We start from the raw sequence: 288,358 nt of genomic DNA, 5'->3' as shown, positions 1-288,358 counted from the left end.
GTTCTGTCTCACATGGCCAGTTCAACAAAAAAGCTAATTCTTGCCTCACCCCCCGGCTGTTTGAATCCATCCCTCACTTGTGACAACTGCTAACATGCAAAACACAAATACTAATAAACTTCAGCTTTCATTTCAGAGTCTTGGGCTCATTTAGCAATTGCGTCCATGAACTTTGTGTTATAATAGCAGAGTTAGCTGGAGGGATCCAGCAGGCAGAGGGTTCTCCCAAAAGAAAAGGCAAGATCCAGTATGTACTGTCTACAAATAAGTTGCTGTCATGATTTAAGTTAATAGCAGGGATACAGCTTGACAAGAAAATGTGACAGGGACTTGTCTCCCAGCATCGATTCTTATGACATTTAATAGTTTGGTGAATAACTTTGGTTTGTTGGTCACTGTTGGCAACCGACGTAACCGTGTTTTTTTCCGGCCACTTGACAAGATCACAATAGAAGGGTGACAACATAGTTTGCACAAATTATGAGTTTTATATGCGGGATGTCCCCCTCCCCGCTGCCCACACTGGTGGGAACAGTTCCCAAATTTAAACAATGAATTCCTTAATGCAATATAGACAAGACTTGAAGCTTCTTCTTTTTAGCCACATCAAGCTTGGCATCAGTAATAGTGACACTGCTATAGTGGCCTATTGTGGATCTGCTGTGCCAGTAATCCTGCACTTTATTAATAGCATTGTCGGGAAGAAATCCAAAAATGTGTGAACTACCATTTAAGGCGCTTCACTTCACCACCCGGGACTTCCAACCCAACACAAACCGCTCACAGCATATCAAACGAACCCGGGCCAGCATTCTCCGTTCCCTTGTGCCGTCCGATTGACCGCAGTGGGGTGTTTGTTTCGCTTGAATGCTCAGCGAGGGCTAACATAAACACACAGCTTTGGGAACGATTCATGTGATTGGTTATTAATGTGGCATTTTATGATGGACAGCCATGTCTTGTTGCGCAGGGTGCTGTTGGGGTGTCAGGGGTTGTGCAATAAGCACATTTTCATCTCACCATAATGGGTTTGGGTCGAGCCAAGGCAGATGGGAGTGAGAGCAGGGGAAGGCGAGCACCCAGCCATTGTGTTCCAGGTCCGGGAGAGTTAGCGAAACTGATTGCTACAAGTTTATCTGGGACCAAGTAACATACACAGACTGATGGAGACGCATTAGGTTGCTCTGGCCAACGTGATCAAGGCGGCAGTGAGCTATTTATCACACGCTGCTTCCTCTGAAGTTCAATTTCTTTTCTGTTTCGGCTGAATCAAACATACAAAGGCCTGGAAGCACCAAATCTCGAACACCACCTGCGTGTGATCTATGCAGAGCTTTAATCTCAGTCCAGTGAAGATTATGCCGCTCACGGCTTCTTCACAGTGTTTAAGTAAACAATGAAAGGATAAAGGTGCTGTACATACATTTGCATCATAATTCAAAATGCATTAATGCATGTTTATGCAGTAGGCAGCAATGTTCAAGGTCAAGTTATTGAAAATGTGAGGAAAAAAACAATCTGAGAGACAACTTCTAGTTGAAAATCAACAAATTTGTACCATTTACAGCTGTTTTCTGGGCTCTAAAGCTGGAAAACTAGAAATCACCACAAATGGAATTAAAAGGAATACAACCAATAAAACTCAATTGCAAAACAAGCACAGTTTGCAGTGTTTAAACATGCTAAAATTCCTCTCACAGGCTTTAAAATCCATAATTTTTTTGACTGCAATTCCTCAAACTTCATCTCAAGACGAAAAGCCCACAAAGCTAAAATATAGTGCTGTCGCCACAGGGGCTACACTACATACGATAAAAACCAGCTTTGATTTTAAATCCAAAAATCTTACAGTAAGCAACTGAGCTTTGACGACGGACTTGAAGAGTCAGGACAGCTGCAACAGAACAGGAGAATTCACAGAGCGAATTCAGCTCACTCCAACAACACACTCCGTTCTCACAGACGTACATTAACACGAGCCTGAATGAATGCAAGCACACATTATGACACTATGGAGCCCAGAAAAAGGGGGAGACTGGAGTCTCTTGCCACCGTTTTCCTGAAGTGACTCTTTTTTTTTCCCCCTCTCTTTCTTCTTCTGACGTCAAACTCGAAACGTGCTGCCTGGATATGACAGCCTCGCCAAAACCTAATAACACATGTCAAGAGTCCCCTACCCATAAGCAGTTGTGTAACACCAGTGGATCACATTATGTTTCTATTTTCACTTTGGCCACGGTTGAGATATTACACAATAAACCCACCCTTGTTTTTATTCTACCAGAGCTTTAACTTTCTTTCTGCACTCAAAGATACCAGAGGATTGAAGTGCGTGTTGAAGCTGGAGCCTTTAGGTTGTATGTATGGGATTATTCCAAGGAGCAAACAAGCGGCGGTGCAGTTTTCTGAGAGCCATTGGGAGATATTCCAGATGTGGATGGTTTGGCCTCAAGAGAGCGGTGGGAAGAAAGGGAAAGGCTTCCCACTGTGGTTGAGAACCAGAACTCTCCAGCGCTCAGTTCTCCACTCCTTGTCCACGCTGCATCCGAGCTGATCGGATTAACTACATGAAAATATCGCCTGGTTTGTAATGAACCGTGTCTGCATTTCCCCGTCAACACACACAGATGTAAGGAGGTCGAAATGAAAAAGAATAAATAAATAAAATGAAGGTGGATTCAAGGAAAACTTCCCCCCTTCTTTTTCTCATCATTATGTTATTATTGCAGAAAGTGTTTTCCTTTCAGAAAAGTTGCACGTTTTGTTTTCTGGGGTTATTCAGGGTCACTCGTGAGGCAGATTTACCACACCGAACCAAACACTCGCAGCATGTAATGCTGAATAATACCATTTCATGGTATTTTAAAGTGGTGAACAATTGCCAGTTTCCCCATAAAGCACACAAGTTCTGCAAAGTTTCCGTGCGTGTGTGTGTGTGCGTGTGTGTGTGTGCGTGTGTGTGTGTGCTGCAGCCCAGCAGACCCGAAATGATCCCACAACAACTTCAGTGTAAATTACACTGTATTCATTTGTGTATTTCACTGCAACCAGTTAGAGTGAAACAGCTGTCTGGAAGCAGAAACAGCAGATGAACCACAGCTGAATTAACCACCATGGGGTTGATTTGAACACTCAAAGGTTAAGGAACACTTAAGTAGTTCGGTACTGAAACAATGAGTCACAGTTGGGATGAAAGGAACTCTGACTTGAGAATGTTTGTTTTCGTAATTTAGACGCGCTTCCCTCTCAGAATATCTGGTTTGTTCACAGGAAGCACAGCTAATTCAGTAAGTGAAATCAACTACTTGTGACTTATTCACTAATGGATTTCATTTCAGCCGTTTAACTCCCAACATTCATGCAAATGCCACTGTGTGAATAAAAGGTGAGCTGAACTGGTGACAGTCGGCTTGTGTCTGTATAACTACAATGTTTTGCTTCTTTAATACGCAGATGAAAGAGCTCATTGATTGTGGGTTTTGAACAGTGAAACCCGCTCCTGTGCCTCTTTAACCTGCTGCACTGTCCACAGGAAGCCCGCACTTCAAAGCAGGCGGGGAAGAGCAGTCATGGACCATTCCCAGGACGCTCGCTGGGCGCGAGCTTCTTCCTTTTTATCCCAGGAATAGACGAGATAGTGACCGCGTGCCAGAGGACGCTTTGAGGGTCTTGCCAAAAGCATATGGGAACTGAAAGAGAGGAGAGTTCTGGGTCAGAGGAAAGAGAAAGACGCCTCCATGGTGTGAAATGACCTGAACCCTCACCAATATCCATGCTTTTAATGAAGCAAAATCTCACTTTATTGCAGCTTTTTGTAAGTGAACCATCCACTAAACTTTCTTGAACTCTTCATTTCTCTGTTTTTTTTTTAATTGTTTCGCTATGCTGCCTCAGTTTTTAACACTAAAAATCTGGAACTTATCCAAAAAGTGCTACTTTAAATTCACATCACAGCATACAACAATGGTACTTTTGAACCAAACCACGACAGTAAAGGGTTAAATATGCCATATTTTCTGTAGCAAATGCTTTGTTTGTTTTTTTTCAAGTTGTTTGGCTGGTTAAGCATGTTATATTCAGAGGCAACTTTTATTTTGAAACAACATACCAGTAGGCATCATCATGGCACTATTGAAACTGTACCAAAACTGGCAACATAACTCATAATTGTTGTTGGCCTTTGCACCCCTGCCGCTCCTACATCTCGAAAAACAAGTTATTTTGGCAGCGTCAAGCCATTTGCTGCTGGAAAGAAACATTATCGTCTCGGATTACGGTACTGTCTGTCTGCACGTCTGCCTCACAAAGACGCGGAACCTTCCCGAAGGTCAGAGTCATTACATCCGTGTAGAACTGGGATCTGCAGTGTGCCCGCCGGTGCAGCGTGTCTCTGCACAACATGGCCGACTGGATAAAGCTGTGATTTGTACGGACAAGCTCAGATCATCCCCTGTAGTCATCCTGTGTTTATATAGAGTTTGCTCCCTCCTCCCCCCACACACACACACACACCTCAACCTGTGCTGCCAACTCGTTACACACTCGACTGTGCAAACAGCGGGCTGTACACACACTCATTGTGGCTGTTGAGTAACGAGCCCGAGTCGGTGTGTTTACATCTGGAAACTAAGCTCCATTTCCGTGTTCCCGCTGACAGCTCCACATGTCTCAGTGATAGATCTGTCAAATAAATGCAGACAAAAGTGGCTTGTGCTGGATTTCGATACACTCAGCAACACAAGAGCAACACATTTCGTGGAGCCTGAGTCCCAACCTGACAGTATTTATATTAAAATCATATCAATAACACAATTAATCAGTTTTTCAAATTCACTTGCAAAGAAATCAGTACAGAAATTTCTCAATTGTTTATGTATTTTCATCATTGTATTCAAGAAGGGAGAGCGTTTCCACAGATGCACAGCACTCTTCTTCTTCTTCTGTATTTTTAAATCGTGGCTTTTATAGTTTCCTGAACAGAGGAGTCAAAACACAAGATGCTCCATCACTGATGGAGCCGAAACTCATTTTATACGAGCAAAACAAGAATCGCAGGTCAGGAGGTCACAGGAGACTATTGATGGAAAGTCAAACACAGACGAACCAACGACCAGAACACACAGAAGATAAATATCACTGACAACAACCACCGAGTGAAGACAGTGACACACCGAAGCGCCATGTCGGTGTCTGTGTTTGTGTTTTGACACAAAGTTTGAACTTATTTCTATGTTAAGTTTGGAGTTGCTTTAATCAAAAAATGCAATAAATATGATCACTTCTTCTCTCAGATGTCATCTTGAGAAAATGGACGTCAAAGTGTCAAACTGTCAGACACTGAAGAGTAAATAGAAGAAAAAGACCAATTAACAAGTTAAACGGCAAAACTTTCCAAATCTGATCCAGTCGGTGCAGTCGAGAGTTAACCCGCATGCGGAGGACCGTCCCGCTCCGAGGGGGTCCAACCTGGGACTTATCACACTCCATCGGCTAGAAATGTAGGAAGTGAGCCTAAGCCGGATCCGGCTTCCTCTGCTGCATGAGCCACTTATTACCCTGAGTGTAATCTGAGTGTGTGTGTGTGTGTGTGTGAGAGAGAGAGAGACGAAGGGGATTTCAACCTCCCTGAATCTTATGACCAGACGATATTCTGCACTCATTAACGCACAAAGTCCCACAAAACATCGAACTAAACATGCTCCATGTGGGAGTTATGGTTGGAACAGAAAAAAAAAAAAAAACCCTGTTTATGGAGCCTCTAAAACAAACCCAAAGTCTCAGTATAAGGAAAGCTGTGTTTAATCTATTAGAACTATTATCAACAACATGAACTATTTCTCTTTTCTGCTAATGATCGTCCACCCGTTCACAGAGCCCAAAAAAAACCATGTTTTATTATTAACAATCAGCTGTAGAATCATAAAAATCACGCCACTCGCTCAGAACTCCTCCTCTGCAGATCGCTGGCTTTGATGCTCGGCTCTAATGATTTCTAATAAAAGATAATTGGAACAGATAACAGATTCAAGCTAGTGAATATAGGTTTAATGTTTGACATGTCAGCCTCTTCAAAAGCTTCCTTCAGACTCTCCCATTTTCACGTTATCGCGCCTTCCATGTTGCTTTTCTGTCGACTCATCAAAAAGATGTCTTTCATTAATAATCTACTTAACTGGATCCTCGTGCAGCCCGGGGTTTCCGACTTCTTGCTGTCCCAGTGTGCCACATTCTTTTGATGGCATATTTCTAACCAGTAAAAGATTAAACACAGTCCCACAGTGATATACGAAGATATCCGTCTGTGAAAACAGAAAAACATTTGTTGTATTCTAGGTGTCCGTTTGCACAAAATTACCTTTTATATTCCTGGATGACACGGTCCTGCAGGGTTCCGGTATTTTCCTGCTCAAAAACATTCCAGGCTCAAGATTCTCATCTCAATCTGGCTTTCTTTACGCGGAGTCAGCATTTTGTGTGAACTCTTCTAGAGAAACCCACCCTGATAAGTTTTTGATGAGGTGTTGAAAGAGTCGTTCGTTGGTCGAGTGGCCAAAAGAAGAGAAAAAGCAGAAGACAGTGAAAGTTTCCGACTCCTCTGTCTCTGAATGTCTCATGTTAAAACAGAGTATAGCAGATTTAATTGCTCTTGTCTGTGTGGCTCCTTCTCACAAACCATGCAGAGGATTATCTGTTAATGCTTATAGATCATTCCTAACAATTTACTGGCAATATTGAACTAATTAAATCCCTGTTCTACACCCAGCTGACTCAAACCACATGCTCGGCCTTTTAGTCAAATCCAAAAAATATTTTCATTGTAACGTCTGAAACATCACATATTTTTGCTGGACTTGTTACATAAGACTGTCAATTTTATATATATATATATATATATATATATATATATATATATATATTTTTTTTTTTTTTTTTTTTTTTTTTCATGGGCTTTATTAATAACAGTCACAAGGGGATTTCACTGGGAGAAGGAAGGATATTTATTATTCTCCCCACAGTGGACTGTCTGCATGTCCATTTAGAAAATAAAAAATGGAAACATGAAGGCTGAAAAATAAAGACAGATAGTCTCAAATTGTTTACCTGATTAGTTTTTTTTTTGTTTTTTTTTAGGCTCCAGTTTACACTGCTGTGTCCTTGAATGTGCAACAGAAATTCCCCACAGGGATAATCCGAGCTTAATGTGCCCCGAGCAGCAACACAGTCCACAGAATTACACTAAACAAGCACAATAAAGACATTCTCATGGTGTCCATCCATAATTTCTCCGTCTCCGTGTGTGGTTCGGCTCGCTGTAAACACAATATCGCCAACGTCTCGATTCGAAAGCCTTTGACAGACACTGTTTTTCGAAAGGACAGAAAAAATGATCAACAAACACTTTAATGGTGAACAAATGGCGAGTGGCTCAGCTCGCCATCCCCCCGGGGGGCCGCCGATGATCGATCTCGCAGTCATTAACAGCCGTGACTCAGCGCTGGCTTGAACCGGGGATTTGCACGATCAGCCACGCAAAAAAAGCAGAGGGTCTTCCAGAAGTAGGTGGTTCCTCTTTACGGGGCAGGATCACAGAAGACAGAAGACACGGGTTAAAGTTCAGCAACTGCAGGCCGCCTTGCAAACATGTGGCCATCATGGTCGGACTCGCGTCAGATCTGTGTGTGTGTGTGTGTGTGTGTGTGTGTGTGTGTGTGTGTGTGAGGAGCGGAGAGCTGCAGCGCCGTGTCGTGTTTGTTATCCTAACGCGCCGTGCTTTCCCCCTCCATCCATCTCTTGATGCTGCGTAATGAAATCCATCCATCCCAATTAGTAGGTGTCGTGGTCTGTTGTGGTGGTTTGTGTGTGTGTGTGTGTGCGTGTGTGTGATTATGAGGCAGTGGTAGCAGGAGAGTTTTACAGTGTGTGTGTGTGTGTGTGTGTGTGTGTGTGTGTGTGTGTGTGTGTGTGTGTGATAAATTGGAGCCTCACATACAACAAACAACCACCGAGCAGGTCTGCAGCCGTCTTGTTTACATGCTTTGCATTGAACATGCGCCTTTGCCCGTGCATGCAGACACATGTTTGTGGGAGATTTGGAGGGGGTTAATGACATGTTTCCACCTTCCCCCTGCTCTGACTTTACCGCTTGGTCTTCATATTACACTCTCTAAAAAAACAAAGATTTATCAACAACAAAACCTGTATTGAATGTCGAAATCTTATTGTGATGCCTTGCAGTGACACTCCTGTCCCTCTAGGTGGCAGTGGAGAGTCGCCTCATGGGATAAATGCAGCCAGATGACATGGATGTGGAACACATGGAGGAGCAGCTGCGAGCCGGCGACCCGTAACGAGAAACGGTCATGTTACATTCAGGATGAGGGTTTCAGCGTGAAGTTAGCTGAAGTCTGCGGCTTTGACAGCGAGTCAAAACTGCTGGGAGAAGACATGTTTCAGGTCGAGCTTAAGAAATCAATTACTTGTCATTCCTGTGACAACCAATAATGTACAACCTGAAATGAAAATGTGACAGTCTGAATGGAATAAAATCAATAATGTAATAACTTGGCAGTAGGATTGTAAAATAGCAAAAAGAAAGAAAAATTAGAGGTGTTGCATAGTATTTGTCCTTAATGAATATTAACTACACCATCTTTACATATTCTTTATAAAGCAAACTCCATAAAATCTGCAAAAAAACAAAAGAAAAAGCTTTTACTTCCCAAAACTGCTGTCGTATTATCAAAATATGAGCTGCAGTTATTATGTCTGAAGGGATTTTGGAGGAAATAGCATTAGGATAATAGCTCCAATATCCTATTACACTATTGGCAAATGATTACGTCATTGGCATTAAGTATTAAGATATTGATCATTATTGCATTACTGGCTGTTTATAACAAGGACAACACCCACCGTGTGTTTCCTTTATTTTGTCTGAGTGGTTCGGGCAACCCTATCTAACTCTGATTAGATCAAGAACTCACTGAAACGTGTCAACTAAGTAAAACTTAATTTGACTCAATACACCATCTTGTGGTGGACAATGGGAGTGTTTGTTTCAGTTGACATATTTGAAAAATTTGAAAGTGTCATATGTTTGTGGGATTCCAACCAAAAGCCTTATGGACTGATCAGTTTCAAGCAATAGCACAAGTCTGGAGAGAAACGGAGAGAAATGGAGAGTGAGGATGAAGAGGGGATGAAGGGGTTACAGTCTGAGGAAGGCTCAATGGGGACCAGCTGTAGGGTGCTGGGCAAAGGCCAAGGAACGTTCCGGACGGATGGAAAGAGGATGATGTACCCCCAGGAGAGAAGCAGAAGAGACGGTTTGGATTTTTTTTTTTCCTCCTTTAAATAGAGGGAAAACGTGGGGAGAAATACTCCAATACAAATGAGCACAGACACAAAAAAAACAAAAAAAAAAAACTGCCTGATCTTTGTGGTTTGGAGCCTCACACGTTTGAGAACATCCAGAGACACACTGACAGCATTACTAAATGGCTTGAATGCATATTCATCCAGACTTCTGCGGGCATTTTAATATTCTTAACCTGGTCTTAAGTGAGGTGGTGAAAGCTGCATTGGTGTTGATGGGAAACAAGTGGATGGAACCGAATCTGGCTCAGCGACTTAAAAAAAAAAAAACCCATGAAAACAGAAAGACTGAAATCACAGTCATCATTCGCTTCTGCCATATGATCGAAACAAAAAGGAGTAAACACATGTATTCCTGGAACTTCCAGAGTTAAACCTCAGCATTGTTTGCGCTCACACACGTCACGTCATGTTGCTCCACGTCTTCGACAGGTGGATGTAATCCTGCAGGAGGCCGAAACACGCCGGCGACGGCAGGAAGCTGACAAGTAAACAGCTCGGCGAACAACGCATGGCTGGAACCGGGCTTGATGGAGTGAGTTCATCATATCGGGTAAACATCACGGAGACACACAGTGAGTTCTGGGAGGGAGAAAATCACACCTGAAGGGAGGTTCAAACCCCAAAAGTGAGTGTAGAAGGGACTTGTTGATGTGGCATTAATCACGGGGTGAATTGTGGATGTTTCGAAGACAAGCAGATTGATCCGGTGGGAAATCAAAATGTGATGGTTAAGCAAGAATAATTACTTTCCACAGAGTGCGAGGACATCGTCTCAGCAGTGTTCAGTGGTAAACAGGAAAATGTGCCTGTGTGAAGGTGATACAATAACTTTCCATGAGCGGTCAAGTGGAGACAAGCTGCCACAGTCTGGTCCTGCAGCTCTGCAGCTCATCAGGCTCGACACCAGCTGAGAGACAAACCAGCTGAACATGTGGAAGGACTTGGTTTGGGGTTGGTTTTATTTTCCAGTGGAGCATTGCTGCCATCTTGTGTAATGACCTTAAAGCACACACTGAGTGGGAATCCGCCTGACGCAGCAGTGTTTCTGCTGGAAATGATGAATAAACTCCCCCCAAACCCCAAATATTAGCTCTATATTTCAAGCAGAGCATCATAACAAACTTCCATGGATGAATAATAGATGAAGTGTTTGAAAATCAAATCAAAAGTTGCCTTAAAGAGGCTTTAGTACACATTAAAGGGGCTGTATCATGCAAAATTCACTTTTTGTATGTTTTAACCTTGTTATATAGTTATGTACTCACCAAAAACACCCCAAAGCGTTATTTTCCTTCGTGCCTGCGTGTTTGAGCTTTCGTCCTTGTTGTGCTGCTCAGAGAGGCAGCCCCTCCCACACCCGTGAAAACGCTCTGTTTTCCATGTTCACGTCACACGGTGAAGATGGCTCCCCTGAGTGCCCCTCCCGCAGGCCCTCAGCAATCAGCGGTGCTGCTTTTTGTAACTTCGATTATGGAAATAAACTTTGACCATCATCTGAAAGCAAGAGTAAAGCAAGAGCAAGAGTCTGAAGGGTCTGCGCTTGGCGAGTTTCTTACAGGAAAAGACGTTTTCGCGTGTCTTTGTGTGTAGAGAAGCTAGAGCTAAAGAGCTAAAGCTAGCCAGCGTATTTGTTTTGAAGCGCTGATTGGTTGAAGTTCGCTGTCAGTCAAAGTCCACAAGGGGAGAGGCGGGATTTTCAGTGAAACAAACCGTTTTCTCTTCCGGGTTTCAGAAATAGCCCCAGAAAATCTTTAATTTCACACAAAATGACTTTTCCTTAGCGCCAAAAATGAACTAATACCATGTTAATGCCGTTTCTAGGGTTTGGACTAGCTAAAAAAGCATGATACAGCCCCTTTAAGAACATAAAACATTTACTTTTTTCCTTTGGAAAAGCTTCATTCTCCTCATACTGTATACAGCTATTGACATTCAAGGACGCAGGGAAGCATTAAATCTCGATTTTTTTTTCAAGTTTTCTTTTCCACAATTGTCTTTTCAAGACAAAATATATTAGTTATGAATAAAGACAAAGAACAACAATCTCCTCAGATCCACAAACCCTCTCAAAGACTAAAATATTTGCTCTCACAAAGCACCAGTGCTGTCAAATGGAGTCGGATCTAATTATTCCACTTGTTGCAACTCTTATAAAAAATTTCATTTATACAATGAAAGTGATCATTTTTATCCAATAATATAAAGCTCACACACTGTAGCTCTGTCACTTCACGTGACTCACTGTGCACCAATATGGCTCCTTCTTTCTGTATGAAGATGTCATTCAGAACTTTCCTGACTGAGGAGTTTGCAAAAATGTATCGTTTTAAATGATGTCACCATCTAATTTGACCCAGATATGCAAATTAGCCTCTATACAAATTAGAAGATGACGTCATTTAGAACGTTCCTCAGACAAAGTTACCAGTATTATTTTTTTTTTCAGAGTGAGAAATACAATGTCTGGCATAAGTGCGTGACAAAAGGCTGAAATGCGTGACTGTTACGCTCAATGCGTGAGACTAGAGAGCCCTGCGAGTTTGCATGAGGCCAACTTTAACTTGGGGCTGACTTGACTGTATCCCGTTAAGCTCGGGTCTTATTAAAAGAGAACTTTGACACGAAAGTCTATGTAATTTTTAACAAGGTCTGGCAGAACAAAAACAAAGAAAAAACATTTCATGAAATATTTAAGCAGATTTCTTCTTTGGTTATTAAAAAAAATGTAAAAATTAGATGGACACCCACTGTCTGAATATCTGTCCTTACTGCAGGAAGAAAAAGTGTAATTTTCTGGAAGAAACAAGTTTGTTTTTAAGTTTCAATCAGACAAACTGAATTTTTTGGTTAAAATCAATAAAATTATTTTTGAAAAATGTATGCTTTAACATGTCAACAATAATCAAAGCTTCTTGTTTAATAGTGAAAACATATTTAAACCTGGATTTTAATTGAATTATATCCCTTTATCAGGTTTGTGTTTATTAAGAATATGCAGTCAGTTTTACATGCAGTTGACCTTTATTAACCCAACACATTCTACTAGTTTGTTAATCAGTACATTTTAACTTAATTATAGAACAATTTTTTTTTTTTTACTAGTTTTGAATCCTGCGTGGAAGGGTTGCATTGTATTACTCTGTAGCTTTCTGTTTGAATAAATGTGGTATAATTAGCACTTGACTGAATGAATGTGATCAGAGAGGGGAAAAAAAGATTTAAATCTTGATTATGTAAATTTCTACTCAATTCAATCCAATCAGTTCCGAAGCGTGATCACAAGACAGTTTATTCATGTTCATGAAGTGATAATGAACAGCAGGTTTCCTCATCTCTGGAGTCCAGCAATCCCATCCAGAAACTGAAACACAGCGCCCTCTTGTGGCTTCTTCCTGCATTACATCTAAACTGAAGGCAAGTGGAGGGAAATCGAAGTTGTGCTTTTATCTTTTTGCCGTCGCACAACTAAGTTCATCTGTGGTCATTTGAACAGTGCCGACGGGCAGGGTGATCCGATTGTCCTTTGACAATGACAAACAACATCCACTGCGCATTTTCGAAATCTGATTTAACAGCATGAGGTTGCTTTTCGGAAAAGTTGACAAGATAAATGGCAGCATAAACAGAGTGTAACACCAGCAGGCTGATTGCTTTGCTTTAATGAGCTCAATGTGCAGGATGAAGCCGCAGCATCCCTCCAGTGCCGTCTGCTGCTATTTCTACTGATATCACGAGCAGAGGCCAGACTCCTTCCCTGCGAGCGCCCCCTCACCAGAAACCCACTCAGATGCTGGATGACGACGGAGGAACCGCTGCCAAGACGCGGCTATTTTCAACCGAGGGGGGCGCGAGGAAGAGGAAGACGTCAGTTCACAGACCCAAATTTAACTCCGGGCTTCCAAAACAAGCAGGAAAATTCAAGTGTTCTGAGGAAGAACTGGACAGACTTCCAGAAATGTATTCTTCACGTTTTCCACGCAGCCATCTTAATGAAACGACAGTTCGGTTCGCGGCTCGTCGCAGGAAGAGCTGCAGATTTCCAGCGTGATTCGAGGAGCGAAGCCGCGTGATTAAATCACCATGAATAACGACCTCTGACCCTATCCGAAGGGGGCTGAAATGAGTCATCTCTGCCCGGTTGGTAAACAAAGAAACAGCGGCGGGAAAGCAGAGACGGGCCGCCACTTTGCTCACAGGTGAATTATCTCCGACGCCCACTCGCTTTTATCTTAAAGCATCATTAAGAGTCGGCGGCACCGCTGAGAGATTAGCGCTGACAGGCTGATTTCACACACTTGTCGCCCTCGTAATGGAGAACGACCTGGAAACATAACCACATCACAGCTAACCGCTAATCATCCCTCCGCTGTGCACGGCAGACTAATCAGCCAGGAGACACTGTACGCGACGGCGAGGCCTATTTTAAAGCCAGGAAATGAGGGGATGTTTTAGTCAAGCCGCTGCCTGTTATTAAGCCCAATAAACACCGCAGGGTGTGAAGATATCGATCGCGATCGCACGTTTGAATGACACCGCCTGGTTGCCGCTTCGCCATTTCAGCGTCCAGATTTCTGATTGATTGCAATTGCAAGTCAAGTGTCGGCGCCCGCAACGCGGAGCCAAGATGGATTTCACATTTGAACACGTTTTAAATGTGCAAATGTGGCAGCGTCTGGCTCAGAAAGCAGCGTTTGGGGTCCAGCCCGGAGCGATGCTCGTCATCTGGATTCCAACCAGCGTGTTTTGGCACAATTCAGAGGTGGAGCTCTTTTTAAATCTTTGACCTGCAATCAGTCAGGCCCTTTCAAAACAAACCACCACTAGCCCCCGGAGCACACCTTTTCTTTCAAGTGTATCCATGTGAAGACAGGACTTTAGAACTCTCGAGAAGCGGATTCGGACATTTTTAGGATGACTGTAGAATGAAGAGAGAAAAAAAATATGGCTGAAATCAGTGGAACGCTTCACGCGTATCTAACTTTGACCATAAATGAGCTTTTAGAATCACCAGTTAAGCTTAAAAAGAAATGATCCATTTGGATTGTGGAGAGTTTAGAAGTTGCGCTCTGTCCCTGAGTTTGGTGGGATTGTTGATCTGGTTTGGCTTGTTTGCCTCAAGATGATTTTCAGGCTTCTCGTTCGGTTGTTGGCAAACCAAACCCGCCTGCTGAAAGCTCCGGGCTGAAAAAAACTGATGTGGCTGAAATGAAAATCCAACAAATTAGCGGATGAGAGGAGCATTTCAGAGCTTTTCTGATCCGAGGCCACAGAAAATTTATGGAAAACGATGTCAGGCCACAGTTCCACTTGATCCTGTAATGGAACCAGTGACATTATGAGCTTAATGGACCCTCATACAAATTGGATCTCTTCATTCTTTTGTGTGTATTTTTTGCATATTTCCCAAAAAGCCTGCCACAAATACATCAACAAATTTTAAGATTTGTTACTATTTGAGTAAATGTCATCGTGTTGCTATGAGGAGTCTTTGAAAACCATCCAGTAATGTACTTATTGTTCATACTGTAGTATTTTTATTCACCCCCTGATCCCTCTGATAAAACCGGAGCTGTTCGCCCTGCTGTTAGTGAGCATGACTCACCTGCGCTCCCCTGTCACATCCCATCATTATCAGTAATGATTACCTGCTGCCACCCCGGTTTCGCTGGTTCCACGGTCCTAATTTGGGCCGACGGACGGGTCGGATCACCTCAGCGTGGCTCGGGATTCGACAAATTGCAGCTCAAGTGGGAAAAAGCTTTGAGGCTTTTTCTGCAGTCAAGAGAAATTCACTTAAAAATGTTGGCAGTGATCAGGTCAACATCCTCCCTCTATACAACGAACACCACTTCATTTGATGCTTAAATTAAATGTACAAATAAGTAGCTCCAAAACAGATGAATTCACAGGGACGCGTGTGTGTGTGTGTGTGAGTGTGTGAGTGAGTGTGTCTCAGAGTCCTTGAGTAAGAAAGACCCTGCAATCCAGGCTGTTCCCAACAGAGGCTGAGCACACAGTGGCTCTGTTGCCACTTGTGATTGTGCAAATGACTGAACACGCTGTGAGACTGCTGAAGAGGCCCAATGCACCAGATAAGTGAAGGCCTTGTTTACACCAGCTCCTATCCGTGGAAGATTTCCCTCATCAAGACGAAACATATCAATGTGCAGCTTGCAGAGTCCTTGGACGTGGCGATTTCACCTTTATCAATAGATGCACAAATTGACTGACAGCTGTGTCACGGTTGTTTTTATATGCACAAAGCACCGCTAAATAATGTCGACATGCTGGTCAAGTGTTACCTTGAGATCTGAATAAATGACTAACTGAGTCAGCAGTGAAGCTCCCGACACGTTCACGTTGTTGTTTTCTCACCGACAGTCTCTTGAGATTTGCACTGTCCATCCATCCATCCATCCATCCATCCATCCAGCCATCCCTGCTCTAGGTTTGATGAAGCCAAGAGGATTTCCACTGTTTGAAACCTGAATTGATCCAAGGAGGCCTCGTCTTCCCTCCATCAGAGGTGGATTCTTGCTTCCTACTGTCTGATTTAGAGATCTAACATGGAATGAGTTTGAATAAAGAGCTACCACTGGCTTATATCGCTGGGATTAAAATGTTCTTCAGAATAACAGTGATTAAAGTCGTTTTACGGTTGGGCTGTTTGGAAACATTCAAACAGAATAGTGTTTTTGCAGCTTTATTTTGTGGTTTTGTTTCGTTTTGCTCAGTTAGGATTAGATTAGGGTGAAGAAACCGTGGGTTAAATGGCCTAAAGCTTTCATCGTCAACAGATAAACTTCACAAAACTCGTACTTTTAATGATGAAGCAAGGTAATACAAATGTAGCTCTCCTCAGTATTTTTGCCTTTTTCCCCTGAGCTTTCAAAATAATGGCCCAAAACAAGTCCACATGGTGAAATCATGTGAATCTCATGCTGACAACAAAGGACACTAATTTTCAACCACAAAACAAAGCAGTTTCCATTTGAAGCTAAGAGCAACGCTGATCTAAGTAGATACATTCAAACTGGCTTGAAATGAATGGTGAATAAAACATGTCGAATGAAAATGAAGATTTGATTGAAGCAAAGATCTGTGAAAAGCTTCTGACTGATGCTGAAAATTCACGTGTCAATCATTTTATTTATGCTGAATTCATTATAAGGTGTGAGGCTGTGTCAGCTTGTGTCAATCTACAGCAATTGCAAGAAAGTATATGTGTCACGTTTATTAAATTCCTGTTAAATTCATGCTAATCTTACTTACAAATGCATGAGAGTTCATGGAGAAATGGTTCAAAAACAAACTGGTCGAGCAAGTCAATCAGCAAGGTATTAAAATACAAATATGTCAGTTTGCTCACACAGATTTTAAATAAACTACCTTAATATCTGTTGCATTATTGCTTTTTATCTTTGCACATTTGCATGTGAATAGCACACCGTGGCAACTTAAGTAAGCTTAAAAGATCATATATTTCTTTAAAACACTGAAGCCGAGCTGAGAGAAGGCCTGCATTCGCCACGTGGATCCATAAATAAACCAAATTAACTTGAAAGTTGACACTCTTTGCTGGAGGGAACAGTGTGTTTTTTTTTTTTAGTTTAGTTTACTGGAGTCTAATGAGCAAAATGATGAGCGCTCAGTATTTTTTTTGGGTTTTTTTTCCCGGAGACCTTCGATTTTTAGAGGGATGAGTCACACTAAATTCTTGCAATCAGGCACGTTTTAATAAGCCGGCTATGTGTTGAGTGCGGCCTCGGTCGGCGAGCTACTTACTGAGCTTTTGTTTTTGAAAAGGGAGTTGAGAGCGCGTCGCGGCGGCCTCATAAAGAGGACGACCTGCATATTCATTATGGACACTCTGGGCTGCTTTGATGTGTTGAAAGTGAAGCTTTACTCAGCGACTGTGAGCGTCGGCTAAATAAAACACAGACAGCAAATGACCAATTTGCACAAAACACAAACAGTAGCATGAAAGCTTCAGTGGCACCATGTATTATGAGTGTGTGTGTGTGTGTGTGTGTGTGTGCGTGTGCTTTATTTACTTCAGTGAATCCTCTGCTTCTCATTTTCTGTCTCCTCGAGATAACATTAATGGGACATTGAGTAAGCTTTTAATCAAATGCAGGCAGCAGAACAAATCCATAATTTCCCCGAGACTCAAACACTTTCAGGCAGTTCCAGATAAGTCGGCACGCTGTGCGAAATGTGATCGAATCACGACGTTCACATTCTTCGCATCTTTTTTTGACAATAGTTCACAAGCATGGAAATTGTTACAGGGTCGGTGGTGATGTTTGTTTCTCATTTTAATGAATGCTGCACGTTTCTAAGTTGCAAAGTTAAAAGTAAGAAACTCACAAAAAACCCCAACTGGCAATCAATCAACCAACGAGCAACAGGTGCAGCGCCCCGGGGGGATAAAGGAGGAAGGCGGAGGCAGACAGGTGGCAGATGAAGAGCCGGTCTGTGGGTTTGGACTGGCGCCAGGACGAAACGTCGGCGTGTAGAAAGGGAAAGACTCTCAGTGCAGGTTAACAATCACCTACAGCAGCTTCACTAGAAACTGGTCCAGGGTGGGCTGAGTCAGCGTGTTCCTGATTCTAGAGACAGTCTAATAACATGAATCACAAAAGATGGAATCCCCAAGGACTTTTGCACATTTCAACTGAGTGTTTAAATTGGTCCACACAGACTTTGACGCGGCAGTGAAAGCCTTGAATCGTCCTCAGTAATGAAAGACTCAGCCTCACCCAGAGGATGCTCTCAGCCCCAGTCCTGCCACTGACCTACTACAAAGTCAAAACATGGCTGACGTGTGCTTCTGAACCCTCGCTCACCTTTTCTCAGCCTTCAGGCAGCTCTTTGTTTTCTATCAGGCTCCGAACACGTCAGCTGTCACTGTCATCTCTGATTGTTTTTTTGTTTTGTTTTTTTTTGACGAGTAGGCGTGTTTGGTCACTTCCAGCTGTTAAATCAATTCCACAACAAATTACTTTTTTGATTTAAAAAGAAGAAGAAAACTTCCCACGTTGCTGTTTTAATCCTCCAGTCTGCTGAGGAACTGCAGCCGGCTGCTGTCTGACGGCTCCGCAGACGTTTCATCACTGAGCCCGTTAAACCAGACGTCTGGAAGATTAGCGTATCTGGGGCTTTGCTTTTATTTCCCCTCTGAAAGCAAGATATGGTTTCCGCCGAGCGTCGGCTGCAAAACTCCATCAGCGGCTGAGAAACGTTTCCGAGTCTGTTCTCTCCAAACCTCTGACTCTGTCCGTTAAATAAAAACAGTGGCGCCATGTTTCCTGTCAGATGCGTAGTAAGACAACCGGCTATCGACACGTGATCTGTGGAGATAATTTGATCGCCGTCCCGACGGTGTTGCTATAGCGCCGGTGATTGTGAAGACGGCCGCAGACCGCCGTGTGCGCGTGAGGCGGTGCCGACAGTGAGTACAGTCAGAGGTACGACCACAGGAGTTATTTCTGTCAGCTAACACACAGGAGTGAATCATTTATTATCATTATTTGCCACTTCAGACACGTCAGTGTGAATAGAAGTGGGAGATCGCGCTGCATTTAGAGCCTGATGAAAAATAAGTTTTAGGAGAGCCGCCGGGGGAAAATTCACAAGAAGTTATTTGTCAAAGTTCACAATGTCTTTGCTTCTCACCAGTTTCTCTTTTTTTTTTCTTAAATCTATAATACAGTTTACCTGGTTTTATCGGCAGTGGTGTTTTTCCAAAATATTTTTGACAAAGATTTGCAAGACAAAGACTGCAGGGGCAGCTGGGGGACTGCACAGGAGCAACTTTTCGAAAAAGTTTTGTTTTCATCAATTTACACTGAGACGGACTGGGAGCATTTTTAAAAAGTTCCTCCTTGGGAGCTGTTTTCAAAAAGTTGCATTTTCAGTGGTTGTGAACACCACTATAGACCAACCCTTTCCGTTTTCACGTAATGTGTGAACAGAGCCTGGGGCGCTGGCATTGTTATCTGTAAATACTTGCTGGGACAAAATTTTATTTTGGGTCTTGTGACTGCAGAGTCCAACAACACTGAAAGCCACAGTGAAGCACGTGCACTTTTATTTTTTTGTGGCAACATTACGACAGTGATAGCTGCCGATCCAGTTCCTGCTTTGTGAAAGGTGAGAATACGGGATGAGCACTGGCTTCGTGAGCGGGAGTTTCAGACTCGTGCGTTTCTTCTGTCCGCTGCTCCGAGCGGACTTCTCAGTGGACAAAGGGTCAGAAATGGAAAACGTGATCATGTTCTGCTGACTTCTTAGCTGTAGGTGCACAGAAAATACAGCAATGAAAGAAATGGTGTATTGTCTTGCTCTTCCAGATTATTTGTAAGCTGGTCACTCATTAGCATATGACAAGTATAATAATATAGTTAGAAAAAAGACACAAAGAGTTACGTGAGACGTGATTTTAAAAGCGATAATTAAAAAAAAAAACTCCATTAAAATAATTACTCCAGCTGCAATAAAAGGTTCCCTGAGTCATTCATCAGAACACTGAGACACTACTAATCACTCACTGAATGAGTCTCTGAGGCCATTAAAAACACTGCGAGGTGAACGGCCTTCAAAAGAGGCTCCAGTAGTTTTTAATATGGGGACTTTAATGTTGATTTGCCAGAATGAGCGAGTACTCCAGATTCTCTGACTATTCTACTTGGTATCAAAAAAAAAAAAAAATCCATGTTTGGTGAGGAAAAATATTCTATTAAACACAAGCATTTCATTTCTTTTACACAACATGTTCTGCCAAAATTAAGCCACATTTCTTTGTAAAAACCTCCTCGATTCAGTCCTGAATTAAACTGGGGAAGCTGTTCACTGCTTTTAGTTTGCTTTTTGTTGTTTTACATGACAACGGTTAAGTGAAAAGGCATTGATTTTCCATCACTGGTGTTTTGGTTTGTTGAAACTGTGAAGCCTCTGTCAGCGTATTTAACATCTCACTGCAGAACGCACGCCGGATTTAAAATTTCATAAATGTCAGAGGCTGCTTGTCGGTTCCTCTGGGAAATTTTAGCTACTGCCTGCTAAAATATTTCCCATCCTCTACATTTTGTTCTTTAATAAAGAAAATAAGCAACCCTACAATTTCTGAAATTGCAGGTGATTACACCTCGACGACTGGGAAATCAGACTTTATGCACAGCATGGCGAGGGAGCAGCGACCAGGTCTGAACATCAAATCCTGCCCTTCTAGAATGATGCTGTATGTAATTTGTGTACAATGATGGTTAGTTTTTGCAGAGAACATGTCAATAATATTACTAAATACACTGCTGATTAATTATAAAGCTTCCACTGTTGATTTTATTATGTATTTAAGTCTCACAGAAAGTTTTTCTTCTCCACTCCGAGACACAACACCCACACAGGGTTGTCATTCTGCTCATCTTTTTTTTTTCCTCTCAGCATGTTCGCATTGGACCAACACACCGAGCAGATACCATATCTTTGTGTGTGTGTGTGTGTGTGAGATCAGATCCTCTGGGCAGAGCAATTTCCTCATTGCGCGAGCTAATTATTTCTGATTGTGGAGGTCTTTTTATAAGCTTCTCCCAAGCAGCTTTCCTTTCTCGCCGCTTCATTTTCTCCTGCGGTAATTTATCTCACATGTGTGAAACGCTCCAGTTTGAGGTATTGACACGCTTTGAGGAGGTGGAGGGAGCAGGGAGGATTTGGCAGAGCCGTCGCTCCCTCGTGTGGGCGACGATATGAGGGTTCAGGCCGAGTTTAAACAGGTAATCGGCAGCCGCTCGCTTTACTCAGTGTTGTTGATTTTGCCGCTCGTATTGAACAGCGTGAACTGAAACAAGCTCCTTTTCTGTGACGTACACCCAAAAGACAACGCTTGGTAACTTTACAGAAGTTATCGTGCGAGATGACTGACGTTAAAACGGCGGGAGGTGAAGGAAACGTGACATTTTCTGCCTCTCGTGATCCACAAAGTCACATTAATGTCTGTCCAGATTCTTTTCACAGTGGTTTCCATGATATTTCAGTACATGCAGCTTCGCTGCTTCTTTCTGAGTTACATCAACAAACTTTTTTTTTGCTTCAAAACACAAATTCCATTGGCTTTGAAATCTTTCACCTTCAGCCCTGACTCCTCTCTCTTTTCTTCTATGAGCATTTGATTAAACGACCTCTATTATCTGCATATTCCTTTGAGAACTAATAATCCCAAAATGCTGAAATTATCTGCAAAATGAAAACAGAGAATACAATTTAATGACTGCACAGCTCATAAACACACGTTGTTTTTCACAATAGCACATAAGTGGTTGATTAAATGGTTAAGTTGGGACAGGAGCAACTGAAGAATGGAAAAGTTAAAGGCAACCATAAGGAAGGATGACAATTTTCTGATGTGGTTGGGTATTTTAAGAGCACTTTAAATCCTGTCGTCATGGAGATGAAAAAGTTTTCCTGACACGTGAAATCTTACCGAGAAACGTGTCCGTTCATTTCGAAACCAAATAAATGCGTGAAAATGCCGCGGTGTTCACATCAGGACTGTTGTGGAGCTGAAGGCAGAGAAGGACCGGCTGCTTGGCAGGTCTCCAAAAGTGAAGACTCGCTGAGTTTCGATCCACATGACGTGGAAGAGATCTCTGTTTTTAAATTCCATTAAGAGTTGCGAGGAGCTTGAGGATCCCTCCATACGGTTTGAACTCCAGTCACCCGAGCCACAGTGAAGCTGTTTGCTGGATGAACCGCGCATTCACACTCTGCAAATTCAAAATGACAGAAATCAAAACATTGAACAGATTGTGATTAACTGTGGAAAAATTCACAAGAAGGATGATCTGATTAAAAAAAAAAAAAAATGTTATTTTGACTGACAGTCCTTTTCTTTTTTTGCCTCGAGGCACAAAAATTAAAGAAAAATTACACACACACACACACACACACACACACACACACAAAACAGAAACTCGACAAACTGCTCTACCTTGATGACCCTGAAGATGCACCTGTGAAGGAGAAAAAAGAAAAGAAAGCCGCATCACACAGTGGAAATTCGGGGCAAGAGAGAGAGCACTGTTATTACACTGTTATAACTCATCTCAAGACGTTCTTGTCGTCGACTTCACTGTTTGATCCCAGCCTGGATTATCATGCAGCCTGGTGGATGTGTTTCCGGCTGATTACTACTGGAGGAAATGAATTAAACATTTATCCATCCTGTTAGCTTTTCAACATTGTTCAGATCCCCCCCTCCACTGATTAAACGCCGCCCGCAGGAGGAGCGAGTCAGACTGAAGAGGGTCCATCCACAAAGTGCACTCGGGGACGCGTTCGGATGACGGCGGGGGCGGGGCTGACGGGGAGCGGCCTGGCGCCGTCCGGCCTCCAGATGGGCCCGACAGCATGGACCTCACCCTGCCAAGGCTCATCTCAGCGCCCGTCCCTCCAGCAGGCCCCGGGCCCCGCAGGAGCCTCCCCGTCTGGCCCAATCCCCGCCGAGCATCACGGAAAAGGAACACGACGGCGGCCCGGGCGTGACCGAGCACACAAGCACACACACACACATCCATAGTAAACATCTCATCACAGTCGAATGCTTTTTCATTACAAGCTTGTTTCGTTGAATGACTTTAATGACAGTTTAATGGAGACGAGGCCGACGCCGTCCTCACGTCGCCGCTGAGACTTCCTGTGAGTCTCCATCAGTTATTCAAGACTGGCGAAGGTGATTATCTGTCCAAGCCTGGTTTATAATCACATGCAAACGATGAATTTGTACAGCTGTGAGGTGGTGCAGCCACACTGCTGTGGGAAACTTGGGCTGTTTTAATCCTCTGTGGGGAATTCTTCATGCACTTCAGCGGTGATTCACACCCATCAGTCGAAATAATAACATCACTCAGCATCGCTTTATCGTGGCACCTGTTCAGTGGATGGATGGGATTGATCAGGCAGCAGGTCAACATAGTGACCTTGAGGGTGATGGGAAACTGACAGATGTTGGGGTTATAAGAAGAAGTCTGTCAAAAAAAAAAAAAAGAAAACGATGATGGCTTGTTGACACTTGTTGGCATCTTCATCATGGCGGCTCCCAACAGTCAGCTTCTATCAAAAGTCTTTAAAGCAGGGGTCTCAAACTCGGGTCCTCGAGGGCCGCAGCCCTGCATGTTTTCCATGTGTCCCTGCTTCAACACAGCTGATCGCAATGAGGCTCGTTATTAGGCTTTCTGCTGAACCTGGTGATGGAACCCTCATGAGATTCAGGTGTGTTCAGACAGGGAGAGATGGAAAACATGCAGTGCTGAGGCCCTCAAGGACCTGAGCTTGAAACCCCTGGTTTAAAGAATGAAAGCAATAATCAGGGGACACATTTGATGGATTGTCAAGAATCATTGATACTTTGCAGCTGCATAATTTAAGAGATCTAAAATAAGATTGCAATGTTTGTTAACTTTACGATTTCACTGAAGCATAAAATGTTGATGGCTCTATTCGCTTCTTATTTACTCCAATTTTTATTGGATTTGTCTTTATTTGTTTGGGTTTTTTGTCTCCAAAACACTAGTTTATCGATCTTGTTGTTTTTGGCTATTTTCCCTTGATTTATGACTTCTGGCTTCTACCCTATAGTCATGGTATTAAATAATTATGGCTCTCTTTTTTTTTTTATTAGGTTTATGGCACATTTTTTTCTGGATGTTTTTGTAATTAATCACAATTACCAGATTTCTTTTGTACTTGACTTGCTGTCATTTTTAATTTTTGGAATTTTATCATTTGTCATTTTCTGTGTTTATTTAGTGAACAAAGCTCTGATGGTGCATTGGATCACTTTGGGACATTCACATTAAAATATGATGTTTTAGAGTCTTGAGAAATGTGTTGTCTGATCATCAATAAAAACCAAAGGTTCTAGTGAATTGAAATTGTGATGCCAAACTGACTTCTGCCTGAGGAAACAGCGTTTTATTGACTTGATAACTTGATTTGTGAATGTCAAACACACTAATGAAGTGGTGATGTTACTCCAGCACAAGCGGAGCGATGTGAAATGTACTTTTCTTTCTTCATGAAACTATGATATTCTTTGACGTTCACGGTCCAACACATATGCAGCTGATCTTTTGCACCCTGCTGCTATAAATTACTCCCACATTCGAGCAGAACATAGATATAAATTCTATATTTTTATCCTGCGCTGAATTATTCTCTCATTGTCTCATCTCACCTCCCGCTCAATAATCATCGTCTCCACTGACCGATGAGGGATATGGCTTTATGTGGTGGGCGGCTTCATGCGTAGAAGGGGCATGTGTGTCTGCTAATGCCTATCTTCAGCACAAAAGCGGATGACGACAGCACGGCGGACGGCAGCATGTAAAATCTTTCTATAGCTCGGATTCGTTGGGCCCCCTCCCCTCCGCCTCCTCGTCTCTGCGTGAACTCAGACACTCACTCCATCCCTCATCGAAGGGCTGTTTAATTGGAGTGACTTCCTCCCTCACATATAGAGACATCAACTGGTTCCACACAGAGGCAAAGGTCACGACACATCCAGATCAGGGGTTTGTCAAACAGAAGGCACGTGTGATAAAATGAGGTCGCAGGAGACTCCAATCTGGCCCAATCACCAAAAAATAGTCAAAGTTTCAAAAAAAACATTGATTGTTTTCATGCTTTCTGCTGGAATAATAATAAAAAAAGGTAATTTATTGATATAACACCAGCGAGAACCCGTCACCGTCAACTTCAGGCAGAATTTCACGTCATGTAAACAGTTGAGAAGAAGAACAGATGAAACAGATGAAAAGAAAAAAGTAATATTGAACCACAGGAATACAATGGGATGAGCAGTAACAATATAAACTGGTGAGCCAGGGATGAAGCTGGACTGGCTCATTGATTGCATCCCTGTGAAAAGATGGAAGATACAAAAGCTGAGATGAGCCACGGATCAAAGAAATGTACCACACATATATCTGAAGGGTCCTCCAGCTCTTGTGACTGACAGACGCTCGACTCAGACTCGGGCTGCAGTGATGAGTTCTCAAGCAGTGATCTCTCATTAACACCAAAGAAGTGTGTCACACATCATCTGGTGATTGCCGTGCACACACAGGGCAGTGCGATCAAGAATACAACCATTTTGTTCCAGTCCAAGTAAGATTTTTTTTTTTTTTTTTTTTTTTTCTGACAGAGTGAAAATAAGTAGATGTTAGTGGAGGGCTAACTACGTTTCTGAATGATAATTTCAAAACAACTGCTAAAAAAAAAAAAAACATCATTATGTGAGATGAGAATGTAAGTTGCACAAATAAAAGTCAAAGTCGAAAAGAAACTTGTGGTCCTAAAAAGGATCCTTGTGGAACACCACAGCACAGTTTTACATACAAACTCCAGGCGGTCGATTCAGAATCACAAGACATCAAACATGTAGATGGAGATTTTATTTCAGTTTCTCCATGCTTCTGGTTTTCCTGTATTATTAGTTAATAAAAAGGAGTGCTTGTTTTTCAACCTGCACTTGTCGGCATTTTCAGTCTTTTCCTCGACATGTGACCCTGGTGACCCTCCAGACTCTGGCATTATGTTCACATAAACCGTCATTGTAACCTGCAGAGCAGGTTTATTTTTAATTCAGCCTGTCTTGATTGGACCATTGTGTCACTGTATGAGTTTGACCAGGTGAAATCAAAACCACACAGTAACACAAAGCTAACTAATCAATCACGGCAGCGGCAGTGCAGCCAATCCTGCTTTCTGCAGTGTGAAATTACTGGCTTTGTCAATGAGATCCGGTCCATCTGAAGAGGGTGGTTTTGAAACACTTAGAAAAGAAAATGTTTTGATTTTAAAGTGAACTAACTTGTTATTTCCACAGCAGTATGTTGCTACGTTTTGATGTGAAAACACATTTTTGCTTCTCAAAACTGAGGATATGCAGTTTGTCATTACAACAAAAATTAATTTCATTCTTCAAAGAGACTCCTAAAAGCAGTATTACCATTTATGTTTTGAATCCTTCCCACATTGCCTCTGAAAACAATTTGCAGGTTCTGTTCTCTGACGTGATTCTAATGAACAAATCATGAAAAAGAAATCACAAAGGCACGATTAATGCTTACTTTCTACTTTCTCTCACTTCTTCTGGCCTACTTTAAGTTGACTCAAGAACGTGACTTACGAACCATTTAATATGAACTGAAGCATACTTAAACCAGGTAATCACACCTGTGCCTTCGCTGCTGTTACAGCTGATAATGTCAGCTGCAAAAAACCTCGCCTCGGCTTTTTGTCTATGGATTTGTGGCATTTTACTTGAGGAAAATCGGCTTGTCGAAGGCAGTAAACACATATAATTTACTGCTGCTAACCGAGGCCTCCCGTAGTGAACAGCTAGAAAAATGAAGGGCGCCCTTTCGGTAGATTGCCTGGTACTTCCCGCCATTTGCGGCTGTCGTTACAGTGTGATCGTGGTGTCTGAGCGGCTCTCGTGGCTCTGACAGTCATGCAGACTTGCGGTCAAGTGGCCAGTGAAGTGGTTTGTTAAGGCGTTAGACTCAATCGACTGAACGAACTGCGAGGGATTCAGAAAAAATCGACCGAAGCATCTGCTCCTCTTACCTTTTGCCGCCTTCGCTGATGGGAAACCGAGGATCTGCAGCTCTATCTTGACCGAAGGATTCTGCCTCCAGAGCAGCGGCGATTGTGATCAAAAGAGCACAACCTGTGAAACACACAGCGACCAGATACACTCACACACTTTGTACTTTGTGCCGTGTTATTGGCGATGCGAGCCGTCCCCAGGGAGCCGGGGCTCATGTGTCCCGCCGCCATTGTCCGAGAGCAACAAAAGGGAAGTGTGAACAAACAAGTGGGACGGACACTGGTGGAATGTGACAAAACTCAGCGGCAGCGGCAAGGTGGACCAGCATGCATCTGTGCGGAGAGGCAGCATGAATGACCCAGCGGGAAGAGAAAGGGAGAGAGGGGTTAAGTTCCCATGGAAACGCTCAACACCAATTAGAGTTATTTTTTTTTTCGAATTATTCATTTTACCAGGAGATCCAGAGTTTCTACTGGCAGTCATCAACCCTGAGGTGGAAAATCTGCAGTCTGACTGAAATCGGACCCAACGTATTGCTAAAAAAAAAAAAAAAACAGCCTGAGAGAGTACATCGACAGAGATCAGCAAATTAATGCCGATCGCATGTTGTAGCCTGAAGCTGCACCCAGCATTCATTGTTGCCTTCAGTCTCTCATTTACTGAAGGCAGCACACCGCTGTCATTTACCCCACAGACCACGACCGAGGAGCTACACGAGGGGCGTCTCGAATTCCCCGTCACACTAAATAATGAATTAATATCACTGAATGGGAGTGCTGAATGGTTCCACTCATCCCCCTCCTCTTCGTCATGCAGTCACTCCGCAGAGAGGACCAATCGCCCGCTCCGCTTCGGTCTACCACATCCGACACGCTCCTCCTCCTCCCGCCTGTGATTATATAGTCTGCGAGCATCGGCACCACAACACACACGTAGTGCTGCTGCTGGGAGCAGCTGAGGAGACGAGGCTGCGTGGAAACGTTCACCCATTGATGGACTCTGGGAATAAACGGTGAGTGAGTCTTCTCTCTGCAGATGATCAGAGGTAAAATAAGAACGGGGATACATGCTTGATTTTTTTTTTTCCCTTCAGTCTGGAGCCTCGTTGAAGTGTTTGCCCGTAGTTGTGTCTTCTCCTGCGTATTGTCCTGTTCTTCCTCTCCATCCCTGCTATTTTCAGCTCGTCTGCCTCCCTCTCTTCGGTTGCAGGCACATGCTGACAGCAAGTCTGGAGAGCGGCATCAACAACAACAACAGCGGGGACTTTGCTGACGCTGACAGCTTTAGAGAAACCCCCTGCAGCGTCACGGGCTCGGCCAGCGACCGCCGGACGCACGCCGAGAGGAGCGACGCCGCGGCCGTCGGGAAGCCGTGCACGCCTCGTCACCCAAGGAGAGCGGCTCTGAGATGGGCTGCTCCTCGGGCCGCCAGCCCCCGGCGGCCGTCCTGCACTCGGACCTGGACTGTGGCAACGGCAGCGAGTCCAACACCTTGCCCCAGGACTGCGAGAACCAGAACCAGGGTTTGAATGGATGCAGCGTGGACGGAGGGGAAGGGGAGGGCAGCATCGAAAGGGGCCAGGCCAAACCCCCCGAGACCCTCCCCACGCTGGAGAGGCTGGCTCAGGCGACGGGCGGGACGGAGAAGTCCTGGTACCGCTGCGTGTTCCCGTTCGGCGTCATATCGCTGGTGATCGGCACGGCCGGCACCGGGGTGACGTTCACCTTCGACACGCAGCTTCAGACCAAGGTGGTGTCGGTGGCGCTGCTGTGCGTCGGCGTGGTGATGCTGCTGGTGGCAGCCGTTTGCTGGAGGGCCCACCGGCTCAGGAGGAGGAAAAAGAAAGAGAGTGGATTCTTCACCGCTGATCAGGGGACTTTGTGATTAAACCAGGACTTCAAGTTGGACTTTATGAGCGACTCACAACTTCATCAAGATAAAGAACCAAACTGTTAAGAAGCATACATTCTGTTGTCTTTTCAAGGGACCAGGTGGTTGAAGAGTTGTCATCCAGCCAGTGAAAGTCTTTTATCTGTGACAGATTGAGAAAACGCCACTTTAGTGGAGGCGCCGCCGCCGCCACCATCCTGAGCACATACACACGGTAAAGTATCCGTCACACTCCGGCCTCTCCCGCCGCTATCCGGTTCCCTCCTATTGTTATGGATTTACCTGGAAATCCAAGGCAGCAAAGAGCCAAGAGCACAGTATAGATCACCGCTCTGAGACTGCTCTCTTTGTGTCAAGGTGATGCACGAGCGATCGGCACCTCAGGAACAGTCATCCGATACCTCCTTAACCTTCCCCCTCTCGCAGCTTCACAGATAAAGAGATGTGGAACGGGAGAGTTTGACGTCAATCAAAGGAACAACCGGATGGTGTTTAGTCGGAGGTGACAGGAGTGGGCAGGAGTATTCGGCAAGCCGCCGAACACTCGTGCTCACCGGTTAAAGTGTGCAACTGGTTTACAAAGGGGGCGTTTTACTTCACTACAATAGAGGCGCCACTCTGCATGAATGCTCAGCCCCCAACCGGCCTGTCGCGGGTGATCATGAAGTGGAAGTACCACGCAGCAGCGAGGGAGCGCGTGCAGAAACCTTTCACAGAATCAAGTCAACGTTATGCAAACCACAAGCTTCGTGAGTTCAGTCAAGGGGAAGAACCATAACACACACACAGCCCTCGCTTTTTTTTTTCTGTCTGAGGTCAAATTTTTCTGCCAGTAAGGCCAACACTTTTTCTTCTGGATAACCACAATCCAGCTGTGCCACATAAATAGAAATCAGCGCTCCATGATTAATCCTTTCAGGAGTAATGGGCTGTATTTTCAGTCGCATTCCCCTGATGGAAATGGTTTCCCAAGCACTCCGAGAAGAGCGTAGATCAACTGTACACTGCAATAACAGGGAAATCCCATTACAGAGCCACGTCCTTGCTCTTGCCTTTCTTTGATCCCCAACCCCCCCACCCCATCCCCACCCCCCGCCGTACAAAACAGCGGCGACACCTCAGCTGGATTAGGGGAAAATCAATTACTTTCTCTCATTTTAGCTTCTATTCTCTCCACAGGAGAATTCATCAAGATTACCAGATGAAAGAAATTACGTTAACCCTTCCCTGGTTATTGGTTTAACTACATTTATGGAGTCTGTCGTTATCAGTAAAGTTAGTTTTGCTGTTGTGCCAGTTTGTCTTGATAGATCCCACTCTTTCTTTAAAAAAATAATCTAGAATAACTCCTAGTCAACGATTTACTGAAGGGTTTGTTGAGTTCCTCCCTGCGGTGAAGCCAACATGTAGCATGACTGAACCAGATCAGCTGCAGGTGGTGTAGTTTGAAGGAAGACCCAGCAGCTTCGTGTCAGCTGTAGCTACGTTATTGTATGTGGTTATCGATCTCCGCCGGGTAAAGGATTCGCCGTGAAATCCCTCTCCAACCCTTCCTCCTCCTCTGTGTTGATTATCCAGTTTCACAGGCTTCTTTCGCGGTTTGCTTGTAAAACCAGAGATAATCTCAGATAATCCCTCACAGTATTGATGTGTTGAGTTGTCTGCCTACCTGTATACAAATACTGAGTATTCCTCAACCTCACATATCACGAATACTTTAGGTACTAAGTGTAGCCGCATCTGAATGTACCTCCAACGGTGAGTGTCTTACAAACGTCCCTGTACAGAGTGTAAAGACTATTTATGTATCTTCTATTTTGAAGTAGAGATATTTAGACATACAGTGCCGTATGTATCTATCCGGGGCGTCTCGGTTCCGTTTCAGCAGCTGTGTGGTTGTGAAGACTTCAAGTGTGTTGCTGTGAATGTAAAACGTAATTGTTTCATTCCAAATTCAGACATCTGCCACACGATGGACGATGTGGTTATTTAGGTTATTATTATTATTTTAAATAAAAGCAAAGCACATCATTGTTTAAAAAAAGACAGACATAGTTTTTTTTTTTTTTTTTTTTGGGGAATGAAACTGTTCAGTGCTTAAGTGGTTGTGGTCGGTTTTACTATGACTTTATCAGCATGGTCAAGCTTTTCTCTGAGTGCCTTTTACTTGCTCCGTCAGTATTTCTATGTAAGGTGCAGCTGATTTACATTGTACAGGCCGACCGCTGCCAAGAACAGAGTAGCCCGTAAGAAAGGCAGAAATACTACGTTTATTTCAATCTGTGTGAGTGCTGTGGTGTGCATGAACTTACCCTCGGTCACAGTTTGATACAGTTCCTCCAGTAAAGTTACCAGAAATACCAAATATTTTTGTGGAGAAGTTTATTTTTTGTCTCTCTGGAGTGTATGATTGTACCTTTCTTTTCCCTTCATTTTACTGTTAAGCTTCTGAAACACTGAATTAAAATGCAAAGACTGGTTTTTGGAAACAAGCTGTGGTTGTGTCTTCTTGTCTCTAAAGGGGAAACTGCGACTGAAAAGTCATCGGGTTTGATGAAAACAGTCGCTGTGGGTTTTCTCCTCCTTCACTTCTGCACTGATTCCACTCAAGACTTCCCACTGAGTCGCTGCTAGGACTGCGGACCTGTAGGGTCTGATGAGGCCTGTAGACGGGGGGGGGGGGGGGGGGGTAGAACGGCCAAAAGCCACCGCAGGTTGATTTGGGAGACTTTCATCCACAACATCTTGTTATCTATGAGGAGAAATGTAATTATTTGAAATATTTGTTGTTAAGTGAACCATAAAAGGCATTCAATTGAAGAGAATTCAGCTTCTTCTGAAAGACGGCGTTAGATTGAAGATCGATCGGTTCCAAATGCAGCTCCTGCGCTGCTGCTTCAGGGTCTTCTGACGGGGGACGGGACTCCAGCTGAAGCTATATTATTTCAAAATCTCCCTGCAGGTCAGCAATTGAGTCTTCCTGTTTAAAGAAACCTTATTCGGCACGGATCAGCTTGCATGTTCTGCAACACACACCAAAGTGTTAAGCTCATTTATGTTGGGGGTCAAGGGTCTTAGTCAGGGACCCACAGTCATAACCTGACCGCCATGGGGATCAAAGCCTGCTTCTCTAGCTTCGATTCCACCATTTCACCCAATATTTATCACATATATTGCAGCATATTCTCAAACGGAACATTAACAAAATTCCTGAAGCAAAGATCTTTTGAAGCAGCTGTTGAGTCGCAGCAGAACAAATGGATTTATTTCCATAACTCCAGCGGGAAGACCTTCCCTCACGTTTCCTGTCACTGCTCCATCACATCAGTATGTCCGACGTAGCTTCTCATTAGCATGCTCCGATTGCTCATCGCGCCAATCATGCTAAACCCTCGGCGCCGGAACCCTCTATTGATTTCCCCCTCCATTAAATCCATGTTCAGCTCCGTCCAAGCACCTTTGTGAGTGCAGCTGCTTTCTATGAATATTTAAATGAGCACCCATCCTCAATACACCCACGCATTCTCCACCTCCTCCTCCTCTTCCTCCTCCTCTTCTTCTCATCCACCGATCTATAAGGGGTTGTGTCATTCTCCAGCTCACTCGCTCCCCATGGACAGAGCTAAAAATAGCACGGACTGATGTCGAAAGCAAAGGAAACAAGCGGCGTGAGGGGCGGGCCGCCGGCTGAGCGGGGAGCGCGTCAGAGTAAAACTGTCGCTTCAACCGTGCCCAATTTTTCATCGGAATTAGAATCCGGCGTGCGAGCGTGAAGCTTTTACTCATCAGGCGAAGGTACAGGCGGTTCCTGAACCGAGTCAGGCGCTGGAGTCTCACTACAGGTCTATTTACGTTGTTTTCCTGAGCGGTACACAACTTTTAATTAAACCTTCAATCAGCTGTTAACAGTCAAGTGATTGCCTCGGGCGTACAGCGACCGCAGGCCGTATCACATCCTGTGTCATTGGTTTGTTTCTTTTCTCCAATTAAGCGCTTGTGTTAAAAAACGTGGCGAAAGAAGAGGGAAAATGTCAAGAGGCTGGATGGAGAAATTAGCTTCTTCTTGCCCACGGTTGCCGAGACTCAATAACCTTGACGTCCCCCCGATCCAACATACCTTGACTAATAACTCCACACGAGGCCAAAGGCAGCTGCTGAACAGCCTGGGTCGTCATTGAAGCAAAATCTATGGTTCAAATATGAAGATGTCAGGAAGTAAATAAATATTGGGGCTAAATAGTGACCTTTAAGGGGAAAGGTTTTTCTTTTTTTACAATAAAAAGGGAAATTATAACAAAACGTTCACAAAAATTCGCACTGCTTGGTGGTGAAATATAACACTTTGACTCCAGCTAAAATATACACTGATAACAAATTGAAAAGGTTAAATGACAACAATATCTGAAATGACAAGAATGCAGCTGAAAGGTCACAAACTGCGGTTTTCAAAGTACGGGGTGCATAATCCACAGTAGGCATCGGAGAGATTCAGTAATTATGCAGCCGCAGGGAACATCTGTGAGGATGAGGAGCACGCCTTCCCAGCAGCACTGTATCATTACATTTTGAATGGAAATTATTGATTAAAAATGTGAATGTTAACATTGCTATTTCATTCCCAATTGACCCTTTTAAGACCTGATCTTTACTGTCAGTGAAATGATGTTTCAGTACCAAAAACTGTGAAGGATGCATCAGCTCCACACTTTATGTCCAGTTACTACCTAAAAAGCTGTAAACAGTAATATCTTATATTGTGAAAAACATCTTCAAGTAAACCTATTAAACCAAAAATGATTAAAAAAAAAAAAAAAGAATGTGCTACATGAGAAAGGTGGAGGCACAATTTGGTTTGAACGCATTCAGAATGTTTCTACATTTCGCCCAGTTGAAGTGATGTTTCAGAAATAAAATGCATTTTATCGGCTGCTCGTCGTGATTTGAACTGGAAGGATGTTCGTCCTGGGGGGTTTGCTGGAGGACCGCCTGGAGCTCAATCATGAAGCTTTCTGATTGTTTCGAGAAAGAGAAGTCCCTCCTCTCATGCTGAAACTTAATGATGTTGAGCTCGTCTCTGTGGACATTTTCAGTTTGTGAGATTCCGTCTCGGGAATAAAGCAGTCAGAGTCGTCAGTTAAAGCATGACAGATATTTGTGTCGTGATTCTCTTCTTGCTTTTGGGAATCAAGTCCCACAAGACAAAGCTCGACGTTCATATTTTCCAGAAGAAGATGCTTTTTTTTTTAACATTTGTACAGTGATGGTGTTTCTACTTTGAGTGAGATGAGTCCGGTCAGCAGGTGAAGTTGGAGCGGAGTGAATCGTTCAGAGTGACAAAGAAGAGCAGAGACACAAAAGTGTGTGGGTGGAGCTGGAGGTGGAGAGCGGCTGGAGGCTGGTGGGGGGGTGATGCAGTTCCAGAGTGGGTTGTGATGGAGGGATGCAGGTGGGCTGTGAGAGCAGCAAACGTGGGACGAGACAGAAAGAGACAATGTCATGGATCCTGCATAAAATAGAAAGAAAAAATGAATGTGGCTGAAAAAAACCCCATCACATCTAGAAAAAGAGGCGAGTTTTTATGTGAATGACTTGACTGACAGATCACTGAAGGAGAAGGTCACTGCCTTGAGACGAAATCCTCGGTGGACACAGACAAACAGACGCTTTTTCTTTTATTCTCTCTCTCTCTCCTGGAATCCTCAATACGACTCATTTATGGCATCATATTTCACGACATAAACTCAGCCGTCACTCAGCTGGAAGTGGCTTCCATTCCCACGCTGCTGTTGGTCACATGACCGCAGACCCATCTCGCCGTACGACTTGAAGCCGCAGTGAGAAATGATCACGTTTCATCTGAGACGACTCCAAAATACTACAATGGAGACAGATGGAGGCAGACAAACGCTCAAAGAAACAAGCCTGCAGTGTAATAGTGTGAGTCACACACTGCAGACAAAAAAAGAATTTAAAAAAAGAAGACAGAAGCTTTTAAAACGAGGGCTCTTTATCTGCTCCAGATTTGAGAAACTGCCTTGTTATGGTTTGTAAAGCCTTTTTTGAAAACCTCAAAGGAGGCGAATCCTCCTGCGACCCAGCCTGGACTCACGACTCAGGACTGAGAGCTTGTGGCAGATGGAATGACGGCTGTTTAAAATGATGGCTTCGAAGAAAAGTATGAATTTATGGAAGATGCTTTGACGACTTTGATGACTCCTCTGTGTTTCAGGGGGTCTGGGTGCTTTTTTTTTCCTTAGTTTCACTTATTGATTTCAAATTTATTGGGACAACTCCTCTTTATTTTTTAGAACTTCCACCAACCTGTGGGGGCTGAACCTTCTATCTCACCATTCTGTGGCGAACTCCATCAAATGACACATTTTCCAGCAGTCTGTTGATGAGTTGATGCCCTAAATCATGCCTGTTAAAACACATGAGGCCAGTTATATTATCTCTCTTAGATGGACTCAGCAAACAATATTCCCCAAACTGCTGATTGTTCCTCGAATTTCCCTTGTTCTTGTTTACTCCTCAGACATTACATAACCGAGAGGAAAGTGAAAATAGACACACTGGTGTTCCTAAAATATTGATGGTGAACAGAAAGGAGCAGCGATGGTCCATAAATTATTCCACGGTGTGATTCCCGCCACAGTTTTTGGTCCGTTTGGCTTCTAAACGGTGCCTCTCTGCACGACGCCAGCTTTCCCCGTTACCGCCGTCTCTCCCGCGGTCGCGGCCAACACCACCGACTAATCACCATCCACGAGCGTGTTGTGTTAATGAGGCCGCCGCGGATTCCTTCTGCCTGGCCGCTCCGTGCGCGCGGCGGGTCCGGTGTCAAAGGTTGCTAATTACCGTGGTGTGAATTTCCCTCACATGTTGTGATCCGACGGCGCCGATCTCCCTTCCCCTTTTCAGGCCTCTATTTTCTTCTTCTTCTTCTTCTGAGCAGTGTGCCGGCTTTATTTAGAAGTAGCAGGTGTTGCTATTATAAAAGGCGAACACTGCCTCTCGTTTTCAGAGCTGGGGAAAGAAGCGATGATTACACACACATACGCACACACACACACACACACACACACACACCTAAAGCGATGGTGGAGGTTCATGCTTGCTTGAATGCTTGTGTAATTACCTGGCAGTGGAGCCACGTGTTGAGTATCCTCACCTCACCTTCGACGATGCAAAACTCCCGAGCAGCTGCACGTCCGCGCAGACCAAGGCCTCATTTATCCGACAGCGTTTCATATGAGAAACCGTCGGTTTTGGTTTGTTTGTTTTTTTTCTCAGAAATGTTTCATTTTTTTTAAATGTTCTATAAATGATGTAGTTTTCCTGTTGGGCCACTAGTGGGTGCCGATTTTTAGTTTCAGTAATGAAACCGACTGAGAAAAATAAAGCTTTCCACTGGTGACTGCTTTCTCAAACTGGGAGTGCTGTTTGGTCAGGGTGACACAGCAAAGTGTGAAAATGACAAAATCAGAGTGTGATTTTCTTTTTTTTCCTGAAAGTTTCCAAATGACACTGAAAGTACCAAACCTGATGGATGTCCCGCAGAAGCTGTGCAGGCTGTGACTCAACTGCAGAGCGCATCAAGTGTGAATACAGCTGTACGACTCAATCATCCACTAATAAACACTGCAAGTTAACAGGATAAATGGACACTTTAAAGGTTAATTTACTGGTGACCATTTCACCCATAAAGGGTTTAAAAGATTCCATTTGTTACCAATAAAAAGCATCTTAACTCAGACGTGAAGACTGTCTTCCTTCATCCATTGTTACAAACCGACCTCAAACCAGCTCTACCCTGAAAAACAGCTGCTTTTTTGTTCTGGTCGAGTCTTTCAGGTGGCAGCTTGAAGATGAATCACAGGTTTAAGTTAAAAAAAAACAGATCTATTTCTATCCGTCGGGCGAGTTCTGACTCAGTCCGTCACACTTGGTGCTGAGGTTCCTCCCGGCCGCGACGCTCTGGTGAGCTGAGATCTGTGCAGACAGAAACTGAGCACAGCGCTAATTATCAAAGTTATAGAATGATTGACTCCACGTGAACCTGCTTTAATGGAGCATTAGAAGTTTAAAAAAAAAAAAAAAAAGAACTCCATTAGGGAATCTCACACTGTTCTTTTCAATCTGTAACAGCCGCTGTGCTCCTGGTGTTATTTTCTGATTAAGGGCTATAATAAAATGTTTCACCCAGTTTAGCCTTGTTACCCTGTCGCTCTCTTCAGATGGAGGTTTTATTATAGGTGTAATAGTCACGAGATGATTAAAATGTGATCAGCATGTAAATAGTTTAAACAAACTCAGTCAATATATCTAAAAACAGGGAAAAAAGTTTCTGTTGGTTTCATGGCTTCATAATATTGAACATACGATAAAGCAAACTTAGGAAGTTACAGAATATGGCCACTTGCTCCGTAAAGGGTTGAAGTTCAGATAATTAAGTGTCAAGTCGTGGCTGGGCGCCGTCCCCGAGGGAAAAGGGCCGAAGCGCCGCTGTCAGAAACCAATTATAGGAATGACGTGGAAACAGTAACGCCGAGAGCCAACACTTCAAGGGCAATGTGAGCGAAACAAAGGCGCGCAGTGACCGATGAAGGCATTTTTCATGTCGGTTATCTTCAACATCATCAGATTGGTTTGTCTTTTGAGCCTCTGGCAGGTTTCCTCTCCTGAATCCCGCTCCAAAGGGAAGCCAGCCGCTTTGGTTTCCGTCTCAGATGAATCAGTCACAGCTGACAGGCCAGTAAATGAGACCCACGCACTGCCTTGCTTTTTTTTCTTTTTTAATCTCTGTTTCATGTACCACGTTTGCGTAGGAAAAGCTAATAAAAGGCCGACCTTGCCCGGCGTGAGCAGCTCCACCTCATTCGCTAATCAATGGGCATCTCGGCAGAAGGCGATGGGCGATAAACCACAGCCGCCGGACAGTTCAATTACAGAACAGCTCCGGCCTGTCACCGCCTGCAACTGATGCTGTCCGCGGACGCAGACGCAACAGGTGGATGCTGGGAAAAGAGAAATTTAATATACTTTATGTGACGCGTCCCTCTCAGTGATGCTTCGACTGTCAGCCGGACGGAGTCTGGCGCCAGCGTGGAGACGGTGTGATGCTGGTTTTCAGGTCAGTCCAAGTGTTTTCTCATCAGGAGGAGAGACAGGAGGAGCCCGAGGCAGAGGAAATGCACAGAACCAGCTCATCTCTGGAAAATAATTCATTAAAACCCTTGATTAATTTTTGAGCATTGTGTCACTGATAAATTGTACATTACTGTAAAACTGAGAATTAGTTAGATTTCAGAGTAAAGTATGCATTTTATATGCATTATTTTTCGAATCGTGTATTCAAGACGAACTAGGACCTGCATGAAAAATTAGGGGAAAAAAGGAATTAGGTCTTTTCTTGCAGCAAATATTCAACAGAGTAGTTTTCGTGCGATCACTGATCCTGCTTATTTTATTACTGTCCAACTTTCATTCTTCTTTTAGCTTGTTTTTTTCCCTCCAAAAAATGTTGAAGATATCTTTTTTATTTAGTTATTTGTTCATTTCAGAGACGTGTTCAAAATCCACACAAAACACATATCTGCAAAAGAGAAAATAGGAGAAGTAAACCGTTGATGAACCGTCACAGGCGTGTCTAATTGAACATGTCGGATCGTATCATCATTTTTCATGACTGAATACTCGACTAAATCACTCACAACTTCCTGTTTGTGTCATCTTGCAGTCTGCATGCAGCCTCATCAAACAGCTGCTGAAGAAGAAGAAGATTAGACTTTATTTATCTCACCATGGAGAAATTCACCGTCATAAAGGCTCATTGAACACACAGGGGGGTGCAAACAGTGAGGAAATGCGCAAATTAAGAATAACAATAAGTAATAGTGCAAATCTTGATAAGAATAATAATAGAATAATAGAATAGTAGAATAATAACAGAAATCTAGAAGAAGAAAAGCTCTAACTTCATTTACAACCTAAATCTAAAATGTAACAGGGGCTATAATACATACAAATATGTACATGTTTTGGTGCAAAGAATGAGTGATATAATAAAGTGACAATGATTTCTTATGGAGGTTATAAAGAGACCGCGTTTGCGAGACATTACAATGTCCAGGTTTTTTGCAATATTCTACACAGTAGACAGTACAGTCTGACAGCGGTGGGGATGAAGGACCTGCGGCGGCGCTCCTGGTGTAACGATCCAGCAGCGTTCGTCTGTGATCGATCAGAACGGAACCTTTAGCTCAGTTTTGTTGGCGATCATCTCTAAAGGAAGAGCTGTACCTCGAATGATGAACTTCCAATGGCTGAAACGTGAAATAATTCTCTGGATGTGCTCTGGCTTCATGTGAACGAGCTTGAGTTGAACTTGAAGAATAAAGAAAACTCAATTGAAGCAGTAAGAACTGAATGTTGCTCTCTGTTAAAATTGGACTTATTGTAGAGACATTCACATAATTTGCCAGCAAAGATTCTCTAAGGATATGCTTTATATTTTCCCGCCAATCAAAAGAAAAAAAAAAAAGAAAAAAGCATCTATTTCCTGTTCTTTCTCTTAAACCGTCACTGTAATCACTCCTCCTCCTCTGACAGACGTCTCAGGCTTGAACAGTCAACCAGCAGGATTCCAGCTCTTCTCTTTATGCGCTGCGGAAAACGATCCATTTTTAAGTTCCAGACATGCATCACTATCTGTGCTCTGGGTGAGAAGACAGACCGTGTCATATGGGGAGGAAATCACTGCCAAAAAGTCAGGGGCGGATTGAAAAACCCACAGCATCTGCTGCTGTTGGGGATTTGTCATCTTTTTCTTGAAAAAGCCAACACGCTTCCTGGTTTTCCTGTCAGCCTGTTCTGCAGGTAAATGTGTTATAGCCGGAACTCGCTGGCGCTTTCCGCGATGTGCCACACGCTCGCAATAAAAGAAATGAGACGGAAAACGGCAAAAAGAAAAGGGCCTCTTGTGTGCGGCGTGAATCATTTTTACAGTGCTGCGCTTTGAAGCAAAGTGGCAGGTTCTTGTTTTTGTGATTGTCTTTTTATGTTTCCGCCCCGCAGGTGCGAAAACAGCTTCTCCGTAAACTTCATTTCGGTGAAGATGACGCCATGAATCTGCTCCAGCTGTGAATTGCGGTCTGCAACTTCGGCCAACTTTTGTTTGAAGACAAACAAATATCTTGTGTGTCCAGAATACCTTCAGGAAGGAGTTGTACGTTAAAAGTGAGCGTGAGCAGGGCTGAAAAGGGATTCTGAAAGGCCTCCTGGTGATACAGGAGGGTTTAAACACAGAGATCTCCAGGGTTTACATTGAATGATCAAAAAGAGAGAGAATAACCAGTGAGGAGCACGGAGCTCCTCTGGGTTCCAGTTTCATGGATGTGCCGCCAACAAACTGCAGTAAGTGTGATAATATTGTGTTGATATGGTTCAAAAATCTGCAGAAAACCCTTTTGAAATGAAGTCCAACCTGCTGAGTGTGTGCTGACTTTACTGACCGTGTTTAGATTTTGAGAAGGATGTTTGGGCAAGACAGAAAAAAAACTTATTTAATAGCTAAATCTGACTCAAAGATTCCTCATAGTTTTGTTTTCCTCCTCTCCACGGTGAGAAAATTCAGTTATGTAACAAGATATTATCTCTCTTTAACCAGAGACACAAAATCAGATGTGCTTTTCAGACGTTACGCTTTTTTATGCTTGAAATAATCTCCCAGCAGTCATTGGTGGAAGGAAAAAAATAAAATAAAAAGAAAATTCAACCTTTAAATCTTTGGGATGAGAAAAAGACTGAAACACAACAGCTCTCTTTTCAAGCCTTACTTTATCTGCAAATGAATGAAATGCCACAGATGGTAAAAGCCGTTTGTTTTTCTTTTTCCTCTTTGTCTTCAGTTGTTCTGAAAAGCAGCATTTTGGCATTTCGTGGGCAGATCGGAGTAAAAACAGTCAGGGTTGCCAGGTCTGACAGGGAAAAAACCAGCCAAACAGCCACTCAGAAACCAGCCCACCAGTCCAGCCCTGTTGGCACCAGCGGATTTAATTAAATCAAATCAAATCATCAATCACAGACTAAATACTTTGCATGGACATTTTAAAGAATCTGCCTGAGTGGCTCGGTCAGCCCGGAATGGGCTTTATCATTCCTGTACTGACATTTAACATCATAACAGCTGAAGGGAGGAAGGCCGTGACGCCGCTTGGTTAAAAAGAGGACTGTATTCATTAATTCATTAGCAGCTGCCCGGCTCCGGCACGCCGTCTTCCAGAAGACCTAATAAAGCTGACGGAGGATTGTACGAGCGGTTTGAGTTTTCTCCAGAGTGAGTGGATGTCAAGCCGCCAGCTTACCTCCAATCAAATGTCAAAACACACGCACTGGAATCAATATCAATTTTATTCCACGCCTTTCCCCCAAACGGCCGCGCTGAAATCTGCCAAATTAGAAATGGATTAGCCGTTAGCGGCGGCTAACACAGATATAATACATCTGTCATGGAGGGCAGTGCCGCTTGACATTTCCCTGATATTCATTTTTAATCAATCATTAGACCGCTGAGCATATTCACCCTCAGCCATAAAGCACACCCAGGATAACAATAAATACTTTAACCTTTTTCCTGCTGCGAGATGAAATATACTGTGTTTTTTTTAAGGAGGGCAAAGTGATGAAGATGGAAGTTCAAGGCTTTTCTGTTTCAGCGTCACAGGAGGGAAAATTTAATTATCAATGAAGAGTTGTGTGACTGCACCCAGTAGGCTACAGTGACCTCTTGTGGTTGTAGCAGAAATGACTGAAGCAATGTTCGCAGATTGATACTCGGAGTTTCTGCCACTTCTGGAACGTCATGTTTTCAAAACAGTGGTGTGTAAATGTAGAACTTTTCTGAAACCGAGACACAAAAGTGATGCATTTTCATCTGATGCAGTCTTGTAAACTCTATGTTCATACTCAGTCGTAACGCATTCAGTTTTGTTGTTAATAATCAAGACTCATGTAGGAATTCATCATTTAGAAATAAATGATTCAATGGCAAAACACAGACAGATAAAACCAAGTTCGACAGAACTCCTTCAGTCAGGGAGAGAAACACACAGTCTCAGATCGATGGATTTCTCACAAGAAGTGCAAATAAGGACAAATTAGTTCCTAAATAGTTCATGTTCTTCATATTCTTGCAACTTTAATTTTCTCTTAGGCACAAAACAAGTTTATCAGTGTTTTATAGAGTTAAAATTCCACAGAAATTACACAAACCTATTATGATTCTGTCTACCTCTAATAGATGAATTGTGAATTTTTGCTTCATAAAGCAGGATATTATTGTTCATTTAAATTAGATACTGATTGAAAGGGCCTTTTATCCTCACATGTGTTTTTCACATTCTCTCCTTGAGCATACCTTTATTAAAAAGAACAAAAACACATTTTTGTTCCCAGAGATAAAAAACTATCTGTTGTTTCAGAGACTGGATGATCTTCAGTGTGCCTTAATTCATATTTCCTTCTATTATATCAATCCACAGACGAGACAGAGAAGAAATAATCAACAGAACAGGTTTGAAAGAAGCTCCAAGCTCATATTTAATGTGCCAGCCATGAACTCAAACCATCTATTTCTCACTTTGCTTGTTTTGTATTTTTCAGGTTTTGTCACGATGTGTCAAAATGTTTTAATGTGAAATCTTTTGTTTTATTTATTTTGTCATTTTTGAATAATTAAAGGTCTAATTTACATATTTTACACATTTATATGAGGAAAACAAACAACTCTCTGTCCTTCTGTCGTTTCATCCTGGCTTTATGCCACATTAGTATCCTTCATTATGTTTCAAACTGCAAACATTTCTTCTTCACTTCTGGAACTGAAAGAGTTTTCCAATGCTGAAAGCTGCAATAAGTAAAATTACAGCCAAAATACCAAGTATTACAACAATCAAGCAAGAGCAAGAGTCTGCGCCTGGTGAGTTTCTAACAGGAAAAGACGTTCTTGCGTGTCTTTGCGTGTAGGGAAGCTAGAGCTAAAGCTAACCCTTAGAGAAGCGAACATATTTAATGATGTATTTGTTTTGAAGCTCTGATTGGCTGAAGTACGCTGTCAGTCAAAGGAGTAACCGACACCCCCTGCACGAAGTTTCTATGGGCTCCTATCCAGAGTAAGCCCAGCTCCAAATCCAAATGTGGATGAGGACTGAGCAGGTCTGGTTTACGAGGCTACAGATTTCCATCTCTGGACTGGAAGAGCTCTTCTTGTTGCTGCCATGTCTGGGAATTAATACTCACGTAGTTGTTCATTAAATAAATGGGCGGATCCTTTTATAATCCTTGTGTGTCATGTTTCAAGGCTCATTGCTTTAAGTTATCCGGAGTTGAAAGTTCTCTCTGACACGAAACAAAAGGAAGAAAACATGACAAGAACACAGAAAGCATGAGCCTCATTGATCATAGATCAAACCTCATGGCACATGAGTTAATATAGTGAGACTTGACTGAACCGCTGTCTAATAACCTTGAAGATGAATAATCAATCCTGCGATCACCGAGCCTGGACACGAACATGAAACAACATCAGTCTGAGTGTGTTCCAATAGACCTGTCACACATTGATCTCTCATGTAACTGAGATTTTAACAGCCTGCAGAGGTGACAAGGAGTTAGGAATGGACTCTAGTAAAGAACATTGTCTTTTATTCTGCTTTACATTGTTTCTGTTGACTCATTACCAAACAAGCAGCAGTCTGATGATCAGAAGGCGTTTAAATCGCTCTTTGAAACCTTTGCTGGAGGAAGTTGAACATCTTCCAGCAGGGTCCTCCTTCCCCGTGACGCCGGTGGAATCGGTGACATAATTTCGCACCTCTGAGAGAAATTCAGACATAAAAGTGGCGCGAGCTAAATAGTGCTTCTGCACAGACCATCTGCTTCCCGTCGGTTTGAAGTGTTGCTCAAAAGCCTGAAGTGGGAAGGTTGCCATGGATGCTTCACTTGTGGAAGATGAAAAATCTATTTATCCAGACTCCTTTCTCCCACTTGTTCACCCTTTAGATCTTCCTCTGATTCATTTGAGGAAGAAAAATGCAACAAAAAAAAAGAAGAAAAAAAAATCCTATTGAGTTGCTGTTTTTGTCTTTTATTCTGTGATTTTTTTTTTTCTTCTTCCAATGTGACTTTCTTCTGCTGCTTAATTCCACCTTTAACCCAGAGATGACAGCGTCCCTGGGACGAGGCTGCCAGGGGTCAGTGCTTCGTATCTGGCATCTGTGTTCGCCAACACAAATCCACCCGTACACACACACACACACACACACTCACACACACATTCAGCATTTTGGCATGTGGGCACCAGCGTGGCTCTGACAGCGTCTCGCCCACCAGTCTGACCTCCGCACCGCGCAGATAACACACCAGATGCATTCAGGACTTTTAACACGGGAAGCCGCGCTCGCTGCTGGCAGTCACAGGCAAATTAAATCCGCGTCGCCGAGAAGAAACTTTAATTGTGACTTGAATTGTATTTGTTATTCAGCGAGGACAGACGGGAAAAAGAAGCTGTCGTTCCGGCAGACGTATTGGTTGTCAACCGGCCGGGACTCAACGCTGTTAGCCGCTCCCCGCAGTCTATTATTTCAGCTCTCCTGGTGTTACCCAGTCAACTTTTCCCTGGGAATTTTGACAGTCTGGTCATTTGTCGTCGTGTGCCGGAGGTGGAACGCCCTTCGCTTCCTCCTACATGCTGAAATACCATGAATAAAATGTCATGTCTGTGGAGAAATCGGTTCCATCTTGGGTACGAAAACTAAATGGGATATATATATATATATATGATGACAATTTGGGTTCTGTTGAAAGGGCAGGTTGTCTCTCAATTGCCTGCTTGTCCAAGTGTCTTTGAGCAAGACGTGACATTTTTCAGCAATACAGCAACCTAAATGGAGATTTTGTGACTTTGCGTGTGTTTTGGAGAATCCAATAGCTGTTTACTGCCGGATCAATAAATGTGTGGGAAAGAATCATGGGAGGCGAACACGACATCCCTGAGATTAGCGATTCCCCGTGGTGCAGGACAAATATTCACGGGTGGGGGGGCTCAGCATCGAACTCACTGAAGTCACAAGACTACTCATTTTAAGCGTTTCAGTTGAAAGTGGATGATTTATTTAAAAAATGTATATTTTTTTAAATTACTACTGCGGAGTCAATAAAAACTGAGCCACACCAGATGTGAATGTTGGACACAATAAATGACTCGAGTGTTGAACACCCCAACTGTGAGACGGGGAATTGGTGGTATTTTTACGCCCCAATTCTGCAAACATGAAAGCTTCTCCTCTCCCACGAGAGGAGGAGAGGAACTCCGGAGATCAAACGCCATCTCAGTTTTAAACTTTTACAGGAAATATCTGCTGCATGGCAGCTTTTTGGGGGGTTTTCATCCTTCAAAGTGAACTTTCCAGAGACACGATGCCTTCTGTCTCACATCCGCGCCTCCAGACTTGCCACCCTCACTAATGGAGGATAAAAAAAATGCGTGTTTTCTCATTTCTGTGCGTTCAGTGAGCTGGAGCTATAGAAACCAGCAAAATGTCCTTTGACCTGTTTGTCAGAATGTGTTGTGAGCAGGTCAGTGTTAACTAGGGGTGTCTGAAAGCCCTTTTGTTCTCCAACAGATGTTCCCAGCATTGTTCGACGGCATCGATTCTTCAGAAAATTTCCTGTTCAGAAAGCAGCAGCGTCATTTTCTAAATCACTCCCTGGGGCTGCATGTCTGGTGATTGCTCATCTGACAGGCAAAGGAAATAAAGGAAATGCACTTTTTTTTTCTCCAATTAAGAGATCGGATAAGATTCCTTTAATTGGATTTTTTTTTGGCGAGCCGTAGCTCCAGACGCCAGCAACTGGTGTAGGTGGGTCGGAAGCTCGTTCCCCGGATTGTCTGTGAAAATGTCACAGGGGACCGTGAGAGAGGAGCGGGGCTGGAGCCCACATTGATCTCCATTTTATTCTGATGCATATTGCATGAGTCACTGGTTAGCAGCGGGGCGCGTGCGAGTGTGGGCCGCGTGTGCAGAAATGTGCGGCGGCGGCGTGCGATGCGTTAGCGCGCCCGCCGGGTTCAGACGTTTAATCTGATTTGGAGCCAAGAGAGGATTCCAAGAAGCATCTTGACAATAATCTCGAGGGCGTCTCATGAGCTCATGCTCCTTTTTATGCTCATATTGGCTTATTGGGCTTTTTAAACAAATCAATCAACAAACCGGACATGTTGTAGGGAAAGCTGTAATTCCATTTTTAGATATCTGTGTGCACAGGGCTTCTCATTAGAAAAGCCTGAAATTTGAGAAAAGACATCTTTAATTATATTTGGATGGACAAAGTCATTTTCAGGATCATTCTCTGGAAATGAATGATTATCTGCAGATATCTTGTGATATTTCCATGAGGAGAAAGTCATCCCAAATGTTCGACTGGATATTAATATTATAGTACTTTTTAAAAAATGGGAAAGTTTCAGAGTAACTTTTGACATTGTCTGAGTTTGAAAGTCATGAATAATCTAGCATGAAACTACAGTGATCAAGAAAAGCCCAGCAGTGTCTCTGCTCCTTCTGCAGAACCGAAAAATCCTCATCAGGTCCGACAAAACTACTTCTGACCACCAGCATCACATTTGGACGCGGGCCATTTTCTAAACTACTTCCTCCAAATCAGCGTCGCGGTGCACTGAAGTCGATCCCAGATAACTAAAGATGACGGCAGAGTAAATCCTGGACAGGTTACCAGTCCGTCACAGGGCAAATTCAAAGAGACAGACGCTCCGCTCCTGCAGGCGATTCAGAGTCATCAGTTAACATGGAGTGCATGGAGAGCGAGTTGCACAGTTGCCTCTAAATGTGTCTTTCATTTCATACTGTGTACTTCATGCCAAGCATTTGAATTCTATTTTTCCTCACAGGTGAGCAATGGATTGATGCCACAATGTCCCCATGTAGGATCATATACTGATAAAACAGCATGTGTGTGTGTATGTGTGTATGTGTGTGTAATGGCTCGGTGTTTCCCAAAGGGTGGACGCTGCCTGTCGCTCAGTGACATGCTAATCGGTTTCAGCTCCCTGTCGCCCGATCGCTGATAAAGCATGTGAGGGAGATGGACGGATGTCATCTGTCACTCAACTGGAGACACACGGGGGACAGTTTCCACCAACATTCACCTCAGAGATGGGAGACTGTTGTGTCTGTAAAGACTTTCAGTTATCAATTTTTATCCTGAAGAATGTCTGAAGAATGAAGAATTAATCTAAAGTGGGTGCACTTGTATTAAAAATAGGATGATAATGTTAAAACTATCAGTATACTGTATCTGGAAAATTTGAAGGAAAAACACGGATGTTGAGACGAGACACGAATGGAGCTTCTTGTTTCTTGCTTCTCGGAGACAGAAAATCCTTCACCACTCATCATCACATTCAGATACTGCGACTTGAATATTCTTGCTGGATCTCTATGGTGTATTTTCCTCCAGGGGCTCCTGCAATCAGAAGGCAGCATGCTCGCTGAGGTACCTGATGACTCCAAATTGCCCGCAGGTGACATTGTGTGGAAGGGCGATCGTGCATGTCTCTCCTCCATCCGTTGCCTGCCTTGCCTTGCATTTGGCACATTGTCAGCTGCGAGCGTGAAGTGGACTCAGAAGACAGATGAGTGAAGCACATCTTCAATTATTGTTAAGCCTCTGAGCTGAACAGGATCCAAACTCATTCCAGCGGTGTGGTGTTTCAGGGCGGCCATCTATTCTTGTTGATGTGAGATCTCTGGGATTTTGGTTGGAATTTGGCACAAAGACATTTGGACCAGCACAGTTAGTTCAGTTGAGCCCATAAGGCTGAGCAGTGCTCCACGCTCCATGCTAAATAGTTTCAGGACTCACATGCTACAAATCCTACATGCTAAACACGATTAAAGTGTTACCGATAGACATGTCAACATCGCCGCACCCGTCTTTGCTGAAACTGTTTACATAGGCTGAAAAATAATAGCCTCAAATACCACGAAGCAGATCCAGACATCAGTGTTTTACTACATACTCCAGCTAAACGACTGGTGTGACTTCTGGTGCTGACAAGAACGACACTCTGAATATCTGAACTACTCTTTTTTGATGAGTTTGAATCTCAATGCCTCATGAATTGGAAAAGGCTCTTTATTCTTGAATCTTCATGAGCCTTGTGAATGATCTAAATTTTAATATTAACAGATATGTATGAGGCACTTATCCTCACTGCATTGTGTCAGGAATCATAAAAAAAAAAGTACCAGAAAATCTGCAGCAGAGCTGCTGATCACCAGAGTGCAGGCATTATCTCATGTGTTCATGAGCAGAGGAAGGAGCCGTGCGAGTTGTGTAATGAGCTCATTTTAAAGAAGTGTGAAAATAATAAGTCCAGCAAAGCGATTCTCCTCCACTTCGCTCCGTGGAGAAGTGTCCTTCTCTGGTTTGCGCCTACACGCTTCCCGTGTGGGGCAGAGGAAACGGCTCCACTCGTGATCCGGCCAGCGGTCCACCCACCGCCGCTGAAAACATGGTGTGATTTAACATTTCTAGGTAACAGCAGTCTGGTCCTGTTTATTTTTCGTTGTTCTTTGGGGGTAAAAATGAGCTTCTGTTCTGCCTTTGGCACTGTCTGGCTTATCGCCTGAACCAAACCTAACATCTTCCCCACAACGGCAAACTCTGAGGAGCCGCGTCATTGAAGAGCAGAAGATTTTCTTTTCAAAAATGACCACAGATGTTCGTCTCTTTGTTTGTACTTCAGCTTTCGTGCTGCTGCAGAGCAGTTTGCACTGTTTCACAAATCACTGGAAAACTTCCGATAAGTCAAAATGAATGTGCACCATAGAACAATAAAGATAATATTACTGCCAACAGAGCTAAAATGAGGCGAAATAAGATCAAAATTTAAAATAACTGCACAAATAACTGATGCATCTAACAAAACAAAAAAGAACTTCAACAGAGAATTGGCTTGTTCTTGTTTGAAGAATTATAAATAGCCTGAAAGAATCCACAACATGCAAGGGAATACCAGTCATGGTGCTTTGTTGTGCTCTGGAGAAATCTGTTAAACTTAGCTGACATTCCCATTTTACCACCCATCAACACACCAGGGTGCAGTGAGACAGTCTGGTCAGTCCAGTTTACAGAGCTTTGTGTTCAGTTATACTATCTATCAGCTGCTTGTTGACAAAACCACTTTCCTCAAAAACCACTTTCCTGAAGTTTTTAATCTTAAACTTCGTTTCGTCAGGGATTGATACATCACTCTTTTTATATTTAGTGCCAATGCAGGTGTAGAAGGTTTCACCTCAACTTCAATAAGGTTTACAAATAAAATGAAACTAAACCCTTAAAGCTGAAATGAAAACAGGAAGTGTATTTCCTGTATCTTTTAAATATCTGTTATGCCTTTCAAATGCTTCAATCTATTTTTTCTCTTAAAACTCTCCGTTCTGTGTCCGTGTTCGCTGGAACGCAGCCGTCCTGCTCTCCGTCCTCGCGCTGCATGCAGAGCCATCATCTCCCACATATGCTGGCCTGTGAGAGCGGGAGCAGGCTGATAATGACTGTCCGTGTTAATTCACGCCTTGCGCTCGGCGACGGAGGCCGGACCGGCGAAGGAGCCGAGGAACCTCGAGGGACGGGGTTGGGGGTTGGGGGTTGGGCGGTGTTCCCTGCAGAGGTCATTAGGAATCACAGTTTGAGCAGCAGGGATTGCAATTGGCAAAGTCACAGTACTGAGATCCTCCCCGCAGGGGGTCTCAGTTTCTTCGTTTACTTTTTTTAATGATCAAATATTTTATTTGGCTGGGATGGACTTCACTTGTTGCCAACCAATCAGACGGTTGTGTATTCTTTGGGGAGGTGATACACTGTTTAGGAGACGTTTCAAACAGAAAAACATAATTTTTGCTCTATTGTTTCAGAAAACTTTCACAGTTACATCGTGATGAGTTGAAAATAATGTCCGTTTACACAGAAATGGCAGAAGTGATGAGAGTCTTGTCACTCTGGAGGCAAATATTTCCTTTAAGTTCACTCAGGATTATTAATTTATCTATCTATCTATTGAGCATTTTCAGAAAGCATTTAAAAAAAAACAGATTTCCTGGATTTTTGAGAAAATTCATCATGGTATATCACCTCACAATCCTCATTTTCCACAGTGCCTGCATTGTATTTTCTGCTTCACTAGTTGCTTGCAGCTAAAATCCATCTCCAGTACGCGCCTCCTCCACACCTCCGCCCCCGGTTCCTGGTGATGCCACAAGACGCTCTCGCAAACAGTTCACGGCCTGATCACTTTTCATAATGGTATCAAGCGATGTGGGAGGTGACCCCTGCCAGCGCACTTAAAGCGATACTTCAACATTTTGGCAAATTGGCCCATCTAGGGCAATTCGGTAGTCATTTAGAACAGCATACTTACTTTTTTTGTGAGGGCGAGCTGTTGTTTATTCAGCGGTGAGTCTGAGGAGAGCTTCATGGCGGACATAATGGAAGTGGATGGTACAGTAGCTTCCCTCGTCAAACTCATCAATCCAACACAATCCAACAACCCCAAAACACACTTTGGTGGACACGTTATAATCCCCACATTCACTACGCTGTGAAATATTAATGCAAAATTACGAGATTGAGCGTTTTTTTGCGAAGATTGCTAAGACGGAACTACTTACTAAACATGGCGTCTGGGCGTAGTGATCTCAAAAGAAAAAGTAGTTCCCAATATTTGCTTCAATGTCGTAACGCTACAATATTATTTGTTGGTGTTTCACAGCGTAGTGAATGTGCGGATTATAACGTGTCCACCAAAGTGTGTTTTGGGGTTGTTGGATTGTGTATTTGATGAGTTTGACGAGGGGAAGCAACTGTACCGTCCACTTCCATTATGTCCGCCGTGAAGCTCTCCTCAGACGCACCGCTGAATAAACAACAGCTCGCCCTCACAAAAAAAGTAAGTATGCTGTTCTAAATGACTACCGAATTGCCCTAGATGGGCCAATTTGCCAAAATGTTGAAGTATCGCTTTAAGAAAACACAAACCGTCTCCACGAGGTTTCATGACACTCGTCGCTGAATCATACCTCTTACTCATTTCCAGCGTGTCTGTTCAATGAGGCCTGGAGAGCCCGCAGGCACCAGCGTACCATTTAATGGACAGATCATCCTCGTTGCATGATATTTACAAAATGCAGACAAAAGTGGATGGAGTGGGAATTGACCTTTTATTCCTGGGAGCGATGATATTTCACTCACTTGCATGCTTCTTTTTTTTTTTTCACTCACAGATTGATGGATCACCATTACTTTAAATCTTGTTCAGTTCGTTGAGAAGAATGACTTTTGGTCTGTTTTGGAGACATGTAGAACACATATACTGAAACAATCAAATATGACAGTTGTTTATGCAATCCAAAGCTATTTATAACGTGGTCCACTGTATCCAGGGTAACTACAATATATAGAGGCTAAAGGAGAAAACTAGAGTTTTCCTTTGCAGAGTGAGAATGCATTCAGTGCCAGAAGAATTAGCACCCTGAGGAGTTTTGCACCCTGTCTGCATCTCCCATCCTCCTGCTGTCCCTCCCTGGTTCTCAGTGTCATTAGTCTGATGTGTTCCACCTGTTGTCTGTGTCTGTCTCCCCTCATGTTCTCCTGGCCAATCACCTTCCTCGTGTTCTCATCACCTTCATGTGACTCTTCCCTGTGTTTTGTATAAATAAAGAGTTGCGCCTCATCCTGTGCTGCCTGCGCTTGGGGTCAGAGTCAGCCATCGTCCCTCGTGCATTTTTCTGTTCATTGTGATTCTTTAACTTGTTTTTTAAATCTTTAATTTGTCTCGCCCTGCCTCACAGATCTGAGCTGCTTCGCCTCCTGGGGGTACCGAGGTCCAGACAGAAGATCAGAGGGGACAGAGCTTTGTCTGTCATCACCCATGAGTTGTGGAAAGAACTGCCACTGAGGATCAGACAAGCCTCTTCGCTGTCTATTCATAAAGCTAATCTTAATACCCATTTTTTTACTCCATGGCTTTTAACCCTGCTTGAACTCTGCTCCTGCTTTGAGTGTTGTCATCTAATGGCTTTAATTGTGTTTTTATTGCTTTATTGCTCACATAATATGCTTTTAGGTTTTTATTGCAGCATTTTGTCTCGGCAGTGGTTGTTTTTAAATAGCTTAATAAATGAAGATGAGTTGAATTGAGTTGCAGAAATGGTAAGCAAAGAGTGAGGAAAAGGTTGGGTGTCAAGTAGAATGAAAATAGAGGTTTGAGCCACCGACTGTGGAGCATGTGTGACATTAATGGTGCCAGGCATCTGTAAACATGACTTCAAGGTTCTGCCCTGAAAGTTTAATATATTTAATTAGTAAAATCAATAAAATACTCTTATTTAGGCCAAAAGTTAATCTTCCTTGTGTTAGATTCCAAACAATACCCCGAAAATTGAAGGGAACTGCAGCCAAACGATCCTCCTGGCCAGACAGAGCAGAAGAAGGAGGATGGAGAGGAAGCAGGTGGCCCTGATAATCACACCTCCCGTCTGAAAGATGGATGCAGGCACAGCCAGGCTTAGCAACGCTCCGGGCCGCTGCCCCTCTCTTTGTCATGTCCACCCCTCCGCTGTCTGAGAATCCCCCCCCCCCCCCCCCCCCCACTCTTCTGATGTTTCTTCCATGAGTTGGGCGACCCACAACATCACAGCAAAACAACTCTGCAGCCACATGGAGCTGAATCTGAAATAATCTTTTGTTGAAGATATTACTTTTTTTGGTTGAAAATCTTCTGTAATACCTGAGACCGATCGGTCATCCCTGAAATTTAATCACAAAGTATAGTAGTGACGGCTGGCGCGCCAGATGCTTGGTCTCCATCAGCTACACAGTAAAATATTAAAAGAATCTAAAAACAATTGACTTTTTCTGTTTGGTGAAAACAACAGGATGAATAAATAATGAGTAAATTTTCCTCCGTCTGTGTTTTGAACTTTTCTTAACATCCGTGGGTCTGATTAACATTGTGTGTTTGAGCTGTCGGTACAACCTGCCAGTCCTCAACCGAGCAACTACTCCTCAGCAACAGGTGAGCTCCCTCTGATGAGAAGTAACAATCAGTCCAAAAGTTACAAAAATTTGGGGAAAAAAAACGATTTGACTGGCTTTCGAAAGCTTTCTCCGATTAAGCTTCTACGCTTTCACAACAGGTGCAAATGGTAATGCGTTTTTTGGGAATCGTGGAAACACAGAAACTTATTCTGTTGAGCAGGGAGTCTACCGCCCGAACAGCGTTTCTTCCCCTGGCTGAAAGAGATAACGTCTGTTCCAGAAATACAGGGGCAAGAATGAAATTTGACAGACGTGAGGGTCGTCGCTGTCTGATGACTTCTACTTCACAAAAGAACCCGTGATTAATAACCAACAGCGCTCCCCCTGAACAATAACCCTTCAATGTGTTTTTTTGATATTCCAAGGCAAAAAAAACAAAAAAAACTGTTGTATAACACACTCACATTAGCAGCGAGGGTCCTGTATTTTAAAGCTCAGTCGTTTTCTCTCGACAGCTTTAACTCACCAAATTGCTGTTATTTTATGTGTTCAAAGGATTCTCCCTGAGCAACAAACAAAGTATGGCAGCATGGTTCACTTGCATGTCGGCGGTCAAACGGAATCCGTTTTGAAGTTTCAAATGATCTGACCTCTGCCTCGGCTCAGTCTGGCATCAGTTTTCCTCCTGAGTGTGAGCAGTCGCGCTCCGATACACTCCCATGACCTTCACCTCAGTACAACCACGCAATTACTTCTTATCTCATCCACAAAGTCTGGATTTCTCCCAATTGTTCATGCAAAGTTTGATACATATTATCATACCCAAAAAGCACAATAAGTAATTTTCCCTGGAAGTATAACACTGTATCTGAAATGTTACTAGAATTCAGGTTCCTACTGTTTTAGAAAAGACTTGTGCAGTGGTGCAATTCAACACACACGAAGGACAAACTGTGACAAAACCTGATACTGAAACGTGACGATCACTTGATTCACAACCTCTACGGAAACCATAGCTACTTTCATAAGACTTTTATTGTCATTGTTACGAGAATTGAGAAGAAGAGTAAACTTTTCAATTTTGTGAACTTGCTCAGTCAAACTGATTTAACTTGTTTTCTTTCCAATCATTTCTTGTGCCGCTGAATGTGAGTTTTGAATTGTAAAGCACAAAGAAGAAATAGTTTCACCTCAGACTGACTTATTTGTCTAAGGTCCCCTTTATTCAGCATTTTCAAGTCAAGAATGAAAACTTGCATTTTGAATGCCTGGTTGCTTGACATCTGTGCTGAGAGGCACTGAAAATCTAACTCCCAGTTCATATACTCCAGGGATTTGGTACATTTAAAGTTGAGAGTCACCCATAGTAGCGATCAGCTTGGTCATCTGTCAATACGAATGTCTGTGTTTCTTGCTAATAACACATAGTTTTCACAGTATGATCCACAAATTCAAATTTCTGGCATCAATAACTCTGTAACAAAGTGTAATGAACACACAAACAACACCTCTTTCCCACGAGTGTGCCATCAACAATATGGTACAAAGTCATTTTTAACAACAGCAGCAGTCTTTGGAGCTGCAGAAGTCGCGTTGTTGTTCAGTCGACTGTGTGCGGCACTGTGCAGGGACCGTCTGCAAATTTTAAAACCGCTGCAACAGAGATGAGAGATTCTCCAAAAATATCTAATAACATCGACCGTATTCACAGCAGCGTCACCAAGCCCAGAAAATATTTCTCAGAAGAAAACATTTTTTCACTGTGGGACTTCTACATGTCTGTATGAACACACACACACACACACACACACACACACACAGGTGTTCTCCTTTCACTGCAGCCTCAGCGTCTCACTATTATTACATTTCTTATTTTGACCATGGCAAGAATTCACCTGAGAAATTAGGTAAACAAAATGAGGAAAATAAGCCAGGCTGCTGCTCGTGTCTATTTGTGTTAGAGCGTGAGAGGGAAACAGAGACAGGAAAACCTTGCCACAATTTGCAGTAATTGATGACTCATCGATGGGACCGGCTCATGGGCAAACGGGCTGCAGGACTTTCTGTTTTTTTATTTATTTCCGTTCACAGGTTGTCTTTTCTGTTGCCAGATCTCAGACGTAATGAATAATTCATGCTGACGTGTTTGTGTGGATGTGTGAGGATTAAGAAGGGAAGTTGCTGCATGTATTAGCTCACCTTAGCACCCTCCTCTGCACATAATGTAGAAGAAGTACGTCATGCATTGGATTGCAGGTGGTCCATTTCTCTCTGTATATGCATGTGCATATATGTTTTGGCAAGGAAATCTCCTCAATTTTTCACGCCAGGTATTAAAGGTGCATTTCTGCACTAATAGATTTCAGTGCCTCTTCATTTTTCAGCCCCTTGTCGTGAACAACGGACACCATATGTACGATGAAATATATTTATATCCAAGCCGGGTTGCAGCACAGAAAAGATTAACTTTGCACACGACACATGACAAGCTTCCCGTCTCTTTGCAGAGGTGAAAAAAGGCCTTTGTTGATAAAAGAAGCGGCTGCAGCGCATTTGCTGAGAAACGATTGAAGCGGCGGCACTCTCTCTCAAATGCCGGCCGTCCGCACAGAATTCCCAGAAATGTCATTTGAGCTGCGGCTCAGATAAAAGCGGCACAACACAGCTATTTTCCCGAGACAATGCATTATTTCAAAGAGCAGCAAAGGTCCAAGAAATATCAGAATTGATTTAGCACACAGACGCTTTGGCAGAAAGCGCTTGAGTGTTTCCTATGAGCTGTTCTCTTGCACAGTTAAATAATTCATGTACTATCCGGTATATCGTATCATAAATGTGATATACAGCATGCGGAGGAGGTGTTTGTGTTACATGTGGCAACGATGCTTGTAAAAAGGTGAAACCAACACAGAGAGAATCAGAACCGATTGAAAAATGTACAAAACCAAGCACAGGTGTCTGATTGTACACATTAAAGTCTTTGTAACGCAGTTATGGTGTTTGATGAGACGAATATCATGAAAAAAATCTGGTTCAAATAAAGTTATGCCCAAAATATAAAATATTTATCAGCGAAATTAAAAAAGTTCTACTTTCTGTTTATTCTATGCAGATGACATTATGATATATATTATATAGACAATGTAAATAAATCAAACACACATTTTAATTTGGATTTATTATCACAGAAAAAAATCTTGATTTAATTTTTTCAGTCATTGGTCGGAAACAGCCTGAGATGTTCTAGCATAACAATATCGATTAGTGTATATTATGCGTGTGACAGAAAATAGTACGAACACAAACTAAAATGTTTTCCTGCAATCAGGGGATATTGGGGGTTTTATATTTAAGGGACTACTACTTTTACCTCGCTCACAAGTCGGAAAGTAAAATTAGACGTGTATTTTCCAATGTGCTCCTGACATCACGAGAACAGCTACAAACGCCCAATTCACTTGTCTTTTTTGGCATCTTGTTGAAAGTTATCGCAGCTGTGCTGTAATTGTTCTGGCGCTCGTGTTTTTGGTTCCACGCTCTGCATCTCCTCATGTTTCCCGATGTTCTCGAATCCCATTTTCCTTCCAAAACTTGTTTTCAAAACAACATCCATTTCACATTCACTGTCTGAGTTCTTTCTGTTTTTCTCGACCTGATGTCTTCCTCTCTGCTCCCTGTCCATTCCTGATTGCCCCTGATTGCTGTCATCTACAGGTATGCCTCATTGCTCGGTGCATGCCTTCCCCTGGCCAATTAGTCTCTTCTTCTGATGATGGCATATCAAAGCCTTGTGTATCGTTCACACACTGATCATCTGTCTAACCTCGCCCGCTGTCAGTTTCCTAGTCAGTACTTAGATTTTTGATGTTTTTCGTTGTTCAAACCAAAGAACGTCTTTTGATTTGGGGACTCTTTCCTCTGAATCCCGCCACAGTAAAGGCACCAGCTGGAGTGAAGAAAAGTGTTTAGATCCGGCTGGCACAAAACTGCGACAGATTCCCAAACAGAGCCCGCAGGAAGATCTGTGATCATTGTGTTAAAAAAGAAAAAGAAAAGAACACGTCAGTCCAAATCAAACTGGGGAGACGATGTCGTGAAAAATGACAGCTGGCAGAAAATGTCAGACATCTCCTCATGTAAATGAAAACAAACACATGTTAGATTTTCCACTGAAGCAAACAGAAATAATTTGGCATATGTCTACAAAAGACTTCAACACTCAGATTGCTCCCTTCTTTTATGAAGATAAATGTATCCTGGCGAACATATTAACCTGCACGGTCACGTCAATGTCACTGTTGTGCCTCATTCTGAATGTCAACCACTGCAAAGTATGAGAGGATAGCACTCGGTCGCAGGATCAGGTCACCTCTTGTCGTGGTCAAGAGCCCTTTTAGAGCTGCCTCGGTACATTGCTTTAATAAACAGCAGAGTCTGAAAGAAGTCCAAAAGAAGAAAATCCAAGGTGCGATGCAGTAAAACCTTGATGTCTGAAGATGGATCGCACTTGAATAGGTCTGCCTGTATAACCTCGCTGAGCATGGAATTGATTTAGTAACGCATTCATGTTCTTTTTTTCCACTCCACCTCTCTTTTTTTTTTCTTGCGCTGTCTTTTTCATGGTGAATTCAGCAAGTTATCTGATTGATGATTAAGTAATGAATACCTGTTTTGCCAAACATCATAACTGAAATTGCCATCCATCATATATGGTGGAAGTATATCGATGATTTTTTTAATTCTTTGATCAATTCTGAATAACTAATGCCGCCACTGGAGACACTTCAAGTGTCTTTTTTTCTTTTTTTTTGCATGCTGATGGTTGTTTTTGTTATGAAGTCCCACCATGATTTTGCACAATGGCTGATGATTTGTTTATTACCTGGTAACTATTCTCCATCAGGTTTTGCAACTAAAGAAGATTCTACTTTGTCTGTTTCCAATTTTATAATCTCCACAACCACTACAAGCTCTCGTCTCTGCGTCTACCTTCAGTGGAACCTTGCTAACCCTCTAACAACTGACAAAGGGCGTTTAATTTACCGGGCATCATTGAATCTTTGGTTTGATCCACTCTGGAAATGAAATGCAATTAGCGGCGCCATTCATGCACCACTATCAGGAAAGGTATAAACAGATTGTTTGGAGCCATTCACATTGAAACAGATGGAAAACGCACATAGAGCTGAGTTATTCAGTGCTTAAACCATTCAGGTATGTCTTTATTTGGAGGTAATCATTATTCTTCATTGTGGTTTTCATTTATTCGGAAATTCTCCAACAGCAGAGTGTTTTTGCCTAATTTAACCACAGACCCTTCCTCTACAACTGATCTGTTCCTCCACGTAATTGTCTCTGACTTGCAGACAAATGCTGCTCATTGATAATTTCAGCTAATTCTCCACACCTTTTACCAACGCTAATGAAATTATTCATAATTAAGGTCCGTTCGCTCACAGCGACTACATTTCCCCCTCATCTCTTTCTGTTAATTTGCTCTGCAGCAGCAAGATTACAGAAGCATCACAGCTGTTTTTATTTCTTTCAATCTTTGTGTCCTCAGATACACCACGTGGGACGGGTTTGTTTTATCTCCATTAATCGTCTCAGTCACATTTTCAGCCTCCTGTAAAGGGCTGCCGTAGGATGACGTTGTAGATTAACGGCAGCGCAGAGTTTCCTGGTGACTCATCCTCGGGACTAGGTTTTTGTTTTTTCTTTTTTTTTCTTTCCCTGCAGCTGTCTCGTCCTCGCTCCGGCTTCCCCATCGATGCTCTACAGAGCGGGTTCATTTCTCATCCCCAGCCTCCCCGTTGTCACTGCTTTTACCCTCTCATCGCTCCCGCTCTCTTTTCCTCCACCTTTCTTCCCTCGTCTTTTGTTCCCTGATACTTCCACTCATCACTCCACAAAGCCCCGTCCTGCTGATTTCCACCATGTAGACCCTGAAGTGTGGTGGTCCGTCAGTGCAGGGTGAAGGCTTTCCACTGCTCCACTGTGACTCAGCATATGTTCCCCATGGTGTGCATACCAATGCTCATGAGTCCAGATGGCTGCAAAAAGAGCAGCCGGATGAAATGGCAGCATGAACGTGGATCCACGAGTTCTAAACTGTGGAGGGTTTGAACAAACTGACCTGACCTTCAGGCTCTCCAAACCAGCCTTTTACTCTCTACTTAATTCACTTTTCTCAATACTCATTGCTTGCTGAACGTCTCTTCTGAAACTGTGATATTTTACTTTCTATGTTTATAATGTATTTTTCACACTTGCTCGGTCTTGGATTCCAAGTTTTTTGCTCTCCAGCTTTGCTTTATTTTTAGTGATTGTAATTCTATGCTTTATTTACTTGTACTTGGAGGGTTTCATCTGGCTTGTGCTGCCACAGTATGTTCATGGGTCTGTTGTGGTTCTTTGATGTAAAGCTGAAAAAAAAAAACTGAGTGAAACAGATCATATTTTAGTCAATCAGTCTAAAATAAAAAACAGATTGATCATCAGATGTTTTCATGATTTATATATAACTTCACCAACCACACTGATGAATACAGGCCTGAGAAGATTGTGAATTCTAGCTTGTTCTGTTTTTAAACTCACGAAAACAGCAGTAGTTCCATGACACACCAGGATAATCACAGTTTGTTCTCATCAAACCAAACCTGCCGAGTGTGAAACAAACCCTCATGTGTGCAAAATGCTGATAGTCAAGCTTTGGTGGCCGCCGATCAAGTGGACCGAGACACCTTGAGGCGTGGAGTGGGCAGCCTCCAAACGTATTCTGGTGTTTAAATCAACCAGCAATCAACATTCTGTGAGGCCATGCTACCGCCGCTGCCGCTCAACCAGCATCGCGTGGGTTAAACCCATGCATACAGCTACCGCTGTGAAAATCAATATACTACTGTAACGATCATAGGTGGCTTTGAAAACAGCCGCCATGTGTAGAACTCCTTAACCGTGGCGCATGTGATAATTCATTTAGCACAGCAACAGTCTGCTGAGATGCTTCACCCTGATGTAACCCAGTTTTATTTTTGCGCTTTGCCATTTTTGCAAGGAAAAAAAAAAAAATAGCATCTGCTGGCAGAAACAGTTGTTCCAGGCTTCTGTTGCATATAAGCCTTGAGCTACTCGCTTGTGCACGGCTGAAAACTTGACACAGCCGCTTGGCGGTTACCACATCAGGCCGGGTGTAACTGAGAATGAGCTAACAGCCCTCCTCTTTTGCATTTTTCCCAATTATTGGAAAATTAAGCGGCGCCGAGCGGGGAGCCGTCACAGGCAGCAAACTAATCAAACATTTTATTTCCTTCACTCTTTAAGATCCTTGTTGTGAATTGCCTCATATTAAAAGGAAATGAAGCCCAAATGAACAGCTATCGCATGCTCCTACGCATCTCATTTCATCCTCATTAAAAGTTTGGAAAAGATTTGATTATTTCTCATAGAAAGGAGTCGCGAGCAAATGACGAAGCCGTTTCTACAATTATCACCGTAATCACTTTGATGAAAGCCTGATTTCTATCTTTTTTTTTTCTGATGTGAACTCTTCATTCTTCATTTCTTGAAGAATAAACCAGAATGTGCAGATGTAATATTAGCAAAAATTTGATGCTCAATTAACTGAAAATGTGCGCTTTGACAGTCATTGCGAGTTACTTTTTTAATAGTTGAAATACTTTACTAGTTACTGAAAATCAGCTCGGAAGCTGTAAATTGACCGTGACATATTAGGCCCTGCTTACTTTTTTTTCCATTTTTTACAATATAGGTATTTATCAAGCATGTGAGAGTGCAGGAAGACAGCATTAAGCATAATATGCCAAACACACACATTTACATGTTCTACCAACACAAGAAGTCTTTTCTTTCTTTTCGTGCACTGCATTTCTATTTTGAACTCCAGGTAATTACTTTCTCTTGGCAGTGTAATTCTTGAGGCGGGTTGTCATGGAGTGGACACACGACAGCGCTCCGCACGCCGTCCATTACTTTGTTACCCTGCAGTAAGTTGTCAGGGGAACGAGGGGAGGCGGTGAATCACAGCGATTCCCAGCGCCGCTCCTGGGGTAACCCACTTCCCCGCGCGTTTCAGACGTCCCCCTTTCTCCAACTTAAAGCCAATTTAAGGGTTACCGTCGGATTTGTGAAGACTTCTGACTCCATTAGCGGAGACGGATCAGACACAGTGTTGCATCTGTCACGAGACAACGAACTCGGTCAGACAAATGGAAGTTAAAACAACAACAAAATAACATCAAAATGAATTTTAGGCCTATATATATTGAAAGAACATGGAAAGTGAATCCATCAGTCAATCTTGGTGGATCTGTGAAAAACTGTGAAAGTTCTCTTCTCTTCCCATCCAGGATTTGACATCTAACATCACTGACTGTGTCATCAGGAGACTTGTTCATATATTGCTGTGTCTCGCCTGCAGCGTTGTGAAAGTCGACATCATGTCTCCTGATGGCGTTCCGAAGTCGGAGTCTGTATAAATCAAAGAGCAAGGGGCCCAACATTAAACCTTGAGGCACGCCACATTTTACTTCACAATTCCTTACAGAATGTTTGTTAATCGGCATTTTGCTGCAAATACTTGATCATTTTTACAGTTTTTGCATTAAATTGTTAGTAATATTACCTTGTGATGGGCTCTTACCTTCACGTGTGTGGTGAGTGCTCTGTAAATCATGGCTTACATGACAGAGATACAACGAAAAATCATGTTTCCATGCAGAAAAAAAAAAAAAAAAATGTTGAAATTACTATACATTAAGGGCTTTTAAAGTGTCAGAACATCATGCAGAGACAGAAATTACCATATGAATTCGGTCGTTATCGAACATGTGGACGCTTTCATCACATGCACATGGTTGACCGCCATGTGGACAACGTGACAGCCAGGAGAACTTAAACCACGAGACGTTTAATAAAAGCTCAGCTCTTTTATATGTTGTTTTGCAAGTTTAGGTTTTTTTTTTCCCCCTCTTTAAAAGAAGGACAAATTTCGTGTTTTTAATAAAAGCGGTCCACCAATGGCTCATTTTCCCCCACAGGTGGAAGATGGGGTGCATGATAAACATGTAAAAATGCAAAATGGCATCTTTCTGCATCTTTAATGCCAGTCCGCTATCAAAAACATATTTTCACGAACACGTCCCGCACATTGGACGGCTCTCCACTATGCTGAGCTGATGACAGCTATGGACAAATTGGAGGAAAATCAGCAGTGGAGAGTGCTCGCCAGGTGCCTCATTATGTTTGCAATGGCTCATATTTGCTGCTAAATGCATTCGCTCCCAATGACGGGCAGCGAGGAGGCAAGGAGGGGGGGGGGGGGGGGGGGTGACTGAGAGAGAGGGAAGGCGATTTTTCTCCATCGTGTTGTCGTGATATCCAGGGAAGCATGCGAGGAGGGGGTGGGGTGTGGGGGGGGATCGAGGAGCCGCACGACTGCTGTAACTGCATTCGCTCAGGCTAACACAGCATCTGTCATGTCCTCTAAAACCCCTCCGGACCTCTGCGGAGACTCAGGCGTCACGTCAATGACAGTATGTATTGATTTAATTTGGACCTCCCAATGTAAACAGCTCCAGGTGCCATTTAAGAGAAAATCTTCATTTTGGTCCAGGTTTTTCCTTTTCTTTTTCTTTTGTTTTTGCCCATTAAGTTCTTTATCTATTCTCATTTTGTCTTATCAGGGATCAATGAGTCCATCAGGAAATGAGTGCTCTGGTTAAATGAGATTATCCTCCCTAAACTCTGCACTGGTAGATGGACAGATCGGAGGCGTAGTGGAAGAGAGAGGATCTAAGCGTTTGGCTCGCTCTCTCTGCCCAGTGTTACGTAATGTCTGGAGAATCCATCAGTCACTCTATCCTCTATACGACTTTGTCCAGCTGAGCTTCACGATTCCTGGAGCCGATTCCAGCGAAATCCAATTCAAGGCAAACAGTCACACTTGACACAGGCATGAAAATTCACCTAAAAGCAGCTGCAGGCTGGAAGATTGTGGACATTGAAGACATAAGATGAGCAATGGTGGTAATTTCTTCAATGGTGGCTTTCAGTATGATCTCATACAGAAGTGTTGTTGTGCTCATGACCGGTCTTGGTCTCGAGGCCACATTTCCAAAGTCTTGATCTTGACTCAGTCTCGATGGCTCTGTCAGACAATAAGAAGGACTTGCAGGCATCTGTTGTCATTCAACAGCATCATGAGCTACAGCGACTAACAACCGACAGAAACGCAAAAGAAAATACAGCAATGAGCAAAGCACCAGTGGTCAAACATAAGGCCCAGGGGCCAAACCGGGCCTGCCAGAGAGGGTTCAATCTGACTTTACAAAGAATAGAAACTACAAAAAAAAAAAAGACAAACTTCCCTAAAAATATTGTGTATTGTTTTAGTGTTAAAGAAGGTAAAATTGCTGAAACTGTTCAAAACAGCTCAAATGGTCTAAAATTACCTAATTTGGCTAAAACCGCCTTCCACCCCGTGCAAAACAGAAAAGAAAAAGGCTAAAAGATTACGAATGAAAGTGCTAAAACAGTTAAATCAACGAAAGTGGCATAAAAAGAAGATGGTGTAAGCTAGTAAAGTAGCCATTTAGGGTAAAAGTGCCAAAATTGTGGACAAACAGATAAAACCATGATGTCCAAAACTGGTAAAATAGATAAAAGGATTAAAAGGGATGAAAATGATAAAACAATTGAAACGGTTTCAAGTTAAACGGCTTAAAAACTGATCAAATTTAAACACATATTGATTAAATTTAATTGTACTCGAATAATGCCAAACTCCATGTGCAAGTTTCACAGCTTTGCTGTCTTCATCTGAGGTTAAACATCTTTTAAAGCTGCGGTGGAAAGTGTGAAGAACTGCTCATTTATTCAAAACGATTGCAGGACTCCAGGCTGGGAACTGAGCATCAAACACATTTGAACAACAGCCATTAAATTCACTATAAGAACTCTCAGAAATCACATACATGCTAAATAAAATCAATCGCAAACAAGGTCAGCACCAGTTTCTCTCTCTGTCTCTTTATGTTTCAGCTCTGTTTAATAAAGTAGCGCCTTGCTGTGTCCTCCACCTCCCGTGACAAAAGGTCAAACTGTAATAACCGTTCAATTTCTCGGTGGTATCTGCTCATACCGGAGTAACAAGCCAGCCTGCGTCCGAGACAATGGCGATGATGATGAGACTCTGGCAGCGGCCCACTGTGACCCGCCGTCGGCTTCATTATAGTCTGATGTGCTGCGAGGCGGCGTGTGGCGGTTACTCCTTTTAGATGGCGGCTATTATTCAGGATATTCTCATATATTGTACACATACGTAACACTCTAAAGGCAGCAGTCTGGTACCTGCAGACGCATTTTATTGTTCTCCAGAAACTTGCGGCTCGCTCAAGCTGTCGCTGCCAGAGGAAACCCGCGCTCTCCCGTGTGACAGGTCCCTTTCTGCTGCAGGGAATTAGCGCCAACTCTGCCAGGCTCACGTTGACCTTGTTCGGGACGAAGAAGCCGAAGCACTTTCTGGTACCACAAAGGATGACGGAGAAGGGGACACGGCAGGAGCAGCTCTTTAGAGTGGAGCGAATACGCTGGAGCCGCAGTCAGGGTGTAGCGCTTTCATAACAGCAGCGTTAAATGTCATGCTTTAAACACGGTTGGGTGGTCAAGAGGAATCACACAATAAGGTCTCCGTCAATAGCATCACGTTTCCAGAGTAATGAGATGTAGAGGACCAACAAGTGGAGCAGCACTGTTGGGCTGTTTTAGGTACTTTAGTTATTTCAGCACTTTGCAAACTGCATTCATTTGTTTTGATATTTTTTTCTTTTTTTTTTTTTAGACATTCCAGCTCTTTTGAATCCATTAGTGTTGATTCTCAATCTTTTTATGGTGAACCCAAATAAATAAATCCACATTTTTCACACATTGAGAGAAATAAATCTTCTTGGTACTTTTTTTTTCCTTCCTTTAAGTTTATGAATTGACAATCTTTAACAAATCAAGTATGACCATCCAGAAAATCCCATTACAGGCAAACAATGCATGTATTAGTATATTTTGATTTTATAATTTGTGACTTAAGTTGTTTAACCGGTCAATCACCTAATAAAACAAGTACAATTGATAATCCAGAAATGATGGTAACCCTGTCGCTGTTAATATTAACAAGGGTGCAGCGACACAGACAGGAAAGCTGAAAACAGGATCTGTTGAAGGATTTTAATTTAACCTACCAACCAGTGTGAAGAGATACACTCACCATCAGTTCCTTCTTCAACTCATCTTTCAGAGGTAATCTCAAAATAAGAAGAGCCAAATGATGTGTGTAACTCCCCGGCTGAGACTTCCCTCAAGGCTCTGAATTTTAACCACAACTCAGAAAGATAATTGGAAAAAAGACACACACACACACACACACACACACATGCACCAAATGTAATTTGCGTTTTTCCTTTTTTTTTCCTGGTTAGTGCAGTGAGTCACCGAGCGATCTGCCATGGACGTCCTTCAGAGGGCTTACACCGGAGACCTGAGGAAACTCACAAACCCCCCCACAATCATTAACCATCGGAAACACACGGTGTGCCTGGATTACCTGGTTCCTGTTGACTCTACTGATACACTTTGTCTTTTCTATCTCTCAAAATTAGCTCGGATCTCAGACAGTTAAAAATTTCTTTCCTCTGAAAGCTTTGCAGGAAATAACCACTGGATTCTGGAACTGAAGCACAAAAAGAGTTCTGTTTTCCTAACAGGATTAAAAATACAAATCCAACTTGTCAGGGATTACACTACATCCAAACTCCTCTTTTTCCTGCCCGTCTGACGCAGCAATCAGTCCAGTGAAAACGCACTTTTTCAAAGTGACATGTTGTAATTCTGTCTCTGGTTCCATAAATAAAGAGCCAGCAGTACAAGCTGTTGGTCTGAAGAGGCTGGGAGCGAAAGGAGCCAAAGTAATGTCGTTAAGTGTAATTAAAATGAGGAGTCGTCCGCGACGGGTGGAATCCATCAAACAAAAATCACCCCGAAGACGTGGCTGTGAGGTCGTACGTTTTTATTAGTTTTGCATTGAACAGGTGTAATTAAATAAATAAAATCTTTTTGGTTTTCCACATCCACAGAAAATAAATCTTCATATTAAATCAAAGTACTTATTCTGGCCTGAGAGTCATACAGCAAGACTTTTTTTTTTTTCTTTTTTTCCTTTTTTCATACGGTAACGGAGGATTGTCACAAGGTGCAGTGGAAATGCAGCGTCATTCGTCCACAGCAGGTTCACTCCATTCGTGCCACAGGACCTGCTACATGCAAATACAGTGCAGTTATTTAGTGCATTTGAGGAATATCTGATTCATCGGGACACAGGAAGCCGCACAGGCTCTGCAGAAGCTGGGACAGATGGTCAACAGAAGACTGGGAAAGGGTTGTGAACTGCCAGCTGCCGAATCCACAGAGCCCCCATCGCCTGGCTGCTCATGTCTGATTCACTCTGGAGCCGCTGGGCTGTGTGCCGCTCAACAGAGTTTAGAGCAAACCAAGGGAAATGGTGACATCTATTGGACTTTCTGAGGAGCAGATCACACATGGAATTGAGGATTTTTGGTATCCAGATGGTGAAAAGGTCACGCAAACAGCATCCAGTCTCACTTTGGTTGTACACGCAGTGCAGTTCATGCATAAAGACACTGAAAATAATGAAAATGAACATCAACTTCATTGGCAATCACGAGCAAGGTGCATCAGCTTACAAAGCTTTCGTCACATTTGTACAGCATATCAAGGTCATTCAGTGCAATCACTTCCAATGACGATCTCATTCGCTTTTCGCCCGTCTCTTTACAGCATTTTAACGACTGATGGGACGAAGCTGCGGAGAGGATTACATTCAAGTTGGCTGTCAGAATGCCCGCTATGTTTGGTGGATCACACACAATACAGTGAAAGTTACCGTCCGGGTGATTCGCTGTGAAGTTATATCAGATACACTTAGCACCGTACTTAGCAGCAACACGTGCCTATGCTCTTCATCGTCTTCGATCATCAGGTAATTTGCTTTAACGCGTCACGAAGGGCTGCATAATATATCGCAAATTTACTGAGATACAAAAATATACAGTATCTCAAATCACACAGTAATCACAAGACTGCACAATTGTCCAGGCCTATTGTGATCTTAGTGTGTGTCATTTCACCAAAGTCACACAGCGATTCAAACAAATGAACTGATGAAGGAAGAGATGGCGCTTTTGACTCCATGTGGTTGAACAAAACAAACTTTTCAATCAGTTCAGCTGCAGATCAGGACATGCGAGTCCTGGACGTGGAAGCTGGGTAGAAAACATCAGTTCCCTGAGTCGAGGGAACGTTCTACCCGAATTAAGGCAGTAAAAACATCTTAAATACTTAGACTATAGATATTCTATAAGTGTGTGTTTTTAATTGACTTTCGTCGAGCTTGCTTGTATACATTTGATCTTCTTGCTTTGGCGTTGAAGTGATGAGGCCCATTGACAGCACGCCAACACAGTCTATTCATACTGCATGTCAAATAAATAAACAAAGCTTTCCGGATAAAAAAGTAATAAGTTACGAGCACGTTCACTCTAAAAGGATTTTCTGATTCTAACAGTCCCGTTTTATAGGTTTAAAGCCTTCAAAAGACCATTTCAAAATAAATAATTATTGACTAATAAATCAAACAATTTTCATCCACAGAATGATTGAATCAACAATAAAGGTGCAAAGAAACAGAGACACTTGTTGCTTTTTCAGTCTTCAATTTTAGCCTCCGGCTCGGGATCATTTGGTAAAGAAGTGAATGAGCAGGCTTTACCCAGCTGGTAGTGGTTCGTCAGAGACTCTTCTGCCTGCAGGTCTTCAGTTTCCTCCCTTTTCTTTCCATTTTTACGATCAAACTCCGCAGTGATCTCAGCCAGCGTCTTGCCTTTCGTCTCCGGCATGGTGAGCCCCAAGAACACGGCCGACACCAAGCACACGACCAGGAATGGCAGGAAGCAGAAGTTTCCCAGGTTGTTGACGATGAACGGGAACAGCATCCCCACCAAGAACAGACTCATCCACATCATTGACCCGGCGATCATGTACGCCGCCGGCCGAGCCGCCTGGTCAAAGATCTCCGCTGGCAAGATGCCCGTCACTCCGGCAGGACCCAGGCCGAAGCTCAGGATGTACACAAACACGCACGCCATGCTGAGGTACGCCATGCCCGCCACCCCTCGACTCTGCAGGATGAGGGCGACAGTGAAGACCACGCTCCAGCAGGACATCAGACTGTACCCTCCGATGAGAAGGTACCTGCGCCCGACGCGTTCGATCAGGATGTTACTCAGAATTGAGGCGGTGAACTCAGATGCCCCAGTTCCGATGGTGACGTACTGAACCTTCTCCGGCGGGATCCCCGCCTCAAGGAAGATGTACGAGGCATAGAAGTAGATGGAGTCGTTACCGCAGAGCATCATGGCGCTACTGGCAGCCATGACGGTCCTCAGCTGGGATCTTAGATCGCGATCTTTAAAGAGGGACCATGGTGTCTTGGCAGGAGCTGCAGATCCAGATTTTAAGGATGCAGACATCTGCTGCTCTTGAAGCATCTCCTCCATTTCCAGGTCGGGGGCGTGTCCACCACGCAGCCTCTGGAGCGCCTTGACACACGCGTCCTTGTCTCCCTTGTCGATGAGGAGGTATCTCGGGCTTTCAGGGAACCAGGGGAGGGTAACCAGCTGGATCAACCCCGGCAAAGCATTACTCGCCAGCAAGTAGGGCCACAGAGGTTCTGCTCCGAGCACTTCAGTGAGCCCCACGACTTGACCTAAGAAGATCCCAAAGGCGGTGAAAACGGCCGAGGAAAAAGCCACAGCTCCCCGCAGCTGTTTCGGAGCACTTTCCCCAAAGTACATTGGCTGGATGTTCATGCTGACTCCAGAGTTTATCCCCACAAAGAAACGAGCGGCAATAATCATCTCAAATGATTTTGCCATTCTGCATGTGAGCACCAGCACTGTAGCGACGAAGAGGAAGACATTGTTGTAGAGAAGAGACTTCTTTCTGCCAAAATGGACCGCCATCGGTCCCGCAAGGAGGGCTCCTAAGAGTCCACCTAAAGAAAAGGCTGACACGATCAGAGTCCAGACCAGGGTCACCTGAGGGGAATCCAAGCCCGAGTCCCAGCGCTGCGTGTAGGTGTCATTGATGAAAACCTGGATGTAGCTGGTGGGGGCGTTGATGATTGAGATGTTGTAGCCGTACTGGAAGGTCCCTCCGATGGCAGCAGAGACGACAGTGAGAGCGAGAGTCCTGGCACTGCCCGAGGGTCGTCTCAGTTCCTCTGGCTCTGTGTCTGCAGTGGACTTCATCTGGAAGCCGGCTGTTCCAGGAGACACAAACAAACGCACCTCCTTCAGTCAGTCAGACTACCTAAATACCAGCCTTGGTTGCGTTGCTTGCTAAAATATGGCATGGAGTATTTTTCATTCCGTCCTGATATAAGACCGTTATAAATACCCTTGAAATTAAACGAATGAAAACTGATTTCTAATAATGCCGGCGGGATGGTTAACTACTAAACCCTGAGGATTACCTGTCAGGCAACTTCCTGTCAAGCTTCACATCAAAATACAAACAAAACTCACAATATTTATGCCTTGAGAAAACTTTTGTAGCATTTTAATAACTCATATTCAAAAATCCGCTTTATGGAGGACAATGTTTAGCTCATTTAGAAAGGTTACCTTGCCTGTAAGCTTTTACTGAGGGATTTAAGTTATGTCACGTCACGTTTTCTTAGCGTCTGCGCTGATTGGCTCACCATCGAGGTTAACGTAATGACGTCATCTACCGCCGACTGTCGCAGACGCTGATATAGGTGAAAACAGAAAAATGTGAGTAAATAAGACCCTATTCACAATTTTATCCATTTATGTCATTAGTTCTAAGTAATATAATGTGTGTTTTTAGCGTGCACGTGTCAGTATGAGCACTAAGACGCGTATTTGTTGGCGTGCAGCTTGCAGTAGGCCTGAAGGATGAAAATGATGCCTTTCTGCAAATGATCAAGAGCTACATCGAGTTTTCTGCATATTTTCTTACTAAACCTGGTTTTATAGATGGACAGAAATGTACTTCATTTAATTTACTGGCTAGTGTTTATCGGATTGATCGAGTGTATTTCTTGGGCTGGCAGTCTTCCAAAGCACTTGTCTTTTGGAGCACGCTATAAATTAAATGAATGAGTTGATGTGTCAGAAGTTTGAACAACTTAACACCAGAAAAAAAGAGTAAAAGGCTGAAGAGGAAAGAACACTACGTGAAAACAATAATCAGCTCACTGCCATCTGAAAAAAGCATTGTAAGAATTAAAGGATTTCTGACCGAACAAGATTCAGTGAAACTTGTTCATGCATTTATTGTCAGTAGACTGGATACAAGTTGTGTTTACAGGTTTCAGTAAAACATTGATTTGAAAAATTCTGTTGGACAGCTGCAGGTTATCTTTGAAGCGGGATTAAAATACCCGAGATAATCTCTCAGATACCTGGGTTTACTTACCTAAATATGTTCCATCCTTCATAACTGGTACTACGAAGCCTGGGTATTGACTTGTGGTTTTTCCAGTGGTGACCAGACCGAGTTGACAGTAAAGGGGCATGGTTTACAGCAGCTGACCAATCACAAACCCTGCAGAGCAACGGAGAACATGGAGGGGCAGAAAATTATTCTCCAAAAATATGAAGAAGTCGAGTGCATCAGCCAGGCCAAAAGCAACAGAGCTCCCAAAAGCCAGGAAGGAATGCTGGTGGAAAATGTCCAACTCTGTTAATCTGTAACCCTTCAAGACCGTATAAATTATTTTAAATGCTCTGAGATCATTCAAGTTCACTTTGTTATAGCTCAGATGTGGTGCTCTTCCATTTGTTTGTTTTTTTCCCTTGAGTTTTGGGAGCAACTTTTTGTGCTAGAATACCAATTCCTTGCTGGTAAAAAACTAAATAAATAAATTAAAATGTGATGTGACTGGACAGCCTGAAGACTAGGGTGTGATGGGACATGTCTCTCTTGCTGCGAGATTCAGAATTAAATTCCCTTAAGCCTTTCATTTGCTCTCAGTCTGATCTCTGTGTATTTGTTTTCTCTTGAGGTTTTATGAGGAATTTCCCTGACACAGTGATGGCACGAGTAGTTGTGCATTCATTAAATTCATGTTTCTGCAGCTTACACATGCTCACTTCTTTTAAATCGAGCCGTCACACTATTATTTGCTCATCCTTCCCATTAAAAAATAGATTATACTTAATTTTTTACACCTGTGCCGTTCAATTCGATTTCATCCATGCGTGTTTATTTCTGTAAAAGACGTTGATTGGCTTTTTCACTGCTCCTCAGGACGCTTTCTCCTGCAAAGAAGAAGGACGACGACAAGAGCAAGCAGCGGACGAAAGACAAGTCGGGGTCCACGAAGGAGGGCGCCGACAAAGATCGGGGCCGGGACAAGAACCGCACCAGACGCAGCGCCTCCAGCGGGAGCAGCAGGTGGAATGACAATGTCAATGTCAATAGTGGGATGCTGGGATGCCTTTTCCAGGGACAATTTCCTTCTGATTTAGCCGAAAAAGAAAACTAAAACTTAAACTTGTAGTAACTCAAGAATCCTGACTGAAGTTTACTCATTTACTCTCTTTGTGGAACAAAGAGTCCACGATGAATCATTAACAGGAACTGAATGGATTGGAATGATCCCAATGCATGATTCATTCAGAACTTTAAACTCAGTTGCTTTTTGGGTATTTTCAGTTATTCAACACCGCTGCTGCAAAACAAATGCTGTGTTTCATCACAGTTGTATAATAAGTTTTAGTGCTGCAGCTCAGGCTCCATGCCGTCTCCTCTCGTCTGCAGCTCCAGCTCCAGCAGCAGCTCGGGTTCCAGCTCCGGCTCCTCCAGCGGCTCCAGCTCGTCGGGCTCCAGCCACTCCGGCTCCTCCAGCTCCCGCTCGTCCTCGTCCTCATCCTCCTCCTCCTCGCCGAGCCCCAGCCGCCAGCGCCACAACAACAGACGGCGCTCGCGCTCCAAGTACGAAAGCAAGCGGGTGTCCATTCGATGCGTTGGAGATGAGAGCTTTGCTGTCGATAATGACGTGATTAAACTTACGTTTGCAGGTCAAAGTCAGCAAAGAAGGATGACAGAGAGCGGCGGCGAAGGAGTCCCCCACCGAAACCTACCAAGGTGTACCTGGGCCGCCTCACCAGGAATGTCATCAAGGTGAATGCTTCATCATATAGTGAACAACTCTGTCTGTATAGTGGTGTTGATGATTTCAGCATTGTTGGATTTTCAAGATATTCTTTGTTTTGAAAGATTTTTATGGAAATTACTTCCATTTTGATAGAATAAGCTGAAGAAGTGCAGTTTTGTTCTTTTATTTCCATCTGAAGGAGCACATCCAGGAGATTTTCTCCACCTACGGCAAGATCAAGATGATCGACATGCCCGTGAACCGCCTGCATCCCCACCTGTCCAAAGGCTACGCCTACGTGGAGTACGAGACCCCCGAGGAGGCGGAGAAGGCCCTGAAGCACATGGGCGGAGGTAGAACGCGGAGACCGCAGGGCGTGGAGAACGTACGGTTAAAAACCGGAGATGAGGCGGCGCTCCTGTGTTTCAGGTCAGATTGACGGGCAGGAGATCACGGTCACGGCAGTGCTCGCTCCCACCGTGCGCCCGATGCCTCGCAGGCTGTCTCCCCCCCGCCGCATGCCTCCCCCGCCCCCGATGTGGCGGCGCACCCCGCCCCGAATGAGGAGGAGGTAACGAGCCAAGTTCAGTCCAGGATTGCCATCATTGTTTTGACCTTTCAGTATGGGGAAGTAAAGGAGTAACTCGCCAGATGCTGTCAATCAATCTGTTGTTTTTTTTGTCTCTCAGGTCTCGCTCGCCTCGCCGGCGCTCTCCGGTCCGGCGCCGGTCCCGATCCCCCGGCCGCCGCCGACACCGGTCCCGCTCCAGCTCCAACTCCTCCCGCTAGTCGACGGCAGAACCTTCCTCCTCCTCCCCCTCCTCTTCTCATCCCGCTCTTCTGTCATGTCCCCTGGTGAAGTGATATGAAATACCCGTCGCTCCTGTTCAGCGCGAACAGGAAATACATTCAACGGTCACACATAGCCATTTTGTTCCAACCAGAAGATTTGAGACTTGAATGGACGGCAAATGTTATAGCAGATGTTAATGTTTAAGGTTAATTCAACTTTGTGTGAGTTTTATTTTACCCAGTGGGCACCTTTAGCTAATATTGGCCCAGATCCAGATGTTATACTGGAGCATTTCCTCTGAGATTTCTCTTCTACTCAGTCTGTTTATGTCCTACACTGTGGTTTGAAAACAAACAAAGAAAATCTTATTTTCAGTAGGAAGTAAAAGTTCCTGCACATGGTGAAAAACGAGTGCTTTTTCAACCTCAAGGGAGACTTTTTTTTTTTTAAACCTAATTTTAGACAGAAAGTTAAGATGTTACTGAAAAAACATGATCTGCATCCTGAAAACTCATTTTCCTGACAAGCAAAGGGCTGAAAGCTGGAGTGACGCTGAATTTTTGGAGATACATTTCAGACTTTTGTATCAGTGTGTGTTAAAAACAAATAGATGAATAAATCATTACTACAATACATTGCAATTGAGGTTTTTACAGAGCAGGTCATTTTATATTGTAAATAAAAACTCTGAGGGAAAAAAAAGAAGCCGGAAACTTTTTACATGAACTTGCATTTTAAAAAGTGTGAATTATCACTTCGGCTAAAGCACCATGAATTTTCCATCGAAGCCTCATAATAACCAGTAAGTACAGACCAACAACAGTTTCTCACTTCTGCAATTCCCCCAAAATATTATCTTTTACTTTATAAGCAGTTCTTCAGCTCATCTGTGTGAAACTGGCAGATCTACCTCCAGTTTCTTTATCAAAGTGGGTAATTTGACACCAGCTTCACTGTTTGCATCTACAGCTGCTGCTATGCCTGCTAAATGATGGGAAACGACTGTTAAAGTGTGTTTGCTTCTAGCTGTCGGTTGAACCTGGCGTTTGTTTTTTAACAAAATCTCACATTGTCGATTCAGATCTTTCTGGCAGGACCTGGATGTTTATTGTCATTTTAATACAGATTTTCAGGAATGAACTAGACCCCGTTTGCACAACGTTCGAGAACACGTCAGTGATGCATCAGGAACATGTGACCTGTCCCCCTCTCCCAATGTCTCCTTTATTTGTGACTCTGATACATGACAGGAGTGAGAATCCTTGTTTATCAGACTGAATAAACCTGTTTTTTGACTGTGACCAAGTGTACTGTCCACCTTGCCGTGTGACAATTAAAGTCATGTTTGGGAGTGTTGCGGTTTGATTTTTCATAATTCCAGCGAAAGCGTCGTCTGTTAGTAAGTCGTGTGCGTGCGAGTTTAGTGGGAAAAGGGAGTCCATCATTTACTGTGCTGTGATTGGCTGAGAAGCTCAAGTTGGCGTGTCCTATTTGGAATCATGTCAGGTTACTTCAGCAGGACAATCGGCCAACGCTAACACTACACAAGGCCCAACTGGAGGATTAGGGCAGTGTTCTTCAGCCACTGTGTCATCATGTAAAGGCTGAATTATGCTTTCCATACGGATGTGACGCCTTAGATAAAGAATGAAAATAAAAATCAAAAAAATTCCGGTAGCTTGAGGCTAATATCTATGGAAAAATCCATAGACATGCCAACAGTTAGCGCAACAGTCTCGGAATTTGCTGGAAGGAATTAAACTGAACATTTCACTTCCTCGATGCAAAGCACAAACTCTTAATTCTTTCAAGAATAACAGGCATATATTTTCCTCACTCAGAAAATCACGACCAATGATGAAAAAAAAAATTAAATTCTGGATGAATTTGTGGGCTTCTGTATCTACTTGGTGTGTGTTTGGTCAGAATTTTCGATTATTGTTCGCGTTTTTTCTTCGTGAGGAATATATATGCCAGTGTTTATTGAGCTTCTCAGCCAATCACAGTGGAATAAATGATGAACTTCCTTTTCCCGTATGCTACTTCCTTTTCCACTGTACTCGCTGACACGCATGTATAATCTTCCCGTTTGTGTGGAAAAAGACAATGTATGAATGGGAGAGAGAAAATATACTGTACATATGTGAGTGGTGAGTATGTGTGTGAGAGGGCCAGAAAGAATTATGTCTTGTACGTCCCCTCATAGAGTAGTCAGTGATGCGTCAGGAACATCTGACTGTGCCCCCCCCCCCAAACCAGCTCAAATAAACCTGTTTTTGACTCTGAACCTTGTTCACCTTGCCGTGCGACAATGAAGTCATATTTGGATTTTAGGGAGTGTTGCGGTTTGATTTCTCATAATTCCACCGAAAGCGTCATCTTCCGATATGTCGTGTGACGCCGATCTTTCTCAATCAGAGACGGGTGCTGCCTTTTAAAGCTGATCCTGACCGGTTTACCGTCTGTCTCTGGAAAGTGACTTTACCTTCCACAAGGTCTCTGCTTCCTGCACTGAGATGTCGTTCTTCAGACACTTTGGATCTTCCCTCCTCTGGGTGACTCTTCTTCTCTTCCTTCCAGTGCACGGTAAGTCTGACTCTGACTTATTGTGAATAGTTCAGAATGAATGTCATGAGTTCCCTCTTGCAGCCAGTTTTCTTTCCATTTTAAAGGGATTCAGAGCAAGAGCAAGGATGTTCTGATTTCGGGAGGTGTAAGCCCCACCTGCTGCACGGAGTCCTCCGAGTTCCCCGTTCAGGAACCTGTGAAGACTTGCTTCAAACAAGAGAAGGATCGATTTCCAAACTGTAAAATTCATGCATACATGTAAGTATTTCATTTCTTCAGTTGTGGAACAAAAGCTGATGGAGAACACTTTATCAACAAAAGAGACAGTTCTGGACAGAGGAAAATAAATGTATCTATTACATCAGTGAAATATTATTTGACAGACTTATAGTCCAGATGCTATTGTACCAGTTCAGTGAAGGAAAATTATTTCAACTGAAGCTGCACTTGTGGCTTATTATACATGAATGCATACGACTTGGCTCGTTTCTTACTTGTTCTTTCTCCTTAGTTTGATAACCACCAGCAACAAGACCTACTGTGTGGACCCGTCTGCGGATTGGCTTTCTGGAAAGCTCGAGGAACTGGCGCAAGTGAGTTACATGCCGTAGTTTAAACATTCACAATTAGAATGAGTAAAAAAGGAAATGTTTGTGAAGACTTGCTGAGGCTCTTTGTCGTCACGGAGGTTTCATACTCTTCTCACATAGAAATGTTTACTATTTTTCCTAACAGGAGGGAATACATTGTGAAATACTGGGATAGAGTCCGCAATCAGGATGAAGAGGAAATCCTCACACTTGAAGTTAATAGTTTGGAAAACCGGATATCAGTATTTTCACTCTCTGGTTATGATTTTTTTCAGAAATACTGTCCTCTTAGTGTGCTTGTGGTCTTGTGCCATTTTTCCAACTATTGAAACGTTGTGTCTTGTTGCTGTTTGTGTATCAACTATGATTCTTGAAGAGATCACCAAATGTATTGCCATTACCCATTTAAGACAGCTTGAACCCAATATTGCTGTTGGCTTGGGGTTTGGGTTAACCTTAACCGTATGCCAGTGAACTTGCAGTGCTAAGCTAACAACACTAAGAGTCATTTAATAAAAATCTTCCTTTTCCGAAATGCCTAACTTCCCTTTAGACTTTACTATTTAATCCGGAATAAAAAGTTTGCTTCAACATGTTTCCCTTATTTCATTATTTGCAGTAGAACATAGGTTGTTTCACCAAATACACCCCTCTGACCAAAAACAGAGAAAAATACCTGTTTGTGAAAAGCAACTTGTTCAAGCAGAACAATGATTTTGATGCTTATAATTTTTGCTTTCGGTCAACAGTACACTAAAGTCTGTGTTTAAAAGTCTGAAATATATATTTATTGACTTTACTGGCGGTAAATATTTTGTATCTGGAGTAGACAACTATAACGATTTCACGGTTTTAATGCATTTTTAATCTTTTCGATTCGTTTTCTAAACTGTTAGCTAGTTTATGTTTCAGCTGTTGTGCCATTTTCGAAATTCTTTGCAGTTTTATCTCTGTTCAGCTTTTTTGTTGATGTTTTCTTTCTTTAGCCATAAGTCAAAAAAAAAAGACTGGTGTTTTAGCATAAAATAACATGTTTATTTACAGTGGCTCCATGTTAACAGTCAGTGGTATTTGCAATACACAGATGACATGCAGTTTAAACAACCAGACACATAAAAACTTGTTAAATATCAGTGGATTTGTAGGATTTGGGGGCAGGAGCACACTATTTATAGCCAAACCAGATGTGTTTATGCAATCTGGCTTCCAGCTGTGCAGCTGCCTCTGCAGAGGAGCACACACACTTTGCCTCTGCTCCCTACAACGCAACATTGAAGATCTTCATTCTCTGCCATGTCTCTCCTGAACGGAGCCAAACCAGGAACCAGAATGCGTCTCCTACATTTCGCCATCCTCCTAATGCTCCTTCACGGAGGTGAGTAGCACCAAGTTTAATGATGATGGTTCGGTTTTCTTCTTCTCATTTCATGCATAAAGTCAATCATTTGCAGTTGCATCCACCTCGGTGTTGCACCCTGTAGAAATGAAAAGTGATGACGGTGATGTTTACAGCATGAGCAAAATGTGTCAAAACCAGAAAATCTGCAGACAGCTGTGAGAGGAGAGTGAATATTTCTTCATGCCAAACATACTGAGGAATGTTTCCAGCGGTTTGGAAGCAACAGTTTCAGTTTTATTGTCTGCATGTTTAAAGCTATATGTTGTTACCTGTGCAGAACTGACTGATTGCTTTTCAGATTGATGTTCTGTGAGGAAAAAAAAAAAAAAGGCATTTTCCAAAGTTTAGTTGCATAGGTTGATGAGATTCATTCTTGCCAGCGGCATCGTGTGTCTTTCAGGACGACCTCAGTGTTATCGGCCTTCGCCCAAGAGTCACAAACCGATGGCTCCCTCCTGCTGTTCCAGTGTTTCTGCCAGACCCTTCCAAGAACGGGTCAATTTCTGTTTCGAACAAAACGAAAATTCCTTTCCAAACTGCAGAGTCCACGCTTTCATGTGAGGAAATAAACTCTAAACATCCCTGTCACAAAAAAAGACGTTTCTTTGTAATCACGTCGACGTTTCCATGCGAAAACTTCCAGATTGGTCACAGCCAGCCAGAAGATACACTGCGTGGACCCGGCAGCAAAGTGGCTCCGAAGGCGCTTTCAGCGATTGCAAAATGTAAACAGAATTAAACTTTTCACTGTTAAAAGTGCAGCAATGCTATTCTTATGATTAATTATGTCTTTTTGTTTCCACTCTTTTATAACTTCCACAATATCAAATATTTGAGGTTTGGATGGCTTTCCCTCCTTGAATTTTTGATTTACCTAAAAGTACAGCACACAAATACAACACAAGTATACTATTTTGTATGGCTTCGCTGGCAAAATGCATTTGTTTTTAAATTTTATTACATATTGATTTTCATTTTAAATGCAGTAAAGGACTTTGTGTAGTTTTTTTATATGAAAAGTGCATTATAAAGTTTGATTTAATGTGTTTTCCTCTGTTGTTAATAAGGATCTTGTTCATTTTGAACTACTTTAAACAAGACTATCGATGTAATTCTGGAAAAAACTTACATTTAGGAAGCAGCATTTTTACCATTCACCATTTTTGTATTTCACGATTTGCATTCTGTTATTCAGCCATAGAAACTAAGCATTTTATTGCATTTTGCAAAGTATCAAAACAAATGATGTGAAATGACAAATGTTTTCATCATGTTGTAATCAGTTAAAATTTTGCAAGAAAAAGACAGAAGTGTCTTCAAATCTAAATACTTAAGTACTTTATGTGTGATAATAATGAAACTAATCTCTCACGTTTCTTTCCACAGAATGGAATCTGTTGCCAAATCCTGTAAAAGACTGAAACATCTGGACCTCACTTACCCTTCAAATATCACATATAACTAAAATACTCATATTTTATAGTATACACATATTTCAGTGTCATTACTCCATCAGACTTTTGATCAAAGCAAATGAAGCATCCAGAGTTGAGTCGGGGAAGGTTTTCGGAACGGACATAATGGATGTGGGCGGTATTTTTGCTTCCCCTCGTCAAACTCATCAAATACACAATCCAACAACCCCAAAACACTTTGGTGGACACGTTATAATCCACACATTCACTACGCTGTGAAATATTAATGCAAAATTACGAGATTGAATTGTTTTTACGAAAATTGCTAAGACGGAACTACTTACTAAATATGGCGTCTGGCTGTAGTGATTTCAAAAGAAAAAGCAGTTCCCAGTATTTGCTTCAGTGTTGTAACGCTACAATATTATTTGTTGGTGTTTCACAGCGTAGTGAATGTGCGGATTATAACATGTTCACCAAAGTGTTTTGGGGTTGTTGGATTGTGTATTTGATGAGTTTGACGAGGGGAAACAAAAATACCACCCACTTCCATTATGTCCGTCCTGAAAACCTTCCCCGACTCACCTCTGAATAAACAGCTCGCCCTCACAAATAAAGTATGCTGTTCGAAATGACTAAGGAATTGCGCTAAATGGGCCAATTTGCCAAAATGTTGAAGTATCCCTTTAAGATTGAAGAATTTAGTAAATGCCTTACTTCACAGTATTTCATACATCTCCACAGCAAAAGAAAATGTACAGAAACAATTTCCCATTTGATTTGTACTTTTTTCAACTATTTAGCTCCTTTAAAATGCTGGACACTAATTTGAGATCTGTGTGAATGCAAAGTTTAATATATATGTGTTTTTTTGGATGAACAATGATGTATCAAATATATTGCATGCAAAATCAACACAATACTTTTAAATAAAAAAAGATTTATTCACAATGTAAAAGCATTTGTTTTAAATATATATATTAAACTTTTCTCATGATATTTACATTATCAGATGTGCCTCTGCAAACATCTAAGGCCAGAGATCTTTGAATCTTTTCCCCCTTCGTTCTTCTACAAAGCCAACATTGTCGAGTTTGGTGTCTTTACTGAGTGGAAATCAGGGTTTAGAGTCTTTGTCGGCCTGGCTGGGAGGTGGATCCATCAGGTCCTTGAAGCCCAGTTTCTCCATTGGCTCTCTGGTCATCAACTGACTGCAAAGACAAGCAAATATCACATGAACTACTTTCATTTTTCTAAAGAATAAAAATCCTGAGTCTCTATACGAGCTTCTTACTGGTCCATTCGGCATTCCAGGTAGTCTTTGGATTGCAGTCGACACCTTGAGTTGTCGAAGCTGTTTTCTCTCAGACATTTCATGAACTTCTCCTTGAAGGCTTTACATTCCCCTGAAAAATAATATGTTGATTAAAATAATGTACAATGTCATATACAGTGCGTAATCCGTAGGTACATTTGTTGGTAAGAATCCCAGATCATCAGATTCATTGCAGATAATAGCAAGAGACTATCTCATGTTATACTGTAGGAGAGAATACACTGAAGGGGGAGTCCTCATCCAATATGGCGGCCACGATGCGTCACAGTTCAAGAAGCGTGAGTGTAAAAATATCTCTATTCCTATTATGCCCGAATCACGACTTATTATTTGAGCTACCAATTTAGTTATTGGCGAATAACTACTTGTATTAAAATGGATTAAATAGACAATGCAAACCGAGTGTGTCCTTTACGGAGACGTGAGTGTTATTGAACGATGAAACCTTCATAGTTTGAGCTGTAACTCACCGAAATGATCCAAAGGAAAAGAGCCTTTATCCGGAGCTCGAGGTTTGAAGGTCTTTGACCCGAAATTCATGGCAGTAGACATGTTTATCTGTCTTGAAAACGAGTTATTTATGAAGTTTTTGGTGTGTTTGTCCCAGGGCTGCTAAATAGCCACCATTGGACCTGGCTGCTAAATATGACGTCACGTCCGGGGCGGGCACTTAAGTCAGACCCGCTCAAAGGAAAGCAAATAAAAATAATATTACACAAAAATGTACACAAATAAATATCCACATAATAACAAATAATACACAATAAAATAAATAATTATTATTTTGAAAATATAAATAAATAAAGGCATAAAAAATACATTACATAAATAAATGTACGAATAAAAAAAAGTGTGAATCGAAGAATGTAGATAAAAAAATCAAAAATATAAAAAGAAAGTATAAAAGCATAAATAAATAAATATATAGTATATCAAAGGCATTTAAGAATAGATTGAATAAGTGTAGATTTTGTGCTGATAATGGAGCAATACATTTTCCACTAGATCCAGGAAGTTTGATTCTTTTACAGTAATAAAACCGACCTGTTCCCAACATATACTCAACATTATGTAAGGTCACTGCTGCTTTTATCTGTAAAAAAGATTCAGTGTTATTGTACAAATGTTTGTTCTTCTGTATTTAAGTAGTTTCATTTACAAGGTGCAAATTTGCTGTATTTAAAACTGGATACATACATATATATATATATATATATATATATATATATATATATATATATATATATATATATATATATATATATATATATATATATATATATATAGATAGATAGATAGATATTTTATTGATTCCTGTTCAGATATTCACAGTTCCAGCATCATCAACACGTTACACAATTTAAAAATAAAAAAAAGATTAGACAGAACTGCAGTGATAATATAATTCAATATAAACATAAATTATAATAATATATAAAATATCAATATAATATGAGATAATATAATTATTTTGGCTACATAAAGACGTTTAAAAAAAAAGAAAGATGTGCAGTTACACACATTCGGCCGCTAGATGTCACTGTTTTCCAAAAAAAAGGATGCACGGCGAGGAGACAGTGGAGAAGGAAGAGGGGAGGAGGCGCTGGTGGAGGAGGAGGAGGAGGAGGAGGAGGAGGAGGTAACGTGTAGGGTTGATTATTATGCAGTCGGCAAGCAAGACTTGGTAATAGAGCTATCAGAGAGAGAGAGAGAAAGAGAAAGAGCGAGAGAGAGAGAGAGAGAGAGAGAGAGAGAGAGAGAGAGAGAGAGAGAGAGAGAGAGAGAGAGAGAGAGAGAGAGAGAGAGGGCGCTCTCCTCCGGTCTTTTCCTCTCAGTGCAGCTCCAATCCGGAGGTGACAGGTGATCGTCTTGTTTCCTCTCTCCCCGTCTCCTCCGTCCATCGCACCCCGGCGGCGGCGGCGGCGGATGTTCCCGGGCAGGAGTCCTGCTGCCTTGTCGCGGTGAGGCTGGACGGATAAACTCAGCATGGCTCTGGAACCGGAGGGGAGCAAGCTGCTCCTGCAGGACGTGCTGGCGAGACCGGGCAACGAAACGTGCGCGGACTGCGGCAATCCAGGTAAGGGTAGACCCCCCCACCTCCACCACCCCTACAGATGCAGTGGCACCCGTGCACGGTCGATTAACCTAACAAGTGCGACTGGGTTGCACGTGATGACAAAGAGCCTGGTTACCTGTCCGCACTCAGGTTTCCTGCAGGTAGGCCCAACACGCTGGACTCTGGACTCTGAAGCCATCAAGACATAAAACACTGCTGTTTTCTGTTTGTGTGCTGTGGTGTCTGAATGTTTTCTTCACCAGGGGTGAGAAACACAATCCAGTTTCGTTTTGAGGAGGCTGGACTAGCAGAATAGTGTGATAATAACCTTTACATTTGAATTTTAAAGTTTTTCTTGGTTGTGGCACGGAGTGTATGCGATTAAAATGAATAAAACTTTGCATAGGCAGATAATTGCAACAAAAAATTACTTCAGTCTCAATTTGAAGCTGTTTTAATTATACCCTCTGGCACAAAATACTGTCTCTTATAGCCGTTGCATTTTGCACGATTTTACAAACTCACCCTGACAACCGATATCTCAGTTGAGGTTTCAGTACTGCTGTGTCCACTGCTCATTAGAAGAAAAAAACAAGTATTTAACAGAATGGAATGGAGCCTCTTGGGGGCTGGTTTTGGCCAATGGGCCTTATGTTGGACACCAACTTGTGCACCTTGGATTAACCTCATTTCACCTATTCCACTCAGTGTCTTCCTTGCTATTTCCCTCCCTCCATCCTTCCCCCCTCCCCTCCCTCTGTTCTGCCACCCCTCCTCTCTCCTCGCTGAAATGGCAGCGGACCAGTCGGTGGCCGCTGAGGCTCCAGCCCGGGCCGGGCCGGGCGCCCAGCGCTTGGAGCCGAGCCCGCCCAGGATGCCTGTTCCTTGGCCTCGGTTACGGCCCCTCTCTGAGGACTGGCTGCAGCAGAGCCAGCGGATCTCTTGCTAAACTAGATAGCTTTGCCGTGGCGGCTCTAAAGTATCTGAAATTTTTATAGTGTCTTTTGCTTTTCCGTAACACTAACTGACATAACAGGGCTCAGCCTATAGACAGTCCTGAAAGGCTTTTGGGTAAAACTGGGTTCCAGCCGTAATGGCTTATTTATTTGGCCTGTACTTGATTCCAGACACATTATTAATGATTACTTGAATTTATTGCACAGATTGTAGCCAGATGATGAATCCTCAAGCCTTTTGTGATCCTCCATTTATTGGCAGCTTCAGCTGTTTCTTTTTAGTGCTCGTATTTGAAATCTTCCAGAAACAAACGCTGAACGTCAGATTGAACTGAACCGCAGCGTGTCACCTTGAGTGGAAGTGTGAACTGCTTTGACATCCTGCAGCCCCTGTGGGGCAAATGAGGTGAAACGTTTTCCTACAGGTGGATGTAGAGATTTGAAAGAACTCAGACTTGACTTTGAAATTGGTTCCGTGTTTTATGGGAAAAAAAGCCGACTTTGTCCAGAATATAAGGATATCTTAATCACTTTGGTGACTTCTTAGCCGCGACCCAGCTCCGGATAAGCGGTAGAAAATGGATGGATGGATGGATGGACTTCTTATTAGTACCATTATCTGGACAATGGTAGATCTTTTAATTATTACCTGAAAAACCAATCAGCTTTAATTACACCTGAATTTTCAATTAAAAAAACCTTACTTGTCATTGTAAACAAATGAAAAACGAAGGTTTGCACACCGAGCTGGTTTCTGTGTTAAATAATTTGTAAAGTTGGATTTTTTTTTTTTTTTTTTTTTTTTACCACCATTTACCTGTCAAACACAATTTTCATCCAGGAACGCTTCTAATACCTGTTAGTGTAATTATAGCCTCCAGCTATTGTTGAGCTACAACACTGATACAACCTTATTTGACTCTTGAGGTGTTTTTTTTCTTTTTTTTTCTATATTTTCCCTGCAGAATTCATCAGCCTTGGGCAAAAACTGGTCTGCGAACGTGAGCAGCTTGAGGCTGTTTGTCAGTCTGGAAGGGAAGGGATCCATGTGTTCAACAGGTGCTGAGGTTCTTAGCGGACGGGACCGCGAACAGTACCGCGTCACGCTAGAACAAGATACCGTCGCTTAAAACTCCCCGCTTTCAAACGTGCATGCTGAATCACTGGTTTCTTGACATTTCAGAGGATGGATGAAAGCCTTTAAATCAGCCTGTGCTACCAGGAACCAGGGATCCCCAGACTCACAATTCACAACCCATAATTGTCATGGCATGAATTATTGATGTCGGTTCGGCGTCTCGCTCCAGAGACGGGTACAGGATCTTATGTTTGTGGCCTTTTCAATAATGATAAACGCAAATGAATAAAATCGGTATTTCACAGCAGAGAAAAGAGCCAGAAATCCTCCCAGCAGTGCGAGGAAAACACACAAACATGCACCCAACTGCGCCGCGCCGGATTCTTGACTTGTTTTGATGAGCTCGAAACAGTGGCTGCAAATAAGCAACAAATGATACCAAAATTAAGATTACTTTTTTATAGCTTCAGTATCCTAAAAAGAACAGTAAAATGTGTTACTCCTCTGCAGATATCACACCTTGAAATGGACAAAACGAGAATCTTGTGTTCTTGATTGGGTGCCAGTGATAGAAAAAGCACATTTGGATTTAAAAAAAAAAAAAAAAACAGTTGGAAGCTATTTTATCTCAAAAAATAGTCATTTCCTTTGCTATCAAAGTGATTCAAATGTATTGATTGAATTGAAGTCTGACTGCATGAGTCATTTGTTAACGCCGAGCCAAACATGTAGCGGTCGAGCGTCGAGACAGGAAGAAGCGTGGGGGGAGTGATTTAAACATCTCCAGACTGAAAAGGTCGTCTCCATGAGTGGGTGGAGGTTACGCTGTGTATCATTGCTTCTGCCCAGAGGTCACGTGATGACTCAATATGATATCATGCTAAACGCATAAATAACATGATTACTTGTGTGTTTTTCCCAGACTGCACCTCAGTGACTTGCAGCCTGTTGCATGTAGACGTAGAAATGGCTCCATCATTGAGCTGAATTCCCTGTTAACATGTTCGTGTTTCTAATTACTCGGTGAGTTACAGGAAGAAAGTAAAGACATTTCGATAAACGGAGCCATTTCCATGACTGTGCTTGAATGAATTCATAATCCTGATTTTATCTGACAGCTTCTGTGTAAATGCCAGTTAATGACCGGCTGACATTTAAAATACTGGATAACAGGAATGAAATTCTGGCTTTTTATGGACCCGTGAGGGCATTTCAGACACGTTTGAGTGAGAAAATGATTTTTTTAGTTTGCCTGAAAGAACAAAGGAAAGATGCACAAATGCCAGAAACACTCTTGTACTTGTCGGCGGTGAAGATCCGTCTGTCCGTCCAGCGTTATCAAGGTTCAGGTTGTGTCACCTGGACTGTTAGCTTTCATTGTGACAGTCACATACACGTCATTGATTACCCTTTGTCCCAAGGGTTGATGGCTTTAGATTACTGGAAGAACACCCATACGAAAGTTCCGGACTGGGTTCAAACCTGTCTTCCACCTGACAGTGATCGACAATAACAGTGGAAAGATAAAACTGAAGATGACCATGAAATGTTAACCCAATAAAAACCAACAGTCTTTGTCCTCCCATCTATCCATTACCCGGGGACACAGCCTGCTGGAATTGGCTCATAAACGCACAAAGCGGCACCAAACCTTGTGCGTTTCATCTGCTTCGTCATCCTGACTCTGCCCTTCCTTACCTTTGCCTTTATTTTTTTTCTCCCCGTTCCTATCTCCTCTCTGCCGCCGCGCTCTGATGAGGTCTGAGCCGGGAGCTTATAGGACGGGGTTTCTCCGTACCTCAGCAGCGTCGTAGCGCTGCCCTTTGCTAAGGACACACAAATGAGTTCTTCCCTGGAGAGATGCCTCAGCAGCCCTCTGAGGTGCGAGGAAGCTGTTTTGTGGAACAGCAAGAGCAGCAGGAACTCTGGAGATTGGTCAAAGACGGCTTGCTCTTGGATGTTCGGATTGCGTTTGAAGTTTTACTCATAAATCATAAGAGAAAACAAAATTTGCGTTCTGTCTTGTTGACTTGGATTCTTGATTAGAAATTGCTAGAAGCAACTTGAACCCCTTTTACCACCAGAACTGTCTTCATTTTTCATGGCGTAGATTCAACAAACGTTCGATTTACGTTCCACTGCCTCAGCTTTGACAAACAAATAAATATACTAGAAAGGTCCTTATGGAACTTTTTAAAATGCATTTTCTATTTGCCTCTCCCCCTTTGGCCTTGACATTTCTCATGAAAAAGGAGAACAGCCCTCTCCTCTCTCCTTTATTTAAATCTTTCTCACCCACTACTTGACAAGAAAACTAGGCCCATTTCCTGATCGCTGGTATTCATTCCCATCAAAATCAGAGCGAAACAGAAGCAGGATGCCGTTTGTTAAAAGCAGACAGGGCAACATATAGGGGTGTCCCGATCCGATATTGATATCGGATATCGGTCCGATATCAGCCAAAAAACGAGTATCGTATTTTATCAGATTGCCTCTACAATCTCCGATATAAGCGCTCCGTTAAGCAGTCCATTTTCCGCTCCAGCACTTCTCACAGTAAAAAATAACTGAAGTGGACTTGAATTGTTTGCACTTTAAAAGTATAATTTGTTTTTATTGGAATTATTTAGGTTATTTTTAAACGTATTTTAATTTATTTATTTTTCTATTTTATTCAACTGTATAACACTGCAGGTATTATGTTTAAGGTTAAAATTTTGTAACCAATTGGTTAATAATAAATGGATCATTTTTTCTCACACTTACTGTTGCTGGCTATTGTTCTTTGTGTAACATCACTTGATCAAACCTTTTCCAACATTCCACACCACAAAATAAGTAATGAAAGTATGTATGATTCGCACTGATATCGCATCGGGCCAATATTGGTATCGGCCAAAACTCAAGGTTGTAACATCGGTATCGTATCGGAAGTGAAAAAGTTGTATCGGGACATCCCTAGCAACAGAGACAGGTAAACCACATGAAGCAAAACTTTCCAACCTGTTCATGACTGATAAATGCACGAAATCAGCATTTTTATCACAGTTGTACATGGTTCATATATTTCATCTATGCGTAAGAAAAAAGTCAAAATACTCCAATATTTAATGCTACATTTCTTAAGTGTATCGATCCCTTCAAACACAAAAAACTGCGATAAAAGGATTTTTGATTGATAGTAAGATTTATCTCCAGTTGTATTCTCTAAATTTTGCTTATGAGTTTGACTTCTTTCCTGTTTCACTGACTTTGGATAGATTAAAATTTGCCACAACAGGAAACTATGAAGCAATTGGTAATCTGGAACCAAGTTCTAAAAATCAGTGGAAGGAAAAGAATTGATGGCGTCTTCCATTGTTTAATCAATGGTGCGTCTCTTCAGTGTTCCCTAAATCCAAAATAAGATGGCTTTGATAAAGAGTGTTTTTGCTACCTTTACTAATCTGTCCACTTTACTCACAATTATTTTTGCTTAAGTGTAAATAATCATGCTGTGGACTTGCTCAGATTTCTTGGATTCTTAACTTTGCAGCAACAGCACTGCTTCGTCCATCTACTTTCTAGTCAACTTTATGCCAGGAGGCACTCAAACCGATGTCCACTAACTATTAAGGAAAGCAACAAAACTTCCCATGACAGTAATTTCAGGGTGCTTAGTGTAGTACGTTTAATCAAATGTGCACATAAACACCAATAAATCAGTTTACTACTAAAAATATGCTCTTAAATTGGAGACTTTTTCACTCACGAGGAACATTTTTTTCTTTAGACTTGAAGAATATCTTACCTGACAACCTGCCAGTGCGCCATCTGTTTCAGCTTCCTTGTACATGCATGTGAAATTTCAGCTTTTCAGTGCTGCACATCAGGCAGCGCTGCAGGAGTAAGTCATCACTCCAGCGTGATCAGGGACTGGGGCAATTTAGAGTCAGTCCTGAAATGAGCGGAGGGCGGTTAACACCGCGGCAGTGCTAAGCTTTCCCGCTGCGTAAAGTCCTCAAAAAATGAGATTTGAATAAGCTGAAATCCAAAGCCAGGGAAATGGCTTTTACAACAGACAGGTCAGGGAGTTCAACCGTCATTTGCATAAGTAAGAGCTTCCACCTTGGTCATGGACGGTAAGCCGTACCTAGAGGGGGGGATAATATGCAAATGTGGTCATTTCGCTAATGTGTTCTTGACAGGAGGACCTGCTGACTACAGCTTGACCCGGCCCAGGTACCAACAACAAAAAGGAAACCTTTAAAAAAAAGAAGAAAGTCACATAAATGTCAAAAACAGTAGGACAACCGAAGAGGCAGACTTTAAGTTACCTCCTTAATTGAGGTTTCAGTGCTGTGAATGAAAATCCACCTCGATATTTTGGGCATTCTGACCCGTCTTTGCTGCAAGTAGTAGCACCATTGTTGATAAATACCAACTTTAGCTTGGAAATTAAGATCAAGGAAGTTGACCCAGTCTTCCAAGATTACAGTTGTGATTTTAGAAGAATGAGAACAAAATCAGTTCGATCGACTTCAGTCAGAGACGGAGACCTTAATGTCCAGGTACTGACTTGTATCTGTGCTTGTAGAGTCTTCCTCAGAAATCACAAGTGTTCTTGGACTTGAAAGTGAGCTTTTAACTGGAACTTGGTTGTTTAAATCTGGACAGAGAACCACTGTATGTCCGGGAGCAAGGGCTTCGATAGAGAACTGCTCAGTTTGCGTCAGGAAGGGCATCCAGTGTAAAACCTGTGCCAGATAAAACACGCTACTCCGGAAGGGAGCAGCCAAAATAATATTTCTTAGAACTCTTCTCTTGGGAATTCGGAACAGAAGTAGTCGATCAGTCCAGGAGCATAAAAAGTGCAAATGTAGGAAGATTAAATCAAGAAACTAGACCAATCATCCATCCTGAAACCGCTTCGTCCAGTTCAGGGTTGCAGGGCACTGCAACCAATCTAATGATGAAGAGAGGCAGAAAACATCCTTAACAGGCGACGAAACTGATGAATGTCTATTCAAGCTGTGTTGAAACAGGCATGCTGGTCGAATTCGAGCCTCTCAGCAGCTGCATCAGGACACATTAATGACCAGAGCTCGTTTATGGATCTGTTGTCATGGCAGCAAGAAGCAAAACACAAGTCGCAGTGTTTGAGGAGGAATCCTTAACGTCTTACTATGTTTATTGTTAACAATGCACTCTGTGAGGACAGTGTGAAGGACTGCTTCGTTAGAGCCCAAGTTGCACTCGGTGTTTGTGAAGATCCTGAAAGCTTTGTGCTTGAGGGTTTTCACCAAGATGTGAGGGGGGCACAACCTACGCTGGTCCGTCTGTCAACTGCCAGCATGACCCGGTAGCCGAGTGTCGGCGTCCAGACGTACAAACGAACTCGTCCAGAAACAGGTTGAATCAGACGCTCAGAATCACCCAGGGAAAGAGAGAGACTGCAGGACGACTTTGAAAACAGTCTCAAACGGTGTGTGTTCTGTAAAGGGAAAATGAGGAGGAAGGCAGCAGAGTCACGGTGCATCAGGAGTTTTACACCTCCAGTTCTCCACCAATGTGCTTCTGCTGTTCACAGAAACACTGTCGAGAAACATCTTCCAGCTAATGTGGAGCGGAGAAAGAAGGCCCTGTGTGTGTGGGGGTGCGTGTGTGTGTGTGTATGGGTGCATGGGTGCGTGTGTGTATGTGTGTTATTCAGCCATGCAGCCACAGTAATCTCTATGAGTGCTGCCTTGCTTCTCTGTTAAGGCCTGACTCAGACAGGGATGACCTCACCGCCTCGATGGCTGGTGTGTGTGTGTGTATGTATGTGTGTGTGTATGTATGTGTGTGTGTGTGTGTGTTTTATCATCCAGGAGACATAGCAGACCTAAAGAGGGACAGTCCGATTCCTTCTCATTAGAGACTCCGGTGTTTTCCGAACAGTCACAGTCCAGAATGATGAAAGGATGATTTGACATTTATGAAGGAGTTGCCGACTCGCCGTGGGTCAAAAACGGATAAATTGCGAGGAGATTAGCTTCGATGCTGGGAAGAGTCTCTGGGGAGCTTGTGAGCTCACCTCATCTCTCCTCCTCCTCCATTCCTCCTGTTCCTAAACCTTTCCTCTCCTCCGTCGATGCTTTCTGCATCCTCATGAGGAAACAGAAATGCAGGAATGCTGTTTTTTTTTTCTCCCTCCCTCCCTTCCTTCTCTTTCTCTCTCTCTCTCTCGACTCCCATATGATTCCTTCGTGCTGCTGTGTGCTCACATGGCTGTGGTGCACCATGCGGAGAAATGGCAGCTGCATGGAGAGCAGAGTGAATTATGAGTGTCTCACACTGAGGGTTCTCTCGGTTGTGGCCGTGAATAAGGTCCGCATGTTAGCATGTTTAGGCTAACTGGGTTGCTGCGATGCCAGGATGTTGATATGAAACTAGTATTTATCCCCTCCCCAAAAAAACCAGTCTGTTAAAATGGCTGTAAGAAAAATTTTTGAAAAGGAAGAAACACGACGTTAGCTTTTCTAAAGAAATACATATTTTAATGTATTTTTTTTTTGGTGTTGGTCTTAGTCTTCAATAAAACAATGATTTAGTAAGCTGTCAATTAAAAATCTGTATCACATCCTAAAATGTTGTGAAACAATGGTGGTAAATGGCTAAAAAATGCTAGGTGGCATGCTAAATGCTAAAATGGTGTAAAGAGTTACAGCAGCTACAATGGTCGAAATTGCTAAAATAGCTTAAACAGCTGAAACTGTGAAATATATGAACAAGTAATTAGTAAATAGTAATATTTAGAACTATAAAATGTCTGAAATTGCTAAAACAGCTAAAATTGCAAAAAAAATTGCTGAAAGGAATATCCACTTAAAAAATTCAAAATCAGAATGAATTGTCTACCATTGTAACCACTGTAGAAGTGAAGCTTTTGGATGTGCAACAAAATCTGTACGTGCAGCTATATGAACTGAGTTACCCTCATTTTAAATGACTAACATGTTTTGACAAATTTTATTCATTAATTAAAGTTGAATAGCAATTCAGAAAAATAGCTTTTTCCCCAGTTCACTTCCACCTTGGGTTGCATTTTCTGAAAGAAACTGCAAAAATACAGTGAAGCTTTCCGTTTCAGCTTGAAACGGGGACTAAATCTTTTGGGTCAGTCTTCCACCGGCCGTCACGGCAATGGGCTGACAATATCATTCTGGCTCAAGACGAAAGTCATTTGGTTAATATCAGCAGGGATCCACCAACCATTGTGGAGGTACTGGCGGCCATTTCTCCAACTAAAAATACCAAAGTGAAAGTTGAAGCCTGGACGCAGCAGTGCTGATGATCGCCAGGTGGCTAACTGATCAATCGCCAGGATCAGCGATTAGTTCCTCTTTATTCGGGATATTTGCAGCATTGGTCCATGACTCGATCGTCCCGAAGCTCCACATTCGGTCTGCATCTCGACTGATACGCCTCGAATCAAATACAATGACTCAGATGTACCTTTGCTGACCACCCACGGATGCTGCTGCTGCTGCAGAGAGAAAGCTCCTCTTCTCTCTGACTGCTGATGAGCTGTGTGTGCGTGCGTGTGTCCGATAACCCGATAACTACCTTGCCTGAGTTCTAAACACATCTCAGGTGGTCTGTTTCCTGTCAGTACGCCAAATAGAATTCTTCACCGCCTCAAAAAATGAATCCAATCCTGCTGCAGTGTTCTGTTTTCCTGAGCAGGAACGCCATGAAACAGGATCCTGTAATATTTGCTTAAATATTATAAAAGCTTTTTTTTTTTTTAATTAAGATTGATCATTTCAGGTAAGCGACCTGCACAAAAACCGCAAAACATGAATTCTGCACAACCTGGTGATTTTCTCCGATCACCGCAACCTCACAACATTATTGTAGAAATCTCAGCAGCCCAACTTTAGAACTGCTTTATTATCAGAGTGTCTTATTTAGGAACCAAATGAAGACACAGAAAGAATTTCCTTTTTAACCTTTGTGAATTTTCTTTCAGAATAAAGCACCATAGACCACTTTTGTCTACGTCAAATACAGTTTTCAAATTGAAAAAAAACAAAAGCCCGAGCTCTAATTTTGCAATTAACCTTGATTTGAAAAAAATTGTCTTTTGACAGACCTACCTTAATTTTTTTAGGTTAATATGAATAAATAAAAATAAAATATTTAGGCCATCATATCTTATTATCACATTATTGACTAGTTATTGGAATGTTGCCATCATGTTTCAAAAATCCTTTGAAAATTAAAAAAAATATATAAGTGCAGATAATAATGTAATGATGCACAAACACAAAAGCTATTTTAGAATTTCTGACATACATTATATTTGCATAATTCTGCACACTGATTTTTTTTTTTTTTTTTTTACAGTTTTGAGGGTTTTATTACACCATTGGAAAGTTACTATTTTTGTGGCTTTATTACATTTAAAATTTGTCCAAATTTTCTCTATTATTATGAATATCATTGACCAGTGTTGTGTTGAAGGCAGTCACACACCCAAACAGCTTCATGCTTCAGTGGTGAAAGCTTGAAATTTCGAGCTGCTTCTCTTTTTCTTGCAGCAGCATGTTGATCACACAATGTTCTCTCCTCTCCTCATTCCCCTCCGGATTCATTCCACCCCCCCCCTGCAGAGCCGGACTGGGCGTCTCTGACTCTGGGCGTGTTCGTGTGCCAGGCCTGCTCGCTCCTGCACCGCAGCATCCCGCACATCAGCCGGGTCAAGGCGGTCCACGAGACGTGGGACGGCGGCGAGGTGGAGGTAGGAGGAGAGGCGGCCCGCTCCCGGTTCCTGCTCCGCTCGGGCTCCTCGCAGACAGACAGGCAGACGCTGAGGGCTGCGGGAACACGCCGTTCCCGCTACGCCTCCACAGCCTCGGATGGGAAAAGGGGGTCGTGAAGATGTGGAGTGGGGGGGGGGGGGGGGGGGGGGGGGGGGGGGGCGGCAGCACAGCGTGTACATCTGCAGCAATTTTCAAATGCACTTTCTTCCAATAGAGTCAAAGAGTTAAAAATAAAATCCACTGTTATCATAAATTCAGGTATTGGTAATTGAAATAAAGCTTCACAATTCGAGAACTCGAATTTCACCTCAGAGCATTTGGCCTGGTTTGGACAATGTGTCACAATGTCGAAAATGACGATGAGGGAAATCCTGCACTTTAAAAAATTATCTTTCATTTGATTGTTAGCTTCGAATGTCTAAAACGTAAAAATTGGTGTAGAAATTGATCCAGCAGCTTCAACAGTCACCCAGATGTATTGTACTGCACCCATAGGTGGTGCTGTAACATTTCAGAAACATTTACTTTTTGGTTTTTTTGCATTTTTACAAAAAATTACATCCTAATGTTTATTTAGTATGTTTATTTATTTATTTATTTTTTGACACTTTAATGATCTTTTTCGTAACTATGCCACTTTAAATTAGACAGCATTGTAGTTTTAAGTCTCACGTGTGAATTTTAACCTCTTATCTGAGAATATATGAACAAAGTCTGTCTGATTTGGGGCCTGAGTTCACTGTTTCTTCCAAACCTACTCTGTAATCAAGCCAGTCGACTTTCTTTCCCCTCAGACGTTAAATTACAACTCCACTATTCTGTTTGCATGCTGTTTTGGATTAGGCCCAGAATACTGGAAGGAAGTGAAACTGCGCTAATTGTGTGCGGCTATCCGTATGTGCTGGGTAATTATTCATGTTTGATATGTGACCAGACTGAATGTGCGACACAACACAGACAAGAAATACCAACTACGAAGGCCGTGGTTACAGCTGAATCCAAAACACCGCTATTGTTTCCATGGAAACGGCCCAGTCAGGGGACGTCTGCTGAACAATATGACAAATGAAGGAAGATGTCACTGCAAAAACCCGACGGAGTCTTACATGCTGACACATAGTGTAAGTGCAGAACTCTCAGGTTATCGATATTTAAAATTTCACCTCAGGGATCCATAAAGTTTATGAGTGAAATAACACTTTTCTCTTGGCTGTTTGAGAAAACAACATAAAAAAAAAACAAAACAAAAAAAACAGCTGAGGTGTTATGAGCTTTGCAGTTATTTCGCCTTTGGAAACACTTTGGCAAGAAATATGTGTACGGTGCAAAAATCCCAAACACAGAAAAGCAGATTTTGAGTTTTAAAGGCTGTCGGCGTGGATGGATTGAAGAGTCTCATTTAATGTTTGGTTTACGGAGCATGATATAATAAAGAATTGGTACTTTGTGGAGATGATAAACGACTAAACAAAACACTTTGTGACTGAATGAACCAATGAGGAAGGTCGTGCTGATTCTGAGTCACAGAGAAAAACAGGACTTTGGAGATGAGGGAGGGCAATAAATGAGATGTAATGAATATTTGCCGTAAGAGGAGAGAAAGATTTGGGCGTTTGATCCAGGATGGAAGAGAAACCCAACACAGCTCTGCATATTAAAAGACACACAACACCACAAAAGGAAGAACGAGTATCAGATGATCCGGATACGTTCAAGTAATATAAAAGGATTTCAGGATTATGTTGTTTGGTTTTTTTTTCATGTTAGTTTCTGTTCAGTGTTCAGTGTTGTTGAGCTGATGGAGATGATCATTGAGACCCGAGGAGCCGTTTTGGTCCCATCGCAATAAGACATCAGTGATCAGAGGAGACACAGGAGTATTGACTTTATTAGCTGCTTTTACTGTGTCGCATCGTCGTTTTCTTCTGTAATAGTGTCAATTCCTCAGTGGCTCTGCACGACAAATAATACACTGCCATTTCATGTTGTGTATAATATAAATGCCATAAATTTTAATGCGGTAATCTGTGCCCTGGTAAGTTTTCTGATCTATGGATCTTTTCTTTTCCGCTTTGTATTATTGATGCTTATGATATCCATCCTCGCAGCCGTCAAAAGATGCCTGAAAGCAATGTGAAGAAAACCAGCACATGAGGAACACACCTGTCTTTAATGCTATTAGAAATGCATTCAGCTTCTGTTTAGTTTATTTGTATTGTTGTCAAAACGTAAATGTCTAAGAATGGATACTAATCAACCCTAAACTACAAAAAGATGAACCATGAGGTTTCCGGTGTTTCCCGTTCGTTACCAAGACTCGCCATATGATATATGGAGACTCCAAACTTTCCACTTTTGCTTCAGCAAAGCGTCTCGCACTGTCAAAATATATTTATTTATCTAAAGAAGACGCTAAGTTTTCTTCTTTGGAATCAAGTGTGCAAAAAACACATGCTTTTGTAGATGTCATGATGTTATACGATTATTTTAAGGTGCAGGTTTTCCTTTTGAATCTAAAAGGAGGGAAACTTGAGTTCCATTGACACAGCTGTGGTCTTTGGAGTAAGTGAAACCTGCACTTTTTAAAAATGTTTTTTGGAAATCTAATACTCCATTTCTCTGGAAACGCAACTTTTCCGAAATGCACAGTGCGGCACATGTGTGCCATGGTCACTGTCAATAGTTTTTCTGAATATATATGTGTCGAATCACAACAATAATGAAGGAAGCTCTGGAAAGTGTTGATTTATCACACCATCATCTGCATACAGTGAGACATTTCTTTCACACAGCATTTACCGATTAGGCTGATGAAGATATGAAGATAGTTTAAAAGCGCTGGAGTATGTATATCCATGTGCTTGTGTCGGTGGTGGTAATACACAAAAACACAATAGCTTGATGTACAAACTGCTTTCATGTTTTTGGTGGTCGTTACCACAATGTTTTGATCTAAACCTGAACATTTTCTGAAACGAAAAGACATAAATCAACATCTGCTCCAGTGGATCCTTGACATGTAAAGAAGGCCTCAGTGTTCTTGTCACATTTTGGGAACAGAAGAGTCACTTGTAAAGTTTTTGCTGCCTTTTGACCTTTGAGAAAAAGCACCAAGTGCTGCTCGCGCTGCCAGAGGCCCTCGGAGGATGAGAGCAGACGTTCTGAAGGATTCAGCCAGACGGACCGGGCTCTGGGATTATCCCTGGGTGATACGATGAGGGATCGTGTGCAGACTTCAGACAGAGTGGTGGAGCCATCTCCACAATTAATCCAGCTGTTTTGAACAGATTTTGGCCGATTGAAGGCTTATTGAGTCGACATCTCACTGAGGCTTGTCTCTTTCTCCTTTGTGGTTTTATTCTTCTGAAGTTATCTCACCTTGAAATGTCACGGCCGTATCTTTAAATCTTTGACGATGTGTTTTTTGACACTTCTTCTTAATTGGACCAATCTTTCTTTTTTTCTTGTACATTGAGATCTTGTATCACCTCAGTATGGATTCTGTTTTGCTGATATAGAAGATAAATGCTCCTGAACGATGGTTGTGCTTCCCTTCCTTCCAGTTAATGGCTGCGATGGGAAACGGTGCAGCCAAGGCCAAATATGAGCAGAAGGTTCCTGCTTTCTACTACAGACCGACGCACAGCGACTGCAAGTAAGTGCTCCCCCTTTTTAGCTGGTTTTCAAAGCTGAAATACTTGAAGTGGTGCTTTGGACTTTGAATATAACACACTTTTATTTAGTTTTTTTTCTTTTCTTTTTTTTTTTTTCAAACTTTTGATATTTGTTTCCAAAAAAAAAAAAGTGTGACGCCGAATTAGCTCAGCGGTTCATATTTTTTCCCCAATATTGTTCCCGCTGAGCTTCATGCGATGGCACCACGTTGCTTAAATGTCAGTGTGCATGCGCGTGTGTGCATCTCAAACTACAATATAACCTTTATCGGGCGAAATGCCGAAAGTGACTGAGAGTTCACTCCTGTTTTCACCACTTTACGTCCTCAATGTTCCCTGTGTCAGTGATTCTCAGCTGTGCGCTTCATGCCTGGGCAAAAACATTTCAGATCGTCGTCGTGTCGTCTATTGTCTTCTACAGAAGACATTTGTTGAGTTTTGAGTGTCCGTTTACATCAGAGCCGCTGGAAAAGTAATCAACGGTTTTTCTGCACACGCTTGAGTAGATGGACAGATTCTCGGAACAAACGCAGTTGCATTTTGGCTGCTGGTTTCCATGAAAATAGTGTTTGCATTTCTCCAGCAACATGCACATCAGATAGACACACGTTTTAAATGCAGCAGAGGGGAAACGTGGTTTTCTGGGTATTTTATTCGTAGTGCTTTCTGCTGCCATTGAAGATGAAGATCAAGTTTGGCTCAATCTGACATGATAAAATGGTGACATACTTGACTTTTTTTTTTTTTTTTTTTGCCCACCCACCCATCTTTGTGTCTCCTGCCAACAGAATCGAATGAACACAGGCAGAAGCAGCGCCCTAAAGAGGGAGAGGAAGCTGAAATGAAAGCTGAACGTTTTTTTTTTTCCTGGCGCTCCCTGCTCCCCCGAGAGCCACACCGTCTTCGTGTTTAAGATCCCCGCATCAGTGGAGGGTGTCATTCAAAGAAACGCCCGAGACGTCTTTACCTCTTGATGCTGATAGAACAGTCGATTTATTTCATCTCGACTTGAAAGGGCAGCAAATTAAAGGGGGGGGGGGGCGGACGTTAAGAGGGACTGGAGGACGGGAACATTACGGAGCCTGAAGGGGAAGACTGAAGCGTGGAGCGCGAGAGATTGTTGGCATGGCGACGTGCAGGCTGTTGCTGTTTGTTTCTTCTCACATCGAAACGGGAGATGCAGCCGTAGTAGGAGGCAAGTTTCTGCCCGGCGCAGTTTTGAGAGATGGAGGAAGATGAGCAAATTCTCCTGTAGCTTCCCGCTCTGTGAGGCAATCGGCCCGTCAATCAATCCATCAACACTGATCATGAGCATTCTCATTTATAGAGCACTTTTCATTCTGGAAAATGCAGCACAAAGTGCTTTATAGAGGCTTAGCTAGTTTTTTTTTGTAGAGAGTCGCAGCAGCAACGATCCCACGTCCTCACCGTCCACACAGACGTCTTTGTACTCCCCATTGTTAATGTGTAAAGTGTATTGTTCACTGTGTGTGTCTGTGTGTGTGGTTTTATTCTGAAAAGCAGCCCACAGCCGCCAGCTCGGGGCCTGGCATGTTAACTACATTGTTTTCAGCTGTTTCCATGGAAACCTGAAGGGAAAACTAAACAGAACATGTCGTTTGAAACATCTTCACACAAACAGCACTTTATTTTGGTTTTTATTTCAATTTTTTGATTGGATTATCAGTGTCCAAGTGAACAAATGGTGTGATTCATACCACATACCCAGTATCTGAAGCATTTCTCTCTTGTCTTGTGAATGTGTGCAGTTGTTACACACTAACAGCAAAAACTGGTATTAAAAGCACCACTGTGTGATCAGTCAGGGATGATAAAACCCAGTTTTGTGTGCTAGCGTGGGCCGCTGATCACTGCGCGATCCACATGAAAGCTCACTGTGTGCTTTCCTCGTGTCTGCAGGATGCTGAGAGAGCAGTGGATCAGAGCCAAGTACGAACGGAACGAGTTCGAGTTCATCGAGAAGCAGGAGCCTTACTCCGCAGGTAACGGCATGCAGACGAGAGCCCGATTTTCATTTTTTCAATTAATTTATTTTTTTTATTTTGATGATTGAAAATGATTTTTAATTCCCTTGTGTGGTGCAATTAAGTGGAAATCAGACAAGAGACGAACCTGGACTCTCGCCAAGGTGGTAAATAAGTAATTCATTTCAAAACTTGCAAGGATTATAGATACACTGCTGATTTTTTAATAACTAAGTCCTTCAAGTAAATACATATTTTCATATTTTCATATGACAGTCAATCATATCATCCTGTCATGTGCTTTTTTTTTGTTTGGACTGATGGGGTTTCTGAACATGTGATCTTTGTCGGCCAGACTGGTGCCAAGTTTAACTTAAAACCCTCTTTTTAAATTAGAATACCATTTCACACACTACTCATCTCTTTATAGGCAGAAATGAATAACGTGCAGCCACATTTTACAGTGCTTGTTATTTTGTGTGTTTGCGTGCGTGCGTGCGTGCGTGTGTGTGTGTGTGTGTCTGGAGCCCATGATTTGGACGTGTTGGCCTCGCGCATGTGTGTATCCGCTCGTATACATTTCACATCTTGTTGGAGATGGAGCTCTCCCATTGGCTCATAATGACCTCACCCGTTTATTGTTACCGCGCAGCAACGTGCACACACACACGCAAAGTCACTCATTCACTCACGTGCACAGAAACACACGCACACTTAAAACCAGCTTAATCACATGAGTCATTCTGTCATCCCTGTTTGTGTATTCAGTGTGTGTGTGTGTATGTGTGTGTGTGTGTGTGTTGCTGGGTGGTTGAGATTGACTGCCTGCAGTAACCTGGCCTCCTCAGCGCGCAGCATTGATCGGGTATGCAAACGGATAGGAGGAAGAAAAAGAGTGTCAGGCACAGAGAGACGAGGGTGGGGACACGAGTCGGGGAGGGGGGTATTGATCCATGAGGTAATGCCAGCCGAGGTGAACGTTTTCACGTCGGGAAGTCACGCACGCAGACAGAGCACACACGTACGCAAATCTCAAGATGATCTTTATTGCGATATGGTGTAAAAACTGTCTAAATGAGGTTCCTTCTGTAGACAAACGCTGATATATTAATGAGATTCTCACATCCTCCTTTTGTTTACAGTTACGACAAGCCAGCAGCCGTTAAAAATATGAAGCTGGTGTCAAATTACAACAGCTCAATGCTCTCTTTGGCCCTCCTGATGTATTCACATTGAGATAAAGTAGGTTTTTAAGTCAGTCAATCAAAAATAGAGCTCCAGAATCTGAAGGAAAAAAATACATTATAGGTTCCTTTAAGGTTAAAAATCAACACGTTATTATTAAAGCTATTTTTTTGCTGCAGATTGCAAACAAAAATCTTTCGAAATACAGGTGTTTTTGGCTTTTTGGACTGGAATAAATGTGAAAATTCAGTCCCGGGTGTCAAACAAAGCTCAAATACCCATTAACCCCACCTCGGATACATTTTACCCTTCAAGCCAATAATGTGCCACATTAGCCCCTTTTAGTTGTATTTTCAGGGATAGTGGTCCATTCAGCAATTAGCACGCGCAAATAAAAGCCCCCGGCAACGAGGCAGCGGGGCAGAATGTAAATGAGTTGGGTTCTATGGAGCGCTGCCTGATTATGCGCGAACATCCTCCCCTCCATTCAGACCACCGAAAAACACCCCGATTAGACCGAAAACACTTCACAGCGAGGCAGAAATACAAGAGAGGAGAGAGGAAAGGGAGGCAGAGTGGGCCGAGCGATTTATAGAAAAGCGTCTTAAAAGAAGAAGAAGAAGAAGACATTAGGGTCTATAAATAGAGCGGCGTGTCATTAACATGGGAAAAGGATGGTGCATGTGGCGAAGGAGTGAAAACGCTGACTCACTTCCTGTTAAATTCTGTGTTTCTCTCACTCTCACTGGCCACTGTCTCTTTCATCTCAGCTCCTGAATTCTTTATATTCCAGCTTCACTGAGGCGAAAATATATCGTTTCACCACAAAGTTTAGAAAATGATGTCTGTTTTTATGGAAAAAGCAGAAACACTGAAAACGGTGATGTTGTTGGATTTTGGAATGAGATCTCAGTACATCTCTGAATCTTTGTTCAGGGTACAGAGAGGGCTTCCTCTGGAAACGAGGGAGGGACAACGGTCAGTTCCTGAGCCGGAAGTTCGTCCTGTCGGAGCGGGAGGGGGCGCTCAAGTACTTCAACAAGCAGGACGTGAGGACAACACTTTTTTTTTTTTTTTCTTTTTTTTTTAAACCATCACACACCCCGGGAACAAGTGCAAATCTCTCCTTCCTGTCTCCTCTCGTCAAGGCCCGGGATCCGAAGGCGGTGATGAAAATCGAAACCCTCAACGCCACCTTCCAGCCCGCCAAGATCGGGAACCCGTGCGGCCTGCAGATCACCTACCTGAAAGACAACAGCACAAGGAACATCTTCGTCTACCACAGCGATGCCAAGGTGAACCGTCACGCTGTTTTTAATGGGATCATTCTCCAGGTGCGAGTGTGAGAGTTGGATTTTTGCATTTGGATTCATTGTCTCTTGAAGTCTGCAGGCTCTGTAAAGCCCACATCTGCGGGGGAGATGCAGTTGTGAGGATCTGAGTAAATGCCCCAAATCTGCAAAATTGCAGCTCTTGTGGGGCTTTATTGCTCTGCAGTGGTCATTATCCATCAAAGTGGTCCCAGGGTCAAGGGCAGGCGCTGCTCACTGACGCACCAGCTCGCTAATTACAGGGTTTGAAGGATGTGCTGCTAACGCCTCGGTGTCAGATGCCACAGCACGACTTCAGAGGTCTGCTGGAGTCTGTGCCTCGATAGGTCAGGGCTTTTTTTGGCTACGAAAAAGAGGAAGCGCAAAGTATTAAGCAGGTTGTGAGTAATCAGTGTGAATTCATGAAGTCCCCAGCAGCCTGTGGGGTGATCAATTACTGAACTCTGTGGAAAAATTGTCTTTTTTAATGCCTCTCGATAAGAATATAATCAACCGCTTCTTTCTTCTAGCATTTCTTTTAGGGATGTAGGGGAGGTCATGAATTTTGTGGTTTAGATAATTGAGTCAGTGCTATTAAAAGAATGCTGGCTAAGTTTTTTTTTTTTTTTTAAAGGTACAGTTTTATGCAGATGATCCAGTGCATTTAACTGCAGTTATGCTTGCGTGAAGCATCTTTTATGTGCACCACCTCACTAATTACAGGACGTCTTATATCGCCAGATATCACCTCCAGAGGTCCAGTGTGGTCTGCTCGTTGCCCCAACCCAACAGTAACCTGCCCTTTCAGCTTTTTTCCACAAACAAATGTGTTGGACTGATCAACTTTTGCATGTGAAAATCATCTCAGTTCAGGAAACATCATTTGGCTCTTTGTGTATTTTTAATCCTCACCATCTGAATGTCCTCGTACTGTCTCCCACTGAAGGTTTCGTCACTGCTGTGGTTGACAGAAGCTGCTTCATTTATCGTAAATCTGACCAAAATAGCAATGCAGTGAGGCTTAATCAAAAAAAGAGAAGCTTAAGAAGGAAGAAAGCCGGTATTAATAGCCTGATTGAGTGCAGTGGGGCTGCCCTCTCTGCTGGCGGAGCTGTGTTACTGCAGCCCGTGACAGTGAAGGGTTCACCGGGTTCTCTCAGTGTCGCCTTCGCTCTGGTTTTGTGGTGGAAGTTATCGACAGCGCTGCAGCATCCACTCAGCAGACGCTCCAGGCTTCAGCTTACAGTGGAGAAAATGTACCATCAATGCAATCAGAGGAGGGGAAACACTCCTAAAGCGCTCCGTATCCACTCAAAACCCTCCGAGTGCATCTGTAAATATGCGAATTCCTGCAGAATTTGTATGTGTGTGTGTTTTTTCTGATTACAGGAGATGGTCGACTGGTTCAATGCGATCAGAGCGGCCAGGTTTCACTACCTGCAGGTCGCCTTCCCCGGAGCGAGCGATGAAGAGGTGAGCGTGATGAGAGGAGTCATGATGAACAGCTTTTGTTTTTAGAATTCAATTCATTTTTTGGCAATGTTTTTCTTAAATAATTATAACTGTCAGCTGATTAAGATTTTAAAATACATTTATCGCACAATTTTTGTGGATGAATCGCAATTAAGTCCACTTGGTTTAATGTTGAATTTGCAGAATGAATGCAGAGTCCATGGAAACTATTGCAGTTTTACTGTGAAGCCATGAACCTGCCAATAATGTAATAAATGAGTTCAATCATTTTTACAGCCATTATTGTATCTTCAGTGAATATATGGCTATGATTCCAACCGCTATGCTCATTTTAGAAAAGTAACATGTACAAAACCTGCAAAAAAAAAAAAAAAGCATTACAGATGTATTATTATCACAATATTGGCTGCAGTTGTTACTTTTTGAAAGAATTTTTTTAATGTTACTTCAGTGATATAATAACTTGCAATATCAGCAAAATATTATTACATGATGGAATTTATTACTTTGAAAAACGTCAAACTCATCATCTCATTGGTTAAATCACTGAGATAATTATTAATTTTGATATCATTGTCTTTCTTTTGGCTGCAGCTCGTGCCCAAACTGACCCGCAACTTCATGAAGGAGGGCTTCATGGAGAAAACCGGGCCGAAGGTCTGTGCTCCGCCGCATATTAACACCTTTCTGCAGTGCAATCAGGATTAATGGTATCCATTAAGCGGCAGTCGCACAGGGCCAAAATCTCACCAAACCGTCCTCAGATTACACGGTACAGCGCTTCCCAGAAATTCATTATCTCCATGGCAACACAATGGAGGCTGCAATTTGTGTCATTAGATTGTGAAAAGTTTCTCTACAGAGTGTTTTTACATTAAGGAGACGAGACCGAGTCAAGAACAAGGCCTTGAAATGATGCTCTTGTGTAAAACAGCACTGCTCCTCTCTTGCGGTGGATATGAAACTCTTGCTTTTCTCTCCTCAGCACACCGAGGGCTTCAAGAAGCGGTGGTTCACCATGGACGACAGGCGGCTCATGTATTTCAAAGACCCTCTGGTGAGACGAGGATGGTTTCTCGTTCCTCGGCGTCTGTGTTTTCGGTTCGTGGGACTCCCGCGTGTCTCTCGTCCTCCCAGGACGCCTACGCCCGCGGCGAGGTGTTCATCGGCAGCAAGGAGAACAGCTACACCGTGCTGTCCGGCCTGCCGCCGACCACTCAGGGCCACCACTGGAACCACGGCATCACCATCGTCACGCCCGACCGGAAGTTCCTGTTCGCCTGCGAGACCGAGGCCGAGCAGCGCGATTGGATAGCCGCGTTCCAGAGGGTCATCAACCGGCCAATGAGGCCGCAGGAATACGCAGGTCGCTGAAACAGGACGTTTGAAGGAATGATGAACGCGGTCGTGACGTTGATCCTGTTGCTCTGCCTGTTTCCCTGCAGTGGAGGCCCATTTCAAACACAAGCCTTGACGCCTGCTTCGGGACGGACGCCCAGCTGGACCGGGCCGGTCTCAGTCGGACCGGAGCCGTCAGATCCTTGGCCGGATGGCGGGATGCGCCAGGATGAGTGAAGACGAACAACGGAAGGACCTCGGTGTCGCTTATGTGTAGAAATAAACTCTTCAGAGGGACTCCGGGCTCCGTTGGCGGGCCGACCCGAGGCCAAAGGCTTGATGATGTCATCACTACTGCGCCTACCAACCTTGTTGCTGTACATTTTCCCGCCACTTCTTAAACCCCGCCCCCCTTTTTGTCTCGTGAATGGTCCCTCCTGCCTGTAATCTAATGTAATTATGTAATCTAGAGTCATCCCACTGGTTGCTTAACGGAAACAATGTTAATTTATTGAATGTACAGTTTTGATGACAGTGGCTTACGTGTGTATGTGTGTGTATGCGTGCGTGTGTGTGTGTGTTTCATTGCTGTGAGTTTGAGACCCCCCCCCCAACCCCGCCCTCCACCTTTCCCCCTCCTCCCGGTACAATCCGATCTCTCCACCAAGTGCTGTTAACAACAAATATGCATACAAAACACACGTGCAACAACTCTCAGTGAACACCGTCGCTGTTAACCGGAGGTGGCCAACCGGAGGAGGATAAAAAAAAAAAAAAAAAAAAAAAAAAAAAAACAACAACCTCAAACTGACAGCTGTTCTCTTTATTTATTTGTACTGTTGAACATACATCGTTCGGTCATTGATGGAGGATTGTAACGTTGGAGAGACCCCGTCGTCGTGTTTGACCCTCAAACCAACAGTGAATGTTTGTTTCATGATGGAAATCCTGACATCAATACAGACGAAGCTGGAAGCAAAGCAGCAGTTTGTGTGGATTATGTCAACACACCGGAATCAACGCTGAATTCTTGCAGACATGTGCAACCGTATTTTTTAGGTTTTTATAATCGCACGCCACTGTGACGCTGCAGTTGTTAAATTTTTGTCCAGCAGAGGGAGCACTTTCATAACTAACAGTGGGGAAACCTTTCGATTGGGGGGTCAAACTCAGTTCAGGGGCCTCAGACAGCCCAATTTCATCTTGAGTGAATGTTATGATAGCCTTTAAAATTAAACTTGAGTGTATCTGTTGAAAATATCAATATTTTCAAAAACAAACAATCATTGGAAAAAAAATTGCTACAATCTGATCATAAAGCCGATTTTAATGAAACCTTCTGGTGCAAAATGCAGTGAAATGTCAGCAAAGTTGTCTTTCATGGCAATGTCACCAACTAAACCCTAAAATGCAACAAAAAATGTCCATTTTCTCTTGAGAATGTCATGTTAATGGGGCCTAATGATACAGTGGGAGAAGTCACTCCTCCAAAACAGTTTCTCTGCTGCTTTTCCTGCTGTTGGACGAGATCGGACGTGTCCTGGTGTGAATGTCACCTGACGATCTCGCCACCTCTTGCAGGCTGTGATGGACGTCCGGATCCGTCAATGTGTCCTCTGTGTGTCGCTGGCCGACGGCTCGCTGCACACACTGAAGTGCTTTCACACGGGACGGGTTTAAAACGGGGCGCGACCTCTGCCCACCGCTGCTGTTTGTCCTGAAAATAATGTGGTCAGTGTGGCGCTGGAGCCTGTAGGAAATATTTATTAATGGTCAAGCTGTTTTTTTTCCCCCCCCGACACCAATTACTGGACATAACAGGCTCATTTTCACTACTAACTACTTTATTTCTCCATATTTGTAGGAGGGTTTGCCCACACTTAACCCTTTATGGGTCAAGTTACCATACATGCAACTCCAGGTTGTTATGCTTCTTTAAAATTAACCGTTATCATGTTTTCTCACATAGTTTATTTGCTGTATTTTCAAGTAAAAAAGTGACCAAGCTCATTCATAAAAATGTATCAAACACTTGTTTTAAACATCTTCTGAGTCTTACTGAGAATAGAGACAAACAGCCTCCGATAATGAAAGCAAATCAGCTTTCACTCTGCTCTAGCTCTTGCTTTATTTCTCTCTGTAAAGGCCGGTCCGACCTGCAGAAACAGTGACAGGACGGAGAAACGTGGCCTAATCTCTTCACAGGAAACCCGACAGAGGCAGCCGTCTGACCGGCAACACCCTGGAAATGAAGTGACGACGAGGAGCCGCTGGACGGAAAATGACTTAGTGCAGCACGACTGGGCCTTTCGGCCGGCTGTGGAGCCGCAGGTACGAAAACAGGTACGAAAACACTGAGTTTAGATGCAGCTGCACTTCCACAGATGGATCTGAAAACTGCCTTTTGTGACTTTATGACGGTCAGTTCTTCATTTCACTCAGTGAAATACAGTGAAATTCACTTTTGCACAAGAAGGTATCATTAAAATTGGTGAAATGTGTTTGACACGGCTGCTCTATTGGAAACAAGAGGAAACCTGGCAGATTACTGCTGGAAAGAAACGCTGCACCTTTCAAAATTGGAAAGCTGTTTCTATTAACTAGCTTTATTGCAGAAAACAACTTTCAAAAGATCAACAGTTTTAAATAGGTGCCACTGTTATTAGAATATTCTACGATCCAAAATGATTGAAATGTCAATCTGCAGGTAGTTTTCACTTAAAAAAATAAAATGTCATTTAAGGTTTCTGCATTTCATGGAGACATTCTTTGCAAGACAGTAAACAAACGTCGTCTCTTCTTAAGTCTCTTAACATCGTCGATCGGAATGCTTTACTTCTGTCTTTACAGTTTTCGTCCGTTTCAAGGCCTTGTGAGAGTGGTGTAGACCGGCTGCTCCCAGCTGGAGGGAGGGCTGTGCGGAGGCGGCGCCAAGGCCAGGCTGTTGATAAGCGGCGCGGCGTAGGACCTACGGGAAGAGTGGAAGTACGGGTACTGATACAGGCTGGCTGGGTAACCGGAGAAGGCGCCGAAGATGCCCGAGCTCTGAAGGTCAGTGTGCTCTGACTGAGGGGCGGAGGAGGAGGAGGAGGAGGACGTTCCTGAGCATTGGGCGGGACACTGGGTTTGGTGCGATGGTGGGGGAGGGGTAGAAGAGGAGGCGCAGTGGCCCGGGCTCATCTGTTCAGTTTTAATATGAGATTTTGGGCTGAAGCCTCCATCGGCGTCGCGACTGGAAGATGACGGCGACGCTCCGACAGGCATCCCAATGGAGGTTTTTGGGTTCCAGCTTAAGATCCCGTGAGCGCCGGGTGGGGCGAACGATCCAGAACGGCTGCTGGTGTCCGGAGGGGTGGGGGCTGCGGAGCCGTGGCCGTTTGGGGGCAGGTACTGGTCCAGCTCGTGGACGTCAAAGCCGTCGATGGCGCCGATGACGTCGGTGCTGAGCTCCGAGATGTCCACGTTGCTGAAGTCGATGTGACGACTGGCGGGGAAAGGAGGAGCGGAACAGGAGATGGCGTCAGAAGGCCGGCGGTCCTCGTGCTTCATGCTGCCGATGGGCAGGTCGGATTTAGGAGTGGTGGGAGGCGTCGGCGGTCCGTGGGACTGACCTGGAAGGTAGAACCAAGGCAATACCGATAGTTTTTACACAGCAGAGTCAAGCTGCTCAGGCTCTGTCTCCCTGTAGATGTAGATGGGCCATAGAAATACATAAAATAAAATAAAACATTAACCTACATATTTTTGTGCAAACATGTATTTCCATCGTATGTGATGCACATCACCTGTGCGGTCTGGATGGAAGTGGTGTTGCATCTCCCCTGGTTCTGTCTTACACAGGCCCTGCCGGTGCTGAGGCTGATGCTGAGGGACCGGCAGAGGTCGGCAGTCCAGCAGGCTCGGCTTGGCGTTCTTGCGTCTTCGCGGCTGGTACTTGTAGTCCGGATAGTCCCTCTTGTGCTGCATCCGCAGCCTCTCGGCCTCCTCCACGAAGGGACGCTTCTCGGTTTCAGAGAGAAGTCTTAAGGAGGACAGGAAGGCGTTAATTGACAAATTGAAACACTTTTACCTTCGTTTAATGATTCCATATCATGAGCAGTGAAAATAGAGATTAATTTACAACTCTTGAACGATTCTCACGATGGAGTGGTGTTTGGAAAATAAATCGTTGAGAATCAAATTGAATTGCGTGCTGCAGCAGTACGGTGATACCTGACTGCAGTTCTGGGTGTCTTGTAGGGAACTTTTCCCTTTTGAGTGCAAGAATTATGAGAGTAATTCCATTTTTTAATTCAATGAAATGTACTTCTGAAGAATCTGATACTTTTCACAAGAAACTGCAGTGTTGAAGTCACTCACAACAATCCAACATTGACTAATATAAGGCTTGTTCAACATTAATTTGCCCTTTAAATCAGTGAAATCTTGTAATTCAGGACAACTCCTGTTATTTTTCTCCAAATACACTCATTTGTGAGTCAAAGTCAAAAAAAAATCTGAAGTTTTAGTTGTTATTTAACTGCAATGTTCATAAATTTTGACTGATGTGTACATTCAAAACACATTTGTGACAAAAACAATGGAGAATATAAAGTTATTTCAACAAACAAGACTGTGGATCAATAATCATTAATATTAGTTCAGATTCTGGACTTACTGAAATAATGAAGTAGATTATGTAGAGTGGATTTAAGGTTCTCAAATATACAAAACCTTATTTGTAAATCATTACTTCCAGTTCTGCTTGTTAGTCAGTTGATTAATTTAGTTGCTGATTGTTTTGAATCACCATATTTCAGAAGGTAGTAGTTGCTTTTTTTCTATTCAGTTTTGACCTGGGATGTCAAACACATTTTAGTTCAGACACCACTTAACAGGCCGAACTGGAGCCTCTTTTGGGCTGATTTTGGGCCACCAGCCTTATCTTTGACACTCCTGCTTTAGATGAATTTGTTGCCTTGAAGCTATAGTATTTTCAAAATGTGGATGACTGAGACGCACCGGCCTCCCCTCACCTCCACAGCTTGCCCAGGGTCTTGCTCAGCTCCGCGTTGTGCAGGTGGGGATACTGGTCCGCCAGCTTCCTGCGCGCCGCCTGCGCCCAAACCATAAACGCGTTCATGGGCCGCTTCACGTGCGGTTTGCTCTTCTGGCCCCGCTCCCCGTGACCCGGCACCGGCAGCAGGGACCAGTCGTAGCCTTTCAGCACCTGCGACACCGCGTCCCGGATGCACGCGGGGAAACGCTCGTCCTCCTGAAAGCTCTCCGCCCCGCGCGTAAAGATACGCGGCGCCTCGTGCGCCTCGGACCCCGCAGGAGAGGTCGGGGGGTCGGAATCCGATCGGGACGTGGACACGTCGCTCCCCGCCGGGCTGCACGGATGCTCCGTCAATGGTTTATTCTCCTCAGTCATATTTGGAAAAACTGTGATCTACTGCGTGCTGAACTTCAGAGAAGTTCTCCAAATGCGTAAAGGCGCACGGCTCAGACGGGACAAGAAGACAGCATCACCGGGAAAACAAGTCCACTCCCAGGATCCAGGAGCTAAACTTTCCATTCCAGCTCACACACCCCTACACAGCCAGGCAGCGTTTGACCCACCACTGGACGATTTCAACCTTTTTATGCATTTATGTCTCTCCTCCCATTGGCGCCCGACTGGCTTTGGCAAGAACGTGTCCGAGTTTTTTTTTTCCACATGGAGAAAACAGAACACCGTTAACACTGTAAATAGTCCTAATAATGCGTTAAAGTAATTTGCATGAAGGTTTGGAATTATTCAGACGCTCACTTGATGCTCTTTTTTGGCAATTAATAAATAAAACTTTATTATTTTGCACCTTTAAAGCAGGTTAGTCTAGCTCAAAGTATTTGTGCCTTCTAATAATAATAATAATAACAATAATAATTAATGATAATTATGATGACGATGATGATACGGGTCACGTGACAGGGTTTTTTTTTTATTAATGACTGGGACGATTATTATTAATATATACTTTTTAAAAAACAAAATACCCACATGATTGAATTGGTTTTTGAAAACAAAAACGTCATATAAAAATATAAAATAATATTTTCCGTGCCTGATGTCACGTGACCGGGACCTCCGGGAACGATGGCGGCCAGCGGAGAGAGCTCGGAGAGCCAGGTGAGGAAGCGCCGTGTGGACAGCGGGAGGACCGAGGCGGACTGTGCACCGAGTGGCGGAAGAAATGAAGCGGACCCGGGGGAAAAGGGAGAGAAGGGCCGGCGGCTCCCGGAGCCGCGGCTCCGACCCGGAACCTTCTGGTTAACCCGCATCGTGCTGCTTCGTTCCGTCTCCTTTATTTACTGTGAGTCCCGAGTCAGCGTGGGAACTTCACACGCGATAAATAAACTTCTTTTCAGTCATGTTCTTCACAATATCCCTTAAGTAGTGATAAATATGTGTTTCTTAGTTTGCAATAACTTTATTGGGTCAGTTTTAAACCCCTGAGATCCCCTGTTTACAGTAGATGGGGGCGTGGGTAGCGGTTGCCAGATCTGACGATTTCTCGATAAAAATCAGCAAACTCGATTGAAACTGCTGGAATCATACATTTTCTCAAGGCCACGACCCCAGCACACTAAGCTTCATAACGAGACTAAATAACAAGTCAAGACCAGAACATCCCATGGCATAAGATCAAGGTATTAAATGAATTAGACTGAGTGAAGACCAGGATCTTGAAAATGTGAATGCTCTTGAGTATCTGGGATAACTTGGTGTTAGAAAACATCTGCTGAAAACATGATGCTTCAGAAGCGAACTCATCATCTCTCTTCTTTTCACAGTTGTGGCGTTCAGCGTTGCATACAACCAGAACAAGCAGCTGATCGGCGAGCACGGCCTGATGCCCTGCAAGAGCTACCTGAACAGCGTCAAACGCTACGTGGGAGGGAAGATCGGCGTGGCCGCCCTGGCCTACACCCCGTCCGTCCTGTGGTTCCTGAGCTGGAGCGACATGGACGCCAACCTGGACGGCGTGGCCCTGGCGGGCATGGCGCTGTCCGGGTTCGTCCTGGTCACCGGGACAGCCAACATGCTGATCATGGCGGCGCTGTGGGTGCTTTACCACTCCCTGGTCAACGTGGGGCAGCTGTGGTGAGTGTGATGGAGGACAGTGGTTTCTCAACCTGAGGTTCAGGACACGAGAGGTCACGGGAGACTGTGTGCACTACGAGGTTGTTAAAATTTGATTTGCACACATCAGAAAAAGAATGCAGCAGACCATATAAATTCTATTAAATGTTAGTGAGTTTGTGTGTCCTGTAGAATTCCCACAATCCTTCATTCCCACAATCACATACACGGCAACGTTTTCAAGAGAAAACATAAAAGTTCCATTGTGTTTTGCGTGTCTGTTTACAAAAAACGGTGCTTGGAGCCACTGAAAATGCTAATCAATGCAACTTTTTGAAAAAAAAAAGTTCCACCTCGTTGTAAAAGGGGAAGATTCAACTTTTTGAAAAATGCTCCAACCCCAATTCCATCACCATGTATACGTAATGATAACAATCCAACTCTTATCATATGTTTATATGAATGTCTGTGTAGCTGCCATTGTTCATGTTTTCAACAGCATTTCCCAGAACAGAATTAATGCAACTTTGATAAATTTCCTTTTTCCAGTTTTAACCATGTAAACAATAATTCGTACCTTAAAAGAATGAATCTGTTACTTGTACTTATTAAAACTCTAAAACTTCTGTTTCCTGTATTGACGGATGGTTTTGTGTCTTTCTAGGTATTCCTTTGGTAAGTGAACCTCCTCTCGCGCCACCAAGGCTTCCTTTGTCTCTGCTTGAGAAGAAGATGTGGATTAGACACAAAGTATTCATGTGAGATGAGTTTCTGCATCAGTAGTCATTTTGTCAGAGGAGCTTTGGCTTTCCCACGTTCCTGCTAAACAGACATTGTTTTATATTTTTGACTGTATTGGGCATGGGCACTTTGAAAATATTTATATTGTGGTTGTTGGTGTCACTATCATGACAAATTTGCAATATAATGTGCAGCCTTCGCTCACACACACTTTGCTTCGCTCACACACACACTTTCTTTGCTTGACATGATCAATATATTGATTTATATTGGCTAACTCAAAATTACTACTGAACAATGATAACCTTAAATAAAAACATGCATTAAACCTGCAGACCTCCTGAAAGGGGATCTCTATTGTTTTGTCCAAAGTGATACATACTCCCATGATACACCAGAACGAGTACACGCACACACACACACAGACTCACACACTGTTCCTCCTTATCGTCTGCGTCACATAACCCAGCCTGCAGTTCTTCCCCTGATGCCACAGTGTGCTGCCTGTGAGGTCCTGGAATCTGATATCAGCCACTTTTTCAGAAATATCTCCGCCAGCCAAACCTGAGCATCAGTTCTGAGCATTAGGTCCTAATTGTGCACTAATGCATGCTGTGTGACTGTCGCCTCCGTAGTTTATTCCTTCAAAGCGTGGAGACATATGAGGTTGGTCCTGAACTATAAAAGAATGTTGGAGTCCTGATATCTATTTTGCCGTCGGTGATCGGAGGAAGCCTGCACCGCGAGCGCCATGCTGTAACTTGTTGAACCCAGTAAACTGTGGCGAAGACAGGATAAATAAGAGGTTTGCTGAAGGGCTTTGGCCCAGATCGGTGGCTCGGTCAGTGATTGGTTAATGACACTTCGTAGTCAGAGATGCCAGCTCCATGTCTGTGGCCGAGCGCTGTGGCTTCCATTACGCTACACAGAAAAAATAAGATTGAGCCTTTTCTCTCAATCCCTCACTGTCGTCCTTTCACTGCGGACGGACTTTCACACAATTCAGCTCTGCAGACGAAGCTCATCTGATTGTTTGAGTCTAGACTGAAAAACTTTTTATTTTTCATCCTGTTCTGGACATTAGTGGCAGACATTGCTGTCCAGCAACCACTTTAAATAAAAATTAGAGCTACAAAATTACATTTCATAAGATGAACTGGAATATAATTTTACTGGTCCATAATTTTGGTCCAGACTGACATGGATACCTCAACAAATACTGGACCAACTGGATGCCTGAGATTTGAGTCCAGTCCCCCACGGTTTCCAGAGGAATCCTGCTGTCTGTAGCGACAGTTTGTGCAGTCGGTCCTGGTTCTCCTGGAGCTTCACTCTGCTGTTTACAATTGTGAGTTTTAGTAAAATCCACATTAATCCAGAATTTTCGCTACAACTCAAGAGCGAGCAGACAAATGAACTTGAATTAATAAGTCCACAATACAAAGACCAGAGCTGCAACCGGAGAGCAAAAACTGCTACACGAGTTGTAAAAGTTACAACACAAACCGCAACAGCTAAAGGACTGCCGGGAAAGCCACAACATAATCATATTCACCTTGCTTTAGCATCATATTCAGGATATTATCTCTGCACCAGACAACAAACTGTAAAACTCCAGTGATACTTGAGTTGAGTTTGCCATTGTTCGTCTCGTCTCATTTGTATCCACTTCAGAAATGTCACATCGAGTCCTTTTCTGGAGCCACTTCAGGTGTATCATCTCGGCCTGGAAACCTTTTAGAGATTATTTCTAACTGTGTGCTGCAGTGAGCTGTGGGGAAAACACGTACGGGACCCTGACGGTGCTTGTTTGTGCAGGTTGGGAGAGCCAGCTGTTGGAGACGGGCTTCCTGGCCATCTTCCTGTGTCCGCTGTGGACTCTGTCCCAGTTCCCCCGCCGATGCCCCCCCTCGGCCATCTGCATCTGGACGTTCAGATGGCTCATTGTCCGCATCATGCTGGGAGCCGTGAGTACTCAGCCTCACAAAGAGAGTAGATTTAAACCATTCCAGCCAAGTCGGTCTTTTTTCTTCTTTTTACTGCTCGCACATTTATGCGTCAGGTGGTTCAAGACGTCAAACACAGTAAAACCTCTTTCTAAACAAACTAGGATACAGGAACGCCACCATTTCCCAACAGCAGGATTCCCTCGGGTCTCCCGGTGTTTGCCGTCCTGATTTTAGCTCAGGACCTCGGGGAGCACAGCTCTGCTGTAAAACTCTCTGCCAGTGTTTTTTTATTTTTTATTTATTTATTTTTTTAATTTGGCAAAGCTAAGGCAAATACACGACGGACTGAACAACATGTCCGCTTGTTTGACAGTTTCCACCGGCAGACTTCAGACCACCAGGCACGTTTTATCTGTCAGTCACTGCTTTAGCGGGGTTTTTAGACAAATGTTAGATATTTGCAGAACTGTTAGTAAGGCAGGAAATCTTTATTTATCAAGAAAAAAAAGCTGCATACACGCAAATAAAATCTGTTAAGTATTTACAATAATCTATAGCTGACCAGAAATGAATGATCTCTCTCGTCTTTCAGTTTTATAAACCTCTGGGGCAAATTGTGTTAAGTTTGGTAAATAATCTGCATTACTATGGGTGTCTTCTCGGTTCACTTCTCTTCATGTGTCCACAGTATAGCAACAAGCCAAGTTAAAATTTAAAAAAAAGGAGAAAATCTCGTGTTTTGACTGGAGCACTATTTAAAGAAATCAGTGATGAGCCTGACCTCGTCTGAATGGAGCGGTTCCTGGAGTCTGAACTTCCATCATGAGGCAGTTGACTCTAACATGTGTTCAGTCGGTATTGAATTCATTACCAACGCCCACAAGTGAAACATTATATGTGCAGGAGAGAATGTGTGGGATGGTAATAATTGGTCACTTTGACATGAAAACCAAGAATGTAGGTTCAAAAGGAGACAATAACTCTTTCCCTTAGTTTCACTGAGTTACATAAAACTGAACTTGTACTTCGTGTGCTACATAATTGGCTCATTAAAACGCGGGGAACTTCCATCATACCGGGCACAGCAGGCCGTTTAAACACAATCACAGCCACAAAAATACAAAAAAAAAAACACCTAACTAATGACAGACCATATGCTAAATAAGACACTGAAGCATTCGCTAATAAATGCATTAATTACCTGTGTGGGTGTCCTCATTAGCATGAGGGGTCGTGTGTTTTTTCTTCTTCTTTTTTTTACCAGGGAGGTTGTGAGGGGAGAGGATATTAGGCTGCTGAGATGCCTTTTAATTTGCATGGCGGCAGCTTGTTTACACCAGCAGTCGACTGTGAGGGTAATCAGGCATAGCCGAGCTAATTGGATTTTAGCAGCCGCTGCGGTTCATTAACTGTGAAATACTGTAAATACTTAAAATAGGGAAGAGTGTGGGGGAAGAAAAAAAAGCAGCATTTCTTACTGCTGATTGATATGCAGCCTGCGCAGCCTTTTAAGTTTTTCCCTCTCTCTGCAAGCACATTACGAGGTTCACGGACCTCCAGCTCATATACATCGGAGAATTAATGTTTTCGGACTGAAGCTTTGCTTTTATAGGGGATATTTCGGCGGTGTGGTCATGTTTTTGGGTTCCCAGTCATTTTGGTTTTTCTTCTAAGCAGTAACGCAGCCTCTGATGGTTCAGTCTAGTCAGTATGGCTGAAGTCCACAGATAACAAAGACTTCCAGCTTGATCCAAGCCCAGTAAGAGTTAAGCAAGGCAGTTTTTATTTCTATGCTTCACTGCAGCAACAGTCTAATTCAAAGTGATTTACTTAGCTCTTTTCAGGACATTCACTTAGTGCTTTGAATGGACTGCAGTCTGAGTGATGTTTTTGGTGTCGTCTGCGTATGTTTGACAGCACATGATGTTGTTGTTGTCATTAAGATGTTTAAAGAGGGTGGGCCCAGAATGCAGCCTTGAGGAACCCCAAATGTAATTGCTCTGATTTGCATGGAAGTATGATTATGATTAAGAGTCCAAGCACCAAGACTGCAGAGAACCCTGTTGTAATGCGTGGAATGCTGCTTCTTCTTCTTCTTTTTAACATATTGACTGCAAAGCTTTTTTGTTTTGGGAAAAGTAACTACCCATAATATACTGGACATTCAGTAATAAGTTTAAACAGGTCATTTTGTTCACCACAAATCAAAATTACCAACTTAAAATTGAAAATTGGCGCATCCCTGGTGAAACGGCTGACAGCCTTCGGCTCTCAGAGCTGCATGAAATATCTGTATTCACATTTAGGATGACAGACTGTCCATGTCTTACCTTCTATTTATAATTAATTACAGACTATTTGTTTAGCACAAAATTTAAACCCTCAAAACATTTACAGAGTGCTTCTCCACAATGTCAAAGCGACTGAGACATTTAGCCTCCGTACTGTATTCTGTACAAACTGTAGTTAGGAAAGAGATGAGTGTTTGTGCCTGTCAGAATGCAGTTAATGTGGTTGAAAGTGAGTGTTTGTTTTTCCAGGTCTGCATGAAAGGGCGCCTGTTTGCACGACTGGACAACTTAGAAATTGTATTTGGACTTTAAATTGTTGTGACACCGAGACTGACGAGACATGAGAAACCAAGGCTACTATTAATGAGATGAATGTCTCCTGGGCAATCTCCCGGAATTATTTCTGACTGTAATTTGTTATATTTTAAACCATACAACAGTGTTTATAACAGAGTGTAAGCATTTTTTTTTTTTTTTGATTGGGATTCTCGATAAGTGGATTAATTGATATTTAGCACATTACATGTTTTCCTTTCTACTTTAAACCTCTGGTTTCTGAACTGGACTGTGCATTGTGCTGCTGGCAGGAGCATCATTAGCAGACTGTTGGGAATACTTTGCTTAATGAGAAACGCTGGTATTTACAGGCTGTCTGGCATTTGGTTGGAGTGTAAATGTGAATTTGAATAAGGTCAGGCTGCTGGGAGGGTGACGTCGTTTAGTGGGAATTGACATATTCACTCTGACTGTGAACATCTGATGGGACACCAAATTGAAGGTATCAGGTGCGCAAAGCCCGATTGATCCTAAAGGGTGTAGCTTTTTGTCAGCAATTCATTGATATATGCCAAAAACTACCAAGTTAAAGCATTTAGATTAGAAGTATAAAATTTATTAAACTATTTGAAAAATAAATCCAATACAAAATATGCAATATACAGAAAGGTAAGTAAGTACATAAAGCAAGCAGCAGGAGGAATAAAAGGCAGAATGCTTGATGAGGAGAAGCACGTTGTGTGTTGAAGTACTGAATGCTTTCTTCCTGATCCCGTTGCTTTCTTCACTCACACTCCCCATTTTCAGCCTTTGCTTCCAGGGCGAACCTTTTCTCGCCGGTCGTTGGCTCTAAAAACACGGCGGTTCACCTCACGACAGATGCGTTCTCGTCCAAGTTGTGGCGTACCTGGAAGACTGGGCCTGTGGTTAGACCCTCGGTTGTTTTGGAACGGGCAAAGTCCCCCCTTTTTGACGTACATTTAACAGTTGTTTTCACTGAATCCTTGTGGTGACGAAGGTAATGGAGATTTCCTGGTTATTACTTTTGAAAGGAGAAGAATTTGTGCACAAATTCCCACCATCTTTCTTATGTACGCTTGGAAGGGCCTGTAAGTTATATTCCTGATGAAATCCTGCTCAATTTCCATTGGTTTCCTTTCCTTGTGGCTTTTCACACTCTGCATGGACCGCAGTGGTTTTGTTCTAGATTCATCTATCAAGCTCTGACTGATGACATTTCAGGACCTCATGACTGATTCTTTTTAAATAGCTGGTTAGAAATGCGATTTTCTCATGTATTTCATGCCAGCCACGTGACGGTTTGATGCATCAGTTTTGACGTTTTCCTGTAATGTAGATAAAGTCCCTGCAGTGTCAGAATAAAGTGAGTTCACTACAAGGTGACTGGTGTACACCTAAATTCAGTCATCACGCACCATGGCCGTTCCACTGCTAAATTCACATGAATGTGGAAACTGTTGTGAGCGCACAGTCTAACAGATGTTCTCTTTTTTTGTTTTGTTTTTTTCAGGGTCTCATTAAAATCAGAGGCGACAAATGCTGGAGAGATCTGACGTGCATGGATTACCACTACGAGGTACAGAAGACGGCATGTTCTCTTTATGTTTCCAGCCCTGCTGACGGAGTTGTACATTAAGGATTTTAAAAAATCAAGTGTTCTTCTTGCACGGTGTTGCATTTCCTTCACTGCAGTGGACTCTTCTCATGTTTCCTCGAGTCTTCACTGCCAGGAAAGCTGGACCCGTCTGGTCCGCACACGCTGAAACATCCTGAATAACGACAAGACAGGAGTGATTCCGCGTCAGGCCGAGACAGCACATCACGCCAGCCGCCGCCGTGGATTTCAATAACTCTCACACAGAGTGTTTGTTTTTCCCCCTGTGGGAGTCTCGACGCAGGAGGATCTGCCTCATGTAATTACCACAGGCGGGAGCAGACCGGCTCTGACGGCTCAAGGTGGCACTCTTATTCCGGCAGAACATGCTCGAAGTGGAGAAATGTCCTTCCTGCCTGAAACACACGGGCATGAGGGCTTTGTCACTTCCAAAAGACAGCTATAGTACCTGGTCGGCTGAGCCTTGATGTTAAATCTGTGAAATCAGCAATCACAGGAAGACCTGTAACCAGCTGTCGAAGATGAATAATTTGAGGACAAAACCAGAAATCATTTTAATAAAACACATTTTTATGAAGTTATTAGTTGTCATAACATGTGCTTCCAAAGTATATTGTGGGAAAAAAAACTAAACGAAAAAAACTACAGCAACTGTTCTGAAGTGACAATGGAAAAATGATGGAGTTTCCAGAGGAAACCTTTGGAAACATTTGGGTTTCGTGTGTTCGGCCCACTCAACTACAATGACTTTGACACTTTGTGTCGTGGTGAGATGGCGATGTAAACGCCGGCCGAGCTTCTCTCTCACCTGGTCCGGCTGGAGCCGTTGACATTCCCGGAGCGGGGTGGGGTTCGGGGGGTGGAGGGTGGATTTTCTCTCCCACACACAGACCCGGAAGCCGCTGGCGCCAGGTGAAGCCTTATTAACCCCTCTGACACACTGCGCCCTTTCACATCCACGGCAGGACCTGCAGATCTGCTCGTTTCGGGGATAGTCGCCGTTCTGTGTGCTTGTCTGAGGTTTCAGCTTCTCCGCCTTTAAATTTCCAAAGCTCTTCTGGGTGAGCTACCAGTTTTTTGTTTGTTTTTTTTTTTCCCTTCTCCATAATTACAATGCGAGTACAGATGACCAGGCCAGCAGACATGTTTTCTTTTTTTCCCCCGCTGCCTATTTCTGTGCTATATTTACTTTCCTCTACCTTACCTGACTCTGTTTGGGCTATTTCACGGTTTGCTGGCAGCCGCCTCATGCATCACACAAACAGTCCACAGCGCTGTGTGAAGCCAGAGCGGGTGCGTAGGTGGGGGTTGCCTTCATTTAAATAAAACTTCCATCTTCATTTGTACATGGAAATGTTCACCCGTAAATTACTCTCCAAAAAGGTTAAAAAAAAGTCTTTCTGTGGAAGGAAAGTCAGTGGCGAAATGGATCACTTTGACAGGACTGTGCGGACAGCCGTCCCTCACGTCTTGACAGTGTCGTTTTAATGTGAATCTCAGACGCAGCCGGTTCCCAACCCCATCTCGTACTACCTGCACCGCTCGCCGTGGTGGTTCCACCGCTTCGAGACGCTGTCCAACCACTTCATAGAGCTCATCGCGCCCTTCTTCACCTTCATGGGCAGACGGATGTGTGCGGTCAACGGGGCCATCCAGATCCTTTTCCAGGTAACGACCAAAGGTCACCACCGCTGGTTAAACCCAGCCATTCACACATGAGACAGTGTTTAAAACTAAACTCCTCTCCAAATTCACCCAAATCCCACATAACCAAACAGTGTTGGGTTTTTCTGTTCATTCCGTTTCATTCAAGTAATCTCGGAAAGGTAGTGAAGCACACATTTTATTCACTTTAAAGTAGATTTGATCAGCTGTTTTTCAGCCATGTTTGATGCTCTTGAAGAAATCAGGTGGCATCTTTGGTGAACATCCAATCCTTCATGAAACTGAATTTATAGAAGATATTAATAGAAGAAACTAATATATCAGCTTGTTTTTACAATATGAAGTTTCATTTTAAAAAAAGAAACCCATTTTCAACTCGCCAATCCACTGATTAATCGTCATTTTTCCTTCAGCCGTCCTTTCTCAGTTGTTGAATTTGTGTTTTTCAAACTTGTTTCTGTCTCTGGCATTGTGTGTAGCCACACATAGTAACATGTTTACACATTAGAGCATTATCACGTTAAGCAGGTTTAACTGCTGATGTACGGGGAAGTTTTATTGCATTTGTCTAACTGAATTGGTGCAACACGCACGGCAGCTGCTGGAACTCACGCATTCTAATTCAATCCAGAGAAGTCACTCCTGCCGAATTCTGCATCTTCGCTGCTACATCTTCTCTTTAAGGTGGTTTTGATCATCAGCGGGAATCTCAGCTTCCTGAACTGGCTCACCATCGTTCCCAGCCTGTCCTGTTTCGACGACGCGTCGCTCGGCTTCCTGTTCGGGTCCGGGTCGAGGAGGGCGGTGCTGGAGATACAGAACGAGGAGAAATCCGGCCGCAGTGACAAACCCAGCAAAGGTATTGAAGGTTGAGAGACTCACACAGGAGGGAGGAAGTCAAGGGGAATAAAGGGGGATGGGATTTGGGATTTTAGCTTTGAGTTTTAATAATGCAGGGGCTGCTTCCAATGTGGTAAAAGTGAAGACAATAACTGTTTTACCAGAAGATCTTGAATATTTAATGCATCTGGTGTGGGTTTGTGTGAATCGTTCAAGCAGGCTTCAGAAAGTCTGCCTTGTGAGGCGAAGAAAAGGTCATTCAGATGAAGTAAGAGTTGTAGGGAAGAAAATCTGACGTGAAATCTGACTTTCCTCACCGTTTCTGAGTGATTGTGGCTCCAAAAGTGCAAAGGGTAGCCCGCAAGTTCAGCAGTGCTTCAGGCAAACGAGAAAGATGAGTCGGTACCAAGAGAATGACACAAAATATGGATAAAACAGACAAAATTCAACTTTTGTGCTGAAAAACTGGAAAATAAAACTTGGAAACTGTCCGAGCTGAAGTGGCTTCAGACTACCCAAAACACGAGACGGTTTGTACAAACCCAAACAGTTTACTCAGAAAATTGACGAACTGTGCCTGAATATAGAAACTGTTTCATAATATCTTCTGTACAAATTCTGAAACCCAGCGGTGACATTTTTATGTTATTCCTCAAAACATCAACAAAATTAGGCAAGCAAATAAAGTGAATGTAACTTTGTCCTCCCTCCGTCAGGTATGCTGATCCGCCGGGTGGTGAACATCTCTCTGGGCGTCCTGATTGGCTGCCTGAGCGTCCCCGTGGTGATGAACCTGCTGAGTTCCAGACAGGTGATGAACACCTCCTTCGACCCGCTGCGCATCGTCAACACGTACGGGGCTTTCGGAAGGTACGGGATCAGTTCTGACCCGCATGTCTCATTATGACCCGAAACATTTCAGGGAAGGAATTCAGTGCATTTACTGCTTCGTGTTGTTTTCCGACCCGCTGCGAGCAGCATCACCAAAGAGCGGACGGAGGTGATCTTCCAGGGAACGCTGAGCGCGGATCCCAAAGACCCCGAGGCAGTTTGGGAGGAGTATCAATTCCTGTGTAAGCCGGGAGATGTCTACCGGCGGCCGTGCCTCATCTCGCCGTACCACTACCGGCTGGACTGGCTCATGTGGTTCGCTGCCTTCCAGGTGAGATGCTGAGCTGCTGCTTGTTTTATCCAAGTTAAGGTGATGTTGAAATTTGACAACTGTTTATTTACCAGAGTGATGGAGGTTTTCTATAGCAGCGTTTTCTTGTCATACAGTGACATCTAGTGGTCATTTCTGGTATGTGTCACTGTATTCTCCTATACAAGTCGCACGACTGTGCAACTTAATGTTTATTTTCCGCTGTTTTCTCTGCCGCAGACCTACGAACAGAGCGAGTTTGTGATCCACATCGCGGGACGGCTGCTCTCTAACGACAGCACCGTGCTCTCACTGCTCCAGCACAACCCCTTCCAGGGCCGAGATCCTCCCAGGTAACCCGGAGCACGGACAACAATAACAGGAAGTCACAATCAGAGGCACTTCACTGTGAATAGGCCCTAAACTGTATCAACATGGATTGCTTGAAATACAAAAGTTTTTGTTCTGTAATCTGTTGTGAATGAAGCAAAAAGCCCTCATGTCACTTTATGACAAGAGAATATGGAAAAGAATCCCTCAATGGAGAGATTAAAACGTTGTCTTCCGGTCCTCCTGCCAGGTGGGTTCGAGGAGAACATTTCATCTACAAGTTCAGCCGGCCCGGCAGCGACAGCGCAGCTCAGGGGAAATGGTGGCTGAGGAAACGCATTGGGGCGTACTTCCCCGCCGTGGACCTGCAGGGACTCAGAGGATACTTCCAGTCCAGGAACTGGCCCCACCCACACATATCAACAAAGACACAGTGAAGATATCAGGTCAGGAGGACGATCAGAGCTGATCTGAAGGGAGGTCAGATTTTAATGGAAACTGGCTGGACGGCCTCGGGTTTCACTGAGAGCCGCCAGATGAACTCCATCACCGAACTATCAGAGGATTTCCAATGAAATCATCTGCAGACGTGCAGACGAGTGTATCTGATCCGTACATTAAACAGCTTCTGTCCGTTTGGATGGGAGCTCCTGTGTTCAGTTTACACGTGTCTTGTTTATTCTTTCTTTTTCAGGTTTTATTGGAAATGGCAGAGTTTTATCCAGCTAAACATGAGATGTTTGCAAAAATCAATTTTGCAGGGCTATTCTTGCTGATGTTGCCTCATTTCCAAACTTTCTGTGATTAATTCTTGTCTCAGCAGAATCAAAAAGGAAAAAAAAAAAAAGATAAAAACAGATAATTTTTGATGGAAGGGTTTTCTGCACTGTTGTCGCCTCTCAGCTGTGAAGTAATGTTTGTTCTTGTCGAGAAAAAATGACAGAAAAGCACCAAACTCAAATAGTCCTGGTTCCAACTCCATGTGATACTCAAGATGGAATGAATGCGCCCTGGTTTCAGCCCACAGGCCTTATATTTGACTCCCCTGCATGAAGAATTGCCTGGATTGCCACAATTCAGACAGGTGTCGAAGAAACTAAAAGAGTCTTCTCAACCTGACGGTCCAGCTCGGAATGCTGGGAAGACTGTCGGTAAATCCTGCAATTCCTCTTTGTGTTTTTGTCCTTTTTCACATAAGAAGAGCAGAGTTGAGTCAGACTAAAAGAAATCATCCACTGTCATAATGCCGTGAAAGGTGAATTCCTGTAGTAACACACACAGGCCACAGGGTGGTGCTGCTCTTCAGGTTATGGATCCATCCTGGAACTTGGCGCTTTACTCTGCAACCACTTCCCTTTATTTATCTTTACAGTGAGGCAACCTGCGCAATAGTAGGATAGTTTGTTTATCTCCCTTTTATTTTTGGAGAACTGATGTCAAAAAATGGTAATGAAATAATCCATTTGCAAATGTAACACAATTAACACAATCTCACAACAATTTCTTATAAACCCTGTGGCAGAACAATCCAGTGACGGAGTTCCTAGAATGCTTGCATCAAAGTCCTGAACTGATTTCTGAAAAGACGGTCAAGGTGAATATTAAGTGTTTGACCCGGTGAATCATTTCATGACTCACTGAGTTAATTAACAACTTGTCCCGGAACACCAGGGCTGCACAGACAAACATTTCTCCAAGCAAGATTACAAAAGAACTGGTAGATTTCATCAGGGGTGTTTCTTAATCCTCGATCCTGAAGTAGCGCTGGCCTCAGATACGATTCCTGTGTGGTTATCAGACGTCTGCAGGGCTTGGAGAAAGACCAGGCTGAAAGCTCATATCGTCGGGCCCTCAGGCAGTGATTCTGTGGTGGAATCGACTGAGGAAGCTCAACGGCACTCACAAAAGCCTCTGTCTCTAAAAACAGTTTGCACTATCTCCAAATGTTATGAAGACTAAACAGGATCCTGAGACGCCGCGCCGGAAGCTTGTTATCGATGCAAAATTAAGAAGCTTTCATGATGGTTGGCGGGAAGTTTGGAAAGTAGGTGAATCAGACAAGGAGCATCTCACCATGTGCTCATGAATACAGTGAGTCACGTTTTAAAGCTCTTCTCATTTTTCAGTCCTATGGCCATTACAATGAAACTTCTCTTTGTATGTGTTGTGACTTTTGTGACTTAGCTTTTTAGTGTTGAATTATTTTGGTTTGTGTTTGGCGGCTTTTGTTTTGCAGCTTTTGCATCACTTTTGTTCCTTTTGAGTTTGTATAGCGATGCTATTGAGTTTCAGCTTTTGCAGTGGGTGTTGTGACTGTATTTGTGTTGCAGCTTTTGTATACTTTGTGTTCATGCTTCAACTTTCTAATTCACTTTGTGTGTTGTTACCGTTTGCATTGCCACTTCATCTGCGTGCTTTAGCATTTCAGGGACCCTTCAGTTTCCCACAGACTTACATGAAGCAGATGTAAAAGATAAATCGAGGATACTTAAGGATGTTACACGAATTGATTTGATTATTTGGTGAATAATCTCCCTTTCCGGAGGGCCAGCAGGAATTGGATAAGCTCTACAGCAGCTCATCCAGTCAGTGTGACCACAGGTGGTAACGTCCATCAGTGGTGTGTGTGTGTGTGTGTGTGTGTGTGTGTGTGTGTGTGTGTGTGTGTGTGTGTGTGTGTGTGTGTGTGTGTGAGAGACTCAGTGCACCACTCACACAGCATGGGTTTATTTAATAGCCGCCTCATCAAACACATCTGCATCCCTCCTCTGGACCACAGACACCACAAATAACTCCACCCTCTCCACTCCTGCAAGCCTTGTCTTGCCATTTTCTCAGACTGTTAGGTCGCAGCTGGCGAGGCCGCCGGTTTGCCTGATTGTGTAACACGCAGCGGGGACGCCTCGCAGACCAATCTCCTCGGCCACTGTTTGACATTTCCCTGTCGTCCTGTGATATAATATTACAGTGGAGGCGGCGGCAGGAAGCCTGGAAGACTGGAAATGACCAAAAAGGGGTTGGGTGGGGGTTGCGATGTCGGTTCAATTCCCTGCTGGGACAGTCTGTCCAGGAGAATGAATCACTTCACTTTGATATTATTAAGTTATGCTTGCGAGCGGAGTTGTGCAGCCTGTAAGTGTGGAGGTGTTTCAATTAGATTAGCTTGGGGAAGAAGTTGATGCTCAGCTATTCTTGTCTGAATAAGTGCAGAGGCACACACACACACACACACACACACACACACACACACACACATTATACATCCCGGTGTACTGGACAGATTGTCCTTTGTTCTTGTTTACATGAGGGGGTTAGCCAATCAGAGGAAATGTGAATTTTAGGCTTCATCAACACTAATGTGCTTGGGTGTATTGTTTCACTTTTTCATTTTTGTTTGTTTTTTTTTTAGCATTCCCGGTGGACACACACATTTCTTTGTGCATTTTAATGCTAAAATGAAATCGTCTTGATTGTTCGCGGTGCTGTAAATTTTAGCTTCCGCTGCAGCGAGTCTCTGGCTAGCTTTCTTGATTGTAGACAGTTGATGTTAGCATGCTAACCAGCTAGCTCCAGTCTGCTGTAATTCCTGCGTCTCGCTGCCTCAATAAAGATAAAGACAGTGCAAAGTGGGTTTATCATCTGGGTAAACTATACAACCACACGCTCCCAGCCTGCATTTAACTCATGTTTGGGTCTTTATAATTGACTGTCGGAAATGCTGAATGTCAAGCCCGTTGAGTCATCCCTCCTCCACGTTTGCTTGCCGCTGCCCAGTGTTGGTTTATACTGAGCTCTTTATTGTGTGTTCTCAAAGCAATGCAAGGTTATATTATACAGTATGTGTGGTAAAGGGCTGGAAGCAACCATGACTTCCACTCAGAAAACCTCTGCCGATATGTTTTCAAGTCTTAATCGTCTGATGCGAGACGTTTCCAACTTTAAAAAGGTCAGTTTTTTACTTAAAACTTCAAGACGTTATCCTAAGGTCTGAGGATGTAATTTGTTTTCATTTCATTTGTCTAATTAGGTTTTGGAGTCACCACTAATAGTAATTTTTTCCAGTATTTTTGCGTGCAGCAGCACCCACTAGTGGCCCCACAGGAAAACTACATCATTTTCAGTGTTTCTACCGTTTCTGTATGTCTGGATGTCATTTTCAAATAGTTGCCATGTAAACGTGAAACTTTTCTACAACAAAAATTATGCATTTTTCACTTAAAAAAAAAGAAAGTTGCAGTCTCTCCTTTCAGCCGTTCAGACTCTGAGACAGCTTGTCAAGAAGAGGCATTGCTTTCCCTCACACACACTCGTGCACACACACTTTGAGAGTCAATGTTGCGTCAGTCCGCAGTCCAGTGCAATGCAGGCGGCTCCTCGGTGCACAAGCTGAGAAGGCGTGCAGCACGACACCGTGTAAATTCCAGGACTTCATGTTGCCGGGGTCGTTACATCAGCGTGTGCTCGCTCAGCGTGGACAGCCGCTCTGTTTTCTAGAAAAGCTTTTGCCATTCTGAGTTGCTTGAAGGGCAGCAGGGGGGAAAAAAAAAAAAAAGAAAAAAAAAACTGAAATTGGCTCCACTTCAGTGGCTCCAGGTAAATGTGAGCGACATCCCATGATGCTTTCACTGAGCCCCGGAGTCGGCCTGTGTTGGATTAAATTGCAGGGTTAGGTGGGGTCACACACACATTTGCACTCAGGACTGCAGGGAAGAGCCGGGATGAGGCCTTGACATCAAAATGAACGCTGGAGCTTCAGGTGGAACGCATCACTACCTTATTTTTTTTTTTGGTTTTTGTTTTGTTTTCGAGTCCTACGAAGCCAAATGTAACAAAGTAGCTTCCCTAAAGCTTGTTAAGACTTATTTTGTGTTTACACAGCAACTTATTAAAAAAAAAAAAAAAAAATGTCCATTTACACCGTAACTCTTGAGGTCCCAGTAGGATCTGGACTGGGAGTCACAACACTGGAGGAAAACGTTATCATCCATGTGCAGAAGAACTATCAAATAGTGCAGGGGTGCACATGCACAGTGGACACAGTATTTCCGAAAAGTTGCGTTTTGCCCATTTACACAGAGCTGGAGTTAAAGCATTTTCAAAAAGTTGCGTTTTCTCCATTTCCTTGGGGGAAATATCCAAATGGGATTCCTCCTCCTAACACAGTCCAAACCCCACTATTTCTAACCATTTTTTTTAGCTGATTTATTTTTATCTATTGACATTTTTCATTGCTATTGCCCATGCAGTCATCTGTTCCCCTTTCGAGTCATATTTTTCATACTTTATTTTTACATGTTCTTAGTAATTTTAACACCTCATCTCAGTATTTTACCATTGTTTAACTGTTTTATTCTCAGTTTTTATATTTCATTTCTTTCAAAGCCTTAATATTTTTGCCTCAGTGTTAATTTCTTTAATTTTTGCTGTGATGTTTTTTTTCTTTCTTTTTTAATCAACTGTTGAATGTCTTCCTCTTGTGTTTCCTCACTGATTTTATTTACTGTATCGTTGCTTGTGCGTTTTGGGGAGGGGTCTGTGTTTTTATTGGCTGGAGCACATAGTTCCTCAGTGAAAAATGCTATGGAAAATACAAAAATGAATGATGATGAAACATGTATTTCATGCTAATCTGTGGCTGAAATATATTGACAAAAGTGTGCAAAGAGCATTGCGCCTTTTGGCTCCAGTTCTCAGGAACGCTCAGTTTGATTAAACTGGATTCTGTTGATGGATTTCTGAATTTGCTTTACACAGACTCTGAAATTTTGTTGAGATCATTGTCCTGATTTAAAATGCTGCTTATGCGCTTCGCATTTGGAGCAGTGTGGTGTTGTTTTGGGTGGATTTCCGGTTGAGACGCGCGATAACAAACCTGCCTCCAACAGGAGCGAAAGAGAGAGAGAGAGAGAGGGAGGGAGGAAGGGGAGAGAGAGAGCTGTTTACTCAGTGAACAGACCTGCAGATTTATAGTCGTCCAGCTGCACTGTCGGGACAACAGCTGCTTCCCTCTCCAGCTTCTTCTCTCCTCCTCGATTCACGTTTTTACGCACAGCCATGATTTTGACGCACAGGTGAAGGAACTTCGCCTCCGACGCGCGTCGACCACAAACACACACACACACACAAAAAAGAAAAGTGCCCCTGAAAGCAGAGCATCTCCACACAGTCCTTCCCCCACTCCTCCTCGGATCAGGGTCCAGCATGTCCAGGAAGAAGGCGCTGAAGGGGAAAGGCGGCTCCAAGAGCCCCAAGGCGTCTCCGAGCAGCGGGCGGACGGGGAAGGGGCTGGCCGCCGCCGCCGCTCCCTCCTCCGGACTGGTTTACCCGAGCAGACCGTCCATCAGCAACAGCGGGGAGTTTTACGACATCGCCTTCAAGGTGAGCCGACCCTTCCACCTCAATCACGAGCCAGGTGCTGCGGGAAAAGAGAGGAAAGTAAACGCGCACGAGCCGCGATCGCGCGTCTTTTGTATTGCATTGTATTGCATCTGCAAGAGAAAAGTCAGGTTTTCTTAAACGATTTGCAACTTATGGAGATGAATTTTTAGTGATGCAATTTATGATAAAAGTCACAATAAAGTTGGATTAAATTCTAAGGATGGAAAATAACGGATTACAAAAACATCAGTGTGGACAAAAGTTGTATTTTTAAAGCTTTTCTTTAAAGTCTGAAAGTGTTCATTAAGCACCATGTTGTCTACGAGTGCGTGATTTTCTATCAATATTTAAACCTTTAACCTGCTTTCCCACCTTTATATTTGCATTTTTACACCGTACTGTGTCTTTATATTAATAATTATTCTGTTAATGTCCTTGAGAGGCTGACTGGTGCATTTAACAGCATTCAGAAGGGAAGGGGTGCTTTAAAAAGAAAAATATTTTAGCAGTGATCTTACATGTAACCAAGTAAAATTCAAGCAGTGGAGGAGTGGTTGTACTGGACTGCTCTTGTGATGACATTTTTGGGATTTACTTCAGTCATTTTCTTGAGATGATGTTATTTTTTTAAACTTGTTTTGAAGGTAATTTGTAGTTAAATTGAGTATCTAAATCTCTTTATGTGTAATTTCATTAAAATCTTATTTTGAAATGATGCATTAATGTGTTTATGCTGTTCTTTTGAGTCCCCTCTGTTCCTTACATCAATAGAAGCATAGGTTTCCAAGCTAGGGCTGGAGGTCCCTTAGTGGGACGCAGAAGAAGACCAGATGTGTCCGACTTGTTAATTTCAACCCAGTTTGATCTGAAATGTGTCAGTCAAAGAAACAATGGCACCATCACCTTTAAATACCAATAATTCCATTGTTTTTTTAGTTTTAAAGCAAATAAATACAAACACATGTGGAAAATGTTTACATTTAATGCACTTTTTTTTCCACAAAATGTAATATGAACAATGTGAACTTGGCCTGTTTGCCTCTTAAATGCTATTAACGTGACGTTTAAAGTGTTTTCGTTCCTGAAAAGTTTCTTGTTCACACTGAAATGGCAGAAACAATGTAGAAATGCCTCAGCATGCCGGGCTGTGGTGCTGTTGTTTTGTTGTAATGACATGAATGGAGAGAACGATATGCTTCAAACATGGATGGATGGTTATTACAGGCGACTCTCAGCTATAAAACCACCAAGTTCCAGTAGAATATGGGCTGGGAGTCATGACACTCTGGAGGTCGCCTCGTTGTTATTGTCATATTATGTCTTCCACAGAATCCCCGATGCGTTTTGAGTGTTAAGTGTCCGCTCCATGTATTCCTGTGGTGGTGATCCAGCGTTTAGATTACATTTAGATGCAAACCAAGGAGAAAACAGGTTGGAAAACATTGCTGTTAACCGTACTATGTAACCGAATAAGCATTCCTTTTGGTCTCACATGCCCATCTTAAGTCTTAGACTGAATTAAATACTAGAGAATAACTAATAAGACGGTGCATGAAATAAAAGTTAATTTCAGTCTTATTTCCCCAAAGAAGTGTAATTAGCGTATTTTAATTTCCTCACATTTGGCTCCCCAGACTCCCCCAACATGTGTGAAATCATGTTCAGTTTCCCACGTGTGCCTTCTTTAGAAGTTTGGGAACCGTACAGAAGCATTTAAAAGTGTGTGTGTGTAACTGTGGAGTACGTTGAACGGGGGCCCGGCTCTTAACGAGAACAGGTATCAGAAGTGCAGAGCGGAGAAGCTTTGGCAAATTGTTTCAGTGGCGTCGGACAAAACTGCAAGAACAGGACGTCTGTGGAGCTTTTTTTTTTGCTAAAACATCAGTGAACGCTTCTCTGGAGAACAGCAGGTGTTTACTTTTCAGTGAAATGAACGATCCAAACGCCGTAAATTAGCTTCATCGGACACGTTTTCATTCTAGAAACTCCAGCCTTTAATGTCAGTCTCCTTTTACGACGATTCAGTCCGTCACAGTGTGAAACACGAAGCAGAAACGGCAAAGAATTGCTGTAAAATTCTTTCTTTTCTCCATGTTGTTAGTTACGCCTACATCTCATCAAAACGCGCTCCGTTAGATTCAGGTGAAATCACAGCTTTTGACGCTGGTGTGTTTTCTGTCAGCGTGCTGCAGACTGCTGTCGAACCCCCCCGGAGGCTCGCGGTTCGTCTCATCAGCTGCTTTTATTCACATGCATGTGTGGCGCCGCCTCCACCCTCCCACCTGTGGGCTGTTTGAGACTCTGCATTCATCACGGTCAGGCCAGACCTGTTGAGTCCAGTCTGAGCCAGACGTTCGTGGAGTTTTGATAAACGCCAGTTGGAAGTTGTTGATTTGAGGTGAGAAGCAAAGGGAGAGTTGCTGTTGTTGTTGAGATGCTTTTAAACAAAGGTTATACTGAGAAAAACTTTGAGTATGCATCCCTTCCAATCAAACTCTTACATTTAAAATCGCTAAAACATCCAGCGTCTGCACCGGAGTCACCGTTCAATGCGCTGGCCTGACCTTTGACCTGCTCAGTCAGGTGCCAGTCGTGTCTCTTGGTTCTGGTCTCTGCTCGGCAACCATCATCCGAGAAACACTTCGGCCAAACTCTACTGAACTGGAGAGATGCAGAGACCACAGACGCCTCATTGAGTTCTGGAGCACAGGCGCTATCGCCGCCATATTGGATGGGTCTCGAGTCAGTTTCAAAATTGAAGTGCCTTTCGATCTCAAATATAAAACCACCGATTTTTTAAAAGGGGGAAAATAAAACATGTTCTTGACAACAAGTTTTTGATTGCCCAGTAATCCATATTTCATGTTTATGTTTCAAATGACTGTACAGCAAGCAAACAACAGAACCAACTCGTGACCCAACACTCCAACTGTGAAAATGCAAAAACGATGCTTTATCACTTGAAATGTTGTGGCAACGGGGCTTTGATTATGTGAAATTAAGAGCATCGGTGTTTTTCTTACATCTGAGGTTTTAAACTGTCATTTGACTGAAACGCTCAAGGACTTCACTGTTTTTTGTGTGAGCTAAGTGATAAATAATGACTCAGCGCTGACACACGGCATCCATAATTAAAACACTGAGACGGAGATGAAAAAGACTGATGATGATCTGCAGCGAGCATATGCAAATCCACGCTCCCGTCGTGCGGGGAGCAGCTGGGATTTATTTCTCAGTCCGGTTACAAAGCGTTCCGGCGACGGGTCCGGCCGGCGGCGCCGCTCGCTCCACTTTGATTTAGCTTCAACAAAAAACACTGCAGCGGATTTAGCTGGACGAGCCTGAATATTACAGTATGTTGCAGGAGCCCTCAGATGAAACAAACACTGAGTAAGAAACAAGCACATAGTGGCTTTACTGCTCGGTGCTGTTTTTTCTCCCACTGGACTCAGCAGAAAAGCAGTTTCCTCCATTGGCAGCAAATAAGTTACCTGAAACCCCTGTGGATGTGTAGATAAGTTTTCAACCTGAACTTTTCCCCTTTCCTTCCCTCAAATGGCGTGCACTCCATCCCACACAGCTTTGAATGTTATCGGCCAATGAAAGCCTTCCTCCCGCCCTCAGGTGATGCTGGTGGGGGACTCGGGCGTGGGGAAGACCTGCCTGCTGGTCCGCTTCAAAGATGGAGCTTTTCTGGCCGGGAGCTTCATCTCCACTGTGGGCATCGACTTCAGGGTAAGCTACATGCAAACTTTTTTTTTTAACACTGTTTATTCAGCAAGAATCCAGCAATTTCAGTATTGTCCAGTTTTTTGTGTTGGCGTGTATTGTAGGGATACACCAATGTTAATATTGCAGTTACAGCGGATAGCTGATATTTACTCATATCAATACTGATACAAAAGCAAGTTGCAATACTGATTTTGTGTACTGAAAACCATGTAAACACTGAATGTAAAAAAGTAATTAATTTGTTTGTTTTTCAAAACTTCAAATACGAGTCCAACTAAAAAGTATTCTCCCTTTAGCCACTAGGCGGCAGTGTTGTGGTCCAGAACATGCCATGTCTTTCGCAGAGGAAGTGAAACAGGTTTTCAAGTAATTCCTTCCTGTATTAGTGCATCCAGCTAACAAGTGACTGATAGCTGGAATAAAAAGAAAAGATAAAAAAACTTAAGGTGATTAATTTCTGAGATTTTTCACTATTTGACTTTAGTTTCGTCAATATTTGGACCAAACACAGCACCAACATTTCCTTACGTGAAAAATGTTTTAGATCAGTTTTTGAAAGGAATAGACACTTACTGTTATCAAGAATTCAACTCATCAGTCAATTGCACACAAATATGTCAATATTTACCAATATGTACCTTAATACACCCTGTCCTCAGAATGATTCTGATTCAAAAGTAACAAAACAAGCTGGATTTGTCAAACTAATGAATCCATCCAACAGAATACTTTTATTGCGTTGTGAAGAAAAACGCATAAAACAATGTGTTTTCTCTTGAAACATTGTTTTGTAAAGCAGCTTCGGTATCGGTGAATTTCCAGGAGAAGCTGGAAATGGGATCATGTGTGTTTGTGAGCTGGTTGGATTGATCGCCTCGGTACTTCTGGGTTCGATCAGTTTATCCAGTGTTCATGTAAACGGGACAATCAGAAAGAGTTCAATCGTCAGCAGCTGGTGTCAAATTCTTAACGCGACAAAGTCTCAGTTCACACTCTTCTCGGGTTTTCTGTCTCAGTGTCGAGGTTTGGAGGTTAAATCACGGTGACGGTGTCGGCGCTCCTCTAAACTGTTTTCGGCGGCTCAGCTGTGCTTTTCCTCCCGCAGCCGGCCGACCTTCACCTTTCAAATCACCACCTCCTTAAAGCCTGAACGCCTCCTCAAGGCTGCGAATTGATTACTGGATGAAGGAAGCAGTTTTTCTCTTTTTTCATTAAAAAAAAAAGTCAAAAGAACTTCAAGGCTTTAAAACTTAAAATGTTGGTTGTCTTCAGACTTCACCAGCAGCGGAAGATAGATTAAAAGTGAAATTTAAATTGAGGTTATTTATTAATCTCCCTTTGACTTCCTTCACTGATAATGGTCTTTCCAGCATCTGCCCCCTGTGCTTGGGGGCAGCTGCACAGCGCCAGCAAAGGAGAAGAAAAAAGTGAAATTGTCACCGCCGCCGACTGGAAGCACTGACCTGTTTCACTCTTTTTACTCTCTTGATCCCTGTAACTGCAGAATCTGACACAGCCAGTTTGCAGAAAGCCTCCCCCCCCGGAGGAGGCGTTCGGAGCCTCTGTTCCTCTGATGCTGTCAGCCAGAGCAGCGTTTTTTTTTTTTTCTTTTCTTTTCTTTTTCTTCCCTCCCCCCGTCATCAGAACAAGTGTAAGACAGTAGAAGGAGTTTGGATGGCAGGAGGAGATGTGTACGGGCTGAGTGCGTCTCGGCGGACTCTGCCGGGACGGGGATTAATTGACACTCTTAGCAAAGATGGGAAGCGTGCTGGGTGCTGAGCTAACAGAAGCAGAGAAAGTCTGAAACTCTGAGCCTCATTTCTGTTGTTGTGTCTTATTTTTAGTGGCATGAAGGAAGCATTTCAGGATTTCCAGCGCTTCACCACCAGTCCCTCTCTGAAGCAAGCCAATTTAGCGTCTTTATTTATTAACAATGTTTAAATTCAACTCCTTTAACATGTCTGTGAAGATGGACGGACATTGTCAACAGTTGGTTTTATAAACCGAAAACGCCATAATGAACTGAACTCTGTATTTTCATTACTATAAGGTCCATATGAAGCGGAGAAGTGAAGGCCACTTTGAAACTGATTCTTGGTCTCCCTCTGTGGCTCTGAGTGGAAAACAGGACGGTTTTTTGGAAATACAGCAGCATCATTCGGCCCGATTGTGTTTGCAGACAGCGGCGTGTTCTATTCACACAAGCAACAGAGGTAAAAATAGATAAAAGGTCTTTTATCTGCATTTGTGGAAGAGAGATTGTGCGGTGGGAGGAATCGGTCATTATCAGCTCCCTAAACAAACCCAATAGAGAAAAAAAAAAAGCCTCTTGCGTCATTGTTTGCCTGAAAAAAGCAGAGCTATCGGTGTCGAATGAGCGTGCTTTGTGTGCTTCCACCCTCATTATCGCTCGTGCGCAGTGGAGCCGTCTGTCCGCCACATTATTGGGATGAATTCTTTATCCGTTCAAAGCCATTCAGGCGACACATCTGCGATCGCCGAGCCGTTCTTCTGCCTCCTGAGCTCATTCTGTCCAAGCCTGAGACCTCACCTGACACCGTGAGGCGAGCGCTCACCTGTTGAAAACGGCCTCGGCGTTAGCATTAGCATCATGGTTCACCGTGCCACTCACCGCTTTTTTGCTACCCAAAATGCATTGTGCTCAACATCACACCCTCTCGCGCCAGTCGCTTTAAAGTCAGCTTGCAATGGAGCCGAGACCCACGGTTTCAAGGAGACCTGATTTTGGATCCGAGTTCTTCAAAGAGAAGAGTGCAGTCTCTCGTCAATCTCTCGTCTCGCAGATGTATTTTTAACGTCTGCTTCATCCTGTCGCAGAATTATTATTAGCAGCTTGAAAATCTGGGCCAAACACGGCAAGAAACGCACTTTGATGGTCCTTTCAAAGCTCTGTCAGCCTGAATCGTGAACACTTTGACACACGGAGCTCGGATGATGATCCACATGTTTTACTGACGAGACGCCGCAACGTGCGCTCTCTGACGGAGGATGGCATGAAGATGCATTATTTGGTGTGTTGTGCACAGCAGATGGCAGAACTCAGAAGCGACAAACCGTCCTGCTGTTAACAAGAAATTATCAGGAAGTATTGTTACTGTGACGCATTCAGGCTCCGAATTAGCTTACAGCTAACATTAGCTTAGCTTTTTAAGAGCTGTCATTTGCTTGTTAATCAATTTTTTTTCCTCCACACCCCTTACTGTGATAAATTGAGTATAAAATGTAGATTTATGTATCTATTTAAGGTTTGACATCGATTGTCAACAAGTACCCCACACAGCGCTGCAGAAATGGAGGTGAAATAGGCTATAACACATGTTGCTTCTCATTCACGCATGATAAACCCCTGCTACATTAGGACTGCTGAGTTAATTAAAAGGGAAACCCAATTACACATGCCATTAACAAGATCTCTGCGCCTCACTCCGCCCACTTTGGATGAAATGTTAGCACAAAGCCCCACGGCTTCTTATCTCCAAGGACACGCGGGTGATTCTCCTGTTTTATGGCGTCGCAGATCCCAAAGAGCACGACCGGCGAAATATCTTTAATTGACTCCATTCAGGCTCTTCAAGAGATGTAATTAATAATTGACAGCGAGCTGTTGAGGCCGCCTTGACTCTCAACCCATGCTTGCTTCAAATTAAATCTGTTTCAAAGTGGAAGTGCTTTCCAGAATGTTTTAAGTATGATTGGATGGTTTTTGCTAAACTTTGTTGTGAAATTGGAGCTGGAGCGGTTTCGAATTCAACTGGATAATATTGTTATACTTCTTCAATATTGAATTACTGGTTGTTACATTCCTGATTGGATCTTTGAACTGATCGGTGATCAAATTTACCTACATTTTTGCAGGATTCTACACTATAGCTAAATAGATGTTGGAGGATCTGATAATAAAAAGTGATTTCTAGGAATGATGAATTTTATAAGCAGTGCTTCTTAAAAAGAACATAAGGGTTGTTTTCCATTCTCACTCATGGGGTTGTAACTCTTTCCATCATGCGCCTCTTTGAAAGAATTTAAATAAAAACACTGGCATGTTGTGATGTTGGGTTCTAAAGTTTAAAGTTGATATATTCTCGCACTATGTGGTTTTTGTCAGGAATGTGAAGCACTGTGACCTTTTACGTTCAAGATAATGAGCATCAGGAGTCAGCGCCCCGTAGGGGAAATAACGTACTCGGAGTAGGGTTGCAGTCAAATTTCTGCTTTTTTACATCTATTTATATTCCTCCTGCTCCCAAAAAGAAAAAAAGATGATTCAGAAATGAAACTTCAAACGCCGCTCGCTCCTGCTTGTTCCCCTCTTCTTCCAGGGAGAAGTTACTTTGAATTGCTGATGAGGTTTATGTTTCCACTGCTGGAGATATTGCAGGTTGCGTTTCCCCGCCGCGCCCCCGCCGTGCTGTCTGTGATTAGTGTGCGTCTGCGTTTAATTGCGCGTGCTCCCTCTCATCTCCGTGGCGTGGCTTTCCTCCTTCCTCCTCCCCGCCGCCCGTTCGCTCTGGAAAAACGATGTGGCGCGGCAGCGGAGCGGTTAATCATTAAACAGCGCCGCGCTGGCACAGATGGCTCTCTCTCCCTGTGTGTGTGTGTTAGTGTGTGTGTGTGTGTGGCCAGCGACGGTGTGCAGGAGCATGACAGGAGCATAATGGTGGCCACCCTTGCTGGCCTTTAATAGCTAATTGCCATGTGACTCGGTTTTGCACATGTGCTTGTTTACATGTGTCACCTCTGTGGGAGGAACTTCTGCGAGAAAAAAAAAAACAGCTAACAGCTGAATTAAACCACATTTAGTAACAATGGTAGTAGCTGAGGTGAAGGGGTCGTGATTGTGTGTTGTGGCTTGCATGATGCACCAATCAGCCACAGCATTATGACCCGACTGTCTGGACAACAGCGTTCATTTTGCAACATTTCATTGAAAAACGAACACATTTCGCATTGAATAAAATACACAATCCTTACCGAATGTGGACCAAACTTAGCCCTGCTCCATGCTTGCAGGACTGAACGCTCACTGGCGTTCATCACATCCCTGTTTCACCCCTCAGCAAGAGAGTTGAGCCAACTTCTTGCAAAGATGCACGCCCATGTGAGCCTCAGAACTTTTTGATTGCACCTCATTTGCTTTATGATGCAAAGCTGGAAGAGATTGCTGTTCCTCCAGAGCAAATGGAGCCTGAGATCTTAAGATTTATGTAGATAGCAGGTAATGGGAGGATTGTAAAGGCACAGGAGACAAAGACAATACTTCCTCTGTAAGTTTTTTATTTTTTTATGTATATTTAGTGTGATTAGTAGGATGTGAGAGGACGAGTTGCCTGCTGTTGTCGTCATCCGCAGCTTCTCCGCTGGTCCGCCTGTTGGCCCCAGTCGGTACGCGGTGGACGTTTCCAAGGTGAAAACGCTGCGTTAAGCTTGTGAGATTAAGCACGATTTATCAAGGCTGGAAAGCAACAGTGTTCATGGGAGATGTGTTTAATTTTAGAACTGGCAGTGCTACTGGTGTGAGATAGAAGCTACATCTCCTGGCTGCAATCTCACTAATTAAATCAGTTAATTTGATTCTTTTTTTCTTTTTTTACCCCCCTCGTTTTCGTTATTGCTCCCTGCAGCCATAACTTTTCCTTTACGCTGAATTTTTTTCTTGCTGCATATTTTTTTTTTTTTTTTTTTTTTTTTTTTTTTTTTGCATTTTTAAGATTTGCAAAATAAATTGGCGTGTGTGAGAAAATGCTGCTGTAGTCGCAGTCAGAGGAGAAGTGATAGTGATGATCGCAGTCCCTCAGCTCCCAGACGCCGTCCATTGATTTCTTTTCATGTGGCTGTGAATTTTAATCTCTCCGGTAAAGACTGAGAAATTAAGACCACAGGCGACTCATAGCTTTAAAAAAAATGAAGAAGAAAAAAAAAAAAAAGATCTGGATGCTTGACAGTCCTTTTTGTGATTTCCCACTGACCACACAGGACAATATTGGTTGCCGTGGTAACGATGCACAGGTACACCGAAGGCAATTTTCAGTCCAGTATATGAAATGGGTGAAAGGCGACATGCATTATGCATTTTCTGACTCGGATACTCTCAAGCCAGCGTCCACATCGCCACACACACACACACACACACACACACACACACACACACACGCTTCAGCTCTCCTAATTAATTATTGCACGCTTGGGGACACGTCTATCATGTAATCTATATTGTTAACCTTGTTTTTCAGCGAAAAGCAGGGCCTTGCTGCACATCTATATTTCATGTAAGCTTCAGGCACAGATGTCTGCAACCTCAGTCACCCAGGATCTCTTACTTTTATCTAGCACTTGGTAAGCTCCCATCAGCGCTGTGGGTTTGATAGATTCGTTCCTGTAAAGCAGAGCTGTCAGGGATGATGGCGGTCTTCACTGTAACCTCATTTCCATGTAGCCATCTATTGTATTTACATAAAGTGGAGTAGGCGTGGGAAGGTTCTCTTCGGTGAGAATACCACTCAACATGCAGTCCTGTGCAAAAGGTTCAGGAGCTCGTGTGTTTATCCCAAAGTCCTGCGAAAGTTTTGGTCCATTCAAGGAACATTTCCAGATTTGGTTCCAGCGGAACCGAAATAAATTGCAAGCTCTTGTATTGCTTAGAGGCTTTATCTCAGCAACATAGCGAACGTAACAACAGGAGAACCGGCTCTTCTGACAGCCTCTGCAGCAACAGGAAAATGGTTTGTCGCTTCTTTTATATCCACAGATCTGCAGTCAGCTCACAGGCAAACACACTGTCCTCTCATGGAGCTGAAGAAGACCCACGAAATTTAATTAATTAAAAATGACCATTTCTTTTCATATGAAATAATGAAGAGTAAATGTAATTTTATGGACACAAATTAGGATTTCTTGATGAATGGCCCACACTGTGTCCTCAGAATTCGTATCAGGCCAATTCTTATACAATCAAAATGATTTAAAGACACATTTTGGTCTCTGCATTGGGTTAAATGGTGAAGATCCAGTTCTGTAAGTGATTATAGACTTTTGCTTTGTTTCCAATGTTATTTCCCTGGTTTGATTGAATGACATGGTAATAAATACCAGAATGGAAACAACGGAGTAGATCGACGGTAAATGGATCATGGGCGTCATAACTGCCAGACGTTTCCTCCCCGGCCTGCAGCATCAGTCTGCTCTCCTCCTGCAGAGTCGGCTGAAAATAAGCCGTATGTAGATGCACTCCGCCATTCATGAATAAGCAAAATGATGAGGCACACTCATGCTAATCAGCCTCCACGGGACGGAGGGATCAGAAAACAGTGGAAAGTCAAAGGCACGTTTTTGTTTTGCCCCTTTTACATAGCGCCTCTTCTTCCTCTTCATTCTAATCCTGGAGGGTTCACTGACTCTGGAGTCTAATATTGGAGTGAATCGACACAAACTGAAGACGTAGCGAGAGATGGATAATCGGCGGTGTCCAGCTGATCAGTCTGCTGGGTTTCACCTTCGTTCTGCGTCACTGCCTCGTAAAGTGCACGTCGGGTTCCCAGGAGACCGTCGTTATGGACCAGGAACAACAAAACACGCCCAGGAGCGTGTGATGACGGCGGGCGGTCGTTCAGGCCTGTCGGAGCTCTGGGGTCAGCGGAGGTTGTCCCGGTGGAGGCGAGGAATGACAGCACGGACGAAGCACAACCACAGCCTGCGTGTGGTGAAAAACGCACAATTTTGAGCATGTTGGATTAAAAAAAAAAGCTTTATGTTAACACCGTTGCAGTGTTGGAAACTCAGAGAGAGCGGTGTGATCTGCAACTTGTGAGGAAGCTGTTCGGTCTGTGTGCAGTAAGTGAACGAGTGCGAGATGGATGGCGGGCTTAGGTTGTTAACCAAACGGCTTCATCTCAAGCTGTGAGGCAGGAATCGCTCCGCAATTTGTCACGCTTATGAGGAATCACAACGCAGCTGCATTCGCTTCTGTTCCCTCCATATGGATCCGCGTCTCTTCTAAAATTAATCGCAGAGTGTCACCCGAGCACGACTTTACACAACGCCGCTCGCTTTCGGGCCAGACAAACGGTTTGTGAACAGGCAGCGGAAATTCTCACATATTCAGGGAAATGGTCGGAGGAGAAAACACTTCCAGACTTGCTTCACACAGTGTGGGTTTTCTTGGCTTTTTCTAAAGAATTAAGAATTCACATGCAAAAGTTGGGAAATCGATTTTGAATTATGAGGAAATTGCCTGATTTTTTTCAGACATGGTTGATGGGAATCGGGAGTCTCTCCCAGCAGGCATGGGTGATCGGTAATTTCGGTCAGTGTGAGAACACACAGGTTCAGTCCTATGCTGGAGCCGTCCTGTATGCAGTTTTAATTGGGTTTAGCCAAGGTACCTCTCGTAATTGAGAGAAATCCATCTATCCATCTTTGTAATTATAAAAGTCACCCTTGTAAGGTTAAGTGGTTGTCTGTAAACTCCTCCTAAGTCTGGTGATCAGTCTCTTTGTGTCCTCTGATGGATTAGCAGCCTGTCAAAGGCAGAGCCATTCTTTTGACGAACGTCAGCTGGAATGAGGTCTCACTTGACCCGTAGTTGAGCAAAGCAGGCAGAGAGGACGTTTGGATGTCTGCGTCTCGACGTTTAATCCCGACGATTTGAACTTCCACACTCATCATGCAAATTTCCCACCCCTTTTTTATCCAACTTTATCCAATTAACGGTCGCAGGGCACTGAAGCTTATCCCAGCTAATTACGGGCGAAGGCTACCAGTCGTCCAGAGGCCCTGCTGGGACTTCAAACCCGGTACCGAGGTGAGAATTCAAACCATTACGCTACTCTGCAGGTCATCAAGCGTGCCAAACTGAAGGCAAGTCCTTTGAGACTGATTTCAAGTGCACTTGACTGGGACATGTGGTGCAGTACATTACTGTAAAAACCCCTCCAGGAGAAACAATAACTGAAACTGTTTTCTGATCCGTACGTTGGTGGAGAAAAGCCATCAGTCACACAGCGATTTGTTGAAATCTGTACACCAACAATGGCCATAAAGGAGAAAAAGCATTGTTCCATTTTGCTTTGTGGACCAGCGGTTTGAAAGATCTTTTCTCTTCTGAAGACAAAGTTTTCTTTACAACAACTCCTCCAGGAAGAAATCTTGACTTTCATTAACTTTTGTAACCCCAGCTTTTTGAGAATCTTCGGTCAAACCCCGAACGCACAATTAGCATATGGAGATTAAACACACACTGGCAGATTTGTTAGGAGGGGTATGCATATGACTGTCATGCATATTCATCGGCCGGCAGAAGCAGATGTTTCTGGCTTTCAAGTAGAGGAACGCAAGTATCATGAATCAGCGATCCCCTGCTTCAAAGGTGTTTTTGTTATTGTATCCAGAGATTGTATCGCATTCGGAACGCCCACAATCTTCATTCATTCATATTCATTATTATTTAACAGTGTTACACATTACAGCCATTCCATTTTAATGGTTTCTGTAATCATATATATGAAATTTAAAGCCTGAAAAGTCTCTGTTAGATGGAATCTGATCTCTATAGGTAAAGAGTACTTAAAAACTGGTGCTTTATTGGCAAAGGGCTCTATCACTCTCGGTCACTGTGTGTCCGCTTTGGTTGACCAACCTTCATCCCTCGATCTAAGGTCTTCAGGGCACATTCCAGATCAATAGATCAGAGATTCAAGGAACTCTCAGGTCATTTCGAGCCAAAGTAAAGTAGTGAGTTTCAGGATGATATGTTGGTACTGCCCGGTGCAGAATTTTGAATTAGTGAGAGACGTGAATTAGCTCTAAATATCCACCCATCTGATTGGAACCAGAATAAAATGCTGTCCAACTATGAGAATGCCAAGTTCTTGGGTGATGTTGCATAGATCAAAAAAGGATTTTACCATTTGAAAATTTTTACTGATTGTGACATTTAAACATATGCAGGCACCATGGGTGTCCTCCATAATGTTGTCATGGGACATTAGGTACCTTAAAGTTGTTTCCAGATGGTTGTTGTGAACATAGGTATGGTGCATTATACCAGTACTGTATGAGAACGACAAGCTTCAGCAGGGAGACATAAAGAGGTCGAAGGGAGAGCACTGTTGTACACCACAAGTCTACTGCTGTAAGAACACCGATTCCTACTGAGGTCTTAAGATGAATTTTGGTACAACAGTATGACTGACCGACTGCACAATGTTTTTCTCAACTGAATCAACGGTGGTGATGTACTTCAATGTCCAGGAATAGTAATGTCTGCCAGTATGCTGTTGACAAACATCTTTAGGAGATAAATTCACAAAGCTCACAGAGAATGGATCAACTGTTCCAGTAGTTTTATTTGCTGGAACAATGTTTGTTCTGGAAATAAACAGAGAATGTGGTCCAGTACTTTACCTCCTTGAGAATCTTCAAACTGCTGTTTTTCTATTGGATTTCTATTGTTAGCAGCTGTGACTCGTAGCTGCTGCACACAGCCACTGATTTAAAAGCCTTTATCAGAGATGTCGTCACTATTGATCATATTTCATCTGATGAGAAAATGAGTCATAATTTCACAGTGTATAATAGAGATGAACAACCTTATTGCTGCTCTGTTCACCTCTGCAATGTGTGTATCGTAAAACACTGAACTGCAAGACGTTATGACTCTCTGCACCATGCATTCAAGTTATGCAATATTTCAAAAGTACCTGACTAATTTAGATGGACAGAGAAAAGAGCACATTGCTGAAGTGTATTTCTATTATATCATGTCGTTATCACAATACTGAACATTGCATTTCTCATTTTAAAATGTTAACCTGGAAATGTGCAGCTGTCGGCTTTGAACGGACTAAAAATGAGCTGGATAATTTTCAAATAACGCTAACTGAGAAGGTCAAGTGTGTGTTGCTCCATTTCATGTCATAGATCAAACCTAATCATTTTAAATGATTATTATTAAAGTGGTGGAGGGACAAGCCGGTACCAAGGTGATCGATTCCTGTTCCCCGGAGACAGAGCGAAGTGAGAATGAAGGAGTCCCTCTTTGCTCGCTGTTCTGGCCGTAATGAATCAACCCCATTCCCCAAACACTGATCTTCACAAATCATCGTGGCAAACGAGCCTCGCTGAAGGCGACAGCAGGGTTGTAATTTCTCCAAATCTTCATTCTCATTCCCAGAAAGTAGAACGACTGAAACTCTGGTTTGTTCAGGACTTTGAGCAGCGCCGGATTTTTGCCACCCACCTGGTAAAGGGTTAAAACCGCCTTGCCGTGGTCCTTTCGGTTACTGTGGTGCAATAACAGCGGCAGGTAGCGGGAAATGGCCGTTTGAAGTGCAGCTGACACTGATTTGAAGGAGGTGGACGCCAAACACGAAGGATGACAAGAAAATGAAGCATTTGAGCCCCGCTGCCTCACGCCCTCTGCTCCTTTCTGTACAGTTAAATGGCGGCGGCTCTGCGGTATCAACACCCGTCACATCGAGCCATTTGATCAAACCGGCCAGGTTGTATTTTGTCAGGAACGCAAACTTTCATGTAAATGCGAGCGGCCGCGGTCGACTGATTGCAGCCGGAGCAAAACGAAATGAAGGTATTTGATCTGAACAAGGAGGACTGAAGCTGAAAGCTCTGACAAGCACATCAACATCCTGCTGAAAATAGTTTCTCTCTGTCGGAGCTGGATTCTATTTTGAGGCTAATATCACAGAGAAGCGTCTCTGTGGCTGCAGCAACACCCCGTCGTCCGCTTTAATTCCCGTTTCATGCATCGACCAAAGAGTCCTGATGCAGTTTTATCGAACGTATTGATGAAGATAATAACACGTCACAGCATTTCACAGCATGCATTTACCCTGGAGAGGCGTTCAGTCAAGCTTTATACATATGGAAATAAATGCAGCTGTTGCACAAATCAACTTCTTGGAAGTAGATTTGAAAATTGCTAGGTTAGTTGTGTGGCCCTTATGATTATTAATCCCATTCCCACTTTAAAAGATTCTCGGAAATGAGCAAAACTGCATGAGACATGAAAAATATGCACAATTGAAAGTCATCGAACACGAAGCGTGCATGCTGATGCAAGCATCGACTGTGCGAGGGCTTCCTCTTTATCCCAGAGCAGCAGCGCGCCGATGAGCCTGGACAGTGACTGATGGACTGGAGAGGGGGCGCTGTGGGGGGCTGCAGAATGCTCCACGCACAGGAACGTGTACCTGCACTGGAATCCAACCCAGGACGATGATCAAAGTCTGGTTCCTGCGAAAACAAAAGGCGGAGCGAACGAAGTAAAGCAAACAGCTGCCAAGACGTGGAGCTAATTTACTCTCCGACGTTTGATTAACGTTTCCCCTCCCACACCTACGAGGCGAGGAAGCGCATCTAGAAGGCGGCGGCGCTTCAGGAAAGCTCCCTCGTCTTCGTCAGACCGCAGAGATACGGAGCGACTATTCATCAAGCTGTCATCCTTTTACTCAACAATAATCAAAGCCTCAACAAACTGCTGCAGTATCGTGTGGTGCGGAGGCTCGCCGGATTCCTCCCAAAAAGAGCTTTTTGCACACTGTCTGTTTTTTAAATGTACCGAAAACACTCAAAGTTTCAGAGACTCCTTTGGAAGAACACAGCGCGCGCTAATAGGATTTCCACCCTATTGTTTGGATAATTCTGTTACATCGGGGGCCTGGATTGAAGGGCTTATAGGGCATTACATGCTGCACACTTTAAATAAGAATTTTTCGCAGAGGTCTATTTTCATGCTCAGTCGGCGCCGGCGGCAGATAAGTTCCTCCGGGGACGAGTTTGTTTTTTCCACAACTGCTTCGTTGAACTAAATAATTGTCTAAGTGAACTTTAAAGCAGGGCTAATCAATAATTTTACAAGTGAGTGGAGAAAAAGATTGTGTGTAATGCGACAGGTTTTACAGTTAGAGAGGAAGCTGCAGAAGAGAGCTTTCGTTTGAGCTTCCAGACCAATTTTATTAGACACGAAGGGAGAAAATATGTACAGATTCTTAGATGTTGATGTTTGTAGACTCCTGCTGAGACCCACTTTTTCCATTTTCTGTCAGAGTGTTTTGTTTTTTTACCTCCGTTCAACTTTATGTTTTGCATTCAGTCTTTTCATTGGGAGTAGTTTTAGTCTGTGGGTTGGTGGACCAGATTTAAACCTTTGGGTCTGATGATTTCCTCTGCATTAGCAGACAAACAGAGCCAAACATAGTGGCTTTTAGTGGACATTCGGAGGTATTAACATCAGAAAATGAAGGTATCATTATCTGATAATGTCGCTAATCACCAAGCGCAGCTCGCTTTTCCCCATAATTTTCTCTCTTTAATCATACAAAAAAGGTTGTTTTTGAGAGCAAAGACATGAAAAGAAAGATCCCCTCCTGATCATCAGAGACACGGTGATGGAAAACCCGTCAAAGACAGTCGTAATTCCGTTCCGCCCCTTCAGCAAATCACGAGTGGCTGAGCAGAAACTGAAGTTCCGGGCATGCTACAGCTGTCTCCTGAGAGAGAAAGACAGGCGGCCTTAAAAAGTGGACAAGTCAGACTTACTGTGGTTGACTGCCCCCTAATCTAAATCTTATCCAAGATTTGTGACAGTGAGACAGCGGGAAAGAAGCGATAAAGCCCCCGTGAGCCCCTCGCCATCCGAAACCTTAAGCCGTGCTTCTTCCAGCTGGACAGAGAGGCGTTTTTCACATTGCAGCGGGGCTGAAGGGGTCTTTCATGGGAAGTAAAAGCGAGCATGGGGATGGTCTTGTATTGGGAGTTCGATCTGCAGAAAGCGCCATGAGGCGAAAGATTTCGAGACTTGATGGACGGGTGCGGGCCGAGGTTGCAGCAGGGCAGAGCGCGAGGGAACGAGAGGATGCAGAAAGAGGAGGGAGGAGGGAGGCCGGGCAGGGAAATCGTCGAAGAAAAGCCGTGGCTGGAGGGCGCTTCACGAAAATGGCGGGTTTAAAAGGAATGCACAGGACCGAAAATGGGATAAAGAACAGAGGCGGAGGAGGACGTGGAAAAGGGGAATCAGAAGGGGTGACAAATCCTGGATTAGCCGGTCTTATTGGCAGATGCAGGGTGTGAGATTTTCACTGCTAAACCACTGCAATCAGAGTGCGGAGCAGAGGAGGAGGGAGCGTCTGGTCGAGCCAGGCGGCAGATCTCAGCCTGCGTTTACCTGGGATTGGTGTTACTCAGAATGAAAAAATGGGTTTACGGCCTCGTGAATCAGGCTTCAGCCACCTCTCCCATAAAGTGTCGGCTTTACCCCGGTCTGTACAAGAAGACGGCTGATAAACGCTTTCCGAGCTGCCACAACTCCAAACTCTGGAAAGGGCAGCTCCGAAATGCCCCGGCAGCAAAGCAGCCAACATGTCAGCAATACACAATCTCCCTGTTAATGTTAAACCACAAAACAAACACATGCTGTCTGGCTTCAGATTTAGTGCTTTAGCCTTGAATGCACTTTCTGGTCGGCTTTAAAGGATTGTCTGCACAAAAACATATCGTGTCCTTTCTTTCGATTTTTGAGAAGAAACCTTCATTTTAAACAAAAATAAGTGAAAAGTAGTACTGTTGATTGTAAATCTTTCCTTGCTAAGTCATTGTCATTAAAATAAACATCAGTTTCAATCAGGCAAATCTATACGCAACAGAAGAAAGTATTTTAAATTCAGGGCATCTTAAAACTTCAGTAGAGCATCTACACAGTCCCTTCATACCTGGAAGTCCTGCGTCAATGACCAGTCAAGACGTCTTTTTACTAAGTATACGTTGCTCATGTGAAAAACAGGAAGTTCCAACTTGATCAGACGCAAAACATCTTCAAAGTTTTAACTCCAGACTGCTGTGATCGTGTGGCGGGTTGTTAAAAGTGCAGCTGGCAGGCGGCCGGAAATGCAGCCAGAGTTCAGCCGAACGCAGACAGAAGCAGCGGGACGCGTCTGAGATTCATGAAGCCCACTGCAAGAATCTGATTTAGCAGTAAATGAGAAATAGATGACTCACTGTGACACTGATCCGTTACAAAAAGACCTCTGCTGTTCCATTTGTACCATGCCTTATTTGTCAAACGCACTGGAACTGGCTCACAAGTCATTTGTTTCCCCCTACTTTATCCTCTGTTTATAGATTTTTCAGGCTTAATTTTGTTACTTTAAATGAACTTCCATCCATTTTCCACACCGCTTTATCAAATTCACGGCCGTGGGGCGCTGAAGTCAGTTTACACTTTAACGACTGCAGTCCATCACAGGACAGGCAGAGACAGTCGCACTCAAATTCACAACTTGAATGAACGCTATGAAAGTAGATTGGATGTATTGAAATGTAGGAGTTGCATTAACGACTGCATTTTGTTTTAGTTTGGGACCCTGCAGCTTGTATATTGCATGTTGAGCACTTGCCATTCATGTTTGTAGCGTATTGTTGTCCGCGCACTTGTGTTTGTGTCTGGTTTCATTACAAAAATGACCAATTACATCGCCGCCTACATCCTTTTCGGCGTCTCTGCCGCTCAAGACATATTTTTCAAAACGTAGCCGTGTAAATGTGAAGGTATTCTGAAAGGAAATGCAAAATGGCTGCTGTGAAACAGGACCTGACACTGACTCCACATGGTCTTATTTTTGATTTTATTCGCACGAAGTTAATGGTAACCTATTTTGACTAACAAAATAAATCATATTTCTTTCACTTTCCTTAGTTGTGGCAATTTTAAAATGAAATGACTTGATTTCCTCACTGATTGAGGAAATGCTAAATATATCTTTTTAGCGAAGCCCAGAGGGAGAGTCTGATAACTTCAGATCTGTTTGGAAACAGGAACGACCTGCTGAAGCATGAGGATGATGTGAGTTATATTTATATGAAGTTTGACAAAGAGAGCGAAGTTCAGGCTCATCGGGGCATATTGGGCTTATTACAGTGTGTGTGCGTCCACGGCTTCATTGATTTCATGGTCGTCTCGTCGGAGCGGCGAGTCCTTCATTAAGTGCCGTCTTCGTCGGCACCTCTTTATTTGACAGTCCAGAAAAGTGGGTGTTCATGCTACGCTGCTTTATTTGAACCCAGGGCCAGCGAAAGGAAATAACTTTCTTTTATTCCCTTGTATTTCTAAACTTTTGATTTCGGTAACCACTATCGAGGCCATCTGTCATTGTCGAGCTTCGCCCTACAATAGTTTCTGCATTCATCTCTCGCTGAACCACTCCAAGGGGTTGTTTCTTTCTTTTCTTTTTCTCCTCCTTTCTAATTTGTCGTTACCTGAGCTCTCGTTTGCTCCTGAAAACTTGAGGAGCCAGCAAGCTGGGATAATTGACTCTCATTAAGTCTGAGGTAATTAGAGGGAGCCCTGTTGAGGCATGCATGAGTAATGTGCGAGTGTGTTTGTTGTAAAAGCCTGCTGGAGCTCGCTGGCTGTTTCTCCTGTTTACCTTCCCAAAGTGAAGTGGAAAGGCAGGGGATTAACAGCGGCTGGAAGCCAAGCACTTTTGTTGTGTCTGGGAAGTTTTTTTTTCCTTATCTCGCTTCATCTTTGCCTTTTCGGACAACAGCGCTCTCACATCTGATTGGCCGAATACTTTATGTCAAGCATGGGGACCTATCATTTATTGCAGATCTTTTGGGAGTTGCATCCTATGCCTGTTGAAATACCAAAGACAAGACATTTGCAATATCATTGTGCAGCCTTATTCTATTAAATAATAGCTCTTAATTGCTGCTCATCAGTTTGAACATTCTCCCACAGTTTTAAAAGCATACAATTGAGGTTAATTGGTGACTCAAAATTATGGAAGTACTGAATATGTTGAAACGCTCCTGTTTTAAAAGCTACATATGAATATCCTCTCCCACCTGCCTGCTTGGACTTCTTAGTAACTCTATAAAAAAACATTATTGAGCATTCTCTGTGTGTGTCTGTGTACCCTGCACTGCTCCCCTTGCAAGAAAATCAACACTATCCTTTTGTGATTTTGCTGTAACATCTCGAGGAAGTGTTTTTATTTCAGCGTTAGATTTTTCCAACATTGGTGTAAATGTGTGCATGAGGCTGTCTGGTTCTCTGTGTTTCCCTTTTATGTTCTTTCATTGTAAATAATTCAGGTTTAAAGATATTAAAAAGAAGAAAATATGGAATCTTTTGAAAATGTACATGGATTTTGTAGCACTCTGAGTTCATGTTGAGTTGAATAAACCATATAGCGACTAGAAAATTACATAAGTTGTGATTTCATTAGTAAATAATTTCAAGCAATTTTAGTTTACTGTAGATGGCAAATTAAGCAACTAAAGCAAACTTGAAAGTGTTATGAGACAAAACATATCAGATGAGTTTTCATAGAGCAGAGAACCACAGGACTAAATTCTAGTGTTTTTAATACAAACTGACAAACTCACAAACTCCCCCCTGACCTGCCACCTTAAAGTGGTGGGGGAGTTTGAGTGCCCGCGTGATCCCAGGAGCTATGTTGTCCGGGGCTTTATGCCCCTGGCAGGGTCTTCCATGGCAAACAGGTCCTGGGTGATGGGCCAGACTAAGGGCAGGTCAGTAAGGGATGCCGTCAAGCTGAAAAAGGAGTCCTATCGAGCCTTGTTGGCTCATGGGACTCCCGAAACAGCTGACAGGTACCGGCAGGCCAAGCCAACTGCAGCCCGAGCGGTTGTGGAGGCAAAAACTCAGGTCTGGGGGGAGTTCGGGGAGGCCATGGAGGAGGACTATCAGTCGGCCTCGAAGAAATTCTGGCAAACCGTCCGGCGCCTCAGGAGGGGAAAGCAGGTCTCCGCCAACACTGTTTATAGTGGAGGTGGGGAGCTGCTGACCTCAACTGGGGATATCATAGGACGGTGGAAGGAATACTTCGAGGACCTCCTCAATCCCGTCGCCACGTCTTCTGTGGAGGAAGCAGAGGCTGAGGTCTCAGAGGTGGACTCGTCCATCACCCAAGCCGAAGTCACCGAGGTGGTTGGTAAGCTCCTCGGTGGCAAGGCACCAGGGGTGGATTTGCCCCGAGTACCTTAAGTCTCTGGATGTGCAGGTACTGTCTTGGTTGACACGTCTCTGCAACATCGCGTGGCGGTCAGGGACAGTACCTCTGGATTGGCACACTGGGGTGGTGGTTCCCCTTTTTAAAAAGGGGGATCGGAGGGTGTGCTCCAACTATAGGGGGATCACACTCCTCAGCCTCCCTGGGAAAGTCTATTCCAGGGTACTGGAGAGGAGGATTCGACCGATAGTCGAACCTTGGATCCAGGAGGAACAATGCGGTTTTCGTCCTGGTCGCGGAACAGTGACCAGCTCTATACCCTCCATAGGGTGCTCGAGGGTTCGTGGGAGTTCGCCCAACCAGTTCACATGTGTTTTGTGGACTTGGAGAAGGCGTTCGACCGCGTCCCTCGTGGTATCTTGTGGGGGTACTTCGGGAATACGGAGTCCGGGGCCCCTTGTTAAGGGCCGGCCGGTCTCTGTATGACCGGAGTAGGAGTCTGGTCCACATTGCTGGCAGTAAGTCGGACCTGTTCCCGGTGCATGTTGGACTCTGGCAGGGCTGCCCTTTGTCACCGGTTCTGTTCATAATCTTTATGGACAGAATTTCTAGGTGCAGCCAGGGGCCGGAGGGGGTCCGGTTCGGGGACCACAGGATTTTATCTCTGCTTTTTGCAGATGATGTTGTCCTATTGGATTCATCGAACCCGGACCTACAGCATGCACTGGGCCGGTTTGCAGCCGAGTGTGAAGCGATAGGGATGAGGATCAGCACCTCCAAATCCGAGGCCATGGTCCTCGACCGGAAGAAGGTGACTTGCCCCCTCCAGGTTGGTGGAGAGACTCTGGCCCAAGTGGAGGAGTTTAAGTATCTTGGGGTCTTGTTCACGAGTGAGGGACGGATGGAGCGTGAGATTGACAAACGGATCGGTGCAGTGATGCAGTCGTTGTATCGGTCCGTCGTGGTGATTTACCAGTCAATCTACGTTCCCACCCTTACCTATGGTCATGAACTTTAGGTCATGAACGAAAGGACAAGGTCCCGAATACAAGCGGCTGAAATGAGTTTCCTCTGTAGGGTGGCTGGGCGCTCCTTTAGAGATAGGGTGAGGAGCTCAGTCACCAGGGAGGAGCTCGGAGTAGAGCCGCTACTCCTCCACATCGAGAGGAGCCAGCTGAGGTGGCTCGGGCATCTTTTTAGGATGCGTCCTGGACGCCTTCATGGGGAGGTGTTCCGGGCATGTCCCACCGGGAGGAGACCCCGGGGAAGACCAAGGACACGCTGGAGAGACGATTCTCTCGGCTGGCTGGGGAACGCCTTGGGAGCCTCCCAGAGGAGCTGGAGGAAGTGTCTGGGGACAGGGAAGTCTGGGCATCCCTGCTGAGACTGCTGCCCCTGCGACCCGGTCCCGGATAAGCGGTAGAAAATGGATGGGTGGATGGATGACAAACTCACAAAGAAATGAGCATGTTTTAGAAGAATAATTCAAATGAAATGACTGTTTGAAGTCACAAATTACTTTTTTCCCCTCCTTAATGGCATATAAAGTTATTTATAACTTTATATGTTTATATATAAAGTTATTTCTAACTTTATATGTTGTAAATTCATTCAGAATTACAGGATTGTTTTTTTCTGTTTGTTGCGTCAGCTGAATTACAGTCTGATGGCAATTAAACTTCACTCTTAATTTGTTTCTTATTAAAGTGGAGCTGGGGGTCAAGATTTGAAATTTTTGAATATATGTTCCCTATTAGTGGAATAACAGCACCATTTATTCAAACATGAAAAACATTAAACATCACCAACTTGTGGTCAATTCAACTACATGTAAAAATAAACAACGTGTAAATGGCGCCTCAGTGGAAACGCTACGCAGACTGATGAAGTAAAGTCTCGCGTTTCAGTTGGGCCGATCTTATTGATCGGTTTCCCAGTGGCAGAGTTTCATGGTCGCTCTCCATTACTCGGGTCAGAGGACTTCCTGGTTGCTTGTCGAGCTCATTAATATTCGAAGCGGGCCCTGGCGGGCTGGCAGGTTGATTGACACACAGCTCCAGGCTGGCTGCTTCTTACGGCTGCTGCTGAATATTAATGGTCGTTTGTCAATAGCCGTGTTTGTGTTTGACTTTTAACCCACGTGGGACACGTATGAAGGTGTGTTTTGACTTTCTGTTTGGAATCGTTCGACGTGTGGAGCTGATGTTAACATTCACGTCGACTCTCCTTTATGAGTTTTGTTTGACGTGATTATCTTTGTGTGTCTGTCTTCCACTGAAAAGCTAAAAAAAAAACACTCTCTGTGTGTCACAGCCCATTCTTAAATCTTCCACTTTCATGCATCCTGGTTAGAAAATAAGGTGAAGATTGTTTTTTCCTCCAAACTGCTGACGCTGATTTCTTTTTTTAAGAGAGTTTCAGCACCAACATGGGAAATGGGCGCACATTTCTGAAAAAAACAAAACAAAACTAGAACTCCTATCATCACATCAATCGTATCAGTATTTTCTTTTAGTGTAAAAAATGGATAAATGTAGTTCTATGGAAAGTTTGTGAAAATGGATTGTGTTTGAGGAGGCTGGTCCACGTCTGGCAAGTTGATGCAACGTCTCTAACATAGTTCTGTCCCAGCAGTAAAACCTCTGTCACCATCAGTGGAGTGAAGGCCTTGCTATAGACATCCAAGCAGCAGCTTCACCATGAGCCAATAAAAAACACATCTGAGAAGCTTTTTAAAGTCTTTGTTTAAAGAGGGAAGCTTTGCAGAGTTTATCGCACTCTTTTGCTTAAAAAAAAAAAAAAAAAAATTAGATCTGATCAGTGGGAATATAAAGTCCTTGCTCAAGGGCACTTCAGTGCTAGATATTTGTATGCGGTGTTTCGACTTTTTACTGCTGGATTGTCGTTAAAGTTAAAGCTGCTAAAATGTCAGAAATGTTTTGAGGTGCTTGTCAATGACAATTTCCTTCATGTGTCATTAAATAATTGCAAATAACACTGTAGATGTTATTTTCTTCTCACTCTATGTCAGTCTAGTGTTTTGGCTTAAAAACTGTCCTGTCATAGCAGGAATTCTGGTATAAAACTAAGTGTTTTGACATGAAGCACTCGTGACAACTTAATGAATGCCAAATTAATGAATTTCAGACTCCGTTTTTAAAAAGTTGATTAAACAAAAATATTGACAGGAACTCAAACGTGTGCACTGAAGCAGGTGAAACAAATCTATTTCCAAGAAGCAAGAGCACTGTGAGGTGGTCCAGGATGGCAATGCAAATCTGTCTGATTGACATCAGGTTGAACAATCCTGACACACAAAAAGATCAGCTCCAACATTTAATAAATTCTGAGACCGTCGATCTTTTTATTGGAAATAAATTGGATCTCTTGGACTCATATCAGTGTAATCCAGTTTGGATTCGGATGGAGGCGCCTGGAGACGGGATGGCTGCTGCGTAGCGCTGTGGATTTTTCCTGTCCAACCAGAGGGCTTGTTATTGCCTGAAATACGTACAAGTTCCTCCAACAGTGTCCCCCTCAGAGACCGGAGTTTTGCAGCGTAACAGATGGCAGTTTGTTTCACTAAAGTGTTGAAGTCAGAGAGAAGAGGAGTTGCTGCAAGCCGAGATATCAAACTTGAAGAGGAAAATAACGAGTTCTCTCAATCTCACAAAGAAAGTTCTCCTTTCACACCTTTTTTTTTTTTTTTTTTTTTGCTTAGTTGGAAGTTTTTTTGCACTCCTGTGTTCTACCTTCCTGGCTTTGGTTGTCGGACAGCTCAGACAGACCTCATCAAAATATAACAGGATCGAAACAAGAATGAGAGTCTGGAAGCGAGAGGGAGAAACAGCAAGTGTGGGAAAAGTTCAGGGGGGCCGAAAGAGGGAGGGCAAGAAGAAGAGATGAGATGGGAATGGAGCCTGAGGTTAGTGGAAAATCATTACCAGTGCAGCCATGCAGATTATTGCCTAAAAGCAGGAGGAGAGTAAGAGTGTGTTGTGAGTCAGTTTAGGAGTGTATTTCCAAAGAATGGAAGCCAAATTGGCTTTCTTACAAAGTTCCCGCTTGAATTTCAGTTTGATGGATGCAGAATAAAGCCTTGTAATCTCTGATGTACACCTGGATAAATCGATCTATGTTACCCAGCATTGGGTAATCAATTCCATTGGATACTTGTGTGAGGGCTCACGTTCTGATTCCACTGAAACTAAAAGGCAATCAGAAACTGGCGTCCCTCTGGAAACAAAGCATGCTCCCAAGGTATTGTCTTCACCCACGTTCTCTGCCACCCCGAAGAGAAAACAATGAAATGGTTGGTTGTTGAGATGAGTCAGTGGAGGCTGTGAAAAGTGTGTGTTTGTGTGTGTGTGTGTGCAGCTTTGAAAACCCGAGATGACGTTCATGTGACGTGCGGTCCAATAGCATTGAACTTATGCTTCACTCTTCCCACCATGAGTCAGATGAAAGTCAACAGACGACTCCCAAGCTGGTGCAAACGTTGCGTAGTGCCGTCAAGAAAAACACTTTATCACCCGACAAAAACCTTCTCGCCTCAGGATTTACAATCCACAGTTACAGTTACTTTGTGAATCCTGCATGCAAACATTCCTCAATTTGTATTGGAGAATCTCACATGAGGAGGAAAAATTTACAACTGCGTCTTTTACTGAGGGAGTAGAACATTCATGCAACATCCCAGAAGTTTCTTCTGCAAACAGAAAATTGGCTTTAGAATTGAAATAGTTTTGATGAATTAAGAAGAAAACTCAGACTGCCAAAGACAACGACTCACACAGAAACAATTCTGAATCATTCTTCAGCAATAATGATCAGGCTTATATTTTTTCTGATCTCACCATGACTTGTGTACAAGTTAGAAATATTGAAGTTAAACTCTGGGACCGTTTTTGCATAAAGTCCTTGACTGAAAATGTAGACTGTCCACATCCTCAACGGAAAACTGAACAGCTGAAGATGAACAATTTGTGTCGCACTCGTAAATGGAAGTGATAGATAAAGAGATGAAGAATCTGTTATCATGTACACGTAACGCAGCTTTGGTCTCCAGTTATCCTACAAGTAAAGATATTTGGAAAATGCATGTTTTCATTCAGTTGACGTTTCTCCGTCATGGAATGCGTCTTGGTTTCACATCGGATCGACGGCACTCTGCAGGATGGTGTTGTGGACTCACAGTTATGTAAACACCCAGCCTACACACAGTGCTGCTAACATCTTTACTCTAGTAAAGTAAAAAAAAGAAAAGAAAAGAAAAAGAAAAAAAGCCATTAGTAAAGCTGTGAGTCACATTTCTGCCACGGTCCTGGTTCGTCTCACAGTAATCAGACTTCACCACAGGTATTTCTGCAGCCGATTTTTGGAATATAAAAAAAAAAACAACAGCAACAACAACAACATATGTAAGGTTAGAGTTGCAACAAATATCCACTGCCTGTATAAAACCATTGCTGGTTTCCTATAAATGTTAAAATCCCTGAAACATGGTGCTTCCTGGACCTCACAGGGAGACGAGACAAATGTACAGTTTGGTCAGCAGTGCTTCGATTCTTTTCTCAGCAGTGTTTTCCACTTGCTCCGTGACCTTTAATACTTGAATAAAGTACTCAATTTCTCGTTGCTGGACGCAGTTGTTAGGATAAAAAACAATCTCCTTTGAACATGTTTCGTTGCGAAGATGCAGCTGAAGTCAAATAATATATAACCTTGTGCTCTGTGTTCGTCTGAGAATTGATTTTTCGGCTAAATGAAAACTTTCATATTATACCAGCTATTATGTCCGGCTTTAAGCAGCTTGAAGGTTGGACGTGTTCCCAGCAGGCAATAGGTGAAGCACAGTGAATCACAGAGCAGCTGCGGAGAGACAGACGACCATTTTCATTCAGTCCGTAGAGCCATGTTGTGACACTGAGACACTTGGACCGTGAGAGGAAATCAGAGTGCATGGGATGCAGAACCAAGCTTGAGATGGTCTGTGTGGGGGAAACAACATGCAACCTGAAACCATGCAGTGGACTATTGGTCCCTGGAGGAGAAGTGGATAGACTCTCGATTTTTACCTCCTGATTAGTGATTTTGGAGTGGGTGAACACAAAGAGCTATTTCTGTCCAAGCTTAGGTTTTTCCTCAATGGTTCTCTGAACTCATTTGAAAGGACTCTGAGAACTCTGTTGATTCATTGAAAGATCTGCCTGGATGCCTTCTAACGGATGTACAGTTATAACTGCATACTGTGTATGTACTGTGAATTTGCTCTCAACAAGTTCATCACAAACCCAAATCTTCAAAAGCTCTGAATTCAAGCTTTCAAATTCTTCATGAATTGGCAGCAAATGGATGAATGCAGGACAGTTTGCTGATTGGATGAATTGGTTAAGCCAAAATCTACTGCCACATTACCAGAGCTGCACTGGTCCAAACTGCCTTGAACAGGATTCGTCACGCTCCTCACGTGGTCGAGTTCTGGTGTTCTGACAAAAAACAGAAAGAAAAGAAGGTTAATGGGCCTCTCTTGGTTGCAGAAAATGTTCATGTCAATTTCATTGAACTGTTTGGCAGCCATAATGGAGGGAACCTTGGGGATGAGTTCGGCAAGTAATTAAGGTTACAATGTGTGATCTTCTGCCAGCACAAATCAACGCTGGAAGACCCCCGCCAGCTTCTGTGAGCACTGCATAAGCTCGTTGTTTGTTTTCAGAGGCAGCATTCACTCTTCCCAAGCTCTTTACTGCCATCGAAATGAGGCTTCGAAGCTGGTAAGTGTTTCCCGTTTGTAAAGTAAACAAACTGTAACCCCCAGTAGTCCATGCAATATGGATGAAATGCATTCGGAATGAGAGGAAGTGCTGTATGTTGTTGAAAGGGTCGGTTTCTGAAGGTTTCCAGTGACGTGTATAAAGAATAAAGGAAACTTTCAGTGCAGGTGGTGCAGCATTAAGTGGAGACCTGTATGCTCTGTGACTAACCTAATCTTAACATTGCCAGAAGCCACTTATCAAAGTGGTCGTCCAGAGATCTGACTCAGCAGCCAATCAGCTTCGACCTGCTGGTCTGTTGAATGGAGACTAATATTTTGTATGTTGTTTATATTGGGATGCTCTTAACACGTCATAAAGGTCACTCTTCTGTATTAACTGGCTTTCTTTCATCAGCATGTGTAAATTCTCCTCTCACATAACCATCCAGGCTAATGGATAAAATATTTCTGCCATTTAGGTTTGTTGCTTTTTCTTAAGAGAGCCACATATTCTGCTGTTCAGGGTGGATCAAGTAGAATCTTTGCTTCTTTTTCTTTTTCAACCAAGTGTTTTTTTGTTCGATCTGAATGTTTTTTAGGCTGTTGTTGGTACAAGGAAAAGACTTGGTTGAGATTCACCCCATGCTCATATCTTGAACCTTAAGTGTTTGCAAACATTTATTTTGTCTCGTGTCAGGACAGCGGTTTGTTGTGAATCTGCGGATCTGTTAGGGATGCAGCAAAAGTCTGCAAGTGGCACAATATCAGATTTGCGGTTGTTATTATGCACCCAAAATATTGCAATGCTGATATTATCGCAATATCAACAACCAAAGCAATCATGATATGAATTGTATCAGATTGTATCACACAGTCTGTCAAACTCTTTGGTATTTTGTCTAAATTCTGAAAAAGTTACGTTTGTTTTTTTTTCTGTTAGTGCATCTACTGGATAATTATTCTCATTCAGAAGAGAGGGTGATCTTTTCATGAACAAATAAAGGTAATCAGGCATGTAACATAAGCTGCCATGAGATCAGGCAGGCAGGATGTAGCAAATTGCAACTGACTCGCCAGTGACAATTCGCATGTGTTAGTGCCTGCTTAATCCAACAAAATCAAGATTTTAAGACACCATTAAATAAAAAAAACTTCATTAATGATTCAATTGCAGTCCCCAGACTCTCCCAATTAACAATCTCATGACAACACAGCGCATTCCTTGTTTGTGTTCGAGACACAAAAAGACGGAATAAATGACAACTCGGATGCGGAGCTGTCCGTGGTGCTGAAACCGCTCTCTCTCGCTCTTTGTTCTTCTTCTTCTTTCTAATGAAACAATATGTGAAAGCAACAACCAAAAACAAGAAACAGGCCTATGCTCAATGCTCTACTGCACCCCTGTGCCCTGAATTAATGCCATTCACATGGTTATCCAACTGAATAAGACTACCAGCACAGGAGAGCGAGAGAGAGAGAGTGAGTTTAGACTGACTTTGTTTGAAGAAGTCCATGCATCTGTCCTTCTTGACAAAGTTGTTGATCACAGCATCTCCACCAGTGCCGTGGTTGCTGGAATGTGCAACGCCAGCTTCAAGAGGTTTGTTGCCTCTGGAACAGCGTGTTCAAGGTCATAATCATGGAAGCAAGCAGTTCATTAGGTGATTTATTTTTGATCATCTGTGAGCCATACAGTCCAATGAGGTCGGCCTTTTAGCCTCACAAAATCAAAATGCTTGCTGAATTTAGCGAGGCTCTGCAGTTTTGTCAAAATTGGCTGACAGTTCATCTTTTTTTTTTTTTTTACAGTTAACTTAAGTCAGAAAATTAAGTTCTTAAAGCTTGGCTCCATTTACAAGTTGATCTAGTTGCTCGTGTGAAAGTAACCAGAGTGAAAGTATTGCACAGGTGAGCACAGGTACCCTTGTTACGCAGGCAGTGTTGGCAGAAAATGTACAATTTTCCCCAAGGTACATACCAAAACGATCAATAAAGATCTATCTCGTGAAAATTATTACCTATCAGAGCATAACAGTGCACTCTTCTCTGTGATTTTATGGTCCTTTTTAAACCAGACTAACCATGTATGTAGTTTATTTGATCACGAAATATCTGTTGACGTTGAGGATTTCATTTTTTTAAATATTGTCTCTTGATTGGACGTCAGTTACCCAGAACAAGTGATGGCTTAGAGCTTGGAGAAATTGACTTGGGATTGCAACTTCTTCCTCTTTTGTCCAAAAAGAATGTCACTTTACCTCTCTTGGTATTTGTGAAGTTTTTCTTATATAAAGTGAAGCCTTCCAATGGTTTGAAAGCCACACGCTCATTCCAGCCCATCGGACTCATGGTCATATAAAGACAATGCCATTTGTGGATTTGTTCATGCCAAACAACCACCGCCAACTTATTTGTTATGGTTTTTCGATTCCCATGTGTATTACTGAAATATAACCTTCTGGATGAATATCTTCCCAGCCAGCCTTCTTGTGGAGTGTTTCTTGACCTTGAGCTAGAAAACAAACACACCTTTAATACAACCTTTCCTCTTTATTCCCTGAGTTTGAAATCCCCTGTCAGGCTTTGACAGGGTTGGTGAAAATGGAGAAACTTCTTGAAGGCATCTTCTTTTTTTTCTCATTTCAGAACGGTCTAAGTCTCGCAGTAACTCGCTGTGTAAATAGTTTTTCTTGTTTTGGTTGCAGAAATAGAACTCCAGCTGCTTGAGCCTGTGCAGCAGGAAAACCCCTCGGAGGTTTCACCCTGCAGAGACCTCAGAGCGCGTCAGTGAATATCAAGTTTTGTTGGCTCATCATCGGAGCCAGGGCAGAGTGTGAGCGCACGTTGCATTTGCATGCAGAAACTCCACCGGCACGTTTCTTTCTCCCCCTTGGTCCTGGAGGGAGGGGCAGGCTGTTCGGGATGACTCCGAGTACGGAGCAAATGTATAAAGTTTAAGGAGATCATCATCAAAGTTCAAGCATTGCACCGGCTGCATAGCAAGCAGTTCGCTGGGAGGCAGTTTGATTTGATAGATCTCATATGCATAATTAGAACGACAAGATGTGTTTGCAATCGGGAGGAAACTAAAACTGATCTACTGTGTGTTTTTTATAGAGTGAGGCATGCAGGAATTGGCCAGATATACAGCATCATCATAAAATTTTGTGTTCTTACAGAACAAAACCCAAACATCTTATCTGGCAGTATCAGTGAAGGGCTTCGTGTGTGTGCGTGCCCTGTGCTAAATCAGCTGGACAGCCGAGGTGTTGCTACATGACGCAACCTGCTGAAACTCAGGCATTCATCCTGACTAAAGGTGTGTGGTTTGCAACACAGTGCTGACGACGCCACTGCAGTGTGAATATCTGTTGTTGGAGCAGAGGCCACATCCTCGTTGCACCTGGTGTGAATCTCACCAGAATAAAATCAGCCTCCACATGTTTACCTGGATTTACACACGAAACCTCCAGCTGAAAATGTGATTTCATGAGATCCTAATTCCTCAGAGTTGTCTTTCAGGGTTTATTTTTAATGTTTAAACATTGTTTTATTCATTTTTCTTCCAGAATAAAGTCATGACCATCGATGCTGTTAAAGTCAAGCTGCAGGTAAGACCAGCATTTCCAAATACCTCTGTCTATTTGCATTGAATGATAACAACCTTTTGAATGGCTGTGGTTGGTTTTTATCAATCCAGATACACAATGGTAGACAGTTTCTAACTCCAAGATCGCTCAATAGACATTTATCAGTGATGCTATATATGAAGGCTGGAGACTGTTTACATTTTGCATTTAGTATCATGAATAGGAACCATAAACTGTCACTCACTGGTTTTCCCGCACAATGGCCCAGTTCGATCACTGGTTTTAATTTGAGATTACAGAAACACACGTTTCTTACACAAATTATTTCATAACAACTTGTTCAATTGTGACAATTCAACAAAACCACTCGGCTATCTATATTTTACAATATTTAATACAATTTGAACACCTAAGTTGCTTTCGTAGTCAGACTTGAACTCATGTCTTCTTTCAACCAACTCTCCCCTCGGAAATGAAGTTTCACCCAACCACAAACAAGTTGCTCTAAATCCTTCTTTTTGACCCCAACAATGAAATTGGGATTGATAGAAGACCAAAACTGGCCATTGCACTGAACTGAAAACACTGAAATTCCCTGTTGTAGAACTCTGAAATGCTCCAAGGTCTTATTTCTTCCCATACAGACCGTATGAGTGTGTTCTTTTTTTTTCTCAACAAATCCCCAGCAAGACTTTTTCATGGTGTAAATACCACCCATGTGTCTTCATTGCCTGCCGAGCGAGGGTGAAGCAGTGCAAACGATGACTTAATGAGGGCTCGCTTAATCTCAATCAGTCAATTAGCCTCCTGCTCCGCCTGAGCGAAGACACTGGAGGGAATAGCGGCCTCTCCATCAGATTACCACGCCTGGACGTTATCAGCAAGAGACACGGGCCGGCTGAAGTGCAGACGAGTCCGTGTTGTGTTAAAAAAAAGAAGAAAACATTAGGTACTGTCTGATGAGTTTTACACCTCAATTACACAACGCCTCCGCGCTCTGGCCCCCGACTTTCCCTTTTCCAATCGATCTGAGTTCATCCATTAGTCGCCGTGTCAAATATGATATTTCAGAGGCAATCTCTAAAACGGGTGTAATGAAACTTGCAGGCACCTTTGTACTTTTTGCCCTCGGAATGCGTGTACCACTTAATGGCATAATTAGTGCATCACAGTATAAAGGGAGAATGTCACCGCACGATCGTGTCGACGGCGTTGCTTCAAAGATCGACTGTTCCTCTGTGGTTTAAAAAGCCATCAGAAAATAAATGTCAGATTTCTGTTGTCATGTTTTTTTAATCCTGCCACATCATGAGATACATTAAATTCACTGCTGCACTGTTACAAATAACTGGAAACGCACTGCTGCTCAACGTAGAGATGTGAAGGTTACTTCAAAATCATTAACTGTGTCACACTAAGTCATCTTAATCTGCGTTTTTAAACATATTGACTTCTTTCACAGATCTCAGAGCAACAGAAGAAATTTCAGATGTTATGGAGCAGGAGACTAACTCTAAGATTCTTTCATGTGAAAACAGAGCAAAGTACATGAATGTTTCAAGAATCAGACACCAAGAATGAAAAGTTATATCGAGAACTGGAAAAATGCATGTAGTGCTGTTTGATTGCTTGCATTTGCATGTGTCCCTTAAAGACTTGGTGTGTTGACAGGTCTCCTTTAGTAAGAATTGATTGGAGGAGAAAGTAAATTAGAAGAGTAAATATAAAGTAAAACATGTTGTAACATAATGTGAAATAAAACCTTGCTTCCCCTGCAAGATGACAAGATTACAACCAACATGTTTAACAGTCTATTTAATCAAGTAAGAGCCGGACCGCCACCCACTAACTGCCCTTTAAGTTCCACCCTGCCTTGGACTGCATGCATTTTATCAACATCTGTGATTTTAACCACATCACCTATTTTTAAAAATCCATCCAAACTCCATCAAACTCTAAATTGTACTTTGTACACAAAGGTTAAACTTTTCCACTCAGAATCAGAAAGAAAATGCAGCAATTCATAAACAGTCAAACTGTTTCCGTTTCAAAATGTGTCAACTTCTCGCAACTTTAGAAAATCAGCATTTAGGAGCTTCAGAATTTAACAGAATCTGGTTTTTGACCTCAGGTTCACATCGTTTTTGTCTCTGCCAGCTCCTGAGGGGAATATTTATCTTTTCAGCAGTGAAATGCTGCATTTATTCACTGTCTTTAACAGTCGGCTTTATTTCCTCATGCAAACGGGATTTATCTGGGCGGTTTGAATGAAACAGCTGCCCGAGACATCTGAAAACTCATGAGAGCCAAAAGAACGAAACACAAAGTCACATTGTGTGAATCCTGAGCTTTTAAACAAGCAAGAAGAGCTGAGAGCAACCATGAAAGTTGGTGGGAAAGAATAACTCTGAGTGAGTTCTTCACAGTAATTCCACTTCTTTCATTACTGACATGAAGACACTGAGAAAAAAACAATTGAATCCAAGCTCAATGAATGAAGTGAAACACTGGAGCTGTAGTGCTATAATTAAGAGATGTATTGTAAAAGTGTGCTTATAGATTCAATTAAATTGGATTCCATTAATTTAAATGGAAAAAGGGAATTAGAATGTGTTTACTGAATAAAGAAAAAGCTTTGCAAGAGCTACGTTAACATCAGCAACACGTTGGAAAGTCTTGATTGTTATTTTCTGTCTTATAACTCTGCAGATGTCATATCTAAATAAAACAGTTTGTCTGTGTCCTGTTGCTATTTGTTATTTGGAACCTGAACATGGTGCAAAGAAAATTCCGGCAGTTTGCCCGCAGACATGAACTGATTAGGATTTCTGACACGTTCAACAAAACAATCATGAAGTCTAGAAAGATGTAAAAACGTGGTATTCTGTTTGGTTGCATCCTGAACAGATGCAACACACGCTCTTTTTTAAGGAGTTGATAAAATGCTTTGAAGAGATGGGAGACACACTCATCACACAGCGGCAGGTGTGTGTTTGAAACCTGCCCCAAGGCGCGCTGCAGGAGGACAGGAAGCTCGCTTAACTTCGATTATCAGGCAAAAAAACAAAATCCGCAAAGTCAGTCTAACAATCTGCTCGATGCAGCTCAGCCCAAAACTCAAAAGTAAGCCATCAGCGGTCTTAATGATCTTGACGGATGTTGTTTTGCACATGTGTGAGTCGACTGACAGCGTCAGCCACTCGTTCTGCCGCCGCTGATACTGCAGACCGGTGAGAAACTTTGCTCCGAGAAGGAGGCTTTGAGAAACAAGCTGAAAAGACGCCACATCCACAGATAATCTGTTCAATGTTGTCGAGCTCGTGAAACTTTAATGACGGTGCTGGTCAGGCTGCTGGAGACATATGCTGACGCGGCAAAACTGACCGGACTAAAAGCACTGTAACCCACAGACTGCACCGGTCAGCTTCAGAGCTCTCTCAGGGTTCAGTGTTGTGGCTCGAGCTTTGTGATGACGTCGTGTTATAGATTCACCACGAACGCCATAATCCTCTTTAACCAACCTAACAATGGGAGTTCTCAATAGAGCTGAGTAGAGGCTGTGTTGAAAAGTGGTGGTATAAAGTGAAGAAACACTGGCATGCACACATGCTTTGTTTTTGTGTGTGTGTGTGTGCGTGCGTGTGGTGAAGCTGCTCTACCCAGATGTTGTCATAGGAACGGTCATCATGGTAATGTCCTGTCACTCTGCTCTTCCTCCTCCTCAGATCTGGGACACAGCTGGTCAGGAGCGTTTCCGGAGTGTCACGCACGCTTACTACCGCGATGCGCACGGTACGACTCCTCCGCCTGTGTGATTGTGACTGACATCGTTCTCCTCCCCCCCCCACACACACACACACACCCCAGCGTGCGCACAGCCATTGTTCCCGCAGCTTTTGTCGCATCTGGAATGAGTGATTGACGTCGGCGGGATCTTCACTCCCCGCTGTGCCTCATTTCTGCTGGGATAACGAAAAAATGCGCTCCGGTCGTGGTTGGTTTGACAGACTCTATTTATGTGAGTGAAACCACAAGCTGTTGTACTCGGCGGGGGACTCGATTCTCTTTTAAGAGACGAACACCGAGTCCCCATCGCTCTTTTAATGAAGATGCGTCGTAAAAGGTCAGGTTATGGTTGAAGCAAGCGTCACGGTTAAGAAAGGAACGGAAGTTAGTGTAATATCACCTGAAGTAATGAAATCATGAGTGTGTGTGTGTGTGTGTGTGTGTGTGTGTGTGTGTGTGTGTGTGTGTGTGTGTGTGCAGGCATTCACCAGCAGCTCTATGCCGAGTACAGGTTCCCTGAAGAGAGAGGCGACGCACTTGGTGGGAAAATGAGCCTGTCTCAGTCACGGCAGGGGAGGGTGGGACAGCGCAGAGAGTTTGTGTGTGTGTGTGTGTGTGTGTGTGTGTGTGTGTGTGCGCGCGTTCCAACACACCTGTTCACTTCGGTTTGCCTGAGGCACACTCCTGCCTGCTGTACTCAGTGGGATTGTTCGAGATAAAGCTGCCACACACACGTACTTCTGTCCCTCAAGGGGACAAAACGCTGATTTCCATTCATTTGCTGCAGACGTACTTTAACCTTGAAATCAATCAAACCTCAACCTCTCCGTGAAATATCGATTCACCTCAGAGTTTATTGATTTCACTTATAGGAACTGCCATTTTTATCCCCACCGGGCCTCATGATAGTGTGTCATAACTGCAGCTACTACATAATAAACTACAATCAACATTAATCCAACCATAACGAAAGTCTAACAACAAGAAAAACAATTTAAAAACTAATAAAACAAGTGTAAAAAGATGTGATTCTTGCCAATCCTCTGAAATTGTGATCACCCTGAAATCATGATTGTAGCTGCAAAACACAAGAAGTCCCCAAAATGAGAGTTTGATTTTATTTACATCCCCACAACAGCAATGAAATCACACACACCTTTCTGTGCGGACATTGCCTAGAACACCAATTGCATACAAACAGCATCAAGAAGGAAAGTGTTTGGACGTAATGAACCTACTCCTGCCTTTTGTTCACTCTAGGAATGCATGTGCTGGCGTTCGATTGCACGTGTGTGCAGGGTTTTAGGAACTTCTTCTCCAGCACGTGAGTGTGAGAGATTGGCCGAACGCCCAGCCTCGTTTCTGATCCGTCGGTGCAGTCCTTTGCCCTCACTGATCTCTAACAAGGCACCGGGGGAGCCTCCAACCACCTCCTCCGAGTTCTTTCTGACTTTCAACTAAAGCTCATTCGATCTGACAGGCCGGACCAGGGGGAGAGGATGCGGCCGGAAACGCAGCTGCCGCCGAATCGTGTGAACTAATATACGTCTTCTGGTGACTCAGAGACTGACGCGTAAAGATCAGACGGTCCGAGAGCCCCGAGCATCCGCCGTGGACTGTATGTAGAAATGGATGGGACGACAGCTCCTCCAACGTGGACGCCGACACGGTTTAGTGACTTTGTGGTGGTTAATGTCGACCTCTCATCCTGGTCAGAAAAAGTAAAGTCAAAACATCTCCAGTCAGTGTTGCAGACTCGATCCCGGCCCCTTAAAGTCTAGATCTTGGTTTCAGAAATCGTTGATCTCAATCAGACCTGCCCATTTAGCTGCTTTAAGTTGCTTCTCAGCCTTTAATTAAAACCCAGCAGTGAAGAGAGCAGAGGTGGAGGTGATTTTAAAAGGATAAGAAATGAGTGAAACCACCCTTTGATTACATTTCTTTGACACCCTCTTTGATGTTAGTGGGAGACGTTCGTAGCCTGAACTGAAACCAACCGCCGAGTTCGGGACCAGGATGTAACATGGCAGAGCTCACATGGGGACGATCTGTAATCAGCATGTATTAATTAAAATTTCTCCAAATTACTGCAGTAAAGGTTTATTTTAAGCAAAGGAATGCCAAATGCATGAGTGTTTATTAAAATAGAGACATAGAATTGATCTTTTTCATTAAATTAGCTTCCATAATCCCCACAATTAGGATCAGTGTGAAGGATTATGTGACTGTATTTCATATGCTGTGCTGAGCAATCACTCACGCTTTTACACACTCCCACTGTTGCTCCATCTGCCGACGTGATGCTGAGAGGCGCCAGGTTGACAAGTGCTCATAAGTCGACGTGAAAGCTCACCTGCGGACTGCCAGTTACGGCACGACATGAGTCACATTTCACTGTCGCCTGTGTTTCACTGCTGGGATTTGACACGTCCCTGACATGCCCATGTAGTTTGTGAATCAAACCTGCCACTAATTCACTGAGCTTAGTGGCAGAGAGTGAAAAGACTCAATATTCAGATAGGAATTTCATTCCTGTTAAATATTATCTCAAAAAGGAGCAAAACCTTCTTTCTGCCGGATTACTTTAAGCATGCAGTGTGTTAAAATTGTACATGTAGAAATCCATAAAATGATCTTGTACAGGTTTGTGGATAGAGATTATAACACTCAACATTCCACTGAACAGGTGGCGGCCATGTTGCCTTGTGGTAGATGTGGACGCCAGGTTTTGGCAAGCCAAAAAAATGTACAGAAATTCAAGATCTGAGATTTGCTGCACCTGTTAAGATAATTTTTTTTATTGCAGAATAACAACCATCCTGGGCGCTCAGTCATGCTCAGCAGTGATGTTCGTTCACTCTAACTCGATATTATCTCCTAAATCACTGTGAGGTTGATCAAATTGTGACGGAGCTCTTGTTGCCCAGGGATTTATGAGAATTATGTCAACTTATTTCATGAAAATAATTCATGCATTTCATATTTTCTCTTGGAAATGAACTCAGAAACACAAATTTTAGAATCATTTAGGTTTATATGCATTGATACATGTTTAAATGCTCTGGAAAGGGTCATCATCCTACAATTAACTTTGACAACAATCATTTAAAAAAATATATTTTTGGAAAATTGCCTTTGAAGCTTCCCCACGAGTTATACCATATAACCATTTTGTTTATTTTATTATTCCAATGCTAAAATTAGCTTAGAAACCCCAAGATTTATAGCAGAGATGGACACTTTTACTGATCCTGCATGGTCTCCAGGTGTGCCTGCTGAAATATGCTTTATTTAATCATTGTGTTAACAACACTCTGCTGAAAGAATGGCAATAAACTGTATATGAGGATAAGTTATGTTAGAGCAGGACGCTTCAAATCCATCTAAAACTGTGAATATTCAAGGCTAGGAGTGCCCACCTCTGATCTGAAGAAATAACAGGCGTCTTGTAGACATTCATTTATTTATTCATTTATTCATTTCAGGCAATCACATTCACTATTTGGGACACACATAATGAATGCCCGTTCATCAATTGAAACCAAAGTTTCAATTTACATTAAGTCAATTTTTTAACTGATGGAGAAACCAGGTGAAATTCTGATGTTTCTCAGTTTGGTTCAGAGAGAATGCAAGAAACCCAAATGTTGTGTGAAATATGAGACACATTTCCCATTGAAATCCCATTTTTTCTTTCAAACCCTCAAATGTCAACGTTGCAGTAGATCTACTGATTAAAGTTTTAACGATCCACTATCTGTGTACCAAGACTGAAAATAGGGTAACACTTTACTTGAAGCCCCCCCTGTATAACACATTATAAGTACATTATAGCACTGTATAACTGTAGTTATAAACACTCGTAAATGATCACAGTGCTTTATAACATCAGGACCTACTTACAATGTGTTATACCGGGGGGCTTCAAGTAAAGTGTTACCAAAAATAGCATCAACGATTATGATATGAATTGGTAATCCATCAATTGGTCGACACAAGTCATGTGATCGTGGAAAAACTTAAATCTATGCCGCCATAGATGTTATTGTCCATCCAGTCACGCATGTGCAGAAGAACTGCTGACTGAGGCAAGACATGGTGCTTTTTATACACAGGCGGGGTGTGTGTATGGGTCACACACTGGACTTTGATGAGAGTTACAGTCCCACACACACACTGCTTGGGCGACATGATAATGCGTGTCATTTTGTGAGCGAGCCGAGAGCGTTTGATAAAGAGGATGTCTGGATAATCTCACTGGAGAATACTCCAGACACTCTGGACTTCCTCTGACAAATTTTAAAACATTTTTTTGTTTAGGTGTTTCATGATTAACACCTCCACCCGCTAACTTCACCATCCCTGGAGTCACTAAAGCATCTTGCCGGTGACAGCTCAGCCATTCTTCCGGAAGAATCGGGCGTGTCTCACCGTGCCGCGTTGCCCCCCGGAAAGCTACTGATGTGTGTTGTCTGCCCCCAAATCGCAGCTGTCATTAAAGCCGTAATGAGAGAGCAAGAAAATCCAGACAATCGCTGCAAATGAGCTGGAGGCTGGAAGGAGCCCAGCGCAATCTGGCGGGCCCATCTGGTGCAGAGGGCGCCGCAAAGGTCCAGCCGAGTCCAGAAAACCAGGCGCAGGCAGGTTTTTTTTCTCCCAGTGGAGTCAACAGTTGTCATTTCCACAGGACACGAAAAAAGGGGGAAATCAGATGTGGTATGTGAGAGAAGTGAAGGATTCCAATGGAAAGAGAGGGAAGAGGTAGAAATGGAAAATGTAGTTCAGTTTTATCTTATTTTTTTTCTATTGCACCAAATAAAACAGTCATCTCAGCAATTCCACATGAGTGCGTATTGGAAGCAGTGGAAAGCAGAAGTTTATTTTTTACAAGAAGTCACTTGCAGAGGAAGATATTTTCTGTTGTTCTACTAAAACTGTGAATTTTCAATCCAATCAGCTTCATTGTTTTAATTTTATGAAAAAATGTCAAATGTCTGTTGTGCTTGTTTTACAATTTTAACATTCAGTGGCACTCTTGAACCATCTCACCACGTCCCTCCGATTCCACACGATGTTTCCGGAAATGTCCTGAGAAGACCGTGTCTCACCCACACCTGCTCCAGCATCATGTGTTCTGATGCGATACCCGTCGCCTCCCCTGCTGCTGCACAATATTCTGATTGTCAATGTCAAATGTTCTGCTTCCAATTTGCATGAGCTGGAGAAGCGTTTCATCTGTCAGCCTGTTTTTTCTTTTGATTTAATGTGCTTTGTTGTTGAAAAGCTGCTCTCTCAGATGCCGGGGCTCCCGCCGTCATTCATTTACGCCTTTTATCTTTTCCACAACATGAGTCTGAATACCGAAAATTCATGGCGTCATCGTGCGTCGAGACGGAGATACTTTTTTAGGGATCGTGATCTGGAGAGTAGGATGTCCTTCCCAGCCAGACATTTAATGGAGTGAAGTAGTAGAATGAATAAAAAAAGTACAGAGAAATCCTTGCGGCGCTTTCACAAGGAGTTCGTCAGGTAATGAAGTGGCATTATGTCTCCGAGTGAAACCCTGAAATGATCACAGAGGACTTAAAGAAGAATGAAGCTCATTTTTTTTTTCAAGAGTTTACGGACCAGAGGAGGCCGAGTGTCTCTGTTCAAAGCCCCATCATGAGAAATGATGTGAAGGTGCGTTGATACAGAACGCAGCTCAGGACTCGTCATCCCAAGAGGTACACATAAAAAGCATCATCATGATGTTCTTCTCTGTGTGATCGGTCTTTTTGCGGAACATATTCCACTTTGTCTAATGACAGGCATTTCTTGCTCTTTTCCACCGTTATTTCACATGAGTCTCAGTGAGCAGAAGAACCGAGTTAATAGAAGTCGTAATGGCTGCATTACAGGTCTCCTAATGGCCGGGTTATGATTGAAGGGGTTGTTGAGGCCGCATTGTTGTGAACGGCGTGCTTCCATTCCGCTGCTGCGCCCATCATCATTTCTCTTTGGAGAAGTTCATGGCGTGAAGCTTCATCTCAATAAAGGCACTTCAATGTTGATGCTGCGTGGACGCAGCAGTTTGGTTTTATTAGACGTGAACTTGTTTGCGCGGACATTTATAAAGTAAAGGCAGGGTTGGCATTAATTGTTGGGAGTGAATGATTCCAAGAATATTGAGGTCAAGAGAATAGAGTTGAAATAATAAAGCATTTCTATTTTTATTCTATTATAAAGTTTATACACGGATTCATACAAATTCATTCATTGCTTTATGTATTTTGCCACGTACTCCTCCTTTCCTCAGTATGCTCTTTTCAAGACGAAAATCCTTCATTTGTTTTAAAGGAAATTAGCATAATTATGTTCCTGAGACGGCAGTAAAGGTGCCAGAAGGGACGGTTGTTCATGTTTGACTGCATCTGTTAATTACTGCATTACATAGGTTCATGAATTTTGCGTTCCCATAAAGTGCATCTTAACAGAAGAGCAATGAGGAACAGATGAAGACATTCTGATAAACCGCTGTCACTTTATTAGTTTACTGAAGACATTGTATTATTATAATCCAGCCATCAAAACCCTGTGATCGTTGTTATTGCAATCGCAAAAATCAGACAGATCCTTGAAATCACTCAAGAATTCACCATTTTTATACTTTGGTCACAAACTGGGTGAAGATGAGGATGAAGACCCTGTTTTCCTGAACTCGTTTACCTGTGTTGTGATCAAAATGCTCCTTGACATTGTTTCAATGAGCTTGCGAGAAATTGGAAGGCAGAGACAAACGGCAGCTGGAGAAGACATCGGAGCTCCATTTATTTCGTTTTACATTAGTGTCATTCAGTTCTTACATTGCCTTCGTACCGAACCTCGTTCCATCGAGGCCGCGTCATTTTTTATTCCCTGTGTTCTGTTTTTCTTGAGCCACTACCTCCAGTGGCGATGATCAAGCGCGGGCCTCCGTCAGGAGCCAGACACAGCCTCACATATCCTCTGGAAATACGAAGCAAGGCAGAGGGACTTAAGGGAGAAGAAGAAAGGGAACAAAAGAAAGAGGCAGGTGGGGAGAAGGGGAAGCGGAGTTTGCAAGAAAACACTGAAGGAAGCCCTGTAGGCTTTACAATGCATCATCAAGCTTTTTCCTCTTCAGATGCATATTTTGGCACTTTATCCATGGATGCTTCAGGTCGCAGTCAAAGGCGCCTTTAAGGTCTGACTGTGAAAAATCCTCGAAAGCGTCTCTCTGTATTCACTTCCTGAGTCTCCGTCACTGATGAATTGGCCGCAGAGAGCAAAGTCATTACTCCTTTAACCGTCTTCAGATATCGACCCAGCGAGCGGACTCTGCATACTTTACCTATTCAGAACACTTCAGCCTTTTCCTGAAAAAAAAAAAAAAAAATTAAAGGCTTCTAACATTAAAGGGTTCAGCTGCAGACACCGGGGGAATTCGGTAATTCACTTCTGCTAATAATCCGGCCCTTTGTACGAAGAGTGCGGTGGAATGGAGCCCCATGGGCCCCACTGATGAGAGGCTGGAGACGACGGCTGGTGCCGGGATCGTCAGACGTCTAATGAAGGTGACGGTGGAACGAGACGCTCGCAGTGATTCCGCATTGTGTTGTACAGTTAACGTGCCTGAGGGGATAAAACGAAACTCATCAGTGTGATATATCACCCCCGCACACACACCGGCCGGCCTTCAGCGCACTGCAATAATAAGTCTGGTCGTTAATTATCAAGGTACTAATGGGCAGTGACTGACTAAGTGCTTTGCTGGTGGTGTTTGCAAGGTGATGGAAGTGTTCAGGCAGTGCGTGTCAATTAATCCACTGCGTGAAAGTCACTTTTGAAATTCTTGTTTTAATTCTTACGGTGTGAGTGGCGTTGAGTTACAATGGCACCCGTCAAGAGTTTGGATGAATTAAGCTGCAAGTGAGCACAAAAGTGCATGAAAGAAGAGGATGTCTGGATGACTGATTCAAATGGTTTTCTACGGTGTTTCCTGAATCAAGATTGCGTAACTTTATACATGAACAGCACTGTGGAGATTTTAACTTCAGATTCTGGTTGTCGTTAAGCACGAAAGTCCCAAATTTATGTGTGGAACTCCACAGTATATCGCCGCCATGCATCTGTTTGTTTGCACTGACTTGCAGATATTGCTCATCTGCTTGACTTATATTCAAGGAAGGAGAGCATGCAAGGTCAGCGAGTGTTTATTGACTGCGATTATCGTCTGGAGGATGATGGATGGCTGTACGCTTCACGGATCACTTCCCTCTATCTCCTCCTCTCTCTTTTCTTACCCGGGGTTTCCTGTGGGGACTCTGATTGTCAAATTGCTAGAGACTCAGAAAGTCAAGCATGAGTTGCATTGATTTGCTGATCATCTAGCAGGGGGTCATGTGAGGCGGCGAACGGTGTGTGGTCGAACTGTTCTGATCATAGTTAGTTTGGCTTTCGTCAGACTGACACAACTCCGTGAGCAAGGCATGCTGTTCCCTCAAATCCCCAGATCAGAAAGTCATCTCGATGGGAAAATGACATTGCCACTCTAAGCCCTTGAGCAAGGCCTTTAAACCTTTAGCTTTTTGATGGTAGAAGTTGGAGGAATGTTGAGATTTATCGACGACTCTTTGGGATCTTGATGACAAACTGATTGTGATGCTGTCATGTCAGTACAGTTCGAATCTCAGAAAAAGGTGTACTTAACAGAGTGGATGGTGGAAAATAGATTAGTCTGAACTGCTGAACAGGATCCTGAATACACACATTTAAACCGAGGAAGGGTTTCTTAGCTGCCGGCACAGATTTGCCGGCGATGTTGCGACAGTAATACCTCCAGAACTTAAACCAATTTCCTTTGCCCTTTAGATTGGATTTCTCCGTCTTTTGGACTTGTTATTTCTTGTGCCCATTACTCTGTAATCTGTGATAAGAAAGCTCCGCACCTCTGCTGCCGTGAGGAAGTTCTCCTCGCTTTGGGGAAGATGTAATTGGATTAAATAAGGGTGAAGGAAAAGCAACTCCTCATGGTTTTTACTCTGAGAGGAAATGAACTGGTGGAGCTGAGCTCCTCTCTCTCTCGCTCCCCTTTTGTCTTCCTTCTCTTTTCTCTCACGCCTCTGTGTTGTCTCAGTTTGACAGAGGCACAACACGCTCACGGTGATTACAACTCATTAAACACCCTTCACGGACACGTCAGGCTGGAGTAAACAAACAAGAGGCTCAACTTAGAATAGACGGGCGAAGTGTAACCGTCGCCGAGGTGAAGGGGTCGGGGACGGGGGACAATTTGGAGATAAATCAGAAATATAAAGGGGTTATGTAGACAATCAAATGTGATGTAAGTGAAGGAAAAGTTGACTCAAAGGATTACGTGAAGTTGGAGGAGGAGAGGTGCCAAGGAACTAATTAGCTTCGGCTAATTCTTCTTAGCGAAGGTGGATCCAGCTGCGAAAATGAGCCACAATTGCCTTGTAGGTGTAATGGTTTTATTCTTATGTGACTGAGCTTTATAATACCCGTCCTCCACCTTATGCAACAAAAAAAAATGAAAGAAAAACATGGGTGATTTCAACTTCCATGGCAACACAGTGCCGTTGGAGATAATTACAATTCACATATGTGGGTATATTGTCAGGTATAATAGTAATGCGGTGCTAAATGCTGCAGCTCAGCACTTTGTTAACAATCAACAGGAGCCATTTTAGAAGTTTCTCATGCAGCGATTCTCCGGCGCAAAGCCCCGAAAGGTTTGTTCAGCCTCAAACAGAGCTCGAAACTCGTAAAACAAATCTCTACAGAGTGATTTTTTTAAGCGAAAAAGTGACTGAACAGAGTGAATTAGTTACATTTTCACTCCTTTTTCCCCGACATTGGCCCAATTCTGAATTAATGCACATTAACTTCCACTGTTTTTCACTCTTTGCTATAATCCAGGAACCTACAGGTTCTCAAAGACGTGCAGCATCTGGTGACAGTCATCAGGTTTGATTTGTGAACAACATGAAAGTTTTGCAGCCGCGACGAGTCACCATGTAGAGAAATATATGTATATAGACAGGTGGCGGCCTTGAGAGGAAATAAGAATAAAATAGGAGAAAAGCATGACAAATACTTCCAGTCAAGTGGACTGTGTGATGCAGCGAACATTGCGTATGTGTGAGGTTGTCTGTCTCTCAGCCATTTGTTTATTACGAGCTGGAATTGGCTTCCTGAGTTGGACAGAAGATGGATGGATTCTCAGGGGAACAACATCCACTTCCTAATACCTGTCTCTCTCTCTCTCTCTCTTCCTGCTTTCAGCTCTCCTCCTCCTGTACGACGTCACTAACAAAGGGTCCTACGACAACATCCGGGTAAGACCAGTGCGCTCGCTTTTCATTGATTTACCACAATGCACTGCTGTTCGTGTTTCGTGATCCCTCAGAAACGTACTGATTGTTTTTGATGCAGCCAGAGCAAAAATTCTTTGCAGAATTGATCTCTCAGCTGTTTTTGGGACATTAAGTCACTAAGGACATAACGGACACCATCATTACCCTGAATGAACTCTAACCCCAACGTGAACCTTTGCCACGGGATGCAAGGCTGTGAAGGAAGCTCCTGTTAATCCGTCATGCTGAAGGAGCTGTAAAATTGGGACAGTGTTGTCATCCAGCTCCAAATGCAACCCTGGAAGAGTGAAGCTCCTCTATTTGGGGCTGAAGAGTGAAAACCCCAAAAACAAGGCCGACTGCAGTCCATTGTGGAAAGGGAGCTAATGAAATAAATCAAAATTAAAGAAATTAATGAAGATAATTTATGGTAATTACGCTCATCTCATCAGCTTTTGCGGGGGCTTTAAAAATAAACGCAATTCCTCACATTAAAGGTAACTCAGCAGAAGGTTTGTGGGAATTAATTACTGCAGAGGGCTTTTTCATTAGAAGTCATCAGCAAAGCTGTTTCCTTTCAATCTGCATTGTATTTTGTAAAGAAGCTAAAATATTTGTTTTTTCAATAGTCTCCAGGATGGAAAACATTCCAGCTAAGAGGGGAATCGGATCTTTGAAAGTTCATGGATATAAAGACGAAAAAAGAAAATAGCTGCACTTTATGTGTCTGTGACCAAGAGATCTTTTCATTGACTGTCTCGCCACGTAGCATCGAACCGGCCGTCTGAAGAGGAAGGTGGTCCTGACATCGTTTGAGACGGACGATTGCTTTTCTATTTATCACTATTTGTTGAAAGGTGCTGGTTAATATTGTCACCGTTTAGACTTTTCTTGTCATTTATTTTGGCACAATTACCGTAATTCCTGTTATTTTACCAATAGTGTTTCTTTCTATCCAAAATGTTTGGGTGGATGCAGAGTTTTGCAAAAAGACGCATCGGCTCTCGCTCACAGTGGGAATGGGATGATGGGCGAGGAGGACAGAGACCATGGCAGCAGCAAATGGATGGAGGGGGCTCGATGGTAAAACATGGAGTTTTGAATTCGAGCTCCCTTTCCCTCCGTTCACAGGCGCCTCTTTGTAGTCGAGTCCTTCAATGAAATGCAGCTCACGCTGTGACTTTCTCGCCGTCTCCCACCTATCCGGCAAAGCTCCCGCCGTCCCTTTTAGGTGAATTATCATCTTTTGATTAACGCTAAGGGGGACTTAAAAGTGAAATATGGGTGTTTTATATTGGCGAGCGTCTTCCACATGAAGGAGTGGAGCAGCTGTGCGGCCATCTGGCACGACTGATCTACTCACATCTGGTCAAAGTGTGTGTGTGTATGTTTTGTGTGCGTGTGGATGCACCTGTGTGACCTGAATGTATGTAGGTGTTTGTGTAGGTGTGCAAACAGCTTCATTATGAGCGGAGAAGAGAGCGGTCCTCGGTGAGACGCCGCCACAGAGCTCAGCTTCTGTCCAAACAGCTGCTTATCATCATTACACCTTTAATATTTGGCACTAAATCAGTCTACATCCAGAAAATGAAGTCCGGGTATCTTATTTAGTTACTTATCTGTTAGTTTTTAGACAGAATAATCATTGAATGAGTGAGCTTCGATGTTGGTTTTGTCCTTCATTGGGATTTAGAAGATGAAAACATGCGTGAAATAACCAGTACTACTAACGCTAAGTTTTGTTTTGAGCATTAACCTTGAGAAAAAGGTTCATTAACTGTTGAAGTGACTGCACGATGGCATTTATGTAAAGTGAAAGAAGCTACAACAACAACGAGAGGAAAGCAGCCCAGTCATACAGCTCCCGAAAACATTTTAAATCACAGTGCTAGCAGGAATTCTGTTTGTCCACCGTCTGCTTTGTCATCCACTTGTTTAGCTTCGCAGCGACACACGCAGCCAGCAGGGGGTTTTTTTTTTTTCACCTGCCAGTTTTCCCGAGAACTTGGCAGTGCGTCTGAACGTAAGACCGACAGGTACTCTGGGAGCAGTCAGCGATCACAGGAAGAGGGAGCGAAATCAAGAAGCTTTTGTTTGAGATTGAATAAAGTGGTGGATGTCATGCAGCGGGGTTGGCTGAGGGATTTTTCTGCTCGATTTGAAGTCGTGATGCCACAGTCGGCTGTTACTATTTCAAATCACAACAGCATTGCTGTGCGCTTTGGCTTAATATCTGACTTTAGTTAACGTTTGAACATCCGTCAATCCGGGTTTGTACATTTTTGGGTTTGTGGTCAAGGCGCAACAAGCCACAGCTCCTATAGAAAGGTGAGAAAACACACCGATGTGCTAAAATCTCAAAGATATGTTGTGAGTCACAGTGTCAAGTACTAATTCTAGGGGTGGATGTGCAGGCACACACAACATCCCACCTGCATGGCTTCAGCTTTTCCCCAGTAAAATAGTGTTTTCCTGAGCGTACAGGTGTTCGTCTGAATTACATTATGTAGCCGCTGTGGGGAAAGAAGCACAGTCTTCTTTGCAATCAAGCAGAAAGCTGAAATGATGTTGTCACGCTTGACTTCATGTTGTCATATTTCTATACCCGTGCACCTCAGATCGTAGCATGCTATGCTAATAAGACACTCAGGGAATGAGCTAAATACCCCTATGGGTTCATCAAAGTGTTGCAGAGATGAGCTTCTAATGCAGCTGTGTTACTTCAATGGCGAGATGCAGAGATCTATGTTCGAACCGGTTTTCGTTGTCAAAGGTAATCTGAGGCTGATGCTAATCCCTGCTGATTTATCCTGGTTTTACTGGAATTTTCACTGGTATTGCATATTTCTTCTGTTATGTGTCAAGAAAGTCAGATTCCAGGTGCTAATGCTGTCGTCATGTCCTGACAATGTTTTCACGTGAGAACAGAAAACTTTTCTTGTGTTTTGGATGCACATTTCCAGAATTTCATGACATAGTTTGTGATGTAATCTGCCATTTAGAATAACAGAATAAAGTCATCTATATGTTCCTGTATGAGTGCGAATGACATTTTCTCTTGGCTAACTTCCGTTGTGATTTAGTGCTCTATAGAAAATAAAATTATGCAGAAGAAACTTTCAAGGCTTTTCAGGGCTTTCAAGCCTTTGAAGGTGAGGCAGGAGCTACTCCCACTCCCATTATATTACTGCACAACATAATTATAAGGAGAAAATTGGACTAATCAAACTAATGGACTAACATTGGACTAATGGTTAAAGGTATTATGGAATATTTCCTCGCTTTTCATTTGCTCTTGTTGCATTTATTCTGTTACTTTTACCTAAAAACATTTATTGCGCTTAAGCCTTGTTTTTTGGATTTGGGTTGGATACGAAGGTTACAGTTGAAGCTTTTACCCAAACGAATCCGTGCATACGACGCACGGTCTTCACGTCTACTGTATCAGCGCACTCCAGGGTCTCCCATAGTGAGAATCCATTAGCGGCCGAGCCTGGAGGTGAAGGCTGGAGAGTAATTGGACGATAAAGAGATGGAAACACAGTGCCCGGGGCTGTCCATCTCGCTTTCTCTCCACTGTGTGTTTCTTTGCTCTTTCACTCCTCTTTGCAGTCCCTCTGCCATCTGTAACCAGGGCTACCGCCGCTGCTTCCTCCTGCCTCCTCGCTCTGCTTTTACAGCGCCGTTTTTTATCCTCGTTTCCATTTTAGATGCAATCAAGAGCCAGTTGTATGTGTCTCCTGGAAGTCTTCTTGTACCTTGATATCAGGGTGGCGGATTAGCATGTTCGTCTCTCCTCTGATTACGTGTGACTTTTATGTTGAAAAGTTCTATTCAGCATCATGGAAATGATTGTGATGGCTTCGGCAAAGCACGGTTCAATCACTGCATCTGCATACTGATGGGAAACACTTTTTCACTCCCAAAGTAAACAAATGAGCCTGATTTTCGAAAGGCTGCTATATTCTCTGCCGTAGTGTGTCTGACAGTGTGGCTTTTACCGGATTCCTCGCTCATTACTGACCCTTCAGGTCAGTTTAGAAAATAGTTGGGCCACACAAGTAAAACAAGAATTGACTTTTTTTTAATTTCCTGCTTGCTTCTCCTCGTCTGGCAGTCACAGGGACGCAAAGCCCAGCTGACCTAATAAGTATTTCACGACCTCCGCTGGCAGGATCAACATAATTCAAGGTTAATGACGACAGCCCCTCCTCGTCTTCGTCTGTATTGACATTTAAAATGACTGATCGCCGGGAAACTCGAAGGCAAATTAAAATTTACTGCCACACAGATGCTCACGCTCTCCAGGCTGGCTCACGGCATCAATCTGAGAAAAGATCAGTTTTCCCTGCCCGCTCTGAAACAGCAAGGCGGTGAATATTCCTGCAATCTGGAGCCAGTTTTTGTTTTTGGTGAGGAAAACCTGGTTTTACTGGCGGTGAGATGTGAAAACAAGACAAAATGGTGTGTTCGCAAATGCTACAAGATTACTATGGATGTACCCAGAGATCAAGGCTTTGACAGCAGAGCAAGTTAAATATTCATCACTTATGCAGCCGAGGGGGAACAGAAAACAAATATCATCTGATACCTTTTGGTTTCCAACTCGGCAAAGCCACTGAGTGTTGCTTTTCCAATCCTCCGTGACCTTGTGATATCTGAATGAAGCCACGTGGGTCATTATCCTCCTTTCATCACAAAAAAATAACCTGCAGCTCTGAAACAATTTGGCTCATCAACAAAAACACAGAGATGCATGTAGGGAATACTCCGCTTCTGATTTATCTTTGAATAGGATGGGTTAGAAGCAGAGAAAGAATTCCCTGGGCTCTGGAGGGTGGTGGGGGTCAAAGGTCTTGCTCGGGGACAAAACAGAGATAACTAAACTTGTGGGATTTGAACCTGCCTGCTTCTCAAACCACAGACTCCACCAGTGTACCTGTACATGTATGCATAATCCATGGAGCTGCAGGAAGCAGAAGGTTATCCAAACTGACGTTGGAGGAAAAAGGTTAGATATTCAATCCATCATAGCCAGAGCCAGCTGAGTGCCGCCGCTTGAGCTTATATGCAGGTTTTTGGACAGCAGGAGGTCGTCAGATCATTTGGAGAAAAAAAAAATAAAATCCCTATGCAAATTCAATTCCAGACTTTCTTCCTCTTAAGTAACGGCTGGTCCTCCATGCTGATATCAGTATTATTTTGCTGAAGCAAATAAAGTGGCATAGAAGAATGATGGATTATCTTTCCTGCTTCGTTTAATTGATGCAGTTAATTGATGCGTGCATGTGACATGATTGAGTGAAATTGTGCGTGAAAACATTAAACGACATTTAAGTGCTTGCTGATTGCACGCGTCATCAGGTTGGGCATTGTAGTGCGCTGCAAACATGAACCAGGCAGATCTAATGGCCTTTGGAAAAGATCATCCGTTCACTCCAACTGCTCAAATATCAGCTATCATCTTTGTTATAAAGTCACGGGTTACAGACGCGATGGCACCTACGAGGACTACTACCTGATGTTTGACATCTGCTGCAATGAGCAGCAGCCATCGACGGACCATTGGAAGGTAGCCAGCGGTCACCATGGAAACCAGAAACATTAGCCACAACAGGCTTTATCACTGTTGACATGCGGCACAAGCGTGTGTTGGAGGAGAGATCGCAGACTGGCCGACTGCATTAAACACATTTTGTGAACGGAACGTGATCTACCCACAATGCCTTTGTGATCCAGCATCTCTGCGGGGCCTGTTCAGCTGCTCGGTTTGCAAAACGAGGACATGCACCCTCTAATCCACGTTAAGACCTCTCCGCTAACGCTTATGCTCTCTGAATAATCCAAAAGGTGAAGGTATAATGTGTCTGATCGGCGTGACGTCGCTGTGTGAGAGGATGAAACCTGCAAAGGTTGCATAACTCATGTTTGTGAAGAACTTTTGTCTGTTGAACTGGAGTTTGGCCATGAAACGAGGACATTTTTCCCTGAATGTCCGTCACCGACGCTCTCATCACTGTCCTGCTTCAACCACGACCCCCCCCTCGTTTCCGTTCGCTCCAGTTCCATCCCATTCAGTTCGTCCCGTGGCTGACGGTGATAGAGAATGAATCTCCTTGACGTTTAGCGCCGCTGACGGCGAGCCTGCCTGTTTGCGATACGAGGTGGCCTCGGCGCTCGGTGGTCTTCATCTCTGCCCCCTTTCATGTGACAGCGCGCTGTTGTTCTGCCACAACGGACGCTAATGGAAACCACCACAAAGGAGCGCCGCATCCGGAGAGCGAAGCGCCGTAAATATGTCAAGACCGCTTTGCTTTTACACAAACATGCATGCGCAGATACGCTCACTCTCACCACTGGCGCACACACACACACACACACACACACACACACACATACGATCATCATGCGGTTGTAAAAAAACAAGCCTCCATATGATTATACAATCCGAAATGCCCTCCAGGTTCTGGCGTATGTTGGTCATAAACACTGTGTATTGCTGGTTGTTCACCTAGCTTGAATCGTACGCACTCAGCTCCATGGCCGTTGTTGGTTTCCAGGATTCTGAGGTTCCGTTTACACATTTAAAGAGAGAATGCAGCTGTTTCTGTCGCGTTGTTCCAGAGAAAGTTTCAGATAGCAACATTTTTGAAAACACTAACGTGGTGTTCATGTTGCTGTTGGTTGTTTTTGTGCTGAAACCACACACTGTGTCACTTTCCACGTCAAGATTGAATGATCATTTGTCTCAGGCTGTAATTTTTCTGAGTCCATTAGGTTGTCTAGTTAACAAGTTGCTGATTGCTCTTGCAGTTTCTTTTTTTGCCATCACTGTTGGCTTTTTTGATTAAAGCTCGGTTGTCGAGCTTACAGCACACATTGATTGCTTTGCTTAGACGTTATTATGCTGGACATGTAGCGAGCTGTGGTATTTACAGCTGATTACAACGCTCTTCATCTGAATAATCAAAGAAAAAAAAATCCCTAAATAAGAGCTTTAAAGCACTTACTTGAGCTCCGTTATTCTTAGCGTATTGAAATGTAATGTTTCATGACCACGATGCCTTTCAGCCATCGAATCACTGGCAGCCTCCTATCGGGGCTTTGCAGCTGCTGCCGTGGCGTGGCGGCGCTGCTCCGGTGACAGGATTTACCGCTCGCACGCTGATAATTACGCGCAGACGAGCGCGCGTTGCCGCCACACACACACGAGACGGCTCTTATTGACCAACACGCTCGGGTTCAGAGGCCAGAAGGAAAAAAAAAAAAGTAAATCATTAAATCACTGAAAGCCTCCTCGCAGCAGGCGGCTCGGCTGTTCAGAAGATTCCCTCAGCAGTAAAGTAAAAATCAATTGGATGTGCGCTCGGAGTCAGCTGGCACCTGGCCAGCTAAATATCCAGGGACGAGGGAGAAATGAAGCAGACTGTTAGGGAGCTGAATTAACGCGCATTCGAGCGTTTTTTTTCTTTTGAGATAATCTGTTGCATTTCCGTTTTGTTGCTGTTTGATCACAAACCCATGCCATTTCATTAGAGATCAATATGAGCGGATCATTCATTCTTAGTGTGATGCCACTTTGAATATGAAGAGAAGTAAATCCACCAGTCGTTTCGACCTCAGATTTAGCCGAAGTCCAAGTTTTTGACTCGTCGTGAGACGGCATCTGTAAGCCGCAGGCTTTCTCCCTTCAAGAAAAATCAATGAAATCTATCTTCTCGTTGTCCATCTGCAAAATTTTACCGACCGTAATTGTGTTGTGTGTCTGGATATTTCCACTGAGGACGGGCGGGTGTGTCGCTTTCACTTTCCTTTATCATCCATTTGCCCCGCTCCCTGCTTTTATACCCTTGATTTGGTTTGAATCTCTAAAAATCTCGAGGTCTTTCTACTATTACCTTGCACTCTCAGGCAACACGCAGAGCTGTTCTCCAGCCATGAAGTTGTTTTTTTGTGTATTCTTGTGATCTGAATTCTGGAAAAACTGATGCGTTTTATCCACCAGTGCCAGTTTTGTCAAAAAAACTGTACCATGAACCACTGGTCCACTGCGTTGTTGTCATTCCGGTATGGGATCATAAGTATAGACAGTGCAGGATTACAGTGTCAAAAAATAGAAAATAAAGTCCTTCAAACGTAAGTGGAAAATGTTTGAACTTTTCCTTTGGTAATCAGTGTCAGCTTTGAGCTCACGGAACATCTGTGTGTTAATTGGAATCGATAGAAAAGCTTGTCTGGTGAATAAAACAAAACAAAAAAAAAAAAAAGCGCCATAAAATCAGTGTAAACTCCTGTTTATGCAGCCGTTCCCAGCACCGCCTCTCTGCTCGCAATCAGAAAGTTGATGAATCTCAGTGCCAGTTTGCTTAATTGAGCTGCAGCGATGCCAAAAAGCTTTTAGGGTGAATGGAAAACAACAACAACAGAGATGAGGGGGGGGGGGGAGAAAAAACACCTCAGCAAGCCCCTGTTGACGGGCAGGAAGGGCTGCTGATGCTTTAGTCCTCCAGGTCCGTCCCGAATGCCGATACAGATGCTCACTGGCTCGCTGCCTCTTCATCGCAACTCACATTTGTGGATTTTCTCCATTTACACTGTTTCTTCTTCCTCGCTTTATATGTCACGCTTTCTCCCTTCTGTCCCCTAAACCCAGTCAGCTTTTCATTCTCTTCTCCCCCGATAACGACATTTCTTCTTTTTCCTTTATTTTTGGTTGAAAAGACGCGGCTGGTTCCCGCTGTCGGCTCAGTTTGTCAGACAGAAGAGACGAAACAGCTTGAAAAGGCCATCGCTGGCTCCATGAACGTGTTGAAGGAGAAGGGAACAGGCGATTAAAATGCTAAAGGCTCGCGCTCGTCCAATGCTAATTGGTTATTCAGCCCCCCGGGGGGGGATTCGACAGAAACTTTAATGGCTCCATCTGCAGTTGGCTTATCGTGCAGTATGTGGAGGATCTGTGCTGTTGTGCTAAACACTGACTCATGGCAGCGCTCGCTCTCACACTATCTGATGTACAAACACACCATTACTCACATTTGCATGTGTGGAACATGCATAATTGAATTAGCATTTTCCATGTTTATGGGTTTTTAATTAGTCAGGTACACAGTCTGAAAGGTTTCCAGATTTGAACATTTGACATTGGAGCAGTTAACTTTTTCTTGGCATTTCGAGGGGAATTCAGCAGATTTGTTGGTTCAAGCTTCAAATAATATAAACCGTACTGGGGATCGAGTGTTTCTTTTCACTGGATAAGGGTTTTGCCAAACTTTAAACGCTTGAATGTCTTTCACATTGCCCAAGTTGATATCAGGAAAGAATGAGGAAGACAAAATCAGAGTTGTGGAGTTTAAAAGCAACAGACCTCAGGATTTCATCCTCAGTTCCAGTATCAACACATGCAGATACATAAACGTATCTGACTTCCACTCAAAGGCATTTTCATAACACACACACTCTCCCTGAGAGGCTGATAAGTTTCTTCCCTGCCTTTTGCTGTTCTGCTCACTCCCAGGGATGAAAAGATCTCTGCCTCCTCGTCTTTTCATCTCTGTCTTTTTGTTCCCTCTCACTGTGCATCTCATCATCTCATTTACACTCCCGGGATCAGGTTTTCTTTTTTAGTCGTCCTTCAAGTTTCAGTTAATAATCTCCAAGATCGAAAGCTTCTATCCGAGGTTCATTCCCACCAAAACACGCGTTTGAAGCCTCCAATTCTCACCCAATCACGTTTGATTGTTCGGCTTTGTTTGAACTCAGATATCAAAAGATGCTTTGTCCAGTGGTCCTGGTGGAGGTGAAAACAAGCAAGGAGCCAGTCTGAAGAAAGCAAACTGAAGATATGTGTGTGCGAATGCTTTGAGTGAAAATGAAAACAAAAATCGCAAGAAAGATCTGTTTCATCTCGAAACATTTGTAGGTTTGTTTGTTACTTCAGTCCAGATTTTAACCTTTGACTGAATTCCCCTCAGCCGCCCCTCTTTAAAGATCCATTTCATGCAAATGTAGTTTTACAATTGGATTCAGCAATCTGCGGGAGCGGCGATCCTCCCTGCATTAGTCTTCTTCAGCAGTGAGAAGTGGCTCGATGTAGATATACGAGGAGCCGCGGCTTCAGATTCACAAACACTGTGATTTTGTGTGTGTGTGTGTGTGTGTGTGTGTGTGTGTGTGTGTGTGTGTGTGCGTGCGTGCGTGCGTGCGTGCGTGCGTGCGTGCGTGCGTGCGTGCGTGTGGTCTCTGCTGGTGTTTGTGTGTATGTGCAGCGATCACCTGCCTGCAGCGACGCTTCTGGCCTGCACGACAGATCTCTCTCTCTCTCTCTCTCTCTCTCTCTCTCTCTCTCTCTCACTCTCTCACTCTCTCACTCTCTCTCTCTCTCTCTCTCTCTCTCTCTCTCTCTCCCCCCTCCTCCCAGAGGACCAAACCCAGATTCACCATCAGACTCCATCCAAACTTCTCTGAGTCTGGTTATTCTCCGCTTCCGTCTGTATCTGTAAAGAATCCTCCTCACTCCATCTTCTTGAAATATTCCGCCCTGAAAAAGCTTGTTTGCATTAAGACCAGACAGATTGTCCTCATTTATCACCCATTCAAAATGCGCCGTTGCAGAAATGTATGCACTTTCACATTAGCCTAATAAGAAAGTCTTATCTCATTAACTATTAAACGGAGTGAAACTGACTGTACTTCACGCATGTGAGTAAAATCATGCAAAAATTGATGCATTTTCACTTGAAACGTCGTGTGAACAGAGCCTGAAGCTCTAGAAACCTTCAGAAAGTCACAAGAAGTAAATGTCAGACGACAGCTGTTGTCTGTGAAAGTAAACAGAAGTTGAATACATTACTTTTGTTTCTGTTTAGCAACATCTAATCTGCCCATCCCTTTAGTAAAAATGTGTTGTTTATCACATGAAGGTTCAAACTGAACAAAAGATAAACAAGTAGTCGCCCTTGGCTCTGAGTCCACACCGTCTGGACTTCAACCAGCATTCTTTCTGTTTTCGTTTTAGCATTTTCTCTTCGATCATCACACTAAAAATGCAAATTATTCACTGCAAGACTTATTCTTTGAATAATTTTCAGAATTTCCCAGTGAGCAGCTGCTCCTTTGTGATCCGGCCCTTAACTTTAAGCTTTTGCTCTGATGATCCCACCTTTTGAGATTTTCTGGACTCTCGCTCATGAACTAAACTCCAGTCCAACAGCAGGTGCCAGGAAGTTTTATTTCGCTGCTGTGGACTGCAAATGTGCATCTGTCAGGCAGGCCCATGTATTATACTGTACATAATAAGTGCCTGCCAAGCCTGAACTGGAGCGTAGCGGGAGAAATTTATCTGGAGGCAGAGTGTCACAGACATCAGGCCGTGTGAAGTGCTGATAAAAAAAAAAAAAAAAAAAAGAAGAAGCATGGATTTCCAACAGAATTTACTGAAAAACAAATCCCATCTCTGCATGGCTTCAGTAAATATCATTTTTTTGGCTTGAAGGAAGAATATTTCCACCATGAAATAGCCCTGGAAGATTTATTCAAATAATCCATAAAAGCTCAATTCATGTAATTGTGGTTCAGTTTTAAAAACAATCATTGAATGTGAAAAAAAATTAAATTAAATTATACATGCAACTCATTAACAACAGAGCAGTTATTCCTTTAAATACCTTTTTCCACCAAGTCAATGGTTCAGACCCTGTTTACACAACATTTTCCAGTGAAAACTGAGAACTTTCGTTGCGTTTTGGGTGTAGGTTCAAACGACAATGCGGTGCTTGGAATCACTAAAAACACAACTTTTTGAAAATGGATTTCGAGGTACAAGTTTTTGAAATCTCCAGGAAAACGGGGGGCAAACGCAATGATTCCGAAACTCTCAAACAAAACTTCAAAAATGAAACATCTTCACTGGAAAGGTCGCGTAAATGAGAATCAGTAAACCCATTTCTAACAAAAAAAAAGATTTAAGAGATGATTTTCTACATATTCTCTTTCTGCATTGCTTCATTCATAATAAATATGGCCACTAGATGGCACCACGTGTCTCGTCATCTGGAACCTGTTTGGTTGGATTTCGTTCCGACTTGACATTATAAGTAAATTTACCCGTCTTTGATTATTTCTGATTTCTGTTTTCCAGCAAGAATTCTTTCAACACAATTTCCTCCGTGCTGCCTCAAAGCTTTCCGTGGACATAAGGAGCAAAGTTATATTCACAAAAAGACAAGTGAGGCTAAACCAAAAAGAGATCAGCTAAATAATCATATAACAACACTTATCTGCTTTACATGAGAACATAAAAACAGTTAAATGAGTTCAAACCTCGAGTATTTGGACAGATGAATTCAAATCAATCAGACAGAAACCAAACACACACACACACACACACACACACACACACACACACTCAGAACTTCCAGTTAAATGTGGCCGTTGGTGATTAAAACGAAAGAGCTGGCCTCTTCGTTCAGGTTTCCTCCATCCCAGCCGATATCCCAGTGCAGCCCGCCTGCAAAACAGTAAATGCAAATTCTGTTACTATTGACTGACACTTTGAAGCCCCGCCTCTCCTCTCAGCAATCAGGAAGGAAATCGATTAAAAGTTAATCAGGATGAAAGACTCCCGGGTGTCTGCACATTTTCTGAAAACTGTGACAACACAATACAGGCCTCATCTTCTCATCAAACTACATTTTTAATGAACCTGCTGTTGCCAAAAATGTGTCCTTCTACACATTTAGGCTTCCATTTTTGGACCCAACCGAATTTTGTTCACTAGTTCTGATAGATCTTTTAAATGAAGACATCAGAATGATGTGAGGTTCAGAAATCATAACGCGTCAGACACCGTGGGTAAAAAAAGCCTCAGTCCTACCCAAACTTTAATGGGGATCGTTGTTTCAGCTGAAGGAAAACGAGACAGTGGGGTGCAATCGATGAATTCGGTGCAAACACAACGAAGACAGGAGATTCAAAACTAACTTGGGGAAGTATTGTGCTGACTTTAAATAGATATGATATGATCTGCATTTGCTCCTCGTTAGCTCCGATTGACTGCAGCAGCTTGACACCTTGACCTAGAGGAAGTGGTATCAGATGGATAGATGTATAGAAAACCTTTATTTCATGCAGTTTATGGTTTTTTTTCTAAATGCCATTCATGCTGGTGTGTTGCTTGGTTGTGGGTGGAGAGGAATGTTTCATAGGGCAGCAGTGGACTCACAAATGGGATCACAAAGTTCCAGCTAATGTGGCTTATTGTGGAAGCGCCTGACTCCCACTGACCTGGTGCCATTTCACCAGCGAAAAGGAAAATGCCACTGCAGCCTGTTTAAAAAAGAAAAAGAAAGACTTCCTTCCAGGAAGCTGTAGGCAGGAAGAGGCTGGAGCTCCAATGTTAGCCTACCTCCCATTTCAGTTTACTAAACACCCCGTGTGTCCTTTATGTCAGTGAATAAAGAAGATAGTGTCTCTCACCATCACACTGTGTTTCAGAATAAACCAGCAGAAAAGTTCTCCATGGTCTGATTGGGTGATATTCATTCGACTTTTATTTTCACTTACTGGTTTTCCAGTGCGTGCCGTTATTGTCCAGCCCGGTGTGTTTTCGGCTGTGCCTTCATCACGCTGCTGTACAGAGGTTCGTCTTCTTTCGGGTTGTCTCTGACCGGCCTCCAGCGTTGGTGTGAACGAGCGATCAGCTGAGCAATTTGCCGCGCCACGGCCGTCTTTTCTGGGACGGTCGGTGGGATTTTGCCGGGTCGATCGGTTGCTCGCCGGCAGTCTCCGGAAGTTTCCAGGAACACGTCGTCGGGCTCTTCGGGGTGGGCGATCGGGTGGAGCTGCACGCCGTGCAGCTCATCCAGCGTCACCGCGAACGCCGGGGCCTCCAGAGTCCGGACCAGGGCCGAGGTGTCTGAATGGTACCGGCGATGCAGTTTGGGTTCCGATGCAGGTTCGGCTCCCGGAGAGGCCCTGGGTTTGGGGGAATCGGGGACGGGAACGGTGGGAAGGGGGATCTGCAGGGACAGCCTGTTGGCGCGAGCCTTGGAGGAGGCGGCGCCGGACTTGGGCTGCAGCTTCCAACCGAGAGGATCGCGACCGGTGATGACGGACGTCTTTACTGGAGGAGGCGAGGAGCAGGAGGAGGTGGAGGAAGAGGAGGAGGAGGAGTGGCCTGGAAAGATCCCCATGGGGGGGCAGGAGTAGCGTTTGGTTGACGTGGCCGCCGGGGGTTGCGGGAGGGAAACGCCCCGCTGAGGAGGCGGCGGTTCTCTCTTGTTCTTCCTCACGGTAACGACTTCAGACGTCCGATGTCTAGAGAGGTCGATCGACCACCTCCTCCGGTGGGACCGGGGCTCGGCGCCGGCGGCGCAGCCTGTCGTAGCGCACCCCGGTGCGTTTGTGCCCTGACAGTCGCTCCTCTTCGCTCTGAGGCTCACAGGATGGTTTGGATCGCCTCCGGAGCTCGCAGTGCCGTTTACAGCACCGCCGCGTCTGCTCATCCTGACCGGCGAGGTGAGGGTTCAAAAACTGCTTTCGAGAGGAGGAACAGAGAGAATGAGTCGACGCCCATGATGACTTCTCAGTTTTCACGTTTCTCAACTCCTGACCTTTCACAACTCCAGTGGCTGTGCCCTCGCTCAACATCGCTCAACAACTACAAGCCACCAGGTTTTATTTCAGAAGCTCTTTACTGCTACATCAACATACTCCACAATTGTCCCACAATATCCAACATTTTCTGAAACAAAGGCCAACTCAGATATGATTTAAAGAGAGTTTTATGTTTTAAAAGAAAAAAAAAAAACACAAAGCTAAGAAGCTTCACTACATATAAATTAAAATGAGTTAATCTTAAACTGATGGATTATCTAGAAAAACAGTCAGACGTAACATTAGTTTGAATAATACATAAAAATCACTTCCAATGTAATAGAGATTTGTAAATTAGAAAAAATGTCCTTAAATTATCTGCTACAAGCCATTGACAAAACAAAACAATAAATTATCTTGTACCTTAAATTAAAATATCAGTTAATTCAACCGAAATCTCATACAGTACCGTGTTTTTTTGTTTTTCATCTTTGCAGTGAAATCATGGGACGTAGAGCTGTGTTTACCTGCGTTGCTGCGCCGCTCTCAGTTATTTCTCAGTCTGCTGTTGTTCCGGTAGCCCATCTGTCTTAATACCTCCGCCGCTGTGTGTTTCGCCCCCTCCCATCTTCCCACCCAAATCCAACCACAACTTCCTCAAGCTAACACCCAGAAACCCTCAAGAGTCCTCATTTCACAGGCGGTCACCCGTCGGCCAGTTTCACAACAACACGGCGTGAGATCAGAGCGATAAGGAAGGCAGCGAGTCGAAGCTGAATTTACAACGAAACACTCGGCAAATTGCTTTTTTATTTGTTGTTTTTGTTTTTCGAGAGTGTGTTGAAGCTGCTCCGCTCTCCAAAATCCTCCTTTTGAACGCAGAATCAGAGATAAACACGCTCGACAATTACGGGCGTTTGTTTTTGGAGGGTTTTCGTCACCGCTTTCTCTTTCAGGAAGTCGGCCTGCAGCTGCAGGCAGGCAGGCAGGCACGCTGCCAGATCGAACTGAGGCTTCAGCACAAAGCTTTATTAGTCCCAAAAGTGAGAAATTGCAGAAGTTGCCATCCATCACTGAGCTGTAGCTCAATGTCTTGTTTGAGTTCATTTTTTTTTTTTATCGTTATTTCTGCTGGTATTGATGTCATTTTACTGTTTGTGACTTTAGACTTATCAAGCATTGGGAAAAAAGATGGTTGAGTTATTATCTTTGCTTTGGCATTTATGGAGAAAACTGTCATTATTCTGTGATTGAATGTAGAGTCTATCCATCCCTGTGGTTTATACTGCATCGATCTATAAAGATGCTAAACAAAAATGAGAGACAGACTGCAATAGAAACAGAATGTGTAATTTTTTTCTTCGATTATCTCTGTGTAACAGCCAATTAATGGTCATTACGCTAATAGTGCAATAATTTTAGTCATTTTAAATGTAATGAAGTCAATAATGTATTAATTTTAACCATTTTCAACATATTAAAGCTCGTATTTTTCTATTCTCAGCCATTTCCAGTGTAATAAAGCCAATTATCCAATTTTTACACAAAAATGGCCAAAATCATCACATTACTGGCAGTTCTCATCATTCCATTGTTGGTTGCTCCACTTCTAATTAAATTTTTTAAGATTTCTCCACCAAAAAGTGAGTGAAAGCGGCCACTGCTCCTCTTTAGCAGCTTTTAAAGCTCAAACAGCGTTGGGAGCCGCGCTGAGCCCGCCGATCTGCGCGCATGTCCTCCTTTCTCCCACATACTGTACGAAGCGCATCCGACACCAAGGCGCTTTGAAGTTGCCTTCGCTCGCGGCGCCCGCGGCCCGCTCCCCCTGTAATCCGCCCACAGGCCGCCGCCGAGACCTTTCCAGGCTTTACGGCGCGGGTAATTGGCAGGTTGGCGTGTAGCGGCTGCCAGGTGAGCGCTCGCTACATTAATCTCGCTGTAATGAAGCAATGTCAAACTCACGGGACACTGTAAAAAAGAAAAAAGTGGGGGGGGAGATTACAGGAGATCAGAGTGGGATTTGCCGAATGATGAGAGAGATGAGGGAGGCGGGAGGAATCGCGTTGGAAAGACTTGACCTTTTTTCTCGCTGCTCCTTCCAATAACAGTGTCGTATATTTTGCCTCTGCTCCCCGCCAGTCAGTCAATAGCTGCTTATTGATGCTTGAAATGTTAACAGCAGCTCTCTGCCCAGCTGGCTGTTTCTACATAGGTGCTGTTGGACCTATTTTTCCTCATTTATACCACATTTCTTGCTGTTAAGAGTTCAGAAAGTAAGTTTTTGTTTTTTATTTTCACAGAACGTGGCCCGATTTCAGGAAGAATGTTGAAGACTGTCTCATTTTGATGCTGACATAAACTCACAGTGGGATAAACACTGTTGCTCTTCTTAAAACGGAGAGATTTTTAAACTCTGATTCCTTCTGATCCTTCTTTCGAGGGAAGATTCAGAGGCTTCACGGGACGTATTCAGTAGAAACGCTGAAATTAATTCCATTATGCGTTTAGTTTGTCAGTGTTTTCTCTTTTCTCGTCTTGGCGTTTTCAACATAGTTTGACTGGATTCTTCAGAAATGGCGTCCATCAGTGGCGGATGATGTGTCTGCCGTAACACCAGCTCATCATCCAGCACCATGGAAGGGCATTTCTGGCGACGATGGGAGAATCATGTCCAAACATGTCGAAGAAATGTGACAAAAGACCATTCCCCTTAGAAGGAGAAAAGACATGTAACTTTTTACAAGCATGCAGGGGAATCTGTTGCCTTGAAACCACTTGATTCGGTTTTATTGTCTTACAAACGTTATGTGTCCTAGTTTTGACAATTGAAATAATGTCTTTATGATCTGATAATGACCCATCAGCGACTCACAGCAGTTACTGTCGTGTTGCCTTGAATCTCACTGTATTTCCTGTGGACTTCTGATTTTTCAAATACTCGCTGTGGTTGTTATTCACGTCACACCTGGCCTTCGTAGTGTACTTTCACGTAATCCCTCACAGTGCCGCTGCTTTCACTGGATAAATGGTGTGAAAAGTTCAAGGCCCCGTGTGAAAACCGGCATGTGCTGGAAACGGCTGACGTGTTGAATTCCGCGTGCGACTTTTCAGCGCTGAAGGTCGCGCAAACTTGTGCCAGCAAAATGCGTCCTTCCACTGTCAATATTTATGACTGTTTTCTGAAGGACGACTTCTTGTTTTGCCTCGAAATGCTAATGAAATGCTTTCCAGCTACATTGTCTCCCCCCGCAAACAGTGATGAGGTTCTGGTACGACCTTGACCTGCTCTTCAATACCCTCTTCATTGTTGCACAAAACGGTGATTCTATTAAAACTGGCTCCGTCTGTTTTCCTCTCGTTCTCATCCGGGCTTATTAAGGAGGGTCTGTCTATATCTGAATGTCTCCTGTGAATGGAAAATGAGGCAGGAAGGAAAGCTCATGCAAAACACACACAAGAACATCTTGCAGGAAGCTTCTGAGAGTCGTGAAACATTTGAAATCACCTCTTGCTCTGGGCTGCATGATTTAAACCTGTGTTAAGAAGTCGAGAAAATGGACACCCTACTCAAAAATACACTTAGGGACGAAGCTGGGCTTTTCCTCTGGTGAGGTAGAGTGCTAACCACTTATCAATGAAGCTTAAATCAAATGCAGTCTATTCATAATACCTCTCCACTGTCATTGTGATGAAAAATTCAACATCTGAAATGGAATATTGCTCCTACTTGACCTGATTTAATTAAAAAGCAGTATAAAGCGTGCTAAACTGCATGCATTTAGAAATAGCTTTTGTATGGATGGAGCAAGAATTTTAATGTGCCACCATCCAGCTGGAAGCGCTGGTGTGAATTATCAAACATGAGAAGATCAGAAACAAAGTCAAAGTTTCAAGTACAATACAAGAATGTTTTATAAGAAAGTCACATTTTTTTCAGTATTTGAAATTCAGTGCAGAAAAAAAACCTTAGTTCACAAAAACTATTGGCTCTATTTACCATATCTCTCCTGACCACTACACCTCGTGGGCTCTTTATTTTTATATAACTGCCTCCATCATCTGATTTCATTCAGATGGTGATTGATTGTTGTGTGTCTCACAAGTTTCCTGATAAAAGCTGCCCGAGTTGAATGTTTGGTCTGTGGTAAACAAGCTATGAGATGGGTTTTTTTTTTTTTCCGAGGACACCGACTCCCCTGAGATGCTGAGGTCTTTCTAACCAGCCAGATAACAGAGAGCCCGGAGAGCCATTGGCCTGTAATTGTAAGGTGATGGATGGATAGAGACACTAGAAGAGAAAAGAAGGTTGAAGAAAAGGGGGGGGTGAACTGGAGCCAGTGGACGGCAAATAAATCTTCTGTCTTGCTCTCTTTCTCCTTCCCGTTTGGATCCATCCATCTCCTCTTATCGCCAGTCGTTATCTCCTCTTCGTCCCCCTCCATCATGCATATTTCCTCACGCCTCGCCTTTGTTCCCCGCCCCGCGTGGGGTTCCGTCACCGATCTGTGCTCTCTCTCCGTCTCCAGGCATGGCTGACGGAGATCCACGAGTACGCTCAGCAGGACGTGGTCGTCATGCTGCTGGGCAACAAGGTGAGGCCTCGCCGCCAACGCTGGGAGATGGACGGACAGATGGACTCGTAGAGGGGGGGGAAGGGGGGATCACGGACGGCGGCTCTCGGGGAGCCGCATGGATTTGGAAGCATGGAAGGAGTGCTTTGTTTCACTTTTTTTCTTGGTGTTTTTGAATGTCACAATTTGTTCGCAGATATTCGGTCTTGTTTCAGCCCTCTTAAAGTTCAAGTCATCCAAATTTAACAAAGCAATCAATGAAATGTGAGAGAAAAGCAGCTCTTGACGCTGGCAGATCACATCCATTTATACACAGATTTTTGTGTGTTTATACATGAGTTTGGCCAAAATACTTAACACAGATGGAAAACCTATAGGTAGGTAATGTCCAACTGACCAAAATCAACTGTTACAAACCATTCTAGCAGAACTGAAAACAAAATGTTTTTAACTTTTAAAGTTGCCATAACAAATTGGGTAAAAGTACAAATCTCCCCAAAAGCAGAAATCTTGTTTTTAGTGGTACAGCACCAGTAAGCTATAGAATATTGATATTAAAGGACTAATACTGGAGGAAAATTAGCTCCATTCAACCCTATTAGAGCCCTTTAAAATGGAAAAAAAAAATCCATATAACGAAACTGAATGCAGCTCTGTGCTGCTTATAGACAGTCTCGCTTTTCAAAAGCAGCACATTAGATATTCGAAATGAGAAATTCAAATGTCATTTTAAAATATGAGAGCACGTTTGTGATCATGGAGGCATCTTGTAGTTCAATGAATCAAGCTTCAAAGTTACCTTTGGGTGCCTGGCCCTCTTGTTCAGCTTGATACCTGAATACCAAACAGCCTGATATGACATGAGTGTTGCATCAGTGCATCTATAATGCCTCCATTAGTGCTCTGCAGCACTTACATGTGTTTGAATATGTGCTGCCAGTCTTCATTCTTGATGTAAAATAAAAATTTCAAGAGTCCAGGTGCTACATTTACCTTTGTAGTCTTTACTTAACCAATAAAAATTAATCTATTAAACCTGAAACTGAATATCTGGTCCGACTGGTGAACATTCACACATTTTCTGAAGGATGATGATGAAACATATAACAAAATGTCATCTACATATAACTTTGCAGTGACATGATGTAAATGAGAAAGTCAGAATACCAATAAAATTTACAATTTAAATACATAATGTATGATTTGCACCAAAACTAGTGTGATTGCAATGAGGATTAACATCAACACTTCCAAGTATTTCAATGGATTATTCAAGAAAGGATTAATTATTGCTTGCTATGTCGAGCTGTATGGGTTCTCTACACTCAGTGTATGTATAAACAACAGACTGTCATCGATGAATGTTTAACTTTACTGTGCGACAGGAGTCGAAACGAGGCTTTCTGACCTTGCGCCGTGTGTTCGATGTCTTCCAGGCCGACTCCACGCATGACAGGGTGGTGAAGCGGGAGGAGGGAGAGAAACTGGCCAAGGTGGGCTTTCTATAGCGGCGCACAGCATGCAGCCTGACACATGTAGCCAGAATAGAAAGACGCGCTGCGCTCCGTCCGCCCACGCAGCCACGTGGACCCTGAAATCCTCCCTCCACGCCTCCCGTGTGGCTGCTGCGTCTTGATTAGTGCGTAATTAGATATTCATGGAGACACGTAATGCTGTTATTGTTTGGGATGACGGTCGGGGCGGGGGGGCGAGCTAACTTCATTTTCCGTGCCGTTCCACTCAGATAAGCTCTGAGAGGTGTGTTGGAGTAAATATGAAGTGTTGGGGAGGAGCGCCGCAGCAGCTGTCAAGCAAATATGAGACGTTCGCACATAGAATGAGATTACAGCACCCGGGAGGAGCCGTTGTTATAGTCTTGCTGTTTTCTTTTTTTCTTGCAAATCAGACCAAATCAGATGAACTTGTTGAACACTCACTGTCTTTTCCCAGGTCCAGGCGCTTTAACTGGACTCCTCAAGCTCCTAATCCACAACAAATTGAAAGATTTTGTCTTTTCATCAGCGTCAGGAGCGTGTGTGTGAGCGCCGCAACGACACCTAATCCCTGATGTGACTCTGTGCAGGAGTTTGGAGTGCCCTTCATGGAGACGAGCGCTAAATCCGGACTGAATGTGGAGCTGGCCTTCACTGCTGTGGCCAAGTGAGTCACACACACACACACACACACACACACAGCATGACAAGCACTGTAGACCTGGTGCTGCATAACCACAGTGAGTGAAAACCTAAACGAAATTTACCAGACAGTCTTGTGGAGAAACAGCTGAATTCGTCGTACTGTCTGTACGTTTAAGACCGTTTGGTTTGATGGAATGTTCATTTATTGTTGAATCACTGGATGAGCTTAATTTAAAATATCTGTTCATCTCAATGTGGATAGTTTGCAACTGTTGTAACTGACACATCTGCGTATTTTCTTGGGAAAAATGGATTTTATCCAAATTCATGTCCAAAGCGGGTGGGTTTTTAATGCGTTTTTAAAGTACTGTTGCATGTTTCTGTTCCGCCCCTCTTGTTCTCTCAATGGTTTCGTCCACTTAGGAGAGATTTTGATGCACCACCGAACAGAGAGGATCTAAATAAAACTCTTCTCTGAAACAAGAGCAGCCTGATGATAATAGGGAAGGGGAAGGTTATAAGGTTTTTTTTTGTCTTTTTTTTTTTTTTTTTTGACATGATGTTCACCACATTTGCATTTTTTTTTAATCCTCTCACTGCACTGATTTATTAATAGAAAATTGCCAGATTCAAGTTTTCACTTTTGCAGGGTCACAAATTAAAGAGTCATCTGGGTGTGTAAAAGCAAAAATAATGATAAGTTCCTCCTGACAGTTACTTTATGGGAATAATAGCAAGGAGGAGGCTATTTTAAGTGTCTGTCGAATGTGTGGGGCCGGACGGTTTGTGTGGGAGCTGTTTCACACCTACTGCCTCGTTATGGTAACAGGCTGCCATGGTGAGCAGCGTAACACACTCAGGCACATTCACACACACTATTAAAGCTCATATTAACAACTTTTTTAATTATTCTCCATCTACGGCCTCCTCTTATCTCCCACCTGTGACTCTCTCTCACTTTGCTCTACGTGTTTTGGTTTTTTTCTCTCCGGCTGTCCTTCATTTGCACAACACACATCGGTTCGAGCGACGGCAACAAACCTGCGATGTTAAAGGAGTGAAGACATGGAGCAACAAATAAACCTTCATCACTCTGATCCATGCCTCACTCAACACTTTATGATTGAAGTATGAGTTTTTACCATCGTTATCACCATGTCTCTGTTCTTGTTGCTCAAGCCTCATTTTTAGAAATGTTTCGGATGGTGTGTAAAATATTAACGAAAAGTAAAAGTTCAGTTCAGATGAGATATTGTAGGTCCAATGAAGAGCGACAGGGTCTTCAGTGGGAATCTGAAGTCAAACTACTGAAACTGAAGTCAAAATATCGACTCAGGGATGCTGAATGCAAATGTTTATCATGTAAAATTCTTTAATTTATTGGAAATTTCGATCTTTGTAGCGTTTTCTTTAGATGTGATGATTATGCTCCGCTTTATGTTGATCCATCATATGAGATTCAAATATGTACGTTTGTGTTTGGAATGTGAGGAAATGTGTAAACGTTCCTTTTTTCAAGGCACAGCAGTCTGCCCCTGAACGCAAATGAGACTCATTATTTTCAAAGAAACATTTCGTGACCACATGACCTCAATAAAGCTTGTACAAAAATGCTGCTTTAAAAACAAATCTGCTTCACTTGAAACTCTGATTTCTTCTTCTGTCTCCGTCAGAGAGTTGAAGCACAGGACCATGAAGGAGCCCGACGAGCCCAAGTTTCAGCTGCAGGAGTACGTCGACAAAGAAATGAGAACCGTTGGCTGCTGCCGCTCATAGACCGCCGTCTGTATGTGGCATTTATGTGTGGGTCATTGTGTGTGTTTGTGTGTACGAGGAAGAGAGAGTGAGAAAATGAGTCCATTCGATCTCTCTTGATGTTTGTAATATTCCTCTGTGACCTCTCTCTCTCTCTTCCCGCCCACCTTCTCCCCTTTGCAACTGTGAATGTAACATAACTGTGACATCTCATGCACACACACACACGAACACACAAGCTCCCCTTAACTCCTTCTCTGCAGTCTCCCATGAGTGATTGTACATATTTTGAAATTCCGTTTAATATTTTGCTCTCAAGAAAAAGCTTTGCAACTTGTAAATGCTCGTCTTGTTTCAATAGATGGACTAATATGTTGAATATGAAACCAATCCTGTTGAAGTAATAGAAGAACATTTGTACAAACACACTATTGCACCTACTATAAGCTGTCAGACGGCACTGTGTGCTGTTTTTGTACAGGAACTCATATGGTTTAATATTACTGATATGTGTGTGAAAATTTATCCCTGCTCTTCAACTTTTCTACACAGTTTGCTATAAGTTTGGTGTTTCAACATGAACCTGCTAGTAATCAGTAGACCACTTCACACATACACTGCAATATCATCAGCAAAAGGTCGGACACTCCATTGATTTCTATTGTCATTTCAAGTAAAATGTTTCTTTTGACTAAAGAAGGTAGTGTTTCTCATGTATTGCATTTTGTCAAAGTAATCCTGAAGGAAAAAGTTAAATCTTTTGAGTAAATCTGGTGTGAATTCTGATGAATAAAACAGCAAAAGTTTACTGGAACTTTTAGTTTCCTGCAAAATAACGGCATTTAAAATACTGTCGAATCACTGGATATTGAAACAAACTTATTTTTGTTAACCATTTCCAGCTTCAACCTTATTTTTTGTGGCTCATAATAGTTTAGTGGCTGCTGAAGGTTCTCCCACAGCTTTTAGGAGTAATGTGTGGAAGGTGGTTAAATAGTTTGGAAATTGAAGCATTTAGAAACTGAATTTTTGGTTGTTTAACCTAAACTGCAACATAAACTCCATCTTTGGTGAATTTTATAAAACACATCTGACTACTCACTTTTTCGGGGATATGAACTGAATAGAAAATAAACATTCTGTCTGAATTTGTTTACGTTCAGAGCACACACACAGCACATTTGAATCCCAGAATAACCCACACCAGGTACAATACTATAATAACTAAAAACTCAAGCCCTTGGTACGTCCTGAAGAAATTCATATTTAACACTCAACCTCAAATTTTGTTGAGAAAATAAAATGCTTTTTCCAAAACTGCCAGCAGCAGAATTTCTGCCCTTGAAAAAAACCTGCAGCTTATTAAAATAGCGCTGCTGCCATCTGCTGTTCAGCTCCTGGTCTCCATGTTTGTGCTTTTTATTCAACAGAAGAGAGATCATTTCATTTGAGCGATGCTGGCTGTGCTCGGGACGTTTCATATTTCACAAGAAACTCAAGTGCAGAATTTGAGGAAATAAAGAGTTCATGTAAAATATGTCAGTGCTGCCAACAAAATAAATGGACGATGTTGGTGTGAAAGTACAAATTTGCCAAGCTGAATGCTGACAGGCTCCAGTGGATTAATGTTGTAGAGGTGACTGGTTATTGATTGATTGTCCTACATGGGGGAAATTTTCATCTAAAAATGACACAAGAAAACAAGATAAGTTTAAAGATTTGCAAATCAGTGTCCAAACATTAACAATAACACTATTCCAAACAGTGAAAAAGAATGATGAGCAAATTTCTCTTAGCTTTGATCAAATGAACGTTATGATCTCTACTCTTACTGAAATAATGTAACCTCTCTGGGCAAATAAGGGATAGCTGTTTTTTTTATTTTTTTTGTTTTTTTGTTTTTTTGGTGGATTTTTGACATCCTTTTTTCATGAAGACTGAAAACCCTATTTTGCATCAGTACATGGCTGCTGTGTGATGTTAGAGCTGATCTGTCTCGCCATAGAGCTCCACACAGCTCTTCCCTCTTCAGTTTGACTCAAGGGTTTAGGATTTAAAGATTCTGGTTTCAGTCATGTGACTCCAAAACTACATTTCTGTATTTACGAATGTATCGCATGTTTTAACTACCTTACAATTAGTCACCTTCAACTTAACTCAGACGATTTAAATCCCCAAACAAAGCTGAAGTAGATTCACTACAGTTATTTCTTTTTCAATGTTTCACAGATTATTAATTATTCTACACATTTTGTACACTTCAAAGTGAATTTCCTTCTCCATCTCGGTGAGGTCTGAACTACTGAACCATGCGCAAGGCAGGTATTAGAAGTGCCATTCTTGTACATACAGAAACATATAAACTAGCAGGTTAAGTGCATATATTTTCCAATATTTTATTTGCATCCAGTTATTGATGTTGTGTGAAGGTCGTCGACAGATTAACGGCCTTTTTCCATCGGTGGGAACCCTGAATCATTTCCCTGGATGTATTGGCAGAAGGGTTTTTTACAGAAATCATGTTACAATACTACCAATCATGAAATAATCCAGATTGTTGTTAACACTGACACATTTTCTGACTAAACCTGTCTCATTAATTTATTGTTATCTGGTAATCTGTATGCTGTATCTTGACTTAAGATGATTTGTATTGTACCAATCGCCTGTGTTCTCAATAAAGAATCAGTTAAAAGAAGAACTGTCAGTTAAGATTATGACTCTCTCTGTTTTCATTCTCCTGGTCTTCCCCTCCTCATGTCTGATTGCTGCTCTCTGTCCTGATGTGTTTCACCTGTTCCTCAGTGTGTGATTGCCTTCACCTGCTGGCTGCGGTATATACTGGACGTCTTGTGGGTCATTCTCGAGTGTCTCAGACTGTGTTCTACTTTGTTTTTGTCGTTTGGTTTATCTCGTGTAGTTTAAAGAGCTTCTGTTCCACCAGCTCAGTCAAACACCACAGCATCAACAGAAAACGCCTGATCACCACGTTTCCTTTAAGTTTATTGACTGGCCAAATTTTGAAAACCACCTAGTTAAACCTTGAAATGAATCTAGAAATATCCTGGAATGAATGGCATGAATTGTGAAGAAATGAAGTCTTCCTTCATTTCATGGGAACTGGAACTGTAAATGTATTCAGAGTTTTTTCAAAAACAAACCTGTAAGTCCATCATGTCCAATTTTGAGATCTTTGGTCTCACAGTTTGTGTTTGTGATTCAAAGAGTTTTGCTTGAAGCAATTTAATCTGGAGAAACACTCGTATATTATGAGATAATCAGCCTTGATGAGCAAGTGAAGATTTTGAATCTAATTTCTTAGTTTTTATAATAAAAAGATGTCAGATCTGGCAGCAAATAATTGCATTATTTAAGAAAAAAAAAGCACATTTGCCTTATATTTTATAAAGGACCTTTTAATGAAACATTAGATGGTTGAAATAAAAATCTACATTAATCCAGACTCAACCCTTTATGCATGTGGCCCCCTTGAAAGACTGAATTGCCCACCTCTGGTCTACATTAATGGGATCAGTCATACAAGCATCTAGAGAGGCAGAAGACTTTAAAGATCCAGGAGTAAAACATAGCAGGGAATTCTGGGTTCTTCATTCAGATTGGAAAATATCAGATAAGGGGAAATGAGACCCTGGGGGTATTAGAGGACCCACTGGAGTGATTTAATCTCCCAGTGAGTCTGGGTAAGTCCTCCAGGACATGCTGTTTACCCTTTAACTAATCTAAGTATTATCCGTGGCAGCAAGGATGAGATCATTTTCGCCCACATGTACGTTCAGTCAATCCATCCGTGAAACAGAAAATGTGATAATCACAGCCTCTGGTGCAGTTTGACCTCCAAGATGCCTGTGATACATCAAACTCAGCCTGGAAGTAGGCGGGATGAGTTTAAACTGTGTGGGTTGACCACCAGGATGTACTGACCTGGAGGGGATCATGGGTAACCGAACACAATGTGAGGACAGGAGCAAGTTAACCTCAGCGTCCTGAATCTGATCGGTCAGGAAATGTTCAAACAGAGCCCAGTGATACGGCGCAACCAAGTAAGAGAGAATTAAAAGACTAACAATAGAACAGGCTGACATGGCACAGACACGCAGCGTTTGTAATCCACACGTCAAAACAGCGTCAAACTGCTCAAGTAAACATTCGTCTCCCCAGTAACATTTAAAATTAACTCTGAGAGGATAATTAGGTCCTTAATTTTAATTAGTCTGACCACCAGAAAGTCTCAAGTTAAAAATAGGACGAGGCATCAAGATTGCGATGATAATGATCATAGTATTGCGTTAGAAATAATAGCAAGATAAATAATTTTATAGTTACAAGTTACTTCCTCAAAAAAGCAACTGAGATAGTAACTAAGTTACAATATTTTAAAAGTAACTAATTACTAGGGAAAGTAATGATTGCACTACTTTAAAAAAAACATGTTTAAATATGTCAAAAAATTGGATCCCCTCTTAATGGAACTTTAGACCTAATGTTTAATTATTTATTATAAAACTGAATATATGATTAATGAAATAAATGGACACTTGGCAGAATAAATTACACATAGGAAACACCATATTAATAAAAATTATTCAAATATTGCTTTGTGATTTGAGACAAGATAGCAACCAAATTTGATGTGTAACTGTAGAAGGCATTTCTACATCTGTAAAAGAATAATAACACACAATAGATACCTGTTTTTTCAATTGAAAACTGCCTTTAAATGATCAGGGCTCTCTATGGCTGTATCTCTGTCATGTGATACACTTTACAACAATACTGTTCCTTCTTTCTGTACACAAACTTGATGCTCCGGTGGCTCAGCTGGACTCCAGAGGAGGAAACGTTGAGCTGAAAGCAGTGAATTACATTAACGGACCCAGGCCTCATATTATTGTCAGTATCGGTAATGGTGCTGTAACGCTGAAAAAAGTAACTAGATTAATTGTTACTAAAAATAGTAGCATAGTTTATTTTAATGTCATTACTCCATCACTGGTCTTGACGATAAAGCTCAACTTGACCTAGATATGCAAATCAGCAGCTATACGAATGATGTCATCTAATTTTACCTCATATGCAAATGAGTAGCCATACAAATTACATGATGATGTCATTTAGAACGTTCCTGACTGAGTAGTTGGCAACAATGTATCGGTTTTAAAGAAACATTGTTGTTGTTTTCCAAAACACAATAAAGTGCATCATATTTCATTTGATTGATAACCATTTCATGTTGCTTGCTTAGTGCTCCAGCGAGGGTCAGGGTATCCCGTCTTGGTGCGTTGAGCCGACCAGATGAACCAGATTTTTCCATTGCTTGCGATCTTGTGCCAGGTGCTCTGCATCCTCCACAGCAACTCCGTGTTGTTGGGGGTCGCCCGCAACGACGTCGAGCCATCGGGTGCGGGGTTTCCATCGTGGTCGTCTCCAGCCTGCGGCCTTTGGGTCAAACTGGAGAATGGCTTGTGTTGGATGTTCTGGGGGTAGACGAAGGACATGGCCCAGCCAGCGGGCGCGGCGTTGTGCGACCAAGGAAGATGCTCGGGGCTGGCCTGTGCGGGCTCTGAGCACTTCTTTGGAAACTCGCTGGGGCCACCTGATGTTCTCGATGGTTCTCAGAGTCCTGCTATCAAAGCCATCGATTCTTGCGGCCAGATTGTCGTTCAGGGGCCACGTTTCTGAGCCATAAAGCAGGATGGAGAGTACGGCTAAATTTGTAAATCCGGAGCCTCGTCGTGCGTGAGATGGTCTGGTGCCACCAGAGTGGTTTCCAGAGGGACTGCAGAGCAGATGCTGCCAGGGCTCGTCTGCGGTCAATCTCTGGTTTTAGGTCCCCGCTGTCTGTCACCATAGACCCCAGGTACACCAAGTTCTTCACAGACTCCACGATGTCGCTTCCAATTTGCATGGGAGGTGGATCTGGTCCATCACCGACACGCATGACCTTGGTTTTAGTCTTGGACTTGGAGGCCGAGCTGTGATGCCTCCACAGTAAATGCACAGAGCGTCTCTCAGCTGACTGTAGGTTGTGCTGAGCAGGATGGTATCATCAGCGTATTCCAGGTCAGCCAGGTGGAAGTTGCCAAAGGACACTCCGGGGATGCGCTCGCAGACCTTGGACATCAGATGGTAGATGATGCAGTTGAAAAGATCAGGAGCAGCCGCGCAGCCCTGGCGAACGCCACTGGAGATGGTAAACCAGTCGGAGTCAATACCATTAATACGGACACAGCTCTCTGCGTTGCTGTAGAGCAGCTTGAACAGAGCAATGATATTGGGTGGTGCTCCGAGGGTTTGGAGGATGTTCCACAGTGAGGAGTGGCAGACGGTGTCAAAGGCGGCCTTCAGATCGATGAATCCGACGTACAGATGGCGATCTTTACGGAATTCACGGGTCTTCTCTATCAGCAGACGTACGGTCAACTGTGGAGCGATTTGGCATAAAGCCAGCCTGCTGGGGACGCCAGCGGCTTCTGATCGCTGGAAGGGCACGATTAAGCAAGATCCTGGTGAAGGCCTTGCCAGGGATGGAGAGCAGGGTAATGCCTCTATGGTTTCCACAGACAAGCCGATCACCCTTGCATTTCCAGAAGGGCAGGATGACCCCTCTGGTCCAGTCGGTGGGCAGCTGCTCTGTTTCCCACACCTGATTGAATAGGTGGGTTAGCCACTCCACCATGCCATCACCGCCGGCTTTGAATTTCATCTAAATATTATCATTGTTTCACATTATGCACTTTCATTTAAATTATTATGACATCGTAATATGTATAACGAAACTTACCATCCAAATCACTTCAGCTTTATTTATATAATGCCAGCACAGTCATTTCTAGACACTGTCACAGATAAAAATCCAACAGTGCTACATGAGCAAGTGACTTTGGGAAGGAAGAACTCACTATTAAAAGTAAGAAAACATACTTTTAAAGGAAAGGGGTGGAAACAGGGGGGGAGGTTGTTTTCTACAGGAGAGATAAAGAGAGCACAGATGAGAAGAGAGACACAGGTTCGCAGACACCTGTTACATTTGAGCAAAGTTGGATCAGTACCTCAATAAATTAAGTCTGTGAAACACCTTAAACTGCACCAATCCATGGCCTTGAAACCACACATTTCTATTTACCAACCTCGAATAGATAAATAAATACATTTTTTTGGGCTCCCTATATTTTTTTAAAGTTCATGATGACATTGAAGGGAAAGACAAGAAGCCTACATGATGTTCCAGCCACTTTAGGCTCCATCGAACGTTCTCTCTGTGTTATTTTGTCCTTGCGTTGCTGGTGGAAAATACATTTCTGTGCATGTGTGATCAACACCGTGTGCCCAGACAGACTGTGACTCACACTCTGACTAATGGTTATTCCAGTTTCTTTCAAACATCCAAGTCTGGAACACTATGACAATGATGCCCAGCAGAGATATTTTTTTCCCTCGTTGGGATTTTTTTTTTTTTTTTAATGAAAGTTAAAGCACCATATATTTTAGCTCAAGATAGATTATTCACATTGTCACAGATGAACACGGTTATGCAATGTTGTATTTCAACACATGTACATTTATTCTGTACAGTAAGTGACAGATAGATGTACCTTACCCTTTACAGTAATACCTGTTTTTAGAAAAACAGTAACTATAAAACAGTGTAAAACACTTTCAAAACTTCTGAGAAATTTCTAATTTTTCTAGATTATATTATCTGCTATGATATAACGTTTATTAATTTGTATGAAAAGTAAAGATTTTGACATTTGCATATAATTAATCTAGAAGAATCATAGATTTTTAAAGAAACTTATTGTTTCCTCATGCTGCAGAAAGCTGCTGATACCTATCATGGCCAGCAGAGGTCAGGCTCGCATCACACATTTGTCCAGCATTCAAAAGCAGAATTTACTGCTGCTGGAAATATCCAATGCAAACATGCGACTTCACGCTTCATTCTGATTTGTTTTGGTCACATATTAATCCCATCTCCTCATTTGGTTTGTCCAGTCTTTTTCATAAGTGCTGCAATCAACTTCTTTAAATGTTGAGAAAAGCAAACCGCTGCTGCGCGTTATTTATTTCTCTCATTTGGTGGGTATTTGTGAGCTATGATTAGAAATGAATCTCAAATAAAAACTTCTAATGTTTTCACGCCCTTCATGTGTGCACAGAGCTATGTCTCTCATTTAAAGCGTATAAAGACACCATGTTTAACCCACATCAAATAGGTAATCTCTTCTCAGAAAAGTAGATAAAGCTTCAGTCAAAAGTGAGAAGAATGTAGGGAACTGATCAAAACCAGTAGAATTTCATGATCACTGTAAGATCTCATGCATATACTGTATGAAATGAGAAGCATTCAGCTGGGTGGAATCAGAGCAACATGGCACCAATCAGACCTTTCAGCCAGTCCTGCAATACTGACTGATGGTGTCTTAGGATTCATCCACATGAGTCCACCAGCGTTTGCCTTTGCTATCACGCTTTGGCAAATCAGGGATCAGAGATCAGAGAGAGGGACCACAGTTTTTTTCAAACAGGCATTTTGGAGGGTTTTTGTGAAGTAAAACTAGTAAATATTGGGAAACGTAGACAAACATTTCTGAAAAAGCAAAAAAAAAAATATGGAACTACAGTATATTGTAAAATATCATGCAAGAAAGCAAAATGTTATTTATATTTTCCAATATATTACAATATGCCAAAAGCATTAATTATTCATATATTTTGCAATATATTACAAGTAATATATTGCAAATTATATTTTCCTTTCGTAAGAGATGACAGCAAAGCTCTTCAATGAAAATCCTACCTTCAGGGCCCTCCATCTATTCTTCTACACTGCTTGAGCCAGCTCAGCTATTACATAATTTGACACCCAATTTCCATGATGTTTCAAATAAAAATGTGTCGGTTTTTTTTTTTTTTTTTTTTTTCATTTTTATTCCAGAAAAGTTTTGTGTTTAGGCGAAAATGTCTTGAAAACGATGTAGTGAAACGATGCCAGGCCACGATTTTGCAGTGTCATTTGTTTTTTTGGAATGAAACTCCATGCAGTACATGCATGCCCAATATAACAACACTATAAACATTAACAATAGCAAGTGAACGGACATGGATGTCCGTTCACTTGCTATTGTTAATGTTTACAGCGTCTGTGCGTCTGCTGGATTTTATTTTACAGGCTCGAGGCAGAAGGCGCTGGTTGGATTTCATTAATTTGAAAGCAAATGAGGCGTCTGACACTTTTTATAACGCTGCAGCCGACAGTCCTCGTGACCATGCCTCGGATTTACAATATTTTCTTTTCCATGCACCGATCTGAATCGCCCCATGATTGATATTTCCACGCGTGGAAAAAGAGATGCGAGCGGTGGGCAGAGGATGTGTTGAGGCGGTGAGGCCGCCTCAATGTGTGTAAATAAGCGCGATGGTCTGATAAAGTAAACAATTCACAGTCATAGTCATCCCACTTGCTAACAGAGGGCCTCATATGACTTAGTGATGGCCATCTGTTGCTCTGGTTGCTCTTGGTGTCATTAGCCCGACCTGAGGGCACCATAACCCCGGTGGCTCTCCCCCCAGCGGTCGCGGTGTGTTTACGCCCGACCATGTGTGTGTTCATCCTCCACCGGTTGCCAGGCAGTCTCCACTCGACCGGCCCGAAGTGAGCAGGATCCCCAAACAAAGCCATGTGGCAAGTGTATTAGTGTGTGGAGCAATTCTGGTGCCTTCGGCCTCACTGTGTCAAGAAGGCGGCTGCGCGTCCGGAAAAGACCGACCTGACTGTGTACACTCACCGCTAACCTATGTGCACGCTGCAATTGACCTGAGAGGGCGTGATAGCCTGAGGCCCTTCATCTGAAACCACAAAGATGAAAATCTAGTCTACTTTTAGAATGAGACAACATGAGAAGGTCGGGGGCGTTTGTCTGTCGTCTGGCTTTTATTTGGTTCATTTATGTTTCATATTGACTCACTTGTTAAAATTACGGTGAGTTCAGCAGAGTGATTACAAAGTCTTGACTCTCACAGAAAGATCAAACACTGTCTCCTGAGAATATTAAAGGAATACTCCGAAGATTTTGGACCCACGCCCTTTCCCTATCATTGACAAAGTGAGACAAGCTCATAAATACCTTTTTTGTGTCTGTGCATCCAGTGGCTGGTTCCCAGCTGTTAGCATTGTAGTTAGCTTAGCTCAATTGCTGGAAGTCAATAGGAAACAGAGCCGGACTGACGAAAGTGGATAAAATACTCCTTCCAGTGGTCCAGGGGATGGCGTATTAGCACGTGAAGTAATTCCGAATGGTCATAAAACATCTTAAAAGACGTGTTTTCTTTTCAATTCGTTAAAATAACGTTTGGATACACACAGACCTGCGCATGCGCAGTGCTCCGCGGAAGGATATACCGGAGCACAGCGGCTTAAGTCTAAGGCTTCTACTGCTGTAGCTAAGCTAACTATGATGCTAACAGCTAGGATCCAGCCACTGGACGCAGAGACACAAAAAAAGGTATTTATGAGCTTGTCTCACTTTGTCAAAATCTTCGGGGTATTCCTTTAACACGTGATCGACACTGATTCAAGACCAAGATCTTGAAAACGTGATACCAAATACAGCAATACTACAGATTAACGAATCAGACTAGAGGAAAATAAATCACTGGTCTTCATCAGTGTATCCCAACAACGTGTGTGATTTACACATAAAAACAAGATGCATTTTGGCGTCCATGAGCGAGACAACTGGCCTCCCGCTGATGAGCCCCCATTAAGATAAGCCTCCTCTCAGCACATCAACAAACAGTGAGGAAAGCCTCCTGCTGCGATTCACGCATGCTCCGTTCCATCTGTTTACCTTTCTGACGGGCCACATGTGTCTACTGTATCGTATGTTTTCCCGCTCCAGATTTCACCCTTACTCACAATATTTACCAGATAAGAGGGGACAATAAAGGCTGAAGAGGGGCAGGCAGGAAAAAGAGGCCCAATAAATCCTGAAACCACTGGGAGGATGTAATGGGAGCCCATTATCTTTTGTGTGTATTGACTAATGAACTCAAGGAAAGGTTGGAGGGGGCAACGAGTGCGAGCAAGGTGAGCGGCTGGCAATACGGTCTAGATGGAAACGTGAGGGTAAATATAATATCCCTCCTCCCATCTCCACTCATGTGGCGCTGAATCATTGATTATGCCGAACACACAAAAGACGTAAGAAACTAACAGATGTCCGGCTGGATTAAGGAAAACAAAAACCTTGACCTCTGGTGCTTCATTTCTCACAAGAAAAACATTACAGTGAAACCAAACTCTGGATACACGTGTTTCTCCAGCCATATGTCGCTCTGTGGTCACGGAGTGCAGCTTTCAAATGAATCATTTACACAAAAATCCTATTTTAGTGGAATTTGCAAAGCTTTCTATATTTTAAATGGACTTTAAAACTTGCAGTTGAAGGATACAAATGTGACATTTGAAATAATTAGCATCTTTTTCCTTTCACTGTCAACAATCAACCAGTTCATCTGTGTGTTTCAGGGAATATAATGTTACCCTAACGAGCATGCAGCTTTGATTCTGTCGCAAGAAATAATTTCATGAAGCGCCAAGGCCAGTAAAACATGATTTCATGTCAGGTATTTATAGCCTGAATGCATTACACGCATCTATAGTTGGAACTGGGTCCCTTGATGAGTGTGGAGTCATCCCGGCTGGCTGATGAGGGGCAGGTGGAGACATGATTCCTGTGGGGGGCCGATGTATCTGCTGGCCGCAAAATGAGTCAGAGCCAATGCAACGCTCCGTAGATGCATCATTGTTTGGTTACACTGGCTTTGTGAAGAGGCTTAAAATCCCAGCTGGTTCTTTCGGTGTGAAACTCGTAATTAGTTGACGTCTTTTATGATAAACAACCACGTGTCCTCAAGACATTTCTCTTTTTTTAAATCTTACACCGTCACTTCCTACTTTTGTGAATGTAACTTTGATCTGTGGGAAATTTTGATTTTTAATTTCTTTATATTCTTGGTTTTGAAGCCTTTAATCAGAAAAATCTGGGCTATAAAACAAGTTATTTCCCCTTTTTCTTTCCATTTTTATTTGACTCTCCTTTGCTGAACACGTCAGGGGAAAAGTTCATGAAAGGAGGAACCAGTATATACCATGATGACGATTTTAGCCAGTGTAATCCTGAAAATCATAAAAGATTCATTCATGCAGTGAAAACTTGATTAGTGCAGTAATTGTAGGCGCATCATTAATTTCATGGGAGCAATCAGTCGTGTGTGAGCTGCATTAACAGTAACAAGTCACTTCATAATGCATTATGTTTAATACTGGAGATGACAGGGCAAATATGTGGGCTGCAGTGAGATTTCAGTTATAAACAGAAGAGCATTGTTCGTACTTTTTTCCACTCCTCGGATTGAGTGTGCAGTGAAAATATAAACATCCACCTTTATATCGCAGACTAACACATTCCTGCTCAGTGACTCTTTTGTCATTACTGAAAATAATCAGAATTCATTGATTCCGCTACATAACTGGCTACAACAGAATTTTCTTCACCTGTGTTTAAAAAGCAGATTCATTGTTCTAAAAAAGGCCCTCATGAGAGATCACGACTCATAGCAGCTAAACTTAGACCGGGACAAACACTCCAGAGATCCCGTAAGTCTTCCAGTCATGAGCAGGTAAGTGAAGGGCATTCGTCACTCACGGCTGGGTGAGTTGGATTTAGACGCAGCCTCGGGACGGTGTGGAAATATGACTCACGGACAGGAGCGAGACACATTTTCCAGACATGCAGAGAAGAATTGAGGCTGCACCGAATTCCCCTCTTCCCCCCCGGAGGCGTTTCACTGCAGTAATGAGGACTGGAGGAATTCCCAGAGGGGCATGTGGGAAGGTGTCCCACGTCAGCAGAGGGAAAGTTCAGCACCTCCTGCAGGGTTTAGCTGTGGAGAGGTGTGCTGTCTGTGGAGGGACGTCAGCCTCAATTTCTTGCCATGTCCAAGCAGTGCTGAAGGACTCAAGAAACTTCTATCTCACTCTCTCCAGTTCAGTAGATTTAATGAGGATCTGGTACAACAGTCGAGGCCAACATTATGTTTCTGGTTTGGAAATGAATGGAAGTGAGTGTAATATCCTCTGAATGAAATCGTGTGTGCACGTGTGCAGGTTCCCCCCATGAGACAGACGGACCACTGGGTGGGAAAATGAGCTCGTCTCACTCACAGCAGGGAAGAGCGGGACGGCCCGGGGTTATTATTGTGTGTGCATGTGCGTCTTCACAGCAGGATTTGAGCTAAAAATGATCAAGTATGCAGCCTAAAATAGAAAAGAATGAGTTCAGTGTGTCTAAAATAAAGGAAATTGCAGCCTGTGCTCTGCTTTGCCTCCTACACCGGTTCATTTGTGTCAATCATCCATCCTCTTCACCCCTATATCCAACTCTCGGGCTGCAGGGGACTAAAGCCCAGCAGGTGACAATGGACCAACTCAACAGGACATAATCACTCTGACAGACTACATTTATTCAAGATATCTAATAAGTTTGTAAGGGAAATGATTATAGGAAACACCGAAAAGTGCATAAGAACAAAAGGATGTTCGGTTGAGGTCATATTGCAAGTTGGGACATTGCTTTAAATCATCACATGAACAAATGTTTGTAAGGATTAATGATGACGTGGAGTTATGATGAAACAGCTTTTAAAAAGAAAATGTCTTTTTTTTTCCTACTTCTTTTTCTTTTACAAAGTTTTGAACAACAATGCCGCTGAAGATCTCTCATCTGTTTACCTCTTCTGATTAAGCAGCATCTATAAGGAGACTCTGATGCTTCCTATTCAGGATGCATGTCTGGACATGCACTGATTTGTGCGCAGTGGGAGAATATGTCTGGCGGATGTCATGAATCACCACTCAGAGATAATATATAGTGTTTGTAGTAAAGACCTTATCTTATTGCCGGAATCTGTCTGTGGGTATAAATATAGGCAGTTGTCTTAGCAACATCTGTACAGATTTGCCGGTAATGTCCCGGCTTGTCCATCTGGCAATCAGATGTGGGATTATTCATTTGACCTTTCTTATATAGCAAGAAATATGATGCATTCATCTCAAGGCAGTGTAATCTTGGAAAAGGGTGAAATTAAATATTTCATTTAACGGGAAAACCCAGACTGAGGACTATCAAGAGTCAAAAACAATAGAGAACAGGGAGTCATCGACATAGAGGAGACACTCTGTGAGGATGTTTTAGCTTCAGATCCATAAATAGCTGAGAAACCACTACTCTACTGTAGAGAGAAAGCTTATCTGGTGTGAGTTTAGACTGCTGGAAGAGCTTATTTCTTGTGAAAATATCTGGCGTATGTGGACTGATGGTTGATTCAATTTATCTTAAAAAACAGAAATCCTAACAGAATGGAAACACTTCTTATATATATATATATAAAAAAAGTCTGTTGTGTGACGCTGTCAGTGTTGATGTAGATGTTTTTACACATGTTTAAAGTCAGAGTTAAGCAGAAATAAATTTGTGTTATGAGTTTGTCACACTGCATAAACATGTGTCATTAACCACTGAGCCAAATTTGAATGATTAAAAAAATTGCCAAGTATATAAAATAAGGTCTCAAAATCATGTCAAAACAAGCACTTCTCTCTGCTGTGAAACGCTGGGGGCGTGTCAGCTAGAAGCGCTGGAGTGACGCCCACACGCGGGAGCCGGGAGGGGAGCCGCCTCCAGCTGGGTCCGTCTCGTGAGGCTAGCGCTATCAGCCTCATGAGACGGACCCAGCCCTACCAATTTGAGCCATCAGAGCCAAAACTGACTCTGAGTCAGATGCTGGGAGTGCTCAGCCTCGTTCCTCACAGTGTCCATCAGAATGGTCATTTATTTGTTTTAATTAAACAGTGTGATTCCCCCAGTCCGCACCAGTTCTAAGCCAGCTGCTAGGCGCCAGCCGAGTCGACCCGCGGCTCCGGGCGGGGAAGCCGTGGGTCCGCGGCTGGGGAGATCCGCGGGAAGGGCCCGGCGCGCGTCCAGAGTCGCCGCCGCCGACCGCCGACCCGACCCCGTCCGAAACCGACCCGCCTTCTGCGGCGGCGTCGGACACCGCCCCGCGGAGGAACCTCTGCGACCCCCGGGGAGAAGGGCAACCCGCAAGGCGAGCCGCGCGGGTTTATTTAGCTCACGGCATCGTTACCCTGCACACTGTGGCACGCAGGGAAGATGCACTAGCGACGTGGAGGTGACATGCCTGGTTAGCTGACTGGCTGACTGGTTAGCTAGCTGCAAACTGCCGTACGAGATGCTATCCGAGACTCGAAAGCTAGCGGGAAAACCACCGATGCTAATACGCTAGATGTTTTTATATCGCTCAGCATCCGGGGGGCGGGTTTATGCCAATGAGGGCCGCGTTACGTAACGCGGCCCTCATTTCTGACCCGCCCATTAAATCCTGAACACAGAAGCGGTGAAAAAAGTCTGTGAAGTCTACCTCCAAAATTAAATCATAAATGGAGGAATGGCTTTTATATGTTGTAAAGAAACACATTTATGACTTATTTAAGGCGTTTAGAAGAAATTGGATGATTTTGGTTAACTCGGACTTTAAACAACTTAGCATATATTGGTCTATTTATCATGTGTTAAATTTTGCCATTTGTTTCAAACAAACATGGACAACTGACTCATGGGCAACTGACTCCACCAAGAAGAGGAGGTCTCCAGGATCAAGTGGACTTTTTTAATTTAATCAGATTTTATTGTCATAAAGTGAAAATGTTTACTCTGTGTTTTGCTTCTTTACAGTCCCAGGACATTCTAAATCGACTTTATTGGTATTTTTAATATTTCTAGAATTTCAAAATCACTTTTGGGTATCCTTAAACAGCTTTGAAGTAATACTTTTCAGTGTTGTTATTTCAAGGCCACGAGTGCAACCCACCACAACTGCATTCAACAGTGAGTCGGTAATCAGAATGAACACCTCCAGTAAAAGCTGTTCTTGTACTTTACTCCTTCTGAGTATGATTAAAAACTTTGCTGTTTTTTTTTTTTTTTTCCCCCCCCACAGGGGCAGTATAACATCACATCTACATGTTATCTCAATGACATGGTTAAAAAAGCTTTGCGATGCTGAAAAACACAACATTCAATCACACACAATCAGTGCTTGAGAAACTTGAGTTCAGTTTCAATGTGGTGCTGGACTTACATTTAGTCGTTTTGTCGGCCCCTTAAAGTCGCTTTGGTCTTGGTCTTGACTTAAACTTGTGTTATATGGTCTTCACCTTGTGGCCTAAATTATAATTTGCATGTCCCAAATTGATATTGCACAATAAAACATAAAGCTGACCCACGATAACATCTTAAACAGTGATTCAGAACACTGGAAGGAGAGTATTCTGATTGGTTAGTTGGTTATGTCTAAAAAGGCAGTCATGCTGTTTGTAATTGCATCATGTTGCACGTTTGAAAGAAGGTAAGGTGCAAATCAACTTACTCAAGAAGAGATGATTGTGGTGAGAACATGAGGCCTTAAGGCGGGGCTGGATATTTCTCCATCCATCAAAACATGAAAGTCACTCAGTCCCTGCCCTCACCCTGCTTTATGCAACTGTGCAGTCTTAGTATCACTGTAATTTCTGTGGCAACTGAGTAGCCAATCAGATGCTCTGTTCTTAATTAATCCTTAAGTCTTTAATGCGATGGCATGCATGATGTGCAAGAGCGGGATTTTGGCAAAAACACCCACAAGATCTGATGCAAGCTGAACATGGGTTCTTTCAATTACAAATTGTTTGTTACTGATTGCTTTAGGGCCAAATTTAAGATAAATAATAAATGATAGTTATCATCAGCCTCCTGTATTCTCTTCCACAGTAAACTTTTGAGAGCCCTGAGGACATCTGTTCCCATGTTCCCAGCCGATCATGGTTTAGTTGAGTGTGAGACATGAGTGAGGTTTGCCTCAGAACAACAAGCAACGCCGCCCTCACCCCTCCAGACTGCTCGCTCAGGTGAGGAAGTCGATCAAAAGGCAGAAACAAGGAAACTGAGTGTGCCTGGGGATGAAAAACAAACAGGACAGCAATTTAACACGATGCAAGTATGTAGCAGAGTAATAGAACTGAGACCAATTATGTCGGATGGAACCTGTTCCTGGACATGAATGAAGTTAGTGGTTATTATGGTTATGATCGGTCTATAATGATTTCCCACAAAAATATGAACATTTTGAGTAATTGGTACAATAATCCTTCATTTTCCTCCTCTCAGTCCTTCTCCTGTATGCTTCCTCTGGCTCTGTTCACCCTGATCCCCCTGCATATTTATCTCTCACCATTCATTTTATATGCGGAGGGACTTTTTTTCTTGCATCCTGTCATCTGTTTTGAATTTGAATTCTGAGTTGTCCTTGCTGTTTTTCTTTTACATCTCCTATTTTTAAACCAATGTTTTTAGTTTCCTGTTAGTATTGGGAATGTTTGCGAAGTTTCTTCATCAACACTTTCAGCTCCATGTTGACATATTTCATTTAGTACTTGTCGACACTCTGCTTTGCATTCAATCAGTCTATGGAAGTCTCAACCAGGAGTACTATCAAATCCCTCAGTTAAATAAACCAATTCCTGATGCTGATCAAAATGAAAGTACAATCTGTTTTCGAGAGCATACCTTATTCGGGATACTCAAGAATATAAAGCCTTTGGTAGCAAACTTCTCTTCTCTTTGCAAAGATCAAAAGTGTCAAAAAGCCCAAACTTGTCTTATTCTGTGAGGATCAATGCAACCTTGAGAGTTGAAATTGAAAAAGAAAAAAACAGCAAAGCATTGCTTTGTGCAGCTGGAGCACTATTTGAACACCTGAAGAAAAAAAAAACTGCATCTTTTGCAAGCCGGCTCAGTTTGTGAACACATCCTTCACAACAAATTGAGTTGAGAATCTAATGGAAGGACACCTCACGAAGCTACGTGATTAGAAAACATTGGAGTCACACATTCTCCAGCGATGAGCAGACCTTCGGCAGATCCCCGGTCTGGATGTCACCGTGTTTCCCGTAACCCGAGGCGCCGAGGGATTAGAACACGGTAAACCTGTTAACCTGGAAAACAACACTAGTCATTCATGTATCCATCGATCTGCTGCATATGAAGCGCACGCCTGCAGCGCAGTTTCCAGCTGTCAGGTATTACATCATGCCGGCAAGTCGTCCGCCCAAGATCAGCGAGTCCAGAGCCCTTGACTTCAGACGTGGGCCTGCTTCCTCTCGTCTTCTGAGGCTGCCATTGGTCCGCATATGCTTCATAAATGCAGTGAATATGAAGCTGTGCCGACTCGCGTTGCCTCTGAGCTCTGGTAGAACTCAGTGACTCACAGAGCCTGGAAATGCACCTCATGAAGAAGCTTGAAGACATCACCCCCATGCAGAAATGTGGCCCTCCAGGTAAATTAAGAAAGTTAAAGCAAGTTTCTCAGTGAGCTGTAAAATATGAAATGCCAAAAAAAAAACAAAAAAAAACTAATGTGTGGGTTCGAAAAGTTCCCAAGTAAACGAAATTGTGTTTTTCGCCCACTTTGGCGCTGACATGTCTCATTAAAAAGTAAGACGAGAATCTAAATCTGTTTCAGTCATTTCCCAAAGACACAACAGGTATAATTTACTCGGTCAAAGATTTAATTATATTAGCTTCCATTCATTCAGGAGCAGGAGAAAAGTTTTAGACTGGTGCAAGCAAGTTTACAGAAAAAGCAATTATGTCACTTGAAACAAGCAGACTGAGCAGAATGAGCTTTCCGGGATCCCTGTGTCTCGGCCCCTCCCCTCCCCTTTCGATCCCGCTCATCTTATCCGCGAACACCTGTCAAACTTCAAGTCAGCATTTGCGTCCGATCTGTCACACATCCTTAACGCTGTGAGAAAAAAGTGATTCTTGATCAGTTTGAGCCTCTGTCATCATCTGACAGAAAGCATCTTCAGCACCGACTGTTTTCATGTGCGATTACATCTGTTAGTATTTTCACTCACTTGTTTGAGGCGTTATTTTCATGACGTAGAGGCTAAACAAAGTTTCCTGAAACCAAACATCACGGTTCTTCATGAAGTCGTCACGATGGCTGCTGCTTCCACGGCAACAGGAAAGTCTATCGCCACGGCAGTGTGATCCGAGCTCGTTAAAGACGAAGGTTAAATGTCAGCACGAGCTACTTTTGATTCATGCGATGACTAAATGTGTACATCTGTGCTTGACCCCCTTTCTTTTTATACTTCACCTTTTCCATCGGCCCGTCTGGCTCATTAATAGCTTCCAGTGGTCAGGTACTCAACGACGGGGAGGATTTGCACATTAATGAAATCTCGTGCAGGCCATTATCTTTCTGTGTGTCCCTCAAGCATTTTTTTGGTACAGGCACATGTGGACTGTGCTTTTTGCTTTGCTCACTTATGGACTTGTGGCTGCCAGCAGCCCACTGGAAACACTCTTCTAGTCACGATCTTATATGAATATCAGACGTTTAGCAGATGAAAAGTTGCTATTCGTGCTGAAATGTCTGTTGACTGAAAAAGATAAACGGATTCATTTAGCTTAAGCAATTATGAGTAACTACTATTATTAAATTGGAGGAGGAAAACAGTTAAGAGGAATTATAGAACAGAAACACACCAGAGACTTTCTTGAAGGCAATAAACTCCAAATAAAACACTCAACTAGTGCAGTTGAGTGTTGAGTTGTGCACAGAGAACTTTAACGATGGGAAGTGCGGACACTTCATATGGACAGATGAGGAAGTTAGATTGTTCCCCCTTTTACATGGCGGCAGAGTCAGCGCCTTATTAGAGGGTTGAGTTTTCCCCCCATTTCCACGGAGGCAGGATCAGAGAGTTTTCACCTTGAGAAGCATTTTCGAAAAAAGTTCTATCTTGAGTAACTCCGAGCACAACTTTCAAGATACAACAAAAGTTTTCTGTTTTCACTTAAAGGCGTGCAAATTGCATCGCCTGCCACTCCGTCTGGCGTGTGGGCTGATGAGCAGCGGTACAGGGATGAGGACGTACGTATTCCTGATGAGGCGGAGCGGTCACCGACTCCGATTTCACACCTGCTGTTGGAGCACGGAGCGGCAGGGTTGGTGTGAAACTGCGAGCCGCTCCTATAGAGGTAGTCTCTGGAAGCAGCTTCAGCGTGAGCGTGCAGTGAAAGCAATGGACTGCACTGCATCAGACAGACGTTTGAGCAAGAAAGACACAAGTATCACTTTGAACTTGTTTAATCACTATCCCCTCATGGCTGAGTGAAAATTTTCATAACACCTATCTTTTCACACTGTAATTCCAATTATTGCCCAATTCTTTACATCCAGCAGACAGGGCCTTTGCACATAATGGTCACTAAATGTTGGGAATGACCGCAGCTGCCAGGTTCTTCTTGATGCAGCTGCGTTGGTAATAGTGTTGTGTCTGCTCGGATGCAACATTTCTCTCACTAAACTTGGAGTTCAGGCGAACTGCTTCAACTTTCTGGGAACCAGGAGCCGGCTCGGCTTTACGAGCCAGACGGGAGAACATCACATCCACCTGCTAGCCAAAAACGTTGCATCATAATGTTTTGTGTCTCCTTGCTGTGAGGGCAGCCGGCGTCTCGGTCACTCGGCTCTGCAGTTTCGTGTTTTGTTACAACCACTTCAAACACACACTCTTTACTTTTTCTTTACTAATGACAAACATTTTTTTCTTCTAGTTTTCTTTTGGTGATTTTGATTAACAGAAATTAATTAGGTAAAATGCATAAGCAATGCAATTAAACGGCTGGCTGCGCCGCTGGGAAAAACGTTATCTGCAAATATCAAAATGAAGACCCCATGCCGAAAGCACGTGCAGAGAAACAAAGCTCTCACGTCTCGCCGTTGCTGAGAGATCCTCATACACGTGCACGGACTGGAAGTATTATTAAATCCAACCCACTCATTCATGGGATACAAACCCAAACATATAAAGCAAAATAAACCCACACGGTAAATGAGTTCATTTTTTCTTGATTAATGAAACTCATGAGAGCAAAAGATGAAAGTGGAAGGTAGCTATACACGTGCCGTAATGAAACTAAAGGTTTCCAGGATGAAATGGTTTCAGGCGCACGTAATTATGGAGAGAATACTTAATCTGTGGAAAGTCTGCAGGAATGACTGCAGGGCCTGTTCCAACCATCGTGGCATCACAGACTTTGGCTGGTCGTGTTTACCTAAATGAATCAAATATCCCAAACTTTATTGTTGATGCACTGAGACTTTATTTACCCAAACTTTTTTGTTAGTACAGTTCATATTTATGAGTTAAGCATTTATTGTTAAATATCAACATTCATGCATAATAATTGCTTTGGTTGGACTCTGCAGTTACAATGACGGGGCCAATCAGGGACCAAGTTTAGAAATTAAAAGGCCCGCTCTTGCGTATTAAATACTTTACACATTTGCCATCTTTGATTAAATTATTTCACTACCGAAAACAGACATTACACAGATATGGGATCCTCTTTTGGATAATTGATTTGCCTTTATTGAATATTACGTTTACTAAGCACCGAGTCACATTCAAGCTGATTTATTTTTCAAAACACAATCGCCCAACAACAGTAAGATCACCGTGGAGTGCACTTCACAAACTTCGCAATTAAAGCCTCGTGGCGCCGGATCGCTGAGCACCAGACTATTCACCTGGTACATGTGGGCGATCTCATCTACGCCATGATTCACTCGCCGTTATGCAACAGAAACCATCCAGCAATGAGTGCAGGATCATTGTGTGTCTCTTACCAGGCCTGATGTGCAGTCAAGTCTTTCCTCACCTCTCGTCTCAGACGTCTTGTAAGCAATCAGGGCCTGATGGAGGGCAGGTTATGTAACTCATCCTCCCTCAGCTCGTCTGACCCTCCTGATGATCGACGACTCGCCTCCCCGTCCACTTGGGCCTGATGTGATTGTCGTCCCGGGCACCACTTAAGGTTATGTGTCTAACTGCAAGCAATGATAGGAAAAGGTTAAATAGATGGTCCTTAATTCAGGGGGAAGATCGATAGAATGTTTCAGGGAGGAGGACTCAGGACGAAGGAACCACAGCAATAAACATCTTTAGTTAACCTTCATAGACAGCAAGATAGAAATAGAAAAAAAAAAAAAAACAGTAAGTTTTGATAGAGGCCAACACATTCAAATAAATCAGGACAAGAATACCAAGACTTGGTCGGTAGTTGAAGTGAGAATAAAAAAGGATTACACTGACATTTACATTTTGAACTAAGGTTGAATTAAAGTCTTTTTTTACTTGCTGTTTGTTGCTTTCCGCCTCCAATTTCCATGGAGACGATGTTGGACTATTTTTGAAAAAGTAGTCGCGTAAACAGAGACTCAATACATAATAAAAAGACTGAATGAGGATGTGAACGAGGTCTCAGTGGTCTGTGAAGTGTTATTTTATCGTTGGCACTGCAACTCCACCACTCTGGTGTCTGACTAAATGATACGGTTGGAGCTTTGCATTACAGGTTTGTAGTTCTGTCTCGCTGTATGCAGTTAACGATTACAGAGAGTCCGCTTTTGCATGAAACAACACATATTTAACCATAAATCTCACTAGAAGCATCGCGAGATTCAACTTTACAGCCAGAAGGTCTTACTTTTCCACTTTAAAGGTGACTCAGCAACATTTGTAGTTTTCTCCAGGAACAGAATTTCACGCACGTCAGTAGCGATAGATAAGCTGACCCAGTTTCGCAGAGGGAACATTAACATAAACGCCTCCATCTGCAGCGAACTCGCCACCAGACATCAAGTCGTTTCAGTATGTTCCCAAACTGAGTTTGCCCGCATAAATTCGTGGTGTTAGTGAAGAGAAGAGACACATTTCACGGCAATCCCGATCGAACGAGGAGCTGAAACTTTTGCCGTTGGTGCGCCGACGCGCTGACTGTGTTTTTCGCTAATAGTTATGCAAAGCTTGTGCGTGGATTCGGATAATGATCGCCACACTGACACAGTGACACCTACCTGCAAAAATGTGGCCTCTCAGTCAGCAGTCTGTATTCTGTCCGCCTCTCCAAGCATAAAACACACACGCACGCACGCACAAGCACACACAAGCACACACACACACACACACACACACACACCAGTACTAATTCACCAATCCATTACTGACGTAGGACATACAATTTGTGCTTTCAGCAGTCATGTGTTTTGAAACTTAATTCTACATGGAGGATCAGCCCTGTTGTAAACAGTTTGCTTAATGTCTTTACATAATCGGAACAAAGTGTTCGTTTGTGGAAGTTATGAGATCAGTGGAGAAGGTGAAAGCATCGGTGTGACTGTGTGCCCGTGAGGGTGGGGGGGGGGGGGATGGAGAAACTGGAGAAAGCACTGGCCTTGTGCAGGATTCTGAATGCAGGAGTCACTGAATGAAAGTGTTTTGCAATGTAACAAAAAATGCATAAAAAGTGACAATAAGTCGAAGAGTCAAGGTGGAGGTTTGGGGGGCTTGGGAAGGGGGAGGGGGGTTGCTCCTCATTGTGGTTTTTGCTTGGTTAAGGACATACATTTAGTCCCAAGTAACACAAAGTTACAATGGATAATGGAACTCTCTTGTGTCTGTTTACAAGACAGCGTTGCTCGGTGCCACTCAAAAAACATGTGATTTTGAAATCGACTCCAAAGGTGGAACTTTTTGAAAACTCTCTCCCCCCAAATGTGAACCCTGAGGGACACCTGTCACTAATCCAATACAATTTAGCAAAATGCATGAACATAAATGAACGTGAGTGAAAACCTGAATATCGAGCTGTTTGGAGCATGCTCGCATTCAACCAGCAAGTCACAGAATCATTTGTGCAAAAAAAAAAAACAAAAAAAAAAAAAAACACTTCCTCCTCATTGCATTTCTAAGGAATTGGCCCAAAAATGAACTCGGAGGGACACAATGCATAAAATCTCTCTCTTTAGGTAAATGAATCAAATAAATCAAAGCAGATAAGGCATTAGGTGAATAAATAGGTGCAAAAAAACCCACTGGAATCCTCGAAAAGAAATGAATTAAAGACCAAAAAAGAGTAAGACTGAAGGAGCCAAAAATAACAATATAGTTAGTAAGTAAATAAAAGAGTTTTCAGAGTTCTCCTTGTAAGTAAATGAGTCAGTGATTAAATATAATAAGGCATAGAGAAGCACAATGGGGGCAACAGTAAACATTTTAATTGATGAAACACTAATAAAAATCACAGTGATGAGGGAAAATCAAATTAATATTGTGCAGAGCGCCACCAAAAAGCCAGCGTTTGGAGTGATGTGTGAGGAGAATGAGTCACAGACTGGCAGCCAAAATTAAAGGCCACTCTGCAACCAGCCCCCGTCACCGCCACAGAGGCCCCTGGTTGACAGACTCATAAAATTACTATGATCAAATTATAAAAACCCTGTTAATCTCCGTCCCTCTGCAGACTGAAGTGACTTCCCCCGCTGGGAGGTGACGCACATTTCCGTGTGAAAACGAAGAAAAATGAGTAGGAAGAATAAGCCTTTTCCTCGGTCCCTCTCAGTTTTAATTGAGTCCCGTGGAACTGCAGCAAGACGCTTCCTACATGGAGCAGATGAGACCTGCCTGATGTTAAATGCCAAGACTTTTCGTGTCACTTTTTAACAGGGGCTGCAGTAAAAATAAGCCCCACTCCTGGATCTATTTATAGCTCATTTCAGATGGAATTGCCGTTTATCAAATATGTAGCAGACTGCTGCATCGGTTTGCTTCTCATACATGATGGAGGAGGCCCTTTCGGCAACGGTCTGGAAGTGACGCAGGCATTCATGTCTGTTTGTTTTTATTTATTTATTTTTAATTTATTTTTTTGCTGTATTTTCGTCACGGTACAGCAGTTAATGATCTGGCATGAGGCCCGGCTGTCACTTCCCATCAGTCCGCGGCCACAATCACGCCCCAGCCATCAGCTCCATCGATTCACGGAGACGAGGCGACTCACTGTTTACATGCGGAGTTCAATCACAGCGTGCCTCATTTACACCGTAATGACTGGACTGAGGGTGAGGAGAGAAGGGAGCTATGGACAGAAATAGTCAAAACTAGCAGAGGATGACGGACCTTTGTTTTTTTTTTTTTTTCAAATTCTGGAAATTAAGAGTTCATTCAGAATACTAGCATTTCTGAATTATTATTCATTATATTTCTAACTAATAATTTCAAGTAAATGTCAGGCTTTCAGAACTTATTGAGGTGGGAATCAAAAGGAGAACTCAGTTAGCGAGTGCTGAATGGGAATAATGCACTCAGCACTAATGATGATTCAGATTAACATACTACTGCGATTTTATTCCAGTATCACTTATTACGGAACCATTTCTTGGAAATGAAACCTAGCAATGCTGCAGTCATGTACTAATGTGAACCATGTGCTAATTGTACAGAAAGAAACACAAAATATGTAATCAAGCATGGCATGAATGAGGTGAGTAAAGGAGAAATCAAAAGGAATTGCCTCCCTCATCACCTAAACTCTATCAGTCAACAGGTTCAATTAAAAAGACAAACCTTTGTCATGTTGTCCGAACCACTGTGAAAGGTGTCATGCTATACATAACTTTGATCAAGTTGCTCAGTCACCCTGTGGCAAACTGATAATCTGCCCAGAACGAGTATGTCTTTTGATCAAGACACTTTGACAGTGGCGTTTTGGTACTGAAGACCAGTGTCGAGTCCTGCAACATGTGTCACAGTCTTGACATTCTCTAGTGTTGGTGTTGAATCAAGCTCTCTCTTAGAGTCTTGGTCTTGTCTCGGCCTTGGGAGGCTGAGGTCTTGGTCTTGACTCCGTCTTGGATTAGTTGAACTTGGCTGCAACACCATTTGACAGGCTGCAGCCCACAAAACCTGAATACCTTTATATATAACCTTGAGTTCCCTTGAAAATCATTTATCTTTTCTTCTGTTCAGCTACTCACTTGAAGGCAGCACACTGTGCTCTTCATTTCTTTTGACCACAAGGTGAGATGTTATAAAGTAAAATCTTCTCAAAGCACAAAGTAGTATTTGAGCTGTGACGATCTTCATAATTAAAGGCAATTTCCTTAAAACTTGTGTCAGAACGGATGAACAAAACCTGATGGAAAAGTTTCAACTCTGGCTGACCCTACTTCTTGACGCAAGATGGTTTGACAAGCTGCTCTCATCTTGAGCTTTGCCCTGTCTTAAAATGTGAATGAAATGACTTGTGGGATAATTTAGGAACTGGCAAAGAAGAAAAATCACCTATGTTGATTTGTTGAGTCTGGCATCAAACATTTGCTTATACAACCAGAGCAACTGCAACTAGCATTCATTTGGAGTTTCTGGCTGGCTGGTGGATGTCAGTCTCAACTGCTCCCCGGGGTCCAAATCTAGATCTTTAGTTGTTAAATACTCCACTCAGTTCGCCAGCCTGTCGACTGCCTCCATCACCTTTTTTTTGCTGCTAGATAGTTACTCAAAAACTGAGGGATTGTTTTCTTTTTTTGAACAATCATCAAATTGGAAAAAAAAAAAAAAAAAAAGGCCATCTCTGAATATCGTTTTCCAGTCTGTCAGCAGGTAAGCACATGGAACTGTTGGTTCAGATCCAAGATGGATCGTCACAGTAGTGTAGTGGGTAGCAGCACTCATACCTCACAGAAAAAAGTCCTAGTTTAACTTCTGGCTTGGTTTACTTCCCTGTGCATCCACGGGTTTTGACTGTTAACTTCAGTGTGTGGTTCTTGCCAATGTGCAGCAGTTACCGGCAGTCAAACGTGCTCCTGACAGGAACATAGCTGCCCAAAGCTATTGCTGCATGCAGTGGTTGATTATTGAGCAAAAATATGCAGGATGTTAGGAACGTTTTTAAAATCCTGATGCAGGACAGAAGAGTATCTGAACACGAACAGTATCAAAGCTGGCGAATCATGGCGCAAGTGATTATCGCAGTCGATTCTACTATGAGTATGTCAGAACTGGAAAGTACAGAGAAACGATCTGATCTGATTATTCATGCTGTCAAATGGGCAACCAAGTGCTGGGCTCTCACTTTATTGGAACAGTTTTAGAAACTGGAAAGATGCTGGGGTCTGCATTGGACAAGGAACAACTTGGAATTCCTGACATGTGCCACGTAAGAAAACAACTCAGCAGATCAACAACACTTAGGCTGAATCCCATTTCACCCCTTAGCCCTTCCCCTTGGCCCTTCCCCTTAGCCCTCCGCCTATGAAACGGAGTGCTAAGGGGTAGGGGAGAAAGTCAACCCCTCCGAATTGGGACACCCCTCCGACAATCGCGTACGTCATCAGTAGTCGTCGCTGCCGATGACGTAGGCAGATGCAACAATTATCTGCCGAAGAAGAATGTTTTTCTTACATTTTAAAACTTTATTAATTGACAAAATACTGACATTTATGAACGTCTTTCGTTGCGGACGCCGCCATCTTGTCGATCTTGGAAGGCTTTCTGAGAAATCTGTCATCCAGTGGCGCCGGTGGCGAGGGGCACTTGTTTTGTTCGCCTGGACCGTCAGTGGCGGGTGGGGTTAGTTCACTTCCGCATTGGCGGGGGCGCTCGTTTCCCACCCGCGCATTCCAGGCGGGCCGTGTTGAAGAAACCAGTTTATTGAAAATAATCGTCTATCTGTTGTGTTTGGAATGCGCCTGGAATGCGCGGGTGTGGAAACGATCGCTCCCGTCAATGCGGAAGTGAATTCACCCCGCCCGCCAGGCATGACCTAGGCTGAAAGAACAAGCGCCCCTCGCCATCGGCCGATACCCCTCCGTTTGGAGTGTGCCTCTCGAGAATCTCCTTTTGGAGGGGTGACTGGCCCTCTTTCTTGGCCCTACCCCTCCGTCATAATGACAATTGGGACACTCCTACCCCTCCACGTGAACGCGCAAAACGAGGGGTAGGGCCAAGGGGAAGGGCTAAGGGGTGAAATGGGATTCAGCCTTAATGTCTGCTTAGAAGAAAAAAACTGGCAGTGGAATAATCCTCTCTAGCACTTCAAATTAGGTTTGACTAACATATCAGAGTTTGGGTTTGACAGATCAGACTCTCTTTTGATGCAGGAGAGAGTCTTCCCCGTTATGAAGCAAGGCATTAAGATGTTCTGATGTCTCGTGAGATGTGACTTTTTATAAAAGGACATAAGCATCACAAGGATATATGGGAACATTAGTCTTCAACTTAAAAAAAGACCTGTCCGGAAAGGCAATCATGCAAATCACTGTGTTTGACCTTTCCTTTCCTCGTGCTCAGCGGGATAATTGCCTGGACTGACATACACACACGAACCATTCTGCGCCTTCACGCGGTGTTCTGTTATGCAGTTGTTCCGTCATTACCATTATTCAAATGCTCCATCGCTGTTTTCTTCCTATGCGGTGATGATTTCATAGCGAGTATCATATTTCCGGTGGAGCTGTTTTCCTTTCGTTCCTATATTTGATCATTGGGTTTTTATGGGAAGAGGACTGACCCTGATTAAAAGCTCTTCAGACAAAATAAATAAAGGAACAAATATAGCCGCCATGGCTGAAATTGAATAAAAATTTCTCTGTTTACTTGCTGAGAGGAAGGAGGAAACGCACTTGGACCCACGTGTTGTACCCAAACATACGTAAGAACACGTAATGACCATGATGTGCTGTGGTGTCCCTCTGCTGTGATTACAAGAAACTCCCAGGAAGACATGTCCATCATCAGTACGTCTAGTAAGTCTCACCGTGGAGAGATCGATGTGTCCTTTACGCGAAATGCTTGTGCAAATCAGCTCTGTGCGTAGCTTCACAACTGTGACTTTGTGTTCTAATTAATCAACCTGACGACAGCAGGAGCGGGATGGCCCAAGACACAAACAAGAGGATGACCGACGCTGTTTGCTATCTTTATCAATTTCCGTGCTGGATTATCTCATCTCTGACTATTGAGATGTATTGCTCTTGTGATCCTGCACTAACAATAGATTGCCTGGCAGGAAGCAGTAGGCTCAACAGGCTACAACTCCCAACAGCCCTGGCTCAAGAAACACAGACCTGACTCTGCTTTTATGTTCAATACTGGCTTTCAAAACAGAATGATGGATGTATGAACGGAGTGAATGGATTGATGGATGTATAAATGCATTATTGCCAGCCGGGCAAACGAGTGGGTGGACTTATAAGCGGCAGGAAAGAAAGATTGATGACGATGAAGGGGTCTGGTCACATGAATGACTGAGCTGATGTTTCCTGCAGCCAGACGCTTTATGTGCAGGATGATTTTTAACAAACCAAAAAACATAAATAAATAACGAGACATATTTCAGCAGATGAAAGTGTACTGCACATGTCTGCAAAGTGGTCATCACTGATGATTTCCAAAACCAAAGATGTTTTTCCTCCATCGATATACAGCGTACAAAAGTATATTTTGGAAACAGTAAGAATCGTCTTCTCTCAATGTTGCATCTTAGATTGAAGCTAGGGGAAAGAAAGAGAAGAGGTATTGCAAGAAGGAAGGAAACTCTTCATATTTATTTTGATAGGACTCTCTAATATTGTTCAGACCAGTCCTCAGATGGTGAACAGTGCTGAAGGCACTACATCCTGGCCTGGATGTTGTTGGCTTTGATTGCTTTTTTTTTTTTTTTTTTTTTTGCCCTTTGAATAACCAGAGCAAACCACACACAAGACATTGACAGATTGCATTGGTTTTTCTTGAATCGGTAAGCAGTAAAAATGTTTTTTTTTTCTTTTCTAAAAACAGAGTTTCGAAGACTTTGCGGAGTCCAAAACCGAATTCACAGAATTAACAATGAATCCTGTTGTCATATTCATTGTGACAATAAACATTTTGAGCATGAGGTCACATGATTCTTGTTTTCTTAGAATGAAATGAAACATGTTGTTAGCCCTTAAAACTATTCACAACTTGAATAAATGTACATTTTTATGTCAAATTAAAGCTTTTCAGTTTTCACTAAGTTGAACTGGAGCACTATCCCAAGCGTTATCCTCCCTCCTCTTGTGGATTTCTGCCATGTGTTCTGTCTCTCTACATTGCTTCTGTCATAATGACTCTGGCCACTAGAGGTCAGTATAGATTTTACACCTGTGCTTTCTGTCAATTACTTTCTTTCTTTGTTTCTTTCTTCAGAAATCCCCAAAAAGCCTCTAAGCCTCCTGTTTACACTACAGCATTTCAAAGTGAAAAAGAAATCTTTCTTTGCATTTTGGGCATCGGTTTACACAACAGTGGTGCTCAGAGTCACAATGGCAGCATCCAGGGTGGTGTGAGATGGTGTGAGGGGCAAGCAGGTCGTGTGTTTATACTGCTGTCAGTTCAATGCCAACAAGACGTTGGCAGCTTCTTTTTACCCACAGGGGAGAGACGCTGTGCTTGTGGATATCTACGCTGTGTCAGAACACTTGTTGATGTCGAGGACATTGCTGTCCTGTTTTAAGGAGACGCTGCGCTCATGGACAAAAAGAGCAGATGTCTGTAATCAGGTTGCTGGTCCAATATGCTCATAACAGCACTTGCATCATGTCTTCGTGGCTTCAAAGACGCGTTCTCTCAAATGTCGCTCTTTCTATTTTTAAGAGTACCTTCATCCGGGAGGGCAGGACCTGAGTGTGCGTGGGCCTGCACGTGCCTCCCAATTCTCAGTCTGGAACATGTGCTTTGAAGGATGAGGCTCGTGTTTGTTCTTGAGCAACGTCATGCTTATTTGGTATCCGCTTCCAATGATTCGGCGCTTTCGCTGGGGGCGGAGATGTTGTGGAGGGAAAAAAAAAAAAAAAAAGAAGGGTCGAGTTGATATTGTCTCTGACCAGCCGTGCTTCTTTTGGATGGCTGGCAACACAGGAGAGAAGGGAAGGAAATGAGTGTGTTGCTGGATTTTTCTGTTTACCTGCACTGAACTGTGTGTGTGTGTGTGTGTGCATGTGTGCGAATAGATGCTTAGTGTTTTTCTCATCTCAAATGAATCATTACATCAACTCAAGTTGGAATGTGGCTCTGTGATTTTTATCACTTCTCCTGTTGTGAGTTGACATTTACAGTATATACCATTCAAATACTTGTGTGAAAAGAAGAAATGAATTCAAATTTGGAAATGATATTAATGAATAAAAATCACAAAACAAGTCACATCATATCATATAATAAATGATAAAGGTAAAAATAATAGTGAATTTAATTAATTTTCTTTTCAACCGCACAACTAATTCTTTGGTATTTGGAACTGCAGCTTTGAAATACACTGAAGCTGAAACTCACTTTGATTCACATTGGTTTGAGTACATCATGAAAAACCGGAACATTTGATTAAATATGTTTGATAAAACCTAATGAAGTTGTAATTTGTGAAGGCAATTCAACCTCAAGCCACTGCTGACAATATTTTCTCATTCAAAATACAATAAAATATGCTAAACTCCAGTCTTTTCCTTTGGATCTTTTAGCATTTAAAATGTGAATGTGTGAAATATTAATGCAAAATTACGAGACTGAGTTGTTTATGCGAAGATTGCTAAGACGGAACTACTTACTAAACATGGCGTCTGGGCGTAGTGATTTCAAAAGAAAAAGTAGTTCCCAGTATTTGCTTCAGTGTCGTAACGCTACAATATTATTTGTTGGTGTTCCACAGCGTAGTGAATGTGCGGATTATAACGTGTCCACCAAAGTGTTTTGGGGTTGTTGGATTGTGTATTTGATGAGTTTGACGAGGGGGAACAAAAATACCATCCACTTCCATTGTGTCCGTCCCGAAAACCTTCCCCGACTCGCCTCTGGATAAACAACAGCTCGTCCTCACAAAAAAGTAAGTGTGCTGTTCGAAATGACTAAGGAATTGCGCTAAATGGGCCAATTTGCCAAAATGTTGAAGTATCGCTTTAAAAACTATAAATCCCACAAGTACAAATTTGCAGTAACTAACTTTCATGACTGAACCATTGATCTCTCTTGCTTCAATGCTTCGAGATAAATCCACACACACACACACACACACACACACACGCACACACACACAGATGCTGACTGTAATGAATTAAAAAAAAAAAAAACCTCCTGCAGGGATCATCTATTGTTCGTTAGCTGGAGATGAAATCATCGCTGCTCTTTCCTCTGTGCATTTCCAAGCTAAATTACTCTCGTGATGAACGTGCGGAAGCAGTAATGAGATCTGCGAGATAGTGACTGTGACTAAGCGGTCCGGGCCACGCTTCCAGACCCCCTCCCCCTCCAGTCGTGTGGATTCATCAAACAAACACATGTTGTTAACAGATGGTGACACAGCATAAAGGCCACAGGTCCACCTGCCTTCTGAAAGCCTTGGCTTTTGTCCTACGACACAAATTATTGACAACAGTGTTTATTGAGACAGACATCACGGCCTCAGGCGACACCGATTGAAGTGAGAAGAAGAGAGAAAGTATGAAGACAGATTGTTTTGAGCTTTGAACGTACTGACAGTGGACTCCTGTATTTCCTGGAACTGCAGAAAGATGTAAATCAATAAATCTTGCTATTTTTTCCAGTCTCTAAATATACTTAAGCTTGAAAAGAGAAGCACAGTGACCTCTAGAGGTTAAAGGTGTTGTGATAGAGGCAAAGTACTTCCTGTTGGGTCATGTTGATGGGGATGCCGCTATGGCTATGTTCACACTGCAGGAAAATGCGACTCAATTCAGATTTTCTGTTCACAGGGGAGACTCATATCCAATCTGTTTTGTGACAGTGTGAATGCAGAAATTCCAAATTTTGCACACCAGAGCCAGGCTTTGAACATATGTGGCACAAAATCGGTTAAGTATCTGATGTCCTTCAATACGATCGCCTTCTGAATGGTCAAGGGAATGGAAACAATGGAGGCAACACATTTTCTCTATAGTCTTATATTGTGCAGACACATGAAAATAGATATACACGAACATCTGCTATGTTTCATTGAGATTCATTTTTGTTTTAATGCATTCTGCTTTGGGTATAGTAAACAGTGTCCCAGCTTCTCTGGAAACAGGGTTGTACTTCTGTGCTGATGCACATGCTGCTTTCATGTGAAGGCAAGAGACAAAGATCAGGAAGAAACGGCGCTGCAGCGGGAACAGGGAGGAGCGAGAGGCTCAATTACAGCAGTAATCTTCACCTGCCGGCTCCGCGTCATGCCCCTCTCATTTGGCGGCGCGGCGCTTGGGGCTCAGGCGCCCTGATGAAGCGACTCTATGCTCGGTCAGGAGGCCTCGCTGGCTTTTCCACGCTTCCATCCATCTCTCCCTCCACATGGGGCGTCCTCTGCCGAACCGGCCGAGGCCAAACAAATGGCAGGGGGTGGAGCGGGACAGGAAAGAAGAAGAGGGAGAAAAAAGAAAGTAATAATGGGGATGAGAGGAAGAGATGTAAATAAAGTAGTTAATGGACTTGATAAGAAACGGAAAGATCCAGAGGCAGAAGAGAAATTAGATTGTGAAGACAGGAGGGAATAAAAAAATTCAACTTAGGTGGAAGAAGATTAGAGAGCAAGTGTGGACAGAATTTTAAAAAAGATGGGAAAGCAATTTTCAAATAGTAATTGACAAAGAAAGTAGGAAAAACTAATTGTAAAAATGGTAAGAAAATGAGAAGAAAGAGAGGAAAGTAGAAAGGAAGAAGATTGGATTTAATTGAACTTGAGGTTTTGGTGGAAAATTAGAAAACAGAATAAAGAAACGGACGTAAAAACTAATTTTGACCAGATACCTAATAAAGAAAGGAATTTAACCAAGGGGGTTTATAAAGTATGATCAATTTAGTGAGAAAGAGATTGTGAATGCAGGATAACAAGAAAAGGCATTTGTTAAAAAGAAAGAAAGGAAAGAGAATGTGTGTGAGAGGATAGAAGAGAGGGAACTTAAGATAATAAAGACATAAATTAGAAATTAAGATTGGAAGAAAATGTGCAGTGTGAAGTTTGAAAAAGGTCACACATTTAAAGAAAAACAAAGAGATAAACACACAAATAGCAAAATAACATGAAAAAAGCAATACAATTTGAATACAATCAAAGATGTGAAAGAATCAAATAGGTGAAAGTTTAGTGAGATGTTAACAGAAGTTGGAGAGGATCAAGTTGACATGATAAAAATGGGGAGGAAGGAGTCTGAGTTATTTTAATTATTGCATAGTTGCATAAGAAAAAAAAGTCAAGTTCGATTGCAAAAGATCAGCTTGAATTTAGCTCTAACCTTTTATTTTAATTATCTGAAACAAGAGCGTAAAATGAACCCACTTTTCTAATTTCCTTCAGGGTTTTCCATTCAACTATTAGAAAAGTTCATTTGCAATGCATCTGATTGTAGCGCCATGACTCCATTCAGTCTGCAGGGGTCACTGCTGAGCAGCACATTAAAATCTAAATAAACAGCACAGGATTAGAGTTAAAAAAATAAATTAAAAAAACAATGAAACTCTCTCCATTTGACAAAATGAATGACAAACATAAAGAATTTATAAAAACCAGAAGATACAACGGCTTTATGGATCGAGGAGGAAGTTGAGATGGAGAACTACATATCCCACAATGCATCGCGCGGGGTTAGAGGGTATCTGAATCTAATGTCACTAATCATAACATCCGCAGGCTTCGAGAAGTGACAGTTTAGACCTTTGTGCTGCTTATTGTGCAACACTGCCACACAGACACACATACACACACACGTGTATGAGAACCGGGGGTGTGTCAGAGGTCACTCCGCGTGTATGAGCGCCGCCGCTGCCGTTGGAGACCCCCGTACCGAGCTGCTGGACTGCTGCGGAGGACTCAACAACGTCGATTACTCGAAGGTAAAACCGAAAACACCGTAAAAGCAATCTTGCTGTTGGTCTGTCAGCCGCATGTGTGCACGGTGCGAAGGGAAACAACACGAGCCGAGCTCATATCACCAGGAAGACAGACGGTGACCAACTCTCGCGAGATTTTTTGCTATGGGCCGAGTTGGTTGTCAAATCTCGCGAGAGGAACGAGGAAGCAGATAAAAGATAAAAATAACGACATATAAATAAATAAGCGAATTACATAAAAGCTCAGTGACCACACAAGACACTTTCTGGCAGTATTAAATCATGAAAAGACACGTGATATACATGTATGTATATTTTGTCAAGCGCATTATGTGTGATAAAGTACAAATTCAGACACAAGGTATTTCAGTATTTAAAGAAATCCATTAAAAAGGCAAATGACAATAAAGATACATATTTATTAAGGTAAAAATAAGAAAACATGTAATTGTTTATAGGAAAACCTGGGTAAATAATAAATAATAGTGTTTTATTGCCTGGTTGAAAGAAGTGTGTGTCAGCAGTCCTGAGGTGTTCAATAATTTTGTTACACAGTTGAGGAGCACAGGAACTTAAAGCTGCTTCACCTTGTTTAATTCTGAATCTGAAACGCCTATGAAACCTTTTCCTGAGGTCCTCAGGGGTCTGAATGTTTCACATTCTACATGCAAATCTGAGATAAGTTGAAGACCAAAGCCATTCAAAGCTTTTTAGACAACAATTGAAGTTTTTAAGTAAATCCTTTGACACACAGACAGACAGACAGACAGACAGAGAAGAGACTGAAGCTCAAGTGTAATGTTCTCCACTCTCTTTCTGTTGGTGAGGAGTCTGACTGCAGCATTCCTGCAGCTGCAGCTGTCTAGCTCTTTTTTTTTCTTTTTTTTAATTTACTCAGACCTGTAAATGAACCATTACAATAATCCAGCTTGCATAAAATAAATGCATGAACAAGTTTCTCTGAATTTTAATTGGGCTGAAAGTCTTCAATTCTTGGAATATTTTTCAGATGGTAGTAAACTGATTTATCATTTTCTTTAAGTGGTTGTTGAATTTCAGATCAGTGTCCATAATTACACTCATATTTCTGTCTTCAATCCAATCACACAGCATCTTGACAAACCTACTGGATGTTTCTGCACCTGCATCATAAAGCTGCATAATGCATAAAATATTAACATTTTCAAGCTTTTTAATGTGATTTTAAGCTGAATTGAAGGACCACGTTGGCTTTTCAATATTCTTAGGTGATTGTAGTCGAATGACACCCCTGAACTAAATCAGTCCACATCATGGTCACATCATTTCAACAGAGATGTTCAGCATGATCTGAAAACAGCTGCCTCATGAGCATTGTGTGACAAACTGTTCAATAACTCTAAATATCAGGGTTCAGAACCAAATAGATGTCAATGTTTTGAAAGTGATTTGTGCAGACTTTATCCAGTGATTGTATTTTTTGGACAAGTCTTTAATTTGATTTCTGTATAAACAGGAAATCGGCATCTCTGAGCAGCAGTCTGGCTGACATAAGCAAACCCCTTGTGGCCTTTACCACTGCAGCAAAAACTCATAAAACTAACAGAACCAATGCAACATTAGGGCATTGACCTCGGAGACTTGACTCTGTTGTTCTTCGTCTCTGTCGTCACTGGGTGTAAGTGGAAAACCGCACTGAGGAGAAGCCTTAGTGTGTGATCAGAAGGAAAAAAAAAAAATCTCCCATCGATGCTCCGCTCTGCAGCTGAAAGTGGGATTCATTTGAAACCGCTCGGTACATGACCCCGCTTCGCTCGCAGTGCTAATATTCATAGTGGGATTTGATGTAGCGGTACAGTGTGGTGACTGAGCTGCAGAAGCCTCCTGTCATGAACTCACACTGCAGGTCGGAGGAGATCAAACATCAAAAAAAAAAAAAAACTAACAAGAGTGTGACAGGCTGACAACCCGAGGTGCATTTTATCAAAGCTCTATGACAAATAAGTGAAATGGGAAATAAAGCGGGAACAATTCTGCTCTTCAGTCTGATGACCGACCCAAGTCTTAAGGCACTGTCAGAAAGTTTTGCACGATGAGACAAACCATGTGTTGTTAACAGTATGATGCAGCAGAAAGCCTTGAGACGGGCTCAGAGAGCATAAAACAATATTTATCAAGCATGTGATGAGATTGAATGGTTTCAGACACCGTCAACACAACTCCTTCTGTCTGAACTTCTCTCAGTCCTCGTTCTTTGGAGTATTTATTATTGCAGCTCGTGGCGGTGGACCTTACAATTGAAGCAATGTAAAGAGAGAGAATTGATGACCTGGAGGCTGAGACTGAGGATCCGACCTGAAAGGTCAATATCCGAGTCAGGTCAAAGCAAAGCAACAGAGTGAAACAAGACAACCAAAATGGAGCAATGGAGAAATCTTGTCGCATCAACGAGGCTTCACAGCTTTTCTGAGCAGTTGAAAGCAGTAGTCCAGTTTGGCTGAAGCCGTTTAAAGCAGGTGGAAAAAAAAAACCCTTGTATTGTTCTGACTTCAAAAGATATTAACATCTCTGTAAAAACGTTTTGCATGTCAGGTGTTTTCTCTCTGTCATTTTCGCCTAATAGTACATTTTCCTTGTGGATATTCCATCACAGGTGGACTTGGCACCAATGGAAGAACTCTTAAAACGCATCAACTTCAAGGACTCCGGCTTTTGTCTCGCTGTGATCGCGATCATTTTCAACCCCTTGTTCTGGAACTTGGTAAGACCGACTGGTGATCATGTCTAATATTATTCTGAATCATTTGATCTCAGCCACTGTGTGAAGTTGTGTTGTAATTTGTGCTGGTCAAACTGTTTTCTGAAGCTTCAGGCCCCCGTTTAAATAAAGTTTTAAAGTGTAAACTGAATATTTCCGTTTACACGGCAACACTGCTTGAAACCACTGAAACTGATATTTTTCCAAAAGTTGTTACAGGAAGTTTGCGTTGCACACCTAAACTTGGATGAGTTTGAAATGTACAGGATTAACTTTTCTCTCTTGGTGATAAAACCCAGAGTCTTAACAATCTAAACAACTTTTTCTTTTTACCTCCCAGAAGCAACAGGGGAAAATTAGTTATTGTTCAAAATCACGAAAAGACACAGCGAGTACAGTTCATGAAAAATTGATGAGAGAATAACTTTGTATGTCTTAAATTTGCATTATTGAAATCTGGAGGCTGTATTTAAATTTTTGGATGAGATGACTAACTCGCGTGGCATTGAATCGCATTTTTACAAATTGAATAACATCTGGTCGCCCACAGTCCTCCTTTAGCTCTGCTCTGATTGGTTTGAAGTGTTTGTTGGTGTATGTTTTATAACTGGGGCATTTTGCTGCCCTATATTTAGTTTTGGTGTCAGTTTCTCTGTTTGCAGCAGTCAGGTAAGTCCAATGAACTTCAAGAACATATATCAAGCAGCACCTTTAAGGGTCAAACTGTATAACAAACACTTGCCCTTATGACCCTTTTGGACCCTTCGATTTTAGGAAACCTCCAAGTTAATCTTATTCTACACACTGCAGAATGGATCTCAAACTTTGATTAGACATCTGTTTCAGAACAATGCTTTTCTGAAAGGAAGACACAAAAACAATGTATTTTCACTTGAGATGTCAGCCGCTATCCCCAGAGAGAACCTCACCTGACCCAGCAACCGTAAGGTGAAGTCAGGAGTTCAAATCCAGATCACAAAACTTTATAAAAATGTTTCAGTTTGCACGGTTTATTTTCCATTGCTAGATAAAAAGATGAAAAAAATGGATGTTTCTACACTTCACAATTCATCCCGATATTGCATTTGGTCTGGAGCTAAAAAAACAGATGAGCAGTCGAAACTGAGGTCAGATCAGAGCAAAGTGTCTGAACAGTCTTACAGAAACTGGCAAGAGGCACAAGCCTTTTTCCAGATTGCACAGACAAGATTTCATTGTTTGAGCTCAGAAATCTCAGTGTGTCATTCGGGGCTCAACGTATATAAATTACATAATATGATTGTCCATGATTGCGGCCCGCTGTTGAAAGAGTCATCTCTCATGTATCCTTTTTAGAGAAGCGCCGCTGACTTCCATTTTCAATCAGAGCCTCCAGATACGAAGGTCATGCTTAAGTGCCAAGCAGCTTTTAGTCATCGCACATCTTTTCCAAGATGACATTTAGTGAGTGAACTATGCCAACCTGACAGTCTAAGTATGCTCGCAGTGTTACACAAGACTACAATGAGGCAAAGGCTTTTGAAAAAAATCCTCCGCACCTTTTATCCCTCATCCACAGGGTGCTTGCGGCTGTCATAAACCAGATGCGTTAAAAGGTTTCAACGGTAAGATTTCATTAGAATACTGGAAATACATGGACAAGTATGAAAAATTTGTGCTTAAAGGTACAGCGTGGAAACCCTGACAGTCAACAAAGCAGATTTCTGTTGTTTTCCGTGTATTCCATCTTTGACATTTGAATTGTATAACTTTTGTTTTTTAAAGAGCGATTTCTATGCACCATGTATTTCCAATCTTTTTATCAGAATATCTTCAAGGAATCTTTGGCTATTGATCCAATCAGTACTTCTGCAAGTCATTCTAATCCTGCTGCCCTCTTTCATCTTTCAGTGAAAGGTAAAAATACATGTGCTGCTCAACCCCTGAGTCAGGATCCAGCCTTATTTGCACCGATCTCCCAGTAATGTATTTTTATGCCTCGATTGCAGTCATTTTGCAAATAACCTATTGTATTTCCAATTCTTCATGACTGTCACGGAAACCTCTGGCATTTCCAGCCGTTTGTGGTCAGCTTGAAGTTTTCACCTCGAATAACGCCTTTGACGCTGACCTGAATGCGACCGTGGAGTCTAGGAAGAACGTAGCGTCCCCGGTTAACCTCTCATGTATGTTTTAGGACTGTGGGAGGAGAACGTATTTACGTGGTTGTCTGTGTCTCTGTGATGGACCGGACGCCTGTCCAGGCTGTGAGCTGTGAGCTTTCTTTAATACCTGCATCTGTCTGTGACGTCTTTCCTCCATGGCGCAGGTGTGTCGATACACATGTTGGTGCACAACATTCAGCCGCCGTTGAAACCTGGGCAGTTGATTGATATTTCTCATTAGTGGACCCAAACCCCTTGAGGTTTTACTAAAACTGAAGCCCACAAAAAAAAGTTCCACTCGTCCCCGATTTTATAAGTTTCAGGCATTCTGTTTTTCACTGTTTGAAGCAGTGATGTCATAAGCCTTATTTTTTTTTTTAAAAAGTAATTTCTTGGTAAAAATTGACATTTTTTAATCTACAGCTTTGGGGAAGATGTTGGTCTTTTAATTGATCTCCGCTCTGAGTCATTCCGCCGTTGACTCAGACCATCATCGCAGCCCCACAGCCTCGCAGGACACATGTCGTTTGTGGAGAGGAGAAAAATAGAGGCCAATTATTTGGATTAAAGTAAATGTCGCTGAGGTGTCCTTGGCCCGGCACATGACTCTAAATCACCCTTTCTCGCGCATTGTACTGGAAGATGAGTTGGAAGTGGCCGTAATGGGGTTTATTGAGGCAAACACATTTAGGACTGATGGAACTTACATAAATACAACCGTAATGAAAAATCTTTTTATCCTGCCTGTATGTGCCGTGTTCTCGAAGGTCGCCAGTAGTTGTGTCTCCAAAGCGAAAGATGTGCGCTCATGTGGGTGATGTCTTTATCTTGAAGTCATGTTTTTTGAGCCATTCTGTTCTTATATCTGTGATCATATCTGTCACGTGTTGGGCGAAGGCAACTAAATGGTTTCTAGCTCCTGAATGAACTAAATCGTACCCTCTTTTAACACACGTGATATAAGAACATGTATACTGAGGACTCTAAGAAACAGATTAAGCACTTTGCTATACTGTCACGTTTTGCATCCTAGTGCTTTAGAGGAGAGGAGTTGAAAGGACTAGAAACAAACTGCCACTTTATATTCAGTTTTAGCTTTTCCAGTTTTTCCCATTGAAACTGAACCTGCACCACACTACCTCCATCGCTCTAGTAATACGCTGTTCCAGCGCTCAGCTGAAAGTTCATGGTTACGTAATGCCCTTTTTACATGCATTGTATACATCATCAGATAACATTAAGAGGGCATTATAACCTCCCCGACGGTTTTCAAGCTATACTCTGTACACAGTGTTCCAGTGGGAGCCTGGACACACTGTGGTCCATCGTTTGAGCCGGTGTGTGTGTGTGTGCGTTTGCTCAGATCAGAACGTACCTACCCCCAACTACCACGACTTTGCATTGTGTGTCTTCACACAGATGTGAGCACGGACGGTGTCTTCCTCCTTCAACATGCAGGCTGACACAAAATCTGCTGCTGCATTTAAAAAAAAAAACAAAAAAAATTCAAAGACATTTTGTCATAAAAGTTATTAAGTACATGGATCAGAACATTTATGTAACGTTACAAATTGGAAATTAAATTTGGACACAAGAGCCTTTGATTAGAAAAAGATGCTCAGTGTGCAGAAGAACAGCGGCTGGTTCGCCACAGCGAGGCTGCCGCTCACTGACCTGTTGATCGAGAAAGCCAATCCCACATCAGTAGTTAGTTCCATTTAGCTTTGGTGTATTTTGTATGTGCAAGTTCTGTAGGCTGCACTGGGCTGTGCGACAGTTGTGTGTGTGTGTGTGTGTGTGTTTGTTGCATCGTGACCCAAATCAAGTCAAGGCTTTGAAGGTTTGAGTGCAGATGCAGCTTGTTTCTTCACACAGCTGCGAGCCAGCACATCTCATCTCTGTCATTCAGCGCCTCTTCAGCCTCTCGCACCCTCTAATGCTAATTGCACCTGCAGACTGATTGAAGAGGTGTCATCAGGTCCCGATGGCAGCGTTTTGTTCCCGCTGGTGATAACTGAATAGTGTCCTACACAGTCCAAAGCCTACAGCGTCAGAGTACCTGCTTGCTTTTCACTACTGTTTCCTGATGAGCATCGTCACATGTTGTCAATCATTTGCCAAACATGAATCAGCATTGTTTCATTCATCCTGTCCCTTGTTTTCACGGGCTGCTAAGACAAACTCTCGAAGGCAAAAGCAATTAGTCACGGTGTTTTCTTCTTTTGACTTGAAGCATTCATTGTTGAGCAGCTTTCTACCGTCATCCTGTGTCAATCAGTGTCTGTAGGAGTTGCAGTTAGTCAGGGAAAAAGAAGACATATGATAAGTTCAGATTAATTTTTTAAATAGTTTTAATTGCTCAGCATAAGTAAATGGTCTAATGTATTAAATGCAAAGCGCTCACTCACCATTGGGCCTTATGTGGCAGAGTTGAGTGGCCTTCATTGGCTTAATGTTGACACACTTTAATCTATGAAGCCATTTTAGGCCTGTTTCCTCTATGTGGCTATATTACAAGAACCCAGAGTACTTACGCCATATGCTCAAACAACCTCTTTCTGTTAAAAGTCCCCAAAGTTCACACTGAATTCGGCAAGCACTGCTTTATGTTGTCTTATTTCTATTTTATGTGGCCTCTGCGTTGTAACTTAATGTTTTAAGTTGCTGTTTTGGACAGACTTCCCCTTTGAAAAGAGATGATTGCATCTCAACTGGACTGACCTGGTTAAATAAAGGCTAAATCAAATATAAAATATATAATGCACAGCAGCTAGAATACAGCAATCAATTTCTAGACTGAGATTATCTGATGCTTAAACAGGCAGTTGTTGATTCTGACATAGCTAAATCCTAAATAGAAGCTAAAATGTCAGTGTGTCACACCACAGTTGCAGCTGACCTGTCACAACTTTTTGTGGCCAATGTGCTCGAAGATCTTACAGCGCCATGTGCTTGAGCATATCTGAAAGAAGCTTCCGCAACTTATCAGCTCTTGTTTCAAGATTCTACCTGAAGTGTTCACGTAGGAGGCTCAAGCATTGCCTGTCATTGTTTCAGAGATTTTACAAAGGTCCGTGCTGGTTTTGTATTTGTTAAGACTCCCGGTCTCAAATCCAAAGCCCTGTTTAATGCTCCTGTCTTATTGAAATCATGAATAGATCCCATCACCTCCTTTGTACTGAAAAGGTTATTCAACTGGGGTATTGCTCAGTCTGGATGGAGAAGGAAGTCACATGTGGCCCTCCTCCAGCTGAAACACGTTGCCCAAAAGTGAAAAAAAAAAGTCAATATTATGTGTGCTAGCAAAACATGTGTCATCACATCTAGCTTTACTACGCTTCCTTCTCCCAGCTCTTCATTTCCTTTGTTTTTCTCACTTCGCCACTGTACAATGTTTTTTCCCCCTGAGCCTCCTGCAGTTTTCTCCTTTCAGTCCGCCTTACTGGCTCTGGCTTTCAATGGTCTTTTAGCAGGGGTGGCCGGTGAATCACACAGTAGCAATTTTCTTTTTGCAATGTGACCAGGCCTTCATCTGCACTCTTACAACCGTCTCTCTGACCCCTGGGTTGTTTCTTTGCTACAGATCCGTCATGGTTGAAGCCTCTTAGGCCTGTGCTGTTCTGGCTGATGGTACCGATCCTCTGTTGCCTTGTGTTAGTCACCGCGTCACGTTACAAATTACAATTCTGTTCATGTTTTGGTCAGAAATGTAACCAAAATCCTCTGTATTAAGCAAAGGCAAATCGCCATGTACTGCTGATTTTACAATGGTGTTAAGGTGCAAACTTAATTATAACTCTTTAAAATGACAAAATGTATCATGGTTTTCATTGATATTGATATTAACACCATTGTAAATGTAAAAAAGTCAGACGTAAGGAGTTGAATATGTTTTGGTAAACCAGCAACTGTTTGTCACTTCACTGCAGGGACAGCTCTGACATAAGAGCTGATCTTTGGCAATCACCCGGTTTCCCACGAATGACCTAAATCTTCATGACTCACTATGAACTTCATAAGATCTTTGGAATGAACACTCTGCAGCATCAACTACAGACAGGAACTGTTACAGAAATATATCCTGTTGTTTTGAACACATCGTCTTTGTTTTCTGGAATTACTGGGTGTTTTGGGTCTTACAACATGCAGCCTCCTTCAGGTAACCCGCCCAGGGCGGATCAGACCACAGCCTGTGTCCAAGTGGATCTCTACTGTCCCCACAGCTCCCTCCATCTTCAACCAGATCGATCTGGATGCTTTTTCTGCTCTTCTCCAGTTGATGCCTGTTATGCACAGTGAGCCATAGGCCTCAAGGACTTCATGGCAAATCGCTGACTGGCCACTCCCACTGGCATGCACCAGGTCATCCGCCCGTTCCTCCGGCAGTCCCCTACCAGCTCCCTTTTCCTCTCATGAGCCTCCTCCATCCTTTCCTCCCAAGGCAGTTCCAGGAAGATAATTTGCCCTGTGGCCTCCGAGACAGAGGTTGTATCAGGTCTCGGCTTGGACTGGGTGACGTGTGGTGGGATTTCCAGCTGCCTCTCGAGGTCAGCTGTCATCAGAACACATCACCAGAGCTGTTCTTTTGTACGCTCTCTGGCCTTGGCTGCAGCCTGATGGTGTCGGCTGACCTCGGTAGCCTTGGCTTGAGGACCTGATCGTGCCTCGAGTGATACTAAAAGCTCTTACAGTTTTTACGAGTTACTTAAACAAGTACAACTACAGCTTGAATCACGCAGCACAGAAAAAAAAAAATACTTTATGGTGCTAAAGTTGAATGTAATTCAACGGCTTTGTCTTCAATACCAGAGGTTTTCAGGTCAAAGAGGCGGGCGATCTTTCTCTGATTGTCGCCCTTTGGCATTTCAAATTATAATGAGGTAAAATTAGGGGTAATTTATACCAGGCTGCAGTGCATCAGGGGGACTTGCCATTTTTGTTGGATATTTTCCTTGATTGTCTGCTTTTTCCCTCCCGGTTTGGGCCCATTTGTACCTGGTGCAACAAAATGTTGAATCAGCGAATGATTCATAATGTCCGTCATCAACAAAAGACGATTGGTTTTAAAGTGACCTCTTCTGTATGATTTCATATGGGCCGATTTCCGCGCTTCTTCATTTGGCTTCTGTCAGAAACAGACTCGTTTGCATATTGTTCACGGAGCAAAGTGCCAAGCTGGTTGTATCTGGGACGCACTGCGGCGTTCTCTTCAATGACCACTGATCACTGTGGCACAACTTTCAGTGGTTTCCTCTGAAATGTGGAAATCCCTTCAATCAGTGTAATATGAAATGATCAGATGACAACAGCAGAATCCTGTTAAGCACATTTTGAAAGTAGCCAGATCCAAGTTTCCAACTGTTGTGATTATGTGTATGAAATTAGGAAAAAAACATTGACTTTAGTTCCAGTCAGGGAATGGCAGAATTCTTCATTTCATCTCATTAGATGTAACTTTTTGAATGAATCCTCCTGCATTCATTGACACATTATTTAATTGGGCTGAGTTTTGAACAAGTTCATCTCAGGGAGGGTGTGTGGAGTTTAAAAAACGTGTGCCAGGTCCAACACGTGAATCACAGTCTGCTGTGCTGGAAGTGAGCAACCGAAAGACGACCTTCATCAAAAAGTTCACCGTCATGCTTTTTATACAACAAAGTTTTTTGATATATGCAGTATTTCTCTCTACAGTAAGTTTTTCATATTACTTTCTTTCCTCGTGTTTGTCGAATGCGCCTTCGTAAACACATTCTGCACACTCGCTCACAGATTCGGCTTCCAACCTTATTGGATTTATTCTGCGTGACGGCCTTGTGATAAGTTTATGAAGAGTCCCATTTTGTCATTTTGCTTGTGTAACAGATATGCTTTTAGTCCCCCACCTCAAGGATAGCTCATTATTATTATTATTATCTTCTGGCTTACGTCAAGCTCTTCTGTGCATGAAGCAGGTTAACCCGAGCGGCTCCACTTCTGAGGCCGTTCTTGATGAAGTTTTGTCACAGCCATCGAGAGACTTTGATGAAATCACAGCTTTTCCTCTGATTTATTGCCAAGAAAAGGGAGGACTCATCAGGTGTTAGATAAGAAGGCTGATTAGGCATGGTTTCTCAACAGAGTTTTATTTGTGCTTGCCGTTATGTTAAGGGTTATTATAAGATAAAAAGATGACAATTGATGGCTCCAGCAAACAGCGGGCTTTACAGTCAACCTCCTAGGACCAGATGCAAACAGAGTTTGGAAAACAAGTGTATAAAATTTGCTTTTACTTTGGTTTTCTTCTTTTACGTCCCGACGCAAAACTTTCACTGTTTTGGGCGCCCATTTACACAACAGTGGTCGTCAGCCCCAATGCAAGAGCAACTTTCGTATTTTGTTACGTATCGGGCTCTGCCAAGTCTTTCAATAAAAATGAAAGATAGCTTTGCAGAACAAAGGAAATACGCTACATGCACATCCATCTTAATATCTGCTTGAAGGTATTCATATGTGGATGTCTGAGCTAGGAAGTTGCATTCTGCTTCCATCTTTTCTCCTGTCATGAATATTTTCAGTGTGATTGTGGTCGCCTCCTCCCCTGCTGATTCAGTTACCCGGGCAGCAGCCGTGCCGTGTCCGTGTCCACAGATTGGTGAGGCGGCAGACCAGCTGCGCGTCGACCAGGTTTACATGAACGACCTGCCGTACGGCTTTCAAAAACCGGGCCCGGTCTGTCGTTCACAATCCCTGCTCTCGCTTTGTCGGTGAAGCAGCAGGCCGCCCCAGCACCAGGCAGCCGACAACTAATTCAAAACTCAGATCTGGAATCTCTTGAATGAGATTAGATGGGAGTTCGGGGCTGCATTAGATACGTGTCACACTGACATGTATCCACCAGGAGCAAAGTGGTCAGCCTGTTCCTTCTCCTTTTATCTCCCCACCTTCAGCTGACATCTCGGCTTGAATTGCGTGGACTTGACGCTGGGATTTAGATAAAAGTCATGTGAGAACGAGGTGAAAATTCAGCAGGAAGGCTGCAGTCAAAGGAGAAAATACGTAACAGGACAAGCTGGTTGACAGTATAATTTAAATGCAAAACGTTTGATTCATGTTTGTTGGTTCGAGGTTGAGAAATACTTCAGGAAATGTAATTTTGTTTTAAAGAGCTCATATAAACATGTTTCCTCAATTCCAGTGAATATGGTGGAAGAAGGCTGCCCGGGTAGTTCTGGAGGCTTGTTATGAAAACTAGCGGTGTGTTGTGATCAGTACACTCGCACTGGTTGTAAAAATCTGTGAATTACAGAGGTGTTTTTTTTTTTTTATAGGAATTGTGAAAAAAATGCAGAAATTTTTTTTTTTTACTGCTGGCTGAGACTGAAACACCACTGTGAGACTGGGAAAGTGACACAGAGCAACAGTCGCTCAGAAAAATTGTGTTAAAAAAAAAAACAACCAAAAATAGAGAAGATAATTCTTATAGGGCAACGTTTAAGTCAACTTAAGTCTGGTCCTAAATATCAGTGCCACTTTTTCATTTGGCCTTTCGGGAAAATTACTGATGCTAACTGTGGTATTATGGCAGAGTTACATAAAAAGATCAGACTGTTTGTCCAGTGTTTGTCTGGAGCCTGTTTTATTTTCTCAGTTTTTGTTTCGAAGCTGTCAGAGCTCCTCTGCTCAGTGAGGCGTTTTATTCTACTGTATGTTCTGTTTTCCCAATACGAAAGCAATTTGAAACCATTTTCAAAGTGTCGCCCTGTCATTCTTTCTTAACTTTGTATTATGGAGATTGAGGTAGAAACGACATAAAGACACCATAAAGTCCATGCATATGCTTTAAAAAAAAAAATAAGGCTCGGAATTTGGCAGCCGTTCGAATTCATCAGAAAAGAATTACCGGTAATTTCGAAGTTGCTTGAACTTTCTGAAGAATCGACAGCCCAAGAACACACGGCCGGATCCACGCATGGTGATGTAACACACCCGTCTCGCCCACCGTCTTGTTGAGGGGTTTCATCTGGGGCGAACAAAACAGCAGTGCAACGTGATTTCAGTGCGACCTTCATATCTCCCCATAACTTTGAAAATTTTCTGTCAGTCTAAACACCAGGAAAAAAAGATGCGACTAATTGCGAAGTGTGTGGATGAGACAGAAAGATGCACTGGAGTTAAAGTGTCACCATTGATTTAAGACAGGCAAGGTTGATGAACAACCGTTAAATAAATGGTTTGACGAAACCACACAATAAAGTGAGGACAGAGCACACGTGAGATGAACAACACGAGAGCACGGGTTTGTCATCGGCCCGTCTCTCCTTCGCATCCTCACTGAGACACTCACAGAATTGGGAAAGTTAGAGAAGTGGCGTGGAGTCGACGAACTTTAGTCTGAAACGTGAGAAAAGTGACGCTGCCGCTTCGACACCATGGTGGAAAGCCCCGCAGTGAACTATCTATAAACGTATCTTATGTTATCTCACATCTGTGACAATGTTTACATGCAGGATTAAAAAAAAAAAAAAAAAAAAAACCACGGACAGTATGCAGCTCTCTGTTTTATAGGCTTTGACGGAAGCCTCTGGCACAATAAAATTCAGCAAAACCAACATTCAGTGTGATTATTTTTAAGGTCTGACGCACGAGTGTTGCATAAAGCATAAAGTTCAAATTCAAGCACAAACTTAACGGCGGTTGTATTTCGTGTGATTATTAGCAAATCTGCGTCAGCTGAGGACCGTGCATTCACGTGTCAGAGAGCGCGTGTGTGTGTGTGTGCGTACAGTTCCATTTTTAAGGTTTTAAAGAGACTTGCTTCTCAAACAGCCTCGGATGTGCTTCAGCAGAAAGACAAGGTGATCTTCCTCCATTTGACGGCACTTGAAAATCTGATGCCGCTTGCTGGTAGGGTAGCGTTCCACACGTTAGTGGCTTTTATTTGATTACAGCTGTCACGTTTTCCAGTTCAGCACCACACACGGGCAACAACTGTGGCACAGTCGTCGATCCCAGGATCCATTGTAGATTCCTTTCAGAGGCAGTTTTAGTCAGTTTACCCTTTTTACCAGTTTTTGGGGTTCTTCATAATAACAGTTATTTCTCTTTCCCTGAATGTATTAACTTTATTGTTTTTGGTAATTTTTGGTAATTTTTACATCATTTGGGTTCTTTTGTGCTTCTGAAATGTGCCACCGATTATGGAATACGACTGAATTCACAACCTCCAGTCTGGATTTATCTTCACTGCATTGCAATACAGACGCATTGTCAAAGGGATACAGTCACATGTACCTATTGGAACGCACGGTGCATAGAAGCAGTTTATTACATTTCTGTCAGTTTTTTTTGTGATACATTTATTGATATCACAGTCATGATAAACTGTATTTAATCTGTAGCCCTGCTGGTAATATTAAAGCAAAGTAACATAAAGGTATTTGTAGTGGATTTTTTTTTTACTAATGTGATTGCAATGTGTTGCGAGAACATCGATTCTGAAAGTTCTGATGAGGATCAGCTGATGGAAGAATTTGTCTCCGTGGTTCATTATTTACTGATTCAGGAATCAGTTCCCTGCTCTCTAGAAATTGGTAGGCAGCAGAAAGCACCTCTTTTTCTTGTGTCTTGGTCAGGCAGCTCATTTCCTTAGACTTGCATAGCGTGAAACTTTTGATGTTGATGTTGGATATTTCAGGCTGATTGGAATGAGAAGACACAGTTCTGACTGTACTAAAGCAAAGAGCTGGCTGCCTCTGAATTATAGTTTCATCTTAAATTAAATACAATACATCGCCCTGCGTTAGATCTGGAAAATACAGAAGAACAGACAATCACATGCACCTTCATACCAATTCAGAGACACAAATCAGGCGGGAACTGAAAGTAATCAGAGAAATCATCTGATGGAGCCATTTACGTGACATTGTCCAGTAAAGAAAGGGGGAACTTGTTTTGTTTTGGGTGTTCGCTTAAATGACAACAGCACTCGGAGCCACTAAAATATCAACTTTTCGAGAGCGCTCTAACTCCATCTCCATGCAGCTTTTCTATCGTGATGCCGCTGCTGCACAGCGACCATCGAAAATAGTTCTGCAAATATACGAGACGGACAAAAGCGATGACAATGACCTGGCATCGTTTCCAACATTTTGCAAAAACTGAAATGCAAATTCAAAGACGGTGCACTTTCCCTGAACTGTAGGGTGAACGTGGACATAGATAAGGGGTGACGGCTCTTCCTGGACATTTGGTTCGAGCCCCGCTGTCCCACTTCATTTGCTTTGAGACACTTGAGAAAACCTTCGTCACTGAACATTTTCCAGACTGCTGGTTAACATAATCGGTTTCGTAGACTGAAATTAGAGTGAAGAACTGTGAGGTTAAATATCGATGGATGTTTCAGCAATGCCTTGGTTGTCTGGAAAGCAAGAAAACACTGATGGGGTTATATTACAAGTTGTATATCAGTTTTTTTGTACAAAATATAAAGACAAAGACACAACGTGATTAGTTCAGCTTAAACTTACTCTCACTCCTTTTCAGGCACGTTTAAACACGTGAGGTTCTCCAGTCTCTTGCTTTGTTTGTTGATTCACATGCTAGGCCGGAATAAAGAAGTGTATTGTAACTTTTTCTATTTGGTTCTGAGGTGTCAGAACAAAAACACTCAACCTTCCAGGCTGTTTGGAGCTCATCCGACCTTGAAGTTCTACTTTGAAATAAAAAAAAAATTCTCATGAAAGCTTCTCAAAAAATGTCTTAAGGTAGTTTGTATTTATTCCAATTAATTTGTGTATTTCCAAACTCGATGTCCCTCTTTGCCCTGAAGCCGAGGTCACATCCAGTTGAATAAATGAACGCCGTCTGGTGCTGGAGGGCGACCTGCAGGTTTGCGGAGATGAAAGCGATACAGCAGACAGCTTATATTAAAAAGCATATTAAGCATCATGTGATCTTCTCCCTGCATATGGAGCGTCAGTCATCGGGTCCGTGCCGCCTCCGTGACCCACATTCGACGGGAACCAAGTAGTTATCAGCCCGGGCCTCCCGGGCTGACAAGTTGTCTCGCGCCACTGATGATCGATGTCCGACAGCGGCGGATAGCAGCTGTCAGGAGTCAGGATAATGAGAGGCTTCGGCGCCGAGCAAAGCAGGAGATGTAGTTCTGCTGACCTATCGACGTGCTTCTGAGTTCGGTTTGATTTCCCTCAAGTGCTTCAAGTGTCTTTTGGATAATTGACGGAAATCGAGTTTTGTATGAACTTGAAGATTTGATTTTTTTGGGTTGATTTTTTTTTTTTTTTTTTGTGGTGAAAACAAAATTGCTTTGATATCAGTGCAGGCTGACACGACTGCGATGGGATTCGACTCGGCAATGAGCCCAAGATGCTCAGGAAGAAAATTACCTCTTCATAAAAAGCAGTTTGTCTTTTCTTTCAGTCTTTTCCGGTCCTTATCTTGCAGTCGCGACTCAGTTTTTCTGAATTTCAAGTTCAGTAAACAAGCAGATAAAACCTGTTTTTTTCCACTCTGAACCTCCAAATTTGCACAATAACAGTTGTTTTTCTAATGAAGCTGCAGCATTGAACATTATATCAGTGGTCACTCATGTGAAAAACAATGCACCCAAACAGAAAAGACCAGCAAGACTTTGCAAATCCAAATGCAGACTCACCACTGTAAGTCCCTGATTATGGCCTTTGACCCCCATCGGCTCCTCAGAGCTCCCAATGTGGCTGTCCACCACTTCCTAAAAATAGGATGGGTAAAAGTCTTGGCAGTGACTTTCAGGAGAGTTCTCAACTCTGACCAGATGGATGGATTGGGAATATTGAAAACAAGGATGTGGTTTGGGTTGAAGTGAAATCACTTGTTCTACACGAGTGACTTTTATGTAGAATGTGTCGTTTAAATTCTGTTCTCTCATTGTCACACATTTTAAACCAGAAAGGAGATAACATATCTGCAAAAACTGAGCTGAAAACCGGCAGTAAGTAAGAGGATGTGTTTTTTTTCTTCCCCCTTTTGTTGATCGTTCTGTGTCTGCTGCATATGTACACCTGCAGAGTCCTGAAATGACCCTGCTAGAATATACCAAGGCTTCATGTTTTGTTTATTTTGGAGTCTTTCCACCCCGTGGTCAAAAATCACTTAATGCATGTTGGCCTGGGATGAACTGGATGCGGAAGATAACCGGCCAGAAGCCGCTCTGAGGCCTTAATTAGGTTCTTGATGGTACATATGTATCTGGTTCATTTCGGTTGGGGATATTGCGATTTGTATCCATGACTTCGGTAGGGAAATGGAGATTCAGCTCATTCCCTTCATGTTTTTATTCACGGGACTCAATTACACTGATTGAAAGGGTGAGGCGACCTCAGATGTGCCCACGCAGTGTTGGCTAAAGTTTGTGCGTGACTGTTTGCATGTGCCAGTGAGTCACGCCGGTGGGCGCTGGAAACAATGCCGTTGTTTTTTTTCCAGCTTAGACATCACATCGAAATCATCTGCTGTATTTATATCTTTCGGTCGCCTGCTTCTCGATTTGCCACGAGGTCAAGATGAAAGACGCCTGCAGTGATCTTGTTCGTTTCAAATTCGCCTCAAAGTGTGAAATTTCTTAAAGTAAATGCTGAACGCACACCTGAGATTTTCAGGTAACCGTTATTCGTTTCAAATGAGACAATGACCCAACAACCTTCAGCCTTTGGGAATAGAAAATTTTTTTAGGTGTCAGCAGTTGAGACAGTGTCTGTTAGGTATCCTTGAGCAACATAAAGTAAAACTCAAGTAAAGCTCTTTTTTTTTTTTTTTTGTAATATTATGGTGCTTTAAGTTTAAGTTAAACACAAAATTAGGTATTAGAATGATTGTCAGTAAGTCATGAAACTGAGAGTGGAGGGTAAAGAAAAAACATAGTGTTGGTTACTCATTGGATCAATTACCCAAAATGCTGCAGGTAATATCGACACACTGAGTGAGGATTCTCTAGACCAAAGGGGGTCAAACAAAAGGCCCGTGGGCCAAAACCGGCCCTCAAGAGGCTCCAGTCCGACCCACCAAACCACCAAGCAATCAGTTCGGTTGGCTTTTTGTGAGATCCCATGTCCAGCGTCTTTAGTGCCCTGCGTCTTTATTCCTCTGCTCTTTGGATGTGTTCAGACATGTGACAGAGATCGATTCGTTGAACCTCAGAAAGTCATCCATTCCACTGCATGAAGTTCCTGAATTTTGTGATTCACACCATCTTTTTGTGGTTGTGTTTTTTTTTTTTCTTTTACAGGGAATTAAGAGTAATTCACTCTAATACTAATTTTCCTTCACAATCAGTTCATCACTCAAGGCGCTGAAATACAGGATCAGGACATTGTTTATGATGTTATCACCCAAAATGTTTCCTCCAGTTATAAATTTTTCCAAGAATCAGGATTAAAAGGTTCATGTTTCCACACTGCCTCCAGCTCTGTTCCCATCATTCTTTGTACTTTTTGTTGTTTTCATTTAATTTTATTCAATCACGAACTGATTCGGCTTTGGTGCTCAAAGGTCAGAGATGATACGTCAATATGATGTAATTTCTTCAAGGTACCTTAACTTTTTTTTTTTTTTTAATCAAATCTCATCAACATGTTCACTGTCAGTCTGGTTATTAATTACACTGTAAAAACTCTTGGTTATTTCGTTAATATGATAGAAATACTACATTAACCGGGGATCATTCTTGTACTTAATCTTTTTTTATACCATAGAATAGATTCAGAGTACAAGTTTCAAGCAGTCTTTCGAGAACTCAAACGATCATTTTTGTAGATACTCATGACTGATGAGTCAAACAGCAGTAGATGATTGTTTAACTACTATCAAACTGATAGCGATAACTCAAATAAAAATCATTTCGCTTGGCAGTACGTAAATCTGCGCTCCGAATTTGTCACACCACATTTCATTGATTAAAAACAGTATATGAAATGAAGCCTCAAAATGAACAAGGAACAACATGATCTGTTCTGACATGAGGTTGGTGTGATCACCCAAAAGCACTAACTAACTAATTAAACTGTATTGATCTCTTTGGGGAAATTCCTTTTTCCTCCTCCGTTGCAGCTGCTGCTGGACCGATCATCTCTCATTCCAAATGTTGCAGGTTTGATTCCCTATCTCCCCCTGTCCACATGTTGAAATGTCCTTCAGAAAGACATTGAACCCCAAACTGATCCCATGGTGCCTGATATTTTTCCAAACATTTAACAGATATTACAGAATGTGGCGAAAAATCTCAGAAAGTCTAAAATAGACTTGACAGGGCTGTGGGGAGCAAGGCAGCTTGGGTTGTTGTATATCACAAACATAAAACTGGCAATTAACAGTGTCAGCAAGCCGCTGTGGAAGCAAAGCGTTCTCCGACCCCGAGGGCAGCGCCACAAAACTTTTTCATGACAAACAAGCCACAATCCAAGCAACGGAGTATTTTATCAACTCTAAAGCATCAAGCACTCAATTCCAGCGAGTCAATTTCTTCGTGTCATCTGAAGTGACAAACAAGAAGCGTTCAGATCAGCAGTCCCAGCGACTGAATGGATCGGTTGTTTGTAATCATTTCAGCTGAATCATCGTAGATGATATAATCAGAGTCGTATAAAGGCTTCGGTCTCCGTGCAGCTTCAAACAGAGATCATAATCTGGACCGTAGTGTGATCAGAGACACTGAGCTCTGAGGAGAGCGTTCAGCTGTGTGCCGCCAAAAGTTGTTTCTGAGGTCAGGCTGCAAATCAACGGCTTTGCTTTTCTATGTTTATTGGTATATAAAAATCTAATAGGAGTGCACTCAAGTGTTTCATTATGCTAAAAGCAAAACTAATCTGATAGATATGCTCTGTCTTTGCAAAGATGAATGCTTTTGACCTGAGTCTTGGTCAGTGTAGTGTAATCATTAGATTCACATTTTTTGTTTTGGAACAAGTTTGCACTTCCTGAGGTCACACCCCCAACGTTACTGAAAACTTGCCTTGTTTATTGGACTTAAATGTGTCACGAATAAGAAAAAGTTGCACAGGTGAATTAGTTCTTCAGCTCTGGCCGTCATCCTTTTAGCTACCTTCAGCTTAGAGCAGCCTGTGCTCATCATCAGTGCCTTTATGTTTTTTGCAAAAGACACAAGAATTAGCAAAATGAAGCAAGGACAGAGGCGAGTGCAGTGTGGGGAACAGTGCGTCCATACACCGGGACGAATGCGACAAAAGGATACAAGGATGTGAATTGAGATGTGCACACATATCCACTAGCATACACCAACTAACACGTAGTAGGGGGACAGAGGGGAGGCAGAACATGGCTAAATGAGAACATTCCACTAATGGCGGAGTCGAAGGGGATCCAACAAAAGAATGGCAGTGAGATCTCAAATATCGCAGGCCTGAGCGACCAGAAGGATGGAGCAGAATGGGACATCAGTTTCTGTAAGGTGGCTCAGTAAAAAGCCCAGCCAGATAAACCATGTATGCGATCACTGGTTGGACAGACACAGGAAGCTGAGAACCAGGCGTTTTATCTGCAGCACATTGGTTCAGCTGTAATTGTTTTTAAAGTGCTCCAGATGTGAAGTTGAGTTGAGTGGGGACTAAGTGCTTCCTTCTTTTACCTCTATAGGTGGAAGAGGGGTCATCCGTTCTCGGTTATTTCTTGCGGAGAAGGTATGAAACAGGAAGTCGATACAAGCTGCCCGCTCAGTATCAGCACACTGAGCTAAGAAGCAACCTAAAAACACTTAAAAACAAAGAGATGAATCCATCTAATAATTAAAATCAAGTGTTTTGATGAACTGATATGAGATCACCCAACAAATATTTGCGATCATTTCGTAAATTACCATGTTTTTATCCCCCATCTAAATATAAATGTTTCCTTCTCTGAAAGCCCGCTGACAAAATGTCCAATAAAACTGGATCTTTGAATATTCATTTGTGTGTTATTTCCTAGCAGTTTTGCATGTGTGCATGTGATCCCTCTATGTTCTTGTTCTCTTTCTCCTCATTAGTGTGGGACAGCACACGTCCACGCATTAATACAATTGGCTGCGCCTGTGTTGTGCAGGTTGTCCTCGATTAAAACACAGCTGTACATTTACACAGTGGATAAACCCAGCAGAGAAAAATCCCAGTCTACAGTGGAGACTTTCTCCCCTGGAGGATTTGACAGCTTTACTCAAAAAAGTACACTGTGGCGTTATGCAATTTGTACTTTGGGCGCTATTGTGTCTGTCTTTGAGGTGAGAATGAGACAGACCTACTTTTAGCCACATTTTGCTCTTCTGGGCCGTTGAAATTTTCTCCCCTCCTGGAATATTATATGTCTGAAGTCTCTCCCTCCGATGTCTCCTTAATGTAGTCTCTTGAAGGCAATGGATCTGTGATTTAAGTGGGCTGAGGAGGACTCAGGAGGAGCCCGTTACCTAAGCCCTGATTGAATTGGATTTGCTCGTTCTGCCAATCTGGCGCCACTGCCTGTTCTCTCCCCTCCCGTGTGCGCCTTCTTTTATTTCCGTGGCTTGATTGATGATTTGATATCAGCATCAGTAGTCTGTCTGCCGAGCACCTGAGTATTTTTAGTGCACTCCATCACCTGGTGGATGGTAGTAAGTCGCAAATGGCATAAATGGCCTGCTAATGTGGATAGTGGAAGGTGTGTAATGTGTTCCCCACTTAGTAAGAGAATGAGTTGTTTTCTTCTATGCATATATATATATATATATGTGTGTGTGTGTGCGTGTGTATATATATATACATATACATATACATATATATATATATATATATATATATATATATATATATATATACATATATATATATATATATATATACATATATGTATATTTAAGACTTGTCCAGTTTTCATTTTACAAGAACATCTGCCATGAAAACAACTAGACCTTTACATTTATTTAAATGTCAGTTTTCAGCTGTTAAAAGCACTTTGTGCAAACTAAACCCAGGCAGTTTGGTGCTTTTTGAGGTGAATGTTGTCCAATTGGAAAGGAAGACAAATAATAATAATAAAAAAAAAAGTATATATAAATAAAATAAATTCAGTTGGGCCTTGTACCACTTGTTGATGCTGCTGATAATGGTTTAATGGTGTCTGGAACATGTGACATTTTGGGCCCAGTCTTATTAACTGAGCTTTCTATAAACAGTATTGCTACTGATCCATGTCCATCCCTGCATTAAGAACTCGGTGTACTACCTTCTAATGGTTGTTTCCAGCAGGATATCGAACCCTGCCTAAAAGATTCAGTCGTCTCCAGGACAGATATTCTGCATCAGCAGATGTCAGTCCAAAGTAACATTGTTGAAATGTGATGGAACTGGAGATTCATATCATGGATGGCAGCGTACATCTTTTCTCCATTTTCATGAATCTGTGTTGAAGGTTTCCAGCTTCTTGTAGAATCGAGTACACTGAAAGTAAAGGTATTCTTTAGACTAAAACAGATTTTTGTAATCTGCTTCCCCACCAGAGTTACATGTGTGTTCTTACATTATGACATACAATGAAAACATTTGTTTTCAACACTCCTTTCTCTTCACAGCGAATCATTATTTCCTGACTCGTCACGGGTATCGTCCCCCCTCTCTGTGATTTGCCATGTGTCATCATCCTGCGGAGCATATTGTAATGCGACCAGCATGTATACATGTCGCAGTAAGCCAGAGTCAGAGAAGACAGTTGACAACTGGGCAGCAATTCCACAGCAGCAATCCTCCCTTGACAAGGAAGAACAGGCATTAAGAGTGTCTTGGCAGTTGTCAGACAAATTGGAGTTGCAGGGGAACTTTAAGTGAGATTTTTTTTACTCCATCTCTCAAGATGCAAAGTGGGCCATTAAGTGGTCTCTGCTTGCCGAACCACCTGCTGCTGCTTTTGACAGTGCAAGAAAAACACCGTGTGAGTTAGTCTCCACACCTGCACTCACTAAACCGCCCGATTTCTCCTTTCCCACCACTTGAAGTTTCACTCTCTCACCTTTCCCCCCCTTCTCTTGTCTTTCCTTTCTTGAACACAGGAAATCTGTTTCCATGACAACATCTGTGTCTTGTACTGCTTCCTCTCTATTTGTGCTTGTGTACAGCCATCTACGCACTTCCTCAGCCCACAGTCAAGTCGGTTTTTGGAATTTCACCAAGAGTGCTCTCAGTCAGTAACGCCGCGGGCAGATTCGCGGCCCAAACGAGGACGGGTCAAACGCCTTGTGCCGCACAGCCGATTTCTGGCCAGCACGCTCGAGGAAAACACTCCTGCACCGTGCGGCCCAGGCTCTGTGGGCTTGCACGGTGAAATGCAAAGACCGGAAAATGAAATGCATAAACAGGCACCGTTTGGCCATGTGGTCAGGTACCAGCTGCAAGTGAAACAGAACAATAGGAATGGATAACTGCCTCCAGCCAGTGCAGCACAGAGTGCAAGCTACAGTGTCTCTGATAAGCATCCATAATAAACATCTGTAAATGCATTTAGAAATCGGATATCCTGGTCATGATATCGTTAAGGTAAGAAACCAAAAGACAGAAAAATGCTTTTTCTGATGGTTGATGAAGCATCCAGAGGGGGAAAAAATAGTGCAGTTACAGTGCGAGCTCGTCACGCCGTGAGCTCTTCAGCCAGCACTTGTTTCCACTAAATACGTCCATTCACACTCATGAAGACCAAAAAAATGAACTCGGCGACTGCAGATTCGTCTTTGTTGAAGAAATCCAGTTCCCTATTCACACAGGAGCAATTTGCTGGGAGCGGTGCAATTTTTTTCTTTTGTCACTTGAGAAAAGAAATACATGCAGATGGTTGCATTTACATCACAATCAAAGTAAGAACAGAAATACTGAGAATGCTGTTGTGGTTCTCCACTTGGCTGAATTGTGATTGACTGAAACCTCCTTTACTCATCAATGTTTCAAGTGAGAATATGTTGCTTTTGCAAAAGTACCAAACATTCTATTTTTGGAGATCAGCATGTCTTAATGAAGATTTTAATTATTGTCTCCTGTCTTGCCTTGATGTGCCAGGTGGCGAGATGGGAGCATCGGACACGGAGGCTCTCCAGGCTGTTCGGGAGCCCCCACCTGGCCTGTTACTGTCTGGGATTCGTCATCATTCTCCTCAATGTTTACCGCAGCCACAGGTAAATTCTGTCTTCTGAAAGTAACTTGCAGAATATTCCTTGGATTGCATAAATTTGCTTTTGTTATTGTATTCCTCCCATAATAATGTGGGCTGCCATGATTAAAAGGCTGAGTCTGGGTTCATTCTGCCAAGGGCGAATGTGCTGCTTCTTTACATTGTTTACATTTGCTTCACCCACTTTAGTGGAAGAGGTCCGCCTTCGACTGGTTCAGTCTTTACCTGTAGGTTCACTTTAATCAGGGACTGTTTCATAATGTCGTTTTTGAGTAGAAAAGTCTTTTCCCAGACACTCAATGCAGGTGAGTCAAGTGTGTTTAAACCCATTTCTCATTGTATACTATGAATCCTACAGCTATAAGAGCCTCTTGCCGATGTTTTGATGAAATTTTACAGTCTTCGTGCATAAAGCACTTTGTCCTTGGGCTCCGTTTGTTTAAAGCTCACACCACTTCAGCACTTTATGGATAATTTTCCACTGAGTGAAATTATTTAGTTTTTTGTCTGAGTGTTAATAGGGTTTTCTTTAAGAAATGTCAAAAGGCATCCACAACCTTTCATCCGCAGACCTTCAAGAGCCGATGACGTCTTGGCGTGATTATGACACTGACACAGTAACGACAACCGTCGAGCCTGAATAGTTGAAGTTTAAGAGGAGTTCCACTTTACCGTCTTTATCTGGTTCAAGCCATTTGCATTAGAAGTGTACCACTGAAAGAATTTCTATTGGGGAACCCAATTCTTTTCACCATTGCAAACTTAGGTAACCCCACTGTTCCACAGTTGTTCTGTTCAGTGATTTCCTTTCCTGTGAGGGTAAACTCTTTAGTTCACCTCCCATTATGTCCGTTGCTTCAATGTTCCCACTGTTGGAATTGCACAAGGGCGAATAGCCCAGCTGCATCACCTTGAGTCAACTTTTGAACATTTGTTTTTGTGCCCTCAACAGAATGAGGATATTTTCTTTCATCTTTCACCGAGGTGCTCGGAAACATTCAGCATGTCCGCCCACTCACCACTGACCCACTGCCTGAAATGCAAAGTACATGGCTCCCCTTTTGCAACGTGTATCACAGTTACCCAGATATTTCTGTTTGCTTTCAAATTACAGCTTAAATAAATTGCCCACCCCCAGCTGAGCAGCATTAATGAATTTCTGTGCATTTCCTAGCACTGAGTCACTACCCTCTTCGGTTTTCTGCTGTTTTCTTCTTCCCCGCCACCTCGGTGTCTTTGTCTCTGCTTCGCTGTTCTTTCATCCTCCCGTCCATATCAGCACTCGGGCTTTTTGTCCGTGCCAGTGCCACCCCACACCCGTCGCGGTGCCAGTGCCTGCTGGAAGTACACACCCCCACACGGCCCAGTCAAGGCAATGCGAACCGCAGATGTACGGTATTCCAGCGCGGCATTTCAGTTTCTCTTCCTCTCTCTGAAGCTGCTTCAGAGCGATGGCTTGTCGTGCCAGTTGTCTTTTGTGCCTTTCTAAAGAGTGCTTACATAATTCATTCACTTATTTGAGGCCTGGAAATGCGAATGAGGTGAATAATGACTTTAGCGCTCAACTCGAATCATTGAGAAACCCAGTGCAAAAAGAGCAATGATTTTACCATTTTAATGTTTGTTGGAGAAATGAGCTCATTCTGAAAATGCCTTTTTTAAAGTACTTTTGGAAAGCTCGTTTGATAAGAACTGGTGATTTATGGAGAAAGTCGTTTAGCGCGGTCAGCGGTTTCACAAGTGTTCTGTCAAGAGTCATCTAACCTTCAGTAAAGGAACATATTCAATAAGGACGGCGGAACAGAGGAAGAGGAAATGTGGAGTTTGAAAGAAAAGGACGAACACCGAAGAGGAGTCAATGTCAAGATTTTCTATTTGAGTTGAGTCACATTGTCCTGAGAGACTTATTCAACTTACGTCGGCTATTTCCAGTTGTACACTCATACAGGGGTGATATAAGACATCAGCACTGGGCACAACAGATGGCGCTAAGCTGTCAGAGGATTGATCTGGGGAGCGTTTCACTCACGTGATAAATTGTACCTTTTCACGAGAGAAAGGAAGATGTAAATTGTGAAATAACTCTTAGCTCTGTTTTGTTTTCTCTATCTCTTTTTTTTTTTAATATCATTACAATTGAGTTGAAAAACCTGCCCCACTGCTTATAAACACATTCAGGCTCAGTTTGCTGTGAATTCTTTCAATGCAGGCTGTATTAATCTGGGGAGAGAAAAAAAAAACAAAAAACTTTTCCATCAGGGGTGCTCCATGTGTTATTATAATAACTACTTATTATTTCACAAGTGAAAAGCCAGCAGATGATTATGACCTTACGCTACTGCTACGCTGATGTGCTTTCAATTCAACATTTAACATGGAGTTAAGCTAAATTACCCATAATATGTCATTTGAGCCAAATTGGAGCGACAACAGTTTATACCTTGATAGAAAGTAATCTGCGGATTATATCGATGTTGTCCAAATACACTTTCCCAGCTTCAACCCTGGGAAGTAGAACGTGGTCAAAACAAAGCCATCATGCAACTGTATGCTTTGATACAATAAAACTGTAATCCTCTTCAATTTAAGAAATATGACATTTATTAGAGCAAATGAGCAACCTGGCAGCAATACTGATCAAAGCTTTGTATTTTGTGTACGCAAACATCACCTGAGCAGTATGAAGCGTGACTAACCTCCATAACCTTCACAGCAAATTGACATACTCCCACCCATTGTGTCATAGCATGCTTTGAAAATTAATAATTATAAAAAAAAAAAAAAAAAAAAAACAACATTTCTACTCAGCGCTGACCTGTTTGTGACATCCTTGATTGAAATGAGTGGGCTGCTTTCAGGCACGTGCAGAGCGAGATGAACAAAAAACATGCAGGGCGTTGGGTTCTCTGGTTCAGTAGCCATGCTGCTTCGTGTGATCAGTGCTGCTCCATTAATTTCAGAAAGGTTTGTTCCTCTAACTGTGACCAAAACTCGGATGATACCTCGGAAATTTTTGGCCTGGGCTCCTAAATGTTTTTGGCTGCTGCTACATGACAGGCGATTACAGAGACAGAGCCGAACCACAGCAAGGCCCGACTTTCACCGTGTTTTCAGGATGTCCGTTTTCAAGGCATCGGTGCTCGAGGTCGCTGAAGAAGAAACTTTTTCTCCCAAGATGGGGCTTTTTTTAAAATGCATTGACTACATGTACGCAGAGGGAATTTGAGCTTTTGTTTGTGCTGCACAGCACATGCTTAGTAGATGGACAATAACAACAATGGTTACAATGGCTTCAGTGTCATTGCTTCATGTCAATATTTTCCTGGGACTCGCTATTGTTAATGTTGAGAGTGTATTGTTCTCTGCGTGCGTGTATGTGCGGCTTCACATGGCATACTCTTTCGATTATTTCTGTCCAATTTTACATTTTTTGAGCCCGTGTTACCCGTAGCATACAGTGATTTGGTTTGACATCAAACCAAAGCTCGAAAGGCTAACAAACACGAATTGATCCCAACATATCAACGCTCAGTGCATTTGAATGAGAGACAGTGAACATGATTTCCTGTTACGTCATGAGCCTGATCCCGACCCGATGCAGCAGGAGTGGAGACATGGCCAATCTCGACTCTGCTCTACATAGCACATCCAGATCAGTTTATTAGAAAATATTATTACTGTCTCCAGTCCCTGCCGACCGACAACCCGAGCGATTGGCCATCACGGCGAACGCCCCACAGCTTTATTGTCAGGCCGCTAAATTGCCTGCCTAATTGACTTTCTCGAACACTGACTAATTCACCGCAGAACTGATTGCCTGACTGACAGTTACATCCTTTTATTAGCTCTGCCAGACGCGCACGCCGCTGCAGCCATACAGACTATGCGCAGTGCATATTTTCGATGCTCCAGAGTGATTATGCTCAACGATAAACCTTTAGGAGAAGCTTCCAAGCTTCGATACGTCAATTATTTTTAATTAACTAGCTATGGCCTTTAATTGGCCTCCCTTTCTAAAAGGAGAAGGCTTAATGAAATGAAAGGGCATGGTAAATATAGAATTACTTCATGTAAAGTTGTTACAGTGCTCCTCCCTCTGCGTTTACCCGAACGGAGTGTTAAAAGCAAATGCAAATTTCTTATATAAAAAATGTTGACGGATAGTTGATACTACGTCATTGCTACTTAAATACTGTCTTCAAAATTGAAGTCTGACGGTAGAAGGTGAGATTTAGTGATTGGATTAATAGACGTGACGCACATGGATGCATTGAGACTCTGTTCAGGATTTTGACTCAGTACTCAAAAATTTTTTATTACTGTTAAAACATTTCCTGAGAGTGAGTTACAGTTCTCATTTAAGATGATACTACAAATCCAGACTAACTAGTTACTTGGGCAGCTAACATTTGGGTTTGGGACTCTTTGATTTCGTGGCATGGAAATAACATTGATCGAAAGAGAGAGAGAGAGAGAGAGAGAGACAGCAGCTTTGCAGCTCTTCAACGTGAATGTGGGGAATGTCAAATGCAATAAGTAACCAGCTCTACAGTATTTGTGAATGTGTTACGAATTTCACACTGCAGCACACAAAGTAATCGATAAAGTGAAGTAATTAGTACAAATGAATGAAAACCAAGACACTGAACAAGAGATTGCAGAACTGCCGCACAAAAAGTGCTTATTTACTGTCACACAGCTTTACTGTTGACATGACGATGGAGTCGAACCCGACCACCCCACAATCCTTCTCATGTGAGAGTATTCCATTGAAAGCTGTGGATGTAGGCTACATGTTTTACTGCATCAGGCAGTCGCCTTTCAGCAGCTACGACGTAAACAGCTGCTGCAGCTGTGGCAGCTGAGTGGTTATTATTGCTCCATCTAACTATATACGATTTCTGTGTAACCATGGCGATCACTTAAGCCACAGCGAAGAAAATAACACGGACAGCTGGTTTTTTTTTTTTTTGTTCTCAACTCTCCATAACGTTTCTACAGTGTGGAAAGGAAGTAATCAATCAGTCAAAGCAGTATGGATTCAGCTTCTGGGTTTGTTCCTTCCTGTCTGGTAAAAGAAGAACGACTCTGCGGTAACAAACCTTATTTCTCCCTTTCACCGCGCAACCAGTTGATTTTTTATTGATCAAGTATGAGGAAACAAGCTGTGTGTACAAGTGCTCTGTAGGATGGAAGACAATAGCTTCATCAATCCCTCTTTTTCTGTCGAAGCTCTTTGGCTTTCAGTCGACCACTTATCACCCAGCAGTGAGGGCTTTGACTGAGCACTTGAATTTCTGAAGCACTTTTGTACCGATCACCGCAACTTGACAAAATTATATGTATATATGAAAATTTTGTTTCCAGATGATCCAGCGATACTGGAATATATCTTGGATTGATGAATTACACAATTTCACAATTTCAGTTTCCCTCGTCGTATTCACTGCAGCCACTAGGGGCCACCGTCTGGTCAATCGGCGCAAACATCATAATACCAGTGTTCAGCTATTCAGGACATTCTCTGAGTGGATTTGCAGGAATGTTAAAAGTCAGTGGAGAAATATCGAGAGTGTCAACATCATTTCAGCGTCCTTCAAAAATTTCTCTGCCGGAAGAAACGTCGGCCTCTGGCTTCTGATATTTGCCTGTTCACTGCATTCCATGCGACGTGGCAGTGCTGTGTGAACGGAGCATGTAGGTCAAAGTCTCTCTGTGCATTTCTTGACTTGTTTTGATTTGACGGGTCAAGGAGAGTGGCGCCGGCGTTATACACGGCCCACTCTTCACTTCTTGACTCTGAAGATGCGAAATACAGAGCGAGGTTTCTTACCAGACTTTAGCTGCTGGCAGAAACTGATTTTTTTCCCAGTACTATTCTTTTCAAAAGCAAAAAATATATATATTTATCTCAGGAATTCTTTTTTTTTTGTTGTTGTTGTTGAATTTTGAATCTTAACTGAATTTTTGACATTTTTGAACAGACTAAAAGTGAGTCAAGAAAGGATAAATAGGCAAATCATCAGCCTTGTTTTCGAGCGTTTTTCTGAACTCCGGTGTATGCAGCTCATTGCCAGACTCTCACAATAAACCTTCAGCACCTCCACCTTTACATACTTGTCTTCATCTCGGTTTACTTCCTTTTTCAAACTGCAAAAGACAAAAAATAGAAACAATATCAACCATATTGTCAAATAACATGATATCCGACTTCATAACTCACAGACATTTGTTTTACACTTCTATGTTGAAGAAAAGAACATTTCTTGGTACATACTATCGTTAGTTGTTGTTTTTGAGACCATATTTTCAAGGTCTTGGTCTTGACTCAGTCTTGGACTTTCTAAAGTCTGGAGAAATCTTTTTTTTTATTCCCTCCAGTTCCTACTAAGCACCAGAACGTAACAGTTTTGAGAGACTGGCCACCCCATAAAACCAAATAATTACAAATGACATTGAATACATTATGCTCGGGGGTTAAAACCCATAAATCACCAAGACTTGTACTTTTAGAAAGAGTTTTCCTTCTGAGTCATGGTGGGTTCGTCATCACCTGTTACGGGACATGAAGCAGCCGGTCCTACAGACCCACTTACCCCCTGCCCATGTCTCCCCCAGACCTTGTTTCCCATCTCCTTTCCAATACAAATCCCAGCAGTGTGCCTCCCCCAGACCACCTTACTTAACGGTCAGCCCAGCGGTCGCCGCATTGTGTCGGATGTGGCAGCAGCACCGCCGGGCATCACATTACACTTCCTGCTCCCCTCGACAAAGAAAGTTCACCATGAGACTCACTGTGCAGACCTCATAACCCACTTTCTCTCTTATTAACCCCAAACCTAGTTTCTAATCCAGACCCATTTTTGTCAGCGGGTTGGCCGCCGCTTTCAATCAGAAGCTCGCAGGTGCGTCGACATTCACGTACACACACCTCGTCTGCCCCGCCGCCTGCAAGCGTCTGTTCCCTTTCTGTTGTGCAAAGATTTAACTTTTCAATTTCTGTGACGGTTCAAAGCAGAACAAAAGGGGAGACATGAACGACCGCAACCTCAGGGACACTTCATTACTTCTGGTTGCCGTCAGAGGAAGGTCTGCCGGCTCATTAAGGGGCGGATGTAACCATATTCCCCTGGAACCTGCTAGTTTTAGATTTTATAGTCACTCATAACAGCAGCCCGAGTCCGTGTATTCCTATTGTTAATGTCTGCACTGTTTCATGACCAAAACCACAGCGCCAAATTGTCACCCAACATGAAAACGTGACCGTTTTCAGCGTTTCTGTCATTTCTAAGTAAATGAAGATCGTTTTAGTGTAAACAGAAATCTTTTTCAATTTTTTCTTCAGTGCAACCGCTATATATAGAGCCTTTTAGTCTGTCAAGGATTTCACAGTATTGCCTCCATGAGATGCGAACTACTACAACACCACGTGGCACACTTTTGAATTTATTACTCACTTTTTGCACAATAAATCACACAATTCATTATATTATGATTGAAAATTTAACCAATATCTACTTATTTTAAATAAGTGAACTGCATTCTTACACAATATAGTTATGCAAACATTCCAGGTGTGGTGATCTAAGTTATAGTACAATGCAGCAACTGTTTTCTATCCCTCACATTTAAATTCAGCAAATAACCAAACATCATTTTACTGTCACATCTTTATATAGTGTGTACACATGGGATGCATTCATCTTTGTCATATAACTTTGCAATATTCCAATATATTACAGGGAAAAAAAAAGCTTTTTTGTGTGCATTTTCACTCAGAAATCCAAATTTGGTCGAAGCACAGGCCGAGCAGAGATTGGAGGATTGCCGCCGGAGGCGTGAGTGTTACAAAAATCTTGTTAGCAATGCGACTGCTGAGAAGGAACCCTTTGAAATCTGTCTTTCTGTGAAAAGACGAGGCAGCTTGTGGCCTGATGTGAGCCGTCAGCGCGCAGACTGCCCACAGATGTCAGTTCATTCCGCCTGTTTTAGTCTCGCACTGCTGCTGTTCGTTGGAAATTGCAAATGAAGAACACAGGTTTTGGGAAGAGGATTAGATATTTTTCTGCAGTGTAATTTTTCTTTTTTGTGATCATGTTTTTTCCAACTCGGTCAATGTTTTTAGAGCGTCACGTCTTTCCATCAGTCATATAAGCCCCGTTTACACATCTTCAAGTGAGAATGGAAAACTTTCATTGTGTTTCATTTCATTATGATCAGAGACTGAAAATGCAATTTTTATGAGTCACATTTGCATCTGTTTTGTCCGCTGAAGGCTTTAATAAATCAGATCTTTTGTTGCAAAACAAGAATTTTATTAAGTTTATTTTCAGCTTGACGCACATTTCGTTTTACCAAGATTATATTATTACTCAGTTTTGTCAAACATTAAGGCCTATGGGTCAAAACCAGCTCCAGCCCAGCCCACCAAACCTCCAAGAAAATTCTAAACAATTCAACACTGATTTTTAAAAAAAGAATAATTACATATTGTTTTTTAAATCGATACTGCCAGTCATTTTTCCTGAACGACATATGGATTTAGAATGATGAGGCTTTTTTCTAAAAAGCAAATTAAATTTAACACCTCTCTCTGGTGTCGTCATTTCATCTACTTCTCATAAATCGAGCAATCCTTTGAATTTTTTCAGAGTTCGCAAAAAGTGCTATTTCCTTGTTCCTTGAATTTTCAAAGACGTGTTGAAGCGGTTGAAGCGGTGCCTTTACAGAGCTCTCTCATATCATCTTCCAACTGCTTTTAGAAGTAATCCCCTGCTTCAGGACCTTTTGGGAACCTGAAAACACTTCGACTTCTGAACAGGGTAGATATTTCTTATGTTCCTCTGATTTCTTGATGAGGTTGTCTGATCTCTTTATGGCCTTGAAAAACAAATTGGTGGGAGTAGCACACTAACTCCAGCCATGGTGCTGGTCAGGGGGGGGATTTGGAGGCGGGTGTGTGCAGTGCGAACGTTGTATACCTGCACATACTGAGGCGAAGGTTTTACAATAAAATGCACCATTTTGAGGGTTAATAATGAAGTGTGACTAAAACGAATGCCTTTTATAGCGGAGACCCCCCCTTCAGGAACCTCTCACCCGAAGGACTTCAGCAAAAACACCCAGGACAAAAATGAGAATGCTTTCAGCGCACGGCCGCTCACACACAGCTCGAAACCCGCGCATCACCTCCAGCGGCGTGACGTCAGGCCGGGTTAAACGCATTCTGTTTCCCGCTGCACTCACTGCACACAAACACACACGCACACACTGAAAGGAGCAGAAATGTGGAATGGAGCTAACACGTGCCTGGAAATTGTTCACATATTTGAAACGTCTGAGAGGCCGAGCTCATCCTTCAGAGAGAGAGCGCTGAATGCGTGCGTTGAACAACAAACAAAAGACCTGAATGGATCATCTGCGTGTTCTCTGTGACAATATATTACAATGTTTCAATACAAATACGACGCAGCTTTTTCACCACGAGACCATTTGATGATGCAGGAATCAATTCATACATGCTCTTTTGTCCATAAATGTATGAAACCACAGTTAAATGATGACAGAGTTTGTCTTTGAAATGTTTACTGCTGGATGAGGACTTGTGCTCACTTTGGGGAGCCACGTGTTTTATGTCTACTAACTAAAAAATACCTCCATCAATTCCCCATGAATTAAAAAAACAAACGAACATAAGGCCCATGGACCAAAAGTAGAATTATTATTATTATTATTATTATTTTGTTTTTTTAACATTTCAATGTATTTTGCATCAGACGGTATCAATTACAGCTGTAAGACAGCGTATGTTCCTTCAAAATGAACCAATTTCATGTTCAGTCATGTCAAACAAACACAAGAAATTCAGTTTATGTCTTTTAATGTAATCAAGTTCAGTTCAGTTTTTTCTTTTATGTGATTCCTGAATAAGATAATAGGAAATCCATGAGAGCAACACTATTCTCTGTTTGTCTTTCATGGAAATTGTTTTGCCACAGTGGGATTGTTGACTTTGAAGCTAACTTTAACTGGGGATTTTTTTTGTTTTCTTTTTCATAAAAATTCTTTCCATTCCAGTAAAGGTTACTGCAATTAAATCGTACTCTTTCTGCAACTTTAAAGCGGCGCGGCCTCGACCTGTCTTCTATTTCACGTAGGAGTTACTATAGCTCCGGAGTTGTCTGAAGGAAATTGGGTCAAAAATACTTTTTTCAATCAGATTTCTTCTTCACATATTTATCACACCTTTATTCCTTTATCTCCATTTCTTTGTGCGGCCTCCTTGCTCTACATCTTCAGTATTGATAGTTGAACTTCGAACAAATAGCAGACTTTGTTGTGTTCGCTTTGGAATAAGTTTCATGAAAATTGGGTCAGTGCTGCTTTTTCCATGGGACTCTGTGTTGTATCCTGTCTTTCTTTTGTCCACGTTTCTTGCCCGACATCTTCTGCATTAATTATATATGTTACTTAATGGCTGTCACTGATAAAAATTAGGTCAGCATGACTTTATCTTCTTGAAAATCTCTTTCAGTTTTATTTGTTCTCTGCAGTTTTTCCTTTGTATGCTTACAAGTTACTTGGGTTTAATGTAAATTGATCAGTTCACTAACTCTCTTAACTCACCTTTCCATGATGTTTTGGATTCAGACTCGCCATATTTGCACATATGTTTTTTCCCTAGTGTGACTGTGGCGATGAAGGCCCAGCCCAGGTGGGACGCCATGGATCAACCGGTTATCTTCTACGCTGGAGTCGCCCTCATGGTGCTGGGCACGCTCATGGTGGTCACCAGCTTCCTGGCTCTGGGCTTCACTGGAACCTTTCTCGGTGAGCGAAAAAGTTTCCGGAAAAACTTCACATTTACAGAACACTTGTATTACACTGAAGAAGACTTCACTGTAATACACGAATCAAACTTCAACTATCGAGAGTCCTGCTGATCAGAAAAAAGAAATCTCATTGAAATGATTTCAGTGTGGATGTAAGTACATTTCAGCAGCAATACGATAACAATGACAATCGTGATAATTTTGGTCACAACAACCGTGACATGAAGTTTTATAAACCTTTGCTGAAACCTTTTGGATTGTCTGTTGGCTGATGGAAGGTAAAGTCAGCACCGAAGTGAACTGTACTGTGTGAAAACCAGAGACGAAATATCGTCATTAAATGCAAAAATTTCAGAATTTAAACCGAACCAAACATTAATTTTAAGAAGAAATAGCATCGGCTCTCTCGTGACTTCCTCAGATGTATTTTGCTCCCACAAGAAAACAGGTCCATGGATTTTGACCCGTTTCTATTTATTTGTACAAACTTTCTCATTCCTACGCAAGTGAAGAAAGAAATATTCTGCCATTGAGACAAATGTACTTTTTATTCACCTCAAATACGTTGTGGGGTCTTCTCAAAGGAAAATGTAGGCAACAGGACCGTAATGAGCGCTTGGCAGGAACCAACTTGTTTCTAGGTCAGCTTTATGAATAAGTGATCTCCAAGGTTCACACAGACTGTCGGAGGCCGTGCGCCATCCCTGTCCATCAATACAATCGCTCTCCGACTGCGACGGCAGAGGGGCGCCTGCAGGAGCAGAAGGAACTAACAGAAGTGTGTGTTAATTCCTCTGCGTGTGTGTGTGTGTGAGTGTGTGTGTATGGACTGGGCCTACTTTGTATGCGCACCAAACAAAACCAATCAAGATGTTACGTCCTTCCACCATCTGCACCAACAAAGACCCCATGAAGCAGGGACAGGAAAATTGCTTATTATTTTCCAGCGGGGAGCATCACGGCGCATTCGCTGACTTCTGATAGCAGAGCCTCTCATTTGTGCTCCGAACACAAGATCCTCCGACAAATAGCCGTCTCTTGATGCCCAGATGAAACTATTTGTGGGTATGCCAATTTGTATGATTGGAGCCGTTACGAGACAGGCTGGATTTATTAAACATTCCCCCGGACACGGTGACTCTTCGCCTCTTTTACGTCTTTGCTGGCCGCAGACTCACTCCCTTGTCTTTCTCCTGCGTTCCACTTGTGCATCTTAAAAAAACAAACAAGACGCACCGAGGTTCATCAGTGCGTCAAAGACTCGTCTTTTATTGAGACGTGGTCGTGTTTGCTCGGATCCTCGATGGTGTCCTCAGCCCTTCATCAGGCTCTAATGGGATGACTTGAAATGGGTCATTTTAACCTGAGAGTGTTGACGGAGTGCATTTTTAGTGTGAATAATCACCAGTGTATTGGAAAATCAGCAAAACTGACCAAATTCATCCATATCTCAACTTTTATAGGTGTAAAACAAGCTTTAAATGTACAGTATATAGATAATACAGGCTGACAACTAACAACTCGTTCCATCCTCTACCAGGCTCCATGATATTTGCCGAGGTCGGACATGGGTTTACATCACCACTTGAGCCTGAGCTGCCGATGGAGTTAATATTTCAGACCAATCAATATGCAGATTATGTAATTAGTTTGAGTTAACGTCATCGTGGGGTGTTTTTCTGCTCACACCGGCTCCAGATAAACAAGCCCCTGATGTCACACTGGTGTACAGGTATATCGAACTGGGACACTGCTCACTGTAACCCGAGTGTATAGCGGCGTTACGTACACGTACATTACGTGGCCCATTTTTTTTTGGGGGGGGTGGAATTAGGTATTGCGGGGGCATGCATATTCCAAAAGATCACACATGCACACACACACACACATATGAAAGCAAGTTGCACAACACACACTGGCTTCCACCTGTTGAATCACACATGTGTTTACCCCGGCCCTGTTCTCTGTTCAAGACAGCCTGTTAATGCCTGTTAAAGTTATGTAACACTTTTTCATTACAAATGCTCATTTAAACGCCGCAGGTAAGATGGGATAAAGAGAGATTATGTAAACAAATCGGTTCGGTTTTGAATAGAGAGCCCGCAGTAACTGTCGGGCCAAACAATGCGCTAACCTCATTTCTGGCCGCCGCCGCGACGGCCGGTGTCAGAAAGCATAACGCGGGGGTCTTGCGTCACCGTTGTTTCATTGTGTTTATGAAAATTGGTGACGGGGATTTGGACAAGGAGCTGGCGGTTCAGCTCTCTGGAGGGTAAAGAAGAAAGGGCGGGTCCGCGCCCGGAGCCGGGATCGCTGAGCAGCTGGCCGACACGTCGACGCCGCGTGTGATTTGATTTTATCTGGCTATTTGTTTCTGCCCCTGGGCCGTGGGTTTGAATCACCGGGTCGCCGTGACTCAGGGGGCTTAATATAGAGCCGAGAAGACATGCCGAATCACAACACACACCCACAGGTTAAGTGCTCCAGAATTTGTCCGACTGTGTGCCTCCAGTGGAGGAGGAACGGGAAAACAAACATCATGGTTTAGCAGAAACAACAGGGCGTAAAGGTGAAGTCAGCAAGAGACAAGAAAGAAGCTCAATGCCCTGTCGAGGTGAACGATCCCTCCCACATTAATTAGAATTCCAGAGGTCAAGTCATTGATTACTGCTGGTATTTCTCCTGCTGGAGCATCAGTTCTGTCAGTCAGTAGGCGGAGGTCATAATGGTAAAAAACTTTGAATAAAAATACATGAAACATGTAAAAAAAAAATTCAGAACTGTGTTTCTTTCATCTGGTTCCTGCACTCGTGAGTGCGTAAAAGAGAAGAGTTATGAATCAAAGTGTGTGTGAATTGATGAAAAAGAGGTCAAGTGTGACGACTGAGTGCTTTGATGATCGTCATTAGAGGTAAGTAGGTCTCCTCTGCAGCGAACTGGCTGAGCTGCTGCTCCTGTTTGTTCATAGTTTTGGTGAAACGCCGTGCCCTGGGATGGACTGGCGACCCTTCGGCTGAGATCAGCTCGCGCGATCTTCACTTAGGCCTCATTCGCACATTTGCTGTTTGCACTTTTCTTGCTTATTTCAAACTTTCATGTAGATTTTTCATAAGAAAAATGCACATTGCATGGAAATAAAACCTACTCCAGTTTTTTATGTCTTTTGCAAATGTTGATTGTGCTATTTTTTTGCGATTTAGTTTCAGAAATACACCTGGTCTCACACATTTAATCTCTTTCAGAGACTCAGGAGCGTCAGCTTTATGTCCCAAAACACTACAAAACAAAAGATTAAGCGAAGTGTCTAAAAAGCAGGCAATTAGATGAACAGAATCTTGAATTAGACCTCATTCACTGAGATTCATGAACACCAAGAACAATGAGTGTTGTCAGAGGCAAAGAGGTTTTTCAGTATACAACACTATTTGTTGTAAATTTCGGAAAAAAAAGAAATTAAGCTCTACATTCTTCTAAATCCTCCTAAAATAAAAAGCATTTACAATACACAAAGCGAGTCCTCAACCTTCGCATTTTGCGTGTTTTATTTATTCGCACGTCAGACTTGTGTTGTTGGTGCAAACAGCGAGGTGAGAGCGGAGCGGGCCGACATGGCAGCGTTAGCACGGCCGTGCGGCGCCAGAACTCCACTCCACCGTGCCGCCGTTTTGTCAGAAGTGTGTCAGAACTGGTTGCAACGTGATAAGCACCACCTGAATCCGTCTGGCCCGGCTTTCCACACGGGACTTCAAGGCAAATGACTCTGCGGAAACCATGGCAACAGGTTGAAAACAGCCAAACTCGGCACCGAGCGGGATGATAATTATGGGTCTTAACTTTTTACACCTTTTGTCGTGTTCCCAGTGAGGGCGAAGTCTAGCACATGTCGCACCAACAAAACCCAGAGAAGTGAAGATGGAGCCCAAAAAAAAAAAAAAAAAAAGGTCATTCAACACAAAGTTAGCAATAGGAAGACAAAAAAAAAACAAAAAAAACTGGGTCATCCATGCAGTGTACAGCCACTATAATATATTTTTTTCCAGGTGAAACCGTTTGGCATACATGAGAGTGATAATTTACTACCATGTGTCAAATTAAACATTGATCCTCAGTAACAGAAATGCACTTGATTGTGTTATCGGAAACCATCGTCCGTCAATCATGCAAGGACGACACCAAATGGAAACATTGACTGAGGTGCAGTAAATAAAAGTCCCATCTGCTCCTCTGAAGCTGAACTTTCATGGATTATTCTTGTAACACTGGGATCTTTTTGGCTAAAGTCAGAAGGGTATTGAGCTACGATTGTATACATTGCAGTGGTTTCTACTGTTTACATCAAACATTACTGATAAAATAACTGAACAGAGTGTTGAATAAACTGAAGTATTGGATCAACTCTCTTAAAATGATGCCTTGACCAATCCCAATTGACAAATCGAAGTTCTTATGCACGTGCACGATGAAGCTAGGTTTACACCTGAACGATTCTGTGCCACGCATTGCCACGAATCGAGTCGCACACTACTCGTACAGTGGCGTAGTGTGGCGTGACGTGTGCGTAAACCCGTCGTGACTGCGTGCCATGTCGGGACGAGAATTTTGAAATGTTCAAAATTTTGTTCGGGGCCCTCGGCAGCACCTTTTCTGCTGCTCTTCAACACAGAGCAGCTGCCAGGTACAGGCATCTTCTCCTCTCCGCAATGACGGTGTCACTGTCATTCAGCATGTTGTCTGTTCCACAGCAAATCCAAAGATGACCCGGGGTTGGGAAAGCCCCCTTTTTACTCGTATATGACGTGCGTAATTGCGCGCGCAACCACGTCGTGCCAATGCGGGAAGCTCGTAAACTGTCCGTGAGCTGTGCGTGAACTGGTCGTGAACAGTGCGGGAGCCTGCCGGTTCGTGACTCCAGATTGGCACGCCTTGCCACGACAACATCGTGGCAAAAAGTCGTGCTTCAGATTGATAATGGCGGCCTCCAGAAAAGTGTGACTTCGTTGTTTTCAGCATTTCTGGAATGAAAACACAAAATCAATGCCTGACAGTCACCTCGATTTGGGGAACAAATACAAGCAGAGCGAACCAGGCGTGCATGTTGTTGTTAAGTCGAACCATCCCTGACGTTGACTGTATTTCATGTGTTTATCTTCCAGGTGACTACTTTGGCATTCTGATGGAGGAAAAGGTGACGGGCTTTCCTTTCAACGTCACAGAGAACCCGATGTACTGGGGCAGCACCGCCAACTACCTCGGCCTGGCCTTTATGTAAGTGTGCGTCTGCTCGTGGTCACGAGCCTGATGGGACGTGGGACTGGTTTAAGATCGGGTTAATCGATTTTTCGGGTTTTCCATTAACCGGAAGAGTTTCCAGCACATCAGCTCAAATTCTGCTGAGTAAAGCGATGGCCCTGCGCTCGTGCCCTGTAAAAATGGAAAACTTTTTTTTTTTTTTTTTTCCCCAAAGTTGTGGGACGCTCTCCAGCCAAAAGGTGAGGGTTTAAACCGTGACCACGCTGACGGGAGGTCGGCGTGCACCGTTGCCAGGCGAGCACTGCTTGGCTGATGAGCCAGCAGACCAATAAAAGCTATTAGCCCCTCGTTCTTCCTCGCAGAGAGGAAGTGCAACCTGGATTCAATTCATCGTCACACAGCAGCTCAAGCCTACTTTTTTTTTTTTTTTTTTTTTTATGCGGCGCCCCATTTTGCACCATTTCATCGGCCTTTTTGTCTCGGCAGCCTTTCAAGCGCGCCCGCGTCTCTCGGTCTCTCCTGTACCTATTCAGGAGTGTCTGGCTCACGTCAAGGAGTTCGAACCCAAAGAACCCCTCTGCGCTCGCGTCTTCGGCTGCCCATCATGCTGGAGGAGGATGGGAGGGAGGGAGGATACTTCCCCCGGCTCGTCTCTGTGCCACACACTCTTTCCCACACATTAAGCCACTTACTGGCCTGTCTGCGTGACCTCGACAGATTAGCTGCCACACATTAGCACTTAGACTAACACATCAACACGTTCTCGACTCGTGAGGCTGAACAAATGAAATGTGAGCTGAAATCCCAGCGTGGTGTCATTTTATGGTTCCCCCCCCCCCCCCTTTTTTATATAGTTACATATCATGTTTTTTTGTGTCACTCCACTTATAGGCTGAACACGAGAGGAGAGGAGAGGAGAGCCTCTGAAAGCTCACTGCTTCAGTATCTAATGATAAAAAAAAAGCTATTGTCACGCTGAGCAGCATTGTAATGATCAGTCATGTAACGCCCCAGAAATGCAGGTTATCATTTTAAAAAATTAAAAAAAATATATAGATATTTTAAAAATCCCTCTTTCTTTTCCCATTTAGGAACTATAATGGGAAATGGGTGAACCCTAACAGTGAACATTTGGACTCTGCACTTCAGTGGAAGAATTATAGAGTAGTTCTAATCCAGGAGTTTATCCATCTTTTATTCTGTATTATTTCAAACCACGGTCAAGAGGATGCTCGAGCCGGTTGATTTTAAGGTTGCCAGTCTGTCGAAGAACAACCAGAGAGACAGAAAGCCAGACCAATCAGCTCATATTCGCACCTACGGGGTAATTGTGGAGCCTGGGAAGGAACTGAAGTACGCCTGGAAACTTCCAACATGGAGGAAGTTTGTCTGCAAAGCATGAAACGGCTTTTGAACCAGATAGCATGTGGGAGTTACTCATTTGTCAGTTTTTGCTGTAATTAATTGGATGTCCTTGTACCGTCTTTTATGCGTTTGTGAAACAATTTGCGTTGCCCACACATTTCCATGATTAGGCAAAACCGTTAAACACTTCACCAAGCAGGCCCTGGAGAGCGCGCATGTTGGGGGGGTTGGACAATGGCCACGTGTATCGGATTGTAAATGTGTCATATAAAGTGGATCCGTACGTAGTGACGTGATGACGCTGTATAATCCGCTGTCACCCAGGGTCGCTGCACGCCGTCCCTGTATACATGTCCGTTTAACACGATTGTTTTCAGTCAGATTGAAAAAAAAACACCCATGTAAACTGGGCCAATGTGTCCTGTTGGACGGATTCGGTATCAGGTCCTCCTCACATCGCGCTCCGATACGTTGCATCATGTGTTGAGCTTGCAGCCCGTAGAAGAAACTCTCAGCAACAAAGAACAACGGCGACGTGACTTTCCTAAAGGCCGCCTGCCGCCTGCAGCGGAATCACGTCGAATCAGCAAAAACCGTGTCTCTTCTCAGTCGTCGGCTTATGTTACCGAACGCACACATCAAGAAGGAGAACTCCGTCACAAAAACACTGAAATACCTCTCAAGGCAGTTTTGTGAACAAAGCTTATATTCATGGATACCTTGGTGCTGGATGTGTGATTGTGCGCTTGGAACACGATAGTATAGTTACATAACGCCAGAGAAATCTGTGTTTTAAATTGTTTAAAAACAACGGCGTATTGTAAAAATCTTCCTGTTTTTAAGAAATATCTAATCAGCAATTTAAAGAAATTGAATCAGACTTGGCTTTTACCTCTTTTGTGTTGGATTTTATTGCAGGACTTTTTTATTTTCTTGTTCCTAAAAAGTTTGGACAGAAGAATTCAATGGAGAAAAAAAAAAAAACCTGCATAAATCCCAGACCAATGATATTCACACAAAGGGGACAGTCATACACGAGGAAGAGAACGTTACACTGAACAATACGGAGTTCAAGGATGTTCCTGCAGACAGTCGATTAGGTGAGATGCTTTTTCAGGTCTTTAAACAGGTCACCAGTCTCAAAGGAAGAGGAATATTCCACTTTGCCATTTTTGCTTGTTTCATATAGATGTAGACAGTCCAGCCAATCGAAAGCATATTCTGCACTTATGTGGAAAACGTGATCCTCAATCGACCAGGAGCTCCTCAGAAAGAGGCTCAGCTTTGAACCTTTTTCCCACAAAGACTCGCAGGTTTTTCTTCAGTACTATTGTGCATTTATGTCTCTTTGTAGTCACAGTTCAGTCACGATACATGAAGTTTGTTGGCCTTGGCCTACATTGACTGCGATGCCATTGATATGCTCTTCTTTTTTTCTCTATACTGTGTACGACAGACGAAGGACTGTAAATATACTTTTTCTGTTTTGTTTCTGAATGCGTGATGCAGACTCGGGGACACGATAGTCAACCAGGACTTGTCTACTCAATTAAGTGTAAAAATACTTCCAGTTTTTAAGTACCTCAGTTAATTTGTGTGTTTTCTCATTAATCATACCATTATTATTTGTTTCCTCAGTCTCAATAAATCCATGACACAAGAGTATCGAAGGTAATTTTGGCAGATTAGCCTACTCGAGCAGGACTGTAAGATTAATGACAATGTCTGAGAAACTTCATAATTCTGATTAAATAACTGTGAGTACAATGAGGCCAGTAAAGAGGGGTAGTGGCTGTCAGCAGGGGAGTTGTGAGAAAGGATCGGACTAAGACCAGGACTTTCATATGTGGTACCTTCAATTTGACTAAGGCCATGTTTACACAAGATTTTGTGCCTTTTTTTTTTTCATATCCAACTATCACCCACTATTCTTTTGTTGTCTGTCCCTCTCTTCTATTTTCCATCATCTCTTGAACCCATTTTTCACCGCTTCCATTGACATTGGCCATGTATGTTAATTACAGTGCGTTCAAGTGTGTCTAAGTTGGGCTGTCCCTGCTACTAGGACTAAATGGATAGATGTTATTGTAGCTTTTAAATACAGCTTTAGTGTTTTCATAACGATTTTGAAGCTATCCGCATGACCGTGCCCAGTTCTCTGCTCCCCATCGACCTAATTTCTTTCAAGGTTAGTCAAATGACCATTTCGGTCACAATATATAAATAATTAGATACATGATAAGATTTTCATCACTTTTCAGTGTTGCCACCCTACTTTTCTACTGCATATGTAAAGTTCCAAACACAAACACAGAACTCGGTTCCTTAAATGAATGTAGTTCTTTCCCACATCTGACAGTGGCCTACTTTGCCAACAAAGAGGTGGAGGTGGTTCCTGCTCTCCAGATGAGACAAACAGCAACCACTCAAATAGCCTGATCCGTTGAAAGCATGTGGGCTGGAACACAAATCTGTATCACAGACATTTTGAGCTTTTTATTTGTTTTCTATTTGCTTTGGTGCAGTTCTGACAAAATGTGTTCACCAGGAAAGATGTTTAGATTCTGTCCAGCTTCCAACAGGAAACGCGAGGAACTGACCATGGAATATTTTTGAAATGTAAAAATATGTAAACACAATAAATATTACACTGACTTGAAACACTTGAAAATTAGACACAGGAGAAGCAAGAGTGTAATCCCATTTTGCACCACATGATGGTGTATTGAGTGGTTCTTAAGGCCTCGGTATTCTACTGTGTCTGCAAAACGCACAGAGCAGTGTGTAGCGTCGACACACTTCCTTCACCCCTGGAAGTTCTGCTTGTATGTGCCACGAAGCAGTTCGTCCCAGAAACGCTGAGGGGCGTGACAAGAGCGGTCGTGAAATCGCATGAAACTCATGCCATGCTTATTTTCTGGTTGTGTATTTGTGGTCACAGCGAGGAGTTTGGCAGAACGATGGGCAGTCACGGTGCAAATGTTAGCTCCAGGCGTGAGCCCAGCTGACTGCAGTGGTGAACTGCGAGCTAGTTTCCTGCATGGAATTCCGGGACCGCAACCAGAATTTTTAGAGTGTGCTGTTCACTCCTGAATTTAATGGCGCTTCTTCAATAAAGTGCACATTTACGGCACCGTCATCTGGATCGCATATCCAGTATATCGTACCTTTAATACGTCGGTTAAAACCAAGTGAAGCCACCGTCTTCCACTTCCAATCCTCGTCAGGTGCATAAGTATCAAACTTTAAGAGTTCTTATGTATCAGATATGAATCATTTTTCACCGACGCTTCAATCTGAAATGAATTTTTCATTTTTTGCCATCTGAAAATTGATATGACAATACAATGGGGATGTTTCTGGGTGAGTTTGATTTTCTCAAAACTAGGTCGTTGCGTGGGAAAGTTTTGCTCTGCCACTCAATCGCACACAATACACAAGGGCAAACGCCTGATTCTATACCGCCGCTCTGCGTTAGAAACGCCTTCAGGTTGAAACTGTCAGTGCGAGGACATTCCAAAAGAATTATTACAGGAAGGTTAAGGCCTGGATTTTCTCCTTTGAGTTTCAGGTAAGAGAGTCCGGGGTGTCGTCCGCCCACCCCCAACGGTTAGAAATGATGTGCCTTGATTTCAGACGCTGTTCCATTGTAAATATCCCCCCCGGCCTTTTCTCTCTGTTTTTCTTCATCTGTGTGTTCATTTTTTTCTTTATTTGTGAGTTTTCCATCACCCACCCACTCGTGCGCGCTCACTTTGTGTGTACAAACCGTCTCTGGCTGTATGTTATTAACCCACTTCTGGGGCTGCAAAGTCCGTCATTCAATTTCAAATGAAACGAGGTGAGCTTACGAAATGATAATGAGGATAAAATGGGCAATTTGGTGAGGACAGGGTCACGTGCCTCATCATAAAAAAAAGTGTCAATTTTGTAACATCGTGCTGAAATAGGTCATGTACCTCTGTTTCTGTTCAAGGCCTCCTTTTAAAATGATGTTAAATGAAAACTTAGTAACTTCTGATATTAACAATAACATTTTTCCTAAATTTGTGTTAGTTCTCTTTCTTTATGGGTTGATATCATTGCGTTACATGTTCATGAATTTTTATTTTAGATGGTTAAAAAAAAAACAGCATGTCGTTTATTGAGAGCTTGAGAGTTTGTAATAATGAATCAATCATCGACGTTTTTCGATTTCAGTTCATTACCTGAGGGCAACATTGTGCTAAGATGGTACGAAACCATCATGGGTTTTTCTTATTTCAAACGATGAAACACAGAAGACGGGATATCTTTATTTCATTATTTTTTTGGACTCTAACCTTTCGCTCAATGTTTTGAAATGATTTAAATAGAAAAAAAAAACAAACTCAAAAGTACCCATGCCAGAGCCAGAAATGTTTTTTTCTTGCTGGAGAGCAATGCTATTTTATATGCAGATGGTTATATTTAAGCCACTCTTGACTGAGAAGCATTGTACCTCATAGGTTACATTTGAAAAATGCAAAAAATCCAAATAGAAAGCCTGTATATTATTAGATTTTGATTTTTTTTTTTCCTTTTTTAACCATAAACCAATTGAAATTGATGGGATTGGGGGTTTTCAACTAAAGATTGACTATATTTCAAAATTCAGCTCATTTTTTTCCAGTCAGTTTATTTTTTTTTTTTTTACTTTTTGCAGCAAATCTTCCAGTTCTGAGCTGATGTGGACGGGGCTCATTTCAGTCAATCCCATGAATCTAAAATTAATATCAACAAGGACTCCAGACCTTCACAATGCTTTCCCTGTCAACTTTCAGCAACTTTTGGAGCGGAAGGCAGTCAGTACACACTTTTATTTGTCCGCAACACGTCTTCTTTAATCTGCTCTTATAAAATCCATGTCAAGGTCCTCAATTTTTTTCTTAAAATTCAGACCAAGGAGACCTTCATCACGCCAGGTTACAAAATCACCTCAAGACAATACTGCATTCAGAACCTGAAAATTGAAGAAACATTAAGTCTGAAGTACACACATAACCCGCGGCCGGCCTGAGGTGAACCTGTGGAAACTCGTCCTCCATCAATCACAACACTTTTAATAGATGGGTTTTTTGAGTCTCTCTTGATTTACTTTCAATTAAAACAATAAAGATTCCTTGCTTGAACTTATCTTACCTTTCCTTTTTAGTTACCTGTGTTTCAACTCTAAATAAGTCCCCGCTTGATGAATCCTGTTGTCAGACAATTTTCTGTTTTCTGGTTCGGACTACCACTGAGGGGTTCATCAATTAAAGCTGTGCAGCGATTCATAGTTTCCTCATGATTATTTCTTTTGATTTTGGTCATCAAAAGTTTTCCGGTTGAACCAATTTTAGAGGGCCATTCACTTTTATTTGTTGGATGACCTCAATATCTTTGATACGCTAATCGATTGGAGGATTGCACATTTGATTCTGTTCCTTATTTTGAAATGTTCATTATTACTGAGTTATACAGTTTGTCCAAAATGTTGTAAAGAACAAGCAGAGTTTAAGTTGATCATCGATTGCGATTGTTTGTACCTTTCACAGAATGTCCATTTCGAGGTTCTTTAATGTTCAGTCCTTTAAATCATTACCAATTCAAATCAGGGAGGGAGCCACTAAGCAAAGTGTTTGACCTACATATTCTTGCTGAATATATAAACAAGGTCTTTCCGTGTGGGAGTATCACAAATGTAAATGTGTTTCAGGCCTCAGACTGTCCCATTTCATGTGTCTGATTTGACATATTTATGTAAATTTAGTGAATCCTGAGGCAGGAAAGCATCGACAGAAAAATATGATATAAATTGCAAATCAATGTTGTGCTTAAAAAGTAGACAAATATCTGTTCAAGGAGCAATCGGCACGTATTGTCACATCAGACTTCTGCAGCCTGACTCATAAAGAAAATATATTCATGTCCACAGACAGATTTCCATACAGATTGAAATAACAAGACTGACAGATGGACTGTTTGGAAAACAACATGATTATTAAGATGCCATTGGTCATTTACACTTTTTAATCAGCGCACGCTACCTTGTGGCAAACGGGCACGTGTTACCCGGAGCACGACCATCATCATCATCAATCCCATTTTAAGAGCGAATGAGAGAATGCGCCGCCTGTGTTTCCCGTTGAATGAGTTTTTACTCAGAATAGGAAGATAAAAGGAGAAAACTGGAGCACCGTGTGTCTCGTGTGCGCGGAGGCAACACTTGAATGCGGCACAAGAGAGTCAGCCGACCGTCTGACCGTTTGTCGTTGGTAATTATGACGGCCTGCAATATGGGTCAACAAGAAAAAGGGGACACTAAGCAAGGTCCTCTGACTCATCGTGTGTCCCAATCATTCTTGGACCTCCTTGAAGCCGGCGTGGACAAAAGCCGGGAATCCATTGGAGAGACAGTCGTTAACAGCAAGAGCTACAAAGTCAAGACGTATGGATTCGGTGTTCCAACACTGAAAAAGATTTAAAAAAAAAAAAAAAAAAGAAAGCATTGCTGATTCTCAGTTATTAAACATCATATATCGGGTTCCTCGTCTGATGATGGCCTGCAGAGAAACTGGAGTAAGTCGCGCTTTGTAATTCATGCTATCCATCATTTAACTTAATAAAACCTGAAACAGGAAACACTGGCGATCCCTTGAGGTGCCGCAGAGAATGGCAACGCACTGAATCTTGTTGAGGAAGAGCTGCGTGGCTGCTGCCGGAGTTTAAAGGAAGTCAAACACAACTAAAGTGAAAGTTCACAGTGGGAGACGGTAAGGTCATCTCAACAGACACTCGTGCTTTCTCTGACAGGTTGGATGTGTGTTCACATGGCAGGATTTGGGTGGGTCACTCTGTTGGTTTATCTGTGAACGCATGAGCTGATTTACATTGTAAAAATTCCCAACTTGTTTTCGATTTTTATCTTAGAATCTTGAGATAAAAGCAACAGTTTGTACAGAGCACAAAGCAAACTACCCAAAGCACAACTGTTTCCCCTTCCAACTCCCTTTTATTTCAGTCCAGAATGAGTTCCTGGACCTCGGGGAGACATGCAGAGGGCTCATATCCACTGCAATATCCTCTGTGGCGAACATCGCCTTAAATAAGTCCAGGAAGGAGCCAAATTTAACTGGACCCTTTCACGGTCACTCCTTCATCCCGCTGCTTCTGTTGCCGTCTCTTTAACTAGGTCAGGGTGAACAGTTGTATAAGCCTCATCAGCAACTCGCTCGGAGTTTCCACACACTGTGCCTTCACGGATATGCTAATACGCCCATCCCCGGCTAGACGGCAAAGTTTGCAATTCTAAGCTTAATTCATGGCTGTGTGGGAAGAGCATTCAGCCAGGCACTTGGGTTGTTTGCGATGCATCTGGCAGAGCTGCGCTGCATTGATACGCTGTAATGATCGGATGCTTGTTACACTTGTTGACAACGCCGCGCCACAAGACAGGACTCGTAGTCTGGTACTGTCAGAACTCACCCATTATGTCCAGTGCAGTATTTCAGTAAATCTTTGCCTGTGCCACTTTTTGAGCAGGTATATGTGGGTCAGTGTGTTTTCTCCTTTCTCTACAGCTAAGCTGTTTTTCACTTAATTCTTTCTGCACCCGCTCACATTGCTTGTTTAAAAATTGAACCCTACTCTTCCTCAGCGATGCTAATAGAGGCTCATTTAATTTCCTTTGTGTTTCTTTTTTTTTTTTTTTTTTTTGGTAATAATCAAAAAAAAAAGAAATCCCCCACACTTTGTATTAAATCTGAAGGACCGCCGCCTTTTGTTCTGCTCGATGTGTCTCTCGGCCTCTATGGTCCTCTAATTGCACAATTTAAATGTTTTAGAGAGAGACAGCCTCGCCTGGAGGAGGCACTCAGTGGTTTAACATATGCAGCACTCATTGAACATTGTGCTTTAAATCTTTTTTGTTGTTGTTGTTGTTTTTGTTTTTCCCAGTGGCGCCAGTCCCATTGGTCTCGTCCTGACCTCCATCGTGGCAGTGGCCTACAAGGTGGCCATAAGTTTTGAGGGGTAAATCCATCTCGTTTTTTCCACTTCTGTGAAGCTGAAATGAAACAGCAGTTGCGAGATGATTCAACTCAATCTTTCTTCAAGTGCATCAATCTGCTCCGCATAGAATAACTCTTATAAAATTTCTACTTCCATCTGTCGGGGAAAAATAAATAAATAAATAAATAAAAATACAGTCAGAGTTTTATGTAGGCGGTGAACCTTCTTGAAGCTTCCTCTCGGCATTAGATAAATATCACAGCGTAAGGACTCAAGGTGAGCGGCGGTGTCGTTCTGCATTGACAAGGATAATAAATAATGCAGCTGGACCGACGATAATGTCAACGTTCAGTGAACAACTGATGCTTCAGGGTAATATTTGCTGTTGTACAAGTATGAAAAAAAGAAGACTGTGTGAGTAGAACAATGATTAATATCCCACCTGTTATATTATTATAGCAAATAAATGAGGCCTTTTTCTGAAACCTGTCAATAAATAAACAACTTTATCCTTCTGTAGCCTACAAATACTAAGAACAGACGTTTTTCAAAGCGGCATTTTTGAACAGATACTTGAAACTTCCGTTGTGTTTAGGGTTCCCGTTTACGCAACGTAAAAGTTCAAAAAGTTCAACTTTTTGAAAAAAACGGTTCCCTAGGTGGTACTTTACAAAAACTCCCTGACCCGGCCTCCATGGAAGCAAGCGCTCTCGAGAACACAGAACAGCTGCATTGCATTCATTGTAACTTTAAACTGTACAAAAGGCATTTACATCAGCGGATAAATGGTAGAACAAAGGTTTTACAGTCTTCATGGACTCTTCTTGTCAACTTTCTCCAATTGTTTCAAACAGTAATTAATTCTGAATCCAGAGCTCGTCTACTTTCCATCTGTGGCCCACGCACAGCTGCAAGCAGGTCAGCAGACAGGTAGAACTGGAACACGTCACTCAACCAGTTAGCTGTTCATCAGTCTTGAGTGCTCCGTTAGATTGGCCCCCCTCATACGCCGTGACATAACGCTCCTGCCGCCACCGCCGCCGCTCTCCTCTCAGCTGTCATCTGCATTAATTCACCAGAACATTCATTAGTTCTTCTCAAAAAAAGAGACATAAGTGAGACTGGCCGAGAGGGTGAACACGGTGAACCTCGGTGGTCAAACCCTCCCTACCTGGTCTGTCTTTGAACGCCTTTGGGATGACGAGGCCTCGGAGACTCGTCATCGTGACCTAGTTCTGAATGTCAGTGCGTAAAATCACAAACACAAATGCATGGAAGAAAAAAACCCCAATGATCTACGACCGTGTAACCAAGTGGCAGACGAGGCTGAGCTGGGCCTCAAAACAGCTGCTGTACTTTACTCATCGGTGCCTTCGTGCCTCTGTGCTGAGCATCGCTGTGCGCTCGCCGCTCTGTTATCTTCCCGGCAGGAGTTGAGGTGTCAGTAAAGGTGGTCATGGCTCGCGTTTCGAAATACGTCACGTATCGCCAGCTGTTCAGCGCATGAGTGAGGACCGAGGTGCTCCAGAAACAGTGACGCAAAGGCAAATGATCGAAACCGTTGACGGACAAGTCCAGAAATGAGAAATAGTCAAGCAACACCAGAAAACATTTTTATCCTTGTTGAGTCACTTTCAAATATTGTCCGTTTCTTTCTAAACCATTCCATTTGGACCCAAATCTGGCCGTTTTTTTTCTATAACTCTGTTTCTTTCTTTTTTTTTTAACCTCTTGGTTCAGTCGTCTGTACGCCTCATAAGTGCTCTGATAGCAGACAGCAGTGCTCTCTGGGGGTTTACACAACATTTTCATGTGAAAACTTTCTCTGCCTTGTGGGTGTCCGTTCACAGGACCCACTGAAAGCGCAACTTTTGAAAACACCCTGACTCCGTCTCCAAGGAAACGGAAGAAAACGCAACTTTTCTGAAATGCAAATGCAACAAATGAAGCAGCACAGCTGCAGTAACTAGATTTTCTGCAGGTGAGTTACCATAAAAACATATACCTACTCATGGCTGGGCATGCTAAGTGCAATTTTCAGCATTTCTGTTATTTCCATTTTTTCCTCTAAGGAACTGGATGTTTTCAGTAGATTCTTTCAGTTGGAAGGTTGCACGTTCAACTTTCCATCTGCCCCTGTTCATATGTCTAAAGTGTCCTTGAATTAGTCCAGCGAGAAGGATGCAGGGATCTTTCTAAGGTTCAGCCTTGCAGAGCGACCTCACTTGTCCTTCGTGTAAAAAAGAAAAAAAAAGAAAAAAATCACAATAGAAAGTCACCTGAAGCAGTGGAGGGAACTGAATGATAGCATTGCTAGAGTTACAGGCCTGCTTTACCGTCAAAGGCCTCTTTTTAGCACAAGCTGTGGCTGTGAGTGCAGGTGTACCCGTCGCCAACGCCGAACCGCCTTTGTGTCAATGAAGAGAAGGCAGGTGCCAGATTTTACCTCACGCTGCCACCGGGATCAGTTTCGCCCGCTATATTTATCCCTCCCCTCTGGCTGAGATTCTCAATGATCCCATTTAGGTGAAGTGTGCGCTGCGGGGATGTGACCTCGCACGGTGGCAGGGATGATGGTGGTGCTGGTGCTGGTGGTGGTGGTGGAGGCTGGAACCATGCGGTGAAAGAAAAGAGATGCCGGGAGAGTCCAGGCGACACCCTGCAGCTTTTTTTTTTTTCGCTCCTGATGTCCTGTGAGACACGCCGGTCAGAGCAGACACCGAGCTTCAAACAGAGCCGTCTCTGTTCTGAGGACGAATCTATTTATATCCGCTGTTGCTGATGTGGCTTTTTATTGCTGAATTCAGTGTCTGATGTAAGACAATGGGACAATAGTTTGTTTGCATCATGCGGCTGCTGTCTGATTGAGTTGTGAAATATTAAGTGCCACTTTCTTGTTGCCGCGGTTACAACCTTGTTAGAATCATAAAGTTATCATTTGGATAGAAGTGGAGGGAAAAAAGAAAATCTGGGTCACAATTTGTGTCAGGTTTATAAAATTAAGCACACATCGGCGTCACATGGTTACCGTTTGGTTATATTTAGCCTTTAAAACAACGCGGTCAGGGCAATAGGTAATCTCAAGTTATCGATTACATAAGAGAAATCGAGACAGTAACAACAAAATACATTGACATTTAATCATGCTTGGATTTCACTTTTCAAACATGGAGTCAGTTCCCAGCACATCGATCCCGATCCCAGACGCACCAGATGTGCCTCCGCCACGGACGTCAGAAAACAAAGCGCCACATGGAAAGTAGCTCAGAACGGAAGCAGGTCGTTAATGTCAAGCATGAAACAGATGAGACAGATGGAGAAAACTGTCAGACAGAGTAAGAGGAACAGACCTTGCATACCGCTGATGCATGTATTCCCTGTCATTTCTCTGTTTAACATTTTATTGATTCAGTCGTCTCTCAAAATTTGATATTTTTTTCAAAGTTGCAGTAATATACAATTAAAAATGTTATAAGTACAGTTGCACCATCCCAAATAAATTAGCATAATTGTTTTTAGAAAAAAATCTTAGTTTTGAGTCAGAATTCATCCAGAACTTAACTAGTTGCCATGACATCGATAAAATCACAGCAAAACTGTATTTTTCTGGACAATCAGTCACATTTTTATACTTTTTCGACTTATTTCAACACTAATCTTACAGCTCAGCACAAGGAAGTGCTTCCAAAACAAAAACAAAAAACAAAAAAATGCAGAATGATATGCTTGATAGTTTTTTGACAGATGCACATATAGTCCAGTAAATACGGTATCGTCTTACCACCATCTCGTTCCCCATCTCAGTTTTTATGATACTTCTCTCACCTGCTTTGCTTTTCCAACATGTGTCGCCAGGTCACCTGTCATTAGAGAAGCTGTCTGGCCTATCAGGGCTCTTATTTTCAACATCCCTCGGTGACATTCCTGGAACGGAGGTGCCGCTGCTGCCGCAGCTGTTTCCTCTATATGAGAGATTAGCAGCGCCGAACTGTTTGCACATTTGTTTGCAGCAGACTGGAAAAGCCTGAGGAAACACAGGGTTGGCTGAGCAGACCCACGCGCTCCTGGCACGGACTGGTACGACGCTCCGGACACTGATTTATTGTCCCATTACCTGTTTGTTCTTCTGTATTTGCAGACCATTCACCGAGCAGATCTATCAGCAGAGGAGTCGGCGGCGAAAGCTTGAGTGATCGCCTCCTCCTCCTCCTCCACCCAGATGCTTCCTGTTCCTGGGACCGGCTTGGGATTCCCGTCCCAACACGAGGACAGACGGAACGATGGACGGACTGAGCGAACAACTTCGTTAATCAACCTCAGACGGAGACGGAATAAATCCGCTGGCGACTATTTAACAGTGTTTTGATCATTTGAAGGACACATGGAGCACGTTATGGATTCTGACTCACGTGACTGCAGCGTACTTTATTTTATTACGAATTCTACTTATTTGCTTGGAATGATGCCACATGATTAGGTACCTTTCAGTTTCTCCAGTTCAGTTGCATATGCAAAGTTAAAGTTGAAAAAAATGTTTGCTTTGGGGGCAAATCCTGAGTCTTTGATTGGAACTGTGATTGGGACAGTTTTGTGAATCATGTGAAGCTGTGTTTTCGGGTGATGCGAGTACAATGTGGAAGATGTCAAAAGATCACATTGTCCAAAATGAGCGACGCACAGAAAGCACCTCACAATCAAGGCGTCAAATAAAAGTCACGGGGGGCCAGGTGAGGGAATGACTTTTGTCCCTTCTTCTGAAATGCATGACGAACAGAAGTCAGGTGTGAAACACGCCTGATGCTCCATGTCCACTAAAGAAACCATCCTTAAGTTGGCAGTGTGTGTAAATTCACATCCTCATTGTGTTCACAGTGTGTGTACGTGCGTGTGTGTCCTCTCTCCACCTGCATTTCTACAAATATCCATTGCTGGATCAGGCTCAGTGTCTTTGTGTTGCATTGTGGCTCAGATGGTACAATGATGATTTCAGGGGTGTTTTCAGTATCGGAGGTAATTAGCATCGTATGAAGCTAGAGACCAAAAGATTTATAAAGGGATCGACTGTGAAATTCATGACCTCCAGAAAATGACAGTCTGTGATCAAAGCCGCTCTGCAAGCCCAGTTTTTAACTTCTTCTGTTGTGTTCCAAAAAAAAATAGTCATTGTTCAACTCAATGGGTTAAAACAGGTATTACAACCAAAACACCTGGTATTGTGTTCTTTTGTACCTTATTAAGTCATTTGAAATAAATTAATTAAACAGCAGTTTCTGATCTTTTTTCCATATCATGACATTTGAACATTCACAATCAAAATTTTGATTTTTTTCCTTTAAATGTACATTAATCTACTCTTCAGCTTTTATAATTTCAATCAAATTTGCATGAAAGTGTTTCCACAGGTTGTAACACCATCGACAGTAACGTGTTTAAAATTTCCGCTTACCAAAGAGCAGAATTCTCTCTTCAAAAACTCATATTTTCTTCAAAATAAAATATACACAGTGCAACAGATATGAAAATTGGGACATGTTACAGTTTTTATGAAAAGGTTTGGCTAATTTAGAAGGTGATTGCAGCAAAACATCTACAAAAAAGTTAAAACATTACTAAAAAGTCAGAAACTAATGCAAACAGGCCGGGAAATTTACAGTGTATAAAAGAGTATTTAAAAAAGGCACAGTTGTGAAGGTGGATGTTTATTTAGTATATGTTGTAGAGCAAATGTGGAGTTCATGAGATTTGTAAAAATAGTAATCTAATTCATCCACATTTAAAATGTTGCCTGGACAAGAAGACACATCTTAGTAAACTCAAAAGGAAGTGTGTCAGCTGTACTATGAGTGTCTTCCCAAACTGAAATGGATGAATGATGGTGTCCTTAATGTTCGTAACATTTTTTTTTTTTTTTTTTTTTTTTTTTTTACTTCAACACAAAAGTGACTGAAAAGTGTGACGTTCTGGTGTCAGCGGTCCCTCAGAAACGAAAACCACTAATGGAAGCACTTAAGATCTGGCACACCTGCCATTTGCAGGCAGCTTGGACTGGTATTCAGCCTTTGCATGGGAAATGAGGACAGTGCGACTTCTCCATGATTACAGTGTGTTGCACTAAACC

The 288,358-nt window shown here is 42.9% G+C and overlaps 8 protein-coding genes, 1 long non-coding RNA gene and 1 pseudogene across 12 annotated transcripts; 6 read left to right on the top strand and 4 right to left on the bottom strand.

The window, feature by feature from the left end:
* Positions 1–29,131: 29,131 nt before the first annotated feature.
* Positions 29,132–42,502, top strand: LOC115393257 (uncharacterized). The gene is made up of 3 exons (XR_003931939.1): positions 29,132–29,336; positions 33,366–33,370; positions 42,491–42,502. It is a non-coding gene; the product is annotated as an uncharacterized LOC115393257 (long non-coding RNA).
* A 23,573-nt stretch (positions 42,503–66,075) lies between these two features.
* LOC115393855 (solute carrier family 2, facilitated glucose transporter member 11 pseudogene) lies at positions 66,076–69,780 on the bottom strand (annotated as a pseudogene).
* An 87-nt stretch (positions 69,781–69,867) lies between these two features.
* LOC115393187 (RNA-binding protein with serine-rich domain 1-like) lies at positions 69,868–74,363 on the top strand. Its single transcript, XM_030098047.1, has 7 exons — positions 69,868–69,918; positions 71,420–71,566; positions 71,933–72,106; positions 72,193–72,295; positions 72,469–72,622; positions 72,699–72,840; positions 72,959–74,363. Coding segments are annotated over exons 1-7 (822 nt in total). The 5' UTR covers positions 69,868–69,916; the 3' UTR covers positions 73,059–74,363.
* A 5,591-nt stretch (positions 74,364–79,954) lies between these two features.
* On the bottom strand, positions 79,955–81,030 carry cox19 (cytochrome c oxidase assembly factor COX19). The gene is made up of 3 exons (XM_030098463.1): positions 80,841–81,030; positions 80,329–80,440; positions 79,955–80,245 (listed from the first exon to the last, which is right to left on the bottom strand). Exons 1-3 carry the CDS (start codon positions 80,920–80,922, stop codon positions 80,152–80,154), a joined length of 288 nt encoding a protein of 95 aa, XP_029954323.1. The 5' UTR covers positions 80,923–81,030; the 3' UTR covers positions 79,955–80,151.
* A 1,202-nt stretch (positions 81,031–82,232) lies between these two features.
* On the top strand, positions 82,233–105,186 carry LOC115393086 (arf-GAP with dual PH domain-containing protein 1). Its single transcript, XM_030097908.1, has 11 exons — positions 82,233–82,447; positions 93,097–93,224; positions 96,810–96,901; positions 98,841–98,923; positions 101,027–101,139; positions 101,239–101,385; positions 102,790–102,873; positions 103,468–103,530; positions 103,859–103,930; positions 104,011–104,239; positions 104,319–105,186. The coding sequence occupies exons 1-11, from the start codon at positions 82,357–82,359 to the stop codon at positions 104,345–104,347; spliced, it is 1,131 nt and encodes a 376-aa protein (XP_029953768.1). The 5' UTR covers positions 82,233–82,356; the 3' UTR covers positions 104,348–105,186.
* Positions 105,187–107,073: 1,887 nt separating this feature from the next.
* sox8a (SRY-box transcription factor 8a) lies at positions 107,074–109,778 on the bottom strand. Of its 2 annotated transcripts, none has more exons than XM_030097906.1 (3): positions 109,227–109,778; positions 107,997–108,232; positions 107,074–107,822 (listed from the first exon to the last, which is right to left on the bottom strand). In XM_030097906.1, exons 1-3 carry the CDS (start codon positions 109,622–109,624, stop codon positions 107,074–107,076), a joined length of 1,383 nt encoding a protein of 460 aa, XP_029953766.1. In that variant the 5' UTR covers positions 109,625–109,778. The 2 variants fall into 2 exon arrangements, with proteins under 2 accessions (XP_029953766.1, XP_029953767.1); XM_030097907.1 differs by having other exon boundaries at positions 107,074–107,829; positions 108,028–108,232.
* A 541-nt stretch (positions 109,779–110,319) lies between these two features.
* Positions 110,320–122,843, top strand: lmf1 (lipase maturation factor 1). The gene is made up of 11 exons (XM_030097905.1): positions 110,320–110,546; positions 111,028–111,337; positions 111,981–111,991; positions 113,876–114,024; positions 118,105–118,170; positions 119,710–119,877; positions 120,559–120,733; positions 121,431–121,584; positions 121,693–121,876; positions 122,096–122,208; positions 122,436–122,843. The coding sequence occupies exons 1-11, from the start codon at positions 110,330–110,332 to the stop codon at positions 122,620–122,622; spliced, it is 1,734 nt and encodes a 577-aa protein (XP_029953765.1). The 5' UTR covers positions 110,320–110,329; the 3' UTR covers positions 122,623–122,843.
* Positions 122,844–128,119: 5,276 nt separating this feature from the next.
* Positions 128,120–198,455, top strand: rab26 (RAB26, member RAS oncogene family). The gene is made up of 9 exons (XM_030098488.1): positions 128,120–128,563; positions 132,188–132,298; positions 160,624–160,665; positions 164,370–164,436; positions 174,736–174,788; positions 193,925–193,990; positions 195,406–195,462; positions 196,053–196,129; positions 197,781–198,455. The coding sequence occupies exons 1-9, from the start codon at positions 128,387–128,389 to the stop codon at positions 197,881–197,883; spliced, it is 753 nt and encodes a 250-aa protein (XP_029954348.1). The 5' UTR covers positions 128,120–128,386; the 3' UTR covers positions 197,884–198,455.
* On the bottom strand, positions 185,979–190,037 carry LOC115393484 (protein transport protein sec31-like). 2 transcript variants are annotated; one of them, XM_030098486.1, is made up of 3 exons: positions 189,926–190,037; positions 188,367–189,335; positions 185,979–187,311 (listed from the first exon to the last, which is right to left on the bottom strand). In XM_030098486.1, exon 2 carries the CDS (start codon positions 189,305–189,307, stop codon positions 188,387–188,389), a length of 921 nt encoding a protein of 306 aa, XP_029954346.1. In that variant the 5' UTR covers positions 189,308–189,335; positions 189,926–190,037; the 3' UTR covers positions 185,979–187,311; positions 188,367–188,386. The 2 variants fall into 2 exon arrangements, with proteins under 2 accessions (XP_029954346.1, XP_029954347.1); XM_030098487.1 differs by having other exon boundaries at positions 188,367–189,338; positions 189,926–189,948.
* A 34,058-nt stretch (positions 198,456–232,513) lies between the features above and the next one.
* pemt (phosphatidylethanolamine N-methyltransferase) lies at positions 232,514–287,496 on the top strand. Of its 2 annotated transcripts, XM_030098134.1 has the most exons (7): positions 232,514–232,756; positions 235,386–235,493; positions 256,672–256,787; positions 267,468–267,613; positions 272,769–272,880; positions 282,187–282,261; positions 286,379–287,496. In XM_030098134.1, exons 1-7 carry the CDS (start codon positions 232,673–232,675, stop codon positions 286,431–286,433), a joined length of 696 nt encoding a protein of 231 aa, XP_029953994.1. In that variant the 5' UTR covers positions 232,514–232,672; the 3' UTR covers positions 286,434–287,496. The 2 variants fall into 2 exon arrangements, with proteins under 2 accessions (XP_029953994.1, XP_029953995.1); XM_030098135.1 differs by lacking the exon at positions 282,187–282,261.
* The last annotated feature ends 862 nt before the right edge of the window (positions 287,497–288,358 follow it).

This window comes from Salarias fasciatus, chromosome 8 (assembly GCF_902148845.1).
Source record: "Salarias fasciatus chromosome 8, fSalaFa1.1, whole genome shotgun sequence".
NCBI classification, from domain to species: domain Eukaryota; kingdom Metazoa; phylum Chordata; class Actinopteri; order Blenniiformes; family Blenniidae; genus Salarias; species Salarias fasciatus.
This window is presented reverse-complemented; position numbering and strand designations above follow the sequence as displayed.

Coding starts and splice junctions, on each gene's coding strand:
- LOC115393187 (XM_030098047.1), top strand. Junction 72,296..72,468: donor TCACCAGGAATGTCATCAAG/GTGAATGCTTCA, acceptor TTCCATCTGAAG/GAGCACATCCAGGAGATTTT. Junction 72,841..72,958: donor CCGCCCCGAATGAGGAGGAG/GTAACGAGCCAA, acceptor TTTGTCTCTCAG/GTCTCGCTCGCCTCGCCGGC.
- cox19 (XM_030098463.1), bottom strand. CDS start 80,922: ATGTCTACTGCCATGAATTTCGGGTCAAAGACCTTCAAACCTCGAGCT. Junction 80,441..80,840: donor TTTTCCTTTGGATCATTTCG/GTGAGTTACAGC, acceptor ATTATTTTTCAG/GGGAATGTAAAGCCTTCAAG. Junction 80,246..80,328: donor CTGGAATGCCGAATGGACCA/GTAAGAAGCTCG, acceptor TTGTCTTTGCAG/TCAGTTGATGACCAGAGAGC.
- LOC115393086 (XM_030097908.1), top strand. CDS start 82,357: ATGGCTCTGGAACCGGAGGGGAGCAAGCTGCTCCTGCAGGACGTGCTG. Junction 103,531..103,858: donor TGGAGAAAACCGGGCCGAAG/GTCTGTGCTCCG, acceptor TTCTCTCCTCAG/CACACCGAGGGCTTCAAGAA. Junction 104,240..104,318: donor GAGGCCGCAGGAATACGCAG/GTCGCTGAAACA, acceptor GTTTCCCTGCAG/TGGAGGCCCATTTCAAACAC.
- sox8a (XM_030097906.1), bottom strand. CDS start 109,624: ATGACTGAGGAGAATAAACCATTGACGGAGCATCCGTGCAGCCCGGCG. Junction 108,233..109,226: donor ACCCTGGGCAAGCTGTGGAG/GTGAGGGGAGGC, acceptor GTCCTCCTTAAG/ACTTCTCTCTGAAACCGAGA. Junction 107,823..107,996: donor CTTCCATCCAGACCGCACAG/GTGATGTGCATC, acceptor TCTACCTTCCAG/GTCAGTCCCACGGACCGCCG.
- lmf1 (XM_030097905.1), top strand. CDS start 110,330: ATGGCGGCCAGCGGAGAGAGCTCGGAGAGCCAGGTGAGGAAGCGCCGT. Junction 114,025..118,104: donor TCCGCATCATGCTGGGAGCC/GTGAGTACTCAG, acceptor TGTTTTTTTCAG/GGTCTCATTAAAATCAGAGG. Junction 122,209..122,435: donor CAGGGCCGAGATCCTCCCAG/GTAACCCGGAGC, acceptor TCCTCCTGCCAG/GTGGGTTCGAGGAGAACATT.
- rab26 (XM_030098488.1), top strand. CDS start 128,387: ATGTCCAGGAAGAAGGCGCTGAAGGGGAAAGGCGGCTCCAAGAGCCCC. Junction 132,299..160,623: donor CTGTGGGCATCGACTTCAGG/GTAAGCTACATG, acceptor TTTTTCTTCCAG/AATAAAGTCATGACCATCGA. Junction 164,437..174,735: donor TTACTACCGCGATGCGCACG/GTACGACTCCTC, acceptor TCCTGCTTTCAG/CTCTCCTCCTCCTGTACGAC.
- LOC115393484 (XM_030098486.1), bottom strand. CDS start 189,307: ATGAGCAGACGCGGCGGTGCTGTAAACGGCACTGCGAGCTCCGGAGGC.
- pemt (XM_030098134.1), top strand. CDS start 232,673: ATGAGCGCCGCCGCTGCCGTTGGAGACCCCCGTACCGAGCTGCTGGAC. Junction 235,494..256,671: donor ACCCCTTGTTCTGGAACTTG/GTAAGACCGACT, acceptor TTGATGTGCCAG/GTGGCGAGATGGGAGCATCG. Junction 282,262..286,378: donor GTGGCCATAAGTTTTGAGGG/GTAAATCCATCT, acceptor CTGTATTTGCAG/ACCATTCACCGAGCAGATCT.